The sequence below is a fragment of the Marmota flaviventris genome, chromosome 7 (assembly GCF_047511675.1).
Source record: "Marmota flaviventris isolate mMarFla1 chromosome 7, mMarFla1.hap1, whole genome shotgun sequence".
Taxonomy (NCBI): Eukaryota; Metazoa; Chordata; class Mammalia; order Rodentia; family Sciuridae; genus Marmota; species Marmota flaviventris.
In genome coordinates this window covers 73,418,818-73,707,175 of record NC_092504.1, presented here as the reverse complement: position 1 = coordinate 73,707,175, position 288,358 = coordinate 73,418,818, and the positions used below count along the sequence as shown (strand labels likewise).

At 38.1% G+C, this 288,358-nt stretch overlaps 2 protein-coding genes, 2 long non-coding RNA genes and 1 other non-coding gene across 5 annotated transcripts; 1 reads left to right on the top strand and 4 right to left on the bottom strand.

The window, feature by feature from the left end:
- Window positions 1-67,346: 67,346 nt before the first annotated feature.
- Window positions 67,347-117,715, bottom strand: LOC139706520 (broad substrate specificity ATP-binding cassette transporter ABCG2-like). Its single transcript, XM_071614834.1, has 16 exons — window positions 117,601-117,715; window positions 111,167-111,375; window positions 105,093-105,152; window positions 104,139-104,253; window positions 103,298-103,450; window positions 95,435-95,571; window positions 91,293-91,444; window positions 87,085-87,174; window positions 86,511-86,758; window positions 81,142-81,224; window positions 74,390-74,479; window positions 73,062-73,186; window positions 71,823-71,977; window positions 69,488-69,577; window positions 68,239-68,324; window positions 67,347-67,881 (listed from the first exon to the last, which is right to left on the bottom strand). The coding sequence occupies exons 2-16, from the start codon at window positions 111,355-111,357 to the stop codon at window positions 67,734-67,736; spliced, it is 1,923 nt and encodes a 640-aa protein (XP_071470935.1). The 5' UTR covers window positions 111,358-111,375; window positions 117,601-117,715; the 3' UTR covers window positions 67,347-67,733.
- A 1,302-nt stretch (window positions 117,716-119,017) lies between these two features.
- LOC139706611 (U6 spliceosomal RNA) lies at window positions 119,018-119,124 on the top strand. The gene has a single exon (XR_011708235.1). It is a non-coding gene; the product is annotated as a U6 spliceosomal RNA (small nuclear RNA).
- A 14,128-nt stretch (window positions 119,125-133,252) lies between these two features.
- LOC139706427 (uncharacterized) lies at window positions 133,253-139,070 on the bottom strand. Its single transcript, XR_011707992.1, has 3 exons — window positions 138,944-139,070; window positions 136,639-136,728; window positions 133,253-133,361 (listed from the first exon to the last, which is right to left on the bottom strand). It is a non-coding gene; the product is annotated as an uncharacterized lncRNA (long non-coding RNA).
- A 5,702-nt stretch (window positions 139,071-144,772) lies between these two features.
- LOC139706426 (broad substrate specificity ATP-binding cassette transporter ABCG2-like) lies at window positions 144,773-190,442 on the bottom strand. Its single transcript, XM_071614441.1, has 12 exons — window positions 190,391-190,442; window positions 175,142-175,278; window positions 168,498-168,649; window positions 166,978-167,067; window positions 166,426-166,673; window positions 159,252-159,334; window positions 153,610-153,699; window positions 151,888-152,012; window positions 150,618-150,772; window positions 148,244-148,333; window positions 147,004-147,089; window positions 144,773-144,976 (listed from the first exon to the last, which is right to left on the bottom strand). Exons 2-12 carry the CDS (start codon window positions 175,237-175,239, stop codon window positions 144,829-144,831), a joined length of 1,365 nt encoding a protein of 454 aa, XP_071470542.1. The 5' UTR covers window positions 175,240-175,278; window positions 190,391-190,442; the 3' UTR covers window positions 144,773-144,828.
- Window positions 190,443-203,218: 12,776 nt separating this feature from the next.
- Window positions 203,219-207,636, bottom strand: LOC139706428 (uncharacterized). The gene is made up of 4 exons (XR_011707993.1): window positions 207,542-207,636; window positions 205,240-205,263; window positions 204,113-204,152; window positions 203,219-203,451 (listed from the first exon to the last, which is right to left on the bottom strand). It is a non-coding gene; the product is annotated as an uncharacterized lncRNA (long non-coding RNA).
- Between the last annotated feature and the right edge of the window lie 80,722 nt (window positions 207,637-288,358).

Sequence of the window (288,358 nt, the reverse complement as noted above, 5' to 3'; positions counted from 1 at the left end):
TCATGTGGACAAGGCAAATGCTCATCTGCAGTTATGCATATTTCTCAATTTAGTTATGATAATCTCTATTCCAGAGAAACTATCACATATCACTTGAAACACAGCTACTGGACTTCTGGTGGTGTATCATGGACTAAATCTAGGATTAGATGAGCTCATGAGGGTGTTACATTCATGATTATGGTGAGTGTACTCCTAAGAGTCACCAGGGAACTGGCTTCCTTCTTCTACTCTCTCCCATGTGTACACATAGCCTGGATGGGGCCCTCAAAATTCACCAGGCTGACACACTGATCTCAGACTTCCAGCCCCAGAGCTGTGAGAAACTTGACATTCTCTTTTTTATAGGCCATCCTGTTGATGTCATTTTGTTGTAGTAGCCTAAACTAAGACATACTGTTAGAAATGTTCTTCTTTTCTTTACATGTATGGTGAATCTAGTGGGAGCCTGTGAAGATTGATATAAGCCAATATTGCTAACTCAATTTTAAATCAGAGATTACATTTGCTTTTATCTTATAATGTGATTATAAGATTCATGGAAATTAACAAATTAGTCAAAGATTGAAAGCTGGTTAAAAAAAGTCTAGGAAAATCAGGTAAATATTTTACTGCTCTTTTTCTGTAGAATAAAAATACTTTACCTTTTAATTTTTTTCTAAAAATAAAATATACTTATTTAAAATTAAAAAATATTATATGTATATATATACACACACACACACACACACACACACACACACACACACATTATAGCATCAACACCTCTCACCTCTCCAAAATCTATTTACCAAAGAAAATCTATTTTTAACTTACTGACAAAGTCTATAAATTCCACATGTATAGTGTTGTTCCTTAACTGTTGAGTACCTAAAAAAATAATAAATCTACCAAAAGTCTATTTAAGATGTTGTACCTTAGACATGAAAGGAAATCTCTACAAGAACCATGGAATGAATAAAATTTATTTATGGAGTGGAAGGGAACATATAGATGAAATAACACAAACTGGGACAATGGAGGCCATTTCTACAGTGTATTCTATTTTATTTTAGGCATTTGCTGATCTCTAACTTGTCTTCTACATCTTTACAATTTATTGTTTCAGTTACCAAATATTTATGAGTGCATTTAATGTGTTACATGCACCATTCTAGATTCTGAAGTATTTGAAATCCAAGTTAGGTAGAGAGAAAATAAAACACATATATGTATAACATTTTTTCAGAAGTGGTATGAAGAAGTAAAGATGGTATTTTCATTGGGATGGCCCCAGAAGACCTCTCTGTTAAAATAGGGGTCCATGGAGAGATTGAATGAACTGTACATAGACAGAATGTACTTCCACATGTTTAGACAGACTCTGAGGAGCTAGCATGGTTCGCTGGTTTGAGAAACAAAGAGGGAGGTGAAGCATTTGGAAGAATTGAGTAGAACAAGTAGCATATAGAGAGGATTGTGTACCCTCATAGACACAGGCAGGATTGGGGATCTCGTTCTCGGTATGTTGAGGAGTCCTGGAAGTCCTTAGGGAAAAAAAAAATATATTAGGTTACCTTTAGCATAGTGATTGCTACTTAGAGAAGAGACTAAGGGTTAGCCTTTGGGCAAGAGTATCTAGAATGAGATCAATTAGAAAGTATTAATGCAAGTCAAATGAGTAAACAATTCTTTTTATATTGACTTTGCCTTTCTCATCTACAAAATTCACAGAAAGGCATCATAGGACTCTTGTAAAAGACATAATACAGGTCAAGCCAATGATTTGCCAGGTCATCAGGAACACCATATAGAGTGCATTGCTTAGGTATAAAGTACCAAAAAGGACAATATTATGTTTTGCTACAACATGTGTTTCTCTAATATAAATTAGTACATGTGTGGTGAAAATGAGGGTAATAATGTCATTGTACCTTAGAAGTCACATCAGTTTGTGTGTTATTGTTGTATATTGATGTTTTGTTTCCAAGGAATGGTGCCAACTGATTGCAAATATACTGAATGTAGAGAAATTGTACCATGCAAGACTCCTCCTCTTGGCTCCTGGCCATGTCCTTCGACAAGGGCATGTTCCATTGGTTTCTTCAATTCTTTTACACATTGCCCTTTGCTTTAAAATTATTTTTTGCTTTGTTACAAACTTAGCATATTTTTTTTTTAAATTAGGAAAAATACTTGTATGAGCATTGCTATTATTCTGTTGTTAGAAGAATGTTTACAAAGTTGTTTAGGTTGTGATTGGTCAGATCCTAACCTTTTTTGTCCCATGATTTGGAATCCATAGGCTTTTCAGCAACATGTACAAATGCATCATATAATCAACAAATATATCAGTAACTGTGACTGGAAAACAGAAAGTACTTCAAATGTTTTAATACAGGATTACATTTTTATATAAATAAAGTGTTGGAAAGTAAGATGGTCCAGTCCAGCATTATTCTTGTGAGATCCACATCATCGATGATTTGAGCTATCTGTTGAGGAAGAGCCAGGAAAGATGTTGCAAGGGCTTGCAAAGAAGTAGTAATTGACTCTACTGATCTTCTGTCTAGGATCCCTCATACCAGGCTTCTTGCTGGTAACACCTGATCTGGGATCTGGCTGGTAATGAATTCTGGGAAATAGGGGTCCTATACCCCAGCCTCTGTGATGCAGACAGATCACTGCAAAGGGTGGTGGTGAATGCTGGCTGGTAAAATGAAAATGGAATACTATTCAGAACAACTCCAAGAGACCCCCTGGCAAATGCTGCTCTGTGACACCAGAGGCTTCTTTTGAAATGAGGGAGTTACCTGCCCAGCTGCTGAGGGATGTGGCTGGCATAAGTTCTGTGTTCTCAGCCATCTTGTCGTGGCTATAGCTGGAGGGGATGTACAAGGTCATACACCATTTCAAGGTCATCTTGTATCCCTGATTGATAAATGAGAGGGTCTAAAGACCTGACCTCCTTACTCCAACTTCTCACTCCTTCCATTTCAGAACTCCTGAGGCTTCTGAGACTGTATTGCAGTTTTCAGCTCCCTCTAGGCCATGACTGCTTACTCTCAGCCTTTTCAAAGATGTTCATCTCAAGAAAAATTACCTAATGAACAATTGCAAATTATTCTGAAGTTTGGGGCTTGTTACTGGAGAATCAAACATGGCACACCACTGTCTGCCCAAATTTAGTCACTCAGAAACCATACAGACACTCTAACCATATTAAAACTACAGGCAATATCAGTGGCACACATCCACTGGAGATAGTTTAACTATCTTTCATGGAAATGATACATTCTTTACCCAAAAAGAGAAAAAACAAACTCCATCCATTACAACTTGGAGAGTTTGCAAGGTTATTTTCCTCAAAAGTGTAAGTAAGATAGAGGCAGGTCTGTAATACATGGAGTTTGAGCATGATAAGAGCCATGGAGCTTCCCTTTGCTCACAGTACAAATGGATATTGCACTGTGTTGCCCCGAATGTTAAAAATATAATGATATTTTTAACCATCTTTATACTTGAGGCAAATCAGTAAGGGAAGAGAGGGAAATGATTATGTATGCAGGTGTCTATGTAGAGTTACTATAGTTTTATATTTTTGCAAGTAGTCATAATTTTTCTATTAAAAAAAATTCCTTCATTTCCTAGAAATTCATAATTATTTTCAATTCTGTTGCTTTGGTCTGTTATCTGCCATCTTGTTTTATGCTCCCTGCGTACATCTTTCCCTCCTCTGTATTCCTGCTATGTTCACAGCTTTTCAGGTCTTCACTCTCCTGTATTAGATTTAAATGGAGAAATGCTAGTAACTAAATGTTCAATGTTCACCCCATGATGTGCCCTCAAATCCCAGGACCTCATCAGTGGAGCCAAAAGAATCCCTGAGGTACACAACAGGATAGAGGTGCATGACATCACAGGTGGAACCTAGCCTGGTATTGAGTATGAAAAACTATACTAATTTTATCTGGTCATGATAATTACTTATGCATCCTCCCTCTCAATCTTGAAACAATGATGATCATGCTTACAATTAAATGTGATACTAAATTTGTAAGTGGTATTCACTAGCAACACTAAATTAAGCTCATGATACCCACCGTAATAGGATTTTTACTTTAAAAATTAGAGATGCATAGATGAAGAAAAAAATCATTATTTTGAAGACCATTGCCAATTAAATCCATGTCTCTGGGAAAAAGACCCAGGCACTAATATTTTGTAAGGATCCCCAGGTGATTCCAGGGAGGATCCAGTTTGACAAACATGAACTAGATCAATAATCCCAGTTTATTCCCTACCATTGCCCTCTCTTTGATTAGATTGGTGAGTGTCCCATAAGAAACCAAGTTTAACTCTCTCTTTTCTCTTTCTGTCAGCCATCTTCCCTGAGGATGTGTCCTGATATGTGATCTGCTGCAGGCACAGGCTGTGGAAGGTCACAGAATTTTGCACAGACCACATTATTTTGTTTTATGTATGGATGGGAAGGTACTCTGATTGAGAGGGAATTATTAGCAAAAACTGTTTTCCATCTTCCTGACTCCTTGGTGTGTCTTTCAATGAGATTCAAACTTGGCGACTGCTGTATTTGGGAAATGGAAATATTAGTGTGCTAAAGGTGTGGTCCTCTGCTTGGTACTGTTGGAAGAGGGGGGGGGGGCTATTGGGAGGTTTCCTGTTGTTGGGACTATGCCTTCAAAGGATATTTTGGCATTCCCATGTCTTTCTCTCTCTCTTTGCTTCCCCTCAGCCATGAATTGACAGTGTGTTCAATCAAGTACAAAAGCACTGAGTTGATGACTATCTGCTACAACCTCCAAAACTGTGAGCTAAAAGAAACCTTTCCTCTTTTAAATTGATTATCTCAGGTAGCTTGTTATACTAACAGAACCCTCACACATAAGGACTAAAGAAGGACTTTATTTACTCCATTATAGTCCAAACAACAGTCGTTATATCATCATTGGATGTACTGTAGGGACTGGGGAACTTCCAGCATACATGAGGCCCTGGGTTCAATCCTTAGCACTGCAAAAAGAAAAACAAGAAACCATAATATTGGGTGTTGGTACTGCAAGTATCACTGTTACTTCTTCACTTATATTTTTGAAATTCTTTTTCCTCTTTACTCAGTTCCCCACCCATGCATTCTACTCTTTAATTTTCTTTCTTTTTTGTTTACAGGGATTGAACTCAGGGGCACTGGACTACTGAGTCACCTCCCCAGTTCTATTTTGTATTTGGTTATTTGATTTAGGGACAGGGTCTCACTGAGTTACTTAGTTCCTAAGGCAAGATCCTCCTGCCTCAGCTTCCTGAGATGCTGGGATTACAGGCACATTTACTGCTTAATTTTCATGGTAAATGATTTACAAGAAGAATCATACCTCCATAGTCTACTAAAGATTTTTTGTTTTTGTATATTGAAAAATTGAAATAATGTTTGTAAACATAGCATATTATAAAATTGCTAATCACCCAGTATACTGTAACAATATAAACCTAGAAGAGGTAGTGGGTAGTGTCTCCTCTTGCCACCCTGTGTACTCTGTCTGCATCAGGAGTGACAGATGAGAACACACCTCTTTCTCTCCTAGGATGAGGAGAATTACAATCATCACATAGGACAATCAGAGATTTAAACACTATCAGACTGTCAATAATTGAAACTGTTTAGGAACTTACAGAATCTGATCACACTGCCATTAGGAGATTTGTTCTCTAGAGAGGAAATGTTTTAATATGAAAGACATTTAATGTGCCCTTTTGATTTTCTTTAATCCATATCTATTGTACAACTGCATTAGAATTAAAAATTAACTACTACTTTACTAGTTTTGATTTTCAGTGGTACTAATATAATTTAAAGCATAGAATTAAAGTAGAAAAACAAAGGAAAAATAAACTCTGGTAGCTAATCAATATACATTTGGTTAAGGTTTTCCTAAACATAAGGTCAAAATGAGCAGAGCCCTTTTAAAGACAGTGTACATTAAAGGTTTCTACTGTCAATGCTTTTGTTTCTTCTTACATTTTTAATTTAAGAAAAGAGAAATACATATTCATAAGAAATTAAGAGGTGAAACCTTGAAGGCAGATATTCAAATAACTCTTTTCATTGGAAACTCCCTCAGGCTATCATGATTGATTACTCCTAATTTCCTTTTGAAAGAAAACTTCTGACAGAGATGCTTAGCAGAGTTTGAACTTTAAGTGTTTTGTAGGATCACAAAAGAGAGTTGGGATAAAATCTTTAGAGTAGGCAATCTAAGTCCAGATTCTGTTACATTTTTTATACCAAACACTTTGGAAAAAAATAAAATGAAAATTGCTTATTGAAAACTCCAGTGATCCAAGCACAAGGGTTCTGTGGCCTGTGTAGGGAAAGAATGGAAAGGAGGGAAATGTGAATGTCTGCAGGATCCTGGGCTATTTATTTGCATTTTTACAATGTGCCGCAATCACTGAGTGACTATTTGAAAAATATTAACAGGTTGTTTGGAATAATAAATTTTGAAGTTCAATTAATCCTATTTTGAGAATTATTTAAAATAAAACAGCTAAAGTTACATATTGTTTTGCAAAAGGGAGATAAAATAACTTAAATGAAAGCTTACCTCTCAAATACATTTTTTAATAGCTTTAAAAAGCTGATCTTAATTGATGAAATGTTTTATGTAAAATTATTAAGATAGTTTCATTTCTACCCTCAGTAAATATGAGCTCATTTTTCTTTGATTTGAAGGAGTTCAGCAGTCCTTGGCCTCTGCTTCTGGCTTTACCACCCTCACAACCCTCCTTCCATCAACTTCACTCCAACTAGAAATTGGACTGCCTCCTGCCATTTATGTACTTCCATTAAAGTTATGTCTACACATTGGATTCCAAAAATCTTTAAATGGATTATTTATAAAGACTTTGATGGTGGGCTTCTTGTTAGTAAATATTATCACCAACATCATCATATACTTGCAATTTACTGACCTCCCACTATACAGAAAGCACTCTTTAAAAACCCTCATTACTTGTATTATTTAATTCTTGAAACATCCTAAAGAATATTATCCCTATTTGACATAAGAATGGAGACATTAAGGGATTAATTATTAAAGTCCAATGTTTGATGTCTGATATTGAAATAAGCCCTGAATTCAAATGTAGACTTCACTATTCCAGAATAAACACTTGTCAACTAACCTATGCTAGTGAGATTTATGTTGTAGCTGCATGGTATATAAAAATTATTTTTAATGTAAGTTCTGAAATAGAAGAAAAAAGTAAAACATAGTAAAATAATCCCATCTTTTTCCAATGAATAAATATTTATCAAGTTAGGTTTTTTTTTTTTGATTGGTTGTTCAAAACATTATAAAGCTCATGATATATCATCTTTCATACATTTGACTCAATTGGGTTATGAACTCCCATTTTTACCCCAAATACAAATTGCAGAATCACATCGGTTACACACTCACATTTTTACATAATGGCATATTAGTGACTATTGTATTTTGCTACTTTTCCTATCCCCTACTATCCCCCCTCCCCTCCCCTCCCATCTTTGCTCTCTACCTCATCTGCTGTTGTACAATTCTCTCCCTTGTTTCCCCCCTCCTTTCCCCTCACAATCTCTTGTATGTAATTTTGTGTAACATTGAGAGTCTCCTACCATTTCCATATGCTTTCCCTTCTGTCTCACTTTCTCTCCCCCCACTCGTCTTTGTTTAATGTTAATCTTTTCCTCATGCTCTTCCTTCCTGTTCTGTTCTTAGTTGCTCTCTTTATATCAAAGAAGACATTTGGCATTTGTTTTTTTAAGGATTGGCTAGCTTCGCTTAGCATAATCTGCTGTAATGCCATCCATTTCCCTGCAAATTCTATGATTTTGTAATTTTTCAGTGCTGCGTAATACTCCATTGTGTATAGATGCCACATTTTTTTTTATCCATTCATCTATTGAAGGGCATCTAGGTTGGTTCCACAGTCTAGCTATTGTGAATTGTGCCGCTATGATCATTGATGTGGCAGTATCCCTATAGTACACTCTTTTAAGATCCTCAGGGAATTGTCTAAGAAGGGCGATAGCTGGGTCAAATGGTGGATCCATTCCCAGCTTTCCCAGGAATCTCCATACTGCTTTCCAAATTGGCCTCACCAATTTGCAGACCCACCAGCAGTGTACTAGTGTACCCTTTTCCCCACATCCTCGCCAATACTTGTTGTTGTTTGACTTCATAATGGCTGCCAATCTTACTGGAGTGAGATGGTATCTTAGTGTGGTTTTGATTTGCATTTCTCTGACTGCTAGAGATGGTGGGCATTTTTTCATGTACTTGTTGATTGATTGTATGTCCTCCTCTGTGAAGTGTCTGTTCAGGTCCTTGGCCCATTTGTTGATTGTGTTATTTGTTATCTTATTGTTTAATTTTTTGAGTTCTTTGTATATTCTGGATATTAGGGCTCTATCTGAAGTGTGAGGGGTAAAAATTTGTTCCCAGGATGTAGGCTCTCTATTTACCTCTCTTATTGTTTCTCTGGCTGAGAAAAAATTTCTTAGTTTAAGTAAATCCCATTTGTTTATTCTTGTTATTAACTCTTGGGCTATGGGAGTCCTATTAAGGAATTTGGAGCCCGACCCCACAGTATGTAGATCGGAGCCAACTTTTTCTTCTATCAGACGCAGTGTCTCTGATTTGATATCTAGCTCCTTGATCCATTTTGAGTTAACTTTTGTGCATGGCGAGAGAAAGGGATTCAGTTTCATTTTGTTGCATATGGATTTCCAATTTTCCCAGCACCATTTGTTGAAGATGCTATCCTTCCTCCATTGCATGTTTTTGGCCCCTTTATCAAATATAAGAAAGTTGTAATTTTGTGAATTGATTTCTGTGTCCTCTATTCTGTACCATTGGTCCATCTGCCTGTTTTGGTACCAGTACCACGCTGTTTTTGTTACTATTGCTTTGTAGTACAGTTTGAACTCTGGTATCGCTATACCTCCAGATTCACACTTCCTGCTTAGAATTGCTTTTGCTATTCTGGGTCTTTTGTTTTTCCATATGAATTTCATGATTGCTTTATCTATTTCTACAAGAAATGCCATTGGGATTTTGATTGGCATCACATTAAACCTGTAGAGAACTTTGGGTAATATCGCCATTTTGATGATGTTAGTTCTGCCTTTCCATGAACAGGGTACATTTTTCCATCTTCTAAGATCTTATTCTATCTCTCTCTTTAGGGTTCTGTAGTTTTCATTGTATAAATCTTTCAACTCTTTTGTTAGGTTGATTCCCAAGTACCTTTTCTTTGAGGATATTGTGAATGGAGTGGTTTTCCTCATTTCCATTTCATAAGTTTTGTTGCTGATATACAGGAATGCCTTTGATTTATGCATGTTGATTTTATATCCTGCCACTTTGCTGAATTCATTTATTAACTCTAGCAGTTTCTTTGTAGACCCTTTGGGTCTGTTAAATATATTATCATGTCATCCACAAATAGCGATAATTTAAGCTCTTCTTTTCCTATTTTTATGCATTTAATTTCTTTTGTCTGTCTAATTGCTCTGGCTAGTATTTCAAGAACAAAATTGAATAGAAGTGGTGATAGAGGGCATCCCTGTCTTGTTCCAGATTTTAGAGGGAATGCCTTCAGTTTTTCTCTGTTTAGGATGATGCTAGTCTGAGGCTTAGCATATATAGCTTTTACAATGTTGAGGTAAGTTCCTGTTATCCCTAATTTTTCTAGTATTTTGAACAGAAGGGGATGCTGTACTTTGTCGAATGCTTTTTCTGCATCTATCGAGATGATCATATGGTTCTTATCTTTAAGTCTATTGATGTGGTGAATAACATTTATTGATTTCCGTATATTGAACCAACCTTGCATCCCAGGGATGAATCCTACTTGATCATGGTGCACAATTTTTTTGATATGCTTTTGTATTCGATTCGCCAGGATTTTATTGAGAATTTTTTTTATCCAAGTTCATTAGAGATATTGGTCTGTAGTTTTCTTTCTTTGAAGTGTCTTTGTCTGGTTTCAGGATCAGGGTGATGTTGGCCTCATAGAATGAATTTGGAAGAGCTCCTTCTTTTGCTATTTCTTGAAATTGCTTGAAAAGTATTGGTATTAATTCTTCTTTGAAGGTTTTGCAGAACTCCGCTGTATACCCATCTGGTCCAGGACTTTTTTTGGTTGGTAGTCTTTTGATGGCTTCTTCTATTTCTTCCTTTGTTATTGGTCTGTTTAAATTGTGTGTGTCTTCCTGACTCAATCTGGGCAGATCGTATGACTTAAGAAATTTATCGATATCTTCACTATCTTCTATTTTATTGGAATATAGGGTTTCAAAATACTTTCTAATTATCTTCTGTATTTCTGTAGTGTCTGTTGTGATATTGCCTTTTTCATCCCGTATGTTAGTAATTTGAGTTCTCTCTCTTCTTCTCTTCGTTAGCATGGCTAAGGGCCTGTCGATCTTATTTATTTTTTCAAAGAACCAACTTTTAGTTTTATCAACTTTTTCAATGTTTTTTTGTTTCAATTTCGTTGAATTCTGCTCTAATTTTAATTATTCCTTGTCTTCTACTACATTTGCTGTTGTTTTGCTCTTCCTTTTCTAGGTTTTTGAGGTGTAGTGTGAGTTCATTTATTTGTTGGTTTTTTCTTTTTTTGAGGAAAGAACTCCAAGAAATGAATTTCCCTCTTCAAACTGCTTTCATTGTGTCCCATAGATTCCAGTATGTTGTGTCTGTATTGTCATTTGTCTCTAAGAATTTTATTTATTTCCTCCTTTATGTCTTCTGTAACCCATTGATCATTCAGTAGCATATTGTTCATTTTCCATGTGATGTAGGATTTTTCCTTCCTTCTTTTATCATTGATTTCCAGTTTCATTCCATTATGATCAGATATGGTGCATGGTATTATCTCCACGCCTTGATATTTACTAAGAGTTGCCCTATGGCATAATATATGGTCTATCTTTGAGTAGGATCCATGTGCTGCTGAGAAGAACATATATCCACTGGATGATGGTTGATATATTCTATATATGTTGGTTAAGTCTAGGTTATTGATTGTGCTGTTGAGTTCTATAGTTTCTTTATTAAATTTTTGTCTAGAGGATATGTATAATGGTGAGAGCGGTGTGTTGAAGTCACCCATAATTATTTTGTTGTAGTCTATTTGACTCTTGAACTTGAGGAGAGTTTGTTTTATGAACATTGCAGCTCCATTGTTTGGTGCATATAAATTGATAATTTTTATGTCTTGTTGGTGGATGGTTCCTTTTAACAGTATATAGTTTCCTTCTTTATCCCTTTTGATTAACTTAGGTTTGAAGTTGATTTTATTCAATATGAGTATGGCCACTCCTGCTTGCTTCCGAGGGACATGTGAATGGTATGATTTTTCCCAACCTTTTACCTTCAGCCTGTGTATGTCTTTTCCTATCATATGAGTCTCCCGAAGGCAGCATATTGTTGGATTTGTTTTTTTGATCCAGGTTACTACCTATGTCTCTTGATTGGTGAGTTTAGGCCAGTAACATTTAAGGTTACAATTGAAATATGATTTGTACTTCCAGTTATGTTTATTTATTTATTTATTTTAGTTTGTCTAGTTTTTCCTCTTTGGTTATTTTCCTCCCCCTTTACTGAGATACCTCCCACTGTTAGTTTTGGGCACTATTTTTCAATTCCTCTTCTTGTAGTATTTTGCTCCAAATGCTTTGCAGTGCTGGTTTTCTGGCTGTGAATTAGTTTAGCTTTTGTTTATCGTGAAAGATTTTAATTTCATTGTCAAATCTGAAGCTTAATTTTGCTGGATACAGTATTCTTGGTTGGAATCCATTATTTTTCAGCGTTTGAAATTCATTGTTCCAGGATCTTCTCACTTTCAAAGTCTGTGATGAAAAATCAGTCGTTAACCTAATTGGTTTACCCCTGAATGTAATCTGCCTCCTTTCTCTCATAGCTTTTAATATTCTCTCCTTGTTCTGTATGTTGGCTATCTTCATAATTATATATCTTGGAGTTGGTCTATTACAGTTTTGAATGGTTGGGGTCTTGTAGGCTTCCAGGATTTGGTAGTCCATTCCATCTTTCATCTCTGGGAAGTTTTCTAGAATTATTTCATTTAATATGTTGTCCATTCCTTTGGTTTGAATCTCTATGCCTTCTTCTATCCCGATGACTCTCAAATTTTTTTTTATGACATCCCATATCTCTTGAATAGATTGCTCATGGGATTAAAGCATCTTTTCTGTGTTGACTATATTCTTTTCAAGTTGATAAACTTTGTCTTCATTATCTGATATTCTGACTTCTACTTGATCTAGTCTATTTGTAATATTCTCGTTTGAGTTTTTAATTTGGTTTATAGTTTCCTGAATTTCTAGCATTACTGTTTGATTTTGTTTTAAGATCTCTATCTCATGGTAAAGCTCATTCTTTGCCATTTGAATTTGTTTGTTTAATTCATTTTCAAAATATACTTTTATTGCTTGGACTTGCTGCCTCATGTCTTCTCTAATATTCCTTTCCATCTGAGTTAGGTATGCCTTGAGTTCTTTCCCTATCCCTGTTTCTGATGTTTCTAGGTCCTCCTGTAGAATTAAGTTGTCCTGCATTGTTTGTACTCCTTTTTTCCCTTGTTTTTTCATGATGTTCACGTTACTTTCCAGCTCTATTTGATTGTTATGTTTCTGCTCTCTTCTATAGATTTGTTTTGGTTTTGTATATCTCTGTTGTCTCTCCTTTGTGTTGGTAGACTATGCCTGCTAAAGTGGATTCCACTGGGAAGGAATTCCGATGACCAAGCTCCAGTGACTCACCTGTCTGCTATGGCTGGCCCCAGGCTCCTTGCTGGATGTCGAATGGGGGAGGTGGCACTGGACTGTCTCTGGTTGGTTTCAGCTCCTGGTCGCTGGTGGGCGGGCGGTCTCCAGCCACCAGTCGCAGAGGCAGCTGGAGTGCTGTCTCCGAAGGGCAGGCAGTCTCCATCCGCCCAGTCGCGCGAGCAGGTGGGCTGTCCCCGGTGGGCGGGCGATCCCTAGCCGCCCAGTCATGCGGTCGGTCACCGGCGGGAGGGCGGTCTTCAGCTGCCCAGACATGGGGGCATCCGCAGCCGGCGGGCAATTGATCGCCAGCGGGGAGGGGGGGCGGACTACAGCCTCCCAGTCACCCAGGCAGCAGGCCGGCTGTCGCTGGCGGGCAGGCGATCTCTAGCCGCCCAGTCGCGCGGTTGGTCGCTGGCGGGTGGGCGTTCTCCAGCCGCCCAGTCACGCGGGCAGCGGGTGGACTGTTGCTGCTAGACCAGATTTCCCCTGAGTGATGCCTCTCGGCAGTTCAAACTGTACTCTGGGCCTGTTGTTTGTTAGGTGTGGAGGGTGTCTATTGGGAAACCCAGCACTCTATTGTTTTGATTTTTTCCACTTGCCCCTCCCCCAGCGCTGGCTAGACAGGTTTCATTTTCGATGCTGATGGGTGGAGTTTCCATTGTGGGGGATAGAACTGTACTACTTCCTTCCCCCTCTGAAATCCCAAACTCAGCCCGGGGCTTAGTGGGGGCTCAGCCTGCAGGATTCCACAGAATCCACAACAATGTTTCTCCCTGCCCGGATCTCAGGTGGGAACCCCAGCACTCTACTGTTTTGATTTTTTCCTCTTGCCCCTCTAGTTTTCCCCGCGTCTTTATGCAGGCTCTCTCTGATAATCCCTCCCCTGGAAAGCCCAGGAGAGATTTTATGCGAATTCCCTGCTGTATGGGAGCTGAGCTGAATAACACACACCTGATTTATTGTTGCAATCTGTTGGAGAGTGGCAGTGGTTACTTCAGCTCTCCAAGATGGTGGCCACTGGTTTCAAGGTAGGTTTTTCAATAGTTTGCTTTTTAAAAACATACACTCTGAAGAATACATGCATTCAAAAATAATTCATAAACTATGGAAACAAAATTAAAGAAAATAAAATGTTCAGATCACTGTGTTCATTTCCTATGGTTGCTGTAACAAAGTACCACAAACCTAAAACCTACTAATTTTGCATAGGGTCAGTGTTGTGGTATAAACTCAAGGTGCTGGCAGGGCTGCATTTCTCGGGAGGCCATAAAGAATGCATTTCTCTGTCTTTTCCAGCTTCTTGAGGTCACACTTGTACTTTGGCTTGTGACCCCTTCTTGCCTCTTTGAAGCCAACAGTATATAGCTTCTTCTGTTTTCTCTGTACTCTGGGATACTCTTACAAAGAAGTTTGTAACTAAAGATGCTTGCAAGCCCATTTGGATAAACCATGATAATCCACTTATCACAAGATAATTGATTTTTTTTTTGTATCTGAAAAGTTATTTTGAATGTAAGATACTGAGTTCACAGGTTCTGGGATTAGGACATGGACATCTTTGGGGATTCATTATTCAATTCTACACAACAGCATGATATAAATGACCCTCCACATAATTTTTTAAATCATGTATGATGTTGATGTTTATTGTCTGAATCCCTGTCTGCATACCAGATAATAAGATAACAACATAAATAAATGTATATGTATCTCACAAAGTGAATGAAATAGTAGACATGCTGTAGAAAATAAGAAATATGATTTATTTTTCTGTTACCTTGTCAAATCTGAAAAAAAACTGGCCCAATTAAAATATTTTAAAAGTTCATAAATAGACCAGGTGCAGTGGCATGTATCTGTAATTCTAGTGACCCAGGAGGCTGAGGCAGGATTATCATAAATTCAAGATCAACTTTGGTAACTTAGCTGGCTCTAAGTAACTTAGTGAGTCCCTGTCTCAAAATAAAAATTTAAAAGTATTGGCTGGGTATGTGGCTCAATGGTAAAGTGCCTGTAGTTTCAATCCAGTACCAAAGGGGAGAAAAAGAAAAGCCTAAGAAGCCTATAAATAGAATTAATTTTATATTAACTTGGGAGCACACTTAACAATACCATTCATTTCAAACAAACATTATAGTTAATTTTTCCTTTAATTCAGAGTTTTATAAACATAACCTCTCAGGTGCACATTCTACATGAAATATATGAATTACTATCAATTATCCTAATACATTTTTAATTTTTTTAGCTGTAGATGGACAGCATACCCTTATTTTATTTGCTTATTTTAGTATCTGATGCTGAGGATGGAACCTAGTGCCTCACATGTGCTAGGCAAGTACTCTGCCACTGATCCACAGCTCAGCCCCTATTCTAATGTATTTTAATACCAACTTAACAGTCAACGCTTTTTAAAAATCGAGAAAGAGTACTATATGATAATCTGAAAGAGAAATTTATACTATTAATGCTATGAAGATCCCCTGAAAACCATAAAACACATTTTATATACACCTGACATGTACAGTAAAAAAAAAAAAAAAAAAAAAAACAAGAACAAAAAATAGTGTTTCTTAGTTTTCCTCTTGCTTTTACTTCAAAAAGATTAGGAGTTTATATATTTTTTTCTGGTAGTTTAGATAGCTTATAAGTGTGGTGCTGTTTTTGTGACAACAAGCTTTGTCACTGATTCAGAGAGAATATTGTTGTCTTATGTTTAGACAAAACCCCTAAATGGTTACAAATGTAAATCAGATAAGCTACTTTTTAAAACATAAACACTCCAAATCTCCATTGCTTGCAAAATGGAAGTGAGTTTTCAGTGCTTTCAAAATGATATTTTTCACTATCACTAAAACTGAAAAGAATCCTTCCTTGTAAAGTTAGAACAGTATAAAAAGAATTCAGGAATCTTATCATAATATCAATCAATGATATTTATCTTATATGTTGTTTTATGAGATTGGGTTCTCTATTTCTGCTAGATTTAAAAATAGATTTTCATTGGAAATAAATTCACTCTCACAACAAACCTAGACCCAGAGCTCTGAAGCAAATATTTATGAATGGAATACACTGTATTGTCAGAAATAAAACAGGTTTTGTTTTCTCTCTTTTTTTCCCCAAAATCCTTTAAAAATGTATAAATTTAAAACTAGTGGTTGTAAAACCCAATGGAATTCTGAACTGTTATTACTTCTAACATTTAAAGAGTTATTTCTTCAACAAATAATATTTTCTGTAGATTCAAGTCTATATATCAGATGCCTTCTTAATTGAGACAGACAAGAACAATGATTATTATTATTTAACACTTAACATTAGTTTCTCAATGGCCAGGATGCAAACTATGATGTGTAAATCATCAGCATTCAGGCTTCCTCTGATCCACTACATGCATTATTTTTATGGTACATAATGATATGAAAGTAAAAAGGGAGTCAAGGTGATTCTTGGTTGACAGTACCATCGGCATGTATTTTCTCCAATTCTTACCACCAAGTGAGCTTTCATTCATATTTCCCATTTTATACATTAGGAGAACAAGACTCAATATGTAACTTTTCAGAGCTAACACATGACAGGGCCGGTGTTTAGATTCTGACCCTTATGATTGAAAGTCTGTATTTTCATCATTCCATGATTTCACAAAGGACCTTTAAGACTTGAACCCTGCTCTCCAAAGAGATAAAAATGAGTAACCTAATTAAAATAAAAATTATAATTTTTTTAAAAAGAGATAAAAAAGAAGCATAACAGAAAGTTTAACAAGGCAAGATTTTGTTGTTCTTGTTCTGAAGTAGAATGATAAGAGAAGTGTAGTCAGAACTCTAGGAGTTTAGAGAAGGGAGAGTTCATGTTTAATGGATGAGTGAAGGGGAGCTACTGACATTGTGAGTCAAGAATTGGTTTCTAAGAATCAAACAGGAGGTGAGTAGTTGTGGAAGATGGTGGAGAGTTGTGGGGAAAGGGAATGGCTGAAACAAAGCAATGAGGATCTGGGATGTTGTTTGCAGGTTAAGGCAACACCAATCTTACTTTGGAGGGTGTCCATGAGCTCACACTAGCGATGAAAAGTCAGCTCAGGTGTGACCAGACAGAGATTGAAGGTTCAAACAAAGTGGCCATCCTAGGAACTAGAACAGACTCTGATCCCAAACTGTGAACCAGCCCAGGAAAGGCAAACCACATCCTCTGCAGCAATCAGCCCCAACTTTTTGTCCCTGCATTCAATCTGGGACAAACCAAAAAAAAGTCAAATTTGCTCCCAAAACCAAACACAACATGCCCTGCTTGTGACCTGCCTCCATATACCCCATGCCTAAGACTTCCAGACAGGGAAGAGCTGAAGCCTTCTCTCTTCTCCACTAAAAAGCAATCACATTTTCCTTTCCCTCTGCTCAACACAGGTAATGGTGGCTGATTCCCTGAGGAAGCTCTGAAAGAATAGCTATTTCCTGTTTTCATTTAGGTGGTCGTTATTAATTTCCATACCAATTGTTTGGGGTTACAGGAAGCAGAGAGATACATTTGCAGGTTTGAGATATGCAGTGACCTTCAAGGTAATTATTGCCAGACTGAAGCTCTAGAAAGAGGGAAAAGATGAGATTTCGCTTATTGAGGACTGAGGAGCAGTCCAGAGCTTATTTCAAAGTTAAGTGTGAGATAGCTTCCAAGAGGATTATATAGAAATGAAAACAGTGTAGAAAAATAACCACTTGTTCTTTCTCCCTATGAATATTTATTATACTACAAATTGGACACTTAGAGTTTTCTGGGTAATTTTTATATCTATGAATGATCCATTTTCCATAGCAATGAACATGACCCAGATACTCCTATATTCTTTTGATACCCTTTATTTCTGCTACATGGCTGATTAGTCAAGGACAATTACTTGGTCTATCTCTGTCAATTAGGTGTATAGTCCTATGAGATGTTGTTAGGTGGAACCTCAGACCTTGGGAAACAGATTCAGGACTGCAGCAGGTGGAAGGAGATGTAAAGTACAGTTGGGATAGTAGACATGCTTTATTCAAGGTGGCAGCAGCCTGCCCACTATACCTCCAGACCCGTTAACTCCAGGCAGTTCCATTTATTCCCCCCTGAGTTCTTCCATAGCCCTTTTGTATATGCAGGACAAACAGAAAAGACACATTTCCAACAGTTTACATAAGTGGGTACATGCTCACAAGCAAATGTTTATGACCATAATAAGTACATGTGCTAAACCGAGGTGTTCATGATCTTGACTACATACTAAAAACATAGCTCATGAGATGCCTAACTGTAGCCATTTGGGGCCTTCCCGAAATATCCACAGCCCTGAGGTTTATATTTTTCTATTTTTTTTCTCTAGTGTATCCAGTTAGAGGCAGCAACTTGGGCTGGGTGCAGTAGTGCAAGACTGTAACCCCAGTGGCTCAGGAGGTTGAGGCAGGAGGATTGCAAGTTCAAAGCCAGCCTCCACAACTTAGGAAGACCCTAAGCAACTTAGCAAGACCCTGTCTCTAAATAAAAATATAAAATGGCTGTGGATGTGGCTCAATGGTTATGTGAGGGATATGAGCACCTGGGTTCATTCTCTAGTACCAAAAAAAAAAAAAAAGAAAGAAAGAAAAGAAAAGAAGAGAACATCTATCCACATAGGTAGAAGAGAGAGAAACAATTAATTATTAAATAAGCATTAAACCAGAATGTGATGCATAGCAATATCACAGGCATTCCACAAAGATTGCAAAGACAGAACTAAATCTTTTATATAACCAACTGGATGCCATCCATTTGATGCATATTCTCAGGATGTAACAATAAGGAGTACTCAAGTAGGAGGACTTGGCAGCACCTTTTGTCAGAGAGCTTATCCTAAACTTACTTGATAGGTGGGGGCAGGCATCTGTGTTAGCTTATTTGCTTTTTCTAAAGGAAAAACAAAGTTCTCATTTCTTTGTGACAGGAAGGAATTTTGAACTTGGAGCAAAGCATATGCTTTCAGCTGTTAGGCTGTTAAGCTAGGCTCCACCTAAGTTCCACTCTTAGGTTAAATTCTTACCCTATGCAGAAATAGGAGGACAGGCACCATCTTCCTTGATGAATACATTTCAAATAAATGCTTAGCAGGCCCTTGGGAAAAAAAAAATACTTCAAGACTTAAAGCTGCCAGGGAGCTTATTTTTCTTTTTAAAGGATTTATATTTATTCATTCACATAGACAACTTTTACAGTATGTGCTCTAGAAAAGGAAGGAGAGAAAAGTTTCTTCTTTTATTTTCAACAGGGTAAAGTAAGTCTCTAGTTTATTTATTTTTTTAACTTGTTTTCCCTTAGAAGATCTAAAGTATTCTGTCTGTGGCTGGTCCAAGAAGAGTGTTAGTGAAACCCACTTTGTTTTTCACACTAGGTTGCATCTTTCTGAGTTCAATAAATCAGAGAATTTCAGGAATGCGGAATTATGTATATATCAGTGCCATATTTCATAGTTAAAAAGAGCAATAAGAAGGAAGTCATTAATGTTATGAAGGTTTTTCTTTTCTTTTTTGAGATAAGCCAGACAAAATGAAATTTAGAGAAAATCTGGTACAGTTGTGGCATGAAATATCACAGATTAGGTCTGGAGAGAGGAGGTATATGGTCTGTGGTAGGGGGAAGTATATGGACAATGGAGGTGGTGTTGGTATAAAGACCTGAGTGTAAGTTGCTGTGGACTCCTCAAAGTTGGGAGACCTCAAGGATCATGAAACCTGATGGAGCTTGTATAATGTTGGGTATTTCTTTTATTTCATGGAACTTCTAGGATGAAATATAAGGCAAAGCAAAGGGCACCACTAATTTATCTTCAAGATGGAAATTTTAACAAGAATGAATGTGCTTAAGTTTAGATTGCCTGATGCCTGACCATGGCACTCTCAGGTTATGCCTTTCAATTAAGTTGTACAATTTTGCACTTACAAAGGAATATTTTGCAATTATTTGCATTTTTTTCCATTACAATATTACATATTGAAAAGTACCCAATAGTAATATAAAGCTTGATGATTTTTTATACTTACAGTAATTTAAAATGTACTTTAAATGGTATGTTTAAAATTTGGGAGTTCTAAAATATTTTATTAACAAAAGTGTTTTTAACTTTTGAATTTTCTCATCTCCAGAAATCTTGCTGTTATCTTATTTTAACATTTCAATTGTAGAACTATACAAAGTCAGTTTTGTTTGATAATTGGCATTCATTATATTTTTAATTCTTTTTTATTGTAGATACTAGGATCTTTTCTATAACATATAGAGATGGTGGTAGTGAACAATTTGACTTTAAAAAAAATATTTATTCACAATACCTTTATTTCACTCATTTATTATTTTTTTTTTAATGTGGTTCTGAGGATCGAACTCAGGGTCCCATGAGTGTGAGATGAGCGCTCTACCACTGAGCCACAACCCCAGGCCCCAACTTAACTTTTTATTGACTTTAATGCAAATTATTTATTGTTTCAATCTAAGTATTTACTATGTAGTATTTCATTTGTTTGTTTTTGGTAACTATGTTTCAAGCAGTTACCATAAAGTATTAAGATCTCTATAAAATCACAAATTATTATTTCATTCTATTAAAAGATTCTTTTATCTGAACCTGTTATTCAGTTTGTTTAATTCTCTTTTAATTCTTAGTATATGTTTTTACACATATATGTAGATTTGTAGAATTTTTTATGATTGAATCTAAGAAGGATTTTTGTTTTATACTTTAATGTATTTTGTTTGCTAATACTTCTGCACAGAATTTTAGTGTGTTTATTCATAAGATTAACTATTTGTTCTATTTTCTCTTAGTTTTATCATACTTGTGGCCAGAGAAAACTAGCCTCATAGAAGTGAATTGTGGAGTGCTATGAACTAAATTTTGTTTCCCCAAGTTCCTATGTGACTCCCTGTGTAACTATATTTGGAAGTAGGACCTATAAAGAGGCACTTAAGGTTAACGAGGTCATCAGAATGGGCCCTAAAATGCTAGGATTATCTTTTTAAGAAGAGACAGCAGAGTTCTCATTCAAAACAACATGATGACACCTTAACCTTGGGCTTCCCAGACTCCCCGACTTCAAGGAAATAAGATTCTGTATAAGACTATGGAATTTTGTTATGGCAGCCCAAGCAAACTAATTTGGGGAAGTTTTCCTTTCTTCCGTACTCTAAAAAAGTAGTTGGAAAGTCTTATTATTTGTTTAATTTGTTAGAACTTGCCTTGAAATAGAATGGATTGTGTTGAACCATTATTATCTGTGTGTGTGTGTGTGTGTGTGTGTGTATGTGTGTGTGTGTGGGCCCCTGTGCATATAAGTATATTTTAGAGACATTTAGACATGCTAGATTTTCTTCAAATATTATTGCATTTTTTTTTTCTACTTATCATATGACCACAAATACTTTGTAATTTTTTTCTTTTTAAAATAATTGTTTAATTAATATATTGTACTTAAAAACAGTACCAGGTAAAAATCAACAAAATGACTTGGCATTTATTTGCAAATATTTGTTTTGACTCATGTGACCCTCAAGAAGGAACCTAATAGCTATTTCCAGCACTCTAGTATGATTTTTCATGTCTCTGTCCCAGAAAGTACAATGGAGATTATTCTGTTTTTCCATTTTAAATATAAAATCAGTAAGTTTAATAAGTTCTGTTTTTAAAGCATTTGTCTATATTTATTTAATTTTGTCATTAAAAATATTAAGAAGAATTTACCAATAAATTCATCAGGATTAGAGTTTGCATTATGGTATTTTTTTAAATTGTGGATTTATTTATTTTATTTATAGTATTGCACCTGATAAGCTCTAACACTGAGTGACATAGTCTTTGGATTTTATTTTTAATAGACATCAGACTCATAATTTTCTTCCTTTTCTATCACATTTTTTAATACGTGATCTATGAAAAAAAAAGTCCTTTTACTCTAGATTTTTAAATATATTCATAAAAGATGTTCTCAGAGTTTGCTTTTCAACATTTTAATATGTATCATTTCTGTTTTTATTTGTCTTCTTAATTCTTGCTACTGGAGATTTGGTTTTACTTTCTTTTGTCCTAAATTGTATATATTTTAATCAATTGTAATATTTTAATCAATTGTTTCTACTTTTTCAAAGAACAATTTTTGCTTTTGCTATTTTTTCTTTGCATACACTTATTTTTCTTTTTCTTTGATTTCTGCTTCACTTTCTTTCCCTTTTCTAGTTTCCTGAGTTAGATAATTGATATTCAAAGCTTTAAATTTTAAGGTTTATGGGTTTGGAGCTAAATATTTTCCTTTGAGCTGTTTAGTTGTATTGCACATGGTTAGATCTGCCTTATTATTCCCTAAATGATAATATTTCTATTTTATTCCTTAACATCTTTAAGATGTTTTTCTCTTTGATTTTGGTTTTCAGAATTTTTTCTGCAATGAATCGAGTTGCTTTCTTTTCTTTCTTTAGCTTGAGTGTTGTGAAGTTTCTTGGTTTCTTGGCACAATGTTCTTTGTTAATTTTAGAGCAGTCTCAACCATTATCCCTTCAATATTACTCCAACCCTATTCTTTCTCTCTTCTCCTTTTGGGACTCTACTTATACCTATGTTAGAAATCCCTATTGCAATATAGGTATTTTATGCATTTTTAAATAATTGTCCAGATTTAATTTTCTCTCTGTATTTTAGTCTTGTTATTTTCTATTGACATGTTTCACATTCACTAATCTACTTTTCTGTTGTATCTACTTATATTAATTAGATTCATAAATTTTTCAGTTATATAATCTATTAATTAGATTCATAAATTTTTCAGTTATATAGTGATAGAGTAAAGAACTTTTATATTTTATCAATCTCTGATGAAATTGTTTTATTCTATTTGTTTTTAGAAATTTTCAGCTATTTATTCAAATAATATGAATTTTACTACTAATAACTAATAATAATTTTATTATGTTTTAATAATAACAAAAATTATTATTATTCATTCTCCTTCTCCTTTTTTTAGGTCTTTTGTTAGGTCTCTGAAATCCTGTGAAGTTTTTTGAGTCTGTTTTCTCTCTATTGTTTAGATCAGATAGTTTTATTGTTTGTCTTTAACTTCATTAATTCTTTCTTGTCTTCTGATAGATAATTAAGCCTGCTGTTGAATTTGTTTCTTTTTTTTAAATGTTCAGTTTCACATTTTAAGTTTTAAAATTCCCATTTTGTTCTTTTTTTAATGTCTTATAATTGCTTCCTATGACTTTTGATCTCCTGTGTTTTTTTGTTTGTTTGTTTCTTTTAAGCAAGTTAATATTTGCTTATTTAAAATGTTTTATGATGGATACTTTGAATCCTTATGAGAAAAACTCTGCAGCTGAACCATCTTGGTTTGAATGACTAGTGATTTACCTGTTATAATTCAAATTGAAGTTTTTCTTGCTCTTGGTATAATAGTTTTTAATTATATCCTGGAAATTTTGGAATTTATTCTATAAGACTGAATAATATGCCAATATCTTATTGTAGCAGCCTCTACTGACACCATGAAGAAGGTGAGGCCCTGCCCAGTTAAGAAAATGAGGATGAAATTCTTGTTTAATTTTCCTTGATCCTTTGATATCCTGAGTTAGATGGTGGATTTTTGTTTCTGTGGATCAGAGATGAGACTTCTCAGGTTCTCCACTGATGCCACCTGGTTGGCAGGAAATAAAGCACCTTGTTCTTGCTCCCCAAGTGTCACCCACTCACAACATAGTGAGCAGGGCGTGGTCTGTTACCTTTGGAGGGTGGTGAGATTTCCATCTCCCTTTTCAATCTCCTTTGCCTGTGGCAGGAAAAGGCAGGGGTGTCTCATTACTGCTGGGTGGAAGTGGAAGCCCAGGAATCCTACAAGGCCTCCTTGACAGCACAGGGCAGGGCAGGATTGAATGCTGACTGGTAAGGATGAAACTCCAAGCTCTTCACTCAGTCTTTTTTGACCCACAACCAATGGGATTGAAGGAGTCGGGTAGCGGTGGACACCAAGTGTATAAGTCCATTTTTCATTAAGAAGGCTAACTTTGTTAAGAAAAGAGACTTGTTTACCTCACTGACTGGCAAAGGCTTTATGGTGAGTGGTGAGAATGTACACTGAGGAGTGAGAGAAGCCAAAGAGAGAGACTAGGGTCCCATGGTCTCTTTTAAGGCAATGTCCCCAGTGACCCAAGAACTCCCTCTATGCTCCACCTCTTAAAAACCACCTCTTATATTGCCATAGGAGACCAACTTTCTGACACATGGACTCTTGGGTGGACAAGCCCAAGCCATATCCAAACCATAGCACTGAGAGGGGGTTCCCACCAACCTCTTACCCATGGGGTTAGTGATGAGGCTGCCTCTTTTCCATGGTGTTTGCTGGAATAGGGTGGTTATTTTAAAAACATTGTCTTTGACAAGGAACAGAAGACTTTTTATGCCTTGTTGGCTCCATTGACAAATTGGGTTCCTTTCTTCTCTAGCATCCAGTCTGGGATATGTGAGGCAATAGGAAAGCTCAGGATAGAATTTCTAAGAGCTGAAGTCCTTAGCCATCTGTCTTTTTCTTGCCACCTTTCAGAGCTGTTGTATGTTGTATATTTAAGATAGATAGATTGATTTTCTGAATTTTTTTAGGTGAACCTTAGCAGGAATGGGGGAAATTATGTCTACTCATCTTAGCATTGGTATTATTTTAAAAATGTGGTTTTGATATATTTTGCCACATATCCAATGATTTTGTATGTCTTTTCCTTATAAGTACTGTGGTAGATCCCTCTGAAAGATAAAATTCTCTATAGTGCCAGCACACTGGTGACATTAAGAGTAGAAACTAGAGCTGAATGAGCTTCAGTGAGGAAATTTGTCTATTGCTCCTGACCACAACTAATAAGTCAAGGTAGCTCAGAAAAAAAGTATTATATGAGCAGTGGAGGTTATCATCTCTATAGATAAAAAAATGTTTTCTAGTAAATTTTGATTATCAGGTTTAAAGACACTTAATCTGAACTCTGAATAAATGGCCATGTGATTCAGAGGTGCCAGACTGGTGATTGTTGTTCTGCAATTAAAATAAATGTCAGAAGTCTTATGAAAGTTAGGAAAATGTGATAAAGAACTGTGACATGCACTGGGAACAAGAACACTGAAAATCCCCCAGTTAATGGCATGTACAGAAAAATATGAGTCAAAGGTTTGTCACTTTGGGGACTGTATACAGAACAAAAATATTATTGGAATTTATCTCCTGCCACTGTTTGTGAAGAGTGACAGGTGTTGAAATTTTGCTGGCAATGTCACAGAGAAGGAGTTATACATTTTTAAGGCTCACAGATAAAAATGGAATAAGCATGGACATACATCTAGATTGTGTGGACATCTTCTCCTGATAACATTCACAGTGTTTCACAGAGAAAAGGAAAAAGCATAAGAGGAAAATATATAGCAGAAGATCCAGGAGAGACCAGGGGCGTACACCAGATGACTAAGGTGTCTGAAGAGCAGAAGAATTGTCATGGTGGATGTATGAATGACACAGCCTCTATCTCAACTCACCTATGTCCATTATTAGTGAGTCAAGTCCCGATATACTATTTTAGTTTTGCAGTACTGACATGTGTATCATCTTTGTCTCTAGAAAAAATATACTCCTAGATTTGAATGAGGAACTGCAATATTGTATTTTTGAAGATATAGTGAGTAAATATGCTCTAAAGTAAGTGTGATAATTTCTCCTAACCTTACATATCCCTTTTTAAAAAGACAAACCTAGTTCTTTTTGTAATGACAATTTCCTTTTGAACATGTCTAGTTTTGTTACTTCTTAATTTGGGATTATAAAATTTTATTGCAAAAATATTATGGTTAAGCTAAACACCATTCAGATGTATTGGATGATTCCCCACTTTGTTTTTCATATCTTAAAGTATCTTTCTTTTCATTCATTCTCACACAGTATCAAACTATCTGTCATCTCTCATGCTACATTTACTGTGAACTGCATTCCACCAGCCAGATCTTGATGACTTCTTCTACTGCAAGACAGTGAAATGAATCACAAGGAAGGTGCTCTTATTACATATGTATTTTCTATGAAATTTTGGAAATCCACAAATTAGGTTCCTTTACATTTAAAAATCATGGGCAAAAAGTACCATTCTCACTTAAAATGGAATAGAGCACTCCACTCTGTTGCTCCCCCGAAGGCTCGAGAAAACCTTGATATAATGAGTGGAGAAGCTATTTGAAGATGAAGTATGACCAAATTGGTTATGAATTTACCATTTCTTGTCTGTAACTAAGAACTTTTTTCAATAAATGTTGTGAGGAAATTTAGGTACTTACAGGTGGAAGAATAAAACCATATGCCTACTTATACCAATTATACAAATAAGCTTAAATATACTAATATAAATATACTAATATAAGGCTTAAAATTATGAAGTTATTGGAAATATAGGGAAAATTCTTCAGGACTTTGAAATGGGCAAAGATTTTTTTTTTCAAAATCAAAAAACTAAATAAAACAAAAGCAAAAATAGACAATCAGAATTATATAAAACAGAAATCTTTTACAAAGGAAAGGAAATAATCCTTTCCAAAGGAAATTATCATCAAAGTGTAGAGACTACTCCACAATTAGAGAGAACATTTGCATACTACACATCTGACAAGGGGTTGACGTCTAGAATATAATAAACTCCAAAACTAAATACCAAAGACCAAATAACCAGGGATTTAAAACAGTGAGCAACAGGCATGTCTCAAAAGCAGACATACAAATGGCCAACAACTTTATGAAACTAATCATCAGGAAAATTGAAATCAATACCACAAAGAGATATCACTTCACTCCCATAAAAATGGTTTAGCAAGAAATGCTAAAGAGAACAAATGTTGATGAGAATGTAAAGAAAGGGCAAACTTGGACTTTGTTGGTGGAAATAAAATTAGTATAGCTAGTATGGAAAACAACATGGAGATTCCTCAAAAACTTAAAACTAGAACTACTGAGTTGTCTTAGTGTCTGGTACATACCAAAGGAAATGATATAAATTAATTGAGACATTCTGCACCCCCATGTTTACTACAGCACTATTCAACCATAGTCAAGAAATGGAGACCATCTAAGTATCCATCAATAGATGAATATTTTTTTTTAAAGTGGTACTTATACATAGTGGAACTCTATTCATCCATAAAAAGAACAAAATTTTCAGCAACACAGATGGAACTGGTGATCATTACATAAAGTAAAATAAGCCAGGCATAGAAAAGAAGTACCATGCAACGTCACATATGGAATCTAAGAAGGTTGATTACATTGTGGATAAGTGTAGAATGATAGTCACCAGAGGTTGGAGAAAATGAAGGGGTCATGCGAAATCCATCAGCGGCTACAACATTACAGTCAGGAGAAGAAGGTTTGGTTTGCTACCGCAGAGTAGAATGCCTGCAGATACTAATAATGTGCTGTACATTTTTTAAAAAATAGAAGAAAGAATTTTCAAAGATTTCACCATACAGAAATGAAAAATATTTTATGAGTTACATCTGCTTAGCCTGATTTAAGAATGCTACAATGAATACATACATTGAAATATTGTCATGTCCTATTAATATGCATTTTTTTAGTTTTATTTATGAATTAAAATTTCTTGAAAAATTAAAAAAAAAGATTCCAAAAAGTGGTCAGGAACATTTGTAAAGGATCCATAAAGAGATTGAGAAACAAAACAAGTAAATAATGAATAATAAAACAGTAAACAGGCTAGAAATTGCTGAATAAAGATAAAAATTAGTAAATGTAAGTGAATACAAGTAACAACTGTATGAATCTTGCATATTATGATGTAGATCAAAAATTCTGGGTACTTTAAAAATTTTGAATCTTCCAAGGACCTAGCAAAGGGTAAATATATTAATAATTTTGGATTTTATAATTAACCTCAAAAAGAATAGAAATATCACCTTGAAAGTAGAAGAGAAAAACAGTAGAAGAGAAAAATATATAATCATTAATAAAAATAAAATCACTCAAGCAAACAAAAACCAGAACGATAGAAATAGCCTAAATGCACAATTAGTCCAAGTAAGTGCAAGTATATACTAAACTTCAGTTAAAAGACTGGGATAGAATCATAAATGGAAAAAAAGAGCAGCTCTTAGCATTTAACCAATCAAAACTGCATAGTGAGGACTCACAAAGTCTGACATGAAAGTGGAAAAAACAGTATACGGTGCATATATTAAACAGAAGCAACGTGTTATGGATACAAAGAAAAACAAACATCATGAGGGACAATACATTTCCATATGTTAAGAGTCCTTATACACTGGAAAAAGTTCAATTCTTCATGAAATCACAATCATTTCAAATACAGTATATGTAAGTAACCATATAATCTCAAAGTATATAAAAATGGGAGGATTACAAACATAAATTTACAAAAATAATAGTTATTTTAGTCAGCTTTTCATCACCATGTCCAAAAGACTTGAGAAAAACAATTTTAGAGGAAAAAAATTTATTGACGGGGCTCCCAGTTCCCAAGGTCTCAGTCCATAGACCGCCTACTCCATTGCTATATGAGGCAGAACATCATGGTGGACACTGCATGGTAGAACAAAACATCCGGGGACATGGCACCTGAAAGCAGAGAATGAGCAATATTCCTCTCATCAAGGACAAATATAAACCCTAAAGGCACACCCTCAATGACCCACCTCCTCCAGCCACATCCTCCCCTCCTATAGTTACCACCCAGTTAATCCCTAACAATCAGGGAATTAATTCACTGGGTTAAGGCTCTCTCTTAACCCAGTCATTTCACCTCTAAACTTTCTTGCATTGTTTTGTACATGAGCTTCTGGGGGACACCTCATACCTAAACCCATAGCAATAGTGATAATTTATTACCAGCTTTTAGGCATAGAACAAGAATAAAGGAAATTTAAGAAAATAAAAATTTTAAACTATATAGTTAATAACCCTGATTCAATAATATGTATTTATATAATATTCTGTACCACAAATGAAGAGAAACACTTTGCAAGCACTACTTAACTACTATAAATATATAATTGATAACATACCTGGTCATAAAGTAAAAGATTTCTAAAGATTGCTACCCACATTGTTACCATAAGAAACTATATTCTCTGGCCATCATACTATTAGATGAGAAATAATGAGAAGAAAATTATAAAAATAACCTCCTTAAAAACATCATTCATTTGGACACTACAAACCCCAACAGTTATTAACTTATATAAAAGAAGATAAGAAGAAATCTTAGAAAATTAGAACTCCTAGGAAATGGAAGATTAGGAAAAAAAAACACTACATATAAAGCTTGGGAAATAAAGCTATAGCAGGAAAATTATAACCTTGCTACGTATTGTAGAAAAGAAGAAAAGCTGAAAAGTATACATGTTATTAAAGAAGAAATGGAACAATTGAAAAAAATAAAAGTTGTCTCTGGAAATAATAGTGAAATAAGAATAATGTAGGTAAACAAAGAGCAATTGGGAAGAATAACCCACACGAAATTCATTGTTTGAAAAGACACACTAATGGACTTGAAAAACCTCTTGTGGCATTAAGAAAGAAAAAGGAAATGACAGTGTATAAATAAGTAATATTGGAATTAAGCTCGGGTATAATTGTACCAAATGGGGTAGGGATTTGAGCAAAACTGAAATGAGGCACATGCTTAGGACCTTCATATGGATTAAACATAGATGAGGAAGTGAAGCAACATTGGGGGAATAAAACCCTGGAGTATGTATGTCTTATTTATTATACTGGGATACTTTAAAAACAGAATTCTAGAATGTGTGTTTTTACCGCAACTACCGGCATTCCTAAAATACATTACATTAAATTAATTTTGGACCTTGATGCAAATGATTAGGACAAATTCAATCCTTAGTAACTTAAGAGAAAATAAAGATTCTCAAACTTTTGAGAATATTGAATTCAAATTCTGTTTGAACTTTAAAAGAGCAAGAAACTGGGTCTGAGCATTAGGAACTTTAAAAATGCTTATTGTTTTTCATGTTCATGCTAATGTTCCTTGAGCAATTTATTTGTATTTTTATATCAGAAACATGTCATTTTTCAAATGTAAATTGATCTAGACAAGTATGACCTTATTGACACAGAGCAACAGCTTACACATTGTACATATTTTGGAGGATGAACACTTGAAGAAAGTAGAATTAAAGCATTAATATTATTTAATATCATCTCTGAGTCTTCAGAGCACAGGTTATAAGATACATGTAGATAACACAGTCCAGGAATACTTGTGTTCTCTCCATAAACATGGTATGTTATTTGCATTTCGCCTACACATACATTCATTTCAAGTATTTCCAGATTACCAGTACAATTTGAACACTCCTAATCCAAAATTTAAAATCCATAAAGCTCCAAGATCAGAAATGTTTTAAGCCCTAACATAACACCACAGTTGGATAATTCCATACTTGATTCAATGGGCCTAGTTATAGACTAAAAACAAATACACTAATATGTTTTATTTTCAGGTTTGTGCATAAGCTGTATATGACCTCCATTAATTTCATGTTTAGACTTGGGTTTCATGGCCCAAATATCTCATTATATATATGCAAATATTCCAAAATCTAAAAAAATCCAAAATTTAAAATTCTTCTTCTAGTTTTAAGTATATTGGATAAGGGCAACTTAGCCTCAACAATATAAATACTGTATATGGTTGTTAGGCTTCTTTGTTTAGTGAATAATAACAAAAAAATCTCTACAAGTTCAGAACAGACAAAGTTGGTTTTATTTCAAATGTTTTTAATCCATGGCTAGTGGAAACTGTGGATTTGCAACCCCCAGATAACAGGCTAAGTACTCCTTGAAGTAAGTTTAAAGAAATTGATTCAATTACCCAATATGTTCCTATGGCTCATATACTTCTTGAGAGCTAAGTAGTCTCAGTTTATAAAAAGATGTCAGGTAAGTACTATTTTTAATTCCCCAGTTTTTCCTGCTTATTATGGACCATAGTAAAATAAATGAATAAGTAAGAATTGCAAAAGGTTTATAAGGGAGAAATCTGAATTACATATTGTCATAACTTTATTTGGGGAGAACCTGCACATTTTGTGTTCCCTAAAGCTATTTTTTGTCCTTCCTTCCTTGCTACTCTCCCTCCCTCCCTCCCTCTTTTCTTCTTTCTTTCCTTCCTTCCTTCCTTCCTTCCTTCCTTCCTTCCTTCCTTCCTTCCTTTCTTTCTTTCTTTCTTTCTTTCTTTCTTTCTTTCTTTCTTTCTTTCTTTTCCACAACATGTTAGTCTTCTGAAATTACAGGGAATATAACAGCCTAGATGTGCAAAGGAAAAAGTGGGCTTGGAAGCCATAAGGAATTTGAGACAGCTTCATTTATCTGAAAAATCACATCTAGAAACTATCATTAAGTAAAATAGAGAAGTTTAAGATTTGTGTCGCAGAGTTCCATTATCTCACTTATGAGAATAAGTACTAGATAACTAGGTTCTCCTCCCAAGACTGTTCGTAGTACAGTTCTTGTAAACTTGAATATGCAGATGTGTGTAGTTATAATTACTTAGAATTGAAAGACCATTAAGTGTGAAAAGAAGATAGGGAACAGCAGAGTAAAAGAAACTAGGAAATTATAAATCATAAGAGCAGTTTTCTAGATTCAAAGACTAGAGTGATATTCAAATCATCTCAAATACACCAGTGCATTATCTCAACAATAACCATGATTGAATTTTATAAATAAACTGAATTATTGCTGTTGAATTATATATACTGAAATATGTTGAATCTATGTAGAAAATTAAACATTATCAGTATCAAAACAGAATAGCCTGCCTCCCATTTAAAAAAAAATGATTCTCTCTCTATTGTTACCTATCCACTAATCTCTTTTCTATATATGTTGTGTATTGATTTCTAGTTGCCTCTTTTCTTCCCAAATTAACAATACCTGTAAGAGTCATTAATCTAATCATGAATTCATGTCCCAGTTAATTACAAATGCTGCTCAACAACATTTGGCCAAGCATTGATCCATATATCTTATTAGAAATTTCCTTAAAATACAATGTACTGCCATTCATCATTAATTGATTTATGGAACATCCTTTGTGTTTCATTTTATGCTACAGTGCTCTGTTCCAAGCTGATCCTTGAACTAGATTTTCAGTTGTTTTGAGCACAGACTAATGAAGTTGAAGGAATGTTTTTAATTGTGTTTCATAGTCACAGATTATACCTCTCACTCCAGTTAACAAAAAGATGTGGATGATCTCTTTAAAAGGTCAATATAATCATAATCCCTGAGGAAAAAGTGAATGTTGAATATTGTTGTCACATAGGATTAATTCACTTGTTGAAAATAAAAACCCAGATGTAGCAATTCATACCCCCTCAGCAGCAGAGTGTGCACATTCCCATGTCCTTGCTCCTTCATCTGTGTTTTCCTCCAGAAAAGATTCTCAGAAATCCTGACAAGTATATTAACCAGGATTGCTAAATGCTACCCACCATGCCAGATAAATTCAAAAACAAACAATCAAACAAAAACACTGATACTACTCTAATTGTTCAAGTCCTATTCCAAATTTAAAAATTTGTAGGAGTATCTTTCATCATTTGTGTCTTTCATAGTTGGATGGCGTTTGTCTTCTGAGTAATAATTCAAGTTCCAAAGCTTCTTTCCTATTGTGATGAGGTCATCCTCAACTTATAATTGTCATTCTCTAGGATTTATCTACATTTCTGGTAGCAAAAACAGAACTTACCTGAAAGTAGCACATATCATTCATTGGCCAAAGTGCATCATATGAGTAAAGTGCATCATATGCATACTCCTAACTTAATAACAAACAAACAAAAACTAAATAAAGTTATTGAGTCCTGAGAAAGAAGAGTAGGGGGGTTATTTTAAATTTACTATGGACAACACATTGTTTTAAAATACATACACACATATTTTGGAATGACAAAAATCTAACTAGTCAACATATGCTTTACCTTTAAAACTTATATATTTTTCTTGTGGTGACAACAACTTTATTCTCTTCACATAATTTCAAGACTACAATACATTGTTAATTATACTCACTGTGCTATACAATAGATATCTTGAAATTATTTGTTCAATACCCTTTCCTACCACCCAGAGTATTAATATCCATTAATGTTCTTTTCAATTGGAGAGGAGTTTTTAAGGTTTATCTTAATTGCTTTACCTATTCAGAACTTTACTATATTTCTACTTGTAATTCTATTCATCTTTAACATGCTTATTGATTTATTTTATGTACTTACAATTGACCATTCTCTAATCCATAAGCTGATAGATTGGTCCACTTATTGATGACAGTGAATTTGTTGTCAAAGAACGAGCAAGCACTAGAGAGTACTTACAAATTTGTGGGAAGAGTGTTCTCCATTTGTGGATCCTGTCATGGCACAAGTCTCTTCTGAGGGCTTTCCAACAATTTTAAATGAAGGAATGAGGTATTCATTATTGAATTTTGCCTTCACTGGTACATTTCCTTTCAGCGGTTCAATCCTCTTCTGAAGTTCTTTGTCCCTACTCTGGGCTGATTCTCATCATTAGTTGTAAGGGTTATATTCACTCACATAATGCTGACAATTCTAACTGTCCATATTTGATTTGTATTTTTTTAAATTCTCTAGAAGAAAGCATCAGAGTTAAAATCAGTCTTGTGATCAAAAGTTTATAGTCGTTATCATCCAAAATACATGCACTGAGAACACCTTTGGAAGTGTTGATTTTGAAGTTTGTAAAAAAACCAATCTAGAATGAACAGTAAATTCACTCTCAGGGACTTGCTGCTTATTTGAAATATGGAAATTGTCAGTCCTGTAATAGTCTTTTTGTAAATCTGAATCAACTATTCAAATTTATATCCCTCTTCCTTTGTTTCCCATTCTGATATATCTGTTTTGTGTTACCTTTTTAATTCTTCATTAAATTACTCAGAATCTTAGGTGTTTAAAACAACTCAAGACATTTTGGATGTCTTGAGTTTCTGCACATTGGGATCTTGACATGGCTTAACCAGTTTTCTCTTCTCAAGGTCTTGCTCAGGTTGGCCATCAAGGTATCAGCCATGCTGTGGTCACTCAGGTCTCACCCAGGGAAGGGTCCACTCCTGTGGGTACAGGCAGGACTGTCTCCTGACTCAGGACTATAGGACTAAAGACACTAGTTATTTCCCATGTGAACAGCTACTTCCCCTATTGTCAGAACTGAGAGAGAAAAAGCGGATGAAATCTTCAACTTTTTGATGATCATGTCTTACAATAGATACCCTGCCATATCTGCAGGGTTCTGGTTATTAAAAAGTGAATTGGCAATTGGCTTATTTCGCTTAGCATGATATTCTCCAACTCCATCCATATTGGCAAATGCCATAATTTTATTCTTCTTTGTAACTGAATTAAAACAAATTAAAAAGGTAAAAAATAAATAAATAAACACTAAAAAACAAAACAAAACAAACAAACAAACAAAAAAGAGGTGAATTGGCAAGAACTGCCCACTCATGGGGAGAAGATGATACCAGGTAATGAACAGCAAGAGACAGAAATTACTGGAGACCACTCTTGAAACTTAACACACCTCTAACACATTACATATTTTGATACACTGTACTTGCTTACCGGAATAAAATTCATACAAAAATGTTATTTTTGGCAACTAATCAACTAATTTTCTATGCTTCCATCAGAATTCTCTAGGCTAATCACATATCTATGTTTTTCACAAGCCCAGGATTTAATGTGTCCTGCCATCACAAACATTAGGGTATTTTATTTGGAATAAATTGCAAAAATATGATTTTCCATAACATCAATTTACTATTTTTATCTCCACTGATATTTTATAGCTTTCTGTTTTCTCTTATTTCTCTTCATTGTTTAAAAATTTCAAAATGACCTTTCTATGTCCTTTCTTTCTGGATCTAGAATGTTCTTTTATTTCCAGGACATTAAAACTAGTCCACATTTAAATGTACACAAGATTCTTATATTTTTGGGAACTTGTGGAACAGGTGTTCTCTGTGATTGTCATTATTAGAGTGTTAATGAAGGCCTTAGAATCCTGAAAGGTCTAGAAACCTCCTTGAATGCTGGATTGTACTGTATTTGGAATATAATTTTTTTGTTGCTGTTCTTTAAATTTTATAAATTAAATAGCCAGCATGGTGGTGTACACCTGTAATCCTAGCAACTCAGAAGGCTGGGGTAGAAGTGTAAATTTGAGGCCAGCCTCAGCAATTTACTAAGGCCCTGTCTGTCTCAAAAAAATAAAATGCTGGAATGTATCTTAATGATAGAGTGATAGAGTGTAGATATCCTCTGGATTCAATGCTCAATACCAAACAAACAAACACATACACACACACACACACACACATACACACACACAAATGAACTATAGTGTGTTTACTATAATCCTTCTCATTTTTCCTAATTTATTATAATTAACAATAAAATGATTTAAAGTATCACATACAGACATTTTAATACCACTATGAGAAAACATGTCTTATTTGTATGTGGAACTTAAGGATACATCACTCTATTGCAAAATATTTAACTGAGATTAGGAAGCACAACTCTTTCCTAAGTTGTCTGGCAATTCTTTTATTAAAAAGAAATTGGAGAAGATTAACATTAATAAGAGTATAGGCTCACAGAAATGTTAATTTGTTCCAATGAACAACTGCAAGAGCTTGGAAGAGGGACTTGAGCTACAGAAAGAATTACAACCTGCCCAACACATCAGTTGTAACCTTGTGAGATACTAAGTGAAGGACCTAGTTAAACCATTCCCAGACTTCTGACCCATGGAAACTGTGAGATAATAAATGCTATTGATTTATTTTGCTCAATTTATGGTAATTTTATATCAAAACAATAGAAAAACAATACATTATCGAAGAAAAAGAAAATCATGGTTTCATCCATGGATGAAACCAAGATCTCAGCTGACACAGCATGGACATGGTAAACCAGTTGACATGGACATCACTCGTATTCTGTACATATGGCAATTGCTGAAATTCTGCCTCTCTCTGCTCCAGGGAGAAGTGCTTTGAAGTTGGTTGAAGGCAGTGAATCACCTTCACCTGCTCCACTCCACTTCATCATCTGAGTGTGTGCCTGAACAAGGTGTTGGGTTCTGGGTCCTCTTACACACTGTGTGATACAGGACCTGAACAATGGAGGACCTACTTATTGCAGGAACCAGATGCTGAGGACATCTCATGCTACAGGAGCCTGTTGTGAAAAGTGTGCAAGCACAGTGAGACAAAAATACCTTCCTTTTTGGTGTCCCATAGAATACTCTAATTAATATTGCACCATCCATCTGGGAAGAAATATCTAGAAGACATATCTTCATTTTTGCAAAGAAGCAATAAAGGTTTAATAAAAACCTGAGAGAAAGTGTATTGATAAGAGGTACAGCAACTCATTTCACAGAAATGAAAATTAAAGCCATAGTGTTTAAATCATTTGTGAAGACTAATAGTAGGACCAAGACAAATAAAATTACTTCAATGCTATGCCAAAGTCATATCCAATAAATCATACCACCACATATAATACTGAGAGTAGTTTTATCAAAATCACTTAATTTGATCATTTTTATTTATTTATCAAAGAACTTGTCCAACACATATCCTCTGGAGAATATGAATTTTAAGACATTTCAATAGACATGTCTGCTACATAAGCAAACTTAGAAAGAATATTATCTTGGATTTTAATCAAACTATTTTTAAATTAGGCATATCTACAGTAAAACACACAGCTCTGATTTGTATTGTTTAGGAGACCAAAGTATATGACTTTTGTAATTAGTATTCTGCTTGGTATTTATTACGGATCCATTAAACCAGGACATTTCCTTGTGCTCTCCCCAGCCAATTTTCTACTTATTATGGAGACAATTATTTGTCTAATTTCTGTTGAGCCCACTCTACAGTTTGTATAAATGAACTTGTGTATTCCGTTGTGCCTGGCTCCCACTAATCAGCAAAAGTTCTTAGAAAGATATATACAAGAATTGCCTCTTTCTTTGTTATTACTGGTTATTTTTCTGAAGCATACATACACCACAAGTTTTTAAAATGAGTTCCCTGTTCTTTTTCCTTTAAAAAGTATTTTAACTGATGAATAAAATCATAAAGACTTGTATGCATCAATGGACACCATATAATGTTTTGATACATGGACATGCTGTGTGATATTTAAGTCAGGTTAAATGTAATTATGTCCTCAAACATTTTTCATTCTGTTATGGTGAAAATTTTCAAAATACTTTCTTCTAGGTTTTTGAAATGTGCAGCACATTATTGTTATCCATAGTTGCTCCGTCAAGCAATCACATTAGAATTTCTTGCTACTGCTCAATTCCCAATAGCCAAGCTATGGAACCAACCTATGTGCCCTTCAAGAGATGAATGGACACCAGGTGAGGTGGTGCATAGCTGTAATCCAAAAGGCTCCAGAAACTGAGGCAGAAGAATCATAAGATCAAAGCCAGCCTCAGAAACTTACTGAGTCCCTTAGTAAATCAGTTTCTCTCTGTTTGTAAAAAAAAAAAAAAAAAAAAAAAAAAAAAAAAAGCTGGGGATGTGAATCAGTGTTTGAGTGTCCCTGGATTCATTCCCCAGTATCAAAAGAAAAGATGAATGGAGAAAGAAAATGCGTTATATATACAGAATGGAATACTACTCAGCCATAAAAAAGAGTGAAATTATGGCATTTGCTGGTCCCCAAAAAACAAATGTCAAACGTTCTCTCTGATATATGTGTGTTTAACTCAAACAAAGGAGGGTAGGGAGGGGAAGTATAGCAGTTCATTGGATTAGATAAAGGGAAATGAAGGGAAGGGAAAGGTTTGGGAATAGGAAAGACAGTAAAATGATTTGGACATAACCTTCCTGTGCTCATATATGAATACACTACTAGTGTAACTCAACATCATGTACAACCACAAGAATGGGATCCTAATTGAAATGGATTGCATTCCATATATGTATAGTATGTCAAAATACACTCTCTAGTATCATGTATATCTAAAAACAACAAATGGAAACAACAAATAAAAAAATAAAGCTAATGCGATTTGGATCACCACCCTTAAAAAAAGAAGAAGTTCTTGCTACTAACTATAATTTAATATCCATTGATCAAACTTTCTTCATTCCTGGCCTTTGGTATTTTCATTCTACTCTCAACTTCTGTTACCTCAACTTCTTAAACTCCTCATATGAGTGACATCATGCTTAACTTGCATTTCAATGCATGATTTACTTCAGGTAGCAGAATGATCTCCACTTACACACATGTTGTTGCAAATGGCAGGATTTCATCTTTTATGGCTGAATAGTGTTCCATTGTGTATATGAACCACCTTTTCCATGTCCATTTATTAGTCTATAAACATGTGGCCATTTCTTGGCTGTTTTGCTTGGTGCATCAGTGCATATGAAAGGGAAGTTGTCTCTTCGACATACCAATTTTATTTCCTTTGTAAAGATACCCAGAAATGAGATCGCTGGATCATATGGTAGTTATGTTTTCACTTTTTAGTAACTTCCATACTGTTTTCCAGTAACATTCCCACTGATAACAAGCAAAGATTTCTTTTCTTTCTTCCACAAGCTCACCAGAATTTATTAATTATTGACTTTTTGGTAATAGTTCTTCTTAATAGAGTGCTGTGATGTTTCATTGTGGTCTTGATTTGCATTTCCCTAATGATGAATGATGTGAAGCAATTTTTTTCATATACCATTGACCATTTGTATATCTTTTTTGAGAAATATCTATTATGTCTACCATTCATTTTTAAATAAGATTTTTTTTCTTGTTTTGATATTTTTTGCTATTGAGCTTCTGGAGTTCCTTATATACTCTGGATATCAACCCCTCATCAGATGTAGAGTTGGAAAATATTTTTCCCCATCTGAAGGCTGTCTCTTCATTTTGTCAATGGCTCCTTTTTTATACAAAAGATTTTTGTTTGATACAAGACCATTTTGTTTATTTTTGCTTTTGTTTCCTGTGCTTTTGAGATATTCTTGAAAACATTCTTGCTAATTTCAGTGTCATGGAGCATTCCCATGGTGTTTTGTTCTGTAGTTTTATAGTTTCAGTTCTTACATTTATATCTTTAATCCATTTGGAGTTGCTTTTGGTAACAGATGAGAGATTGAGGTATAGTTCCATTTTTCTGCATCTGGGTTTGTTTTCCTTTTTTTTTTTTTTTTGGTAGAATGCACAAAAAAGTGTCTCACTTTTTCAGTATTTATAGAATTTACAATATTTTATTATATTGTTGCTTCAACTCAAACCCCCAAATCACCCAGAAAGACAGATATTGCTAACAGGAATTTCTGATAAGTCAACCTTTTAAAGAACTAGCTTTGACATCACAGCATTGAAGATGAAACATCATTTTCCTTTTTGGTAACTACTATACCTGCTAATTTTATGACTTTCTCAAATACTGGTTTCCTCTGTGTCCCATTATTAGCCATTCATTTCTTCTGAGCACCTTTGCATCTAGGAGTGACTTTGTCCTTCGGGTTTCAGTCAGAGAATTTTCCAAATTCAAGGTTGTGAGTGGAACAATGAGGTGGTGGGTGCTGGGGGGTGTGCCTTTGGGGTATATATTTGGTGAGCTGAGCTGAGTTTATCTCTGCTTCCTAGTGAGATGTCTTGAGCTGCCTCCCTCAACCACACTCTTCATCCATGTTATTCTGCTTCATCTTGAACCCTGAGGAATGGAGGATGGCTATGCACGTAGACTTCTGAAATTGTGAGCTCTCAAATAAATTTTTCCTCCTCTAAAATTATTCTTATTTTATATTTTGGTCATAGTGGAGAAATGAAGCTGACTAAAATAATGGGCAACTAGAATTTTTTTTTGAAAAAAAAAGAGTGCATAGTAGAAAGTGCATGTGCAGTGCATGTACCATGTATATCTGCAATTTTTGAATTGGTTTGCATAAATGGATGCATGTGTACATTAATACTAGAAAAATTTCTAGGAAAATGTGTTTCTTTTCATAATATGTATTCAAGAATTCTGATTCTCAGAAACTCAAGTTATAATTATTTGGATTTTGTCTTACTTATCATCAAATGCACCCAAAATGATTCCAACATTGATACATATAAACAGTGTGTTTTAGATAACATCTCAAGATTTGGAAGTGCTGTGTACAGAAGGTAGGGTGGCAGTTTATTCCTGCTGGGAAACTTGTGACCCTTTATATAAATTGGAAATTATTCTGTCAAATTTCTTATATATCATTTCTTATATATCATAAAATAGATAAACTACTTTCACTCAATCCATGTAATTGAAGAACAGCTTATTCATGAACTAATTTACAAAGATATTAAGGAAAAGTAACAATGAAGTATGAAGAAGTTCACAGTTACCAATGTGGTTGGTGGGCATGGGGATCATTACCAACACTTCTCCTAAAGAGAAAGGAGTCAAAAGAAAGCATGCAACTGTAGAAGACAACCTTTTGCAGAAGTTTGACCTATGGTCAAAAAACACTCCCACTTCCCTTGGATCTATCTGGTGCCTCCATTTAGCTGGATCAATAAGAAAACTAGAAGGCAAAGGGATTGGATTTCACATCAATAAACATTACTTTCTCCTCAAAGGGAATAACATTACTAGAAATAAAGGATATTTCTACATATCCTGATAAAGCTTCAACAAATTAAAAGATATAAGAACTAGAAACTTACCTGTACCTAATATTAGCTTCAAAATACATTTTAAAAGCATTGAATTATAGGGAAAATGGACAAATGCAACATTTGGGCAGGAGATTTTCAATGTTCTTCTCTTAGTAATTGATAAATTAAGCAGAAAAAAAATCACTAAGGATACAAAATACTTTAATAATGCAATTAACCAATTTGATCTAGTAGATAACTATAAATTGCATTCATCAACAGCAGAGTACATTTTAAGCATGAAAGAACACTTCTGAAAATTGACCACATACTGAGGTATGAAGCAAAGCTTATCATATTTCAAAGACTTATTGTCATGCAGAAAAGATTCTCTCCATATAGAAAAAAGCAAAATTAGCCATAAATTATCTAAAGGTAAGAGGATAACTAGAGGATCAAAATTTCCAAGGAGTAGGGTGAGAATGAAATGTTAAGTCAGATTGTAGCATAAGATTTCTAAAACAAAAGTAATAATTAAGCAAGCATTTGAAAGTAATTTAGAAGTTGAGGAGATATTCTGAAGAACTCTATTGTATGATGATTAAAAATCTGTAGCAATAGCATTAATACAACCAATATGGAGTGAAATGAGCAACACCTCATTACAGAGGATCATGTAGGTCATTTTTAAATGCTCTAGCTTTTCCTGAAGTTAAATGGGGACAGGTTGCAGAGCTTTGCAAGAGGAAAATAAGATTCTTGACATAGACTTTAACAAAATTTGACATATACCTTGATAACACTACTTTGACACATTCACATTCAGATTTCACTGTGAAGAAACCACAGGAGAAAATGAAGTATCACTGTGACATGCATTGGGATGGCATTGCCTTCCTTCCTGTACTTAGCCTTAGTCTTATGAAGGAGTGTTGATAAACTCCAGGAAATTTAGAAAGCTTATTGAATTTTATTACTTATTGTAGATAATGACTAACATAATATATTGTGAAGAGTCAAGATTTGATTGGATATATATGTATGTATGTATGTATGAAAATGAGGGAGAAGATGATAATTCTGCCTTCCCTAGTCTCACCTGTCTCACACTGTGTGAGTCCTCTTTACTTTCGAAGACCATTGGGTTGAGTTGTTGGAGTGCTTTCTTTTGCAGGTTATCCCTGTGAGCTGTACAACAGCCCTGCAGTCTTCTTTCTGGAAATTATTAAGGGAGAATTTTCTGCTATGATATTAAACAGAGAGAAAGAAGGGCATGAAGGTACATCAGTCTCAGATTCACAGTTTTTGCCTAATCAATTTGGCTGAGGTTTTGTGATATGGAAAGATATTGTAACAGGGCTTTGTGAATTTGCATTAATGTTGTGTTCTGATACCAGTCAGCAGATAGGCTTTGTTACCTGAGAGTGCTATGGTTCTTTGTTTGTTTATTTGTTTCATTTATGACTGAGCATTTATATGCTACTTTTGATTTTATGGGGGGTTTCCATTTAAAAATAAATATACTTGGGCTGGGGATGTGGCTCAAGGGGTAGCGCGCTCACCTGGCATGCGCGGGGCACTGGGTTCAATCCTCAGCACCACATAAAAATAAAAAAAATAAAGATGTTGTGTCCACCAAAAAAAAAAATAAAAAAGAACACCTATATCACTCCTTCTATCATCATCTCAGATGGATTGTCTGGCGTTTTTTCAAGAACTTGCTGAGTGAGCCTGAGGAAAACATATTAAATATTAAAAAATTCTCTCTCTTAAAAACAATATGCTCATTGTTATAGTATTTAAAAATGAGAAACAGTTTTTTATGCATTAACATGTAAAATAAAAGGACCAGATTTTTATATTAACATTATAACTCTGTATGAAGATATTTATTTTAATAGTTAGGTTCCACGTTGGGAGGAAAAGGTCAGTGAGTTTGCTGTTATCTGTAATTACAATCATAGTAGTACCCAGCTCATTCAGCTGTGTTTTTCTAATGTGAAAAGTGGTGATAAAGCTAGTAATTTTTTTATATTCATGCTCTAAAATCAAATTGTTATTGAAGAAAGGAGTCAAAGAAAAATGGGTTAAATAACTTGTTGTCTAATAGTAGTGTTTTTGTTCTTTATTCATTTTTTCTTTGAAAGTCAGTGAGACTGAAGAGCTCTCCAAGGGGAAAATACCAGTCATAGAAACATTAATTGAGTTTTACCTCAACTCCTCCATCTACAGAGAAACAAAAGCTGAGTTAGACCAACTCTCAGGTGGTCAGAAGAAGAGGAGCTCAGCCTTCAAGGAGACCACCTATATCACTTCTTCTATCATCAGCTCAGATGGATTATCTGGTGTTTTTTCAAGAACTTGCTGAGTGATCCTGAGGAAAACATATTTCAGGTGACCTGAGACTCTTTTAATTATGGTGTGAAATACCCATGTAGAAGTAACATGGTTTTGATATGATCTACTTCAGGAATTGGTTTATTCTCTTCCATTTACTTATTATCCTTGCTTCATTTGGTATGTAATCATGGCCAATAGAACAACAACAAAAAAAAAAAATCACGAGTTTTACTTATGGGAAAATTTCTTAGTGATTCTTAGATTACCTCACCCAGAATTTTTGTTGATTTAGACAAATTATAATGGGTAATATTGAGTAGAAAATAGTTTTCTTCAAAAAAAGAAAATAAAGACAGTTTATCTCAGATATGTATGGGTATTGCATAGCTGTCCACTTTCATTTGCAGAGTCATTCACAATATCATATGCTGCATTTTGGGAATTCACAAAGCAGTACACAAAATGAGTAAAAATACACATTTCTGTTCTCACGCAATTCATTTGTTATGAGGGTGGAGACATGATAATTGATATATCAGATTGCAGAAGGGTCTGTACAGAAAATTTAAGCACAGATGGAGGGAGAAGAGGGGCGGGAGACAAAAGGCAGTAGGGGCAAGAGGGTTGTTTTGCCCTTGAAATGAGGCAGTGAGAGAACTTGATGTTACTGAATACAGTTGAGGGGTGTCTAGGCTGACCATTGTCTGGGCTGCCCACTGTCTGGTGGAGGATCCTGTATGCAAAGTGCTGTTCCTTATAATTCACCTTCCTTATTAAGAGATTTTAAACTTTAGGAAGCACTAGATACCTCAAAGAGTTTGCATTTTATGCACAGATAGTAACCAGACTAAACAAGGCTATTCACTGTCAGGTTAACCCTCTTAACTAGAATGATATAATGTTCTTTTCATCTTTAACTAGCTCTGTGGTCATTGTTGATTATCAATTTTCAAGGTTTTTCTGTTGTTTTTAACCCTGTGTCATATAAAGCTTTTCTAACTTCCAGTTCATTTGTCCATCATTTGTAAGGAAATCAGTTTAGCTGAAATCAGTTTAGCCTAGACCCTGGTGCTCGGTCTGCATCTTAAGGAGGTCTAGGACGAAATGTACATTATCAATCATTGATTTTCAGTTGAGTATTGAACTATGACCTTCGTAGGCTCTAATGAAGTACTACTGACTATTTAACATTAATCATCATCATTTTCATATGTAATTATTGCCTGCATTATGTATTTTTGAACAGTGTGATTTAATCCATTCATTCTTTCATATGATTTATGTATTATGTTTCTTACTTGCTTCTCAAAGTAGTAGTTCTGGACAGAGTATGATTAGGACATAGCTACATGCAAATACACCAGGATTGTGCATTTGGTCCTAGGTGTCCTTAAGATGCAAACAGAAGCCCAGTGCCTCCAGGCCTGGTGTTCAGCCTTCTGGTCTCATCAGTGAACTCAGTTCTGCAAAAGGAAGTCCAGCAATATTCAGAGAATAGTAGTCTCTCGAATAAGGGGAGAACTCTTAGAGATCCCTGAGCTTAGTGGGACAAATCTCAACTATTTTTTAAATGCTGGAATATTTGCATAGGAACAGGCAAACCTATTTTTTGGAAAGTAACAAATAGTTAATATTTTAGATTTATCAGGCCCATAGTTGTTTGTGGTCAGAAGAAAAAACAGTGGCTGTCCCCATTTGGCCTGTGGGGCATAGTTTAATGATTCTTGTGGCTTAGGACTCTTAAACTGGACTGTTCTTTTTGTCTAGGTTTTGAAGACAGATTTGTTAAAGTGTTAAGACAGATTTGCTGTATGGCTTCCTTCTTATAAGACCCTGTCTGTTGTCTGATAGCTATACTGAGCATCCATCACTGCTATCCACCTCCAGACCTTTCTTTCATATTCTGAAATGCAGTCTTCATACCATTGAATAGTAACTCTCCATACCCACCTCTCCCAACCCTTGGCAAACTTTTTAAAGTATTTTTAATCCTTTATTTTATTGAAGGGTATGTAATGAAAAGTACAGTTCAATGAATTACCAAAAAATGAAGATATGTGTGCACCTCCACTTTCTCTGTTGCAGTCATATAATATTTTTTTGCATGTGACTGGCTTATTTCCCTTAGCATAATAATATTAAAGATTTGGAACAGCTATAAGAACACTGATCAGGACTCTGGGGCCTAGGTACCATGACCAATTCTTTATAAGACACCTCTTATTTGTAAACTGGAAGTGTTACACTTTATAAGTGGTTCTTATCATATAGTGTGTTATCATAAGTAGATATTTCCAGTGTATGTGTGAGATAAAGAAACATAAAAATTCAAAGCAATGACCCTGGGATGAAGTCTGAGAACAATGCAACAGTGATCGATTAATTCAATAAACCCCAAAGTAACCATCTTTCTCTCATTAATAAGGGGAGAGGGAAAGAACACATGTGTATACAGACTCTTTTCTATATATCTCTGTAGACCTTATCAATAATTCATACCAATCTAAATTTTATCTGTATATAGTTATATGTTGAGAGACAAAGAGAAACAATATAGATAGGCAATAACTATCACAGCATCTCAGCATAGTGTTGAGTTGTTTTATAAATTATTTTTATGTTTCTTTATGATACATGGCATCTCAGTAAAATGAAGTTTTGTAAATATTGAAAGTTCTGTTGAGTAGAGCATGGGACATGTGTGTGCAATTCCAGTTATTCAGCAGGCTGAGGCAAGATGATCTCAATTTTAAATCCAATCTGAGAAGCTTAGAAAGACCATGATCAAGACAAAAAAAAATTTTTTTAAAAACAGCTCGGGATGTATCTCAGGGGGAGAGTGTTTGTCTATCATCCATGAAGCCATTGGATTGATAGCCAGCACTGCACCAAAATCAAAAACAAGAAGATTCACTTGGGAAAGTCTTGAAAACAATGCTCAACTAAATGGCTATTGTTGAGCATGCACAATGGATACGCACTTCCCTAGTGGTGGCCGGTTTTGTACTTCTAATTGTAGGAACCATAAACATGCTGGCAAAAGAAATTGGTTTTAACACATAAGCAAAACTAAAGACACATCCTCTTTGTATTGTTACTTACCTATCAAGAAGTATGCTACACAAGTACATATAATTGGCAACAAACTCCTGGGTAGTAAATCAGATACCAGTTTTCCAAGAAGTAAGATGATACTTCATATCATCCACTAATAAGCTCTTGTCTACAAAACAAAAACACACACCACACATCCCAATTAGTCCAAGGCACAGCCCAGCTGAGATGCTGCCACCAGGTCTGCCACCAGCTGCCCACCAGGTTCCTGCTGCCACCAGCTGCCCACGGGCTCTAGGCTGACCCCCGCACCCTGCCCCCAGCCCTTCTCCAATGCAGGTACAGTGATATTTCTAGTGTAAAAAAATTCATGATGATAGCAAAACTTACTGAGACTTCTAGTGGGGTTCTCAAATCTGAGTAGTCTTTACTATGGGTTTGAGATTTAGTTAGACAGAAAGTCAGGCTGAGGATATGGTTCTTGTGCATTTCTGGGATATTCTGGCTCTGAAATAATTTTACTCCCCAGATGTCTGGGTGGCATATATGTGGTTGCTTCAGAATCTCCTGAGAGCTCTGTTAAGACACTGATGTCTGGCCCTGCCTGTCCCAACACAGCAGCACCTGCAGACCTGCCTCCTTGAAGAACTTAACAGGGCTAAATTTGGTCATTTCCAAGGCCTTTCGAGCTCTAAAAACTTTAGACTTATAGTCTAATGACAAGATCCCCCTACTTGTTGTACACCTTGTTTATTTCCATATACTGTGTTCATCCTCACCTTTATCAGGAATGGGAAAGTATTTGCCAGTAATACTGAAGTATTTTTTAATTCTATCTTTTATTGAAGGGTATGTAATAAAAAGTACAGTTCAATGAATTACAAATAATGAAGATATGTGTGCAACCTCCAGTTCAGGTCAAGAAGGTAAAACATGGCCAGCACTCAGGAGGCCCATGTGCCCCTTTCCCAATCACTACTTCCTCTTTTCTCTGTGGGTTGTTTTTGAAATGACACTTGTGTATTCATCTCTGTTGCTCTTATCAGGACATCACTACAGCACAGGTTTGTTCTTGTGTGCATCAGTACATAGTTAAATCTCCTTCCCACATTTTTTTGGTAAACTTTTAATTTTTAAATAATCTAAGATTTTTAGAAAAGTTGAAAAGATAGTGTAGGAAGTTCTCATATGCCCTTTGCCCAGATTCATTTAATGTTAATATTTTATATGGTTCATATAAAACAAGGTACAGTGATGAGGCTAAGAATTAACATCAAAACATTGCTATTAATTCAACTGCACACTCTGTCCATTTCACCACTTTGCTACCATCATTGTTTCACTGTTCTAGGCTGCAATTCAGGAGGTCACAGTCCATCCAGCTACCCTTCCTAAAAGCAAAATTCTTACAGGAATCAAGCAATTTGGGGGCTAGTGAACAGAGATCCCCAGTTACTGGTGATCTTGGTATATCATTTTAGCCCTTCAGTGCTGCCACCATGTTATTACAACATGAGTCTGAGGACAAAGGTTTTGTATTTCTATCTTTGAACTTTAAGGAATTTTTTTTTTCTTCTTATGAATTGACTAAGGCACCATCTCAAAACTTATACAATTTTCCAGGTTATTATGTGAATATCAAGGTGAATAATTTTTTCCTGTGTTTTGTACAGTTCTGGCCATTCCTACATCACTGTGTAAGTGCTTTCATATTACATACATCTATAACTTACACTAGACCAACCAGAACAAGTCAAGTGATCAAAATTTAATACCAACTTTAAAAAATATGAATTTAATAAGAATATATACTAGTATGTTTATCCCACTTTTGTTGGGTTGATTTTGAAATGATCCATGTCTAATCCTCTTTGTTGCTGTTATGAGAAAATCACTGCAGCTCATGTTTGTGATTTTTTTGTGAACATATGCATACTTAATTCCCTCTTCCACTGTTAAAAAGCTTTTTAATATTTAAATAAGTTTATATTTACAGAAAAGCTGCAAAGTCAGTGTGGAAATCTCCCATGTGTCCTTTTCCAGATTACTTTATGTAAAAATTTTATATTCTAAGCTCTACTAAAGTTCAGAAATTAACATTGGGACATCTCTGTTTATTAAACAGCACAATTATTTCAGATTCCACCATTTTTTTGACTAATAATCTTTTATTGTTCTGGGATAAAATTTCATGCCTCATGCTATGTCTAGCTCCTCTTTGTAGAAGGAAATGAAGGAATGAAAAGATCCAGGGAATCACCAGATATAGACCCCTGGGATTGTAATTCTCTTGGAACATCATTTAGCTGCCACTGGGTGCTTTTCCATGTTACTGCAATGTCAGTCTAGGGACATGGCCTTATATGTTTATCTTTAAACTTTAAATAATATTATTTGTTTTTATGACAATTGACATATTATCATGTCAACATCAAGATCAATTCATTTTTCCTGTTTTTGTAAAATTTTTTTCTATATAGTGCATTACAGTTCCCTGCATGTATATTTCATTACACAGGGAGAAATATATATCCATATACATATACAACATACACATGCCAGGTTAAAAAGCAGCCTAAATTATGAATACATTCTTTTAAATGTATTAAACACATAATTGTACCATGTTTTATTTATTCTTTGCATTATAATTGTCTTTTTATATATTTGTTATTGCAGCAACAAACAATAAAATGACCATCTTATTGACTTCTAAATTGAGAAAAATTTTAAAAAGCATTATATTATTTTCCATAAGTTAAAAAACAAACTGTTACTTTATGGAAATTTCCTTAGTAATGTGGATGCATATTATATAATTTGTTTTTATTTCTTTGGATATCAGAATTTTTGTATAATAGAGAGGAACTAATCTATTATGCATTAACAAATCAAATATCAGTTGATATTTAGTCTCCAGTTACTCTTCTTGGGATGTGAATAGAGACTGCAAGAAGATTGCTGCTATGGAAGGTTCCTCAATATTTTGGGGAGGGAGGGAGAAAGAGGAAAAATGTATCTAATGTGGGAAGGTGTTAAAGAGGAATTGCATATACCACTTTCTCTGTTTTTGAAGTCATCTTCATGAATCTATGATTTGAAATTTATTAAAAGCTGTTGCATTTAAGTAGATTTGAAAAGTAGTAATTCTGATTTTTGAGATGTCTTTTGCTGATTCCAATGGGCTTTAGAAGAGAACTTTCAATGGGGCAGGGATGGAGGCTGTCAATAGATCCTACAAGAGCCTGGGCTGACACCAAGGTTGATTGGCTGAGGGCCACCTTTGTTGCTGATGTTAATTATTCAGTATGGTACTGCCCTTGTACCAGCCAGGAGCTCAGTGACAAAATGATGACATGCAATAACTGAATCATTATCCCTGATGTCTTCGGGGACAACTGCACTGGGATATAAGTCCTCGTGGAGCTATATTTTTGTGATGGCTATGGATGTCTTTGTTCTTCGAGAGCAAAGTCATTGAAACAAAGACCATGATCACCTGTGAAACCTGAAGTATTTACTCCCTCACCCTTTATGTAAGTGTGCAGAAACCTACATTAAATCTATAGGCTCTGTTTCAAAAAGTGGGAATACTCAGGTCCATGAACCAAGCAGTACCAGCCTCTTTCAACATCATTTCCATGAACTCATTTGCAGAATCTATTCTTTAGGTCTCTGCACTTTTTGAGCCAGATGTAATAGAAGTCCTGAAAACTGAAGAATAGGTGGACAGTTGCACATTGAAATACGGGAAATGTTCCACAAAATCTGACAGTGTTTAACACTTAATCACTTTGGGATTTTCACAGTGGTGTAACAGCAGCAAGAAAGAATTTATAATATTGATTATCCCTGTAACCCTGAAGACTAGGGTTACTGCCACATAATGGGCAGAGAATTCACAGAAGTAACTCAGTGTTTTTCTGCAATAAGGTCTCAGAGGCCTCAGTAGTGAAGGTCAATACCAGGCAAGTACTTAGAGTACAGCTGAAGTTTTGGCTAAGAATGAGGAAGTTCTAGAAAGGATAGTGGAAGAGGGAAGCAAAAACTTGTGATCATGAGCAATAGCAGCAATGGGGTCCAGCAAGTTCCACTGAAACTTTGAACCTCCTTTATTGTGTTTTCTAGAAATTACAACAGGCCTCTCCCTCAAGCTGTCCGGAGTGGACTTAAAGTACCATAACTGGATCTGTGTACTGTGAAGAGTGGGCTGAATTGGGTGGTTTTGGTTACAGCCATTGTGTGCAGTTCCATGTTGGTTAACCCAACCAGTGAATTAATCTCCCATTAGGGATTAACTGAGTAACTGAAGGGAGGAAGGGAGGAGATGGATCATTGGGGGCTTGTCTTTGGAGTCTATATTTTTTATCTGGCAAGTGGAGTTTCTCTGCTTTCTGATCATCTTGTGAGCCATCTCTCTCTGCCACATTTTTCCACCATGCTCTTCTGCCTCACCTGGACCCCTCAGGAATGGAGACAACTGCCTATGAACTAAAGCCCCTAAACCATAAACCCCCAAATAAACTTCTAGTTGCAGCAGCAGAAAAGCTGACTAAAACAAATATAATTTAGTTATTTTTTTTTAAGATGACTCTTAAGGAAAGCATAAAATGTTAGTGTTAGATGAAAAACACCTGGTACCTAAATTAAGGTAACATAATTTAATATTTTTCAGTGGACTAAGAGAATGCACAGATGTTAAGACAGAGTGCAGAGAAAAATAACCTTTACAACTATCTTAATTAAATTATATAAAAGTGTTAAAAGTGTCCATTTGTACCAAATCAAAAGACTTAATTTTTTTTAAAATAATTGTTAAAATAGTTTACATTCATTATTGGATTGAGTATCACTGGTAATATATGCATATTCTTTGTAGGTAGGCTTTAGATATTTACGAAGTGTAAAATATGAATGAGTTAAAAGAGAATGTCTTTATCTTGGCATGCAATAATTCACTCAAACACTTCCTGTGACATCCTGGATCTAGCTTGCTTTTCAGTTTCTATTTTTTTTTTTTTTAAAGAAAGAGTGAAATGAAAAGTCATGCTACCAAGTAACTATGAAGTGTTAACATTTGTGTTAAAAATCATGTGAGTGAGCATGCTCTTCTTTTGAAGCAAAGCACTATCTTAGATAACTTTATTAATCTGCACTTGTCCTTAATTTTTTTTATTGAGTAGAAACAAGCATATGGATAAATGTAAGGCAATGAAAATAAATATTTTTAATGCTTAAAACTCTAAATGAAAGAATAGTAAAATAAATTTTCCAAACTCAACATGTTTTCTACTTCTTAGTTTATTTGAAACAAGCAAGAATAAAGTATGAATAAAAGAGGAAGAATTATGAAAATAAAATTTAATTTTTTTTCATTATAAACAAAACTGTACATACCAAAAGATGAAGAACAAAAAGAGCACAAAGGTAGTATAATACAGGGATCCCAAAACTTGATTAGCTTCTCTGCAAAGTTGATATCATTCAAAGTGATACAGAATTGGGTGATGGTATAAAAACAAAACACAACATAATACCATAATACAGAAACAAAGAATGTCCAGCAACTGATGCAACATTTCTTAAGGATGATTTCACATTTTGGGATGATTACAGCAAAATGGATGGCTGCCAAATAATAGAAAATCATCAATTCCTTTGGAGAAGTCTTCTCCTTAGATCAGCAATGGAAATGTTCTGTAATAAGAATATGTTTTCATAGTATATGTTATTTCCATCTGTTTAATATTAAATATAATTACTATTAAATAACTTACATAGGATTTGGCTCTAACAATCCAAAACATAATCTGGGTGAAGTCTAGAAGATTTATATCTCTACCATGGTCACTCTGGGCCTGAAGATAATATCTTTTAAAAGAAAAGATTTCTTAAAGGATGGCCAGAATTGTATGTGTTCAACAATCCTATATTCTCACATTAATTCAAAGTGAAAGAAAAGTGGCTGGATGTTGTGAGTGCTGGGTCTTAATAAAATCATTTCCATTATTGACTTTTATCAAAAGCCAAAGTAAATTAGGGATCCCTATGCAAAAAACCCTGTCAACTTCATCATCATGTTATTCCTCTCCTTTCCTAACTACTTATTCCTTTGTAGATGACACAGAAATCTGATACTGGCTCTTTTTTTTTTTTTTGGTTTTGCTTTGTCATATTTTAAAAATTTGGGGAAGAAGAGTGAAAATTTCTATGCACTGCTACATTTCTTCTAGAATGTCTGAAATACTTATTTCCTATAACTCAAAGTTCAAAATGTAGTGCAACATATTAAACCAGAAAAAAATATACACAAATGGCCTTTTAGAGCCTCTCATGTGCAAGGAGCACTAAGAGGACCTTGGCCTTGGAATAGTGTTGGTTTTCTGTGGCTGTTCCACTGTATCTCTTTACTTAAGGGCTACAATCTTTAGCATCAACATTTCAGAATGGATTAACAACTTTGCATTGTTGATAGATGTTTTTGGAAAGGTGACTATTATCTTGAATATTTTTAACACTGTCATAGTGATCAAATAGCAACTGTGAAGATTTCTTTATCCTTGAGATGACAGTTGTTATATTTACTGATTATATTTTTCTTCTTAATTTTATTTGTGCTTTCACAAATTCTTGGAAAGTACTGAGATCATCAACCAGATCACCAAAGACAAGGTGCACTAACTGAGCCTAAGCTAAGTAAATAATGAAGTACATGATGAAAAACCCCAAAGAGGCCTTTGGCCCACTGACATATATGGTGTGGACTTTTGGCTTATAGTCCTGTTAAAATTCTTGATTTTGAATAGCTGTATAAGAGGGAAGACATCAACTGATAAATGGATAAACACAATGTGGCACATGCAAACAATGGAATACATGTTCTGCCACAAAAAGGAATGGACTTTGGGTATACAGTACAGCACAGACCTTGAAAACAGTATGCCAAGGGTAATTGTGTGTCATAAAAGATCAAAACTGTACCCTTGCACTTACATGAAACACTAAGAGTGGTCAAATTCATAAATAAAGCAGAAAGTACGTTACCAGGGGCTGAGGTGAAGGTGAGATAGGAAGTCAGTGCTGATGGGCAGAGTTCCACTGTAGGAGGATGATAAAGCTCTGGTAGTGCACAGTGGTGATGGTGGCCCCACACTGTGCATGCAGTCCATGCTACTGCGCTCCACACATTCAAATGTGAGAATGGCGAGTTTTCAGTTACATATGTTAACCACAATAAGACTAAAAGAGAGAAAAGAGAAAAAGGCTTGGTTTTGTTTCTGAACCCAGTACTTCTATTCTCTTTTTCCTAAAGGGTTTGTTGAATCCCTACTCATGACAGGCACTGTTCTCGTTGCTTGGAGGAAGCAGGCGACAGAACGCAGCTGCAGCCTCACGTGGTAACAATTTTCCAGGATGATTAGAATACCTTGAAAATGGGCTTGCTTACTGTTACAAGGATTCATGATAGTTTTTCTCAAAAGACAAAAGAGAAAAAACTAACAAATAAACACCACAAAATTGTTTTCAGGAAATTCTATTTGTGTATTAGTATCTGTCATATATTTGTTTATTAATTATGTGGATGAAACAATGGTTTAGGTCACTGCTTTGAATCTGCACAGTGACTGAAATGCTGTCCTTCTATACCCATATTTAGGTGGGACTAGGAGCCAGGGGGGACTTGCTGTGTCTGAATGGCAAAGCCACCTGGAGCACTGCTCTCGCCAAGGCACAAGAATGTCTGCCCAGGTTGTGCAGTTCACAGCCCTGGATATAGGACACCTGCACAGCTCTGGGGGATGTCAGAAGTGCAGTCAGGATCCCTGCATCAAAGATCTTAATGGTCAAGTTTTGGGAATTGAAACACAGCAACCCAAACTAAGCACAACCACCTAAGGCCTATGATGGGAAAAATATATATATATTTTTTTTTCTTACTGGTCTCTTATAAAAGGTATTTGTTCACAGTAAAAGAAAAATGTAAGCGTGATGAGAAAATATCATTAGCAAAACCCCCAAATAAATAATTTCCCCCAAATCTCATGTATCACGCCAAAGACAAATATGAAGTAGCAAATTTTTCTGTGTGATGATTGTGCTTGAGAGCTCACTGTGAATGCCTATTGAGCTTCAGAAAGGTTTCACCTCAAAAATTAGAAAATAAGTGGTACCCCACAAGTGTATACAATCAAATAAAATTTCAGTTTGTCTCCTGGGAATATTGAGATACAAAATGCCAAGGAAATCAAGGATAATATTTTAGAATAGGGTAGAAAATTTGATGTTCTCAAACTATCACAATGATCACTTGTGTCCAGACAATTCCAGAAACCCTGAAAAATTATACTTTCTGATTGTAGATGTTCACTGTCTCTTCCACCATGTAGTAAATGCTAAAGAGGCAAAAAAAAAAAAAAAAAAAAAAAACCCTCACTGTTTTCCAGGAAGGAACCAAAATTGGTGATGTATCAGTGAACTTTATCAATATAATTGCTAAGAGTGAACTGCACCAAATGTTGCTGGTAATTCAATAAATAACCTGCACTGCAATAAGAGAAACTAAAGCAACAACAATACATAGATATGTCCAAAAAAGAGTATCTATCTCTTCTTTCCCTGCCTTTATAAGGCAAAAACTACATCCCAAACTACATCCAGTTATTCCAAGTTAGTGGCAAGTCATTTTATGAGCTAATACCTTCATACTTGTAGAATCTTGCACTAAAATAAGAACCAGACTTCTTAAGGCCTCTTCCCCAAAGGATTCCTTCCTTTTCAGGTCCCCATTAAGTCTTCTGGTACATATACTGCTCAAAATATTGTACATTTTTTAAATGAAAACTTCCCAAAATACTGTAAGGTTTCTTTTTGATATAAAGATATTTTACAAGGTAGAAAGAATAAAAAGGAGACATAAACCATGCACTGCAAACAAATATCATCTAGTGGAGAAGACGGACATATATTTTGCAATATATAAAAATAGGAACCAAGTGTCTCATTCATTCAATCAGTAGACAACTCATGATCAGCTCTGAAGTTTGCTGCTAGGGTGCTTTTCCTCTCCTGGGCAGAGCCTGATGGTTCATAAGTTCTCAGTAAATGCATCTTGGCTGAAATAATAGCATGCATATTTTACATTCACAGGCATGCCACTGATCTTTAGTGCTTTCCTGAAACTGAGGTGAGGATTTTTCTTGCCAAATTCTCATTTCATAGGTGTCATGCTGAGAAAATTAGGTGATTCACTTAATGGTAACACCTTCCTGTCAATCTAGAAATATAATGTCTAACTCCATAATTTCAGACATTTAAAATCCCTGGTCAACTATTAGGCATCACTATCTCCTCTGGTACTGGAGGGGAGGCCACACCTGAAACCTGAGCTTTCAGCACCCACACAAGCTCCAGCGATGATCAGGGAAGGAGGAACTGTGGCAAGTGAGGATTCCTATTCTTGTCAAATTTCCTGTTTTTTTTTTCTATCATACTTGACATGATGGGAGTAGCAATAGGGTGCATGCTGCCTGCCCAGCTCTGACAAAGGCATTGACAGTATGAAACACTCTGTAGAGACTTTTCATGGATCCAGAGCCAATGGAGGGGAAAAAGCTGACATGAAAGAATAATAAGTGAAGGCTCAAAATACCACTAAGTGATTAAGTTGATTACCTTCAATTAACATAAGATGAGAAAGTAATTTGAATGGATTAATACAGAGCTCTCAAAGTATTTTGCCATTGACTTTTTTATTTGTAAAAAGAAATGTTGAAAATTTATTCTAATATTTTCATTACTGAATATGGTTTAGTTAAAATAATAATTAAATATAAATATTCCAGCCATTAATTAAAGATATATTTCCTTTCTTTTGCCTATTGTGCTTAATATCCAGTACGGAATTTTGATCCTGAAGGTTTCAGGATCTGTTTATCTTTCATTGCTTCAGTATAGGAGATGAAATGAATGGCCTTGGTGTGCACTGCCACCTTCTGGACATTCAGGGAAACAATGCCTTGTAGCTTTGAAGAATCAATTTTTTTTTTTTTTTTTTTAAGGATGATCATTTTAACAGACTTCATTAAACATGAACCCAGTCTTTTTTCTGGGGAAGGTGCTGGGATGTCCCACATGTCATTGAGTGACAGTTCTTCACTTGGCCATGAGTCAGCAACAAAATGAATTAGAAACACAATGAGTCTATGTAAGGGGCAGTTAAATGACCCCCAGGTTTGGGGTCAGATGATAGAAACCAGATTTCCAACTTTGCTCCATCCTGAATATATACCACTGAGATTCACGATTGTGGATGTTGGTTATTGGCTAGATAGTAACTAGCTAAATGGTACCATACTCAATAATTTAACCATCATTAATCATATGGATTCAATAGTAGAGTTTTAGCACAGAAAATAACACCTACTAGTAGTATGAGAAGAATTAGCAAAATCACATTGCTACTGGGAAGTTCACCCTACATCTCTCAATCTTTGATGGAGAAATTAGAGAAAAATTACCTAGGCATAAGAGTTTGAATTGAATATGGTACTTACTATATGCACATAAAACTGCATGCATGTTGAATATTCCTAACAACAATTCTGAAATCTGAAACTGAAAATGTTTGTTTGGTCAATATATTACCACAACTGGAAAATGAAAATTTTTTTCATGCCCCCAATTTTGAAAAAAAATTGGGGGCATGAAAAAATTAAAATTAAAATTACATTCAGGTTATGTGTACAATGTGCAAATATCTTAGGTCCATCCCGAAGAAATTTCACCATACCCCAAATCCAAACACTCCTAGTTCCAAATATTTTGAGTAATTTGCATAAAGGATGTTCAATCTTCACTACCAAATTATTACCCACCAGAAGTATTGCCCTACATGAGTCAGAATCTAGAATCTACTGATCGTAATACTCTACAATTATTCAGAGTCAAATGGGCAGGAAAATAGATTTATCAAAGCCAGCTTTGAAGAAAGATAAAAGAAAACTTTTGTTTTGAATTTACATCTTCAGAAAATTCAAGGGCCAAGAAAGCTTTCATAAGAGGAGATGGTGTTAAAGTGAGACAAGAGGGAGGATATATATATATATATATATATATATATATATATATATATATATATATATATATATATATATATATATATGAAGGTTTAGCTAGTCTATGTTAGTGAACATGTCAGTGGGGCCTGGCCAGGGCAGGGGTAATTTCTGTTCTCAACATGAGGAAGTTCAGAAGGTGTGACGGTTTGGAGCTTTAATTTCTCTTAATTTTAGATGCATTCCTATAATTTTGGAGGGAGTCAGTTTCAGATTCTTCTGTTTAGTACAGCCTTTAGTGTTGAGAGAATTGGGGCTCCATCTTATCTGGCTGGCTGTCCATCATTGGATCAGTGTGCAGAACCTGAACATAAGGAGTTAGATTCTTATTCCTAAAGGAGCCAAGTTCTGAATTATTTAATGGCTCCAGCTAGGGGAAGGGCTTTACTGTTAGTTTGTGTAATTGCTCCTTCCATGCCTTCACAGATATTTATTTTGGTGGGGTTGGACAGGTTGCTTCACATCTCTGTAGTAACTCAATCATATCAGTGAAGAACAAATCATTTTTATCAATGTAGGAGGTTAGGAAGATTTTCAGGTCTATGATATCAGTATTAGATTAACTCAGGATAAACTCAAAATTCTAGTGTTTTGTGATCATTATTATTAGGCACCCCCACACCACAACCCTTCCTTTACAACCTTCATCTTTACTTAATTTTGGTGGGGCTGATATGAGTGTACCTCTTAAATTACATTTGAAAAAAAAAAAACATTGCTTTCCTTTTAAATGTCCGTGTAAAACTGTGCTTGGACTGTACTCTCCTGCCAGGTGTTTAAAACCAAGTTGGTCCAAACTGACCTGTTCCTATCTACCATTTAGAGTCAGCTGAGATTCCGCAGAGATCACTTTTGGGAATGCATGTGAAGCCTCTTGGCCCCTTTGGTTTTCCTCTAACAGTGGTGCCATCTGCCAGCATTGGTCAAAATCTTGCTGACCATACGTGGCTTCTGTTGGAAGCATCAGTGACATTTTCCTCTCAAATGATCCTTTCCTTTGCAGAATGTACAATTGTTGGCTTTCTATTCTCTAGGGTCCTTTTGATCTCCTTGACCAGCAAATTGGGTGAGTCATCAGTGTTACAGAGCCCAGAGAGGGGGTCCTGTCATTCTCTTATTTTTCCAGATGAATTTCATGACTACATTTTCTATTTCTTTGAGGAATGTCATTGGAATTTTGGTCAGAATTACATTAAATCTGCATAGTGCTTTTGGAAATATGGTCATGCTAATAATATTAATTCTGCCAATCCAAGAGCAAGGTAGGTCCTTCCATCTTCTAAGGTCTTCTTTGACTTCTTTCTTTAGGGCTCTGTAATTTTCATTACATTGATTCCCAAGTATTTTATTTTTTAGGCTATTGTAAATGGGGTAGTTTTCCTCATTTCCCTTTCAGAGGATTTGTCACCCATATACAGAAATGCCTTTGATTTATAGGTGTTGATTTTATATCCTGCTACTTTGCTGAATTCATTTACTAGTTCTAGAAGTTTTCTGGTGGAACTTTTAGGGTCTTCTAGGTATAGAATAATATCATCAGCAAATAGTACCAATTTGAGTTCTTCTTTTCATATGTGTATCCCTTTAATTTCTTTAGTCTGTCTAATTTCTCCCGCCAGTGTTTCAAGAACTATGTTAAATAGAAGTTGTGAAAGAGGGCATCCTGTCTTGTTCCAGTTTTTAGAGGGAATGCCTTCAATTTTTTTTTTTTTCCATTTAGAGTGATGCTGGCCTGGGCTTAGCATAGATAGCCTTTATGTTGTTGAGATATGTTCCTGTTATCCCTAATTTATATAGTGTTTTGAACATGAAGGGGAGCTGTGTTTTGCCAAATGCTTTTTCTGTGTCTATTGAGATGATCATATGATTCTTATCTTTAAGTCTATTGATGTGAAGAATTACATTTATTGATTTCCATACATTAAACCAACCTTGCATCCGTGGGACGAATCCCACTTGATTGTGGTGCACGATCTTTTGATATGTTTTGTATTCAATTTGCCAGAATTTTATTGACAATTTTTGCATCTAAGTTCATTAGAGATATTGATCTGAAGTTTTCTTTTTTTGATGTGTCTTTGCCTGGTTTGGGAATCAGAGTGATATTGGCCTCATAGAATGAATTTGGAAGTTTGCTTTGTGGTATAATGTATGGTTTATTTTAGAGAAGGATCCATGTGCTGCTGAGAAGAAAGTGTATTCTCTCAGTGAAGGATGAAATATTCTATATATGTCAGTTGAGTCTATGTTATTGATTGTATTATTGAGTTCTATAGTTTCTTTGTTAAACTTTTGTTTGGAAGATCTACTTAGTAATGAAATAGGTGTGTTAAAGTCTCCCCAAATTATTGTATTGTGGTTTATTTGACTCTTGAACTTGAGAAGTGTTTGTTTGATGAACAGTCGCTCCATTGTTTTGGGCATATCTATTTATATTTTTAAGTCTTGTTGGTGTATGGTTCCCTTGAGTAGTATGTAGTGTCCTTATTTATTCTTTTTGATTGACATTAGCTTGATATCTACTTTATTTGATATGAGGATGGAAATCCCTGCTTGATTCCACAGTCCATGTGAGTGGTATGATTTTTCCCAACCCTTCACCTTCAGTCTGTGAATGTCTTTTTCTATGAGATGAGTCTCTTGAAGGCAGAATATTGTTGGGTATTTTTTTTTGATCCAATCTACTATTCTATGTCTTTTGAATGGTGAGTTTATGCCATTAGCATTTAGGGTTATTATTGAGATGTGATTTGGATTCCCAGCCATTTTTGGTATTTAATGTGACTTGGTTTCTCCTCTGATTAGATTTTCCTTTAGTGTAATCCCTCCCTCTGCTGATTTTCATCATTGTTTTCATTTCCTCATCTTGGAATATTTTGCTGAGGATGTTATGTAGTGCAGGCTTTCTAGTTGTAAATTTGTTTACCTTTTGTTTATCATGGAAGGTTTTTATTTCATCATCAAATCTAAAGCTTAGTTTTGCTGGATATAAGATTCTTGTTTGGCTTCCATTTTCTTTCAGAGATTGGTATATGTTGTTCCATGATCTCCTGGCTTTGAGTGTCTGGGATGAAAAATCCTCTGAGATACAAATTGGTCTCCCCTGATATGTGATCTGATTTCTCTCTCTTGTGTCTTTTAAGATTCTATCCCTATTCTGTATGCTCGGCATTTTCATTTTAGTGTGGCTTGGTGTAGATCTGTTGTAATTTTTTACATATGGTGTCCTGTAAGTCTCTTGTATTTGGTTTTCCAATTTGTTCTCCATGCTTGGGAAATTTTCTGATATTATCTCATTGAAGAGATTGTGCATTTCTTTGGTTTGAAACTCTGTGCCTTCTTCTATCCCAATAACTTTTATATTTGGTCTTTTGATGTTGTCTCATTATTCTTGGATGTTCTGTTCATGGTTTCTTACTATCTTCACTGTGTGATAAACTTTATTTTCCAGATTGTATACTTTGTCTTCATTATCTGACATTCTTTCTTCCAAGTGATCTAGTCTGTTGATTATGCTTTCCATTGAGTTTTTTATTTGATTTTTTGTATCCTTTATTCCAAGGATTTCTGTTTTTTTTTCAGAGTCTCTCTCTCTAAGTAATCTTTTGCTACTTGTATTTGCTCTCTTATCTCTTTGTTGCAGTGATAATTTTTTGTCTATAATTGCTCATTTAGTTCATTCTTTAATTCACAGATCATTTTAATTATGAACTTTCTGAACTCCTTCTCTGACATTTCAGCACCTTTGTTGTCCATGGATTCTGTTATTATAGTATTCTGATTTGTTTGGGGCACTTTCCTCTCTTGTTTTTTCATGTTGTCTATGTGTCTTCCTTTCTTGCAGTGTGGATCTGAGATATTACAGTTTTTTCCCTATATTCTTGTAGTACCCAAGCAGATTGCCTGTACCTAACCTTGATTTTGGGCTTCCATACCCTGCTGGTGTCCCTCAATGTATGCTACTGCATCTAAAAGTGGTGGTGGCAATAGCTGAGGTAAGTTGAGATAATAGTTAAGGTGCCCCAAGATGGAAGGAATGTCTTACACAGATGGGGCTGAAGGTGAGAACCCTACACTCCCTTTGAGATGCAGCTGCTTCTAGGCCCTGTCCATTGTCAAAAAGGTAGGGGCTACTATGTGGGGAAGGCTATTTTCCAGTTGTGGTGTCATAGTGACCAAACAAACATTCTCAGATTTTCAAGCATTTTCAGACTTCAGATTTGGGGGCTAAATATGCTCAAACTGCATAAAGTTTGATGTACATATAGTAAGTCACATATTCAATTAAATCCCCTTTTGTCTACTTTCTCCATCAAAGATTGAGAGAGGTAGGGTTAACTTTCCACTTGCAATGTGATTTTGCTATTTCTTCTCATAACTAGTAGGTATTATTTTATATGTTGGGGCTCTATAATTCAATCCATGTGATTCATGGTAGACAAATTATTAAGTATGGTATCATTTATCAATATCAAATAATCTTTCAACAGGCCCCAGGTTCATCTTATGCTCTCATTTATCAGATGGGTATAATATCAAATAATGACTTTTTAAAACATTTTGTCCCTCCTACAACTTGCAAAGGTTTATTTTAAACATTATTTTGAGCATGTTTTCAAATTTGTGCAGATTTCTTTTTCATTTTGTAGCATTAATTGGAACTTGTCATTAAAAAGAGCTTAATCCTTTTACATTTCTTGCTTTTGTAAAAAGTCAACCATCTATCTGTTCCTTTTCCAACACTCTCCTATTATTTTCTTTAATTTTTCTCTTCTTAAATATTCTTTATTTGCTCTTATTCTAGTGATTATAATTTATACAATAGATAGGATTCTAAATATCTTGTATTTGTATTTAATATTTGTATGTATATCTTCTCAAGAATATTAAGACTAAAAGTATACCATTATGTTGGAATAACTTTCAGTTTACAGCTAGCAGCTAGCAGCTAGCAGCTGTGAGCAGCTTGGAGTGCTTAAAGAATCTACACTCATTCAGGCCTGATAGGAACACCTGCAGGATGGGATGCTCTGCTCTAGCAAGACGTTAGTGAAACCACATAATTAACACTTGTGGTTAGCGTTGCCAAGCTGCCAGACCAGGAAACTGATAGCTAGGAGCTTCAGGCATGAAACTCTTAACTTAGAAACCCACTCCTTTAGGGACAAAGACCCTTCCTGATGATAGCAATATTTAGAGCATCCTCATAGTGTGGTTACATTAGGCATAAGATGATTGGCTTATGGATACTATCATGCTTATGTATGATTGATAGGCACACCCCACTCAAACCCTATAAAAATCGCATGCATTCTAAAAATAAACTGAGCTACTGGACAATGACTTGAGGTGGGTATCCAGCCAGTTCTCTCACCAGTTCCTGGAGTCTGTGTGTTGATTCCCTGTCTCTATCCCCCATGACTGAGGTAGCCGAGCAACTAATTGACCACATCAGTGACCAGAACCACAGCACCATTAACTATTTTCAACTGATAAACCATGTCTTATAGGCAGCTTTTGATAGTTTACATACTGTTTGTTCTAGTGTAGTTCATGGAAAATTGGAAATTTAGCATTAGGACATTAGCCAAACGACAGAATGATTATGTGCTCATAGATATATACATGTTTTTGACCTAATGTATGTTAATTTTCTCTTCTTTCCAGCACTCATTTCAGGTTGTCTTTTTTTTTTTTTTTTGATAGCTATGTTGTTCACAATTCCTTTCATTTAGGGAGGGTGGGTGCCACATTCCAAGTGGCACCTTCTATTGAGGAGTGAAAGGAGAAGTGATGGAACCTTCACGTTTTTATCACATTTTACACTGTGCAAATGTTTTCACATTTCTTTAGCCAGGCTTCACAAAAGTCCTAGATATTGTCAGAGGCCACCCTGAACAGGAGCTATGCACACATCTTTTGAGTCTTGAGTAAAGAGGTACTGAACTGGCATTGCACCCACTGTGATGCATGTGGACTTACCTCAGTGGGCTAGGTGAGGTGCAGCTCTGGGATTGGGTGTCACCCTATGGGGCTGAGTTATACCCACCTGTTTGTTGTAATATTACCCTTTCCTTTTTTTGATGGAACATTCCATCAAATATACCTGCCCCCCCATCAATAAATTGGGCTTCAAAAAGTGCTCTCGCCCTCTCTCCCATCTCCCTCCCCTGATTTTCTCTTGCCTGCCTTGTGGGAGCTTACATCTGAGGTGGAAAAGCCTTTTTAGACCGCCCATGAAAAAGGTACTTTTTGTGTGTGTTTGCATGATTATTTCATGCTAACCCAAATTCACCTGAGTGACCCTGGTTTAGTAGCCCATGCTGGATGAGGGCTACACAGTTGGCTCATGAACAGGACACCTCAATGTGAATTTGGAGGGTTTGGCTTTGGTTAAGTGCACTTAAAATTTCAGAGTAGTGGTTTGGTTTGTAAAAGAAAAGAGGTTGAAACTAGAAAGTAAGGGGGCGATAATCAGTAACATGGGGAATCCTTCCTCTTTGGAAGAGGCACTCCATTTTACAATCCTGTAAACCATAATGAGAGGTAGAGGGAAAGAAATTAGAAGAGCCCAGCTCAGAATGTGTTTGTGTTTGCATTTATGTGAAGAAAAAAAAAAAGAGGCCAAGACAAGGACTTGTTCCAGGTAATTTATAGGCAGTTGATGTTAGAAACCTGTATTAGAAAATGAGATAGAAAAGGAGAAAAGGCCAATATCCAGGGTCTGTGGAAGTTGACTCTGCAGGCAACCATCTAGATTCCTACTCTGACCACATGAAAGAAAGCATTCCATAATTTCCTGTCTGAAAAACATTGTGATGGGACATTTCTGCTTGGCCCTATTTCTGCTGGTTACGAGTTCTCAAGGAGTGTTGTTACCCTTGAAATTCCTCAACACATTTGCCTGCAAGCTGGGGACCTTACCACATAGAAACAGGACTAAGAGCAGAAACGTGGAGAGAGGTGTGGTGCAGGGTGGAGAAGGGATGCTGTTGGAATGAGCTCAGCTCACATGGAACTGCCCACCACAGCAGCAACCCAAAGTGGACGTGCACAGAGATGTGACAGCACAACAGCACCTAATTTAGCCCGCCCTTCACATGATGCAGATCCACTTATGTTCACTTTAAGTCCACTCTGGACAGCTTGAGGGAGAGGCCACTTGTAGTTTCTAGAAAACACAACATGGAGAAGTGTAGAGGTTCAGTGGAACTAACTGGATCCCTATGTTGATCATGATCACATTTTTCTACGTGTTTCTTCCGCCATCCTTTCTAGAACTTCCTCATACTTGGCCATTGCTTCAGCTGTACTGTAAGCTGCTTTCTGGTATACTTATCCACACCTTCACTCTGGAGGCCTCAGAGACTTGATTGCAGAGAGACACTGAGTTACTTCTGTGAATTCTCTGCCTATTATATGGCAGTAACCCCAGCCTTCAGGATTACAGGGATGACCAATATTATAACTCCTTTCTCTGCTTCTGTGACACCACTGTGGAAATCCCAAAGTGACTAAGTGGCAGACACTGTTAGATTTCATAGAAAATTTCCTGTATGCCCCTGTCTACCTAATCTTCAGGATTCAGGACCTCTAATACATCAGGTCCTAAAGGTGCAGAGACCTAAAGCATAAATTCTGCAAATGAGTTCATGGAAATGATGCTGAGAGAGTCTGGTATTGCTTGGTTCATGGACCTGAGTATTCCAACTTTGGGGAACTGTTCCTGTAGGTTTAATGGAGGTTTCTGCAAACTTATATAAAGTGTCAGTAGATACTTTGGGCTTTGTAGGTGACAATGGTCTTTGTTTCAATGACTTTGCTCTCAAAGGGCAAAAACAGTCACAGCCAATATAAAAGCATCACTCCATGAGGACCTATATCCCAGTGCAGTGATCCTCAAAGACATCAGGATAATCATTCAGTTTTTGCATGTCATCATTTTACCACCAAGTTTCTAGCTGACCCAGTCTCTTGGAAGGGCATTACCATACTGAAAGCTCAACATCAGCACCTGCTGCTGCCAGCTCAAGCAACAGAAGTGGCCCTCAGTAGATCTATCTTGGCACCAATCTCAGGCATTGTAGGATCCATTGACAACTTCCAGCCTTCCTGTCCCCTTGACAATTCTCTTGTAAAGCCCATTGAACATACAGTCAGCAAAAGACATTTCAAAAATCAGTATTATGCTTTTCAAATGTATGTAAATGCAATAGACTCTAATAAATTTGAGATCTAAGGTGAATGAGCATGACTTCAAAGACAGAGAAAGTAGTACATGTACTTCCTCTTTAACATCTCTCCAAATTACCCACTTTTTCCCTTTCTTCCTCCCTCCCCAACATATTGAGGAACCTTCCATAGCAGCAGTCTTCTTGCAGTCTTAAATGGTATCCCAAGGGAAATAACTGGAAAAAAATATCAACTGACATTTCATTTATTTCTGCATAATAGATTGGTCCCCTTCCATTATACATTAGTTCTGACATCCAAGGAAATAAAAGTAAATTACATATGTATACATACATGTTCTTAAGTAAATGTCTATAAACTAATATTTTATTTTTCACCTTATGAAAAATTAACTCACATTTTGTTAATGTTCCTTCAATTAAAAGGTAACAAGATGATAATTCTATTGTGTGTTTGTTGCCACAATAAAAAGTACATTAAAAGGCAATTATAGTGCAAAGAATAAATAAGATACGGTCCACTTTAATGATTAATAATTTTAAAAGAAGATATTGATAATTTGGGCTGTTTTATAAACTGGCAGGTGTACATTGTATATAAATATGGATATGTATTCCTTTCTGTTTAATGAAATGTGTAATATAGAGAACTGTGTCATATAGATAGAGGAAAAATTCTACCAAAAATAGAAAAAAAAAATTGATCTTGATATCTACATAATAACCTGGTAAAACAATGTTATAAGATGCATTAGTCAAATTTTATAAAAAGAAATAATATTATTTAAAGAAAATATAAACATTAACAGCCATGTCCCTAGATTGACATTGCAGCAGTATGGCAAGGTATTCAGTGGTGACTAAATGATGTTCCAAAACACCACAGTAGCAGGGGTCTACATCTGGCAATTTCTTAGATCCCATCATTCCTATATTTCCTTCTGAAAAGGGGAGCCAGACACATTGTGGTCCTGAATTGGATTCCAGAACAATAAAATAATATTTGTAAAAAAATGTGGTGTAATGTGAAGCAACTGTGCAGTTTGATCAACAAGGGTGTTTCAAGGTTCATTTCTGATCTTTGACTGGTGAAGCTTGGAATATAAAAAGTTAACATTAAGGGAATCTGGGAAAAGGTCACATGTGGAAATTTTCACACTATCTTTGCAGCTTTTCTGTAAATATAAAATTATTTAAATATTAAAAGCTTATTAAAAATGTAAGAGAGACTTAAGAATGTGCCTGTGCACAAAAAAGAAACAAACAAATAACAATAAACAAACAAATAAGAAGAGGATGCAGTGACTGGGAAGGTGCATGCGGGGTCTTCTGTGCTGGTCACGTTCTAATTCTTGACCTGGACTGGTGGCTGCATATGTGCCTTATTTTGATACTAACTCAATGAACTGTACTTTTTGTTACATTTTCCTTCAATAAAAGAGAAGTTTTAAAGACACATTCATAGTACTGGTAAATAGTTCTCTACTACAAGTAAAGAATTAAGGGAGAAAACAGAAATAAATTCAGTGTACAAATGTTGGGGAGATCTTGTGTAGATCTCCAAGTTACTAAACCATAAGCATAACATTTTCAGAGCTGAAAGAACATTGGAAAAGGTCACAATCAGCCCTGACAAGTTCTTCATGGAGGTGGCTCTCCAGGTGCTCCTGTAGTGGGAGGGGCAGGACCTGACATCTGTGTCTTAGCAAAGCTCTCAGGAGATTCTGATGCAGCCAGATTATATACCACTGATACATGCAAGGAGATGAAGTGAATGTTCAGAGGCAGAATGTTCCAGAAATGGCACAACAGCCTCATCCCCAGACCCTGGCCCTCAATTCCACCTGCAGTCCAAGGGTTCCAGTTAAGATCCCTAAACCTTTACAATTCCACTAGAGAATATCTGTAAATTCCATCACTCTCAGTTACCTTATCCAAGACATGATTTTTTTTAATCATCATGGATTTTTTTTACTCTAGAAGAAGCACTGATTTTCCAGAATAATTCAAGTTTCATATTTCTAATACAACATTTACACATTTTATTTATTTAATGGCAGATCATATTTAATGATAGATTCACAGACTATTAAAACTGGAGGGGTAATAACCTGACTTCTCATTTTGTACATGGGGAACCTGATGCCAGAGATAATGGAAAGTTGTTATGAGTTTCTAGAGACAAGTCTTTTTTTTTCAGGTCAATAAATTAGCCTGAATTATTCCTAATGCTTACATTCTGGTAAGATAAATCATTACAATATGAAATATCATTAGATTTTGGGTTTTGTTCTTTGATGCATAATTCAGTTTGTTGTTTTTTGATTTTCTGTTGAAAATAATTGTTCCTGATCAAAAGACAAAAAATACTAGATACTTAAAGTAAATTAGGGTGCTTTTTAAATGTGAAAATAATTTGCAGTAAATGAAAGTGAAATTTAAGGATTTCTTTTAAGGTATAACATTCTTAGGTAGGCAATTATGAGAAAGATAAATATCAGAATATTCAAAGCCACATGATTCTTCCATAAGCCCCAAGATGAGAGATCCATGTCCTGCATTAACAAGAATTCTTCACCAAAACATCTGAAATTAAGCAGAAAATATAACTTTATTCATGGCATCTGTGAAATTTTGGTCAATTTATTTGCTTTTCCTTAAAGAAACCTATGGTCTAACAATATCTTTGAAATTATTCCTTCACATACAATAGCTATCAGTAATTGAATACAGACATGTTACTTGATACTATGCTAAGCAACTTGCATATAATATCTTACTTAATCCATAAAATGATTCAAAGAGGTATAGATATTATATTCACTTAAGAGGAGGGGAAGTAGGCTTAATGAGCTCAGCCAAGTTTATAGTCACAGCCCAAGGGACTTGCTGTATCTTATTGCAGAAAAAGGAAAATCCTTATGACACTGGACACACACTTACATTACATAGTCAGGACAGTTGTTGTCATTTGTTATATTGAGTGATGGACAGAAGTTTCTTCCCAAAAACTCATTATGCTGCAAAGCCTATATAACACAAAAAGCAAGGCATGATGGTTTTAAATTTCAAAAACTTTTCGAAGAATTGTCACAATTGAATCCTCAAGTGTAGTCTTTATAGTAATTTTTTATTTGTTCTTTTTAGATATACAAGACAGTAGAGTGCATTTTGGCATATTATACATACACAGAGTACAGCTTATTCTAATTAGGAGCCAATTTTTATGGTTGTACATGATCAGAGTTACCCTGGTCATATATTCAAATACAAAGCTAGGAAAGTTATGTCCAATTAATTCTACTGTCCTTTCTGTTACCGTCTTCTGTCTCTTCTCTTCATTTCCATTTGTCTATTCCAATCGACTTCTATTCTTCACCCCTATTGTCCTTAATAGTGGCTTAGTATCTGCATATTGAACAGAACATTTGGCCTTTGCTTTTCTGGGGTTAGTTTATTAAACATACTATGATATTTAAAGACAAACTAAGTTTCATATTTACATCTGTCACAACAAAGTGACTGAAGTTGTTAATCAAGAGGTCCAGTGTTGGGATGTTGTTTCCAATTAGCCAAGAAGGAAGAACTCTTGCTAGATAACCTCATAGCCCCTTTCTCCTGCTCTCTCCGTGTCATCCTACAACCTTATAATTCTAATGATACATTGTTGTTCATTAAACACTGAAGACTTATTGTAATGACATTTCCTGTTCTTTTCATTAAAACCACTTAAAATGATAGGTAGTAGACTCTTGGTTACACTGTATTAAGGCAACTTTTTATTTTAGCTTATTAGCTGTCTAAACAGGGTTGAATGTTACATAGCCTTTATTTCTCTTATAATTTCCCTTTCAACATGATCTATGTATTCTAGTTTCCCATCTTCTCATTTCCTTATTGAATAGAAACAATGTTTTGCATCAGTCAATCTTTCTTCTTTACTATGAGATTTATTCTCCCCACCCTTTCTCATCCTCAAACAACAGAATGACAGAAGGAAAACCCCAGATGACTTCCTGACCTTGTGCTAATGAAGGCTATTAGAGATTCCTCATCCATTTCTCTTGAAAAAAAAAAATTCTTGGGTGGGAGATGATCACAGGTCATACCAGGGAAGGTAAAATGGGTAGGTTTTATTTTCTCTGTTCCCATCCTGGAAACATGCTCACAAGGGCAGAAAAGAACAGCTTACCATAAAGCCATAATAAGGAATGCTGAAGTACTGAACCCATGATAATTGAGTTGTCCTGGTTCCAAAATACAATGACAGACCCAAAAGAATCTACACAGAGAAAAAGTATGAATTAGAACAGTCCAAGGATTTCAAGAAGATTTGTAAGAAGATGCTTTCCAAGAACTCTACAATCTTCTAAACATTTCTGCTAGGAACAACTCTTGAAATTTTTGCACTTATTCTACTCATTAACCTTCCTTTGCAAGTTCAAACCTCTGCATGGCTAAGGCTGTTTATGGTTTTAAGTTAAGGAAAATATACTATAAAATATACTATAAAATAAGACTCTTAATTTTCTTAAACTACTTTATAATTATACTATGTCAATTCTTTGTCCTCAACTTTCTCTGCAACTGTATATAATGGAAGATTAAGAAGTATACTTGTCTCTTGGTATCTAAAGAGCCCAGGTTCAGGACCCATGCATACAGATACCCAAATCTATAAATGCTCAAGTCCCTTTATTTTTAAATAGCATAATGCTTGCACGTAATCCCAAGTAAATTGTTTATATTTTAAATATATGTATCCTTTATATTTTAAACCACTTCCACATTTATCATAATATGTAATAGCATAGAAATGCTATGTGTGTAGCTTTTACCATATATGTATAGCTATATATACTAAGTAGTTTAGGGAATAATGAGTAAAAAAATAGAAAAATTGTACATATTTATTACACACACAATTCTTGTTTTGTAAGTTTTCTGTTTGTGGTTGATTGCATCTTAGAATGCAGAATGCATGTACTATGGGCCTTATTGTGCTCACTATTCTAATTATATCCCTACATTGTGTTGCCCCTAATAATCCTGAAAATCTAGAAACATATACAAGAACATTCCTGAGCATCACATACCCCTCTCTATTCCCATATGTTAATAAGTGTTGTTATTTACAGTGTTTGCATTTTGTATTCATGATGTTAATATTAAATTGGGCTTCAGAAATGCAGGCTTCAGGTTTCACAAAGGCTAGAACTGATAAATTAAATAATGCAGTGTAGTGCACTAGAAAAATGTGGTAAATCTCTCAATTTAATGCTAGTAAAAGCAGTATAACAATGCTGACTCAGGAAGAAATATTGGAGATGAGTGAGAGGACAGGCTGAATTCTACCTCACTCTTGTCCTAACTGGCATGAGGTGTGTGGGGATATGCACACCAAACATCAGACTTGACCTAACAAGTGCCTGATGGATAAAATGGACTCTCTGAATAAAATGCAATTTTATGACTGGCTTTTAAAATTTTATGTGGAGACTTTTAAATAAAAAATAAAAGTATCAATAAATCAAACAAAACATCTTTTTTAAATTGAAGTACATTTCCTTTACAGTAGATGAAATATAAACAACACTTATCACTTCTCATTAATTATTCATTGGTAGTTGCCAAATTCAGAAACAGAGAACTAAACTTTGGCAAGAGTATGTGCTAAGCCATTCTTGAATGGTTATGCCAAAATGAACCCTAATATTATGAATAAGTATAACTCAATAATAAGAAGTGTTTACTAAATAGTATGTGCTTTGTAAGTGTCATTGGAAGACATCTCTTCCTACTGTAGTTTGAGCATGTCTCTATAGCTGATGTTGTAGTGGATGGAATGTGGACATTTATTCTATTTATCTGTTTATTCATTTATGTTTGTGCTAATTTTGAGAGCATAAATTATAAAGACTTAGTAACCTATATTTTTATAAAAAAAGATGAAAGAAAAATATATTAATGTAAGAGATCCTCAGGATCCAGGACAATGGGGACCTAAAACTATAGATTTTAGAATTTGCAATAATTTTAAAATATCTTCAAAATGCAAGAAGCATTGGAACTAGACTGTTGTTACACTTCTCATGGAGCTTCACTTTCACCTTGGGTGGTAGTGAATCCAACCAAACCTCTGCTGCTTACACAGCTGGCAGTTCTCTAACACCAGCAAGGAAAGCAGGCAGAGAACTGTGTGTTTGTGAGGGAATCAGCTAATTTTTCTGTTTTATGAAGTTCCAATTTATCAAGATTTCATAATATGTCACCAAAATGTCTCTATTAAAAGACCATTAGTAAGAACATGGTGCCTAAGTTAAGTAACTAGAAACCAGCAAAAGAGACGAGATAACACTCCTTAGGAAAATGTGATCTTCTCTAATGTAAACTATACTTCAGTCTGTGGCCTCCTGAAAGTATAAGAGTCCCACCTACCAAATCCCCAAATATGGATTTACATGACAGGAAGGTGCAGAAGAAAGAAGCGTGAAAATACATCCCAGAGAAGCACAGTACACACTCACCATCATAAATGTAAAATAGGAGTCCGTGATACGCATTGCAGTATTTCCGTCAGTGTGTCCTGCTACTATGGCCAGGGTAATGGAAATGGATGAAAAAGCCAACACCAAGAGGGTTAAGAACATGATGAAGAAAGTCTCTACTCCTGGCTTGGATACTTAAAAAAAAGAAGGGATTAGTCCAGTGTAGCTCCCTGTGTATTAGAGGATATTCATTGTGCCAATATCAGTATAACATTGAGAAAACAGTACTAACAGGACAAAAAAGTCACCCACTATTCCAAACAATTTTATTGTTTCTGTCACATAACTGAGAAGGCGTATTTTCAGATTTAAGTCCTTATAGACAAATTGCCACATGGTTCTATGGTTCAGAATAGGACTCTTAAGTTTCTTAAACTACTTTATAATTATCATGAGTTAATGTTTTGTGTCACATGATCTGAGGATTTGGGAATGGCTACAAGAACACTGATGAGGAATCTAGGGCTCTAGATCTCGTGCCTAATACTTTTGCCATAAGTATTTGTAAAACGGAAGGTTGTAAACTCCATTATTGGTTCAAATTCTATAATGTATTGTCAAAGAAATCTCTGATGTGTGTGAATGTGTGTGTGCGGGGGTAAGTATTGATCTGTAAAACATATATAAATGATAATTCAAAAAGTCTGGGGTTAAGCCAGAGCATAATGCACAAATGATATTGTCTACTTCATCAAACAAGTAATTTCATTAAATCAATAAACCCCCAAGTTACCATCTTCCTCTCATTTGAAAAGTGAGCAGGGAGAGAATATATGTGTATGAAGAATTTTTTGTGCCTCTCTATGTGTCTCTACAGATACTATAGATGTCACTGCCTATTTATATTTCATATCTATATTGAGATACGTGTCGAGAGAGAAAAACAGTAGAAAAAGACAATAAATATTCCAGCTACTCTAACACAGTTTCAAATACTTTGAAAAAGTCAGTCTATGTTTGTGTAAGACAAATAGCATCTGCATTGTTTTATAGGTGACAACAGGTATAGTTTTATAAGCAGTTTTAAAAAGTTCATTTAGAAAGTCTAGAAAAGCATGTACATACTAACTCGCTATTTTAGAGAGTATACAGTAGATGTGTGCTTTCTCCATTATAGCTTGTTTTTATAGTTTTGGGAACCCAAAACATGTTTGCAAACAGAAGTTAACTTCTCCTCATATCCAAGAGTAAAGACATCCTCTTTGTCTCGATACTTACCGACTATGAAGTATAGTGTACAAATACATACAAAACTTGTCAAGAACATCTCGAGTAGCAGATCAGACAAAAGACTTCCAAAGAAATAAGATGACACTCTGTAATACCCACTGGTGGACTCATGTCTATAGAATACAAATATATACCAACACGCCAGGTTAGTTTACAAAGGAGAGCCCAGAGGAGATGCTTCTGTGCAGACTCTTGCTGCCACCAGGTCTAACCCTGCAGCTGCCCACAGGCCCTGGGCTGATTTCCCAGGCCCTTCCCCCATCAGGTGCAGCCCCCATGGGACATCAGCACCTCTCCTGCTGCTGCCCACTCTGGCCCCATATAACCCTTCCAGCAATGCAGAGTCTGCATCTCCTCACTCTCCTCAGAGACTCTGCTTTCCCTCTGAGGCTGGCTCCGTGGGAAGAAAGGATTAATTTCAGTGGTACAAGGGACTATCTTTTCCTCACTTTGCAATGTGAAGGTGATGTTGTTATCCTCCAAGTCTCCAGTGTAGCTGAAGATCCCCCAAACACTTTTCAATTCCATTCTCATGTTAAAACATGAAAATTATTTCCTTCTTTAGTGATCATGCTTTCCAACAATACATCCTTATTAGATACCAAGTCTTAATCTTTGCTGTTCCAAACACTTCTCTTTCCAAATTCCAAACTGTTTTATCCATGTCTTCATTCCTTTCCTTTCTGATGATTCCTGTCCTGGGAATGTGGGCATGGGCAAGTCTCCTCTATCTTTGTACAACATAGGGAATAAAACCATCCTGCTCTTTCCAGTAAGGCTGCCCTCTGGCTCTCTCCACTCTGTGACCCACTCAGGGCTGAGCTTGGCCACGTACTTTGTTAACTTTATATCTCATCTCCAATTTGCTGCTAACACAACATTTAAATGCCTACCAAATCCCCTGAATTTTTCTTGAGAGGGTCCTTATGACGTATTATTTTCTAAAAACAAAAGAAACGTCTTACTCTCTTTACTCCTCACTTTCTCTGAAGAATTGGGATTAGTCGACCACACCTCATCCTTGACATTTCTTTTCCCTAGGTAGCAGCCCTCACATGCTCTTGATTTTCCACTCCTTTTAAGACTGCTTTTCTCAGTTAATATTGGTAATCCTTATATATACTTCAAAAGTTTGTGTTGTTCATGATAAATATATTCAATTTAAATTTCAATTTAAATAATAAGGAATGGAATAGTAGTGAAAAGGAAAGAAATTTTCCAGTAATCCCCATTATCAAATCCCTGGCCCAGTATAGGATGGAAACAGTTTGGCCACCAGCCAACAGTGCTCTTTCCCTGAATAGAGGCCAACTCACACAAAACGCTTCTTCTGGAGCACAAAGTGCTGCACCGTCCATTTGCTGAAGCCACACTGGTAGGACATTAGGTAGAAGAGCATCAGTGCTCTGTCAGGAAAGAATGGGAATAAAAGCAGCTCAGTCAAGTCACACTGTTAGGTTGGTTTCTTCCCACAGAACTCATTCCAGAGTAGAACTCTTCTGGTTTAAACAGACAGGAAAGCATCACCTCATCAGGTCTCTCCCTGTGTGTTCTCGGTGGGGCCCTAGTTACACCACATTATAGCACATATTGAAATTTCTGTGTGGTTTGCTGTGCACTGACTTGTATTCACTAATTTTTGTTTTTATTTATGTTAAAGAAATAACCCCTAATGCCATGGTACTAGGAAGTATGTCCTTAGGGAAGTATAAGGTTTAGATGAAGTTATGAGGGTGGATCCCCTGTGATGTGATCGGTGCCCTTTTAGAGGAAGGAACCCCAGACACTCTGTGCTATGAGAGATGCAGAAGGAAGGAGCCCTCTACAGTTAGGGAAGGACCCTCACAGAAGCATGACCTTCTGGAAGGGGGCTCTGACCCCAGACTTCCAGTCTGTACAATTGAAATGAAATGAAGGTTCCTCATGTAAGTCACTGAGTCTATGATGTTTTGCTATTACAGCCTGAGCTAACACTTAGATCAGAAAAATACTCTCATCTTCAGTTTAACTCACAAAAATGCTGAGTATAATTCCTAATATATGAAGAGAAACCTTAAGTGAACTAAAGCTCCAAAGGGTTAAGATATTCAAGTACCCAATTTGGTTTTAAAGTGAAGTAACAAGAGAATAGGGCATGTGGAGGAAAATGCCAGAGAGTGGAGGGCACCCACACAGGACATCAGAAAGCCTGGACACCATCCTTGAGGTGGGATAGCCTATGGAGTTTCCAAAGTGATGAAAATGACATCAAACTGATGCTTATTCATAATGAAAATGAATTCAATCACCTGTATGAAGAGTATTAATATGTACATCTCTGTAAAATAATTGAGGGGTAGCAAGTAAAGTGTCCAGTTGATTTAAGTTTCAACAGAAATAAGGGTTTCATGGGAGCTTGACAACATCCTTGAAACAGGGATGGGGTTCCCTGCCTAAGCAGACAGCTAAACTTACAGGGAAGATAATGGTGTAAACATGTAAAGAGAGGATGTGTGCATCATTCAGATGACTTAAAAACAAGGAAACTTTTTTTTTTTTTTTGGTTACCAGGGATTGAACTCAGGGGCACTCGACCACTGAGCCACATCTCCAGCCCTATTTTGTATTTTATTTAGATGCAGGTTCTCACTGAGATGCTTAGCGCCTTGCTTTTGCTGAGATACTTCTTGTGATCCTCCTGTCTCAGCCTCCTAAGCTGCAAGAGTTAAAGGCATAAGGCACCACATGTGGCTACAAGAGAACATTTCAAAAAATGTAAACAAAAGTGAACAATACCTTAAAGGTTAGAGTCCATTGATATATTTTTTTTCTCATGCTACATGACAAAGTTTATTTGAAACCCATACATCATCCACACATTTCCCATGCTGAATACCTATTATAACAACAGGTATCCTAAATGCAAGAAGTGAATAAATTTCACTTCATTCAGGTAGTTTATGTGAATGTGTACTTTCCATTGACATAAACATTCTGTGTCACCTCAAGTCACCCACATAAGGCCATACTTTTCCACAACTGTTTTTCATGCACAGAAAGTTATGACACAACATGACTTCTCTACACAAGTATTATCTTACACTTAAAGAATGAAGAACTAAGGATGCTGGCTGTTTTAAATATGAAAGTTCACACAATAATTAAAAGAAATAGAAAATTGTGAGGCCCAAGAGACAACCAGCTATATAACTTTTAGTACTTAGTAGACCTAATATCGAGCTGAATGTCAATTTAAAAGCATCTTGTGGAAATATTCAATTAAGTTTATTGTCTCACAATTAACAATACAGTAATATTCATAACTCTGAAAAAGTAGACAGTGAAATTCTTCCTAATATAGAAAATAATTTACTTTATGATAAACGTTTTTATTATTAAAAAAATGTATAATGCATCCAGTGCTTTTCAAGGTGGCAATCCACGTGTCATACCTAAATATAGATCAGATCTATTCTTATTTATAGATTGACAAATTATACTCATACATTTGTGGGACATACAGTGACATTATGTTTCAAGAATACAATGCTACCTGTGTGTGGTGGTGCACACCTATGTTCCAAGGACTCAGGCCAGCCTCAGCAACTTAGGGAGGACTGAAGAAACTTACTGAGATTATATCACAAAATAAAAAATAAAAAGGGATGGAGACTTAGCTCAGTGAAAAAGTGCCCCTCAAATATATAATGAAAAAGAATAACAAAATAACTATTATGGCGATATCCATTACTTCAAAGGTTTGTATACTTCTAACTTTCATCATTTTTATGATGAAAATGTTTGAAATATATGCTCACTAATTTTGAATTGTACATTATTATTTGCTGCATTCACCACCCTGCTGAATATATCTCAAAGGAAAGCAAAACCTATCCTTCTTGCCTTACTGAGAGTTGTACTTTTGACCTTCATCACATCATTTCCTGCATATTTTAGTCTCTGGAACCCCCCCCCCCCATTCTACTCTGTTTTAAGAGTCCAATAGTGTCAGAATTTACATATAAGTGATAACATGTGTTTTTTTAAATCTCTTTGGATTATTTTACTTAAGCATAATGTTCTCTCCAATTTCATCCATGTTGTCAAAAATGGTAAATTTTTTTCCTGAGGCTGAACAGCATTCCCTTGAGCATACACCCATTTTCCTTATTCATTCTTCATCTGATGGACACTTGAATTGATACCTGACTTGACTGTTGTGCACAGGGCTGCAATGAACACTGCAGTGCAGATTCCTCTTCAACTAACTGAATTAAAACATTTTATGTAAATACACTGAAGTGGGATTACTAGATTTAAATATTTTTTAAAATACATCCTTTTCTTAATTTGTTTAGCTGTCATCACAACCCATTAAGGGTATGAATTCAAAGGAGCTCACAGTCTACACTGGATTCAAACCCAATGCCTTAGTTACACAGTTAGAAGACATGCTATGACACCACTTGATTCCAAAGAAGAGTACTAAACCACTGGCCTTCACAGCAATTTTAAATGAAGGACTGATAATCAATCATGTTTAAAGGAAGCTCTAACCACTTGGTTCCAGAGAGAAAGCAGAGACATCATTTTCTAATTGAAACAATTAATCACTAATCATGTGATCATTAAAGGAGAGTTAGATGAACCACACACAGAGGCCACTTTCACATAGTCCAAAATCTTCTAAAAATGTAGCAAACAACTTTCAAAAATGCAAATTCAAAAAGGTTAGTGTCCAATTTCTCCAGAAAACATTTGAAAAAACAACTATACTCCTGTATTTCTATGGATTTTTCTACCAAAACATGTGATGGTCAGCTTTTCACTTTTTCAACACTGCAGTTCATAACAGATTTCTCACTACTTTTCCCACTGGCTTCCTGCTGCACAGTACACATGGTTCATGGCTTCAAGACCCTGTGATTGTGCTTGGCTTGGTTAAGAAATGGCATCTATGCAGGGCATAAATACTAACAGAGTTGTAAAAAAATCCAGAGATTTCTGCCTTTTGAAGGTAAAAATGTGACTTAATTCTGGAAAACAGATGTAATAATTGTCTCTTCATAGGTAAACACCATCTACTTCAATAAATGGAAAATTCACTATACCTGAGTACAGAATTGAATTTTATGGTTATTCTTTCATTCAAAAGCAAACAACAATAAGTGTTGGCATGGATGTGGGGAAAGAGAAACACTCATACATTCCTGGTGGGACTGCAAAATTGTGCCACCAATATGGAAAGCAGTATGATGATTCCTTGGAAAACTGGGAATTAAACCACATTTTTACCCAGCTATCCCACTCCTCAGTCTATACCCAGAGGACTTAAAAACAGCATACTACAGGGACATAGCCACATCAATGTTTATAGTAGCACAATTCACAATAGCCAAATTGTGGAACCAACCTAGATGCCCTTCAGTAGATGAATGGATAAAGAAACTGTGGTATATATACACAATGGAATATTACTCAGCAATAAAAGAGAATGAAATCATGGCATTTGCAGGTAAATGGATAGGGTTAGAGAAGATAATGCTATGTGAAGTTAGTTAACCCCCCCAAACCAATTGTTGAATGCTTTTTCTGATATAAGGAAGCTGATTCATAGTGGGGTAGGGAGGGGGAGCATGGGAGGAATACACAAACTATAGATAAGGTAAAGGGGTGGGAGGGGAAGGGAGGTGACATGGGGGTAGAAATTATAGTGGAATGCTCATTATCCAAAATACCTGTATGAAGACACAAATGGAGTGAATATATTTTGTATAGAAGCAGAGATATGAAGAATTTGCCTATATATGTTATATGAATTGTACTGCATTCTGCTGTCATATAACAAATTAGAATAAAAAATTTTAAAAAAATACAATTGGCCTATATCTTTGGTTCATTTTAGGTTTTCATTATGCATCTTGCTACTCAAAAGCAGAAGGCTTATTTAAAAAATGACATTTTTTTCTTTTCCTTCTTTCCTTCCTTATCTGTGGGGAATCAAGAATAACATTCTTCCTGTCTCAGGCATGGTTAATTAATGAGAAGAATAAGAAAATCGGTGTCATTAAGATATTCAGACCTGGGAACTGGTACCAACAGTTCTGACAAAAAGCTACCTCAAGCACCATGTGTACATTATGTATATTTTTAAGAGGCACATAATGAGTTTCTCCCAGAATTTTCCTTTAATAGCACTTTGTTCTCCCTGTACAGAAGACAATAGCTCTGGAAATATTAGTCTACTATTTTCTCATATAATAACAAAATAATAAGTTAATATTTTTATTTTTCTCAAATCCTTCTCACCAGATGTAGTGGCCCATGCCAAAATCCCAGTGACTCTAAAGGCTGAGGAAGGAGGATCACAAGTTTGAGACTAGCCTCAGCAACTTAAAAAGGGTCTAAGCAACCTAGTGATCCTCTGTTTCAAAATTTTAAAGAAATAAAAAATAGGAAATGGCTAGGAATGTGACTCAGGGGTTAGGAGTCCCTGGGTTATATCCCCAGGACCGCCTCCCCCCCCCCCCAAAAAAAAAAAAAAAACAACAAAACACCATATCCTCATTATTTGAATTATCATCAACTCCTCAGGAAAAAACCAAGCTCCACTGTTCTCAACAGTAAAATGGGGATGAGATCATTCACTCCTCTGGCCTTTGGGCCTTGGGAGGTAACACAGCCATAATCATGAAGCATGGAGCCCAGTGCCTATGGAGGAATGGTTCTCCATACATGAATTATGATGAGAATCCTGAGGTCTGAGATGTTGAGAATTGTTTAGAACATGAGGCAGCTGTTGAAAATGTCATCAGGGGATGAGTTAAGGGCACATTATGACCCAAACTAGAAAGGATCATAACACTGACTAGAGTGCTTTGCATAGGAGAGTCAGGAACAACTCATTCCCATCCACATATCCTATACTCTCAAGTCACACAAATACAAAAATTGAGGAAACTGTCTCATTACCACCAAAGAAAACATATCAACTGAATTATTTCAAAATTAAAAACATCTTTGCATAAAGGCATTATGAACTCAGTGAAAAGAAACCTACAGAATGGGATAACATATATCTAAATTATATATCTGAAAGGGATTAAAAAACTCCTAAATATAAAGAACTTCAATCATCATCAATAACAAAACACCCAAAACCAAACAAAACAATTTCAAAATTGGCAAAGAACTTAAACCAAACATTTCTCCCAAGAGTCTGTGGATCTCTGTTTTTTTAAAAAGAAAAAAATAGTAAGTTTTGGTGAGAATGTAAAAAAAATTGGAACTCTGTGTGCTGTTGGTAAGAACTATACAAGCAGTAAAAGAGACTTTGGCAGGTCTTGAAAAAATTAAAAAAACTTACAACATGATCCAGAAATTCTACTGCTGGGTATCTGCTCCAAGATATGGTTGAAAGAAGGATTCAGGCAGGTGTGTGTATACCCATAGCAACATCATTCCAATAGCCAAAAGGTGTAAGCAACCCAGATTTTCAGCAGTAAATGAATGGATAAATAAAATATAGTTTATACTTATATACAATTTGGTCTTAAAAGGGAAAGAAATTAAAACATGTTCTACAATTTAGATGAAACTTGAGGACTTTATGCTCAGGAAATAAGGAAGTCATGAAAAGACAAGTATTGTATTACTTCACATTGGTGAGATATCTAGAATGGCCACATTCAGAACAAGAAAGTTACAGATGGTTGCAGAAGTGACAATGATGGGTGTGGGTAGTTACTCTAAGGTGGGTTGAAGATTCCACTGAGAAGATCAACAAATGGTCAGAGTTGGATGGTGTTGACCAGGGACAACATGCATGTATTTTATTCCACTAACTCTGCACTCTAAAGTGGTTAGAATGTGCATGAGATGTGTGTAATTTTCCGCCACACACATATATACATTTTTGAAACTGAAAATTAACTCTTCCATTCAGTTTTTGGCACACTAACTAATCTTATCCCATAATAAAACAGAAATGTTTACCCTGTAATGTCATAAATTTGAAATCTTAATGGATGTTCATGAGCTTAAACAAAATGATGGCATTTTCACAAAATGGAGATCCAAATTTACTTACCTATTGTGGATTTCAGAACAAATATCCTTCAGCAAAATGAACATGACACCTGTAACCAGTCCCACAACAAATGTAGAAATTATCTATTCAAAAAGAAAAGTGAAAAATGAAAGGAAAGAGTTTCAGTTACAGGTAAGGCTTTTTATTACCTAATCAAATATCTCCACTGAAATATACATGTTAAATGGATTGACCATAGTCACAGAGGAATTATCAAACAGTGATTGTTATTAGACACTTTCTAAATTAAAATTGAAAATGTTAGGATTCTGTTTTGGGGGTACTGACAGGACAAGGGAGCAGATGACCAGAAAAGCTAAGATTCTTCCCAGTGTCCACCAGGCACTGTCCACAAATGTCACATAGGTTAATAGCATGAGAAAGTCATTTGAAGAAGATATTTTGGGAACAATATGAGACTTTTGACTTGAACTGAATTCTCATGTTTCATGCCAGTGAATGTGCACAATTTTATATTTCAAGAAGTTCAAATTAAAACTGGATGACTTCACTCCAATTGTTAGAAATAAATGAAAATTGGGGGCAGGGTATGTAGTTAAGCTACAGAATGCTTGCCTAGCATTTGCTAGACTTAGGGTTTGCTTTCACTCACTGCAAAATGAAGAGATAAGTAAAATTTTAATACCACTCAAAAATTTTATCAATGGAATTTTGAATGATAAGTGAGTAGTGATATGCACCTATTCAAACTGTTTGAAATTCCCACCTGCACAGGAAAAAGAGCATTGTCACAGTCACCAAAGCACATTGGCCTCTTGGGGGCATCCAAGTGCTTCAGTGACCATCTCCTCTGACATTGTTATCTTTCAATACCAACCATTGAGGCCTACAGTTAATATGGCACACCTGACTTGCCAATTCTTTGCCTTTATCACCCATCTTCACTTATTCAGTCTGTGTGAATGTCTCCCAGAGAAAATGGACCAATATTACATTTGCTCTTAGAATAAAAATCTCTTAAGGATGCTTCAGTGGGCATAAGGTCAAAGGTTATATTAGAATACATGTGAGGAATTATTCTTATAATTATGCATGGGTTAACTATAATAATACAGAAGGTGGGAAAGTAAAGAAAACAAAACACCTTTCCAATTATCTTGGAAATGTAAAAGTTTTTTAAAAATCTCAATATTACAACAATATCAAGCCATGAACTAATTTGTAATGGACAGTTGGAAAAATGGCCACCAAGGTGCAAAGAAAAGAACCATGATCTATAAAGAATAATTGTAAGGAACAGACTCAGGAAAGAAGATTATTGAAATCTTTCACATATGAGATATCCTTAAAATTCTTTTGCTAAATAAGATAAATATTTGGTGTAGTTTCGGGAATTCATTCCACTGTCATATTTCCAAAACCCTCAGATTCTGCTCTTTCTTTCAACTAGTCAAGCTTCCAAGATCAATGCTGATGTCTCTACAAGGTTCACATGTGTCGTTTATTCTTGCATGGGGAAAAAAAAAGACATTGAGCAAAGTGAACATTTCAAAACAGAGTAAATGGATCTATGAGATTTGTACATCTGTCTTCTGGTCTCTGTTCAAAACAGATAAAAGAAAGAAATTATCCAACTACATTATTCTGCCCTGGTTCAGATATATTTAAATAACATTTCTCATAGTGTGTTCTGAGGGATGTTTGTTAATAATTTAATGCATAGTCAAATGTTTAATATGCAAGCGGAAACAATGAAGCTTAGAGAGATTAGTGGTAATGCTGTCAAGTAGATATAAAGAACAAAAACCCCTCATTTTCAAGTAATCCATTCATTGCAATATCTTCCCAACATATCATCTCATTAAATGTCAAGTTGGAATCATGGCAATAAATAACTAAAATACAATAAGTCAATAAATAAAGGATTATCAGGAAGTCATTAAAATTTCTAATAGCTCCATTTACAAAAACTTAGAGAAATAAAAATCATACAATATTAAGAACCTTATGTCAGAGTCAGAAACAGTGGCACAAGCCTGTAATCCTAGCAACTGGGAGGCTGAGGCAGGAGGATCACAGTTTAAAGCCAGCCTCATCAGTTTAGCAAGGTGTTTCCAACTTAGCAAGACCCAGTCTTAATATAAAATATAGAAAGTTCTATGGATGTGTCTCAGTGGTAAAGCCTCTCAGTACCTAAAATAAAATAAACATAAATTAAAAATTAAAAAACTTAAACCAAGTGTCAGTAAACTATGGCTCACAGACCAAAAACAGCCACTTATTTGAATAAGCCCATAAGCTAAGAATATTTTACCAATTTTTTTTCAATTGCTGGGGGGGTAAAATATAAAGAATAACATTTCTTTCAATATGAAATTCAAAATTCAGTGTCTGTGAATAAAGTTTTAGTGGAATGCTGACATGTTCATTTGCTCACATATTAGCTATGGCTGCTTTTATCTTTTTATTTATTTTTTTGGTTGTTGTTTGTCCTCTTGGTTTTCTTTTTTTTATTATTAGTTGTTCAAAACATTACAAAGCTCTTGACATATCATATTCCATACATTTGATTCAAGCACATTGGCTGCTTTTATAATGAAGTGCAGAGTTGACCTTGTGAGAAAAGCACCATGTGTGGCTCTGAAAGCCTAAAATATTTATCTTCTGAGCCTTTACCTAAAAGGGTTTGCCTGCTCCTGAGCTAACATTTCAACATTTAAAATCCTGAACAAGAGTTGTCCCACTGAGCTCAGGGATCTACAAGGTTCTTCCCTTACTGTAGAGACTACTGCTTCCCTGAACATTGCTAGAATTGCTTTTGGAGAACCAAGTTCAATGATGAGACAAGTAGGCTGAATGTGCTACTTGGAGGCTCTGGGCCTGCTGTTTGACTCTTAAGGAAGCCTAGGGCCCACACCTGCACACCTGGTGTAAAGACACCTCTGTTCTAATAACATCTTGCCCAGAACTACCATATGTTTCTTGGATAAGACACTTAAAAATCAATTTTAGAGACAAGAAAAGCCTAATGAACAAATCACTCAGAAGAATCAAATTATTACAGTGTCTTCCTGTTCAACAGTGGGCTACCAAAATTAATGCATATAATTGAACTGACATAGTTCCAAATTACCTCCAGTCTATTATCTAAGAATAAAATATTGCTCTTGAACAACAGGAAACAAAAGTGTTTGAAAGAAATGCCAAAACACGAGGACTAAAGAAGTTCTAAGCAATGAACATCATCCCTGAAATGCGGATGCAGACTCTCATGTACATGTGGAGAGCAACACTTAAATACGAAAACTGTGCTACTCATGCTGAGAAGTCAGTTCACTAAAGCCTGCAATATGTCATATCTTAATACTCCACAGAAATACAATGATTGATCATAAAAATAATAAACCAAAAAAAAAAAAAACAGCTAAATTGAATTCTCTAAAAATATTGGACAAATTAACTAAGAGAACCAGTGTTTAGTGTGACATAGGGGTTAACACTAACTAAAAAAATGGGCTAAAGGTGTAGCCCAATGGCAGAGCATTGACCTAGTGTGTGTGAAGTTCTGGGTTCAATCCCCAGTATTGCAAACAAAACAAAACAAAATGCAAACCTTGAGGAATGATGAAAATTACCACAGAGTTGATCAAAAGGAGAATAGAACATCATTGCATCTTATTTAAGGGAGTTAAACCCAATGTGAATATAACTTCAAGTATGGTTACTTTCTGTGCATAAAGTGCACATTCCTGGGTTATGTATTGCTTTGCCAAGATTAGAATCAATTAATAAGGAGGGTCAATTATAAGAAAGAGCATTCTACCCACTGTCTCTTAGACAGTGGACAGAACAAACTACCTTCAGGAAGAAAAATTGACACTAGTTGTTTCAACACCTGATTTCAATGTCAAATCAATCCTCTTCTCCCCACCTCCAGACCTCTCCTTCATTTCCAACTTTTCACTCTCTAAACCTTATGCATAATTCATTCTACCATCTCACATGCTTTGTATTTTTTTTATTAGGCTATCATTTGATTCTTTCATAAGGAAATAAGATTCATAGAAGCAGAAATTTAAATTTTTAACCCATTATTCACTACTGTAGTAGAGTATTCAAATGAAACATATGATATTGGAATGTATCTTTGGAATGAATCAATAAATGATAATGGACAGCTCCTAGAAAATGCCACAATTGGTTGAAAATTGTTTGTCAGAACATTTTTTTTGAAATAAAATTTTGACTAACATTATCCATTAGACTTTGTATATATCACCCACATTTTTGAGTTATGCAGTCTAGGAAGCCACTTAAAAGCTTTATATGAGTAGGAACTTCATTGTTTTTATCACTGTGACAAAATAATTAAGAGAACTAAGAAAGATGATGTTATGATTTGGATATGAGGTAGCCACAAAAGCTCCTATGATAAGGCAAAAACATTCAGAGGTGAAATGATTGAATTGTGAGAACTGTAACCTAATTAGTCATTCCTAGCTGGAATGGACTGACTGGGTTTTAGCTGTAGGCAGGTGGGATGTGGCTGGAGGAGATGAGTCACTGGGGGCAAAGCAGGGGATGCCCTGAAAGCACTGTTCTTCCTGTGGTCCCTTCTCCCTCTCTTTCTGCTTCTGAACCCCACCATGAGCTGGGCAGCTTTTTGTGCTGGACACATCCTCCATGATGCACTGCCTCACTGTGGGCCCAGAACAATGCAGTCACTTCTCTATGAAAGGAAATTTCCAAAGCCATGAGTCCCAAATAAATAAGCATTTCTTCCTCTAAGTTGTTCTTGTCAGGTAAACTGGTCACAACAACATGAAAACCAATTAAACAAGAGATAAGTTTTATTTTGGCTCACAGTTTTGGAGCTGTCAGTTTGTAGTCTGCTGGCTAAATTAATTTTGGGAATAAGAAGAGGCAGAACATCATGACATATGGAAAAGGAGGAGGAAAGCTGCTCACCTCATGGCAGCCAGGAAACAGAGAGAGCAAGGAAGGGGTCAGGGACAAGATACATCCTTCCAAGGCATGCAACAGTGACCTACTTCCTCCCACTAGGCCCTGAGTGGTGCAGTTACATCACCTCGCAATAATGTCATCAAATTGTAAATTCATCAATGGATTAATCTTTTGATGATGCCAAATGATACAGCCACTTCCAAAGAGCCACACCTCTCAACATTGTTCCTTTAGAGAACAGCCTTCAACCATGAGCCTTTGGGGGACAATTCGTATTCAAGACAATACACTAGATTTATTGGCTGTTTTCAAATTCTGAGTGGGAATGACAAATAAATGAAAGTATGGGTAGAAGACAAAAGAATCCCGCATAAGTCTATATTAGAAACAAATTGCTCCCACATGGGTATTTCACAGCATAATTGGGAGAATATGTCACTTACCAAAGTTGCCCAGTACTGGGGATTACCCGTAAAATTTTGGAATGAACGCCTGTTGAGGCCAATGAGCTGATGGACGAAGGAAGTGACATAGGGAATCTCCTTCCTGACCAAGCATCTTTTATTCTCATCCCTTGAGCGTTCTTCCAGTTCAGTTTTTGTGTCATGGTAGAAAGTCGACTTGGAAAAATGAATAGCTAGTTCTTTTATCTCTGAATCATCTGTCCTTGAACACATTTCAGTCTTGTAAACTTTGGAATAAAGTGGATAATAGGCCACAGATTACTATACAGATTACAAACTCACTATTAAAAGTATTTACTAGTGATTTCACAAGTTTTTATGTGATCTCTTATGTGTATAACTCCCACATTCTAAAGCTTGAGTAGAAAAAGTAATTCACATGCTCATTTATAAGTTTAATAAAAATACACACAGCACTCACTTTCAACAATATCTATTTGTTCATTGCAATGACATGCAAATTCACCAAGCCATGATTTAATAAGTCACCACATTGCTAAACCTCAGCCAAATTAATTAGGCAGAATTATGTAAATATGAAAATTTTACATACCTTCATAGTCTTCTGAATCTCTCTTTATTATACCATCAGTGATATCCAGGAACAATTCTGCAGGATTACTGTAGAATTTACAGGGAAAACCTACAAAATAAGACACCCGAATAACTCAAGCTGATAGTCTTGGAAAGTACAGAAGACTCACCTCAGAGGTTGCAGGATGTGAGGATGCTGGATGTGAGGGTAGGGGAGACAGACTGAACAACTCTTTCCTCATCTTTTTGCTCTTTTCTGCCCTCACTAAGTTATCCTTTCCTCTTTTTTATTCAATCACACAACATTTCAACAACTATCTGTCTTCCAGGCAAAAAACCTCAACTTATTCCAGACCATTTTTGGACTCTTCAGAACATTTTACATTATTCCTTACCTCTCATAAATCTTCAAACCCCAAGAAGCTATCAGTATGCTCTGGTGCTTATCAGTACTTCTTCAAAAATCTAAATGTAGCTCCAAAAATGATATTAAGTTTCTGGGAGTACTATGCTCTCTGAATTCTCCTAGAGAATGCTGGAATATCAGTAGGCAGGTCAGCACATTGCTTTGAAACCTACTAAATTCAGAGATCCCAATGGTCACCTCTCAAGCTGCCATAATTCCAAATAGACAACAAATTTTCAGATCAGTGTTATGAAGAGAATGTGACCAGCACAGCACACGTGACATCTTACCTCAACTTCCTGTGGCACAATCATCTAAACTTACTCTGACCTCTGACTTAATTTAATTCCTTCTAGTTAGTTTTACATGGCAATACAATGTATATTGGCACATCATACATAAATGGAGTATATCTTCTCCTTCTTCTGATTGTACACAATGTAGAGTTGCACCAGGCATGTAATCAGGTATGTAAATAGGGCTAATGTCCATTTCATTCTAATCCTTAATCCAAAGTACCTCTATTCTTCCCAAGTGCCCACTCCCTTATTGTGAATTAGTATCTTCATATCCGAGACAATATTTTGCCTTCAGTTCTTTGAGTTTGGCTTATTTCGTTAAGCATGATAATCTCCAATTCCATCCATTTACTGGCAAATGTCATAATTTCATTCTTCTCTAAGGCTAAGTAATACCCCACTGTGTATATATACCACATTTCCTTTATCCATCAAGCTGTTGAAGGGCATCTAGGTTGGTTCCATAGTTTAGCTATTGTGAATAGAGCTGCTACAGATATTGATGTGGCTGTTTCACTGTAACATGCTGATTTTAAGTCCTTTGGATATAAAACAAGGAGTAGGATAACTGGGTCAAATGGTGGTTTCATTTCAAGTTTTCTAAGAAATCTCCATAATGCTTTCCAGCATAAATCACCAATTTGCAGTCCTACCAACAATATATGAGTGTGCCTTTTATAGTACATCCTCACCAGCATTTATTGTTGCTGGTGTTCTTGAAATTGTCATTTTGATGGATGTGAGTTAAAATCTTAGAGTAGCTTTTATTTGCATTTCTCTAATTGCTAGAGATATTGAACATTTTTTTCATATATTTGTTGATTGATTGCATTTCTTCTTCTGTGAAGTGTCTGTTCAGTTCCTATGCCGATTTATTGATTAGATTATTTGTGTTTTGGGTGTTTAAGATTTTTGAGTTCTTCATATACCCTGGAGTTTAATGCTGTATCTGAATTGCAGCTGGTGACGATTTTCTCCCATTCTTTAGGCTCTCTCTTTGTATTATTGATTATTTCCTTTGTGTCAAGTAGCTTTTTAGTTTGATTTCATTCCGTTTATTAGCTCTTGAATTTACTTACTGTGCTTTAAAAGTCTTGTTAATGGAGTCATTTCCTATGCTGACATGGTGAAGATTTGGGCCTGCTTTTTCTTTTATTTTGTACAGAGTCTCTGTTTTAGTGCCTAAGTCCTTGATCCACTTTGAGTTGAGTTTTGTGCAGGGTGAGAGATAGGGGTTTAATTTCTTTTTGCAACCTATGGGTTTCCAGGTTTTCCAGCACCATTTGTATAGGAGGCTATCTTTTCTCCAGCGTATATTTTTGGTGCCTTTGTCTGGTATGAGATAATGTGGGTTTGTCTTTGTGTCTTCTAGGCTATACCATTGGTCTACACGTCTGTTTGGTTCCAATATCATGCTATTTTTGTTACTATGGCTCTGAAGTATAACTTAAAGTCTAGTATTGTGATGCTTCCTCTTCACTTCTTCTGCTAAGAATTGCTTTGGCTATTCTGGTTTTCTTATTTTCCCAAATAAATTTTGTGATTGTTTTTTCTACTTCTATGAAGAATGTTTTGTGTATTTTAATGGAATTTGAGCTGTGACTCTTTTTTTTTTACTTTTTTATTGAATGGGATGCATTACAATTCTTTTTAGATGTATACAGCACAAGTTTTCATATCTCTGGTAGTATATAAAGTATGTTGACACCAATTCATGACTTCATACATGTACTTTAGATAATGATATCTTTCAGTTCATTGTCCCTGGACTTCCCAGAATCTTGTGTGTTTGATTTTTTTTTTTTTTTTTTTTTTTTTTTTTTTTTTAGGGACAGAAATTTAATATAAAGAAAATTTAAAAAGTGATTATTTACAACTATATTTGTGGTCATAGAGAAACATCTATAATCATATGCAAAAAGCTCTAAAAATAAGCAGATAGATAAGCTGTTAAAGAAATCATAATATTCAATCTGAAATAAAAAGAACAAGGCATCTCAGAAATTTTGGCCCATTAAATCTGATTCATGATCAGCCATTCTATTGAGTAATAGTCAATTATACCATTCAAGACATAAATCTTCAATCTAATGTTACTAGAAGATTCAGTAGTATCTCCATGAACCCTCACAAAGGCAGAGCAAGACCATGTGCAGGGGAAGTACTGGAAAAGCACAATGTGTTACATGGTCAAAAAGACGATATTTTGGCAAATAACCCAATCAATACATGGACTAAGGAACTGAACAGACAATTCACAGAAAAATACAGTCAACAAATATGTGAAAAAATGTTCAACATCTCTAGCAATTAGAGAAATGCAAATCAAAGTTACTCTAAGATTTTATCTGATTCCAGTCAGAATGGCAATTATCAAGAATACAAGCAATAAGTGTTGGCAAGGATATGGGGGCAAAGGTACACTCATATATTGCTGTTTGCACTTCAAATTGATGCAACATGCTGGAAAGCAGTATGGAGATTCCTTAGAAAACTTGGAATGGAACCACATTTGACCCAGCTAGCACACTCTTTGGTTTACACCCAAAGGACTTAAAATCAGCCCACTACAGTGACACAGCCACATCAATGTTTGTAGCATATCAATTCACAATAGCTCAGCTATGGAACCAATATAGTTGCCCTTCAGCAGATTAATGGATATATAATATGTGATACATATACACAATGGAGTATTATCCAGCCTTCAAGAATGAAATTATTGTATTTGCCAGTAAATGGATGAGTTGGAGAATATCATGCTAAGTGAAATAAGTCATTCCCAAAAATAACAAACTCCAAATATTTTTTTTTCTGATATCTAGGTGCAGATCCATAAATGGATGGGGGGCTAAAGAAGAATGGAAGAACTTTGGATTGGGCAGAGGGGAGTAAGGGGAAGGGGTGTATGGGGGGGTAGGAAGGATGGTGGAATGAGTCAGATATTATTACCCTAGGTGCATATATGATTGAATGAACAGTGTAAATCTGCATCATGTAAAGCCCAAGAAATGAAAAGTTTTGCTCCATTCATATATAATGAGTTGAAATGCATTCTGCTGTCAAGTACAACTAATTAGAACAAATTGAAGAAAGGCAATGTTTTGGGACTTTTCAAATCTTTAACTGACAGAATAACTAGCTGTGAGTCTAATGCTAATTATTGACCTTTCAGGGAAAGGTTATCATAACAGGGAAGGAGAACAGATAAAGGCCCATGAGAAATACACACACACATACATACATACACACACACACACACACACACACACACAGAAGCACACACACCATGCATAGTCGAACAGGAGAGGACAAGGAGAGAGATATGAACAATAAGCAAGTGCTGCATAATGAAGAAAAATTCTGGCACTAAACTGACCAAAGATGTTTCAGAGCGAAACCTTGCACCTCAGTTAATTCTATGCAAGGTCAAGGAGCATTCCTGTAGCACTCCTGTGGACTCCTCTGCTCTTCCAGAAGTCTGTGAATGAAGGATCTAGTGGGTGAAAAGGTTAATCACACCTGCTGATTGGAAGTACTCCAAAGCCTTCTGGGCAGGACCATGATACATTAGTTCTCCTGAGGCCAATATGGTAAGACTGTCAAACAGCCTGAAGATGGAATAGCAAGGCTGATGGATGGTGAAGATAATTGTTCTCCCCTGCTGAGAAATCCTAAGTGAAAAAGGGAAATAATGAATCATTAAACATCCGGACCTTGCACTTCTTGATAGAATAATTACTCCTGCCAGTAGAGCTTTTTCTCTCAGTTCAACTTGATTTTCTCTTACAAACTTGTCATCTCAACTCATTACATACTTGGTAGTTGAGGAAAATAAAATTCAATGTTTTTATTAAAAGATAAAATATTCTTAAAGTTTGGTGCATCAGCAGTCTAGAATTATCTATAAAGTTTGAGAGAAAATGCATTTTCCTAGAGTCTATCCAGACAGTGAATTCAGGGAAGTTGGTACACAATCTATGATGGTTGAAATATGGAATCCATATTATTACCAAGTATCTCAGATAATCTCTTGAGTACAGCCGCTTTCAAGAACTAGTTAATGACCTGTGAGACTACAAATAGTACAGTATGGAAAAGTCTACAAATAAAGAGAAAAAAATGTATATTGTTATATTCCATCTTCATTATGTGTAGATTGTTCAGATTTTAATTCTTACAAGTCATTATCCTGTCTTATGTTGGCTAATGTCTTGGTAATTTAATCCTTTTAATAAAATTTTTAGTGAATACATGAAAAAAAGAACTAGGTAATGCTTAAGTATTAAAAATATGGTCATATAACCAATTTTCATTGATCATTTAATTATGATGAATCTTTAGTAATTGGTTTTTCATCCTACTTTGGTAATACATTAATATTATTTAGCACTTAGAATGCCATTTAGCACTTAGTTAAATGTTTTAGAGATTAATCTTTATTTTTATAGTAAGGCTGTTATGATATTAGTATTTCCTTCTTTTTACAGATAAGGTCTAAATGTTAAGTAATTGGCTAAGCCCTCACAGTTACTAAGGGGCCCTGTTGGGATCTGAGCTCTGTTCAGATTTTATAGTAGAAAAAGTTCTTAACTGCCCTTTATAGGAGTTATTACTTAAGGTTAGAAGAAACAAAGGCCAACATCACTTTCCCAATTTTAATAGTATTTTGAGAAAAGAATCACTTCAATTTAATAATTTGATAAGCATAAATCTATTGTATCCAAGGGGGTTTTGCCTCATGGAGAAACGGGAAGTAAGATCTATGATTTCATTCTGATGTGCATTTGAAGTAGTTAATGGCTCCTTGTAAAAAAAAAGAAAAAAAAAAGGAGAGTGATAACCCCATCTGAAGGTGATATATGTAGAATATCCAAATTCCCAATGATGGTGACCTAAGAAAAGAGATGCAGTGAAAGAACAAGGTGAACAAAGTGAACAAGTCTACTCTCAAAACTGTAAGAAGCAGTTCCATGTAACACGACAGGAAGTGTTTATGTGTTTGCTTGTGTTGGAGTAGTTGTTTTGGGTGAAGAAGATAACTAAGAGAGATGGCAAAACAGGCCTATTGTGAGCACTCTAGAAAAAAAGATGGAAATTCAGTCAATAGGCAATTGGAGCTGGGAAAGGACTGGAAGATGGACATGGGGTTCCTGAGAGCTCTGACACTCAAAGTGTGCTCTGAGGACTAACAGCATTAATATCAGTAATTCTTCAAATCTCCTGTGAAGAATTTTGAGCCCTTCCTGAGACCTATAGAAACAGGATCTGCATTTCAACCAGACCCCAGGTGATGAACTTGCACAGCAGTGTTTGGGAAGGATTGATCAGAGCTCTCTGCATGAGGAAAGATGCCTGTGTGCTAAGCAGAGAAAACCACAAAGAAAATGTCTATGAATCTAAATATCATACATGGGTTCTGTAATGGGGCCTGAACTCCAGACCCATGACTGGGCATCATCACTTATATGTGCAAATAGTACTTTAAACTTATGATGTCTAACTCATAAATATCATCCTTTCTTGCTGTTTACTCTCTTCTATCATAGAGACTTGCTCATAGGGTTATGAGCATCAGAGGAAGCAAGGTTGTGACAGAGAGGGGAAGCCTTGAAGATAGTGTGATTGACACCTTAAAACAATGAGGCAGAGGAGTTTCTAGAGGTGGTAGATAAAGGGAGAGACTAGCACTACTTGGAGACTGGTTCCAATAAACAAATAAATTACATCAGTAAGCAAGTAAGTAAATATTTTGAGATAACGGGAGCCCAAACTCTCCCTGTCTGAAGTCACAAACATGAAAATAGCAAAGACTAAAAGTAAGACAGAGGTGTTAGTTTGGAGTCAGAAATATTATTATGAATTCATGGGCTTTTCAATGTATACACAATAACAAAACAGCAATAGTTATAGATCTCTGTTCATGCATATATTTTTTAGTAAATATCTATGTATGCATATATGTGTACCACAATTAGATGATAAAGGCTGATATTACCTGTGCAGGTTGCATTCTCAGGTGTGTTGCACTGAGTACTCATCATCCTTTCATTCTTGAGCATCATGCAACACAAACTGGGATGGACCCTGCAGGGGGTCACACCATGAATTGCTCCAGATTGTAAGAAGACAGGAAAAGTGTATTTCTGGAGAGATACTGACAGACAGGAAACAGACACAGTAGCTCTGATTGTATCCTAGAAAAGGATTTGGGTAGCCATGATTGGATCCTGGCAAAGAAAGGCTTGTTGACTGGGAATTTAAGATGATGGTGTGTTCTCCTGGATTGGAGTTTTGGGTAGGAAGTATTTGGGGTGAAAGGGCATGATGGCAGAAGAAACTACATGGGAAGTAGCAGAGAGGAAAGGAGGGGTTACAGATACAGTGAAATGTAACAGAGGGAAATCCAGGTGAGAAAAGTAGAATTTCATTTGTATTATTCTTGGATATTTCCTTTCAGTTTGAAATATGTTATTATATTTTTAAAGATGATGTCTAAATCTCAACTATTGAAAAATTTCCTATAAACATCCATTCACATTTTTCTTTCTTTATAAAAAGAAATGCATTTATCTAATTTCATTCTTCCACTTTTTGAAGCCTCAAATGTCAGCAGTCATTGTCTCAATCCTCCCATCACAGGTGGAAATCCTGAGCTGATCCTGTTGGTTCCCTTGAAAACAGATCTAGAATCCACCCTCTGCTCACCAGGACCATCCTTGGTGATGCTTCATCATCCTTCATCAGCTCCTTCACTGGATCTTCCCTCATCCTTGCCTAACTGCTGTCTTCCCCACAGCCATTATTGTGCTCCAAAACTCTCAAAAACCTCCCCATTTCCTCTAGTGACAGGAAAAGCCATACTTCTTACATGACCTCTGCCACCAGCCCAACTCCACTTAACATCCTAATCTACCTGTGAAGGGCCAAACTGTGTCCTCCCCAAACTCAGATATTGAAGCCCTATCCCCCAGGGCCTCTAAATATGGCCACATTGAACATAGTGTTTTCAAAGAGGTCTTTTTAAATTTAAATGAGGTATTGAGGGTTCTCATCTGACTATGTCCAGTTAGGAGTTGATTAAGACACAGACATACAAGGGGAGAAGGTGACCATCTGCAGCCAATGAGAGGCCAATGAAGAAACAAGCCACAGCATACAATTTTCAACTTTCTGCCTTCAGAGTCATGAAAAAATTAATTTTTTGTGTTTAAGCCTCCTGTCTGTGGTATTGTGACAGTTCACCAAACGTCACTCCTCATAGTCTCTGGGTCTGTCCCTCTGGCCTTGCTGGTCTTCCCCACACATCAGACATGCTGTGCTTCAGAGCCACTTGGCTGCCTTTTCTAACCCAAACTCTCTTCTTATTTATAGCACATCTCACTCATTCTCTCCCAGCATATGTGTCACATGATTGTGGCCTTTTCTGGTCCTTCTAATTAAAAAGCTCCCTGCCTTCACCATAGCCTTCCTTTCCTATATTCTTGCTTCATCTTTCTTGAACCACTTCTTGTTTATTGACTGTATCCTGCTAACGAAGAAGAAACATTAAAACAAAAAACAAAAAACAAAAAAACTTCTAAATCTCCTGCACCAGAAATAACAGTAAAATAGAAGTTATCAAAGAGTAAATGAATGAAATAAAATGTTGCCATAGTTTTTACCTTTTTAGAAGTGTAAAGACATCATTAGCTGTTTTCCCATCTAAGCCAGTTGTGGGTTCATCCAGGAACAAGATGCAAGGATCAAGGATCAGCTCCATTCCTATACTAGTCTTTTTTCTTTCTCCTTTAGATTCCACCTAAAACACAAATTATTATCATGTTCAAGAATTTCCATGGTCACTTGTATTTGGTGAGTTAACCAGTACCATTCCTGTTAGAGACACTTTACTTCATTTTCCTCATTATTCTGGACAGGAAATAAATAACATCTGGGGGAAAAAAGTTTTTCTCTAACCCCATGTGTAAGCTAAGCCTCAGTGCAGAGTAGTCACCTGATTTGAATCTCATTCTTTTAATAGTCCCGAGCATGCCTTGATAGTCAGATATTTTAAGAGAGTAAGTTAAAACACTAAAAAAATCAAACCAAACCAAAAAGAAAACTATGATGTAGAGAAATATATTTAATAAAGGAGAGCCTGGCACAGTGTAGTATGCCTGTAATCCCAGTGGCTAGGGAGGCTCAGGAATGATGTTCTCAAGTACAAAGCCAGCGTTAGCAACTTAATGAGGCCCCTAAGCTACTTAGTGAGATCCAATCTCTAAATAAAATATAAAAAAGGGCTGAAGATGTGGCTCAGTGTTTAAGCATCCTTGGTACCAAACAACAACAACAACAACAACAAACAATAAAACAACAAAAAAAAAGGAAAAGAAAAATAAACTACTTACAATGATCTTTTAGTGTGTTATGAACATCTCATACAGACACACCACATCCACAAAATATCCCAACTGGACTGAAAAGAAGATAGTCACCTTGGAGCCAGGAGCATATAATTTCCAACATACCATATTAGCATCTTTTAAATTTCATATTTTTCCCCAAAATGATTTTTCTATATGTAACTTACCTAAGAATTGCTCACTGATCTTTTCAGAAAAAATCCAGAACAGGGGGTATTTCACAAGGCGAGTGGCACAATATTTGCAGCCAGTAAATGTGTGGGGAGGGGATAAAGAAGATTTAGGGGAGGCAGGAAGTAGAAAACACACAACCCTTGAATGGTTTCTATTAAGAACAGATCTTTAAAAGACATTTGGGTAGCTGATCAAAGTATTATATAAATGTATAAGTATGGCACAATGAAATATATTATTTTGTATAATTATTATAAGCAGAGAAAAAGGCTTTTGGGAATAATTAGGGACATATTAATAAATATAAACATGTAACAGCTCATAATATAGAGACCTTGTTCCATTTGTTTGATAATGGTGTCAGTAAGGTAAGATATGTGCTCATTTCCTTAGGTTATTGTGGGATAAAAGGGATACAAATGACCATTGAAGGGACTAGTACTGCCCTATAGAGGCAGTAATTCACTGTTAGGTTATCCAACATATCATTTGAGTAATCAGACTATTTGTCTACATTTTTGTTATGTTAAAATATCATAAAGAGCTAAAAAATAAATTACTTAAATAAATGAGATTATATGATTCTAAGAAGCCAACAATTACCTTTGTACATTTCCTCTGGAAATCCAAGCAAGCAACTCATTAAAGTGCCTGCTTGGAACTAAGTAAGAGTAAAAGAAAGTGTCTTCCTAGAAAGATAAAATCAGTTTAAAAAGCAGCCCCAATCACTCAACAACAACAACAACCAAAGGGGGTGAAAGGTGGCTCCTGTGCCATAGTAACTCAGGAGAAATCCACAGCAAAAAAAAAAAAAAAAAAAAAAAAAATGATGTTTATCTGCTACCTGTCCAAGCCCCATTGATATCCAAACCGAAATTTAACAAAATTCTCCTTCACTTGGCATGGTTTACTATGAATAACTCTAACATCAACTATGATTGTTTACATGACTGTTTAGCATGAATGAGTGTTTTAACCCCAATAGCCAATATTGTGCCTTCAATCCATTTGAATGTATTTCATCTAATGGTTTAAAGTATTATAAGAATAAATCTTCTCATCTTTGTTTTCATATCTCTAGTTTAAACTTGTTCCTCTTACCCCTGATTCATTCTCTTGCATTATCTGCTACTACCTCACATACTCACTATCCATCAATTTTACCTTTGTACCTTAGTGCAAGTTATCTTTTATATCTTTTTTCTCTCCCTTAATTTTTCTCCTTTCCAATCCTTTTGGGCCTATATTCCCCAATTCCCCACCAATCCTTCATTTATGGTTACAGTAATTGTACTAAATTTAATAACTATTATTGGAGCTTTTCCAGATCACTTTTAAAGGTTTACGTATGTATTTGGGAAACTGTGGAGAAAAATAGCAACAAGCTTTTCTTTCTTATAAGGTCTAATAATACAAGCCTTGGTTCTGGAGTGGTTATAGTATATAGGATTCAGTGGCATCCTTGAAACTGGTGCTGATATTAGGATCAGCAGAGGTCACACACTGACAAAAAAAAAAAAAAAAAAAAAAATCACCATCTGAATATGAAATCATCCCAGGGCTCTTAAGAAAAAAAAAAAACTTACAAGTAGTCATTCTCTTAAAAAAGAAGTGAGAACTATACCAAGAGATGTGCAAGCTTAGAAATGCTATGAAAAAAATAAAGGAAAAAAAAATCACCCCAAAGCCCCTAATGTTTCAACAACTGACTCCATAGACACTACCATAGAGAATATGTCAGAAAAAAAAATTTGGAAAGTTAAAAGATAAAATATTCTATAACCTAAAAAGGTATAAAAGTGAAATTGGAGAAAAAATACAGGAAGTAAAAGATTACTTCAATAAAAAATAATGAAGTTCTAAAAGGGAACCAAATAGGAATCCTAGAAGTGAAAGACTCAGAAACCAAACTAAAAGCTCAATGGAAAGCAACACAAATGGATTATATCACTTTGAAGATAAATCTTTAGGTCTTGAAAACAAAACATAAAATCTAGAATAAATATTGCATAAAGAAAAGTTGTTAAGAATGAATAGAAAATTCAATGTTAAGATGTTAAGAATGAATAGAAAATTCAAAAAATATGAGATGTCACTAAAACACCAAATTTAGGATTTATTGGGACAGATGAAGGCTCTGAAATATAAGCTAAAGGTATGCACAATTTTTTTCAATGAAATGATATTAGAAAATTTTCCAACCCTTAGGAATGAGAGAGAAATTCAAATCAAAGAGACATATAGGAATCCATGTATACAAAATCACAATAGATTCACACCAAGAAACATTATAATGAAAATGCCTAGCATATAGAGTAAGGATAGAATTGTAAAAGCTACAATAAATAAAAGGGCTGGTCACATTTAGAACTAAACCAAAACAGATTTCAACTGATTTCTCAAGTCAGAATCTAAAATCCAGGAGATTTTAGAGTACTATAAACAAAGTTCTGAAATAAAATGGGTGTCAACCAAGAATTTCTATACCCAGCATATTTAAGCTTCAGAATTAAAGATGAAATAAAAACATTTCATGAAAATCAGAAACAAAAGAATTTATAACTAGTAAGCCTGCATTACATGACATATTCAATGAAATTTTCCATAAAGAAGAAATGAAGAGTGAAAATGAAAAGAAACATAAGAATGAAGTCCCTGAAATAAAAGTCAATTAAAGGAAAACAAGTATGCTTTAAACATTAGAAATAAATCAAATGTTTGGAATTATAAACCATCTCTCATACATTTGATTCAAGTGAGTTATGAACTCCCATATGTCATGAGCTTTGTAATGTTTTGAACAACCAATAAAAAAATGAAATAAAATAAAATAAAATAAACCATCTCTCAATAACAACATTGAATGTAAATAGTCTAAAATCTTCAATCAAATGACATATTGGCAGACTAGATTAAAGAACAAGACCCAAAATTGTTGTCTGCAAGAGACTCACCTCAGAGGCAAATATATCCATATTCATAAGGTAAAAGAATGGGAAAAGATATATCATTAAAGTATAACCATGAACAATCAGCCATAACTATTCCAATATCAGATAAAGTGGATGTTAAGACAAAAATAATCAGAAAAGATGAAGAAAGTTACTTCATACTACTAAAGGGAATCATATATCAACAAGATAATGATTGAAAAGATCAATGCCTCAAACAACAGAGCATCTACATACATGAAACAAACCCTTAGCAATATTAAGAATCAAATTGATCACAATACAATGACACTGGGTGACTTTAAATTTCCTCTTTCAACACTGGATAGATCAACCAAACATAAGCTAAGTAAAGATTCTAGTTCTGTAGAGAACTAAAAAATACCATTAATACATGAACCTACAAGACATTAACAAAATATTTTAACCATCAATGACTGAATTCACTTTCCTCACTAGAGCACATGGGAAATTTTCTGAAACAAGCAACCTTTTCAGTCACAAACCAAATCTTTGCAAATACAATAAAAAAGAGATAATATTTTGAATTCTACTATAACACAACAGAATGAATTGGAAATCAAAAATAAGGTAAAAAGCAGAAACCACTCTAACACCAGCAGATAAAATAAACCACTTTTGAAGATGAATGGATAGAAGAATAACTCAGGGGAAAAATTAAAAATTTGAGAAGTAAATGAGAAGAGTGATAAAATATATCAAATTCTCTGTGACAGTATTAAGACAGCTGTAAAAGAAATGTTCATAGCATTGAACTAATACATTAACAGAATAGAAAGGTAACAAACAAATAATCTAAAATTACATCTCAAGCCCCTAGGAAAACAAGAACCAACAAACCAATGCCCCAATCATTAGACGATAGGACATAATTAAAGTGAGAGCAGAAACCAATAAAATTGTGAATTCAAAAATTTTCAAAAGATCAATGAAACAGAGTTGGTTTTGGAAAGGATAAATGTTTAGCCAAACTAACTAAATTAAAAGGGGAAAAACGCAAATAAGATTTGAGATGAAAAAGGAAATATCAACCTATATGCTACTAAATCCATAGAATCATCAGAAAATATTTTGAAAATTTCTACTCCAATGAACTATAAAATCTTAAAGATATTGACATATAGCTTTTACAATGTTGAGATAAATTTTTTCTATCTGTAGTTATATGGGACCAACCTAAGGCAACATTATATTAAATTAAGAGAATCTGAAAGCATTTCCTCTATAAACAGGAACAAAGCATGCCCTCTTTCCCCACTCCTATTCAACATAGACCTTGAAATTCAAACCAGAGCAATCAGGCAAGAGAAGGTAATTGAAGACATGCAAATATGAAAGAAGAGCTCAAATTATCTCTGTTTAATGATGTCATAATCCTATATTTAGAAGACCCAAATAACTCTAGCAGAAGACTTCAAGAGCTCATATATGAATTCAGCAAAATAGCAGGATACAAATCAGCATCCATGAATTAACCATATTCCTATAATCCAATGATAAATTGGCTAAAAAAGCAATTAGGAAAACAACCCATTCACAATAGCTTCAAAAATCAATCTGAAAAAAAGTGGCAAAAAAACCCTCTACAATGAAAACTACAGAACACTAAAGAAAGAAATTGAAGAAGATCTCAGAAAAATGAGAAATTATACCCCATTTGATTCAAAGGTATGATATGTCAAAAAACAAAAAAAGAAAATGGAAAGACCTTCCATATTCTTGGATAAGCAAAACTAATATTATCAAAATGGCCTTTCTACCAAAAGCACTGTTCAGATTCACTGCAATTCTCATCAAAAATTCACTGACACTCTTCAAAGAATTATAAAAGGCAGTTATAAAATTCATTTGGAAAAATAAGAGACCCAGAATAGCCCAAGAATTCCTGAGAGAGAAAAGCAAAGCAGGAGGTATCACAATATTGGACCTTAAATAATACTTCAGAGCTATAGTAACAAAAACAGTATGTTACATGCACCAAAACATCTCACTCACAACCTGCATGGGGAGGGAGTGGGTAACTATGAGAGGTGTGGACCAGCTGGAAATAAAAGCTAGGAAAGTAATATTAAAGAAATAAAAACAAAAGGTAAGAATTATATATATTTTCAAAGTGTGGCTGGAATGGGTGGAACACACTTGATGGGGTCTTACCCTAATAAAGAGAAAAACCTGTGCTTACTTTATGTATAGCGGTAAAGACCAAAGGGCATAGTAAGTAATTTCATCAGGAAAAACAGGATAAGTGTGGGGGGAAAACAGGTAGTTTGATACTTAGGTGGTTACGCCCACCTCCTGAGGGCTGTATTTGATCCTATGCCTGTGAGCTAAGTCAGGGCACCAGCATGATCTGGGCTTTCTCGAACCAAGGAATTTCACCCAGGAGTTCCCAGAAAAGCAGCTTCCCTGCCTTATGCTGGCTCAAACAAACACAAAATTTATCATAATTTATACATGGCTTCCAACAAAAACAGATATGAAGACCAATGGAATAGGAGAGACACAGACAAAGCCACAGAAATACATTTATCCCATACTAGAAAAAGATGTCATAAACATATATTGGAAAAAATACAATCTCTTCAACAAATGGCACCAAGAAGACTGGAAATCCATAAGGAGTAGAATTAAATTTAGGTCCTACCGCTTGCCCTGCACATATCTCAATTCAAAGTGGATCAAAGACCTAGGTGTTAGGTTAGAACCCCTTCACTTGCTAGAAGAAAATGTTGGCCCAACACTCCCAACATATTGGCACAGAAAACCTCTTTCTTATTAATACTCCTAGAGCACAAGAAATAAACTCAAAATCAATAAGTGGGATGGCATCAGATTTAAAAGTTTCTGAACAGCCAAGAACTAAGAATTTGAAGAGAGAGCCTCAGAAAGGGAGAAAACATTTCTTACCTACTTCTCAGGGCATTAATTTCCAGAAAATACAAATAACCCCAAAAAAACTTAACACCAAATAAACAAATGAACCAATCATTAAATGGACAAAAGAATTAAATAGACACTTCTCAAAAGAAATAATACATGAAAAAATGTTCAAAATCTGTAGCAATTAGGGAAATGCATATTAAAACTACACAGAGATTTCATCTCATTCTGGTCAGAAAGGTGATTATCAAGAATAAGCATAACAATAAATGTTGGCAATGATATGGGGAAAAAGGTGTGCTCATACATTGAAGGGAGGGAAAATTAGATAAGGAAAGACAATGGAATGAATCTGACCAAACATTTTTATGTACATATATGAACATACTACAGCTGGATTTTGATTCTCAGCACTATATATATGTGTATGTATATATATATATATATATATATATATATATATATATATATATATATATATATATATATATTATACACACACACACAAAGCAATAATGTTTAAAATATTGTAAGTAAATAGACAGATCAGTAGAGTAGAGGAATAGGAATAGGGGAGAGAGTGAGGGGAAGAAAAGGGAAGTACCTGGGAATGAACCAGAACAAATTATATTCTCTGCTTTTATAATTATGTCAAAATGAATCCAGTATTACATATAACTAAAAAAACAATTAAAAAAAGAAAACTTGGATTCTTTTCATTTATGAAATCCAGAAGTATACCTCAAAAAACATGTAACAATATTTCCTGGAGGAAGAGTTGGAGAAGAGCAGCTAAAAGAGGAAAAAGAACAAGAAAAGTCAGTGCAAAGACATCAAACAACCTGTGTCTTGAACAATGGGGGAGGGAGGACCATGGAAATGGCCATGTGAGGGGCTCTCTCCACATAGACCTACTCCTTCTTCAGGACTAGACCACAGTTAAGATTGTTCTCCACATATTTCCCTCTTCATACTATGTAACTTGTTACCTTTCTCATCACTACAGAAAGCAGCCAGTTTTAACACCATACACATTAGGAAACTTCTGAGCTCCTCTTTCCTGGTTATGACTCTATCAGATTTTACACATTACCTTGGAATCTGCCAGTTCCTCCAGATCTAACTCTTTAATGATGTTGTTGATCCTCTCCTTCTTTTCCTGTTTTGTCATAGTTGTTGGAAGCCGAAGAGCTGCTGAGAACCATAAGTTCTCTCTCACCGACAGTGTGTGCATCACAACATCATCCTGAAGGCAAATGTGATTTCATTGAGAAACACTGAGTTTTTCTAAGACCATCACTTCTGTGTATGTAACTTAAAATATGAAAATAATAAAACCAGGGCTGTGGTTGTGGCTCAGTGTAGAGTCCTCGCCTAGCATGTGTGAGACATGGGGTTTGACTCTCAGTACCACGTATAAATAAATAAAATAAAGATTAATCAACAACTAAAAAATAAATAAATAAAATAAACCCAAAGGAAAGTTCTAGCTATTGTAAAGTTTCAACTCTAAGGATTTCAGAAATTCTATACAGACAGCTTTAGAGCCCAAGGGAAGTTATTTGCATACTCAGGTGGAGCACACATAACTATGATAACTTCTAGACATTTCCAAAATGATTTCTATGAGGAGTTGCTAAAGTCATCCTTTAGGAGAAGAAGAGAGGTGAATGAAGAGCCAAAAAGACAACAGTAGATGGTTTTGGAAATGATATAAAATCTAGAATTGATACCACTGCCTAAAAGTCTATATCCCAGGTTCATTCTGCCTCTCCTTTTGACTCCTACCTCAATCTTAAAGGAGATTATGTAAAGGTGGTATAAATAAAGTTGGTACTGAGCATCTTCAATTGGAAGCATGCAAAACTATAAGCACAGTCTCTTGCACATACAGAAACAGGGGAAACCTAAAAGGCAAAATCACCAATACTTACCTGTACCACATAACCTGTATTATATGGTATATTGGAATCCTCAGGTACTTCATGTACCCAAACATCTCCAGATATACCACGTGGATCCTTCCTTGCAGCCAATATATCTAACAACCTATAAAAGGACACACATGTTCAGAGATTTTTCCTTCCTACAAAGGCCACATCTCTCACCTACTCAGAATCCAGATTCTGTTCAAGTTAAAAATTGAACTAGTCAAAAAATTCTATGGTTTAACATGTGTGTGTGTGTTTGGGTATGTGCATGCACACATAGAAATTCTTAGCATCCTTTACTTCATGTGCTATAAGACATTCCAAAATCATTAAAGCAAAATATTATTGGCTTATCCAGTATAGACTCCCAGTGACCCTCACCTTTATGGTCCCAACCCAGGCAACAGTCTCCTTTATCTCTGATGTATGATCTCCCTGAGAACTTCAGTTCCTTCTGTTCACTTTTAACATTATTCCCTTATCTTCTTTCCACATTAGTTCATAATATGATGGACTGCTATATTGTGATCACTTCATCATGCCATGTTGTTAATGCTGAATTTAATAAGACTTCCTGGTCCTTGGATTAAAACCATATGCTAGTCTAAATTGATTTTCTCCATAGTACCTAGCATCAGACAGGAAATGCACAGCAAATTCACGTGATTTTTTTGTGGGGTGGGGGCCGGGTACCAGGGATTGAATTCAGTAGTACTTGACCACTGGGTCACATTTGCAGTCATCTTTTGTATTTAATTTAGAGACAGCAACTCATTGAGTTGGTTAGCACCTCGCTTTTGCTGAGGATGGTTTGAACACATGATCCTCCTGCCTCATCCTTCCAACCTGCTGGGATTATAGGAGTGCACCACCATGCACAACCAACGCATGTGATTTTTTAAAAAGCATACTAAAATGCAGCCCAAAAGGCTTACTTACACCTTATTTTGTACTCACAAAGTATTGCCTGCAACTGAGGGTCCCACGATGGCATTAAGGCCAGGGTTCATGATCCCACTGTAAACACAAAAATATACTGATTTAGTATTTTACTTTATAAAGAGTTCCATAGGTTTAGGGTCTACACTGAATGCATTTAGGAAAGGTTGATGAAATTGCAGATAGATAACAAGCACCAAATATTAATGTAAAATATCATTGATTAATAGAAGTCTAGTCAGGACCTATAAAAAATGTCTGAGATCTCGCAAATATCTTGAAACCCCTAATCTCTTTGGGGGAAATGACATATTTCATGTTCAGACCACAAAATGAGTAGCCAATTTTTATGAATGATCTGCATTACTCTTACTCCTTTTAAAACAGTTTCTAAATCATGTTTAATGATCAGCCTCTTCAAATCCCCTCACCTGCTTCCCAGTCAAGTTAGACACCATTAATGAACACTGATTTGAAGATTGATCAGCAGTAATGTTCTCACTTTTAAAATCTAGTCAGAATGAAAATTAATATATCTTCAGTAGAAATCAAAGACTGGAGCAAAGTACTCCAGAGTATAAAAAAAAATCATGTATTCTTCGCATTCAGGAAAAATGTCTTACCAATTAAAAAAAAAAAAAAAAACAGGGTAGATGATTCACTGCTTTGTTAAGTATCTGATTAATTGACTGGAAAATGTTCTGTGTGTATTGGGTGACATCCCTGTAGTATGGACATCCTTGTGAGATGCACAGTCAGAAAATGGACATAAGTATGCTTTAATCAAATTAAGAGAATTCCTGAGGGTAGTAAACAATCAGAGTAGAAGAGGGTGATTATGGCAGTGTTGACTGTGCTAAGACCTAAGAAGTCAATTTTAGGCTGATTATTATCCTAAATATAAGAGGTGAATCTACTAGAAAGAATTAGGTGGAGGAAGAGAACTAAGGGCAGGGCTACTGCAGGGGCACCGGAGTGCACACAGCAGTCTGGCTTCAGGCATTCAGAACTCTGGTGTGTATGCCAGTCCCTCTTTTGACTTGCTAGGCACATCAAGATGTGTTCTACAGTGGAACCAGTATCTATTCCAAGCACAGGATCAAAGCCAACAGCTATGTGCCCTCACATACTGATACCCAGGGAGGTTGATCCTATGATTGCATAGGTGTCATGAAATACAAAAGTCCCAGTGCAACTGACCCCACAGCACTCACATCTAGAATGATCTCATCTTTCTTGGCCTGTAGCACCTGATCTTTAACAAATGAAACCAGTGCTGCCAGAGGCTGAGGTGATATGTACCATTCACTTTGTTTATTAACTGTGGAAACTCTGAATCAGTCAACTATTGAGAGTGTGGTAAACTGGGATTCAGAAAATTCTTAACTCATTTGTTATCCTTCCTCTCCCAGTGTAAAGACACACAAATGACTGGGTATGTCTGTGGGTGTAGGTCAGTGCAAGTGGGGGTATTTAGCATGCATGAAGTCTTGGGTTCAATCATTAGTAATAACCCAAATTCACAATGCTTGGGCAAACTCTCAAAGTGCATTTGTCTACAGTTCTTAATGCATCTCCCTTATTAATATCTACCTAGAAACTGCTTCAGAAATGATCAGTAAAAGCCTTTTTATTTCCTAAGTTTTCATTGCCTAGAAAATTTCCCATGTTTTTAAGATATGTAGTCAAAAAAAAGAGCAAGACATCCTGAATGATTCAACCAGAAAAACAAATGTGAATATAGTAAGGCAAAGCATTTCAAAAGTCCCTTTGGCTTTCTTTGACAGTAAATGCCAGTGTTACAGAAAACATCAGAAGTGTAGAAACTCAAATGCCACAGTTACTATGTAGGGCACTGACTAGTTCCACATCCATTCAGGCAACACAATTATGTTGTGTCTACTATGTTTGTACAATATACTATTTTAGGACATGGGATAGAGGTGAGAGCAAATCCAGTAGATAAACAAATGGAAAAACAAAGTCCTAGCCCCCTGGAGTTCACACTCTAGTCAAGGGAATGAGCACCTACAGGTGGTCAATTATTTTCTATTTCCCAAACACCATGAGTAGACAGAACTATGCTAATTTGTTTCAATAGAGTCTGGAGCTACACTCATGTCAAAAATTCAGTTAAGTCCTTTACCTTTCCTGTTCTCCCCATCTTCACCTCCACCTTTCTCTCCGCCCTCACAAGCCATTCCCCTCTTATTTTCTGCTTTACAGCATATGCCTCTATCCTAAAACTGTAAAACCTTGCCAAGAAGACTGTTGGATCTACTACACATTATGAGATCATGGTACACCCTTTGGTCTTATTTTGTTTATATTATATATAATATAGTTTATATTTTGTTTATAGTCAAAGGAGTTAAATGCCATTCTTGGGACATGGTCAACCCCTCTCTCTCTCTCTCTCTCTCTCTCTCTCTCTCTCTCTCTCTTTCTCCCTCTCTCTACATACACACACACACACACACACACACACACACACAAAGAGTTTTCACTTTCTGTATTTCCATGTGCCCTCCAATGGAGGATGAGGGGGTTCTGTATTGTCTTTGAATACTTCAATCAATCACAGCAAAAAAAAAATGCAGGGAAACTAATATAATTTTATAATTCTTCCATCAGATTAAAAGGTTTCTATGAATAGAGGGCATTTCTGTAACTAGCATCTTCAACAACACCAGACACCTACTAGGATCCCTATTTGGTCGAATAAGAGAATATCCACCTTAGTTTATTGAGCACATGATTAACTAGCTGGAAGGGATAAGTGAGGTAAATGAACACTCATACAGTGTGTGCTTTATAGTTGTTTAACTTGCACGTATTCAAAGCATGGTATCTTATGCCTGGTTCGTCAAAAAATTTGTAGGTAAAATTATTTCATAATTACTATGTTTCACAAAATGCTTGTCAGCTTTTCAGTAGTCAATCTATCTAATCATATAGCAAAAGATCAAAGCCTTACATCCACTATTCCTCTCCCTATTCTAGTCAGGATTACTTAACCAACACAAGAGAAGACAAAATGTAGGCAAGAGAGCAGGTATTCCTGCATGGACAGGGTTCCAGTCCTGCACAGCAGCCCTTGCCTCAGCCCAGTCAACCATTAAATCCTTGCTATTTCTTTACCTCCAATAACTCAAAAATTTTCTATTTTGTCAATTCTTTGATTTCTAAAGGGAGTTGGCTGACATTAACTGAAAAGTGTAAAATCATGTAAAATTATCAAGAAAATAGAACAAACATCAACTTACATATAGATCTGCAGCCACACTGAGTCAAAAAATTATTTTATAGCCACTCTTCAGCCTTGAAAAGCCAGTTGAAGGTGCTTACTTTGACCAGGGATGATTATTTCCCTTATTACAGAAATAGAATTCATAGGCAATGGTATCTGAGCAAAGCCAAATTACATCATGACTCCATAGAAGGGAAGCAGAGGCTCACAAATATCAGAAAAATGCTGACACTCCTAAGGCCAGCATCTGTGAACTCATAGAGGTACCTCATAGTAATAGGTTCTATAATAAGACTCATCTCCTTTCTGCTCTAGATCTCACTTCAGCACCACACTTTGAATTCTGATTATGTTTCTGGATAAAAAGAATAAAAATAAAATTACAATTATTAGGCACTCTAAAAACTACATAACATCAGTGAGATTGTAGGGATCTTAGGTTGTAGGGTTGAGATTGTATATATTCTATCTGTCTTCATTATAGTAATAAGTAAATTGTTATAGAATGTGGAAAATCATAGACCATTCATTTAAAACAGGTCTATTTAAAAAGAAAAGTACTTTCCCAATATGCTCTCATTTCAACCTCCTTGTTGTAGACTATAAAGGACATACAGTGCACAAGTACCTAAACCAATCTGTTTCAGAAAGCTCATTTGAGTAGTGAAATAGAAACACATTCTGTTTCACTGTTTGGAAAGATCAGAGTTATATTATGTACCCACAATCAAAAAACAATAAACTATCCTGGTGTGATGGCACAAGCTTGTAATCCCATCAGCTCAGGAAGATGAGGAACAAAGATCCTAAGTTCTAGGTTAGACTCAGCAAATTAGCAAGGCCCTAACAACACAAGGAGATCCTATCTTAAATAATATGTGAAAAAAGCTGGTCTGGACTTGTGGCTCCATGGGTAAGTGCCATGAATTCAATTCCCAGTACAAAAAAAAAAAAAAAAAAAAAAAGCAATTAATTATACCACCAGGCCTATTTCAACAAAAACATGTGGTTGACACATGAAAAACTAAATGGCACATTAATTTGCCAGTTTCTCAAAGATTGATACACATGGTACAATCACTTTTACAAAGGGATTATTAGTTCAGTTCCTTTCAAAGTTAAACATACACTTAAGAGATCATCTCACTCTTACTTTATACAAAAGACATGAAAGCATTTGTTAATATGTCTAAAGATTTGAACACAAATATTCATAGAGTTTATTGGTAATACATAAAACCTGGAATTTCATTGTAGGTCAATAAAGTGGTCCTTTAAAAGATCATGCACAAGAAGAGTGAGGCTGGAGGCATTTCTGTTCCAGACCTTAAACTATACTACAGAGCAATAGAAACAAACAAACAAACAAACAAAAAAAAACAGCATGGTATTGTACCTGTAGGCCAATGTTACAGAAGAGAGGACACAGAATCTAACCCACATAACTACAGTTATCTTATATTAGACAAAGGTGCCAAAAACATACACTGAATAAAAGATCACCTCTTCAAAAAATACTGCTGGGAAAACTGGAAATCCACATGTAACAAAATGAAATTAAACTTCTATCTTTTACCATGCACAAAACTCAACTAACTCAAAGTTGATCAAGGACCTAGTAATTAAACCAGAGATCCTGCACCTAATGAAAGAAAAACTAGGCCCAAATCTCCATCATGTCAGATTAGGCCCCAACGTCCTTAGTAAGACTCATATAGTGCAAGAAACAAAATAAAAAATCAATAAATGGGATGTATTCAAACTAAAAAGGTGCTTCTCTGCAAAAGAAACAATCAGTGAGGTGCCTAGAGAGCCTACATCTTGGGAGCAAATCTTTACCACAAGCACATTGGATAGAGCACTAATCTCTAGGATATATAAAGCACTCAAAATCTTAACAGCAAAAAAACAAATAACCCAATCAATAAATGGGCCAAGGACCTGAACAGACACTTCTCAGAAGAGGATATAAAATCAATCAACACACATATGAAAAAATGTTCAACATCTCTAGCAATTAGAGAAATGTAAATCAAAACTAGTCTTAAGATTTCATCTCACTCTTGTCAGAATGGCAGCTATCAAGAATACAAACAACAATAAGTGTTGACTAGGATGTTTGGAAAAAGGCGCACTCATACATTGCTGATGGGACTGCAAATTGGTGCAACCACTCTGAAAAGCAGTATGGAGATTCCTTGGAAAACTTGGAATGGAACCAATATTTGACCCAGCTATGCCACTCTTCAGTTTATACCCAAAAGACTTAAAAGCAGCATCTTACAGGGACAAAGCCATACCAATGTTTATAGCAGCACAATTCACAATAGCTACATCTTGGAACCAACCCAAATGCCCTTCAATAGATGAGTGGATAGGAAAACTTTGGTATATATACACAATGTAATATTACTCAGCATTAAAAGAGAATAAAATCATGGCATTTGCAGGTAAGTGGATGGAGTTCGAGAATATATTGCTAAATGAGGCAAGACAATTCCTAAAAACCAAAGGCCAAATGTTTTCTTTGATATGAGGATGCTGACTCATAATGGCAATGGCGGAGAGCATGGGAGGAATGGAGGAACTTTAAATAGGGTAAAGGGGAGGAAGGGTAAGGGAGGGAGGAAGGGGATAGGAAAGATGGTGAAATAAGTTAGTCATCATTACCCCAAATACATATATGAAGACACAAATGATGTGAAAATAGATTGTGTACAATCAGTGACTTGAAAAATTGTGCTCTATATGTGTAATATGAAATGAATTACATTCTGCCATCATGTATAACAAATTAAAAAAAAATAAATAATTTAAGTTTAAAAAAAGGTCATGCACATACTTGATATCTGATAGTATCCTTTTCTCAGTTATTTTCTGTTTAAGCAGGAAGCCTCTCTTCTCTTTTACATGATAACAGATGTTGTAGAAACATAACACAGGCCCTTTCTGGTCACTGGAGGTGGTCCCAAGGAAGCCATCAGAGTTTACCGGGAGTAAGTCGATTGAAAATGAGTCCTTATTAGCAGACATCTGCAGAGTTCTGTTTTTCTGTAGAGGGAAAACCAATAGTAAGTTGATAGTTTAGGTAATCAAGATTTTAAACACCAGATAAGAACACATTTAAACCAAGCATCTTCTAAACTGCTGCAGTGAGTAGGTTCTTTCCCAAAGAACAGCCCACATGATTGTGATAAGAACAATATTAGAACCTATAATCAGAGGCAGATACAAATTAGAATATTGGCATTCCAGTTAGATATCACATTCCCAAATTCAGGGGTCCTAAAAAGTAAAAATTATGAAAATTATGCAAAACCCAGAAAGGAAGTATAAGGCAGATGATAGCTATATCTTGTCTGACTTGAAATTCATACTATGATACAACTTCAGTTCAGGGATAGCCTACATGATCATCATGCAGCTCCTGTATTTTTTTTAATATTGGAGTTTACAATATTTTGGCTACAAAAGGAGCTTAGTATAGCAGTCAGAAGCTGGAAAGATTTTTCTGAATTTATAGTTTCAACTTGTACATCTCTGGTTGTTGGGCACCTTCAATTATCTAAAAGGGTAAACTCCAACATTGTTTGGTACTGACATTATTATTTATTTAATGGGCAAACATATGAAAATGATTAAGTAAATCAAACCAATAGTTAAACAGCTCAAGGTCTTAAAGAAAAATTGAATATTAAGTCAATGTGAAGTAAAAAACATTTCAATAGAGAGTTACAAAAGGCTCCTTAAATCAATTCAGAATAAAACTTGGTGCTGAACTGAGATTGTTAAATAAGTTTGAAATACTAACTGCAATAATTAGAGTTTTCATTTGTGAAATCCAAAATCATCCATGGAGACCTTTCTCTTTGCCTATGGAGGACAGCTGCTCCATCCTTCTGAGAACAACCATCGAAGCAGACAGAACATGAGAAGGAGCATGTGAAAAGTCTCTGATGAGAGCAACAAAGCCACAGGAGTGGAGAAACCAAAATCCCGGTAAGTAGGAAGAGCACTGAGTAATCCCAGTACCTCATGCATTTTCCTCTCCCAGTATTTGGAAATGCAAACTTTATACACAAAGGGCAACGTTGGGATCAGGCAGGAAAAGGCTGCTAGAGGCATCTCCCAGAAGCCCTTAATACATCTGGGCAAATATGTCAGCAGTCTTTAAGCCAAGGAGACAAAAATTGGACACCTGGGCCTGCAAAGGTGATGAGAGAACCCAACTTTAGAGATCCCAGAAGCTTTATTGCCTGGGAATAAGGGAAAACCCAAAATAGACCATTCTCTGCTTAATCAGGGTCATCTGCCCAAACATTGCTAGTAGAAAGTTAAATCCACTTTCAAAGAAGATATCAGCCAAGTGTGGTGGCACACACTTGTAATTATGGGATTCAGGAGGCTGAGGCAGAAGATCACAAGTTTAAGACAGCCTCAGCAAATTAGTGAGGCCCTAGGCAATATAGTGAGATGCTGTCTCAAAATAAATAAATAAATAGGGTGTGGATGTGGCTCAATAGGTAAGAATCCTGGATTTAATCCCTGGTAACAAATACCAAAAAAGATCATTGCACAAACTTTTAATCTAAAATTCCCAGCCATGCCAGAATATAGGAGCTAAAGTTCCAAATCAGAATATAAAGGAAGACTCACAGGTGAAACGCAGTGGAGTTATCAAACACTGACTGACATTAAAACCATTTATTAATATGTTCAGGAAAACATAGTTCATCACCAAATAACCAGACCTTAAAAAAGTAAATTAAAAACTTCAGTTAGATGTGATGATCAAATCACTATAACCAGCTACAAAGGGGACTCAGGTAGAACAAGTGGTCAGGAAAGTGCACTCCAATGAGACTGTTGAGCTGTCACTGAGGGAGGCAATCTGGAGGAGAAGTGCTGAGCTGAGCATGAATGTACAAAACCAGCAAAGAGGCCAGAGGGCCTGGTGTGTGATGGAGGGCAAGAAGAGAGGAGCTAAGGTCAGAGGAAGGACAGCTGAAGCAGAGCCCATAAGTAATTTGACTTGGACTAGAAATGAGAATGAGAGGTACCAGGAAGTTCTGGGTAAAGGAATGGCATGATTTAACTATTTTTACCACTCTGACTTTTATCAGAGGTAGGGATGGAGCAAGGAGAAAATATGAGAGGCTACTGTAACAATCCAAGAGCCAGGGGACACTGTTATGAACCCTCCTCTGTCATAAGATCTTAGAAGATTTCTTTATCTCTGTGTGTGCTGCCACAGTACAATACCACTTAAGAACTCCAAGAACAGAAAGAGCACCAGGTTTATCAGACACAACATACCAAGAACACACCACCTGAAGAACTCTCTCCTGGCCAGTAGATAATGCAGATGTGGATGGAAAAAGCACAGAACTTCAAGAGGAGGAGAACCTCATTTACCCAGCAAGGACAGAACTGAACAGAGGATTTGTAAGGGTTCTTTATGAACTTAACTTGTTCCAAACTATCCCAGACCATGGTCAATTTGGGGACTTAAAAAAAGGGGTAGGAATGTAGCTCAGTGGTAGAGTGCTTGCCTCTCATGCATGAGGCCCTGGGTTCAATTCCCATCACCAACACAAAAAAGAAATTTAAAAAAAGAATACAATACATAATAAAGATTGATGTTATGGCCCTTGGAAACTAGAGAAACTCTCATGTAAATTTAAAAGGAAACCCCTTTGAATTCAAATAAGAGGAGTAGGTAACAAGAATTAGGGGAGGGGGTATCTGAGTGAGTTAGGAAGACATCACTGGCAGATGCCCTGGGAAGTCCTCACCTTTTGTCTACTTTCGGCATCAAGCCGATCCCATCCTACTGGCACACAATTTAGACCTTCTTTGGCTCCTCTCATTCAGTGCTTCCTCTTTCTTTGAAAAATTTCCATCTCCCCTCACCAGTGGGAGATTACAAGACTTGTTACCTTCTAGAAACATCTATTTTACCTTCTAAATGGATTGAATTATATTACCTAATGCTAACTGAGCCTAAGAACTAAATTCCAGCCAGACCCTGCTCTAAATAGCAGCAAGGTCTTCTCCAGTCACAAATCCAAGAAATTGAGGTAGTGATCCATAAAGTTTAGGAAAACTGGTTCAACAGGTTCCCTGATGAAGTAGAAATTTAATTCTCTTCTTGTTAAAACAAACTTAACCACAGATGGGAGCAGAAGGTAGCATAGCGATTTTTCTCTGTACTTATCACACCATTCCTAGCTTAAATGACTGCTACACTACTAACTTTAAATATGATCCCCTGAATATTTTCTCTCTATAAATAAATTTACTAGGTAACTCAAACTCAGGGATCCACTCTTCTCAGCCTCCTAGTGAGTGGAGAGAAGGAGTACTCATCTGTATGGGTTTTGTAGGATTATGATGCATGACTGACTTTGAATATATATTAATATTAATGGCAATATATATTAGTAACCACAGAAGTGTACATTAAGTAGGAGAGATATACAGTATAAGAATAAAATTATACAAGACATTATTGAAAAAGAAAAAAAAATTATGGGAACAAAGTCATCTAGCTATCAATTTTTGGTTCGCATTCTGAAGTAAACTCAGCATTGATTATTTAAAGAACAGATGAGGATTTCATAGTTTAGAAAGCCTATAGACACAGGTAGGGAGACCATTTGGGCTCTTTAATTTTCATTGAAACCTTTCAATCCTAGCTTTCTACCCCAGAGCATATGGCTCATTTTTAACATAATATAAATCTTCCTCCCTCCTTGATCCTGTCTTCAACTGCTACCAAACTCATATCAAAAACTGTCAGCATACTGTTTGAAGACAGAGATAAACCAATTACCCTCATCTTATAGTTGCACATTGTAGATGTGTAAGAAAATGTCACACCAAACACTTACTTATGTTAAATTAGTTTGGGTCAATTGAAAAATATATACATATATTTTTAAACAAATGACAAACCCATTTATAGACTATTAAAAGAACATGATGCCCACCTATCCCTCTAAAAAATCCAGGTTTATTCCCAAATATTATCCAGCCATCAACAGTAGCATGTGGGACCACAGGGTCTTATCATTCAAGTGAGTCCTATAACACTTAAGAGTAAGGACAGTTACAACTACAAAAATCCTCCTTAGGAAGTGCCCTTAGAACATACACTACTACATACATATGGATTGCACTGAGGGTGCTCTACATTGCCATTCCTCTGTCTCTTCTGCATGCCTAGGTGACTCACACACACACACACACACACACACACACACACACAACATATTGCTCAAAAATAACTGCCATGAAAACAGACCACAGATCAATGGTACAGAATAGAAGACTCATAAACAAAACCATTCAGAAATACTCAAATAATCCTTTTAGACAAAGATGCAAAAAACATGCTTGGGAGCATGGACAGTCTTTTTAAAAAATGGTGCTTGGAAAGCAGGTTATCCATATATAGAAGAATGAATATACAGTAGAATGGATATAGAAGCATGAAAATGAAACAACATCCTGTCATTATGTATACATAAAATGCAACAAAAATGGAGAAAAAAAGTTTTGAAATAATAAAAAGTAAACACCAGGAAAAGCTTCTTTCATGAACCAGCTTCAGAGGGAATGACTCATCATTCTTTCAATCTAATGGCCTTCAGGATACACATTTTTATGTACATAGGGTCTTTCAGTTCACCTGTATCTATTGCAATGTTCTCCCTCAGGCAATGTTCTACTCTAGGTGGTAGTTTACTTTATCTTTCACATGCTCACTTCAAATGCTTCATGGGTGCCTAATGATATTAAGTTCAGAAATAGATTTGCACACATGTGTGTGTATTTTAATACATGTTATGTAAAGTAATGTGTTCCCCCAAGTGAACTCCTGAATAATGTCCAGGGCCCTGGAAAAAATGAGCCCAGTAAACACACTTGTTGTTATGAATCTGTATATTTTTCTGAAAAAGGAATGAGTAAACCATATATATATATATATATATATATATATATATATATATATATATATATATATATATATATAAACATATTGCTTTGTATACACAAACATTTTAAAACTTATCTTCAATTTAGTTTTTGGGCTGAATTTTTTGCATCATTTGAATGTTTTCAGTATTGTTTTTAGTAAGTGTTGTAAATAGTTGGTTCATTTTTACATTTAATCATCAAAACTGAAATATTTCCATAAAAATTCTGAAAGAGACCTCAAGAACTCTGTAGCAAACTACCCAAATTGATGAGAAAACTAACCTGGGAATAAGAAAAATAATTGCTTTGCCAATCCCTTTAAAGCATTAATGCTAATAAATATTTCCTCCACCAGCAGTAATTCCCATGCTCAGGAAAGTTTTCTTCTTCAATATAAACTCTCCTTATCTTCACACATTTGAGAACAGGCAAGAGTTTTATCTTTACTCACTTGTGCAGGCTGGAATCCCTACCAGACCCAGAATCAGTTGCACTGCCACATCGTTTTGTGAAAAAAATTCTGTACGGACTGTTTTTATTTCCTACTCTCAAATCAAACTGCCAAGGGTACAAACTCAGTCATGTCATTTAAGCAATGTGCTTTTTTTTTTTTTTTTTTTTTTAGAGAGAGAGAGAGAGAGTTGTAGATGGACACAACACAATCCCTTTATTTATTTTTAAAGAGAGAGAATTTTTTAATATCTATTTTTTTAGTTTTTGGTGGACAAAACATCTTTATTTTATTTTTATGTGGAGCTGAGGATCGAATCCAGTGCCCCGGGCATGCCAGGCGAGCGCGCTACTGCTTGAGCCACATCCCCAGGCCCAGTGTGCTCTTTTCTAAAAAAAAAAAAAAAAAAAAAAAAAAAAATACCTACCCACCTTTCCTGGCACACAAACTTGTTCACTTAATAGTAGTTCAAATGACCAAGGGCACAAATTTCTGCTCAGAGGCATAGCATAAAACTCATGGATATAAAGCACAGATATGGAGGTCAAAAGGAGTCATCTTGAACTTCCATTCAGGCCATGAAACATCAGCTTCCAGTCCACAAGGCCACCAAGCATCTGTACTGTTGTAGAAATCCTCAAGCATTTCCCCCCCAGTCCCCTGGCTCAGTTCCTCTGCCTTCCTTTCCCTCCCTCCCCAGTGGAGGACTGAGTGCTTCCCCTCCCTCCTGCACTCTGATGAAGCTGTCTTTGGGGTTGAGTACAGTGCCCACAGCCTCCACTGATCCCTTCCCAGATGGAGATGACCCCACCACTCCCTCTACCCAGAGGAAAAACACTCACCTAGTGGGAAGGTGCTAGTAGCCCCTCTCAGGGCTGTGGGCAGCAAACTGGACCTCTAGGAGATAGCTTGGAATGGACTTTGGTACAGGAGACGCAGGCTGTGGGGCTAGCATGCCCAAGGCCGCCTCTCCCTGAAGTGTGTTCCCTGGGCCAGGGCGGGGGCAGAAGGCAAAAGGTGTGGCACCAACTGATATACTGTGGTAAGCCTCTGTTTTCAAGGCACCAAACCTCAGGGACCATTGTCCCGCTGCGGAGTCCAGTTCATGGAGAAGACTGTCCCTGGCCACACAGGGACAAACCAAAATCCCCACCTCTGGTGCTTTTTCAAAGGAACAGAAGCAATTTGCTCTGGTGGGTACTTCCAAGGCTGATGGACACCTCATGTGACTGGATGGGTTTGGCACTGTTGCTCTCACTGTCCCTGAGCACTAGGAGTTCTGACACCTAGGCTTTTGCTCTCACACTTCACGCATCCCAAGGGCAAGATGTGATTTCTGGTCAATGAGTTTGGGACAAATTAGATGGTTGTGTCCCAGGGCCCAATACATCAGGAACTGAATCTAAAGGGATGAAGGGTTTGAATGAAAGTATTCCTGTGGATAGTTTCAATGTTTTCATACTGTTGAAATAACTATTTCTCTGCATTAGTTTGAGACAGGAAACCCTAGAAAGTGATAGCATGGGTTCAGGAGAAACTCTGGTTATCAGGTTCTGTGAGCAAGTACTGCCATCCCAGCATTCAACCCTTGCCTCTGGCCTCTGAAAGTAGCACCTGCATGTGGACAAAATCTTCTATTTGCAGTTTACAAAGAAAAACCATGGTGTCATGCTGTCGACCTCAGGAGTTATTGTTAATATTGTGTCCTATTCAAGAAAATCAGGCATGAAGGGAAGGTAAGAAAATTGACAGTATGTAATTTTTAGAATATCAAAGGTACTATATTGGAGACTTAAAGAACTTCAAGTATATGTCCATGATGAACACATACATTTTCATGAATTTTTTTTTTTTTTTAGGATTCATTCTGTCACTGGGAAGACTCATATAGAAATACATTTATTCAGGTTTCATTTTAAACCAAAATTGGCATACTGTTCATAGTTTGATCTTAATGAATATTGTGGTATCAGCATTCTCTGAAAGCAACTCAAAGAAAGTATAAACATACGAAAAAGGAGAAAGAAAATGTGATTTTAAGACAAAACATAAATAACAGAAACAGGATATTAGGTTGTATAAGGTATTTTGGAATTTATATAAATAAAAGAATTCAGAGTGCTGGGGATGAAGTTCAGTGATAGAGAGATCACAGCCTAGATTTGCTTCCTGCACACACATAAAGTAGTAAAGAAATAAATTCAAAATATATACCAAAAACTGTTATGTAGAAAATACTTGAATGAAAATAATGAAATAGTGCTCGCTTCGGCAGCACATATACTAAAATTGGAAAGATACAGAGAAGATTAGCATGGCCCCTGCGCAAGGATGACACGCAAATTCATGAAGCATTCCATATTTTTCACAGAAGGCAGACCACGCAACCTGGAGAAGGGGCCCAGCCACCCGCCCGCGCGGTCACTGGACTGAGCTCTGGACAAACATAAGGTCTCCCCAACACCCCCCACCTTATCAAACACCTTACAAAAAAAACTGATGGAACTCATCTTGGAAAATCCTACCAACCCTTAAAATCCACCGACTGGTGGGCGTGGCTACCAGCTTGGTTCTGTGGCGGATTGGGCCCTGGTTTACATCTCAGAGAATAAGAGTAGAGAGGCCACAGGTGGAAGCTCAAGTCCTCTCACACTGGCTACCTCCACCACCCTGAACGCAGAGACTCAATCTAGGAATACACAGCGCCACCTACTGGAAGAAAAGAAAACAGAGTTCTGAGAGACATTTTCTTTTTCTTTTCTTTCTTCTCTCTCTTTTCATCCATTCATGCAGTCTCCTCTACCCTTCCCCCTCTGGTCCTCACAACCTCAAAATATGTGGAACCAAGAATTGTGCAGGAAAAAGGTCTTTAACAACTGAATCACCAGAATAATATAATATAGAGGAATTGCATATGCCCCACCTCCCTCCTCCCCTTTTATTTCTTTTCTTTTTTCTCTTATTTTATTTTTCCTGCTCTCTCTTATCTCTTTCTTTCCTTTTTTCTCCTTCTTACTCCCTCTATCCCACTTGCAAACCCCCAAATTTTACTATTTATAAGCAGGGTAATCTTATAAATACAGATAGGAGTTTGCCTGTGCTTAGATGATGTACTATTGATTTTGGGAACTGTTAACATTGTCTTTCTCCATTTTTAAAACAGTTTTGTGGTGGTGGTGCTGTGTTTTTTTGTTTGTTTGTTTGTTTTTGTTTTTTATGTGCTAGTTACTCCTTCTAAATGGAGGGGCATTTCTGAGAGCCACAAACCCTTCCTTGTATGTGGAAAAACTAGGTGGGAGGACTTCTGCTTTCAATGTTTTTTTTTTTTTCTGGGTTAATGCTCTAAAATCAGCTCTGTGCTGTCCTTGTTTTGAGGTTTGGCTCTTTAGTGTCTCTGGAAAAGCTCATGTGTTAATGCAGGAATGTTCAGAGGTGTAATCATTAGGTTATGAGAGCAATAACTTAGTAGACTAATTCTTTTGAAGAAATAATAATTTGAATAGATTACTTACTACGTGATAAGAGTAGGTTGGTGAGACATGGCTGGAAAACTTAGTTCATTGTGTATGTGTCCTTGGGGTTTGTATATTGTCCCTGGCCTCACTTCTCCTCTCCTTCCTTTCTCTCTTTCTCTCCCTCTCTCTCTCTCCTTCCTGGCTTCCAAGAGCTGACCAACTTCCTCCACCATGTCCTTCTACGAACTAAACATCTGAAACTTTCAACAATAACCACACGTTTTAACAATATAAACTTTTACTCCTCTAAGTGGACTTATCAGGTATTTTGGTTATGGTTATAGAAAGCTAACACACCTTGGTTCAAAAAATTGTGTATCTATGTGGACATCTCAAGTTTTGGATTCTCCAAAGGCAGCTCCATTAGGTCAAGATGGTAGGAATAAACTTGCTCAATAATATGGATACAGTTATGAATGGGTACTTTAGCATCAGTGGGAAACACAGAGGCTGGGTGTAAGTCTATCCTGAATTCATGGTGATATTAGAATTGCTCAGTAATATAGTTTGAATGTTGCCTCGCCTCCCCAGGTAAGTCAACTCCCTTCTTTTGTTCACTTTATATAGTGATAACCTGTCTGGAGTATATCTTCTCTGCTTCTTGCAGCAAATAACAGTGGGTGCTACCATACTCAGGCATATGGGCATACTTAATGATTATATCCAGCTGTTTTGAAAAATTGGCTACAGTCTTCTTCTATCCCCTAAATTTCTTATTTAGAAATGACTCAGATGTTGTATCAAATTTCAGCATAACAGAATTTAAGACTTTAAGCAACATGAGGAGTACATTTATAAATATTTAATCTCATTTCTATTCACTTAGTCTATATTTGACAGTTATAACTGCATTGCTGAGACATCAGACAACCATTTCTAGTTATTTCTTAGTCAAAGAAATCCTGTGTACTTGATGAACATGATACACAAGTGTGATAAAGCAATGTGAATTGAATAGTTTGTTAAAGGGCATTTCAATCCAAATTATATTTATGACAAAATGGTAGAAGCTAAGATAACCACTTTATATGACTACACTTTAAGATATTCTTTTGTAGTCTTAGGAAGTTTGTGGACCAATTTTTTTTTTTTTTTTTTTTTTTTTTTTTTTTTTGGTAAAGCAGATCTCATAGCAGCCTGATTTCTTAAAAAGACTGTGACCTTTGCTCCTCCTCTTCCCCCTCCTCCTCTTCCCCCTTCTTCTCTTGATTATTTATTTCATCTTTCTCCTTCATTTTCCTTCTCATTTTCAAATGAATTTATGAGTTAACTCTTAGATTTTGCATTCCACATAATAACAGTTATCCTTAATATAAGAAGAAAGTCATTAGAAGAAAAAATGAAAAGCTTAAAACTTTTATATGTTCACCCTATAATTGCAGTTTAAGATTAATTAAAATGCACTCCCAAGAAGTTTGTAAATTAGGCATGCTGATAAAACATTAAATTAGGCTTGCAGACCCAAAATGTTTTTACCAGAAAAGGCAACAAGATGTTACTGGGAGTTAATAGTGTTTAAAAAATTCATGGGAATCCCCTGCAAAAGAGCAGAGTGGCCCCAGGAACCTCTGCTAAAGCTATTCTTCAGAATTAAGGCGACAGTTTACCTGGCAGGTTTAAGTTAAATTCTTCCCAGTGCTGTCTCCAGCAGGCTAATGCTTTCCTTAATTCAAGGAATATGAAGATCAGACAGGATTACAAAAAAATCATTTTTTCTTCTCATGGATTTATAGCTGCAAGTGACCCAGTTGTTGGAGAATGTCAACTAATGGGCTGAATGTGGAGATGTAACTAATATTTCCCTTTGTTTCCGAATAGTGACAAAACAGGTCAAAATTATATTCTTTTATTACTTATATTGTAGTTAGAATCAGGTCTCAGGACACTTGCAATGAAGGCCAAACCACGTCTGACCAGGTTTCTGCAATCTGATATGGTCCATCTCCAACCACAACCAGACCAACCCAGAGAGAAACTAAAGAGAACTTCTGTAGTTAGAGGATCCTTAATCCCTCTCTGGTCTGGAATCACATTGCCCCCAAGGAAGTTCAAACCAGAACTTCCAATCAGATGTTAAATCTTGTCTATCCAAATCCAGCTCCCCCACTAGAAAAGCCAAATGAGAGGGGAAAAGAAATAGGAATCTGATTGCTTATACCAAAGTGACTCATGTGGTAGGAAGTCTTCAATCCAGAGTGCAAAATTGAAACCATGCACTGAAGGTCCACAGTGCTGAGTTAGGAAAAGTCCCGGGGATGGTCCATGGGACGAGGTGCTTAGATACTTGTTTTGACTTGTCCAAAGGTTTTTAGAGTGGCAAGGGGCTGAAAAGCCATGGCAAATGTTCTTCTGGATGTTATTTTTGGCCATTTCATCAAATTGTTTCCAAACAAGTTCCATTTTGCACACCTCACTGTATGCCAGTCATTACAATGACAAGTTTTGTAAAAAAGAGTGTATTTGTAAATAGACTCAGCACAAAGAAAGAAGAGACCCTCCTGAGACTAAGGTTTATGGTGTTTTCTGGGATAAAGGTGCAGGTGATTTAAGGCATGAGAAAGGTGACTAGAGGGGAAGTAACCAGTAGTTTACACATGTTCAACTCAATGCCATGGCTCTTATCAGGATGTTTGTTCAGAAATTATTGGTGTTAGCAGATATGAGCATGGAATTTCTGGCCTGGGGATGTCAAAATGTTACCCATTCAATACTGGTGCAAGCCCAAGTGAAGTCATTGGCTCCAACAAACATGGGCTTTGAATCCCTGGGAAACAACCCCGGCAAACGATTTCACCATGCTCCACATGTCCTTGATTTTAACTACCACAAAGCTAGTAGGAGGCTAAGGATAATATTGCTCAGCTCCATGACTTCCAAAATTATTGATTTTTAAGTCAATTAATTAATAAAGAAAAGCAAGTGAAGCTGGAATATTTATTTAGACTTTCAACTCTGTTTCACAGGAATAGGGATTAAATGCCAAAAGTGGAGGACAGACTATGTGACAGCATTCACTCCCTTGGATCTGCTCACTATTACTGGGGGCCTCTGAAGAACTGGGCAAAGTCCTCTATGATGGTCAAGAAGTGATGAGGAAGTAATGGAATGGAAACAGCTGAAAAAAACTCACCCTCCTACTTTCACTGGTAGCAGGAAGAGAGATCTCCTCTGAATTGAGCCCACTGAGATCAAAGAATGGGACAAGACTCCCACACCATGGGATAAGTAAGCTTGGTAAATAATTCACAGTGTCTTCAAAGGACATAGTTCATAGACAGGGTTGAAATTGCAAGGAGAAACCCATCCAACCCACCAAATCAAACAACTGAGAAGGCATGGAAGGAGCAATTACACGAACTAACACTGAAGCTCTTTCCCTAGGTGGAAATACTTAATAATTCAGAATTTACCCCTTTAGGAATAAGCATCTGACTCCTTATGTTCTAATTCTGCACACTGATACAATGTTGGACAGCTAGTCAGATGACATTGGAACACTAATTTCCTCAACTCTGAAGGCTGACTAAACAGGAGAATTTGAAATGACTCCCTCTAAAATTAGGGAAATGCATCTGAAATTAAGAGGGATTAAAGCCCCAAATTGTTAGAACTTCTGAACTTCCTCATGTCGACAAGAGAAACTAACCCCACCTTGGCCAGGCACCACTGACATGATCTCTAACACAGATTAGCTAAACCTTCATATATATGTTTCCTACCTTTTATCCTCTTTATCACTCCTTCTCTTATAAAAGCTTTCTTGGCCCTTGAGCTTTGTGAAGATGGAAATTCAAAACAAAAATCATTATTTTATCTTTCTTCAAAGCTGGCTTTGAATGAAACCTGTTTCCATGCCCATTTGACTCTGAGTAATTGTGGAGCATTATGAGCAATAAAATCTAGATTCTGACTCACTTGGGGCAATACTTCTACTGGGTAAAAATTGGGTAGAGAGGGTTAAATACACTTATGCAAAATACTAGGAACTAGGAGTGTTTGGGTTTGGGAATTTTTTCATGTGTTGAGATTATATATATAACATATAATATATATTATATCACAATATATAATACATATTTATATACAATAAATATAATATATATTATAATACATTTATAATATATAATATATTATACATAATATATAATAATATCTGATACATAATATATAAAATATAATATCTCATATCTGATAACGCCAATAATTTCTAAACAAGCATCCTGAGAAGAGCCATGGCATTGAGTTGAACACGTGTAAACTACTTGTTACTACTCTTCCAGTCACCTTTCTCAGGCCTTAAATCACCCTGCACCTTTATATATATATATATAATTTATAATATACAATTATTATAATATATAACATATATAATATATATAGCACATAGTATGTAATATTATATCATATTATACATTATATAATCTCAACACCTGAAAGTATATATATATATATATATATATATATATATATATATATATATATATATATATATATATATATATATACATTTCTTTGGGATGGATCCAAGAGATCTGCAAATTGTACAAATCACCTGAATATAAGTTTATACAATATTTTTAGCAATTTGGGGCATGAAACAATGTTTCATGGTGTTGAATTTTCCACTTGTGGTGTCAAATTGACCTATTACTTTCAGATTTTCATACAATTTCAGATTTCAGATCTGGGGGGGGTTAGGGAGGCTCAACCTGCATGAAGTTTGATGTACATATAGCAAGTCACATATTCAATTCAAACCCTTATTTCTAGGCAATTTTTGTCTACTTTCTCTATCAAAGATTGAGAGAGGTAGGTTTAAATTTCCAGGGCAATATGATTTTGCTAATTTTCCTAATATTACTAGTAGGCATTATTTTCTGTGTTGAAGCTCTACTATTGAATCCATATGATTCATGATACTTAAATCATTGATTATCATGCATATATCAACATTAAATAATGTTCATCAGACCCCATGTTCATTTTATACTCTCATTTATCAAATGAGTATAGTATCACCTAACACATTTAAAAAATATTTTTGTCCCTCATACATCTTTGCAAAGATTTTTTAACATTATTTTGAGGGTTTTAAAAATTTTGTACAGATGTCATTGTCATTTTCTACTATTTATTGGAATTTGTTCATCAATAAGAGTTTTTTTTTCATTTACATTTTATGCTTTTGTTAAATTTCTCTTATTTTTCCTCTCTTTTGCACACTCTCCTGTTATTTTCAATATTTTTTCTCTTTTTAGATTAGATATTAGTTTGTTTAATCTTTCTAGTGACTAATTTATGTAATAGATATGATTCTAAATATCTTTATTTGTATTTAATATTTGTATTGTATTTTCTCAAGAACATTAAGAACAGAAGAATAACCATCAACTACTTTGAAATGATTAACCATGTTTAAAGGCAGATTTTGGTTGTTTACCTACTATTTGGTTACTTGTGTTTTAATGTTTTGCTCTGGTTTCATTTATGGAAAATTGCAAACGAAGGGTTAGGTCTTTAGCCAAATAGCAGAATGACTATGCTAACATGGATACATAAGTGTTTCCAGCACTCATTTCAGGCTGTCTGTTTCTTCTGAGCTGAGGCCTTCACAATTACATTCATGTGGGAGAGTGGGTGCCATCCAAGTGGCATATACCATCAAAGACTGACCAGAGAAGTGATGGAAATATGAAGTTTCCATTGCATATTAAGAGTGTGCAAATGTCTTTACATTTCTTTATTTGAGTTTTTCCAAGTCCTAGATTCTACTGTATTCATTTCCTACAAAAAAGAATTTAAGCACAGGAGAGTTATTATATAGCCAATATATCAACATCCCCAGTCATGAATCCTAGAGGCAGATATTCAGGCTGGAGAAAATTTGAAAACCTTGTTCCTATCATCTGACTTCAAATCCAAGGGTCATTTAACTGCTACCAACATAGAATCATTGTGTTGCTGATTCATGACCAAATGTAGAACTGTCACTCAAGGACATTTGGGCTGACCCAGGAAAAGGACCAGGTTCCTGTTTGATGAACTGTGTTAAAATAATCATTCTTCAGGGCTAGAAGATATTGTTTCCCAGTATGTCCAGCAGATGGCGTGTCATAATCAAAGCAATCCATTCCTACTCCTTTACGGAAGTAATGAAAGCTAAACAGATCCTCAGACCTTCATGATCAAAATTCAGTACTGGATCTTAAGCACAATAGGAAAAATAAATAAAATATATATTTAATTGATGACTGTAATACTTATATTTAATTGTTAAATTAACAATATCATATTTAAGGATCAAAATTTTAAAATAAATCATCAATACTTGGGGGTGGTGTTAGTAATCAGGGATTGATCCAAGGGACATTCAACCACTGAGCCACATCCATAGATCTGTTTTGTATTATAGTTAGAGGCAGGGTCTCACTGAGTAGTTTCCTCCTCGCTTTTGCTGAGAGTGGCTTTGTACTCATGATCCTCCTGCCTCAGCCTCCTGAGCTTCTGGGATTATAGGTGTGTGCCATGGTGCCTGGTCAATATTTCTTTCTGAGAATAACAAAGTCAATGGTAAAATACCTCCAGAGTGCTCTCTATTAATCCATTCAGATTACAGTTTTGTTTTATGTTAGTTGAAAGTAATCAACTTAATCACTTAGTTAGTTGGTATTTTGAGCCTTCACTTCGTTCTTATTCTTTCATGTCAGCTTTTTCCCCTCCATAGGCTCTGGATCCATGAAAAGTCTCTACAGAGTGTTTCATACTGTCAGTGCCTCTGTCAGAGCTGGGCAGGAAGCATGCTCCCTATCATGTCAAGTATGATAGAAAGAACAGGAGATTTGACAAGAATAGGAATCCTCACTTGTCACAGTTTCTCCTTCCCTGGTCATCTCTGGAGCTTGTGTGGGTGCTTATGGCCATGCGGGAGATGGAATCGGCATCATTCTGCATGGTTTGGGCTGGCGACGATAAGACTGCAAGGACACAGAAATACTTTTTTTTTTCACAAAGTCTGGGGTTCTTGGGGGCTCTACTGACCTCAAGGGTCCTCTTCCACACTGAAGGCAAGAGAATGAGGCACCTGGAAGCCCTCTATTTATCAGGGAAAAGACCTTGGATAGAATATTCCACCCAAATACGGTAGGAGATAATGTTTCAAAAGGGGAGGTGGTGCTCAATCCCATTGGGCATTCCAGAGCTGAAGAATTTCCTTGCAGAGTGAAGGTAAGGCTTTGCTTTGCACAATGCGTGGCCTTGTGATACCTACCCAATACCCCCTTTACTCAAAGCTTGGGGTGGTGGCAGCTTAGCTCCTGCGTGGGACAGCCACCCACAGGTGCTACAACTTAGACTCCAGGTGTGGCCTCCCCTCTAGTACTAGAGGAGATAGTGTTGCCTAAGAGCTGACCAGGGGCTGGTAAATATCTGAAATTATGGAGCTAGACATTCTATTTCTAGATTGATAGGAAGATGCTACCATTAAGTAATTCACCTAACTTGACACCTAAAGCCTTGAGAAGTCTGGTTTTTCGCTTAGTGCAAGATTCCAAAAGTATGAAGATATTGGCTCTCATAAAATGACTTGCAGCTAACTTGGAATAAACTGCAGGTGTAGATTTTTACCTTGTAAAGGCAGGGAAAAAAGAGATAGAGACTCTTTTGGACATATCTATGTATTTTTGTTGTTTTAGTTCCTCCTATCGCAGTTCAGGTTATTGGTTGAATTACCAGCAACATTGATGTGGTTCATTCTTGGCAATTATATTGGTTAAGTTCATCTGATACATCACCAATTTTGGCTCCTTCCTGGAAAATGGTGATTTTTTGCCTCTTTCTCTTTTACTGTAGTTGGAAGAGATATTGGACATCTACACTCCCAGAATATAACTTTTCAGGGTTTCTGAAATTGTCTGGATAAGGTGATATTTGTGGTAGTTCGAAGAACACCAAATTTCCTACCCTATTATAAAATGTTAAATATAATCTTTTATTTCCTTAGCATTTTGTTTCCCAATATCCCCAGAAGAGAATCTGACATTTTCTTTAAATTAAGTTTGTGGGATACCACATATTTGCCAATTCCTGAGGTGAAACCTCTCATAATCAACAGGCATTTACAGTGATCTCTCAATTAACCTCAATCATCACAGAAAAACTTGCTGATTCATAGTTGGCTTTGGCCTGCCATATGAGATATGAGAGAAATTATTTATTTGGGGATTTTGCTAGTGACATTTTTCTCCACCTTCTGAAAAAAAATTGTGTATCTCTGCACACTTGTCAGATTTGAAAAGAAAAAAATATTTTGAAAATATGTGGAGTATCAGGATAAATTTCCTGCAGTTTAAAATTTCCTTCAAAAAGTCCACAAAAACAAAATTTCAGATATTTCCATCAATGTTCTCTGTATAAGGTACAAGAAATCTAAGGCAGAGACTGCAATCAAGATCAGGCCCTCTTTCATGCTGTGCCTGCCATTGACTGCATTGTAGCTCTAAAACTTGTCCAGTTGGTTTTCTATTCCTCTGTACTACTTAATTAATTATGTTCCATCTCAATTACTTCCTTCCAGAGGTCTCAGTGTAAAACTGAAACTTAGAAACAGCTCTGAAAATAATTTCCCCAAATAATTTTAATGGCAGAGTGCAGTGCACATAGATTATCAATTTTCCCAGAGCACAGTTATTTTTGCGACTCTTAAGGATATATACCCTGCTTCTTGATCTATGTGGATTTAGTTTTATTTAAGCTATTGAGAATCTGATAAAAGTGCAAGTATTATATTTTCCAAGGGAATAGCATAATTATTTTCTTTTTATCAAATGATTTCAATATTGACCAAACACTAGGCAGTACAATTCCACATTTTAAACTTGCATGTGTATTAGTGAAAAGTTTGATTGCATATCCCAATGTGTGTATAAATTCTCATATGTATTGGAATAGTGGGCATATCTGTAAAAACATACACATTTAGAAGAGCAGAATACAGATAATTATAAATAGAATTCTAACACTTTCTCACCACCTCCCTACATGTTTTCATGTTCTCTTCCCTTACTCCAGTGAACCCATTATGCACACACATGAGAAGACAGCTAATCTTGCAGGAGTCATGACCAGATTCTTTATCTTAGTAGTTGCAGCAGCATGAATTTTTTTTTAAAGTTGATGTATTTTGTTTTCTTTTTTATTAACTCTTTACACTGAAAAGGTAAGAAATCAGAGTGATTTTGTGAAGAACAGGGAAGGGTGACTGCCAATCCACTTCTCCTTTAGAAAGTTTTCAGAGCAAGTAGAGTAAGACTTATATTTTGCTCCCCCAAATGCATCCCACACTTCATCACACCATCAAACCTGTGAATATGGACAAGGCATTGAGTTTATTTGGCTCAAATTTTTTAAGTTCACATGAAACCTAAGCAAAGTAATTACATTCTATACATTGAACCTTGACATCACTTTGAGATTCTGTCCTCTATTTTCCTGTTTTATTTCTCCAGTGTGTGCTCTGAAGTCTACAGGATAGTGTCAATCAAATATTTGTCTTAAGCAGTAGTCTTTAAAATCTAGAAGAATTTCTTGGTTTAGTAAAATAAACTAGTCATTTTAAGACTCTTTTTTATTTATATACTACAGGAGTAAAATATAAAACTTTTTTTTTCTAATTCTTAGAGAGATTTTCATTTACATCTGGTCAAACTAGTGGGTCTCATGTGATCATTCTTCTGGGCATGGGTAATTCTATTTCTGGTGCCAGAACTCTTCTACCATCTGACAATACAGGTTTCATTTACCACATGCAAAAGAGGCCTTTTCATTATATAGCTAGGCTGGGAAACCACACACTCGAACTCAGAGGCAGATTTGAGTATCCCATGATAGTGGGTACTCAGGGAAGAAGAGGAAGCCAGAGACAGAGAAGTTCTTGTGTAAGTGAGGGAGAGATGCTGCACTTGAAAATGTTAAGGATCCTCTTCCAGAAGGAGGCCAGAGGAAAAAAAAATAGAACCTATGCTGGCATAGAAACTTCTTCTCAAGAGTTCCTCACTCACATGTTTCCCTCTGTTCCCAAGATAATAATGTGCATTTCCAGGTGGGTGATAGATTGGGGCATTTAATGTACAGTGATCATCATTTCTGGAGATGCTGGAAATTTTAATACTTCTGAGGAAGCTCCTAATCTGTTACCAGCTCAGGTTCTTATTGTGCTGTGTAGACAGTGGCCACTGGCTACAGGTGGCTATTTACATTTAATTTTCAGTGAATAAAGTTTATATGCAATTAAATATTCAGTTCCTCAGTCCCATTAGGCACATTTTAATTGTTCAATGTCTAATGATGCTAGTGGCTACTATAATGGGAAATTGAAATACCAGAACAATTCCTTGATCATGGAAGTTTCTCTTGAACAGCTGTTCCAGAAGGTTCTTACCAAGCTCTATGTGTTTTCCTGAATTGATGTTTATACCTAGAAAGCCTGAGGTTCATCATAAGGCATAGACCTCACCTTTTGTTTTTCATTCTGTTTACTCAGCAATATTTCTGTTCAGGAGATACCATAACTAACATTTCAAACCTTTATCATGAAATAGTAAAAAAATAACCAGGATATTGAATGAATAGCATCTAAGGGACATCAAGAGTAATATCAACTGACATTTCATTTATTCCTGCATATAGATCAGTTCCCCTCCTTTATAGATTACTTCTGACAGGCAAGGAAATAAAAACAAATTACACAAGTATACATATATGTTCTTACAGAAATTTCTATTAACTAACATTTTATTTTTTAACCTAAGAAAAATAATATCACACTTCTTTAAATGTTCCTCAATTTAGAAGTTTGATAAGATGGTAAATTTATTTTGTGTTTGTTGACTCAATAAAAAGTGTATAAAAAGGAAATTATAATGCAAAGAATAAAACAAATATGGTACAATTAAATGTTTAATAAATCCCAAAGAAGATATTGTTAATTTGAGCTATTTTTAACCTGGCAGATATATGTTGTATATAAATATGCATATACATTTCTCTCTGTGTGATGATGTATATATGTAGGTAACTGTAAGCACAGATATAGAAAAATTTTACCAAAAGTATAAAAAATTATTTGACATTGACATTTCCATAAAAACTTGGTAAAACAGATATTATTCGATGCATTAATCAAATGTCATAAAAAGCAATATTCTTTTAAGTGTAAAGATAAACATCTAAAGTCAGCTCCCTTGACTGACATTGCAGCAACATGGAAAAGCACCCAATGGTGAGTCAATTATATTCCTTGAGAACCAAAGTCACAGGCATCTACATTGTGAGTCCCTAGATCTTTTCATTCCTGTATTTCCTTCTGCAAGAGGGATCTAGACACAATGTGATACCCAAAATTTGATCCCAGAACAATAAATGAACATTAATTAAAAAAAGCGGGGGGTAATTTGTAACAATTGTGCAATTTGAACACAAATATGTCCCAATGTTAATTTCTGACCTTTGACTGGTGGAGCTTGAAATATAAAAAGTTAAAATTAAATGAATCTTGGCCAAGAGCACATGGGAGATTTCCACACTCTCTTTGCAGCTTTTCTGTAAATATAAACTATTTAAATATTTAAAAGCTTTTTAAAAATGGAAGAGGGAATTAAGCATGTAGCTTTCCACCAAAAAATACAAACCCGAGCTGCAGTGATGTTCTGATAATAGCAATGGACAGGAATATACATAAATCATTTTAAAAGCAACCCATTGAGAGAGGAGGAGGAATCAGTGATTAGGAAGGTGCATGCAGGACTCTCCTGTCAGGTCACATTCTACTTCTTGGCCTGGACTGGTGGCTGCACATGTGTCATCATTTTATGGTAACTCACTGAATTGTATTTTTTGTTGTTGTTACATTGCCCTTCAATAAAAGAGAAGTTCTTCAACACAGCCATAGTACTGGTAAATAGTTCAGGTAAAGAATGAAATGAGTATACAGAAATAAATTAAATATACAAGCATTGAATGGGATCTTGTGTAGGCAAAGATATCCAAGTTATTAAACCACAAGCATAACATTTTCAGAGCTGAGAGAGCATCAGAAATGGCCAAATTCAGCCCTGACAAGTTCTTCATGGAGGCGGCTCTCCAGGTGCTCCTTTGGTGGGAAAGGCAGGACCTGACATCTGTGTCTTAGCAAAGCCCTCAGAGATTCTGATGTAGCCAGATTATATACCACTAAGACATGCAAGGAGGCAAAGTGGAATTTCAGAGACAGAATGTCCCAGAAATAGCACAAGAGCCATAACCCCCGACTCTGGCCCTCAACTCCACCTGCAGCCCAAGACCCCAGCTAAGACTCCTGAACTCTTACAATTCCATTAGAGAATATCTGTAAGTTCCACCAATCTAAATTATTTAAGACATGATTTTTTATCATCATGGATCTGTTTCACCCTAGAAATAGCATTATGTTTCCAAAGTAATTTAGTTTCATACTTCTAATACAACAGTTACACAAGTTATTCATTTAATGGGATCATATTTAATGGTAGAGTCATAGAATATCAAAACCGGAGGGCTACTAGCCAGCCTACTCATTTTGTATATGAGGAACCTAATGCCAGAGATAAGAGAGACTTGTCATGAGTTTCTAGAGATCAATTCTCCTTTTTTCAGGTCAATAAATTAGCCTAGATTTCTTCCCAACACTTATTGTCTGAGGGAGATGAAGTAATATGCACAAAGAAATACCATCAGATTTTGGCTTTGGTTTTTGGATATATAATTCAGTTTGTTGTTGTTTTGTGATCTTTCCTATTGAAGATGATTTCTGCTGATCAGCAGTGTGATGGAACTGAATTGAAGACAATAAAAAAAATCATTAACTACTGACAGCCAATCCAGGTGCTTTTTAAATGTGAAATTAATTCACAGTAAATGGAAGTAAAATTTAAGAATTTCTTTTAAGGTATAACATTCTTAGGTAGGCAATTATGAGAAAGATAATCATCAGAATGGACAGAGCTACATGATTCATCCACAAGCCCCAAGGTGAGATATCCATGTCCTGCATTAACAAAAATTCTTCACCAGAACATCTGAAATGAAACAGAAAATATAACTTTATTCCTGGCATCTGTGAAATTTTGGTCAATTTATTTGCTTTTCCTTAAAGAAACCTATGGATTAACAATACCTTCAAAATTATCCCTTCACATACAATAGCTATCAGTCATTGTTACTTGATGCTATGCTAAGTAACTTGCATATAATTTCTTACTTATCCCTAAAATGTTCCAAAGGGGAATAGATATCATATTCATTTAAGAGGAGGAGAAGAAGGCTTAATTAACTTAGCTAAGTTTACAATCATATTATAAACCAAATTTCTAGTGTAAGTAGAAACCAGATTCATTTTTTTTCCAAGTATATAATGCTACCCTCTTCAAAAACCAGAAATAGGCCAGGTGTGATGGCACAAATCTGTAATCCCAGCATCTCTGGAACTGAGTAAGGAGGATGGGGAGTTCAAAGCCAGCCTCAGCAGCTTAGTAAGGCCCTCAGCAACTAAGTGATTCCCTGTCTCTAAATAAAGTATAAAATGGGCTGGGCCTGTGGCTCAGTGGGTAGTTGCCTCTGGGTTCAATCCATGGTGCCAAAAAAAAAAAAAAAAAAAAAAAAGCACAAATAATTATCAACTGATCTTTCACTGACTCCTGATGGGGACAAAGTGCTCACCCATGAGATAACCATCCTGAAAAAAAAAATTGGCTAAAAATTCTAAAACCAAAAGGGAGCAAGGGCTTGTAGGCAGAGTCAAGTCTGTCAGTTGTCAGTCTACCACTGTGATGAGCATCACAGATATTCAGCTACAGAATGTTACTTGCAGGCACAGAAAAAAGACTCATACCTTAAGAACCAGCTGAACCAGGGCATGATGGAGCATTCCTGCCACAGGTAGAAAAGTACCCGATACTAAAACACATGATGCAGCTACAGTTGTTGCCTGCTGCCATTTTTGTGCATGTTGGCATTTAGCAGTTCCTAAAATAGCCATGCCCTCTTTCTGCCTAGAGGATAGATTCCTCCTTCCTCTTGTGAGGATAGCCCTTTGTGAACAGTTAGGCTGTGGTGGCTCCTGCTTATCTGTTCCCCTGTTTCAAACCACTGCGTCCTTCCCAGCAGCCTGATGGTGACTCTGTGTTACAAAGACACCACACCCAGATCAAACCAAGGTGAAGGGGGCCCAGTAGAGAAAACTCTATTCATAGAGTTTTTACCTGTCAGTAATTCAAAATAGGAACTTGTCTGATTATTACAAATTATTCTATGTTATTTGAACATTCAAAAGTGATTCAGGACATCAGAATTCTCTTTTCTCTCATTAATAGGCACCTGGTCTATTAGCAGCAATAATAGAAAAGTAAAATATTAAAATATAAAACAAGGTCTTTTAATTTTTTAAACCTCTGTATTTCTGTTTTAAGGACATGATGCAGAAATAATATTTACTTCTCAATTGGCTGAAATATGTGTTTCTTTCACTGAAAACCATAGCCACTGTGAGAGAATATTCCATTTCAGAACACATACACACACAAATACACACACACACACACACACACACACACTACATAGCCTTGGATTTTATGTGTCTTTCAATGGCATGAGCAAAATGAACAGCCAAAATCTTGGGGGACAATGTTCACTCCATGTATACTATGGCTGCCCTGAAACTTCTTACTAACATGAGCTCAACTGACATGTAGCACAGAACCCATACACTGAGAGATTAAAACCTTTGCTAAACTGTCAGAACAACCAACCCATTTTCAACTTAAATGGTCTGAAAATTGAGAACTCAAAATTACTCAAAACTCAACTGTAAATTTAAAAGTCAACATGATCTTTTGAAAGGGCCCAAACATTTCTCCACAATAAGTACAATTTTCACTGTAGCAGAATATAGCATGTTCATATTGATTAGTGCACAATGACTCAATTTATGAGGGAGAAAATATAGGGTCGGAATATTTGTTGACCTTGAAAGTTTTCATACCAGCTATAAGCCCAGGGAACTTGCTGTATCTCATTACATTATTATGTAAACCCCTGATAACACTGGACACAAACTCACATTACATAGTCAGGACACTTATTGCTGGTTGTTGTATTGAGTTCTGGACAGAAGTTTCCTCCCAAAAACTCATTATGCTACAAATCCTATGTGACACAAAGAATAAGACATGATGATTTTAAATTTCAAAAACTTTCCAAAAAATTATCACAATGAAATCCTCAAGCTTAATCTTTACTAGTATTTTTTATTTCTTCTTTTTAGTTATATATGACAGTAGAATGTATTTTGATATATTATAAATACATGGAGTATAACTTATTCTAATTAGCATCCTATTCTTGTGGTTGTACATGATGCAGAGTTACATTGGTCATGTACTCAAATACAAGGCTAGGGAAGTTATATCCAATTAATTCTATTGTCCTTCCTATCCCCTCTCCCTCTCTCCTCTTAGCTTCCCTTTGTCTAATCCAATGGACTACTATTCTTCCCCTCCCCACTCTCCCTTGTGGGTTAGCATCCACATATCAGACAGAACATTCAGCTTTTGGTTTTGGAGGATTGGCTTATTGAGCTAAACATGATAATTAAAAGACAAACCAAGCTTCATATTCAAAGTTTGTAATGGCAAAGTGATTAAAGTTATGAATCAAGAGGTCCAGAGCTGGGATGATGTTTTCAATTAGCCAAGAAGAAAGACCTCTTGCTAGATGACCCTATAGCCCCTTCCATCTTCTCTCCCTGTGAACTCTACAGCTTTATAAGAAAAATGATACATCGTTGGTCATTGAAAACTGAAGACTTATTTTAATGACACTTCTTATTTTCAATAAAAACACTTACAATGAATTATAGGTGGTAGAATCTTGGTTACACTGTATTAAGACACTGTTTTCTTTGGAGTTGGTTAGCTTGCTAGAGCCAATAGGGCTGAGTGTTATATAACCTTTGTTCCTCTTATAATTTCCCTTTCAACATGATTTACTATTCTAGTCTCCCATCTTCTCATTTCCTTGTTGAATGCAAACAATGTTTCACATCATCATTTCTGCTTTACTATGAGATTTATTCTCCCCACCCTTCCTCACCCTCAAACAACAGGATGATAGAAGGAAACCACAGATGATGTCCTGACCTTGTGCTAATGAAGGCTATTAGGAAATCCTCATTCACTGCTCCTGAAAGGACATTCCTGGGTGGGAGGTGTCCACAGGTCATAGCAGGGAAGGCTAGGTTTTATTTTCACTGTTCCCATCTTGGAGAAACACACACAAGTGTAGATAAGGACAGCTTACCATAAAGCCATAATATAGAATGCTGAAGTACTGAAGCCAGGGGAACTGAGATCTTCTGGTTCCAAAATACAAAGACACACCTGAAAGAATCTACACAGAAAACATATGAATTATAAGAGTCCAGAGATTTCAGGAAAAATTGTTCAGAAGATGCCTTTTGAGATCTCTAGAAACTTCTCCACATTACTGCTGGGAAGAACTCTTGAAATCCTTTGCACTTATTCTAAACATTAACCTTCCTTTACATGTGTAAACCTCTGCCTGGCAAAGGATGTTCATGGTTTTAAAATAATAAAAATATACTATCATCTATATTATATGTTCCATTTATTTGAAAGATCTTTATTGTCAATAGTTTGTCCTCAACTTCCTCTGTACCCATACACAATGGAAGATTAAGAAGTATAGTTTTCTCTTGGTATGCAAGGGAGATCAACTCCAGGACCCATGCATACAGATACCCAAATCTGCAGATACACAAGTCCCTTTATTTCACAATAGCATAGTATTTTTGTGTAATCCCAAGTAAATCCTTCATATTTAAATGTATATATATCCTTTGATTTTAAATTAGCTCCATACTTCTTATAATACTTAATAGCATAGAAATTCTATGTATGTATTTTATACCATAGATATATAACTTATATACAGTAAATAGTTTAGAGAATAATGAATAAAAATTGTGCAGACATAGTACTTGTTTTGTAAGTTTTGTTTGTATTCAATTGCATCTTATAATCCATAAAGTACGTATTTGAAGGGCTGACTGTACTCACTATTCTAATTAAATCTCTACCATGTGTTGCCCCTAAAAATCTTAGAAATCTAGAAACATATACAGAACATTCCTGAGCAACACTTATCCCTCTTTACTTCCATACATCAATAAGTGTTGTTATTTACAAAGTTTGCATGTTGTATCCATGATGTTAATAATAATTTGGGCTTCAGAATTGCAGGTTTCAGGTTACCCAAAGCCTAGAACTGATAAACAGCAGAATGCAGTGTAGTACACAGAATACATAATGAATCTTTTCATTTAAAGCTATAAAAAAGCAGCATTGTAATGCTGACTCAGGAAGGAATGCTGGAGATGAACTAGAGGGACTGCTAAGGAATCCACATAACACTTGTCCTAACTTGTACAGGGTATGCTGGGATATGCATAGCAATGATAGTGTTGGTGTACCTGCATATATCAGAACTGACCTAACAAGTGCCTGATACATAACAGGGCAATCCTGAGTGAAATGCAAGTTCATGACTATATTTTAAATTTCTACATGGAAACCTTTAAATAAAAAAAAATCAATCAAGTATCAAATAAAACAAAACATCTTTTTTTTTATTGAAGTACATTTTTTATAGTAGATGATATAAAAACAAGACATCACTTTTTTAATGATATTCATATTCATCTCCAAATTCAGAAACAGAAGAACTCAACTTTGGCAATAGTATGTGCTCAGCTATGCAGGAATAGTTAAACCCAAATGAACCCCAATATTATGGATAACTATAACTCAATAATAAACAATTCTTAAAAAGAATATGTGCTCCATAAATGTCATTGAAAGACATCTTTTCCTTCTGTAGGTTGAGCATGTCTGCATAACTGACATAGTAGTGGAGGGAATGTGATCATTTGTTCTGTTTATCTGTTGATTCATCTAAGTGAGGACAAGATTTAGGAGCATGATATATTAAGCAACTTTTTTTAAAAGCATAAAACAGAAATATATTAATGTAAGAGATTCTCAGTAACCCACACAACAGGTGACCTAATACTATGGACTTTAGAATTTTCCAATAAATTTTAAAACATTTTCAAAGTGCAAGAGGCCTCTGGCTAGACCCCCCTAATACACTTCTCAGGGAGCTTGACTTTCACCTTGGGGAGTAGTGAATCCAACCAAACCACCTTTGCTGCTTACACATCTGGCAGTTCTCTAACACCAGCATGAAAGGCAGGCAGAGAGCTATGTTTTTTGTGAGGGAATCAGCCAATTTTTCTGGGTTTTGAAGTCCCAACCTATGAAGGACAAGAAATCCCTTTTAAAAGCTCATTAATAAGTACATGGGGCCGAAGTTAAATAACTACATTAGAAACTAGCAAAAAAAGACGGGTTAAGAGGAAGAAGAAAAGTTGCACATTCTCTAATGTAAACTGTTTCAATATATAACCTCCTTGAAGCATCAGAGACCCACCCACACAATCCTCAAAGCTGGTTTTAGATGACAGAAGGTGAAAGGACAAACAAGGGGAAACATTCTGTCCCAGAGAAACACAGTTCACACTCACCAGCATAAATGTAAAATAGGTGTCCACAACATTTCCTTGTATAGAGACTTTGCTATAACCTGCTGCTAGAGCCAGGGTCATGGAAATGGATGAAAAACCAAAGATAAGGAGGGTAAAGGTCATGACAAAGAAATTCTCTGTCCATGGCTTTGATCCTTAAAGAAAAGAAGGGATGAGTCCAGCTGGTGTAGCTCCCTGTGTACTTGTAAATATTTATTGTGCAAATATCAGGATAATATTAAGCAAACAATAAGAGAACAAAAATAATAATCCTCTGTCCTAACACCCTGGGTCACCAATTTCATTATTTCCCTCCATATACCTGAGAGGGGGTATCACTAAGTCCTCATAGACAAATTGCCACATGGCTCTGTGATTGCGAATAGGGCTGTTAAGTTCTTAAAGTAGTTTATAATCATCATGAGCTGATGCTTTGTGTCATATGATCTGAAGATTTGGGAACAGCTGCAAAAACACTGATAGGAGTTCAGGGCTCCAGATTCCATGAATAATTCTTATCACATGCATATATTTCTAAAATGGAAAGTTCAAGCTCTATTAATGATTCAAACTCTATAGTGGGTTGTTAAAGAAACTTTTGGTGTGTGTGAATGTACGTGTTTGTGTGTGTGTTCATATGTGTGTATCAGTGAAAATTATGGAAACAATAACTCAATGAGTCTGGGGTAAACCCAGAGTATAATTCACAAATGATATTGTCTACTTCATCAAACAAGTAATTTCATTAAATCAATAAACCCCAAAGTCATCATCTTTATCTAATTAGAAAAGTAAACAGGAAGAGAATATAAGTGTATAATGATTTCTTATCTCTCTATATATGTCTCTACAGATATTAGAGGTAACACTTCCTATTGATATTTTATCTCTATTTTGAAATATATACAGAGAGAGAAAAAAAATGTAGAAAAATGCAATAAATATCCTGGCTCCTCTAACACAGTTTCAAATAATTTTATAAATTTGGACAATATTTGTGTTAAAACACACAGCATCTGTATAGTTTTATAAGTGGTGATAGGTAAATTTCCATTTTATAAGAAGTTTTAATAGTTCAGTTGGGAAAAGTCTAGAAAAGAGTGTCCACATTAACCAGCTATTTACAGAGTACCCAATAGACACATGCTTTCTCCCTTATAGATTACTTTGCCATTTGGGGAACAAAATACATGTTTGCAAACAGAAGTTAACTTCTCCACATATCCAAAAGTAAAGACACATTCTCTTTGTTGTGTTACTTACCGGCCATGAAGTATAGTGTATAAATAAATATAAAACTTGTCAATATCATCTCGAGTAGTAAATCAAGCAAAAGACTTCCAAAGAAATAAGATGACACTCTGTAATACCCACTGATTGACTCATGTCTATAGAATAAAAACATACACCACACAGGCCAGGTTAATTTAAAAAGGCACAGCCCAGATAAGATGCTGTTCAGACTCCTGCTGCCACAGGGTCTAATCCTGCAGCTGCCCACAAGATCTGTGCTCATCCCCCCATGTCCTTCCCCATCGCAGGTGCATCCTCTCTGGGACATCAGCCCCATAATATGAACCTCTCTCATGGCAGCACCCTTCCTGCTTCCATCCCCTCTGGTCCATATCACCCCACCAGGAACACAGAGTCTGCATTTCCTCACTCTCTTTGGAGCCTCTGCTTTTCCTCTGAGGCTAGCTCACTGGAAAGGGGTAATATTAGTGGTAATACAGGCTTGGAAAAAGAGGCTTTTCTGGCTTGGCTTGGCACTCGGTGCATGCCTGTAATCCCAGAGGCCCTCAAGGCTGAGACAGGAGGATTGCAAGTTTAAAGCGACCCTCAGCAAAAGAGAGGTGCTAAGCAACTCAGTGAGACTTTGTCTCTAAATAAAACACAAAATAGGTATGGGAATGTGGCTCAGTGGTCAAAAACCTCTCAAAATAGGTATGGGGATGTGGCTCAGTGGTCAAAAAGGAAGCTTTTCTTCTTCCCACAAGTGAATATGAAGGTGAACTTGTTATACTCATGACAAAGAGAGTCTCCATCCATAGCTTTGATCCTTAAAGAAAAGAAGGGATGAGTACAGCTGGTGTAGCTCCCTGTGTACTTGTGAATATTAATTGTGCCAATATCAGTATAATATTAAGCAAACAGTAAGAGAATAAAAAAATCATCCTCTATCCAACATAGATGAAGATCCCAAAACCTCTTTTCAAATCTATTCTGATGTTGAAGCAAGAAAATGATCATGCCTTTCAACAAGATACCCTTGTCAGATACCAAACCTTAATCTTTGCTATTCCTAATGCCTCTCTTTCCAAATTCCAAACTCTTTCACCACTACCTTCATTCCTTCCCTCTGTGGTGATCCCACTCCTGGGCATGTAGGCATGGGCAAATCTCCTCCATCTTTGAAAACTACAATGAACAAAACCATCCTGCTCTTTCCTGTAAGGTTGCCCTCTGGCTCTCTCCATTCTTTGATCCACTCAGGGCTGCACTTGGCCACATACTTTGTAAATTTCATATCCCATCTCCAATTTGATACTTAACCCTTAAATATCTACCAAAGCTCCTGAATTTTCCTTGAGAGGGGCTTTATGACCTATTACTTTCTCAAAACCAAAGACAATTCTCAACATTTTTATTCCTCACTTTCTCTGCAAAATGGGGACTTGCTGACCACACCCAAACCTTGATATTTTTTTTCCCGTAGTAGCAGACCTCATATGCTCTTGGTTTTCCACTCCATTGAAGACTGCTTTTCTCAAATAATATTGGTAAACTATATATACTTCAAAAGCTTGTGTTGTACAAGATAAATAGACACAATTTAAATATGACAATTTTAAACATAAGATATGGGAAAGAAATGAGAAGAAAATAAATTTTCCAGTTATCCCCATTATGAAATCCTTGGCCCAATTCTGGATATGACCAGTTTGCCCACCAGGCTGCAATGCCCCTTCCCTAAACAGAGTCCAACTCACACAAACCGCTTCTTCTGGATCATGAAGAGATCCACTGCCCATGTTCTTCAGCGACACAGGTAGACCATCAGGAAGAAGAGCATCAGTGCTCTGTCAAGAGAAAATGGGAATAAAAGCAGCTCAGTCAAATCAGAGCTCTTAGGTTGGCATCTTCCCGCAGGACCCCTTCCAGAAGTAATGTAAAATCAAAGACATTAAAAAAAGTGGAACTTTTTCATTTAAACAGATAGGAAAGCATCACCCCATCAGGGCTCTCCCTGAGTGTCCTCAGTGGTGCCCTGGTTACTCCACACTATAGTACATATTGAAATTTCTGTGTGGACTGCTGTGCACTGACTTGTATTCACTAAAATTCATATGATAAAGAAATAACCTCCAATGCAATAGTACTGAGAGGTACATTTTTAAATTTATTTATTTATTTATTTATTTATTTATTTATTTAGTAAAGAAATGACAGTAGAATGCATTACAATTCACATTATTACACATATAGACCACAATTTTCATACCTCTGGTTGTATATAAAGTATATTCACACTAACCCGTATCTTCATACATGTACTTTGGATAATGATGTCCATCACATTCACCATCATTTCTAACCCTATGTCCCCTCCTCCCACCCCTCTGCCCTATTTAGAGTTCATCTATTCCTCCCATTCTCCCATCCCTACCCCACTATGAGTCAGTTACCTTATGTCAGAGAAAACATTTGGCACTTGTTTTTTTGAGATTGGTAACTTAAGTAATGAGGTTTAGGCAAGGTCATGAGAGTGGAGCCCCCATGATGGGACCAGTGCCCTGGTAAGAGCAAGAAACCCCAGAAACTCTATGCCATGAGAGATTCAGGGTGAAGGCACCATCTATAGGCAGAGCGGGACCCTCCCAGGAGCCTACAGCTGGAAGGGAGCTCTGAACCCAAACTCCCAGACTCTACAACTGAAACAAAACAAAGTTTTGTCCTGTAAGTCCCCGAGTCTGGTGCACTGCTATGACAGCCTGTGCTAACACTTAGATTATAAAATACTTTCACCTGGAATTTAACTCACAAAAATCCTGAGTATCATTCCTAATGTATGAAGAGAAACTTTAAGTTAAATAGAGCTCCAAAGGGTTAAGGTATTCAATTCAATTTGGTTTTGAAGTGAAGTAACAAAGAGTAAAGGCATGTGGAAAGAAAATGCCAGAACTACACAAAACCACCAGAAAGCCTGGACACCATCCTTGATTTGGAACAACCACCTTCCTATGGGGTTTCCTAAGTGATAAAAAAAATCAAACTGATGTTTATTCATAATAAAAATCAATTTGATCACCTGTGTGAAGACTATTAATATGTATATCAGTAAAATAATTGAGGGTTAGCAAGAAAAGTGTTCGGCTATTTTACATTTCAAGTAAAATAAGGATTTCATGGGAGTTTGCCAACATCCTTAAAACATGGACTTCCCTGCCTAATCAGAGACATAAACTGATATTACTATAAACATGTAAAGAAAGGATATATGATCATTTAAATTACTTAAAAACAAGAGAAAGTTTTTCAAATGTAAACACAAGTGAACAATTCCAACTACCTTAAAGAGTTTATAGAAAACTTTTTATTCATGCACATGAGAAGGTTTATTTGAAACCTATACATCATCACAGTTTTAAACACAGTCATAGTACTGGTAAATAGTTCTCTATTACAGGTAAAGAATGAAATGAGTATTCAGAAATAAATTAAATGTACAAGCATTGAATGGGATCTTGTGTAGGCAAAGATATCCAAGTTATTAAACCACAAGCATAACATTTTCAGAGCTGAGAGAGCATTAGAAATGGCCAAATTCAGCCCTGACAAGTTCTTCATGGAGGCGGCTCTCCAGGTGCTCCTTCAGTGGGAAAGGCAGGACCTGACATTTTTGTCTTAGCAAAGCCCTCAGAGATTCTGATGTAGGCAGATTAGTTACCACTGAGATATGCAAGGAGGCAAAGTGAAATTTCAGAGGCAGAATGTCCCAGAAATGGCACAAGAGCCATAATCCCCGACCCTGGCCCTCAACTCCACCTGCAGCCCAAGACCCCAGCTAAGACTCCTGAACTCTTACAATTCCATTAGCAAATATCTGTAAGTTCCACCAATCTAAATTATCTTATTTAAGACATGATTTTTTATCATCATGGATCTGTTTCACCCTAGAAATAGTATTATGTTTCCAAAGTAATTTAGTTTTATACTTCTAATACAACATTTACACAAGTTATTTATTTAATGGGATCATATTTAATGGTAGAGTCATAGAATATCAAAACCAGAGGGCTACTAGCCTGCCTACTCATTTTGTACATGAGGAAGCTAATGCCAGAGATAAGAGAAACTTGTCATGAGTTTCTAGATATAAATTCTCCTTTTTCTTTTTTTTTTTAGTTGTAGATGGACACAATACCTTTATTTATTGATTTATTTTTAAAGAGAGAGAGAGAGAGAATTTTTTAATATTTATTTTTTATTTTTTGCCAGACACAACATCTTTGTTTGTATGTGGTGCTGAGGATCGAACCCGGGCAGCACACATGCCAGGTGAGTGCACTACCACTTGAGCACATCCCCAGCCCTAAATTCTCCTTTTTCAGGTCAATAAATTAGCCTGGATTTCTTCCCAACACTTATTGTCTGAGGGAGATAAAGTAATATGCACAAAGAAATACCATCAGATTTTGGCTTTCGTTTTTGGATATATAATTCAGTTTGTTGTTGTTTTGTGATCTTTTCTATTGAAGATGATTGTTGCTGATCAGCAGTGTGATGGAACTGAATAGAAGACAATAAAAAAATCATTAACTACTGACAGCCAATCCAGGTACTTTTTAAATGTGAAATTAATTCATAGTAAATGGAAGTAAAATTTAAGAATTTCTTTTAAGGTATAACATTCTTAGGTAGGCAATTATGAGAAAGAAAATCATCAGAATGGACAGAGCTACATGATTCATCCACAAGCCCCAAGGTGAAATATCCATGTCCTGCATTAACAAGAATTCTTCACCAGAACATCTGAAATGAAACAGAAAATATAACTTTATTCCTGGCATCTGTGAAATTTTGGTCAATTTATTTGCTTTTCCTTAAAAAAACCTATGGATTAACAATATCTTCAAAATTATCCCTTTACATACTATAGCTATCAGTCATTGTTACTTGATGCTATGCTAAGGAACTTGCATATAATTTCTTACTTATCCCTAAAATGTTCCAAAGGGATATAGATATCATACTCATTTAAGAGGAGGGGAAGAAGGCTTAATTAACTTAGCCAAGTTTACAATCATATTAAAAACCAAATTTCTAGTGTAAGTAGAAACCAGATTCATTTGTTTCCAAGTATATAATGCTACCCTCTTCAAAAAACAGAAATAGGCCAGGTGCATTGGCACAAATCTGTAATCTCAGCAGCTCCGGAGCTGAGTAAGGAGGATTGGGAGTTCAAAGCCAGCCTCAGCAACTTAGTAAGGCCCCAAGCAACTAAGTGATTCCCTGTCTCTAAATAAAGTATAAAATGGGCTGGTCCTGTTGCTCAGTGGTTAGTTTCCTCTGGGTTCAATCCATGGTGCCAAAAAAAAAGCATAAAAAATTATCAACGGATCTTTCACTGACTCCTGATGGGGACAATGTGCTCACCCATGAGATAGCCATCCTGAAAAAAAAAAATGGGTAAAAATTCTAAAACCAAAAGGGAGCAAGGGCTTGTAGGCAGAGTCAAGTCTGTCAGTTGTCAGTCTAACACTGTGATAAGCATCACAGATACTCAGCTACAGGATGTTACCTGCAGGTACAGAAAAAAGACTTAGACCTTAAGAACCAGCTGGAGCAGGCCAGGATGGAGCATTCCTGCCACATAGAAAAGTACCTGATACTAAAACACATGATGCAGCTACAGTTGTTGCCTGCTGCCATTTTTGTGCATGTTGGCATTTAGCAGTTCCTAAAATAGCCATGCCCTCTTTCTGCCTAGAGGATAGATTCCTCCTTCCTCTTGTGAGGATAGCCCTTTGTGAACAGTTAGGCTGTGGTGGCTCCTGCTTATCTGTTCCCCTGTTTCCAACCACTGCGTCCTGCCCAGCAGCCTGATGGTGACTCTGTGTTACAAAGACACCACACCCAGATCAAACCAAGGTGAAGGGGGCCCAGTAGAGAAAACTCTATTCATAGAGGTTTCACCGGTCAGTAATTCAAAATAGGAACTTGTCTGATTATTACAAATTATTCTATGTTATTTGAACATTCAAAAGGGATTCAGGACATCAGCATTCTCTTTTCTCTCATTAATAGGCACCTGGCCTATTAGCAGCAATAATAGAAAAGTAAAATATTAAAATATAAAACAAGGTCTTTTAATTTTTTAAACCCCTGCATTTCTGTTTTAAGGACATGATGCAGAAATAATATTTACTTCTCAATTGGCTGAAATATGTGTTTCTTTCATTGAAAAACATAGCCACTGTGAGAGAATATTCCATTTCAGAACACATACACACAAACAAATACACACACACGCACGTGCACACACTCACACATGCACTACATGGTCTTGGATTTTATGTGTCTTCCAATGGCCTGAGCAAAAGGAAGGCCCAAAATATTGGGGGACAATGTTCACTTTATGTATACTATGGCAGCCCTGAAACTTCTTACTAACATGAGCTCAGCTGACATGTAGCAAAGAACCCATACACTGAGAGATTAAAACCTTTGCTAAACTGTCAGAACAACCCATTTTCAACTTAAATGGTCTGAAAATTGAGAACTCAAAATTACTCAAAACTCAACTGTAAATTAAAAAGTCAACATGATCATTTGAAAGGGCCCAAACATTTCTCCACAATAAGTACAATTTTCACTGTAGCAGAATATAGCATGTTCATATTGATTAGTGCACAATGACTCAATTTATGAGGAAGAAAATATAGGGTCGGAATATTTGTTGACCTTGAAAGTTTTCATGCCAGCTATAAGCCCAGGGAACTTGCTGTATCTCATTACAGTATTATGTAAACACCTGATGACACTGGACACAAACTCACATTACATAGTCAGGACACTTATTGCTGGTTGTTGTATTGAGTTCTGGACAGAAGTTTCCTCCCAAAAACTCATTATGCTGCAAAGCCTATGTGACACAAAGAATAAGACATGATGATTTTAAATTTCAAAAACTTTCCAAAGAGTTATCACAATGAAATCCTCAAGCTTAATCTTTACTAGTCTTTTTCATTTCTTCTTTTTAGTTATATACGACAGTAGAATGTATTTTGATATATTATAAATACATGGAGTATAACTTATTCTAATTAGCATCCTATTCTTGTGGTTGTACATGATGCAGAGTTACACTGGTCATGTACTCAAATACAAGGCTAGGGAAGTTATGTCCAATTAATTCTATTGTCCTTCCTATCCCATCTCCCTCTCTTCTCTTAGCTTCCCTTTGTCTAATCCAATGGACTACTATTCTTCCCCTCCCCACTCTCCCTTGTGGGTTAGCATCCATATATCAGACAGAACATTCATCTTTTGGTTTTGGGGGATTGGCTTATTGAGCTAAACATGATATTTAAAAGACAAACCAAGCTTCATATTCACAGTCTGTCATGGCAAAGTGATTAAAGTTATGAATCAAGAGGTCCAGAGTTGGGATGATGTTTTCAATTAACCAAGAAGAAAGACCTCTTGTTAGATGACCCCCATAGCCCCTTCCATCTTCTCTCTCTGTGACCTCTACAGCTTTATAAGTAAAATGATACATTGTTGATCATTGAAAACTGAAGACTTATTTTAATGACACTTCTTCTTTTCAATAAAAAACACTTACAATGAATGATAGGTGGTAGAATCTTGGTTACACTGTATTAAGACACTGTTTTCTTTGGAGTTGGTTAGCTTGCTAGAGCCAATAGGGCTGAGTGTTATATAACTTTTGTTCCTCTTATAATACCCCTTTCAACATGATCTACAATTCTAGTCTCCCATCTTCTCATTTCCTTATTGAATTCAAACAATGTATCACATCATTATTTCTGCTTTACTATGAGATTTATTCTCCCCACCCTTCCTCACCCTCAAACAACAGGATGATAGAAAGAAACCACAGATGATGCCCTGAACTTGTGCTAATGAAGGCTATTAGGAAATCCTCATTCACTGCTCCTGAAAGGACATTCCTGGGTGGGAGGTGTCCACAGGTCATAGCAGGGAAGGGTGGGTTTTATTTTCACTGTTCCCATCTTGGAGAAACACTCACAGGTGTAGATAAGGACAGCTTACCATAAAGCCATAATATGGAATGCTGAAGTACTGAAGCCAGGGGAACTGAGATCTTCTGGTTCCAAAATACAAAGACACACCTGAAAGAATCTACACAGAAAAAAAAAAATGAATTAGAAGAGTCCAGAGATTTCAGGAAAACTGTTCAGAAGATGCCTTTTGAGATCTCTAGAAACTTCTCCACATTACTGCTGGGAAGAACTCTTGAAATCCTTTGCACTTATTCTAAACATTAACCTTCCTTTACATGTGTAAACCTCTGCCTGGCAAAGGATGTTCATGGTTTTAAGTTAATAAAAATATACTATCATCTATATTATATATTCCATTTATTTGAGAGATCCTTATTGTCAATACTTTGTCCTTAACTTCCTCTGTACCAGTACACAATGGAAGATTAAGAAGTATACTTTTCTCTTGGTATGCAAGGGAGATCAACTCCAGGACACATGCATACAGATACCCAAATCTGCAGATACTCAAGGCCCTTTATTTCACAATAGCATAGTATTTGTGTGTAATCCCAAGTAAATCCTTCATATTTAAATGTATGTATATGTATATATATATATATATATATATATATATATATATATATATATATCTCCTTTGATTTTAAATTAGCTCCATATTTCTTATAATACCTAGTAGCATAGAAATGCTATGTATGTATTTCATACCATAGATATATAACTTATACACACTAAAATGTTTAGAGAATAATGAATAAAAAAGAAAAATTGTGCAGACACAGTACTTGTTTTGTAAGTTTTGTTTGTAGTCAATTGCATCTTATAATCCATAAAGTATGTATTTGAAGGGCTGACTGTACTCACTATTCTAATTATATCTCTACCATGTGTTCCCTCTAAAAATCTTAGAAATCTACAAACATATACAGAACATTCCTGAGCAACACATATCCCTCTCTACTTCCACACATCAATAAGTGTTGTTATTTACAAAGTTTGCATGTTGTATCCATGATGTTAATAATAATTTGGGATTCAGAATTGCAGGTTTCAGGTTACCCAAAGCCTAGAACTGATAAACAGCAGAATGCAGTGTAGTACAGCAGAATACATAGTGAATCTCTTCATTTAAAGCTATGAAAAAGCAGCATTGTAATGCTGACTCAGGAAGGAATGCTGGAGATGAACTAGAGGGACTGCTAAGGAATCCACATAATACTTGTCCTAACTTGTACAGGGTATGTTGGGATATGCATAGCAATGATAGTGTTGGTGTACCTGCGTATATCAGAATTGACTTAACAAGTGCCTGATACATAACATGGCAATCCTGAGTGAAATGCAATTTCATGACTAGCTTTTAAAATTCTACATGGAAACCTTTAAATAAAAAAATCAATCAAGTATCAAATAAAACAAAACATCTTATTTTATTGAAGTACATTTTTGTTACAGTACATGATATAAAAACAAGACATCACTTTTTTAATGATATTCATATTCATCTCCAAATTCAGAAACAGAAGAACTCAACTTTGGCAATAGTATGTGCTAAGCTATGCTGGAATGGTTAAACCCAAATGAACCCCAATATTATGGATAACTATAACTCAATAATAAACAATTCTTAATAAGAATATGTGCTCCATAAATGTCATTGAAAGACATCTTTTCCTTCTGTAGGTTGAGCATGTCTGCATCACTGACATAGTAGTGGAGGGAATGTGATAATTTGTTCAGTTTATCTGTTGAGTCATCTAAGTGAGGTCAAGATTTAGGAGCATGATAGATTAAGCAACTTTTTTAAAAAGCATAAAACAGAAATATATTAATGTAAGAGATTCTTAGTAACCCACACAACTGGTGACCTAATACTACGGACTTTAGAATTTTCCAATAAATTTTAAAACGTTTTCAAAATGCAAGAGGCATCTGGCTAGACCCCCCTAATACACTTCCCTGGGAGCTTGACTTTCACCTTGGGGAGTAGTGAATCCAACCAAACCACCTCTGCTGCTTACACAGCTGGCAGTTCTCTAACACCAGCATGAAAGGCAGGCAGAGAGCTATGTTTTTTTGTGAGGGAATCGGCCAATTTTTCTGGGTTTTGAAGTCCCAACCTATGAAGGTTTTTTATGTCACCAAGAAGTCCCTTTTAAAAGCTCATTAGTAAGTACATGGGGCCAAAGTTAAGTAACTACATTAGAAACTGGCAAAAAAGACTGGAAAGAGGAAGAAGAAAAGTTGCACATTCTCTAATGTAAACTGTATTTCAATATATAACCTCCTTGAAGCATCAGAGACCCACCCACACAATCCTCAAAGCTGGTTTTACATGACAGAAGGTGAAGGGACAAACAAGGGGAAAAATTCTGTCCCAGAGAAGTACAGTTCACACTCACCAGCATAAATGTAAAATAGGTGTCCACAACATTTCCTTGTATAGAGACTTTGCTATAACCTGCTGCTAGAGCCAGGGTCATGGAAATGGATGAAAAACCAAAGATAAGGAGGGTAAAGGTCATGACAAAGAAAGTCTCCGCCCGTGGCTTCGATCCTTAAAGAAAAGAAGGCATGAGTCCAGCTGGTGTAGCTCCCTGTGTACTTGTAAATATTTATTGTGCAAATATCAGGATAATATTAAGCAAACAGTAAGAGAACAAAAATAATCATCCTCTGTCCTAACACCCTGGGTCACCAATTTCATTATTTCCCTCCATATAACTAGGAGTGGGTATCACTAAGTCCTCACAGACAAATTGCCACATGGCTCTGTGATTGCGAATAGGGCTGTTAAGTTTCTTATAGTAGTTTATAATTATCATGAGCTAATGCTTTGTGTCATATGATCTGAAGATTTGGGAACAGCTGCAAAAACACTGATAGCAGTTCAGGGCTCCAGATTCCATGAATAATTCTTATCACATACATATATTTCTAAAATGGAAAATTTAAGCTCTATCAATGATTCAAACTCTATAGTGGGTTGTTAAAGAAACTTTTGGTTTGTGTGAATGTGCGTGTTTATGTGTGTGTTTGTGTGTGTGTATCAGTGAAAATTATGGAAACGATAACTCAAAGAGTCTGGGGTAAACCCAGAGTATAATTCACAAATGATATTGTCTACTTCATCAAACAAGTAATTTTATTAAATCAATAAACCCCAAAGTCATCATCTTTATCTAATTAGAAAAGTAAACAGGAAGAGAATATAAGTGCATAATGATTTCTTATCTCTCTATATATGTCTCTACATATATTAGAGGTATCTAACATCTTCCTATTGATATTTTATCTCTATATTGAAATATATACAGAGAGAGAAAAAAAAAACGTAGAAAAAGGCAATAAATATCCTGGCTCCTCTAACACAGTTTCAAATAATTTTATAAATTTGGACCATATTTGTGTAAAACACACAGAATATGTATAGTTTTATAAGTGGGGATAAGTAAATTACCATTTTATAAGAAGTTTTAATAGTTCAGTTGGGAAAAGTCTAGAAAAGAGTGTCCACATTAACCAGCTATTTGTAGAATACCCAATAGACACATGCTTTCTCCCTTATAAATTGCTTTGCCATTTGGGGAACAAAATACATGTTTGCAAACAGAAATTAACTTTTCCACATATCCAAAAGTAAAGACACATTCTCTTTGTCTTGTTACTTACCGGCCATGAAGTATAGTGTATAAATAAATATAAAACTTGTCAATATCATCTCGAGTAGTAAATCAAGCAAAAGACTTCCAAAGAAATAAGATGACACTCTGTAATACCCACTGATGGACTCATGTCTGTAGAATAAAAACATACACCACACAGGCCAGGTTAGTTTAAAAAGGCACAGCCCAGATAAGATGCTGTTCAGACTCCTGCTGCCACCAGGTCTAATCCTGCAGCTGCCCACAAGCTCTGTGCTCATCCCCCCATGTCCTTCCCCATCACAGGTGCAGCCTCTCTGGGACATCAGCCCCATGCTGTGAACCTCTCTCATGACAGCACCCTTCCTGCTTTCATCCCCAGTGACCCCACATCACCCCTCCAGGAACACAGTCTGCATTTCCTCACTCTCCTCAGAGCCTCTGCTTTTCCTCTGAGGCTAGCTCACTGGAAAGGGCTAATCTCAGTGGTAAAAGAGGCTTGGTAAAAGAGGCTTTTCTGGCTTGGCTTGGCACTCGGTGCATGCCTGTAATCCCAGAGGCCCTCAAGGCTGAGACAGGAGGATTGCAAGTTTAAAGCCACCCTCAGCAAAAGAGAGGTGCTAAGCAACTCAGTGAGACTCTGTCTCTAAATAAAACACAAAATAGGCATGGGGAGGTGGCTCAGTGATCAAAAGCCTTTCAATTCAATCCCCAGTACCCCTTCCCTCCAAAAAAGAAGCTTTTCTTCTTCCCACCAGTGAATATGAAGGTGAACTTGTTATACTCATGACAAAGAGAGTCTCCATCCATAGCTTTGATCCTTAAAGAAAAGAAGGGATGAGTACAGCTGGTGTAGCTCCCTGTGTACTTGTGAATATTAATTGTGCCAATATCAGTATAATATTAAGCAAACAGTAAGAGAACAAAAAAATCATCTCTATCCAACATAGATGAAGATCCCAAAACCTTTTTTCAAATCTATTCTTATGTTGAAGCAAGAAAATGATCATGCCTTTCAACAAGATACCCTTGTCAGATACCAAACCTTAATCTTTGCTATTCCTAATGCCTCTCTTTCCAAATTCCAAACTCTTTCACCACTAGAAATGAATTCCTTCCCTCTGTGGTGATCCCACTCCTGGGCATGTAGGCATGGGCAAATCTCTTCCATCTTTGAAAACTACAATGAACAAAACCATCCTGCTCTCTCCTGTAAGGCTGCCCTCTGGCTCTCTCCATTCTTTGATCCACTCAGGGCTGCGCTTGGCTACATACTTTGTAAACTTCATATCCCATCTCCAATTTGATACTTAACACTTAAATATCTACCAAAGCTCCTGAATTTTCCTTAAGAGGGGCTTTATGACCTATTACTTTCTCAAAACCAAAGACAATTCTCAACCCTTTTATTCCTCACTTTCTCTGCAAAATTGGGACTTGCTGACCACACCCAAACCTTGATATTTTTTCCCTTAGTAGCAGACCTCATATGCTCTTGGTTTTCCACTCCATTGAAGACTGCTTTTCTCAAATAATATTGGTAAACTATATATACTTCAAAAGCTTGTGTTGTACAAGATAAATAGACACAATTTAAATATGACAATTTTAAACATAAGATATGGGAAAGAAATGAGAAGAAAATAAATTTTCCAGTTATCCCCATTATGAAATCCTTGGCCCAATTCTGGATGTGACCAGTTTGCCCACCAGGCTGCAATGCCCCTTCCCTGAACAGAGTCCAACTCACACAAACCGCTTCTTCTGGATCATGAAGAGATCCACCGCCAATGTTCTTCTGCGACACAGGTAGACCATCAGGAAGAAGAGCATCAGTGCTCTGTCAAGAGAAAATGGGAATAAAAGCAGCTCAGTCAAATCAGAGCTCTTAGGTTGGTTTCGTCCCTCAGAACTCCTTCCAAAATTAATGTAAAATCAAAGACATTTTTTTTTAAAGTGGAACTTTTCCATTTAAACAGATAGGAAAGCATCATCCCATCAGGGCTCTCCCTGAGTGTCCTCAGTGATGCCCTGGTTATTCCACACTATAGTACATATTGAAATTTCTGTGTGGACTGCTGTGCACTGACTTGTATTCACTAAAATTCATATGATAAAGAAATAACCTCCAATGCAATAGTATTGGGAGGTACATATTTAAATTTTATTTATTTATTTATTTATTTTGAAAGAAATGACAGTATAATGCATTACAATTCATATTACACATATAGACCACAATTTTTCATACCTCTGGTTGTATATGAAATATGTTCACACCAATCCGTATCTCCATACATGTACTTTGGATAATGATGTCCATCACATTCACCATTATTTCTAACCCTATGTCCCCTCCCTTCTCCTCCCATCCCTCTGCCCTATCTAGAGTTCATCTATTCCTCCCATTCTCCCATCCCTACCCCACTATGAGTCAGTTACCTTATGTCAGAGAAAACATTTGGCACTTGGTTTTTTGAGATTGGTAACTTAAGTAATGAGGTTTAGGCAAGGTCATGAGAGTGGAGCCCCCATGATGGGACCAGTGCCCTGGTAAGAGCAAGAAACCCCAGAAACTCTATGCCATGAGAGATGCAGGGTGACGGCGCCATCTATAGGCAGAGCGGGACCCTCCCAGGAGCCTACTGCTGGAAGGGAGCTCTGAACCCAAACTCCCAGACTCTACAACTGAAACAAAAAGGTTTTGTCCTGTAAGTCCCTGAGTCTGGTGCATTGCTATGACAGCCTGTGCTAACACTTAGGTTATAAAATACTTTCACCTTGAATTTAACTCACAAAAATCCCGAGTATCATTCCTAATGTATGAAGAGAAACTTTAAGTTAAATAGAGCTCCAAAGGGTTAAGGTATTCAATTCAATTTGGTTTTGAAGTAAAGTAACAAAAGAGTAAAGGCATGTGGAAAGAAAATGCCAGAACTACACAAGACCACCAGAAAGCCTGGACACCATCCTTGATTTGGAACAACCACCTTACTATGGGGTTTCCAAAGTGATAAAAAAAATCAAACTGATGTTTATTCATAATAAAAATCAATTTGATCACCAGTGTGAAGACTATTAATATGTATATCAGTAAAATAATTGAGGGTTAGCAAGAAAAGTGTTCTGCTAGTTTATATTTCAAGTGAAATAAGGATTTCATGGGAGTTTGCCAACATCCTTAAAACATGGGCTTCCCTGTCTAATCAGACACATAAATTGATATTACTATAAACATGTAAAGAAAGGATATATGTACATCATTTAAATTACTTAAAAACAAGAGAAAGTTTTTCAAATGTAAACACAAGTGAACAATTCCAACTACCTTAAAGAGTTTATAGAAAACTTTTTATTCATGCACATGAGAAGGTTTATTTGAAACCTATACATCATCATGCTTTCCCAGCATATATCCATGTTATAAAACCAGCTATCCTCCCTACAACAGTAAGTACACTTTACTTCATTCAGATGTGGGTGTGAATGTGTACTTTCAATTTAAATAAACACTCTACATCACCTCAAATCACCCACTTAAGTCCATCCTTTTCCACAACAGCCTCTCATCAACAGAAAATTATGGTGCAGCCTGGCTTCTCTAGACAGATATTTATCACACCTAAGAAATAAAGAACTAAGAGGGCAGGCTGTTCTAAATATGAAAGTTCATCAATAATTAAAAAGAATGGAAGAGACAAACAGCCAAATAAGTTTTAGTACCTAGTAAACCTAATATCAAGCTAAAGGTCCATGGGGAAACAATGGAATAGAAGAAAAATTCAATTAAATTTTTTTCTCACATTTAACAATACAGTAATATTCATAATTCTGAAAAAGGAAACAGTAAAATCCCTTCTAAGACAGAAGATGATTTACTTCATAATAAACAGGTTTTTATTATGAAAAATGTTTAATGCACTCAATGCTTTTTAAGGGGGCAATTCAGGTGCCATGTATAAATACACATCAGATTTATTTTTTTTATAAATTGACAAACTATACTCAAACATTTGTGGGGCACAAAGTGAAGTTATCCTTCAAGAATTCAATGCTAGTTGGGTATGGTAGCTTATACCTGTATTCTCAGGCACTCAGGAGGCTGCATCAGGAGGATCACAAGTTCAAGGCCAACCTCAGCTATTTAGGGAGGCCCAAGTCAACTTAATGAGACTCTGTCTCAAAAAATGAAAAGGACTGAGAAAAAAAGTCCCTAGAGAGTAAAATGTCAAAGAATAATAAAATGAGTCTATTACGTAGATCCATTGCTTTTAAAGTTCATATACTTTAATTTTTACCATTTTTATGGTGAGAACATTTGGAGTTTATGCTCAGCAATTTTGAATTCTACACTATTATGTACTGCATTCACCACCCTGTTCAATGTATCTCAATAGAAAGAAGATCCTATTCTTCCTGCCTTCCTGAGATTTGTACCTTTGACCTTCACATACACCATTCTGGCATACACCATTCTACTCTGTCTTTAAAAGACTAAAAGTGTCAGAATTTACATATAAGCAAGAACATGTGGCTTTTGTCTTTCTCAGTCTGGATCCTTTACTTAGCATAATGTTCTCAATTTCGTCTATGGTGTCACAAATGGTAAAATTCCTTTTCCTGTGGCTGAACAGCATTCCCTGGGGCATTCACCCATTTTCCTTCTCTGTTTGTTAGCTGACAGACACTTAGATTGATGTCCAAATTGACTGTTGTGCACAGGGCTACAATGAACATGGGAGCACAGATCCCTCTTCAACTAATTGACTTCAAATATTTTGTGTGAACACCCTGAAGTGGGATTAATAGATCCAATTTTTTTTTTTAAAAACCCATCATTTTCCTAATTTGTTTAGCTGTCAAAACAACACATTAAGGCTATAAAGTCAAAGTGGCTCACGCTCTACACAGGATTCAAACCCAGTTCCTCAGTTACATAGGTAAGAGGAATTGCTAAGACACCACTTGATTCCAAGAACAGTCCTAAACCACTGGCCTTCACAGCAATGTCAAATGAAGGATGGATATTCCTGTCCAAAGAAAGTTCTAATGCCCTGGTTCCAGAGAAGAAGCTGAGACTTCATTTTCTTACCCAAACAATCATCACTAATCACCTGATCATCCAAAGCAGAGGTAGATGAACCACATACACAGAGGCTACTCTCACATAGTCTAAATATTCTAAAAAAAGTAGGTAATGATAGTCAAAAGTGCAAATTAAAATAACATTAGTGTCCAATTTCTCCAGAGAACATCTGAAGAAATGACTACACTCATGTATTTCTCTGAAATTTTTGACCAAAAGCTGTGGTGGTCAGCTTTTCACTTCTTTCAAACTTCAGTTGATGACAGATTCCTCAACAGTCTTCTTGCTGCACAGTATACATCTTTCATGGCCTCAAAACCCTGTGATTCTGCTGAGCTTTGTTAAGAAATCGCATGTACATAGGACACAGACACTAACAGTTGTAAAAAAAAAATCAGAGATCTCTTCCTGAAGAAGGTAAAAAAGTGACTTAACTCTGGAAAACAGCTGTAATAGTCATCTTTTTGTAAGAAAACACCATCTACTTCAACAAAAAGGAAAATTCACTTTAATAAATAACTTTAAATAAAGAATTTTTATGGTTATTTTTCATTCAAAAACAATTTGCCTGTATCCAGAGTTCACTTCAGGCTTTTGGTATGCATCTTGCTGCTCAAACACAGGAGGCTTTTTTAAAAACTGACATGTCTTCCTTTTCTTTTCCTTAGTCTTTTCCTTTCCTTCTTCCCTACCTGTGGGGATCAAGATTAACACTGTTTCTCCCCCAGGATGGTTGTCATGTCCTTCAATTCTTGGGTTCAATTCCCAGTACAAAAATAAAAACAAAACAAACAACAAACAAACACTATCTCATTATTTGGATCAGGATCAGCATCTGGGACAAAGACCAAGCTCCACAGTTCTCAACAGTAAAATGGGGATGAGACCACCCACTTCTCTGGCCCTTGGGAGTTAACATTAGCCATAGCTGTCAAGCATGAATCTCAGTGCCTAGTGAGAAGTGCTTCTGCATACATGAATTGTGATGAGAACCATGAATTCTGGAATGTTGAGAATCTATGTTTAGAACATGAGCCAGCTGTTTAAAATGACACCTAGGAATAAGAGTTTTAAGGGCACATTATGACTGAACCTAGAAAGGAGCATGACACTAATGTAAGTGCTTTCCATACAGAGTTAGGAACAACTGATTCCCATCCATACATCTTATACTACCAAGTCATGCAAACACCAAAATTGAGGAAACTCACAAACCACCAAAGAAAACAGAGCAAAAGTATATTTCAAAATCAAAAACATCTCAGCATAAAAGGCATTATGAACTGAGTGCAAAAAAACCCCACAAAATGGAATAAAATATTTGTAAACCATATATCTGAAAATGAATGAATAACCCATAACTATAAAGAATTCCAATCATCATCAACAACAAAACACCCCAAAACCAAAGAATGCAACTTAAAAATTGGCAAAATACTAAAAACAAACATCTCTCCAAAGATCATGTGGATCTCTGTTATTTGAAAACAAAGTAAGCTTTTGTGAGAATGAGAAGATATTGTAACTTTATGTGTTGCTGTTAAGAATGTAAAATGCAGTAGGAGAGGCTTTGGCAGGTATTCAAAAAATTACCACATAACCCAGCAATTCCACTGCTGGGTATCTGCCCCAAATGACTGTTGAAAGAAAGATTCAGACAAGTGTGTGCCCCCCATAGCAACATGACTACAATAGTTCAAAGGTGTTAGCAACCCTGATTTTCAGCAATGGATGAGTGGATAAATAAAATGTACTTTCTACACATATATTATTTGGCTTTAAAAAAAAGAATATATCCCATGCTACAACTTGAAGAAACTTAACAAGTTTATGCTGAGGAAAATAAGGCAGTCATGAAAAGACAAGTATTGTATGACTTCACATTGATAAGTTTCCTAGAATGGCCACATTCAGAGACAGAAAGTTGCAGATGGTTGCAGAGGTGGCAATGATGAGTATGGGTAGTTACTCTAAGGTGGGTTGAAGATTGCACCTGAGAAGATAAAGAAATGGTTGGCAGTTGGATGGTGTTGTCAGGTGACAACATAAATGGACGTTTTGGCACTAAACTGTGCACTTCAAAATGGTTAGGATATATCCATGATGTGTAATTTACACACATACATACATATGTGAAACCGAAAATTAACTCTTCCATTCCCATTTCAATACACTATCTGATCCTACCCCATAATAAAACAGCAATGTTTACCCTGTATTGTCATAAATTCAAATTCTGAATGGATTTTCATTAGTTTCATCAAAGTAAGAGCATTTTCACAAAATTGAGATTCAAATTTACTTACCTATTTCGGATTTCCGTACAATCATCTCTCAGCAAAAGGATAATGGTGCCTGTAACCAGTCCCAAAACCAATGTGACAATTATCTTTTCAAAGAGAAAAATGAAAATTAGAAAGAAAAATTTCAATTACAGGTAAAACTTTTTATTACCTAGTCAAATATCTCCACTGAAATACACACTTTAAATGGATTGGCCAGAGTAACTGGGGAATTATCAGACAGTGGTTATTATTAGAACATTTTCTAAATTAAATTGAGAATGTCAGGATTCTGTGTTTTGGGTACTGAGAGGACAAGAGAGCAGATGACCTGATGAGATAAGAATCTTCCCAGTGTCTACCAATCTCTGTCCACAAATACCATACAGGGTTGCTGTGTGAGGAAGGCATATGAGGGAGATGTTTTGGGAACAAAATAAGAATGCTGCCTTAAACTGAATTTTCAACTTTCATGCCAGTGAATGTGCACAGCTTTAAACTTCAAGAGATTCAAATTAAAACAAGATGACTTCACTCTAATTGTGAGAAATAAAGGAAATTTCAGGGCTGTGGATGTAGCTAAGCAATAGACTGCTTGCCTACCATGTGCCAGACCTGGGGTTTGATCCCCATCACTGCAAAGTACAGAAATACATAAAATTTTAATGCCACATCCAAATTCTAAGAATGGAATTTTGAATGATAAGGAAGAAGTGGACTGCACCTAGCTAACATGTGGGGAATCCCCACCTGCACAGGAAAAGTGCATTGTCACTGTCACCAAAGTATTTGGCCAGATGGGGTTACCCAAATCCTCCCATTACCATCTCCGCTCATATTTCTTGTCTTTCATTCCCAGCCAATGAGCCTTACAGATAACTTGACACACCTGAGCTGCCAATTCTTTGCCTTTCCCACCCATCGTCACCTACTCAGTCTATATATCTCCCAGAGAAAATGGAACAATGTTACATTTCCTCTTAGAATAAAAACTCTCTTAATGGTGCTTCAGTTAGCAAAAGATCAGAGTTACATTAGAACATATTTTATGTAAGGAATTCTTATAATTATATGTGAGCTAAATATAATAATATAGGAGATAGGAATGTAAAGAAAACTAAATACCTACCAGTAATCTTGAAATAATCAAAGCTTAAAAAAAATCTCAATATTACAACAGTATCAAGCCATGAACTAATTGGTAATGGATACTTGGCAAATATGCAGGCAACATGCAAAGAAAAGAACAGTGAATTGTAAAGAATAATTTGTGAAGACCAGACTCTGGAAAGAAGATTAGTGAAATGTTTCACCTATGAAATGTCCTTTGCTAATAATACAGAAATTTGGGGTGGGGGTAGGAATCCATTCCCCTGCTATATCCCCCAAGACCCTCAGAATCTGTTCATTATTACAACTAATCAAGTTTCCAAAATCTATGCTAATGGCTCTACCAACATGCAGCATGTGCATCTATGCAAGAGTCTATGTTTTCCCATTGTATAACTGTCAAGATATTCAGACTTCAAATTAGACACTCTGCATCCTTCATTTCTCTTGCATCCACACTTCATTTCTTTCACTGACTGAATATTATCATTTGGATATTCCTTAGTGATTTTTAGCCAATTTTCAAATATATTGACAAAATGATGAATCCATGATCATTCGATGCTTTTAAGAAGTTCACATGTATTGTATCTTCTTGCATGAAGAAAAACAAAGCCATTGAGAAAACTGAACATTTAACAACAGAGTAGACGAGCCTAACTATGAGCTTTTTGTATATGTACAAATGGTCTCTGTTCAAAACAGATCAAGATGAGAAATTCTTCAACTATGTCATTCTCCCTTTTTCCAGAAGTATTTAAACAACACATCTCAAGGTATGGATTGATGGATATTTGTAGCTTTCTCTAAAAAAAATTAAAAATTGAATGCATAATATTTAGCAAGAAGAGTGAAGCCAGTGGTATTATTATTCCAGACCTTAAACTATACTACAGAACAATAGTAACAAAAACAGCATGGTATTGGCACCAAAACAGACAGGTAAACCAAAGGTACAGAATAGAGGACACAGAGACAAACCCACATAATTATAGCTACCTCATATTAGACAAAGGTGCCAAAAACATATATTGGAGAAAAGATAGCCTCTTCAACAAATGGTGCTGGGAAAACTGGAACTCCACATGTAACACAATGAAATTAAACCCCTATCTCTCACCATGCACAAAACTCAACTCAAAGTGGATCAAAGACCTAGGAATTAAACCAGAGACCTTGTGTCTATTGGAAGAAAAACCAGGTGACATCTTCATTATGTTGTATTAGGCCCCATCTTTCTTAATAAGACTCCTATAGCACAAGAATTAAAACCACGAATCAATAATTGGGATGGATTCAAGCTAAAAAGCTTCTTCTCAGCAAAAGAAACAATCAGTGAGGTGAATAGAGAGCCTACAGAATTGGAGCAAATCTTTACTACAAGCCCATCAGATAGAACACTAACTCTAGGATATATAAAGCACTCAAAAACCTTAACACCAAAAAAATAATAATAATAATAATCCAATCAATAAATGAGCCAAGTACCTGAACAGACACTTCTCAAAAGAGGATATACAATCATCAACAAATATATGAAAAAATATTCATCATCACTAGCAATTAGACAAATGCAAATCAAAACTACTCTAAGATTTCCACTCACTCCAGTCGGAATGGCAGCTATTAAGAATACAAACAACAGTAAGTCTTGGTGAGGATGCGGGGAAAAAGGCACACTCATACATTGGGACGGCAAATTTATGCAGCCAATATGTAAAGCAGTATAGAGAGTCCTTGGAAAACTTGGAATGGAACCACCATTTGACCCAGCTGTTCCACTCTTCCGTTTATACCCAAAGGACCTAGAAACAGCATACTACAAGGACATAGCCACATCAATGTTTATAGCACCACAATTCATAATACCTAAATTGTGGAGCCAACCCAGATGCCCTTCAGTAGATGAATGGATAGGGAAACTTTGGTATATATACACAGTGGAACATTATTCAGCACTAAAAGAGAATAAAATCATGGCATTTGCAGGTAAATGGATGGAGTCAGAGAATATAATGCTAAGTGAAGTAAGCCAATCCCCAAAACCCAAAAGTTGAATGTATCCTTTGATATGAGGATGCTGTCTCATAATGGCAATGGCGCTCAGAGCATGGGAGGAATGGAGGAACTTTAGATAGGGGAAAGGGGCAGGGGAGGAAGGGAGGGGGTTTATGGGTAGGGAAGATGGTGGAATGAGTTAGACATCATTACCCTAAGTAAATGTATGAAGACACAAATGGTGTGAAAATATTTGGGTACAACCAGAGACTTTAAAAATTGTGTTCTATATGTGTAATATGAAATGAATTGCATTCTGGTATCATATATAACAAATTGGAATAAATAAATAATTTAATTAAAAAATTGAATGCATAGTCAAATATTTAGTATGCAAGTATAGACAATGAATCTCAGAGAGATTAAGGAGAATGTTGTCAAAGTAGACTTAAATGAACAATAAACCTTTTTTTTTTTAAATAATCCACTCATTCCTATATCTTCCCAACATATCTGGTTAAATGTCAAGTCTGAATCATGTCAACAAATAACTAGTTTACAACAAAATACAAAAAATCAGGCAATAAATTAAGGAATGTCACCAGGAAAGCATTGTTTTGATTTGAATTTTTCTAGTTGCTAGCAATAATGAATATTTTTTTTCATATATTTGTTGATTGATTGTATATCTTCTACATTTAAATAACTCCATTTCACAAAACTTACAAAAATAAAAATCATACAAGCTTAAGGACTCGATGTCAGAGCCAGGCATGGTGGCACATGCCTGTACTCCTGGTGAACTGAGAGGCTAAGACAGGAGGATGGCAAATTTAAAGCCAGCCTCAGAAATTTACCAAGGCCCTAATACACATAGCATCACCCTGTCTTTAAAAAATGTGAAAAGGTGTGGGAATATGTCTCAGTGGTATAGCCTCCCAGTGCTAAATCCTCAGTACCAAACAAAACAAAACCCCACTTATATCAAGGATTAGTAAACTATGGGCCAAAACCCAATAGTTTGTTTTTTTCCATTTTTTTTTTTAACTTGGGAGGTAAAAGTTCAAGAATAATATTTATTTCAATACGAATTTCAAAATCAGTGTCCTTAAATAAAGTCTATTGGAATGCTGCAATGTTCATTTGCTCATATGTTAGCTGTGGCTGCTTTAATCATGAAATGGCAGAGTAGACTTTGTGAAACAAATGACATATGTGGCCATGAGTCAAAAATGATTAACTTCTGAGGTTTTATCTAAACGGGTTTGCCTGCTCCTGAGCTAATGTTTCAACATTTAAAATTCTGAACAAGAGTTGTTCCACTGAGCTCAGGGTTCTACAAGGTTTTTCCCTTACTGTAGAGACTACTGCTTCCCTGAACATTGCTGGAATTGCTTTTAGAGAACCGAGTTCAATGATGAGACAAGTAGGCTGAATGTGCTACCTGGAGGCTCTGGGCCTGCTGTTTGACTCTTAAGGAAGCCAAGGCTCAAAACACTCATAATCCTGATGTAAAAACACCTGTGTTCTAATAACATCTTGCCCAGAATACCATATGTTTCTTGGATAAGACACTTAAAAATCAGTTTTAGAGACATGTAAGAAAAGCCTAATGAATAAATCACTCTGAAGAATCAGCTTATTATACTGCATCTTCCTGTTGAACAATGGGCTATCAAAGTTAATGCATCTAATTGGCCTGACATTTTTTCAAATGATGTCAAATCGATGATCTAAGAATAAAATATTGTCCTTGAACAATGGGACACAAAACTGCTTGAGAGAAATGCCAAATCACATGGACTAAAGAAGTCTGAAACAATGAACATCATCACTGAAATGGGGATGCAGGCCCTCAGGTACACCTGGAGAGCAACAATACTTAAATATGAAAATGTGGTGCTTATGCTGAGAAGTCAGTTTATTAAGCCAAAAACATGCCATATCTTAATACACAGAAATGCAATGATTGACAATGAAAATATCAATAAAATAATAACCAGCTAAATTGATTTCCCTACAAATGTTGGACAATAATAACCAGCTAAATTGATTTCCCTCCAAATGTTGGACAAATTAACTGAAGGAACAGTGTTTTGTGTGACATAGGGATTAAGATTAACTAATAAATAGGCCAGACATATAGCCCAATAGCAGAGCACTGGCCTAGCATGTGTGAAGTTCTGAGTTCAATACTCAGTATTGCAACAAACAAACAAACAAAACAAAATAAAATAAAAACCTGGAGGACTGAAAACACCTACCACAAAGTAGATCAAAAGGAGAAAAGAACACCATCATATCTTATTTAAGGCAATTAACCCCACCATGAATATTCTTGTTGTATCTGGTTACTTCCTGTGCATAAACCACACATACTTTGAGTTATCTATTGCTTTGCCAATATTAAAATCTCTCAATGAGGAGCATCAATCCTTACATTCTGCTTACAGTCTCCTCTCTCAGACAGTGGACAGAACAAACTATCTTCAGGAATATAAATGACACTGGGTTCCTTCAACACCTGATTTTATTGGCAAATCAATCCTCTTCTCCCTATTTTGAGCCTTCTCTCTTCTTCATTTCTATGATTTCTCTCTTTTCTTCTGCATAGTTCATCTTACCATCTGACATAGTCTGTATTTTCTTTATTCATCTATCATTTCCCTTCCCTCATATGGAAAAAAAGTCTACACAAGCAGAGATTTTTATTTTTACTCATTTCATTCACTAGTATAGTAGAGTCTCCAAATGGAACACATGATATTTCAATTTATCTTTGGAATGAGTCAATAAATGACAATGGACAGCTCTCAGCAAATTCCATATGTGGTTGATATTATCTGTCTAAACATTTTTAACAAATAAAATTTTGACTAACATTATCCATTATAGTGTGTGTGTATATATATATATATATATATATATATATATATATATATATATATATATATAATCAACATTTTTGAGTTATATAGTACAGAAGCCACTTAAAGAGCTTTACATGAGTAAAAACTCAATTGCTTTTTACCTGTTGTGTTTCTCAACTTTTATCACTGTGACAAAAATAAAAATTTAAAATACCAAGAAAGAACATGTTATGGTTGGACATTAGATGTCCCCCAAAAGCTCCTATGATAATACAGGAAAATTCACAGGTGAATGATTGAATTGTGTAATCTAATTTGTCTGTCCTAGTTTGAATGGACTGACTGGGCAGTAACTGCCGGCAGGTGGGCTGTGGCTGAAAGAGATGAGTCACTGGGAGTAAAGCAGGGGGTGCCCTGAAAGCATTGCTCTTCCTGCAGCCCTGCTCCCTCTCTCTGCTTCTTGACCCCATCATGAACTGGACAGCATTTTATGCTGAGCCCTTCCTCCATGATGTGCTGCCTCACCATGGGCCCAGAACAATGCAGTCACTTCTCTATGAATTGAAACTTCTGAAGCCATGATCCCCAAATAAATGTTTTTTTTTTTTTTTTCTCTAAGTTGTTTTTGTCAGGATACTGATCACAGCAACATGAAACCAAGTAAGAGAGAAATTTTATTTTGACTCACAGTTTTAGACATGTCAGTTCAGATTCTGTGGTTTAAGAGTAAGGTGAGGCAGAACTTCAAGGCATGTGGGTGTGGAGGCTGAAAGCTGCTCATCTCATGGCAGTCCGGAAACAGAGCAAGGAAGGTGTCAGGGACAACATAACCCTTCCAAGGCAGACAACTTGACCTACTTCCTCTCTCTAGATCCTGATTGGTACAGTTTACATCACCTCCTAATAATGTCATCAAATTATGAATCCATCAAAGGATTAGTCCATTGATGATGTCAAATGATACAGCCACTTCCAAAGAGCCCAACCTCTGAATATTGTTCCTTTGGAGACCAGCCTTCAACCATGAGTTTTGGGGGACCATTCATATCAAAGATAATACACTAGAATGATTGGCTGTTTCTAAATTCCAAATGGAGGGGGCGTGACTAATAAATGGAAGGATGGGTAGAAGAAAAAATAATCCTGCATAAGTCCATATTAGAAACAAATAGCTCTCACATGGGTATTTCACTGCATAACTGGAAGAATTTGTCACTTACCTCATTTATCCAGTGCTGGGGATTACCCGCAAAGCTTTGGAATGAACGCTTGGTGAGGCTAATAAGCTGATGACCAAAGGAGGTGACATAAGGAATCTCCTTCCTGACCCAGCACCTCTTATTCTTATCCCTTTTGAATTCATGCAGTTCAGTTTTTATGTCTTTGTAGAAAGTGGACTTGGCAAAATTATTAGCTAATTCTTTTATCTGTGAATCATCTGTCTTTGAAGGTATTTCAGTCTTGTTAGCTTTGGAATGGAAGAGGATAAGAGGTCACAGATTACTGCATAGAGTACTAACTCATTATAAACAAATTACTCCTGATTTCACAAGTTTTCTCTTGACCTTTTACTTGTACAACTCCTATATTTTGTAGCTTGAGTACAAAAATGAATTAGCATGTACATTCACAAATAAAAATGCCCACAGCACTCACTGACAATGTCTATTTGTTCATCACATCAATATGTAAATTCACAAGGTCATGTTTCAATGAATCATCTCTTTGCTAAACCTCAGGCAAAAATGTGAAAATGTGAAAGGTTCACATACCTTCATGTTCTTCTGACTCTCTCTTTATTACACCATGAAAGAAGTCCAGGAATATTTCTGCAGGATTAGTGTAGAATTCACAGGGAAAACCTACAAAATAAGACACCCCAGAAATCAAGCTGATAGTCTTGGAAGGTAAAGACTCACATGCAGAGGATGCTGGAGGTGAGGGGTTGGTAAGGCAGATTGAACAACTTTTTCCTCATCTTCTTGCTCTCTTCTGCCCTCTCTAATTTATCCTTTCCTCTTCTTTATTTAATCACATAATATTTCAACAACTGTCTCAGGCAAAAAAATAAATAAATAAAACAAAAAATGTATCCCAAACTATTCTTGGACTCTTCAGAACATCTTACATTAGTGCTTACCTCTCATAAAAATTCAAAATCCAAGCAGCTATCAATATGCTATACTGTTTACTAGTACTTCTTCAAAAATCTAAATGTAGATCCTAGAAAGGATATTAAGTTTCTGGTGAACTGTGCACCTAGAGAATACTGAGTTCACCTAGAGAATACTGAGTTCACCTAGAGAATACTGGAACAGCAGTAGGTATGTTAGCAGATGTTGCTTTGCAACCTACTAAATTCAGAGTTCCAAATGATCATCTCTCAAGATGCCATAATTCCAAATAGACAACACATTCCCAGAGAAGCATTATTGAGAGAACATGACCAGCACAGCACACCTGACCTCTCACCTCAACATCTAAATTTGGCCTGAGCTCTGACTCTTTAGTTCATCTTCCCTGGATTCCCAACTCTCATGTGTTTGATGTGTTTTTAAGTGACAGATATTTAATAAAAACAAATTAAGAAGGAATGATTATTTACAACTTTATTTGGGGTCATGGATAAACATCTATAATCATATCCACAGACCCCTGAAGTGAAGCAGATAGGTAAACCATTAAAGAAATCAGAGTACTCAGTCTGAAATAGAAAGAACAAGACAGACCAGAAATTTTGGCCCATTATATCAGATTCAGGGCCAGCTATTCAAGACTTAAATATTCAATTTAATGCTTCTAAGAAACATTTCCACAAGCCCTGAAGAAGGCAGAGCAAGATTATGTGTCAGGGGAAACACTGTAATATCACAATCTGTTACATGTTTTAAAAGGCAATGGTTTGGAACTTTTCAAAAAAGTTCAACTGACAGAATACTGAGTGTGAGTTCAACATGTTACTTACTGAACTTTCAGGAAAAGGTCAACATAACTGAAAAGGAGAAAAAAGTCCCATGAAACAAACAAACACACACACACACACACACACACACATACACACACCATGCATATTCAAATAAGACAGGAAAAGGGGAGATACCTGAAAAACAAAAAATGCTGCAAAATGAAAAAGAATTCTGGCATTGAACTGACCAAATATGTTTTAGAGTGGAGACACCCCAGTTAAGTCTATGCAAGATCAAAGAGCATTCCTGTAGCACTCCTGGGGACTCCTCTCCTCTGCCAGGAGTCTATGAATAAAGGATCTAGGGCATACAATGTTTAACCACACCTGCAGACTCAAAGTACTCTAAAGTCCTTTGGGCAGGACCGTGATACATTAGTTCTCCTGAGGCCAGTATGGTGAGGCTGTCAAACAGCTGGAAGATGGAATAGCGAGGCAGATGGATGGAGAAGATGATCGTGCGTCCCTGCTCAGAAATCCTAAGTGAAAAAAAGAAAATAATAAATCATTAATTATCTGAACCTTGCTGGTATGGTGATGCACGACTATAATCCCAGTGGCTCAGGTGGCTGAGGCAGGAGGATCAAAGTTCAAAGCCAGCCACAGAAAAAGCAGGCAATATGCACTCAGTGAGACCCTGTCTCTAAATAAAATACAAAATAGGGCTGGGGTAGTGGCTCAGTGGTCAAGTGTCCCTGAGTTCAATCCCCAGTATCCCCCATCCAAAATATCTGAACCTTGAAATATTTTGTAAAATACTTATTTCTGCCAGTAGAGCGTTTTCTCTCAGTTCAACATGCTTTTCTCTTACAAATTTCTCATCTCAACTCATTACATACATGGAGTTGGGAATATTTAAATTCAATGCTTTTATTAAAAGACTAAAGAGAGGGGAGGGGAGGGGAGGGGATGGGGGATAGTAGAGGATAGGAAAGGCAGCAGAATACAACAGACACTAGTATGGCAATATGTAAATCAATGGATGTGTAACTGATGTGATTCTGCAATTTGTATACGGGGTAAAAATGGGAGTTCATAACCCACTTGAATCAAAGTGTGAAATATGATATATCAAGAACTATGTAATGTTTTGAACAACCAACAATAAAAAAATTTAAAAAAAAGAAATTAAGTTTTGTGGAAAATAAGAGCAAAACAAAAAGATGTTTTCTTTTTTACACTGAGTTTTTGCACTGTCTCATATTATTATCCTCAAAATACACCCCCCTTGTTACCAATGAAAGAGAACTAGTGATATTTGATACACAGGCAGAAATTCTTTTACATATATGAGAGTTAACTATCTATATTTGTGTAAAAAACATTTTTCATGAAACTTTAATCTAAATATTATAAAATGGAGAAAAATGTTTCTCTTAAGTGAACACAGAAAGCTCTCATACACATTTTATATAATAAAAATCACTGGTCAAATCCTGAACATTTAGGTTAAATCAGGAAAGAGAGAGTACAAATTCACTAATAGTCTCTTTGTGAACTTTTTCTATCTAAATTTTCTGTCATGAAAAAAGTACTTGAGAAAAGCCATTACATTATCTAAACTAGGTTTTCTAGAGAACAATAAAGAATTTTTAAAAATTTAATATACAATTTAGAAATTTGATATACAACTCAAAATTTAAAAAAATGTACTTAGGTTTCTTTGTTTTACTAAAGAGATTTTTTTTTTTTGCATCAATAGAAATGTGTGTTTTTTTTTTTAAGCTGCAAAAACAGTATACCAGAAAAAAATAAATGAAATACTAATGAATGTAAAAAGTCTTTCAAATAACTCTTAGGTTTTCAAATGCATTGATTAGGATATTTTAAGCTTAGGTTTTTATTTAATTATAGCATTTTAGTTGTATGCTTATGTTTGAGATATGCATACCTTCTTTATCTGTTAATGCCATTATACCTGTTAATTTTCAATCACCACTGTTCAAGGAAGTATTAGAATTGTTCTTAATTAAAAAAAAAAATATTTTCAAATCACAATGAATACACTGAAGACTATATTGCTTCTTTCAACTGAGGAAAAGTTTGCACTAAATAAAATGTTACAAAATCACAAGAAAAAATATTTAAAAAAACAAGTAATAAAAGGAGATAGAATTTAGAAAAAAATGTTTAACAATAATGAGATTAAAACAATCAGCAAATTATGAAACCCATATGACCCACATGTAATTATTGAGTTTTGACTTTGCCTATCTCCTCTCATTTGACAATTTTCTGCTTCTGGATATTTGCATTGCTCACATACAGCAGACTGTAAATCTAGTGTCACTACAGGGTTTAGAATGTTTACTGTTCTATCCTAATGCCTACTTTTTCTATTCAGATAAACTCTACTGTTTCATATTTTTTATTGGTTGTTCAAAACATTACAATGCTCTTGATATATTTTTAACCTCTTCCTTCTATTGTATCAAAACCAACAAAAATATTATTTGCATAATTTAGGTAAAATAATTATAACAAGTAGACTTACTATATCACATTTTGTTATTATTTGCCATATGTTTTAACCTCTTAGGAAAGGTTGATGACATATTCATGTTATGTTCAAAAACGTTTTGTGTGAGTTGGCTTTGTATTGGATGTTATACTAGGCATATCATTCCAATCAAATGCAAGAACTTAGAGATAACTTCAATAAAAATGACTGAATTTAAAAAGAACACTGTATGAGCAACCAGACACCAGTAGAGATAAGATGAAATGTTCAAGATTGTATGATTAGTTCATGTTGAGTTTGCAAATGGAATCTGCTTTTTTATTCAATTAGTATTCATAATGTACCTAATGCTTTATTTTCCAGTGCCTTAGACCACAATTTCTTTTTCTAATAATTTACAATAATTGTTCCAAATGTTTCACAACCTGTATTGTAATTTTAGTGAGTTCAGAGCAAAGAACATGAACAAAGTGGGGAGGAGGGAGAATAAGAATTGAAATGTTACCCTATTCCTCATCCCTTTCATTTTTCTGCTGGTTACTTTCTACCCTTTATTGAAAAGGAAAAAAATCCCATTTCAACATCATTTTCCTTTAGTACCTCTCTGTGCCAATCTGATTGTACTAACTCTGCTAATATTCCTCAATAAAGTAATAGACTTAAAAAAAAGACTAAAGAATCTTAAAGTTTATTGCTTTAGCAGTCTAGAGTTGACTAGAAATTGGTGAAAATGCAGTTTTCTAGAGAGTTTTCCAAGACAGTGAATTCAGGGAAATTGGTATACAATCTCTGGTGGTTGGAATAGAGAATCCATATTATTAACAAGTATCTTAGATTATTTTGAGTATACTCACTTTTGAAACTAGTTATCAACGAAGTATTAGAAGGATGGTCATATACAAATTTTCATTCATCATTTAAGTATCCTGGCTCTTTAGTACTTGGTTTTCATCCTACCTTAGTAATACATTAATACTGTTAAGCACTTTGAATGTTATTTAGCACTTAGCTATATGTTTTAGTGATAAATTGAATTTCCACAATGTTTTCACAAGGATATTATAATATTAGTATTTTCTTCTTTTGACATATAAAGTTTAAAGGTCAAGTAACTAACCAATGGCTCACAGTTACTAAATGGCAAGGCTGGAATCTGAGTCTGGTTTGATTTTACGGTAGAAACATTTCTCACCTACTTGTTATAGGAATTATTACTTATGGGTATAAGAAACAAAGGCAAAAAAAAAAAAAAAAAAAAAAAAAAAAAAAAAAAAAAAAAAAAAAAAAAAAAACCTTTTCCAAACTGTTTTGTAAATATTTTATGAGGAGAATCACTTCAATTTAAGAATTTGATAAGCACCTAGTATATCTAATATATCCAAAGATGATCAAGCACCTAGTATATCTAATATATCCAAAGATGATCTTCCTCAAAGAGAAAAAGGAGATAAGGTCTATAATTTCAATATGATTGGATTCGGAGAAGTTAATGGATCCTTATAAACAAAAAAGGGAAAGTGATAACCCATTCTGGAGGTGATAAAAGTAGAATATCCAAATTCCCAACAATAGTGAGCTAAGAAAAGAGATACAAGGTGAACAAAGTGTGAAGTGAACAGGTCTAAAATTCAAAACTATAAGAAGCCTTTCTGTGTAACACAACAAGCAGTGTCTATGTGTGTGCTTGTGTTGCTGTTGTTTTGGGTGAAGAAGATAACTAATAGAGAGGACCAAACAGGACCATATTGAACCCTTCGAAAAGAAACTGGAAATTATTCAACTGACAATAAGAAGCTGAGAAAGGATTGGAAGATGGACATGGGATACCTGAGAGTTCTAACACTCAAAGTGGGGCCTGAGGACTAACTGAATCAGTGTCAGTAATTCTTTAAAACTACTGTAGAGAACTTTGATTCCTTCCAGGAACCTAGAGAAACAGGATCTGCATTTCAATAAGTCCCAGGTGATGAGTATGCTCAGCAGTGCTTGGGAAGGACTGACCAAAGCTCTGGGCATGAGGAAAGAGGACTGTGTGCTAAGCAGAGCAACCCACAAAGAAAATATCTGTGAATAAAAATATCCTACATATATTCTCTAATGGGGCCTGAACTCCAGACCCGTGTCTTGGCATCTTCACTTATATGTGTAAATGACATCTTAAACTTCAGAAGTTTAAACCCACACATATCTTCAGTTCTTGTTGTTTCCTCTCTTGTAGCATAGACACTTGCTCAAAGCGTCATGGGCATCAGAGGAAGCAAAGTTGTGACAGAAGGGAGGCCATGAAAGTAGTGTGATTGGAAGCTTAAAACAATGGGGCAGAGGAGTTTCTAGAGGTGGTGGACAAAGGGAGAGACCATAGCTACCAGGAGATTGGCTTCCTTAAACAAATAAATTACTGCATAAGGAAGTAAGTACATATTTTGAGATAATGGGAGTTGAATATCTCCATGTCTGAAGTCACTTACAAATGTGAAAATAGCAAAGACTAAAAGTAAGACAGAGGTGTCAGATTGGCATCAGAAATGTTGTTATGAGTTCCTGGTCTTTTCAATGTATTCAATAACAGAAATAGCAATAAATATAGATATATCTATGCTCATGCATGTATTTTTAGGAAACATCTATGTATACATATATGTGCACCACAATTAGATGATAAAGGCTGTGTAGGTTGCATGCCCAGGTGTGTTTCACTGAGAACTCAGCATCCTTTCATGCCTGAGTCAGCTCATACAACACGCACTGGGATAAACCCTGCAGTGTGCCATTAACTTTTCAGATTGAAAAAAGAGGAAAAATATATTTCTGTAGAGGATCCCAAAAAGGCAGGAAACAGAGACACTAGGGAGAACTGGGGAAATCTGAGTAGCCCTGATTGGATATTGGCAAAGCAATATCTGTGGAGTGAACTGTGGAGTGCAGATGATGGCATGTCCTCCCTGATTGGAGGTTGTAGTAGCACATGATGGCAGAAAAGCCTATGTGGGAAACAGCAGAGAAGAAAGGAGGGGCTGCATATGGAATGAAAAGTAACAGAGGGGAATCCAGGTGAGAAGAGTAGGATTTCATCTGTATTGTTCTTAGATACTTTCTGTCAGTTTGAAATATGTTTATATTTTTAAAGATGTTGTATAAATCTCAACTATTGACAAATTTCCTATAAACATCCCTTCCCACCTTCCTTATTTCCTTTCTTTCTTTCTTTTTTTGTGGGGGGAGGGGGCAGGGATTGAGTACAGGTGCACTCAACCACTGAGCCACATCCCCAGCCCTATTTTGTATTTTATTTAGAGACAAGATGTCACTGAGTGCTTGGAGTCTTGCTTTTGCTGATGCTGGATTTTAATGTGTGATCCTCCTGCCTCAGCCTCCAGAGCTGCTGGGATTATAGGTGTGCAGCACCCCACCTGGCCATTTTTCTTTCTTGATAAAGGAAATCCCATTTATTTAATTTCATTCTTCCACTTCTTCAATCCCCAAATCTCAGCAGTCATTGTCTTAATCCTCCCATCCCAGGTGCAAATCCTGACCTGATCCTATTGGTTCCCTTGAAAACAGAAACCACCTTCTGCTCACCATGACCATTCTGGTTGAAGCTCAGCAGCTCATTCACTGGGTCTTCTCTCATCCTTGCCTAACTGCACAGTCTTCCCCACAGCCGTTGCTGTGCTCTAAAACTCTCAAAATATCACTATGTCCCCTAGTGACAGGAGAAGCCATACTTCTTTGATAGTCTATGAGATCCATGAAATCTGCCATCAGCCCAACTTCACCTCACATCCTAAACACATTTCATTGGCTGAACTGTGTCTTCCCCAAACTCAGATGTTGAAGTCCTATTCCCCAGTGCCTCAGAATGTAACCACATTGGACATAGCACCATCAAGGAGGTCTTTAAGTTTAAATGAGATCATCAGGGGGTCCTCATCTGACTATGTCCAGATAGGAGGAGATTAGGACACAGACACACAAGGGAGAAGGTGCCATTTACAAACTAATTAAGAAATGACCAGAAGACACAGTAGTTTCAACTTTCTGTCTTCAGAGATATAAGAAAAATTTTTGTTGTTGAGCCCCCAATCTGTAGCATTGTTGTGACAGTTCATCAGGCAACCTCCACTCCCCTTAGTCTCTGGGTCTGTCCCTCTGGCCTTGCTGATATTCCACACACATAAGACATGCTCTATCTCAGGGCCACTGGCTGCTTCTTCCAACCAGAACCCTCTTCTGATTTATAGCACATCTCACTCTCTCCCAACTCAGGCGTAACATGCTTGTGGTCTTCTCTGACCTTCCTGTTTAAAACAGCTCCCTGCCCTCACCATGACCTTACTTCCCTATGTGTTTTTTCATCATTCTTGATACACTTCTTGTTTATTGACTGTAACTTGGTAAAAAAGAAGGAACACTATTTTTTTAGCTTCTGAATCTCCTGCACCAGGAATACCGGTAACTGGAAGTGATCAGATAGTAAACAGATGAAATGTAATGTTGCCATAGCATTTACCTTTTTAGGAGTCTGATGACATCATTAGCTGTTCTCCCATCTAAGCCAGTTGTGGGCCTATCCAGGAACAAGATGAGAGGATCAAGGATCAGCTCCATTCCTATACTAGTCCTTTTTCTTTCTCCTTTAGATTTTACCTAAAACACAAATTATTATCATTTTCACGAATTTTCATCATCACTATATTTTGGTGAATTAACCACCAGCAGTTCTACTAGAGACACTTTACCTAATTTTCCTCATTATTCTAAACAGCAAGTAAATGACACCTAGGCAAAGGGGGATGTTTCACTCTAACCACATGTGGAAGCTGAGCCCCAGTGCAAAGTTCTCGAGTGATTGCACCTGATATGAAGCTCATTCTTTTAATAGTCCAGTGAATTCCTCACCAAATAGTCAGTTTTAAGAGAGTAAGTTAAACACTAAAAAAGAAAGAAAAGAAAAGCCTATAAAATGGGGAAATGACTACTAAGATAGGAGAAGAGCTGTTCTCAGTGGAGCATGCCTGCAATCACAGTACTTTGAGAGGCTGAGGCAGGAATTCATGAATACAATGCCAGCCTGAGCAATTTAGTGAGGATCTAAGCAACTTAGTGAGGCCCTAAGCAACTTAGTGAGACCCTGTCTCTAAATAGAATATCAAAAAAGGACTGGAGATATAGCTCAATGTTTAAGTACCCTTGGGTTCAATCCCTGGTACCAAAAATAAACAAACAAACAAACAAATAAAATAGGAGGAAATATAAAGGACACTACCTATAATGATCTTTTAGAGTGTTGTGACAACTTCCTACAGACATACCATCTCCACAAAGGATCCCAATTGGATTGAAAAAAAAAAAAAAAAAGAGAGAGAATCACGTTGGAGCAAGAAACATATACTACCCACATTCCATATTCACATATTTTCAATTTCATAATTTTTTCACAATAATTATTTCTACAAGTTAACATACCTCAGAATTGCTCATTCATCTTTTCAGAAAATCCCAGAAGAGGGTATATTTCACAGGGCAACTGGCCCAATCTTTTCACCAATATATGTGTGGAAAGGGAATAAAGAAGCTCTGGGGGAGGTAGGAAGTAAAAAATACATCTAGAATTTGGAGTCTCTAAACATATCATTATTGAATGCTCCTTATGGCCCTTGATTGGTTTCCATTAACAATTGTACTATAAAAGACATTTGGGTACCTAATTCAAAGTATTATATAAATGTCTAAATATACCACAATGAAATCTATTATTCTTTATAATTATTATAAACCAATAAATAAGGCCTTTGGGAACAATTATGGAAATGTGAATGAATATAAATATAGTCATAATAACAGTTGATAATACAGAGACCTTGTCCATTTTTTCACTGATACTGATATTGGTAAGGTAAGGAAATGTGCTTATTTTCTTATGTTAGTATGGGAGAAAAGGGGGAAAATGAGCAATTGAAGTGAATGATATTATTACTAATACAGTTGCATTAATACTTTAATAATTAGGTAATTGTTCATATCATTAGAGTAATCAAACTATTTTTTTTAACATTTCTGTTATGTTCAGATCATAAAGAACTAAAAAATAAATTATTTCAATCAATGAGACTTTATGGTTGTAAGAAGCCAACAACTTTGTACATTTCCCCTGGAAATCTAAGCAAAAAACTAATGGAAGTGCCGACTTGCAGCTAAATAAGAGAGTAAAGAAAGTACTTTCCTAAAAAGACAAAATCAGTTAAAAAATAGCAGCCCCAAAGTAAACCTGACTCAATCACTCAGCAAACAAAAATAACTGGTGAAAGGTGGCTCTACACCACTGTAACTCAGGAGAGATCCACAGCCAAGGAATGATGTTCATCTGCTACAGGTCCAAACCCCTCTGAAATCCAAACCAAGATTCAGCGTCATTTTTCTTTACCTTGGCATGGTTTACTATAAATAACTCTAACATCAATTTTGATAATTTACAGAATTCGTTAACATGAATGAGAGTAGTGACCCCAATAGCCAACACTGTACCTTCAACCCATTTGAATGTATTTTATCTAATGGTTTAAAGTATTATTTGGTGTCAATCTTCCTATCTTTGTTTTCATTTCTCTGGTTTATACTTGTTTTTCATATCCCTGATTCATTCTCTTGCATTATCGAATACTACCTTACATACTCATCATCCATCTATTTTGCCTTTGTATCTGGGTGTGAATTATATTTTATATCTTTTTCTCTCTCTTTATTTTTACATCCTATATTTTCTCAAATTCTTTTTGGCCTATCTTTCTCCCCTGCCCTTATTCCTCTTTTAAAGTTACAGTAATTGTACTAAATTTAATAACTATTAACTATTTTTTGAGCTATTCCAGAACTTTATTACAGGTTTACATGTATATATGGGGAACTGTGGAAAAAAATAGCAAAAAGTTTTATTTCTTATAAGGTGAATAGTATTTAACTTGGCTCTGAAAATATTATGGTAAATAGGATTCACTGGCATTTTAAAAAGTGGTGCTGATATTAGGAGAAGCAGAAGTGACACACTGAAAAAGTAAATAAATATTTGGATATTCTATCAATACAGGGGTCTTAAGATAAAGAAACTCACAAGTAGTCCCTCCATTAATAAAGAAGTGAAAACTATACCAATAGATGGGTAGTCATAGAAATGGTATGAAAAAGCAAGTGAACAAATCAACCCCAAACCAATAATGCTTCAACAACTGACTCCATGGACACTACCATGGAGGACATGTAGAAAAATAATTTAGGAGTTTCATAGTTAAAATGTTCTATTACCTTAAAAGATGTAAAAAGCAAAATTGGGGGTAAAATACAGGAAGTGAAAGATCACTTCAGTAAAGATAAAGAAATTCTAAAAATGATATTCAAGAAATCTGGGATATCATTAAAACACCAAACTTAAGATTCATTGAGATAGATAAAGGATAAAGGGATTCATGATCTTTTCAATGAATAATATTGGAAAATTTTCAAACCTTAAGAATGAGATAGAAATTCAAATAAAAGAGACAAAAGGAATCAAATTATACAAAAATCACAATGCATCCATACCTAGAAAAATTATTTAAAAATGCGCAACCTATAGAATAAGGATAGAATTGTAAAAACTTCAAGGGAAAAAGGATTGGTCACATTTAAAACTAAACCAAGGAGCAAAGATGGTGGAGTAGAGGAGGTACTGCTTCTGGTGGCTCTGCGCACGAATCCGAGAAAACAGTCAAAAGGCTTCTCCACAGGGTCCTGCCTCAATGAAAAACTACATCTCAGAGCATGTGACAGGATACCATACAGGGAATCTTTTGCAGATTCCACTGGAGCGGCGGGCGTGACATGGAATGCAGAGGCTTTGCTTGCTGGTCAGACTCCAGACTCTGGCCCCAAAGCCCACAGTCTGAACACACATGTGACCACAAGCAGCACTTCTACAGAACTGTAGATCACCAGACTATGCTCTGCTCCCATGTGGGTCACCAGACTGAGTTCTGGCCCCAGCACAAGGTCACCCCAGCACCCCCCACCTCACACCAAACACCCGACGCAGGAAACAGATGGAATCCATCTTGGAAAACCTTTCTCGCCATCTCTTGGTGGGCATGGCTACCAGCATAGTTCTGCAGCTAGTCAGGTACATGGTTTCCAATTGCCCCACCCCCAGATGTAATAACTCAAAACTTTCTCAAAATTTTTTTGGGGGCATGGCTATCAACATGGAACTGCAACTGTACAGAGTTGGGGGGCATGGCTATCAACATGGAACTGCAACTGTACAACTTCAACTCAAGAGAGACTAAGAGCAGGGAGGCTCCAGGAAGATGCCCAAGCCCTCTCACACTGGTTACCTGAGGGCAGAGACACAAGCTTGGAATAGACAATGTGACCTACTGGAAGAAAAGAAAACAGAATTCTAAGAGTTTTTTTTTTTTCTCTCTTCTCATCCATTCTCCTCTACCCTTCCCCCACTGGTTCCTACAACCCCAACATATGTGAAACCAAGTAATTTGCATGAAATAGGACTTTCAGAACTGAATCACCAGAATGATATATTATAGAGGAATTGCATAATCCACCCCTTTTTTTCTTATTTTCTTTCTCCCTCTCTTTTTTCTCTTTCTTTCTTTTCTTTTTAATTTTCTTACACCCTCTCTCCCATTTTCAACGTCCTAACTTTTACTATTTTTACTTCAGGTAATTTTCTAAATACATATAGGTGTTTGATTTTATGCATTCTTCCCTAACCTATCTCCCCTAAACTATCTCCTGTCTATTCACTAGAGTTTTCCTCCAAAGTTGCTAAGATAGATTAACTCCATACCCTCACACCTTTCCCCTTTAACATAATGTCCTACGCCTGACCTTCAGTTCTCTGTACACCATCAGAAATGGTATGGCTTTTATGAAACTAATGACTATATTTTAAATAATGATTGAATCCAACATCTCTAGGCATAGTGACTAACTATAAATGTATTGATAATGAAAACTTGTTCATAGATGATGGATTGTTGATATTGGGAACTGTTAACATTGTCTTTCCCCACAAAGGAGAGATTTTGGAACTATACAAGTGCAATATAAATCTATAGGGGAAAAACAATAACACAACAGACTCACAGAGCTGGAAAGAAACATGAGCAGCATGAAAAGACAAGGAAAGAAAGGACCACAAACAATGCAAGACAATACAACATTAAAAGAGGTAACATCTACAGCAGAAAGAAAGTTAGATAAAGATTTCAGGATATTCATGGTTCAGATGTTCTGGAGTCTCAGGAAAGACATTAGACAACAAATGCAGACAATGAAATATCACTTCAACAATGAATTACATAAACAAATCCAGGAAGCAAAAGATCACCTCTACAGGAAGATAGATGTTATACAAAAAAAAAGTCCTAGAAATGAAAGAAATGATAAACCAAATTAAAATTAAAAACTCAAATGAGAGTATCATCAACAGAGTAGAACACTTAGAACAAAGAACATCAATGAAGACAAAGTATGTCATCTCGAAAAGAATGTATACATCACAGCGAGACTGATAAGAAGCAACAAGCAGAACATTCAAGATATATGGATAGAATAAAGAGACCAAATTTAAGAGTTATAGGGATAGAGGAAGGTATTGAGGTCCAAACCAAAGGAATGGACAATCTATTCAATGAAATAATATTAGAAAACTTTCTAGAAATGAAGAAAGAAACAGAAATCCAAATCCTAGAAGCCTACAGGACACTGAATGTGTAAAATTATAAAAGATTCAAACCAAGACACATTACAATTAAAATGCCCAACATACAGAACAAGGAGAAAAATTTAAAAGCCACAAGAGAAAGGAAGCAGATTACATAGAGGGGGAAACCAACTAGGTTAATGGCTTATCTTTTCACACAGATCCTGAAAGCTAGAAGATCCTGGAACAACATATTTCAAAGGCTGAAAGATAAAGGGTTTTACCCAAGAATCTTGTATCCAGCAAAATTAGGCTTCAGATATGAAGATGAAATAAAAACCTTCCATGATAAACGAAAGTAAAAAGAATTTGCAAATAGAAAACCAGTGCTTCAAAACATCCTTGGCAAAACATTTCTTGAAGAAGAAATGAAAAATAACAATAAAAACCAACAGTGGGTGGGTAGAACACTAAAGGAAAAAAAAAACTAATTAAAGAGGAAAATCAAGTCAAGTTAAATAACAACAACAACAACAACAAAAAAAAAAAAAAAAAAAACCCACAAATATGGCTGGAAATACAAACCATATCTCATAGTAATCCTAAATGTTAATGGCTTAAACTCACCATTCAAAAGACATAGGCTACTAGACTGGGTTAAAAAATATCCAAAAATATGCTGCCTATAGGAGACTCATTTGATAGGAAAAGACATACACAGACTGAAGGTGAAAGTTTGGGAAAAATCATACCACTCACATGGACCTTGTAAGCAAGCAGGGGAATTCATACTCATATCAAATAAAGTAGACTTCAAGCCAAAGTTAATCAAAAGGGATAAATGAGGACACTACATATGGCTCAAGGAAACCATACAACAACAAGACATAACAATTATTAATATATATGCCCCAAACAATGGTGCAGTTATGTTCATCAAACAAACACTTCCCAAGTTCAAGAGTCAAATAGTCTGCAACACAAAAATCATGGGTGACTTTAACACACCTCTCTCACCACTAGATAGATCTTCCAAACACAAGTTGAATAAAGAAAATATAGAACTCAATAACACAATTAATAACTTAGACTTAATTAACATATATAGAAAATATCATCCAACATCAAGCAGATACACTTTTTTCTCAGCAGCACATGGAACCTTTTCAAAAATAGACCATATATTGTGCCACAGGGCAACTCTTAGCAAATAAAAATGAGAAGAAATACTACCATGAATTTTATCTGATCATAATGGAATTAAAATGGAAGTCAACAATAAAATAAGGAAGAAAAATTCCTACATCACATGGAGAATGAACAATATGCTACTCAATGAAGAATGGGTTACAGAAGACATCAAGGAGGAAATTAAAAAATTCTTTGAGGTAAATGAGAACACAGACACAACACATCGAAATCTATGGGACACTATGAAAGCAGTACTAAGAGGAAAATTTATTGCATGGAGTTCATTCCTTAAAAGAGTAAAAGCCAACAAATAAATGACCTCACACTACATCTCAAAGCCCTAGAAAAAGAAGAACAAACAAGCAGCAAAAGCAGTAGAAGGCAAGAAATAATTAAAATCAGAGCTGAAATCAAAACAAAAGAAACAATCAAAAAAATTGACAAAACTAAAAGTTGGTTCTTTGAAAAAATAAATAAGATTGACAGACCCTTAGCTATGCTAGCAAAGAAAAGAAGATAGAGAACCCAAATTACTAGCAAATGTGATGAAAAAGGCAATATCACAACAGACACTACAAAAATACAGAAGATAATTAGAAATTATTTTTAAACCTTATACTTTAATAAATTAGAATATAGTGAAGGCATCGATAAATTCCTAAAGTCATATGACCTCCCCAGATTGAGTCAGGAGGATATACACAACTTAAACAGACCAATATCAAGTGAGGAAATAGAAAAAGCCATCAAAATATTACAAAACAAGAAAAGCCCAGAACTGAACAGATATACAGCCAAGTTTTACAAGATCTTTAAAAAAGAACTAATACCAATTTTCTACAATCTATTTCAGGAAATAGAAAAAGAGGTAGTACTTCCAAATTCATTCTACAAGGTCAATATCACCCTGATTCTAAAACCAGACAAAGACACTTCAAAGAAAGAAAACTTCAGACTAACATCTCTAATGAATACACATGCAAAAATCCTCAATAAAATTCTGGCAAATCGGATACAAAAACATATCAAAAATATCATGCACCATGATCAAGTGGGATTCATCCCCAGGATGCAAGGTTGGTTCAACATACGGAAATCAATAAATGTAATTCATCACATCAATAGACTTAAAGTTAAGAACCATATAATCATCTTGATAGATGCAGAAAAAGCATTTGACAAAATACAGCACCACTTTATGTTCAAAACTCTAGAAAAACTAGGGATAACAGGAACTTATCTCAACATTGTAAAGGCTATCTATGCTAAGCCTCAGGCCAACGTCATTCTAAACTGAGAAAAACTGAAGGCATTCCCTCTAAGATCTGGAACAAGACAAGGATGCCCTCTCTCACCACTTCTATTCAACATAGTTCTTGAAATACTGGCCAGAACAATTAGACAGACAAAAGAAATTAAAGGAATAACTGTAGGAAAGAAGAACTTAAAGTAGCACTATTTGCTGACGATATGATTCTATACATAGAAGACCCAAAAAATTCCATCAGGAAACTTCTAGAACTAGTAAATGAACTCAGCAAAGTGGCAGGATATAAAATCAACACCCATAAATCAAAGGCATTTCTGTATATCAGTGAAAAATCCTCTGAAAAGGAAATGAGGAAAACTACCCCATTCACAATATCTCAAAAAATAAATATCTCAATAAAACATCTCAATAAAATACTTGGGAATCAACTTAACAAAAAAGGTGAAAGATCTATACAATAAAACTATAGAACCCTAAAGAGAGAAACAGAAGAAGACCTTAGAATATAGAAAGATCTACCTTGTTCATGGATAGGCAGAATTAATATTATTAAAATGAACGTACTAGCAAAAGCACTATAAAGGTTCAATCCAATTCCGATCAAAATCCTGATGGCATTCCTCATAGAAATAGAAAAACAATCATGAAATTCATTTGGAAAATAAGAGACCCTGAATAGGTAAAGCAATTCTAAGCAGAAAGAGTGAAATAGGTGGTATCGCTATACCAGACCTTAAACTATACTGCAGACAATAGTAACAAAAACAGCATGGTACTGGTACCACAAAAGCTGGTAGACCAATGGTACAGAATACAGGACACAGAGACTAACCCACAAAATTACAACTATCTTATATTGGACAAAGGTGCCAAAAGTATGCACTGGAGAAAGGATAGCATCTTTAACAAATGGTGCTAGGAAAACTAGAAATCCATATGCAACAAAATGAGATTGAATCCCTATCTCTCACCATGCACAAAAGTTAACTCAAAATGGATCAAGGATCTAGGAATTAAACCAGAGACTCTGCATGTAATAGAAAAAAAAAAGTAGGCCCTAATCTTCATCACGTGGGGCTAGGCCCCAACTTCCTTAATAAGATGCCTATAGCACAAGAATTAAAACCAAGAATCAACAAATGGTATGGATTCAAACTAAAAAGTTTTTTTCTCAACAAAAAAAATAATCTGTGAGGTGAACAGGGAGCCTACATCCTGGGAACAAATTTTACCCCTCACACATCAAACAGAGCTCTAATCTCTAGGGTATATAAAAAGCTCAAAAAGATACACCCAAAAAAAAAATCCAATCAGCAAATGAGCCAGGTACCTGAACAGACACTTCTCAGAAGACGATATACAATCAATCAACAAATATATGAAAAAATGCTCATCATCTTTAGCAATCAGAGAAATGCAAATCAAAACTACTGTAAGATACCATCTCACTCCAGTAAGAATGGCAGTCATTATGAAGACAAACAACAACAAGTGTTGGTGAGGTTGCAGGGTTAAAGGTACACTCATACACTACTGGTGGGATTGCAAATTAGTGCAGCCATTATGAAAAGCAGTATGGAGATTCCTTAGAAAGCTGGGAATGGAACTACCAATTGACCCAGTTATTCCCCTTTTTGGACTATACCAAAAGGACCTAAAAACAGCATACCACAGGGACACAGCCACGTCAATGTTTATAGCAGCACAATTCACAATAGCTAAACTGTGGAGCCAATCTAGGTGTCCTTCAGTGGATGAATGGATTAAAAAATGTGGCATTTATACATAATAGATTATTACTCAGCACAAAAAAAGAATAAGATCATGACATATGCAGAGAAATGGATGGCATTAGAGAAGATTATAATGAGTGAAGTTAGCCAATCCCCCCAAAATAAATGTCAAATGTTTTTTCTGATATAAGGAGGATGACTCAAAGTGGATTAGGGAGGGAGAGCATGGGAGGAAGATTACTTCTAGACAGGGAATAGGGGTAGGAGGGAAAGGGAGAGAGAAGGGGAATAACAAGGGTGGTGGAAGGAGACAGTCATCATTATACAAAATACATGTATGAAGATGTGAAAAAACTACACCAAAAGAGATTTCAATTGATTTCTCAAGCTAGACCCTAAAAGCTAGAAGTACTTGGTATAATGTATAAACTTCTGAAAGAAAATGGATGTCAACCAAGAATTTCTACACCCAGCATAATTAGGCTTCAAAATTGAAAGAAAAAAAAAACATTTCATAAAAAAGAAAACCAAAATAATTCATAACTAATAAGCATGCACTACAAGACATACACAATGAAAGTTTTCATGAAGAAGAAATGACGAATGAAAATGAAAAGCACCATAGGAATGAAGTGCTCAAGAAGAATAGTAAATTAAAGAGGAATCAAGTCTTCTTTAAACATTAGAAATAATTCAAATGTTTAGAAATATAAACCATCTCTAAATAACAGCATTGAAGGTAAATAGTCTAAAATCATCCATCAAAAGACATAGGATGGAAGACCAGAATAAAGAACAACATCCAACTGTATGTTGTCTGCAAAAGACTCACCTCACAGGCAAAGACATCCTTAGACTCAAGGTGAAAGGAGGGGAAAAGATATACCACTAAAGTAGGACTCATGAACAATCAAGTGTAACTACTGTCATATTAGATAAAGTACTTTTCAAGCCAAAATTAATCAGAAGAGAGAAAGAAAGGCACTTCATACTGCTAAAGGAAATCATATAACAACAAGATAATGACGGCAAAGATTAATGCCTCACCAACAGATCATCTATGTACATGAAACAAACCCTTATCAATATTAAGAATAAAATGGACCACAATACATTGATATCGTGTGACTTTAAATTTTCTCTCTCAACACTGGATAGATCAACTAAACCAAAACTAAGTAAATATTCTACAGAACAAAAAGTTAAATTAATTCATAGACCTAAGAGACATTTATAGAATACTTCATTCATCAATACCTAAATTCACTTTCCTCTCAATAGCACATGGAACATTTTCTGAAACAAACCATATTTTCAGTCAAAAAAAAAAAAAAAAAAAAAAAAAAAACAAAAAAAAACAAAAAACCTGCAAATATAGGAAAACAGAGATAATATCTTGAATTTTATCATAACATACAGGAATGAAATTGGAAATCATCAATAAGATTTTTAAAAGCACTGTACAGATTTAATGCAATTCCAATTAAAATCTCAATGGCATTCCTCATATAAATAGAAAAGGCAGTAATGAAATTCATCTGGAAAAATAAGAGACCCAGAATAGCTAAAGAAATACTGGCAGGAACAGTGAAGCCAGTGGCATCACTATACCAGACCTTAAACTATACTACAGAGCAATAGTAACAAAAACAGCATGGTATTGGCACCAAAACAGACTGGTAGACCAATGGTACAGAACATAGGACACAGAGACTAACCCACAAAACTACAATTATCTTATATTAGACAAAGGCACTCAAAACATGCATTGGAGAAAAGATAGCCTCTACAACAAATGGTGCTGGGAAAACTAGAAATCCATATGCAACAAAATGAAATTAAACCCCTATCTCTCACCATGCAAAAAACTTAACTCAAAGTGGATCAAGGACCTAGAAATTAAACCAGAGACTCTGCTCCTAATAGAAGAAAAAGTAGGTCCTAATTTCCATCATGTGGGATTAGGCCCCAACTTCCTTAATAAGACTCCTATAGTGCAAGAATTAAAACCAAGAATCAATAAATGAAATGGAATCAAACTAAAAAGTTTCTTCTCAGAAAAAGAAACAATCTATGAGGTGAACAGAGAGCCTACATCCTGGGAGCAAATATTTATCCCTCACACATCAGATAGAGCACTAAACTCTAGGGTATATAAAGAACTCAAAAAACTAAGCACCAAAAAACAAACCTAAATACCCCCATCAACAAATGGGCCAAGGACCTGAACAGACACTTCTCAGAAGAGGATATACAATCAATCCAGTCAACAAATATATGAAAAAATGTTCATCATCGTTAGCAATTTGAGAAATGCAAATTAAAACTACTCTAATATTTCATCTCACTCCAGTTAGAATGGCAGCTATTATGAAGACAAATAATAATAAGTGTTGGTGAGGATGTAGAGAAAAAAGGTACACTCATACATTGCTGGTGGGACTGCAAATTGGTGCAGCCAATATGAAAAGCAATATAGAGATTCCTTGGATAATTGCGAATTATCCATTTGACCCAGCTATGTTTATCCTTGGTCTATACCCAAAGGAGTTAAAAACTACATACTACAGGGACACAGCCACATCAATGTTTAGAGCAGCATAATTCACAATAGCTAAACTGTGGAACCAACCTAGATGCCCTTCTGTAGATGAATGGATAAAAAAATGTGGCATTTATACACAATGGAATATTACTCACCAATAAAAGAGAACAACATCATGGCATTTTCAGGTAAATGAATGGAGTTGGAGGAGATAATTTTGCTAAGTGAAGTTAGCCAATCCCAAAAAACTAAAAGCTGAATGTTTTTCTCATATAATGAGGCTTATTCACTCTGGGGTAGGGAGGGGAGCATGGGAGGAATAGACGAACTCTAGATAGGGCAGAGGGGTAGGAAAGAAAGGGAGGGGTGTGAGGGAAAGGGAGGGGGTTGGGGTTAGAAATGATGGTGGAATGTGATGAACATTATTATCCAAAGTACAAGTATAAAGACATGAATTGGTGTGAATATACTTTATATACAACCAGAGATATGAAAAATTGTGCTCTATATGTATAATATGAATTGTAAAGTATTCCAATGTCATATATAAATTTAAAAAAAATAATAATAAAAAATTAAAAAGTAAATGAAAATTTAAATTAAATAAAAGATAAAAAACAGAAATCACTCTAACACCAGCAGATTAAATAATACTCTTCTGAAGGTGAATGGATAGCAGAAGAAATAAGGGGAGAAATTAAAAAAAATAAAAATAAATGAGAATAGTGATAGAACATATCAAAATCTCTGGGACAGTATGAAGACAGCTCTAAGAGGGAAGTTTGTAACATTGAGCTAGTGCAACAAGTAAGTAATCTAACATTACATCTCAAGGCCCTAAGAAACAAGAACAAAGCAACACCAAAATCAATAAAAGACAGGAAATAATCACATCAGAACAGAAACCAATGAAATTAAGAATGAAAAAAAGATCCAAAGATCAATGAAAAAAGTGGGTTTTTTGAAAGATAAACAAAATAGATAAACTCTTAGCCAAACTAAATAAAAGAAAGAGATAAAAAAAACTTAAACAAAATTTAAGATGAAAAATGAACTATCACTACAAGAAATTAGAAAGACTATCTTATTCACAATAGCATAAAAAAACCCTTATAATAAATCTAACAAAGGAAGTGAAGCATCACCTACAATGAACACTAAAAAAAAAAAAAAAAAAAAAATTGAAGTAGACTTCAGAAGATGAAAAGACATCTCTTGTTCTTGGATAGACAGAATTAATGTTGTCAAAATGGCCACTCTACCTAAAGCACTGTACAGATTCACTGCTAGTGAGAAAAGCAGGAGGCATCACAATATTGAACCTCAAATTATACTACAGAACTATAGAAAGAAAAACAGCATGGTACTGGCATCAATGCAGATATGAAATCTAATGGAATGGAGTAGAAGACACAAAGTCCCATAAACACAGTTACCTCATACTAGAAAAAGATGCCAAAATCATGTTGAAAAAAAAGATAGCTTCTCAAACAAATAGTGCTGGGATGACTGGAAATCCATATGGAGTAGAATGACATTTAGGTTCTATCTCAGACTGCACAAAGCTCAACTTAAAGTGGATCAAAGACCTAGAAATTAGAAACGCTGCATCTGCTAGAAGACAATATTGGCCCAACACTCCAACATGATGGCACAGAAAACCACTTTCTTAACAAGATTCCTAAAACACAAGAAATATAATTAAAAACACCAATGAGTGGGATGGCATCAAACCTAATAATGCTGGCACAGTAAAGAAAAGAACTAAGTTTGAAGAGAAAGCTTCAGAATTGGAGAAAGTATTTCCTACCTGCTCCTCACAAAGGGCAGGAATTTCCAAAAATACAGTAACTCAAAAACTATAACACCAATTAAAAAAAATGAACCAACCAGAAAATGGGCAAAAGCATTAAACAGACACTTCTCAAATGAAGAAAGACAAACAGAAAACAAGTACATGAAAAAATGTTCAATATCAGTAGCACTTAGGGAAATATATATTAAATCTACATGGAGATTTCATCTCACTCTAGTCAGAAAGGTGACTTTCAAGAATACAAATAACAATAATTGTTGGTGAGAATGTGGGGGGAAAGGTATGCTCATACATTGTTGGTGGTATGAGACTGAAAATTTGTGCAAACACTATGGAGTATGGAGATTCCTCAAAAGCCTAAAATGAAACCACCATATAAACCAGCTATTCCACTCTTTGGTATATATCCAGGAAAATTTAAATCAGCATACTACAGTGATGCACAGCAGTGTTTATAGTAACAAAATTCACAACAGCCAAGCTAGATAAGCAAACTAAGTACCCATCAACAGAATAATAGATAAAAAAATGTGCTATATATACACAAAGAAGTATTGCTCAGCAATAAAAAAGAATGACATTGTGGCATTTGTCAGTAATGGAGGGAACTGCAGACTATCATACCAAGTGAAATAAGCCAATGCCAAAAAAAGGCAAAGTTTGAATGTTTTCTCTGATATGTGGAAGCTAATTCAAGCTAAGGGGAGACGGATTTTTAAAAAAATTTAAAAAAGAGTTGAGTGGAGAAAACAAAGGGAAATGAAGGGAAGGTAATAGGAATGAAATAAGAAAAGAGGGCGGAATGAATCTGACCAAACTTTCCTATGTACGTTTATAAATATACCAGAGTGGATCTTACCATCATATATATACACAAGGCACTAAGTTAAAAAAAAAAAAAAAAAAAAAAAAAAAAAAAAACTGTCAGTAAACAGAAGATCAGTAGAGGAGGAAAGGAAAAGGGGAAGCACAGGAATAAGCCGGAACAAATTATATTCCATGCTTTTATAATTACATCAAAATGAATCCCAGGGTTATATATAACTAAAAACAACCAATTTTAAAAAAAGGAATCCTTGGATTCTTTTGATTTATCACATCCACATGTAAACCTCAAAACAAAACAAAACAAAATGATGTAACAATGTTTCCTGGAGAAGGAAATGGAGAAAAGCAGCTAAAAGAGGAAAAAACAAAAACAAGAATAAAACTTAATGCAAAGAATCAAATGATCTGTGTCTTGAACAATGGGGGTGCGAGGATCATGGAAAAGGCTGGGTGAAAGGCTCTCTCCACATAGACCTACTCCATCTCCAGGACAAGACAGAGTTAAGATTGTTTCTTCACATAATTTTCCTCTTCTTAGTATGTAAATAATCACTTTTCTCATCACTACAGAAAACCACCAATTTTGACAACACAAATTTTGGGAAACTTCTGATTAAGGTCACATTGGCCACGTGGGAGCCCCTCCTTCATGGTTATGATTCTATCAGGTTTCTTACATTACCTTGGAATCTGCCACTTCCTCCAGATCTAATTCTTTAATGACCTTGTTGATCCTCTCAATTTTTTCCTGTTTTGACATAGTTGTTGGAAGCCGAAGAGCCGCTGAGAACCATATATTTTCTCTCACTGACAGGGTGTCCATCACAACATCATCCTGAAGGCAAATGTGATTTCCTTGAGAAACAGTTGGTCTTTTCTAAGACTATCAATTCAGTGTATGTAATTTAATATATGAAAATAACAAACCCAAAAGAAAGTTCTAGCTACTGTGAACATTCAACTCTAAGGATTTCAGTAACTCTACACACACAGCTTCAGAGCCCAAGGGAAGCATTTCCATTCCCTATTTTCATACCCAGGTGGAGCAAACAAAATTATGCCTTCTAGACACTTACAAACCTTTCAATGAGGAATTGCTAAAGTCATCCTTTAGGAGAAGAAGAGAGGTGAATGAAGGGCAAAAAGGACAACAATAGATCCTTTTGGAAATGATAGGAGAGCTAGAATTGATACCACTGCCTAAAAGTTAATATTCCAGGTTCTTTCTATCTCTCCTTTTGACTCCTCCCTCAATTTTTATAAATGTGGTGTAAATAAACTTGGTTCTGAGCATGTTCAATTGGAAGCACACTAAACTATAAGCCAAGGCTCTTGCCTTACAGGAACAGGGGAAACCTAAAAGGCAAAATCCCTAATACTTACCTGTACCACATAACCTGTATTATGTGGGAAATTGGAATCCTCAGGTACTCCATGTACCCAGACATATCCAGATAAACCACTTGGATCTTTCCTTGCAGCTAAGATATCTAACAACCTATAAAAGGACACATATATTGTGAGATTTTTCCTTCCTACAAAGGCTACAACTCTCACATACTCAGAATCCAAATTTTGTTCATGTTAAAAATGAACTAATCAAAAAATTCTATGGTTTAACATATGGTCTGTACACACACATACACACACACTCTCTCTACCTCTCTCTCTCTCTCTCTCTCTCTCTCTCTCTCTCTCTCTCACACAACACACACACACACAGAGAGAGAGAGAGAGAGAGAGAGAGAGAGAGAGAGAGAGAAATTCTTACCTTCCTTTTCATCATGTACTATACAAAATCCAACACATTAAAGCAAGAGATGATTGGCTTATCCAGTATAGAGTCCAAATGACCTTTACCTTAATAATCCCAACCCAGGTAGTAGGACCTTTTATCTCAGATGCATGTGCTCATTGAGAACTTCAGCTCTTTCTCTCCATTTTAATAGTATTCCCTTATCTTCCTTCCTCATTTGCTGATAACATGGCCAGCTGCTATGGCTTATCACCTTATCATGTTCTGTTACTCATACTGAATTTTAATAAAACTTTTCTGGTCCTAGGATTTAAACCACAAGCTAGTCTAAAAGCAAGTGATATACACTACTTAGGACCAGACCAGGAATGCCCATCAAATGTCTGTGATTTTTCAAAGAACATTGAAAAAGCACCAAAAGGCTTTGAATTATACTTTCTATTGTACTCACAAAGTTTTGTCACCACCTGAGGGTCCCATGATAGCATTAAGGCCAGGTTTCATGATCCCACTGTAAACATAAAAATATATTGATTTAGTATTTTAGTTTTTATAGTGTTCTATAGTTTTAGGGGCTGCATTGAATATGTTTAGTTGATGAAATTCCAGACAGATAACAAGCACCGAAACTTAAAGAAAATAAGTCATTCTTAATAGAAGTCTAGCATACATAGGATATCATCCAATAGTCAGGAATTAAGAAAAAATCCCTCACATTCCCAAAATATCTTGAAACCATTAATGCTGTTTGGAAAATGACATATTTCCATTTGTGTTCACAGATCACAAAATGAATAGTAAATTTTTGTCAATTATCTGTATTACTCTTACCCCTCTTAAAACAACTTCTGAATAATGTTTGATGATCAGCCTCTTCAAATCCCCTCACCTGCTTCTCAGTCAAGTCAGACACAATGAATGAACCACTGATTTGGAGACTTATAAGCAGCAGTGTTCTCACTTTCAGAATCTCATCAGAACAAAAATTAGTATGTCTTCAGTAGAAATTCAAGAGTGGAATAAAGCACTCCAGAATATAAGAAACCATTTTCTCTCAGAAAATGGATGCAACTATGATTCAATCAAATCAAGTGTATGCCTGAGGGCAGTGAAAAATCAGATAGTGTAGAAGGGGTAATTATGGCACTATTGACTGTGCTAAGGCCCAATAAGTCAAATAGGCTCAATGCTGTCCTAAATATAAGAGGTGAAACTACTAAGAAGAATGAAATGGAGGAAGAGAACTAAGGGCAGGGATACTGCAGGGGCACAGGAGTGCACACAGCAGTCTGGCTTCATACATTCAGAACTCTGGTATCTATGCCAGTCTCTCTTTAGAATTGCTAGGTACATCAAGATGTGTTCTACTGTGGAATCAGTATCTATTCCAAGTGTAGGATCAAAGCCAACAGCTATGTGTCCTCACATACTGATACCCTATGAGTGTACAGCTGTTATAAAATATGAAAGTCCCCACACAACTGCCCCACAGCACTCACATCCAGAATGATCTCACCTTTCTTGGCCTGTAGCACCTTATCTATCACAATGAAACTAGGGTTGCTAATGGATGGGGTGAAATGTACCTTTCACTTTGTTCATTGACTGAAGAAACTCTAAATCACTGGACTAGTATAATGAGAGTCTGGTAAAGCAAGAGCCAGCTGTGACTCAGAAAACTCTTAATTCATTTGATATCCTTCTTCCTCCAGTGTAAAGACACACAAATGACTGGGTAGATCTGGGGGTATAGGTCAGTGCTAGTATGGGTGTTTAGCATTCATGAAATCTTGAGTTCAATCATTAGCCATCCCCCAAATGCAAAATGTCTGGGTAAATTCTCAAAGCTCATTTCTCTACAGTTCTTAATACATCTCTCTTATTAATATCTACCTAGCAAGTGCTTCTAAGATGACCAGGAAAACCTTATTCCCTAAGTCTTCATTACTTGAAAAACTTCCCAAGTTTTAACATACTTTCTCAAGGAATGATCAAGCCATTCTGAATGATTCAACCAGGAACAAACTGTGAATGTTAAGGCAAAGAATTTCACAGATCCTGCTATTTGGCTTTCTCTGACACTAAACCCCAGTGTTACAGAAAACAGCAGTACTGTAGAATTACAATTCCAACCATTCCTATGTGGAGCAGTGACTGCTCCACAATTCACCAGGCAATACAATTATGACGTGTCTACTATGTGTGTACAACATACTCTTCTAGGAGATGGGACATAGATGAGAACAAATCAAGTAGATAAACAAATGGAAAAACAAATTCCTAGTGCCCTGGAATTCACATTCTAGCCCAGGGATCAGCCCCCTATAGCTGGTGACTTATTTTCTATTTTCACGAACACTGTGATTTGACAGAGTCTTGCTCATTGGTTTAAGTAGAGTCTAGAGCTACTTTCATTCCACCAAGACAGTTATGTCCATCAACTATGGTCCACTATTTCCTGGTTTCCCCACCCTCTCTCCACCATTCTCTGACCCCTCACAAGCCATTCCCCCTTCATTTTCCACTTTATAGCATGTGTCTGCAGAGGCCCTCTTTTTTCATACTGTAAAATCTTCATGACCAGTCTGTGTCTTACTGTAACCACTTCTCCCTCCTTCCTTTCCCTATTACCCACTGCACACTGAATCTCAAGTACTGAGTACAAAAGATGAAAGTCACCTGAAGGATTTATATTGGTTCTATTGCACTTTAGTAGATAATGGTACAATCTTTGGTCTTGTTCTCTTTATGGGCAAAGGATCTAAATGTCATTCTTGGGGCATGGTCAACCTCCCCCCCAATACACACACTTATCACAAATTCAATCTCCGTGCACCTGGCCCTCAATGCAGGGTGAGGAGCTTTTGTTCTGTCTTTGAATACTTACTTCTGTCAATAACCACAAGAATGAGGAAAAATGCTCTAGTTTTCTGATTCATCCATCAGACTAAAAGAGGATTTATCTCTGTCATCAGCATCTTGTACAACATCAGACACCTACTAGAAACCCGTATTTTTTAATAAGTGAATCTCCACTTTAGTGTATTGAATCCCTAGTTGATTAGCTGGAAAGGATAAGCGAGGTAAATGAACCCCTATGCAATGTATGCATTATATATATATTCAACCTGCTCATATTCAAAGCATGGTACTTTCTACCTCTTTCATCACAAAATATGTAAGAACAACAACTTCTTAATTATTGTGTATTTCACAAAAGACTTGTCAGCTTTTCATAAGTCAAATCTATCTAATCATGTAGCAAAAAATCAAAGCTTCCATCCACCATTCCTTTCCTTATTCTCCTAGTCAGGATTTCTTAACCAACAGAAGAGAGAGAAGAAGTAGGCAAGGCATTAGGTTTTGTTGCATGGACAGAATTCCAATCCACACAGAAGCTCTGGCCTCAGCCCAGGAGCCCTCAGTTCCTTGCTATTTCTCTTCCGCCTGTGCTATCTTGTCACTTTTTTGATTTCTAATGGGAATTGGCTAGCATTAATGGAAAAGTAGAGAGTTGCTTGAAAAATATCAAGGAAATACAACAAACACCAAATTCTGTATAGATCTTCAGCCACACTGAGTCAAAAAATTCTTTTATAACCACTCTCCAGCCTTGGAGAACCAGGAGAAGGTGCTGGCTTTTTCTAGGAATGATTATTTCCCTTATTACACAAACAGAACTCATAGGTCCTAGTATCTGAGCAAAGCCAAATTACATTGTGACACCATCAAAAGGAAAAAGAGGCTCACAAAATATCAGAAAAACACTGACATTCCTAATGCCCAGACTCTGTGAACTTGTGGAGGTGTAAGGGTAAAAGAAATTGAAGTTAAAGCGTAAAAGTTAAAGGGTAAAAGACCGGGTGTTGTAAAGTTTCTAAGCTGCAAGGTCTGAGTTAAAATGTAAAGGATTAGGTATTTTTAGGTTTCTATGTTACCTGCAAAACCTGAAATCCCTGTAGCTGTTAGGACAATACTGGAATTGCCCAGTTAAATATTCCCACTGACTCCCTGGTTGTCCAATAACTAGGGCTCTGTGTAACTGGTCACGTAGTCCTTTAGGCCCTAAAACCAATCAGTTTGAATGTGTACCCCGTTTAGAAATGACCTATCACTCCAGCCTGACCTGTTCCCACCAATGAATGAACTAATCATGTTTAGGAGTTGTTGTTCAATTTTCCCGCGCCTCATGATGATTTGTTCTGATGTATACAAAGCCCTCTGCCCTCCCTAAAAAGTGTACTTAAGCAGTGCTCAGCCCCTGCTCGGGGCTCTGGGCTGCTTTCCCTTCTTGAGTGGGCACAGAGCCCCAGCATGCTGGTTTAATAAATCCCCTTCTGCCAATTGCATGAGTGGTCACTTGGTGGTCTCTTTCTCCGACGCTTCACCTGACCCTTACATTTGGTGCGTTGGCCGGGAAATGTGCATCGCTGGACAAAGAGACTCCAAAGGAATCCTTTAGGGGGTAAGTAAGGTGCCTCTTCTTCTTCTTCCTTTTCTTCTCCTCCTTCTTCTCCTTCTTGTTTTTCCTTTGCGATCGCTTAGAGCTTTTTGGTTTTTGGCTCGGTGGAGAGTGTAAGTTCTCAGAGCTTTTTGGTTCAGGTTTGGTTTTTGGCTTGGATTGGTTTTGTTGGTTTGGCAGCATGGCCGTCAGCAGAGAGTGTAAATTCTCCCTGGCAGTGGTGACAGACGTGTCCTAATCCACAGGCCACTCCTCGTAAGGGATGCCTTGGAGGATTCGGGGGGGGGGGGGGCAAAAGTGCCCCCAGGTGGTAGAGGGACAAGAGTGCCCTCATTTGTACTCTGCTGCCAACCCATTTGGTTTCGCCAGCAATTCTTTCTCTCAGATTGGATTCACAGTCTGTCTTTAATCTTTGCCTGTAAACTTGTGTTAACCATTTACTGTTTGTCCTTGTCTCTGTGTCACGTTTGTATTGTCCCTGTCTCTGCCTGAGTAACTCCCAGTATGGGACAAAGCCATTCCACGCCTCTGTCCCTGAAGCCTTTCCTGGTCCCTGCCTCCACTCCGACCCCTTCCCCCAAGATCCTATCACTCAATCCTTCTGCTCCTCCCCCTTTTCCCTCCATTCTCCCTGAGTCACAAGATTGTAGATCTTGGGGTTGTGAATGAACGGGAGCTGCATGATGATCTTTGTGTGTCTTTTTGTCTGTGTCTCTGTTAAGTGTGATGGCAATGTTTTACTTCGGACCGATGCAGAGTCCCAAATTCCAAATGGCCTTAGATGTGTGGAAGTAACTTTAGCTAAATTTTAACCTAATGCTTCTCCTGTGAGGGACCAAAAGTAAATAGAACCGCCAGCTTTTCTGTTCTCACCTTTTACAAATCTCTTAGCTGTGTTTTAAAGAACTTTGATAAACTTTACCCCCCTTTGTTAAGCGAGATTAGGGAAGCAGTGTTTTCTTTTCTTCCCATAGTTGGCTTGAGCACGCCTACTGCAGAGGGAAATGCCTGGGGTCTAAAAACTTTGATATCTTGCTTAAACTTTTCTCAAACTCGAAACAACTGCAAGCAGAAGATGAACTTTTTGGGAAGCTGACTACTGAAAAGTTAGGAGATGTGAGAAATGCCTAGTGCCTGGGGTCAGACCAAGCCAGAGGAACTAATCCTATAAGTAAAAGGTGGAACTAAGGGGCTCCCAGCAGCTGCCAAAGCCATTTTGCTTTGGGGATTTTCCTCCTTCCTTACCTGCACTTTAGGGATTACCCCACCTCTGTTTGCTTAACTAATGGGACAATAAATGCAGTAATGTGTTGATGTTATAGATTGTTTCTTGGGGATGATCTTGGCCAAATGTGCATCTAAAAGATGATTTTTTTTATTGTAACAATTTGGTATCTGAATGGGTTTCTAAAGCATTGTACTATCTTGCAGTTAAAAGTTGGGTTTAAGCAATTGTTTAGTTTGATTTCAGATAGTTCATGCTAGAAAACTTAAATACTTAGGATAAAAAAATTAGAAAGTTTCAATTTTGAACTGGGTAGCCTGAGAAAATTTCACTAGGTATTCCAGTGCATTAACTTGGGCAAAGATAATAAATTATGATATGATATCTGTTCCCCTCAGTGTGTAAGATTCAGGAAAAAAAAAAAAAAGGTGCTAAATTAAAACGTTGGTCTGGCTTATTGAAATGACATTAATTAGCAACAGTCTTGGAAATTTTTAAGGCTTGATTTTGGATATACATGATAAAACTTAATACTACTTTAGGAACTTCAGAACATAGGAAGCAGCTTAATGATCCTGAGGGAATTTCCTCTGATGGTGGCCTTTATATTATCAGAAAAAGATCCTATTTTCAGTTTTGCATGGGCAAGTGTTTCTAATGTAAAGAGATATAAAGATATAAAATTTTGAGAATTACATCTTAAACCTAGAAATTATGACTTATAGCTAAAATGCCTTAGGCATGAGGTTTCTGCTCAGAATTCCAGTTTTCCCAGTTCCTTCCAGACCTCAGCCAGGACTTAAGCTGATATGCAAATAGAAGAAGCTTGGGGAACTCAGCAGGAGAGAGATTTCAGGCCCAAGGGAAAAAAAAAAGAGTTAAAGTGTTTTTTTACCTGAACTCAAACTAGACCCCAACCAAAAAGTAAATTAGATGGTATTTATTAATTACTGGCCAGTCATCTTTTTTTTTAGGACTCTTGCTTTTTCTTAGATTCTGTATTTTTTTTGAGCTCATGATTTTGGTCCTATAGACCTAGGTTAATGTTTTTCTGATCAACTGTGGAGTTTTGAAACGTTGCAATGGAGATTTCACCTGAAAAAGCTACAAGGGTGTTACACGTGTGTTATGTGTTGTATGTCGGTATGTCTGTATGTGTTTATGTCCATGTATCCTGCAGTGATATGACAATTGACAGATGAGGAGCGCTCATAAAAAAATTTAAAAATGGATCCAAATATCTTTAATTCCCGTGATTCAAATGGTTCGATTTAAATTGGGTAAACAGATAAAAATAAAGAGGTCTTAAATTAAGCTTATAAGTTTTTCTAGGTGTTCAAAAAGACCCTAATAAAATGTTGATGTCTATGAAATAATCAGCCTAAATTCAGAAATTTACAGATATTGTTTTAAAGTGTGAACAGAAGGAGGTTAACAGATGGAAAAGAAAAACTAAAAGGTTCTAGATATGGATTTAATAGAGGGAAAATGTGTTTCTGGATAAGAGAGTCTATGTGATTAAGTAATTAAAAGGGTTTAAGAAAGTGATAAAGAAGGTTTGTGTAAGTTGGTTATGTGTGTACGTTTTTGAGCAAGTAATCTTAAAAAAAATTAAAAATTATATAACTATGGTTAAACAACAACTATTATTTTTCAGTACTTTTCTTGTGCTCTCTTACTCTGCATAATATTCTTCCAAAACCAATTGCAGAAAGTTTCTAATTAGACTTTCAACCAGCTTCTGCTTAGTCACTACCAGCCTCTGACGACCGATGAACCCCCAGCATCTTCAAGAGAACAGTTCACTCAGTGCTGAAGCTCACTACCAGGCACGATGGAATGCAACGGACATCAGACAGTGGGAGACAACAAGTTCGGAGAATCTCATAATCTGCCACCCTGGATTCATGAGTCTTTATGTCCTTCTAACCTTCCTTATGGCCCTTGGTCTCTTTTCTGTCAGTCCCCCAGCATGGAACTTCTGCCAAAAATTGACCTTTGCTTTAATCTTTATCTTCATTCTGTTTTTATTCGCTCTGATTTTCTTCAGGTGCTGGTAACGCCAACATGGCGCCTATCTGGAAAAACTTACCAATAAACGGGTTGCCTGCCACTTATCTAAGCCCTACCATCTCCCCCTTAGTTCTATATAAACACACAGCTTTTTGCAAGGTTAATTATAGTGCTGTTAATGTGTTCATGTCTTCCAGGTATACAAGTCTGTAAGGTAAAAGCTTCAAAAGAACATTATATCAAGCCTGGTGTTCTAAAGTTGTATGGTAATTTTAGACTTAGAAGAAAAAAACATGTTGGAGATTTGTTCATATCATTTGTGTTCTACAACTGGACTTGTTATCAATAAGATATGTACAGTTCCATGTTACTTTTCACACTGAGATACAATTTTAAAACACCAAAGTACTTTGCTACTTTTCTACAAAAGGTTAAAAGCTTTCTGCCTTTAATTCATGTTTTAGGTGTGATATTATGTTGTGTTAGCTAATGTTCATGTAAACTTGAACAACAATTTATGTAAACTTTGTAAAATGATCAGCTTCAGAACTATAGTACTTGAGATTTATAAAGAGCCCTGCCTTACTTGAGATAAGGCTCTGTCCCATCTCACTACATGTGAAAGTGGCTATGAAAGAAGTAAGCCAGATTTCAGTACAGTTAAAGTTGTGTCCAAAAGTAGGTTTTTGCCAAGATTACTAGGATCTCAAATAGGGAATTATGATGTATAACCCTGCCAGAATTCAAGGTAGCTATTATGTAAGCTAAATATGTTTTTACCCTAGTTAGTTTTGTTTTGTAGTTTGCTTATAGATGGTTTAAGGATTTCCTGTTAATGTTTTAAAGAGATATTGCTTTAAGAACACAACCTGGGTCAACATAAGATAAGGAATTATCACCTACAGGATAGAGAGATAGACATTAAAGCCCAGTGCTCTTAATAGAAGGCTGCTAACTTATTTGCTGGATTTTTAAGATTAAGTTTTAAAATTAAAAATTTGGCTCTTGCCCTCTGAGTCAGTCTGAATCAGGGAATAGGGGACTTCTCCAAAGGTCTCTGCAACTCTAGGCCACATAACTTCCCGATCAGGGAGATTAATGAGACCAGTGGAGGACAGGAGGCCAATCGGTGCATTTGCTGTGAAGAGGAGGATCATCAGAAAAGGGGAGACATCCCTGATGCTTCCGAGGGAAGCCACATGGTCAAGAAAGGCCTGGACCCATCCTAAGGTAAATGGCACTAGCAGAACTGAGAAGGTGCTATGAAGTTCCCCGAGGACTCCCAGGGAAACTCAGCTGACTGTTGACAATAGATAAGAACAAAAGTCAGTTTGACCTGCTTCATCTTAAACACTTAGCAAAGACAGTTAAAGCCAAAGCACAGTTGTTCCTGGACATTTTAAATGATAATAATAATTAAATGTAACTTCCAAAAATAAGTAAACTGGAGGCTACAAAAGAGATTCTCAGACAGGAATGCCTGATAACTATTAAAAGGAACTGCCAGAGTAGTTTTAGCTTAAGGTTAAGGCCTTTATTCCTAACCTACACAGGTAGGCTTGGTGTTTGCTAGTATGGTCATCCAGCCCTAAGTAATAGAATTAAAGGTTTCTCTATTAGACATAGGTCATACTAGTAAAAAGGATTTTACAAGATCAGATGACATTAAATTATTAGACTATATCTTAAAAGAAAAGGACATCTGTAAACCTAAATGTTAGTTGTTGTGTTTATATCCCTGACATTTCTGGCAAGGTGACAAATATCCTTAAAGATTTACATGCTCAGATAGAAGCCATGTCCTCAGCAACTTTGTCATGGAAACAATATATTAGCTCCTGGTTCTTGGTACTTCCTGGTGAAAAACATTGTTAGTCTCTGTCTTGGCCATTATACTCATTGGCATATTCCTGTGCTGTGACATTTATTGCTGCATCAATATGGTTCCAGTAAACTAATAAATTCTTGTTTCTCTTATAGACCACCTATCCCTCGAATGGCCCTCCAGCCTAATACTTCTCAATTGGACTTTTATCATGGACCACTCGATAGCCCCGATTATTAAAGGGGGACTCTAAACTGCTTGCCCCACACCGTTCCTTTTCAGCCTGAAGAAGCCGGAAAGATTCTCTTCACCCCCCTTCCTTACAGCAGTAAGGAGTTCCCAAATTAGAGGGGGGGATGAAGCCAGATTTAAAATTAGGTAGTCGGTGTAATTAGATAAATCGGGGTCTAATACTGAGTGGAATCTAAAATGGAGGCCATGCTGAAAATGATTCCAGGGAATGCAAAACAACTCATGAAATGTGAAACCCTTCAATAATCATGATTTTAAGATTAAAATTTTAAGATTAAAATTTTAAGATTAAAAGTAGTCAGAAAAAGGAGTGGGGAATGTAAGGGTAAAAGAAATTGAAGTTAAAGCGTATAAGTTAAAGGGTAAAAGACTGGGTGATGTAAAGTTTCTAAGTTGCAAGGTCTGAGTTAAAATGTAAAGGATTAGGTATTGTTAGGCTTCTATGTTACCTGCAAAACCTGAAATCCCTGTAGCTGTTAGGACAATACTGGAATTGCCCAGTTAAATATTCCCACTGACTCCCTGGTTGTCCAATAACTAGGGCTCTGTGTAACTGGTCACGTAGTCCTTTAGGCCCTAAAACCAATCAGTTTGAATGTGTACCCCGTTTAGAAATGACCTATCACTCCAGCCTGACCTGTTCCCACCAATGAATGAACAAATCATGTTTAGGAGTTGTTGTTCAATTTTCCCGCGCCTCATGATGATTTGTTCTGATGTATACAAAGCCCTCTGCCCTCCCCAAAAAGTGTACTTAAGCAGTGCTCAGCCCCTGCTCAGGGCTCTGGGCTGCTTTCCCTTCTTGAGTGGGCACGGAGCCCCAGCATGCTGGTTTAATAAATCCCCTTCTGCCAATTGCATGAGTGGTCACTTGGTGGTCTCTTTCTCCGATGCTTCTCCTGACCCTTACAGAGGTACCACTTAGTGATAGGTTCTAAAGAAACACTCATCTCCCTTCCACTCTAGATCCCACTTCAACACCGAACTTTGAATTCTGATTTTCTGGTTGGATGAAAAGAATAAAAATAAAATCACCATTATTAGGTATTTTAAAAATTAGGTAACTTCAATTAAATTGTAGGGATCTTATATTTAAATATGTTCTACCTGTTTTTATTAGAGTGAGTAATGAGTAAATTGTTATAAACTGTGAACAACTATAAATAGACCATTCATTTAAAACAGGTCTATTTGAAAAGAAAAGTACTTTCACAATATACTATCATTTCAACCTCTTTACTTCTAGAACATAAAAAGGACATATACTGCAAAGGTACCCAAAACTAAAACTTGTCTGTTTCAGAAAACATGTTCGAGTAGTGAAATTGAAAAACTTTCTGTTTTAGAGTTTGGAAAGATCAATTATATACCCATAATCAAAAAGCAATAAAGTAGCCAGTGCGGTGGCACATGCCTGTAATCCCACCAGTCCAGGAGGATGTAACAGGAGGATCATGAGTTCAAGGTTAGCCTCAGCAACTTAGTAAGGCCCTAAGCAAGACAGGGAGAACTGTCTGTAAATAAATCATAATAAAGGGCTGAGTAGGAGATGTGGCATAGTGGTTAAGTGCCATAGGTTCAATGCTGGTATGAAAGAAAGAAAGAAAGAGAGAGAGAGAGAGAGAGAGAGAGAGAGAGAGAGAGAGAGGAAGGAAGGAAGGAAGGAAGGAAGGAAGGAAGGAAGGAAGGAAGGAAGGAAGGAAGGAAGGAAGAAATGAATGACACCACCAGGCCTATTTTTGCCATGTGGCATACATAAGGGAAACTAAATTGCACATTAATTGTTCATTTTCTCAAAGACTGTTGTACATGATACAATAACTTTAATGAATGGATTTTAGTTCAGTTCCATTCAAAGCTAAACATACACTTAACAAGTGATCCAATCATTTCTGTCCTAATTTAGCAAAAAAAGAAAAATGCTCAATATGTCTAATTGGAGATTTGAATGCAAATATTCATAGCAGTTTATTGGTAATAGCTAAAACCTGAAGTTCATTGTAAGTCAAATGCACATACTTGATATCTGATAGTTTCTTTTTCTCAGTTGTTTTTTGGTTAAATAGAAAGCCTCTCTTCTCTTTTACATGATAACAGATGTTGTGAAAACTTAGCACAGGCCCTTTCTGGTCCCTGGAGCTTGTCCCAGGGAGGACATCAGAGTTTAAAATCAGGTCATTGTTGGAAGACATTTGGAGAGTTCTGTTTTTCTGTAGAGGGAAAAGCAATAGTAAGTTGACAGTCCAGGTAAATGAAATTTTTAAACACGAGATAACAAAACATGAACACATTTAAACCAATCTTTTTTTTAAACTGTGCTGCAATGAGTAGTTTCCTTTCCAAAGAACAGCCCACATTACTGTGATAAGAACAACTTGAAAACCTATAATGAGGGCAGATACAAATTAAAACACCTGCACTCCAATTAGATGTCTTATTTCCAAATTAAGAGGTCCTAAAAAGGGACAACCAGAGGATTTCTAAATGTTCTTTATGAAATTCTTCCAAATCATCCCAGAGTCCAGCCTCTCCCAACCAATGACCAATCAGGTGAGTAAAAAGAGTACAATACATAATAATGGTTGACAATATAGCCCTTTGAAACTAGAGAAGAACACATGTAAATTTAAGAGAGATTCTACTGAGAAACTCCTATGAATTTAAATAAGAGAAGTAGGTAACAAGTCTTGGGGGAGGGGTGTCTGTGGGAGTCAGGAGGGGCAACACTGGCAGATGAGAAGTTCTTACCCTTTGTCTCCTCTCTGCATCAAGCTGACCCCACCCTACTGACACCCCATTTAGACCTTCTGTGAGAGGGTAGATAAACTAGGCACCTCTCAATGGTGCTTTGTACAACTTTATAAAACTCACCTCCAGTGGCTTCAGGCAAAGATCACAGACTCGTTACATTCTAGAAAAGTAAATATATAATGACATAAATTGATGTGAACATACTTTATATACAGAGATATGAAAAATTGTTCTCTATATGTGTAATAAGGATTGTATGCATTCCACTGTTGTTGTGGATTTAAAACAATTTTTTTTTAAAGAAACTTCAATTTCACCCTCTGGATAAATTGAAGTGGATTACCTAACGCTAGCTGGATCTAAGAACTAAATTCCAGCAAGACCATGCTCTAAATAGCAGCAAGGCCTTTCCAGTCACAAACAAAAGATATTAAGGTAGTGATCAAAAAATATAGGAATATTGGTTCAGCAGGGTCTCTGGCCAAGTACAGAGTTGATTTTCTTGTGAAAACAAACTTATTCATAGACACCAGGATGGGAATAGAAGGTTGGATAGCAACTTTTCTCTGTATTTATCACCCATTCCTCTCTTAAACAACTGCTACACTACTGACTTTAAATAAGATGACACTGAATATTTTCTGTATGTAAATCAACTAAATGTATGACTTAAATGAGGTATTCACTCTTCTCAGCTTCCTAGTGAATAGGGAGAATGAGTACTCATCAGTATGGATTTTGTGGGATCATGATGCATGAATAGCTTTGAATATATATTAATATTAATGTCAATATATATTGATAACCACAGAAGTGTACTTTAAGTAGCAGAGATATGTGGTATGAGGATAAAATTATACAATACATTATTGAAAACGAACAAAGTTATGAGGACCAAATCAACTAGACTATCAACTTTTGGTTCACATTCTGATGTGAACTCAGCATTGATTATTTTAAAGAACATATGAGGTTCTCATAGGTCTATAGAACCTATAGATACAGGTAAGGAGGCCATTTGGGCTCTTTAATTTTCATTAAAACATTTCAATCCTAACTACCTACCCCACAGTATATGGTTCATTCTTAACACTGTGTAAACCTTCCTCCTTGGTAATGTCTTCAACTGTTACCAAACTCATATCAAAAAGTGTCAGCATAATGTCTGAGGTGACAGATAAACAATTACTCTCATCTGATCATTGCACATTGTAGATGTATAAGGAAATGTTGCACCAAACACTTACCTATGTTAAATTAGTGTGGGTCCACTGAAAAAAATATACATATATTTTTAAAACAAAGGACAATATATTTACATGTTATTTAAAGAACATGAGGGTGACCTATGCCTCTACAAATTGTAGGTTTATCCCCAATTTAGCTCCAGCCATCAACAGTAGCATATGAGACTACAAGGTCTCGGTGTCCAAGTGTGTCTTGTTATAGCTAAAACAATCTTCCTTAGGAAGTACCCTTAGAACATGCACTACTGCATGCATATGGGCAGCACTGAGGGTGCTCTCCATTGCCATTCCTCAATCTCTTCTGCATCCTCATGTGACACACACACAATACATATTCCTCAAAAATAACGGCCATGAAAATAGACACATGGACCAATGGTACAGAATAGGAGACTCATAGACAAAATCATTTAGGAATACTCATCTGATCATCTTTGACAAAGGCACCAAAAACACACATGGGAGAAAGGACAGCCTGTTGAAAAATGGTGCTTGGCAAACAGGTTATTCATTTAGAGAAGAATGAACATAGAATGAAAATACAGAAGAATGAACATGGAAGCATGAAAATGTATCAACAATTCCTGCTGTTATATATAACTAAAATGCACCAAAAACATAGGAAATAAAACAAAAAGTTTAAAATTAAAAAAAAAAAAAAGCCAGGCAAAGCTTCTGTGAAAAACCAATTGGAGAGGGAATTATTGATCATTTGATCATTTTCTTTCTACTATGGCCTCCAGGATACAATTTTTTTTTTTTAAGTGCAAAGGCCTTTCAGTTCATCTGTGTCCATTCCAACGTTCTCTCTCTGGCAATATTCCACTCTAGTTGGAATTTTATTTCATTTTTCTTATGCTCACTTCAAATGCTTCATGGATGCCTAATGATAATAAATGCAGAAATGGGTTTGCAGGCTCCTGTGTGTATTTTAATACAACTTAAAAAAATAATGTGTTCCCTAAGAGAACTCTTGAAAAATGCCCAGGGCCCTGGAACAAATAAGCCCAATAAACATTTATTATTATGAATCAGTATTATTTTCTGAAACTGGAGTGAGCATTTACAATTCATATATATATATATATATATATATATATATATATATATATATATATATATATATAAAATATATATATATTTAAAATTTATATTATTATATATTATACATATATAATACATAATATATTATATATTAATATATAATTAATACATTATGTTAGCATATATTAATATAGTATATTAATATACATTATATATTAATATGTATTTACAATTCATATGTAATACATGAATATATAATATGCTCTCTTCTAATACATGCACTTTTTAAAAGCTGATTTATAATCTAGTTTTGGGTCTGAATTTTGTGGACTATTTGAATGTTTTCAATATTATTTTAATAAGTGTTGTAAATAGTTGGTTAATTTTTAAATTTAACTATCAAAACCAATATACCCCCAGAAAAACTCTAAAAAAGAGCTCAAAAACTCTATAAAACTATCCAAACTTGTGAGCAAACAATGTCCTGGGAATAAGAAAAATGATTATTTGTCCAATCCTTTTAAAATATTAATGCAAACAAATATTTGCTCCACCAGCAGTAATTCTCATGTTCAGTAAGTTTTCATCCATCAATATTAAGTTTCATTATCTTCACATATTTAGGGTCAGGCAAGAGTTCTATATTAATTGACCTGTGTAGGACTCCCACCAGACCTGGAATCAGTTGCACACCCACATAGTTTTCTGAGAAAACATTCTGAATGGACAGTTTTTATTTCCTACTCTCAAATTAAACTGCCAAGGATACAAAGTCAGTCATCTCATTTGAGCAGTGTGCTCTTTTCTAACAAAATGTGCTCCCAATACCCACCCACCTTTCCTGTTACACAAACTTGCCCACTTAATAGTAGTTCAAGTGACCAAGGGCTCCAGTCTCAGGATGCATGTGCTCCGAGGCAGAACATAAAATTGGGGATATAAAGCACAGATATGGAAGTTGAAAGGAGTCAGCATGAACTTCCACACAGGCCCTGTAACAACAGCTTCCACAAGGCCACCAAGCTTCTGTGCTGGTGTGACAATCCTGATACACTTTCCGCAGGTCACCTGTTCCTTTTCCCTGCTTCTTTCTTCCTGCCCCTCCCTCCTCAGTGGAGGACTGAATGCCTCCACTTTCCTTTAGCTCTCTAGGGACAAGGTCTGCAGGGAGCCAGGACACTGCCTGCAGCCTCCACAGAGACCTTCCCAGGATGGAGACAACCCCATGGTGCCAGATGCCCTTAGGTGGAGCACTCACTACAAGTAGGAGCCTGAGAAGGTGCTAGCAGCACAGCTGAGGGCTATGGGCAGCAAGCTGGACCACTAGGAGAGAGCCTGAATGGGACTTCTCTATGTAAGGCTCAGGCTGCAGGGCCAGAATACCAAGAGCTTCCCAGTCCCTGGAGTCAGGCTAGCCCAGAACAGGGTGGGGACAAGAAGGCAAAAGGCGTGGTGCAGCCTGACAGACTTTGATAACCTCCTGTGCTCATGACACCCAATGTCCAGGACCACCACCTTCCCGCGGAGTCATGTCACAGAGAACACTTTCTCTGACCACAAAGGGACAAAACAAAACCCCAGCATCTGGTGCTTTTTCTAAATGAACAGAAGCAATTTATGTCTGGTATCAGCAGGGACTTCCTGGGCTGATGGACACCTCTTGTGGCTCTGCTGCTATCCTTGGCCCTGAGTGCTGGAGACTCTGACACCTAGGCTTTTCCTCTCACACTTCACTCATCCCAAGGGCAATAGGCAATTTCTGGTCCATGAGTTTGGGACAAATTAGATGGTTGCCCCAGGGCCAAATACATCAGGAAGTGAATCTAAGGGGGTGGAGGATTAGAATGAAAGTATTCCTGTAGAAGATTTCAATGTCTTCAAACTGCTGAAATAATTAATTCTCTGCACGAGTTTGAGACTGTGGAAACCCCAGAAGATAGCGTTGTTCAAGAGAAGCGCTGGTGGCCAGACTCTGTGAGTGAAGCACTGCCATTACAGCATTTACCCTGGCCTCTACCCACAGAAAGTAGTACCTGTATGGAGAAATCCTTCTATCTGCAGTTTACAAAGAAAACCACACAGGTATTATGTTGTTTACTCTGAAAATTATTGTTAATATTTTGTTACATTCAGGAATACTCAGGCATGAATAGAAGAAAAGAAAATGGACAGTACATTAATTTTTAGAATATTGAAGATACTGTGTTGTAAACTTAAAGAGCATCAAGTATATGTTATTCTTTTAGCATTTATTCTGTCAATAATAATAAAGACACTGGGAAGGCTCATATACAAATACGTTTTATGAGATGGAAGCCTGGGCCCTCACTCGGCACTCGCTCAGCGCAAATGGAAGATGGTGCAGAGCAGAGGCTTTGCTTGTGGACCCAGCTCTGGACAAAGCACAAGGTCTCCCCAGCACCCCCCCACCTCACCAAACACCCTATGTGAGTAACAGATGGAATCCATCTTGGAAAACCTTACTCACCATCTATTGGTGGGCGTGGCTAACATCGCCGTTTTGCAGCTGATCAGATACCCAGTTTCCAACTCCCCCACCCCCAGTTGTGATAATTCAAAAATTTTCCCATAAGCTTTTGGGGGGCATAGCTATTAACGCGGAACAGCAACTGCACAGTCACCTGGTTTCCAATTCAGAGACTAAGAGTAGGGAGGCTCCAGGTAGAAGCTCAAGCCCTCCCACACTGGCTACCTCCACCACCCTGAATGCAGAGACTCAAGCCAGGAATAGACAACTCCACCTAATGGAAGAAAAGAAAACAGAGTTCTGAGACTTTTTTTTTTCTTCTTTTCTCGCTCTTCTCATCCAATCTCCTCTACCCTTCCCCCTCTGGTCCTCACATATGTGAATCCAAGAACTTTGTATGAAATTGGACTTTAAGAACTGAATCACCAGAATAATATAATATAGAGGAATTGCATAGGCCCCACCTCACCCCACCCCTTTATTTTTTTTTTCTTTTCTTTCTCCCTCTCTTTCTTTCCTTGTTATTTTTTTCTTTTCTTCTTTTTTCTTCGTCTCTCTATCCCACTTTCAACCTCATAACTTTTACTATTTATATGTAGAGTAATTTTCTAAATACAGATAAGGAGTTTGAATTTATACATTCTTCTATAAATTACCCCTGTCTATTCATTAGAGTTCTCCTCACCATGCACAAAAGTTAATTCAAAATGGATCTAGGATCTAGGAATCAACAAGAGACTCTGTGTCTAATAAAAGAAAAAGTAGGCCCTAATCTCCATCTGTGGGGTTCGGCCCCAATTTCCTTAATATAGCACAAGAATTAAAACCAAGAATCAGCAAATGGGATGAATTCAAACTAAAAAGTTTTTTCTCAGCAAGAGAAATAATATGTGAAGTGAAAAGGGAGCCTACATTCTGGGAACAAATTTTTACCTCTCACACATCAGATAGAGCTCTAATCTGGATGATACACAAAGAACTCAAAAAGTTAAACAATAAAAATCAAATAACCCAATCAACAAATGGGCCAAGGACCTGAACAGACACTTCTCAGAAGAGGAATCAATCTCAGAAGAGAATCAATCAACAAATACATGAAAAATGCTCACCATCACTAGCAATCAGAGAAATGCAAATTAAAACTACTCTAAGATACCATCTCATTCCAATAAGAATGGCAGCCATTATGAAGTCAAACAACAACAAGTACTGGCGAGGATGTGGGGGAAAAGGTACACTCATACTTTGCTGGTGGGACTGCAAATTGGTGCACCCAATTTGGAAAGCAGTATGGAGATTCTTTGGAAAACTGGGAATGGAAGCACCATTTGACCCAGCTATTCTTCTTCTTGGACTACACTCAAAAGACCTAAAAACAGCACACTACAGGGACACAATCACATCAGTGTTTATAGCAATACAATTCACAATAGCTAGACTGTGGAGCCAAACTAGATGCCCTTCAATGGATGAATGGGTAAAAAAAAATGTGGCATTCATGCACAATGGAATATTACTCAGCACTAAAAAATAATAAGATCATGGCATTTGCAGGGAAATGGATGGCATTAGAGCAGATTATGCTAAGTGAAGTTAGCCAATCCCTCCCAAAAAAATGCTGAATGTCTTCTCTGATATAAGCGAGGTAACTCAAAATGGAGTAGGGAGGAAGAGCATGAGAAGAAAATTACATCTAGATAGGGAAGAGAGGTGGGAGGGAAAGGGAGACAGAATGGGAATTGCATAGAAGAGGGAAGGAGACTCCCTTTGTCATACAGAACACAGGTATGATGATGTGAGGGGAAAAAAAGAAGAAGGGGGACACATTAGATTGGTTAGAAAGAAGTGATGGGAGGGGAGGGGGGAAGGGGGAATGGAAGGACAGCAGAATAAAATAGATATTACTATTGCTGAGGGTATATACATGACTGAATAACCAATGTGATTCTGCAACCTGTACACTCAGAAAAATGAGAAATTATATCCCATCTGATTCAAATGTATGATATGTCAAGATCATTGTACTGTCATGTGTAACTAATTAAAACAAATTTTAAAAAGGAAATACATTTTATTCAGATTTCATTTTAAACCAAAATTATGATACATTGTTGATGATCAGATCTTAATGAATATTGTGGTATCAACATTTTCTGAAAGTAGTTCAAAGAAAGTATCTATAAAAAAGAGAAAGAAAATGTGATATTGATATAAAGTATAAATAAAAAACAGAATGATAGGTTTATATAGTATTTTGGGATTATATAAATAAAAGGAATTAGAATGCTGGGGATGAAGCTCAATGATAGAGGGCTTGCAGCCTGAATGTATCCCCTAGACACATGTAAAGAGATAAATAAATAAATCCAAACATATACCAAAATTCTCTGTGTAAAAATTAGTTGGTTGAAAATATAATTCTAGTGTAATTTTTTTTACAGTTGGCCTAATGCAAATATACAATTTTATAATGAGAAAATCATTGTTTTTAAAGGTGAGATCCATTGATAAAATGAACATATAAAGAGACACAATTCTTAGAATCACACCTTCACTCAAAACAGGACCAAACAAGAGAATCAAAAAGTTTTCACTTTATTTTTCATCTAATTCATAAAATATGTTTTTATAATTAAAATTTTATGGGCCAGTTATTCCACACCTCAGTGTAGTGGCCTTCTTAGAGTCACAAGCTCCTGCCTTGTGTGTTAAGGAACTAGGTGAAAGAACTTCTGCTTCCAGAAATTCTTATACCACCCTATAATCATCTCTGTGCTGTCTTTTGTGGTTTGGATCCTTAATGTCCCAGGAAAAGCTCATGTGTTAATCCAGGAGTGTTCAGAGGTGAAGTCATTAGATCATGAGAGCAATAATATTGTTAATAGATTAATCATTTTGAAGGAATAATAATTTGAATAGACTGTTGGGTGACAATAGTAGGCAGGTGGGACATGGCCAGAAAAAGTAGTTCATTATATAAGTGTCCTTGGCTTTTGTATCTTGTCCTTTGCTGTCCTCCTCTCTTGTTTCAGGAGTAATGAAGGATTGTGACAAAACTTGTCAAAATTATATTCTTTCATCTCCTTCTCTCCTCTTCTCTCCTCTCCCACTGGGCCCTTGTATTCCAAGAGCTTGCCAACTTTCCTCCACCATGTCTTTCCTTTCTGCCTCACATAGAACTCTAAGAAAGATAGTTAGCAAACTACAAACTGAATATCTGAAACTGTGAGCCCAATATAAACTTTTACTCCTTTAAGTATTCTTATCAGGTATTTTGGTCATTGTTGTAGCAAGCTACCACACCTTGGTTCGAAAAACTGCTCCTGTATGTGGAAATCTCAAGTTTTTGACTCTCCAAAGGCAGCTCTATTAGCTCAGGATGGCAGGAATAAACTTGTTTAATAAGTGGATATAATCATGAATGGGTTCTTTAGCAATAGTGGGAAACATGGTGGCTGGATGTGAGTCTATCCTGAATTCTGGGTGATATTAAGATTGCTTAGTAATATAGTTTGAATGTTGTCTCATTGGCCCAGGTAAGTCAATGCTGCCCTTTTTTTGCTGCAAAGGGAGTAGGTACAATGAACACCTGTCTGGAGTTCAACTTCTGATTCTCGGAGCAAATCACAGTGGGTGCTACCACACTCAGACATATGGGCATTCTTAGTGATTATATCCAGCTGTTTTAAAAGATAGGCAACAGTCATCTTCTATCCCCTAAATTTCTCATTTAGAAATGACCCAGATAGTTTATCATATTCCGCATAAAAGAACTGTAGGACTTCAAGCTACACAAAAAAATAGATTTATAAACATTTATCTCATTTCTATTTACCTAGTCTATCTTTGACAGTTATACCTGCATTACTGAGACATCAGACAAGCATTTCAAGTTTTTTCTTTGTCAAAGAAAACCCTTATAAGTTAACTTGATGTTCTTGATACACGTGATGCACAGGAGTGATAATGCAATATGAATTTACCAGTCTATTAAAGGACAGATCAGTCCAAATTATATTTATGACAAAATGGAAGAAGCCAAGGTAACCTTATTTCATTCAAATAAATTTTAAGATATTCCTTTGCAGTCTTATGAAGTCTGTTGACCAAATTTTTTAGGTACAGCAGATCTTATAGCAACCTGATTTTTTAAAAAGACTGTGACCTTTCCTCCTCCTCCTCCTCCTCCTCCTCTTCCTCCTCCTCCTCCTCCTCCTCCTCCTCCTCCTCCTCCTCCTCCTCCTCCTCCTCCTCCACCGTCTCCTCCTCCTCCTCCTCCCCCTTCTCCTCTTGACTCTTCTCTTCATTTATTTCCTCTTCCTCCATCTTCTTTTTCATTTTTTCTCTTTTATAAATAAATATACAAGTTAACTCTTAGCTGTTTGCATTCATGTAGGACTGTGAAATAAGCCTGCAATTGGCCTTGAAGAAAAATTATCCTTAGAAAAAGAAGAAAATCAGCAGAAGAAAAAATAGAAAGCTAACATGTTGTAGTTTTGTGGATTGGTTTCTGTTTCCTCTATTCTGTACCATTGGTCCACCCGCCTGTTTTGGTACCAGTACCATGCCGTTTCGGTTACTATTGCTCTGTAGTATAGTTTGAGCTCTGGTAACTCTATACCACCTGATTCACACTTCTTGCTTAGAGTTGTTTTTGCTATTCTGGGTCTTTTATTTTTTTCATATGAATTTCATAATTGCTTTATCTATTTCTACAAGAAAGGCCGTTGGGATTTTGATTGGCATTGCATTAAACCTATAGAGAACATTTGGTAATATTGCCATTTTGATGAGGTTAGTTCTGCCTATCCATGAACAGGGTATATTTTTCCATCTTCTAAGATCTTCTTCTATTTTTCTCTTTAGGGTTCTGTAGTTTTCATTGTATAAGTCTTTCACCTCTTTTGTTAGGTTGATTCCCAAGTATTTTATTTTTTTTTTTTGAGGATATTGTGAATGCAGTGGTTGTCCTCATTTCCATTTCAGAGGATTTGTCGCTGATATACAGGAATGCCTTTGATTTATGCGTGTTGATTTTAATTCCTGCCACTTTGCTGAATTCATTTATTAGCTCTAATAGTTTCTTTGTAGACCCTTTTGGGCCTGCTAGGTATAGAATCATGTCATCTGCAAACAGTGATAATTTAGTTCTTCTTTTCCTATTTTTATGCCTTTAATTTCTTTCGTCTGTCTAATTGCTCTGGCCAGTGTTTCGATAACTATGTTGAACAGAAGTGGTGAGAGAGGGCTGTCTTGTGTCTTGCCCTGTCTTGTTCCAGATTTTAGAGGGAATGCCTTCAATTTTTCTCCATTCAGAATGATGTTAGCCTGAGGCTTAGCATAGATTGCTTTTACAATATTGAGGTATGTTCCTGTTATCCCTAGTTTTTCTAGAGTTTTGAACATAAAGGGATGCTGTACTTTGTCGAATGCTTTTTCTGCATCTATCAAGATGATCATATGGTTCTTATTTTAAGTCTATTGATGTGGTGAAAAACATTTATTGATTTCCGAATATTGAACCAGCCTTGCATCCCAGGGATTAATCCTACTTGTTCACGGTGCACAATTTTTTTGATATGTTTTTGTATCCAATTTGCCAGAATTTTATTGAGGATTTTTGTACCTAGGTTCATTAGAGATATTGGTCTGTAGTTTTCTTTCTTTGAAGTGTCTTTGTCTGGTTTAGGAATCATGAAATGGAGGAAGGATAGCATCTTCAACAAATGGTGCTGGGAAAACTGGAAATCCATATGCAACAAAATGAAACTGAATCCCTTTCTCTCGCCATGCACAAAAGTTAACTCAAAATGGATCAAGGAGCTTGATATCAAATCAGAGACACGGCATCTGATACAAGAAAAAGTGTGGGGTCGGGCTCCAAATTCCTCAATAGGACACCCATAGCACAAGAGTTAATAACTAGAATCAACAAATGGGACTTACTCAAACTAAAAAGTTTTTTTTTTTTTTTTTTTTTTTTTTTCTCAGCAAAAGAAACAATAAGAGAGTTAAATAGGGAGCCTACATCCTGGGAACAAATATTACTCCTCACACTTCATATAGAGCCCTAATATCCAGAGTATACAAAGAACTCAAAAAATTAAACAATAAGAAAATGAATAATCCAATCAACAAATGGGCCAAGGACCTGAACAGACACTTCTCAGAGGAGAACATACAATCAATCAATAAGTACATGAAAAAATGCTCACCATCTCTAGCAGTCAGAGAAATGCAAATCAAAACCACCCTAAGATACCATCTCACTCCAGTAAGATTGGCAGCCATTATGAAGTCAAACAACAACAAGTGCTGGCGAGGATGTGGGGAAAAGGGTACACTTGTACATTGCTGGTGGGACTGCAAATTGGTGCAGCCAATTTGGAAAGCAGTATGGAGATTCTTTGGAAAGCTGGGAATGAAACCACCATTTGACCAAGCTATTCCCCTTCTCGGTCTATTCCCTAAAGACCTAAAAAGAGCATGCTACAGGGACACTGCTACATCAATGTTCATAGCAGCACAATTCACAATAGCAAGACTGTGGAACCAACCTAGATGCCCTTCAATAGACGAATGGATAAAAAAAAAAATGTGGCATTTATACACAATGGAGTATTACTCTGCATTAAAAAATGACAAAATCATAGAATTTGCAGGGAAATGGATGACATTAGAACAGATTATGCTAAGTGAAGCTAGCCAATCCTTAAAAAACAAATGCCAAATGTCTTCTTTGATATAAGGAGAGTAACTAAGAACAGAGTTGGGAGGAAGAGTATGAGAAGAAGATTAACATTAAACAGGGGTGAGAGGTGGGAGGGAAAAGGAAAGAGAAGGGAAATTGCATGGAAATGGAAGGAGACCCTCATGGTTATACAAAATTACATACAAGAGGAAGTGAGGGGAAAGGGGAAAAAAAACAAGGGGGAGAAATGAATTACAGTAGATGGGGTTGAGAGAGAAGATGGGAGGGGAGGGGAGGGGGGATAGTAGAGGATAGGAAAGGCAGCAGAATACAACAGACACTAGTATAGCAATATGTAAAACAGTGGATGTGTAACCAATGTGATGCTGCAATCTGTATACTGGGTAAAAATGGGAGTTCATAACCCACTTGAATCAAAGTGTGAAATATGATATCTCAAGAATTATGTAATGTTTTGAACAACCAACAATAAAAATTAAAGGAAAAAAAAGAAAGCTAACATGTACAAAGTGACTCTATAATTGCAGTTTAGGATTCATTTTAAAGGTATTCTCAAAAATATTTTAAATTAGGCATGCTCAAATAAACAAAATATTAAATTAGGCATGTAGAACACAAAAGCAAATTCACCAAAAAAAGGCCACAAGATGTTACTGTGAGTCAGTTGTGTTAAAAAGTGCGGGAGAAACCCCTGCAAAAGAGCAGAGTGACCCCAAGAATCCCTGCTAAAACTATTCCTTGGAATTAAGAGGACAGTTTGCCTTCACAGGTTTAAGTTAAAATCTTCCAAATGCTGTCTCCATGGCCTATTTTGAGGCTAATACTATCCTTATTTGAAGGGTGAAGATAAGGCAGAATTAAGTATCAAATATTTTTTTTTCCTTTTCATGGATTCATAGCTATAAGTGACCCAGCTGGAAAATGCCAACACATGGGCAACATGTGGAGATGTAATTATTATTCCCCATTGTTTCAGAATTGTACCAAAACATGTCAAAATTATATTCTTTCATTACTTACACTGCAGTTAGAACCAGAACTAAGGACACTTGCAATGAAGGCCAAACCAGGTTATCACCAGGTTTCTGCCATCAAATGCGGGCCATCTCCAACCAGAACCAGACCAAATGAGAGAGAAACCAAAGGGAACATCTGTAGACAGAGAATCTTTAATTCCCTCTGATCGGGAACCACATTCCCCCAATGAAGGTCAATCCAGAGCTTCCTGTCAGATGTCAAATCTTGTGTGTCCATATCCAGCCCCCTCACAAGAAAAGCCAAATGAGAGGGAAAGAGAAATAGAAATCTGATCACTTGAACCAAAGGGACTCACAGGCCAGGACATCTTCAACCCGAGAGCAAAATGAAACTATGTATTGAAGGTCCACAGTGCTGAACCAGGGAAAGTCCCAGGGATGGTCTATAAGACAAGTGACTTGGACACTTTTTAACTCTCCCAAAGGTCTCTTTAGCAGCAAGGGGCTGATAAGCCATATTAAATATTCTTCTGGATGTTATTTTTGGCTGTCTCATCAAATTGCTACCAAATAAAGTCCATTTTGCACACGAAGTAGTATGCCAGTCATGGCAAGGACAAGTTTTGTAAAAGAGGAAAAGCATATTCATAAATTGACTCAGCACAAGGAGAGACCCTCCTGAGACTAAAGACTATAGGTTTCTCTGGTATAAAGGTGCAGGGTGATTGAAGGCATGAGGAAAGGTGACTGGAGGTGAAGTAAGCAGTGGTCTGCACATGAGTAATCCAATGTCATGGCTCTTCTCAGGATGCTTGTTCAGAAAATATTGGTGTTAGCAGGTGTAAGTATGGAATTTCTGGCCCTCTGATGTAAAAATCTCAACTTCCAACACCTGTGCAGGTCCAGGTGAAGTCATTGGCTTCAACAAAAATGTGCTTTGAATCCCTGGGAAACAACCTAGGCAAATGATTTCATCATGCCCCACATGTCCCTGGGTTTATCTATATCCAAGATAGTGGGAATCTAATAGTGTATTTCTCAGATCCATGATTTTTTAAATTACTGATTTTTAAATTCAGTTAACAAAGAAAAGTAAGTAAAGCTGGAATATTTATTTAGATTTATACCTCTGTTTCACAGGAATTGGGACTGAATGCCAAAGTTGGGGGAGAGGCTATATGCACAGTGTTCACTCCCTTGGTTCTTCTCACTACTACTGGGGGCCTCTAAGAACTTGGGCAAAATCTTCTATAGTGGTTATAGCAGTGATGAGCAAGTAAATGAACAGAAACAGCTAAAACACTCATCCTCCTTCATTCACTAATAATATAAAGAAATAAAATGTGTGTGGCATCTGTCTTGGAGCTCAGAGAAAATATTAATTTGGTGTGACTTAGCCCAGAATGTGCATGCCCAAAGGACAAGCCATAGTAAAGTCTCTTACAAGGCAGAATCCACAAGTGAAAGGGGAAGTAGAGAACAAAGAGGGCCAAAGAGATGGATAACAGACAGGGAAAAGACTGAACGGGGAATGAAATCAAATTTCATGCATGTATGATTGTAACAAAATGAACCCAACTACTATGTATAACTATACCGTTCTCATACCAAAAAAAAAAAAAAAAAAAAAAAAAGAACAAGATTTAAAAATGATAGGACTAAAAAGATTGTGTTTATTAATCCATATCTGTTTTACAGACTGGATTGCTTTCTTATTGTTGATATTTTGACCTACAGACAGATTTTTCCAAAACCCTCTGTCATTTAACATTGGATAAAATGAAGTCTTCTGACAATGAATCAAAGTATCACTTTCCCTCTGAATTGGGACCATTTAGATAAAAGAATGGCACAAGGTTCCCATAGCATGAGAAAAAAACATGCTTGGCAAAAAAATCCACAATAACTTCAGAGGACATATTCTGAAAACTACTGTCTGTAGTTTTCCAGTGCTGGTTGATATACTACTTGCTTTTGTGTTAATTGTTTAAAAAATAAAAGTAACACTTTGCTGTCTTGTTTGTATGATCCCTGCCCTATGTATGCCTTGTCCAGTTACCTGCCATCTGCCACTGTGGGCCACTGGACTGCTCCAATGCTGAATGCCCTTAACTGTCCATGCCCCACCTGATAGAGTACAAGGAATTTGGGTTAATTCCCCAAACTTTGCCCTCTTTCAGCCAGAAGCAGCTTGGAGATTCTGTGGCCCAGAAATGGAATGTAGAAATTGACAGTGGGAAAATGTAAGAGTGGTCCACTTTATGCTTTGAATACATCCCTTGCTGCTCTGCCACTGAAACTTATTTTTTAAATCAACATGTTTCTCTTCCTCTCTCCCTGCTCCTCCCTATACTCTCCCTCTCCCTAATCACAGGGGAAACTGGATTACTTTTCTTTCCCATCCTAGACAGAGTTATCTATCCTGAGTACACACCCAACATAGAAAGGAAGTAACCCATACTCTGAGGATGGCACCAGAAGATCTCAGACATTACTATCTCCAAAATTAACAAGGGAATTACAACTTCAACAGAAAAATTGTGGAATGCAGCCTTTGAATCATCTCTTTAAAAAGCTTCAGTGGATGAATGGATTTAAAAATATGGCATTTATACACAATTGAATATTATTCAGCACTTAAAAGGAATAAGATCATGGCATTTGCAGGGAAATGGATGGCATTAGAGCAGATTTTGCTAAGTGTAGTCAGCCAATTCCAATAAACAAATGCCGAATGTCTTCTCTGATATAAGGTGGGTGACTCAAAATGGGGTAGGGAGGGAGAAAGATTACCTCTAGATAGGGAAGAGGGGTGGGAGGGAAAGGGAGGGAAAAGGGGAATAGCATGGATGGTGGAAGGAGACGCTCATCATTATACAAAATACATATATGAAGATGTGAATTTGGTGTCAACATATCTTACATACAGAGATATGATAAATTATGGTAGAAAGGTGTATTAAAAATTGTAATGCAAAATAATAATAATAATAATAATAATAATAATAATAATAATAGAGCTCATGTAGAAAAAAAAGTCCACTGTTCTTGCTGTAGGGCAGTACCAGAACCTCTGGGACAGGAGTCCCCTGTGTTTCTCTTTTGCTAGCAAAGCAATAAACCTTCTTTTTCCTTTTTCTCAAAAAAAAAAAAAAAAAAAAAAAAGAAAGAAAGAAAGAAAGGAAAGGAAAAGATAAAACAACAAAAATCTTGGTTTAGTTTTTTTCTTCATTTGTATTTGCTTTATCTCATTTATAGCATTAGAATCATAAACCCATTACCTGGTGGAACTTGGTCACTCAAGTGCATGCTGAATGAATGAATAATGGACATATTCTTAGTTTTCCATAAAACTAACAGGAGACATTAAGGTGCCCCACAATCCAAAGTACCATCAATGTGAGAGGGTGACAAAGGCTTTAGCATCTGCATATTTATCAACAATAAGAAGAAGACATTAGGAGGATTTAGTTTTAAATCAAGCCATCATGCTTGCACACAGCAAGATACGAATGAACTTGCTTGAGACTGCTGTACCTTTGGTCCTGCTCAAGAGCATCATGACTCCATCATTGAATGCCATCTGCTAACCAGGAAGACCTGGGCCTGCTACCCAGGAATACCTGGGCCCACCTCCAGGACGCTACCCTCAATTACTGAAAACATCATCATTAAACCTTTTACCAATGATTTTTACAAAATTTATGTAAAATAGAAACTATTATGGATTGAATGTGAAGTGTCCCCCAAAAGCTCATGTGTGAGATGATGCAAGGAGGTTTAGAGGAGAAATGATTGGGTTATAAGAGCCTTAAACCAATCAGTGAATTAATCCCCTGATACTGAGTGGTGAAAGTGGGAAGGATGTAGCTGGAGGAGGTGGGTCACTGGGGGCATGGCTTTGGGGTATATATTTGTTTCTGGTGAGTGTGGTTTCTTTCCCTGCTTCCTGATCATCATGTGAGCCATCTCCCTCTGCAACATTCTTCAACATGTTCTTCTGCCTCATCTGGAGCCATGAAGAATGAAGCCAGCTGCCTGTGAAACTGTGAGGCCACAAATAAACTTCCTCCTGTACAATTGTTCTGATGGGATCTTTGTGTCACAGCAGTGAAAAAGCTGACCAAAACAGAAATAATTTATTTAATTTATTAAGATGACTCTTAAGGAAAGCATGAAATGTTAGTGTTAGATGAAAAACACCAGGTACCTAAGTTAAGCTGACATAGTTGAATAATTTTCAGTGGACTAAATGAATGCACAAATGCTAAGACAAAACCACTATCTTAATAAACTTAGATTACAAGTGTTAAAAGATACAATTTCTACCACATCAAAACACTCAAAAGATTTTTTAAAAAAATACTTAAAGCAATTACATTCATTATTGGATTGAGTTTTATAGGTAAAATACAGGTTTTACAGGTAATATATGCATATGTCTTGTAGGTAGTCTCAGGTTATCAACAAAATGTGAAATATGAATGAGTTAAAAGAAAATATCTTTATCTTGGCATGCAATAATTCACTCAAACACTTCCTGTGACATCCTAGATGTCACAGTTCCTATTTTTTTAAAGAAAGATCGAAATGAAAAGTCATGATACCAAGTAACTATGAAGTGTTGATAATTGTGTTTAAAACCATGTGAGTTAACATGTTTTTCTTTTAATGTAAAGCACTGCCATAGATAACTTTATTAACCTATACTTCTAAAAATATTTTTTGCATTGAGTAGAAACATATACAGAGAGAGATGAATGGAAGGCAATATAAAAGATTATTTTGTTATGACTTAAAACTCTGAATGAATGTAAAGTAAAATAAATTTTCCAAAATCTACATTTTTTCTACTCCTGGTCTTTATTTGAATTAATGAGGAATAAAGTATGAGGAAAAAAATAAAATAATGATTTATGAAAATTAAATCTGAATCCCCTCAGTATTAAAAAAGTGTACATATCAAAGAATGAAGAACATAAAGAACACAAAGGTTGTGAAACATGGTGGTCATGTCTTAAATCGCCCTTTATCTTTATTTTGGCATTCTCCCAAATTAGGTAACTTGCAGCTATGAATCCATAAGAAGTGAAAAATGATTTTTTTTTGTAATTCTGCCTGATATTCATATTCCTTGAAATAAGGACAATATTGCCTCAAAATGGGCCATGGGGACAGCGTTGGGAATATTTTAACTTAGAACTGTCAAGGTAAATTTTCTGCTTAATTCTAAGGAATAGCTAGCAGGAGTTCCTGGGGCCACTTTGCTCTTTTGAAGGGGTTTCTCCTGCACTTGTTTTAAGGTGTAGATGGACACAACATAATGCCTTTATTTTTATGTGGTGCTGAGGATCAAACCCACGTCCCGCCCATGCTAGGTGAGTGCTCTACTGCTGAGCCACAATCCCAGCCCCTATCCTACCCTTTGTAACACAATTGTCTTTTACAAATATCTTGTAACCTTTTCTGGTGAATTCACTTTAGGTTCTGCATGAATTTAATATTTTATTTGTTTGGGAATGCCTACTTTTAAAACTTCTTGGAAGTACCTTTAAAATGAATCTTAAACTGCAATTATAGGGTCACGATGTAAAAGTTCAAAGCTTTCTATTTTCTCTTCTGCTGAATTTCTTCTTATATTAATAAAAACTGTTCTTAAGGTTGCTTGCAGATTTATTCATTTCACAGTTTTATGTGGAAAGCAAATACATAAGATTTAACTTGTAAATTCACTTATGAATTAGAAGAAGGAAAAAGAAGAAGGAGGAATAGGAAATCAATGAAGAGAAGCATCAAGTGGAGAAGAGGGGTGAGGAGCAAAAGGAGGAAGGGGAGACATAGGAGAAGGACAAGGAGGCGGAGGATAAATAGCCACAGCCATTTTAAGAAATCAGGCTGCTATGAAATCTGCTTTACCTAAAAAAAAAAAAAAATGTTCCACAAACTTCATAAGACTGCAAATGAATATCTTAAAGTTTAGTAGTATACAGAGGTTATCTTAGCTTCTTCCATTTTGTCATAAAAATAATTTGGATTGAACTGTACTTTAATAAACTGGTCAATTTATATTCCATTATCACTCCTGGGTATCATGTGTATCAAGTTAAATTTTAGGGGTCTTCTTTGACTAAGTAATAACTTGAAATGCTTGTCTGTTATCGGAATAATGCAGGTACAAATGCCAAAGATAGACTAGGTGAATAGAAAAGATAAATGTTTATAAATATATTCCTCATGTTGCCTAAAATCTTAAATTCTGTGATGTTGAATATTGAAAAATCATATGAGTCATTTCTAAGTAAGAAATTTAGGGAATAGAAGACTGTTGCCTGTTTCTGAAAAAAAGGACAGATATTATCATAAGGATGGTAGAATTCCCTGTGATTTGCTGCAAGAAGCAGAGAAGTTAAACTTCAGCTGGAACAAAAGGGGGTTGTTAACTCACCTAGATATACTAGGCAAGTATCAAACTGTATTACTAAGCAATATTAAAGTCACTCTGAATTCAGGATAGACTTAAAACCAGCCACTGTGTTCCCATTAGTGCTTAAGTACCATTCATGATTACATCCAGATTATTAAACAAATTTATTCCTGCCATCCTGAGCTAATAGAGTTGCCTTTGGAGAATCCAACAGTTGTGGTGTCCACATACAGAAGCAGTTTATCAAATCAGGGTGTGTTAGATTGTTATTACCATGACCCAAATACCAGATAAGAACACTTAGAGGAGTAAAAGTTGTGGGCTCCCAGTTTTAGATGTTCAGTTCATAGTCAGCTAATTCCCTTGCTTAGGGTTTTATATGATGCAGAACATCATAGAGGGAAGTTTGACTGCCCTTGCAAGGCAGGAAGGGAAAGAGAGAGAGAAAAAAAGCAAATAGAAGAGAGGAGAAGAGAGAGAAAGGAGATCCAAGGACAAGATACAATCCCCAAAGATACATACCTAATGAACTACTTTTCCAGACATGTTCCACCTGCCTGCTCTTGTCACCCAAAAAATGTATTCAAATTATTATTCCTTCAAAAGAATTAGCCTACTAAGTTATTGCTCTCATAATCTAATGATTTCACCTCTCAATATGCCTGAATTAACACACAAGCTTTTCCAGGGACACTAAACATCCAAAGCATAAAATACAGCACAGAGATGGTCATAGGGTGGTAACTCAGAAAGAAACACTAGAAGCGGAAGTCCTTTCACCTAGTTCCTCCACAAAGAAGACAGGAGCTTGTGGTCTAGAAAGCCACTCCATTTAGGTAAGGAATAACTAACATATAAATTAAAAAAAACACCACAAAGAAAACTATTTTACAAAGTAGATAAAAAAACGAAGTGAAAACTTTGTTGATTCTCTTGCTTTGGCCCTATTTGAGTGGGGGTTTGACTCAAAGCATTGTGTCTTTTTAGATGTTCATTTTATCAATGGATTTACCTTTAAAAACAATGGTTTTTTCATTGCAAATGTATATTTGCATTAAACCAGGTGTAAAATAAATTGCACTAAAATAGTTATTTTCATCCAACTATTTTTTACATAGGGAATTTGGTTATATGTTTTTATTTATTTATTTACGTCTTTTATGTATGTACAGAGCACAAATCTAGGGTGTAATCTATCATTTTCAGTGCTCTGATGTCTTTCCCTTAAAAAAATATTTATTTTTTAGTTTTAGGTGGACACAATATCTTTATTTTACATTTATGTGGTGCTGAGGATGGAACCCAGGACCTTGAGCATGCTAGGTGAGCGCTCTACCATTGAGCCACAATCCCAGCCCCTGATGTCTTTTATTTATATAATTCAAAATAATACATACAACCTGTTATCCTGTTTGATATTTTTGCTTGATCTCAATATCACATTTTCTTTACCTTTTTTATAAATAGATACTTTCTTTGAACTGCTTCAATGCAGTTGAAATGAAACCAGAATAAACTGTATTTCTATATGAGTTGTCCCAGAATTCATTGACATTCATTCATTGACAGAATGAATCCTAAAAGAATAACTTCATGAAAATGTTTGGGTTCATCATGGATATATATGGATATATCCTTGAAGTTCTTTAAGTCTACAATAGAGTATCTTCAATATTCTAAAAGTTAATGTACTGTCTATTTTCTTTTTTTCCCTTCTTGCCTGAAATTTTCCTGAATGGGACACAATATTAACAATAATTTTCAGGGTCAAAAGATGATACTGTGGATTTTTTGTAAACTGCAGATTGAAGAGTTTCTCCATGCAGGTGCTACTTTCTGAGGATAGAGGAAAGGGGGAAAGCAGTACTCATTCACAGAGTCTGGTAACCAGCTCTTCTCCTATACCCATACTGTCTTTTAGGATTTCTACAGCCTAAAAATATTGCAGAGAAATAATTATTTCAGCAGTGTGTCAAGACACTGAAACCATCCACAGGAATACTTTCATTCTAACCCTCCACCACCTTAGATTCATTTCCTGATATATTGGCCCTGGGGCACAACCACCTAATTTGTTCCAAATTCATTTACCAGAAATCACCTATTGCCCTTGGGATGGGTGCAGTGTGAGAGGAAAAGCCTAGGTGTCAGAGTTCCCAGTGCTCAGGGGCAAGGAGAGCAGCTGTGCCAAACACTTCTAGCCACAAGAGGTGTCCATCAGTCAGGGAAGTCCCCACTGATACCAGACCTAATTGCTTCTGTTCATTTAGAAAAAGCACTAGAGGAGGTGCTTTTGGTTTGTCCCTGTGTGGTTAGGAAAAGTCTTGTGGATGATATGTACTTCCCAGGAAGTGGCTGGTCCCCGACCTTGGGCGCCCTGAGCACAGAGGTTCATCAAGTTCTGTGAGGCTACATCCTGCCTTTTGCCTTCTTGTCCCCACCCTGGACTTTGAAGCCCAACTCCAGGGATGGGCAGCTGCTGGCATTCTGGCCCTGCAGCCTGACCCCTACATAGAGAAGTCACTTCCCAGCTGTCTCCTAGTGGCCCAACTTGTGGCCCACAGCCCTGAGCTGGGCTTCCAGCACCTTCCCAGGTGGCTGCCCACAGTGAGTGTCCTACCTAACAGCAGCTGGTACTGTGGGGTTGTCTTTATCCAGGAAAGGGCTCAGTGGAGGCTGTGGGCACTGTCCTGAGTCCCATCAGACCAACCTCCAAGTATACAGTGAGGAAGAGGAGGCACTCCATCCTCCACTGAGGAGGGAAGGGTGGGAAGGAGGAGACTAGGAAAAGCCAAGGAAGGTGCTTGAGGATTTCCACAGCAGCACAAATGCTTAGTGTCCTTTTCATGGGGAATCTGCTCTTTCAAAGCATATATGGAATATCAAGGTGACTTCTGTTGACCTCCATATCCCTGCTTTAAATACAAGAGTTTTATGCTCTGCCTCTGAGCACGTGCATCTTGAGACTAGAACCCTGAGCCCTTGGTCCCTTGAACTCCTATTAAGTGGGCAAGTTTGTGTGACAGGAAAGGTGGGTGGGTATTGGATGCACATTTGGTTAGAAAAGAGCACACTCCTCAAATGAGATGACTGAGTTTGTACCCTTGGCAGTTTAATTTGAGAGTAGGAAATGAAAGCTGCCCATTCAGAAGGCTTTTTAGAAAATGATGTGTGGGTGCAACTGATTCCAGGTCTCCTGGTGAGTCCTGCGCATGTCTCAGTTAAGATAAAACTCTTGACTATGCCCAATTGTGTGAAGATGAGAACAGTTAATACTGAAGAATGAAAACTTAATAAGCATGGGAGTTACTGCTGGTGGAGGAAATATTTGTTAGGATTCATATTTTAAAAGGATTGGACACACAATTTTCTTATTCCCAGGCCATTAAGTTTGCTCACAAGTTTGGGTACTTTGCTACAGAGTCCTTGAGCTCTCTTTCAGAATTTCTCTGTGGATTGTTCAGCTTTAATAGTTACATTTAAAAATTAACCAACTATTTATAGCACTTATTACAAATAATAATGGAAACATTCAAATAATGTAAAAAAAATTAGACCAAAAACTAGGTTCTAAATCAGTTTTAAAAAGTGTGTATATAAGAAGGCAATATATACATATATGTATATAGTAGAATATATATTTTATATATGTATCTATATATCTATATATCTATATTTTGTAGCATTGTAAATGCCTGCTCCATTTTCAGAAAAAAATACAGATTCATAGTAACAAATATGTATTGGGCTTATTTGATCTCAGGCCTTGGGCATTATTCAGGAGTTCCCTTGGGGAACACATTATTTTCCTTAAGGTGTATTGAAATACAGGAGTCTGCGAACCCATTTCTGCATTTATTATCATTAGGGGTCCATGAAGCATTTGAAGTAAGCATGGGAAACATGAAATAAAATACCACCCAGAGTGGAACATTGCCCTGGGGGAACACATTGGAATAAATACAGAGGAACAGAAAGGGCCTCTGTACTTCAAACGTTGCATCCTAGAAGCCATAGGAGAAAGGGAATGATCAGTCATTCCCTCTGAAGCTGGTTCTTTAGAGAAGATTTACCTGGCATTTATCTTTTTTAATTTAAAAATTTTTATTTTTTCTTATATTTTTGGTGTATTATAGTCATACACAATGACAGAAATTATTTTTGCATTTTCATGCTTCTATATTCATTCTTCTGCTTATTTACTCTTTTCTATGGGGACAACCCACTTTCCAAGCACCATTTTTTTTAAAGGCTGTACTTTCTTCCATGTGTGTTTTTTGGCACCTTTGTCAAAAATGATCAGATGAGTATTCCTGAATGGTTTTGTCTATGAGTGTCCTATTCTGTACCATTGATCTATGTGTCTGTTTTCATGGCAATTATATTTGTGTGTGTGTGTGTGTCACATGAGGATGCAGAGGGACTGAGGAATGGCAATGAAGACCACTCTCAGTGCTGTCCATATGCATGTTCTAAGTGCACTTCCTAAGAAGTATTGTCATAGTTCTAAGAGGACACACTTATGATACCACTGATTGTTGGTGAGGAGTTCTGCTTCTCACATATTTAAGTATAATATTAGAGAAGCAGGCTGAGACAAGCATATAAAGTAGGGTTTATTTAAAAGGGAGTAATACAGACTTTTTCTCCTGGGAGGAAGAAAGGGCCATAATAGTTGGTATCCTGGTATTTCAAGAAGTAAGAGTGTTCTGTCTTTTTTATCCATCCCAGATTTTCTTTGTTCTCCTGTTCTCTTCCCCCTTATATCTCTCCTTCCTGCATGACTAGGCCCAGGAGATGGCCCAGGTGAGATGGATAAAAGGTGAGAGGCAGATGGGCTGGAGGAACCAAGGTGGAGTGATCCAAGCAGGAAGGCAGCCCAAGATACATTAATTAACAAGTTTTACATCTCTCTGCAGGGAGGAATAATCTATGTGACATGTTACCTTAGCAACAGGTTGGAGCAGGGGCAGGTTATCTTGATAAGGGTGGAGGAAGGGCTCTGAAAGAATTAACATTTCAGTTCCTCATGAGTGGTCTCCAACTTCTGGGACCCAAATTGTCCTTCATTCTCTATATCTGTACTAACTGCTTGTCTTTAACTCTGGCTTCACTTGGATGCTACAACTCTGTCGTCCCTTATGCTACTGTGGAAGGCTGGAGCTTATTTGAGGATAAACCTTCATTTTATAGAGGCATAGGTGGGCCTCATGTTCTTTAAGTACTCTGTAAATATGTCTATCTTAACTTCAAAAAATATGTGCATATTTTTCAATGGTCCCACACTAATTTAAGATAGGTAAATTTTTGGTGTGACATTTCCTTATACATCTACAATGTGCAATGATCAGATGAGGGTAATTGGTTTATCTGCTGTCTCAGACACTGTGCTGACACTTTTTGCTATCAGTTTGGTAGCAGTTAAAAATGCTATCAGGGAGGAAGTTTTACACTGTGTTAAGAATGAACCATATAGTGTAGGATAGGAAGTTAGGATTGAAATGTTTTAATAAAAATTAAAGAGTCCAAATGGCCTCCCTACCTATATCTATAGGTTCTATAGACCTAGGATGACCTCATCCATTCTTTAAATAATCAATGCTGAGCTCACATCAGAATGTGAACCAAAAGTTGATAGTCTAGTTGATTTTGTTTTCATAACTATTTTTCTTTTCAATAATGTCTTTTGTAATTTTATTCATATACCACATCTCTCCTACTTAAAGTATACTTCTGTGTTTATTAATATATATTGATATTAATATATATTCAAAGTCAGCTATGCATCAAAATCCCACAAAACCCATACTGATGAGTACTCATTTTTCCCCCTCACTATGAGGCTGAGAATAGTGGGTACCAACATGATTGTGAGTTACACATTTAATTTATTTACAGAAAGAAAATATTCAGTGGATAATATTTAAAGTTAGTAGTGTAGCAGTTGTTTGAGCCAGAAATGGGTGAGAAGTATGGAGAAAAATTGCTATTTTACCTTCATCTCCCATCCTGGTATCTATGAATAAGTTTGTTTTCACAAGAAAGAAAAGACATCTTGGCTTGGGAGGAGACACTGATGAACAAGTGTTCCTCTACTTTATTAATCAATACCTCAATCTCTTGGGTTTGTGACTAGAAAGGCCTTGCTGCTAGGTACAGCAGAGTCTGGGAGGAATTTAGTTTTTAGGCCCAGCTAGCATTAGGTAATCTACTTCAATTTATCCAAAAGGTGAAATAGAAGTTTCTAGAATGTAACAAATCTTGTGCTCTTCCACTGAAGCCACTGGAGGTGAGTTTTTCAAAGAAAGGGGAAGGACTGACTGAATGGTCCTAAGTTTATCTACTCTCTCACAGAAGGTCTAAATAGAGGTCAGTAGGGTGGGTGAGCTTGATGCTGGGAGAAGACAAAAGGTGAGGATTTCCCAGGGCATCTGCCAATTTTGTCCTCCTGACACCCACAGACACCCCTCCCCCAAGCCTTATTACCTACTTCTCTTATTTGAATTTACTGGAATTTCTCAATAGGATCTTTTTTAAATTTACAAGAGTTCTTCTCTAGTTTTCCAAGGGTCATAAAGTCAACCATTATTATGTACAGCACTCTTTTTTATTCACCTGATTGTCATGGGTTGGGTGAGGCAGGGCACTGGGATGGTTTGAAACATATTCATAAAGAATCCTTAGGAATCCTGTTTGGTTCTGCCCTTGCTGTGTGTATGAGGTTGTCCTCCTGAATTTCTGTACCTTCCCCAACTGTACTCCATTTTCCACTGGAATAGGAGATGCTGCAACAGGTGGTATGTCTGATAAACCTGGTGCTGTGTATGTTCTTGGAGTCCCTGAGTGGTGCTGTACAGGGGCAGCACATACAAAGATAAAAAAATTCTTCTGAGACCTTATGATAGAGGAGGGGTTCAGAACAGTGTTCCCATGTTGGCGCTTGGGTTGTTACAGTAGTCTTTTATATGATCTCCTTGCTCCATCTGTTTCCCCGATAAGAGTGGTCTTTATAAACATAGTTACATCATGCCATTCCTTCACCCAGGACTTTCTGGTATCTCTCAGTCTCATTTCTAGTCCAAGTCAGATTACTTATGGTGGTCAATGTTGGGTTTTCCTGAGCTGCCTTTTCACTGACCCTATCTCCTCTCTTCTTGGCCCCTCTCACACTTTAGGCACTCTGGCCTTTTTGCTGCTTCTTACATTATTGCTCAAACTAGTGCTGTTCCTCCAGATGGCCTCCCTCTGTGACTGCTCAACAGCCTCATTGGAGAGCACATTCCTGACCACCTTTCCTTCCTCAGTCTCCTGAGTTGCTGATTATAGTGATTTGCCCCATAATGTCTAACTTGAATTCTATTTGTTCTTTTTCTTTTTAAAGATCTAGTTATTGGTGATAATCTATGTTTTCTAAACATACTAATCAATGGTTTTAATGTCAGTGTTTGATAACTCCATTGTGTTTTACCTGTGGGTCTTCTTTTATGTTCGGATTTGGAACTTTAGCTCCTATATTATGGCATGCCTGGTAATTTTAGATTGAAAATTTGGATTTTTTTAACCAGATATGGAATCCAGGGTCCTTATCCAGTGAACCACATCAACACACACTTTTTTATTATTATTTTATTTCAAGACAGCATCTCCGTATGTTCCTGACTTTAAACTTGTAACACTCATGCCTCAGCCTCCTGGGTGGCTGTAATTACAAGTGGGTACTGCCAGAACACCTGGTTGATGATATCTTTTTTGACAAATGATTTAACTTTCTTCTAGAAATTTCTGAGCAGATGACCTTAATTGAACAGAAAATGGTGTCTTTTAGATTTTCCAGTATTCCCAGGCCATAATGTTTCTGGAATCTCAAAAGATTGGGTTTTCCAACAAAACAACAAATAACCCAATCAACAAATGGGCCAAAGATCTAAACAGATACTTCACAGAGAAGGATATACAACCAATCAACAAGTACACGAAAAAATGCTCACCATCTCTAGCAGTCAGAGAAATGCAAAATAAAACCACTCTAAGATACCATCTCACTCCAGTAAGATTGGCAGATATTATGAAGTCAAACAACAACAAGTGCTGGTGAGGATGTGGGGAAAAAGGTACACTTGTACATGGCTGGTGGGACTGCAAGTTGGTGCAGCCAATTTGGAGGACAGTATGGAGATTCCTTGGAAAGCTGGGAATGGAACCACCATTTGACCCAGCTATTGCCCTTCTTGGACTATACCCAAAAGACCTAAAAAGAGCATACTACAGGGACACAGCTACATCAATGTTCACAGCAGCACAATTCACAATAGCTAGACTGTCGAACCAACCTAGATGCCCTTCAACAGATGAATGGTTAAAAAAATGTGGCATTTATACACAATGGAATATTACTCAGCCCTAAAAAAAATAACAAAATCATGACATTTGCAGGGAAATGGATGGCACTAGAGCAGATTATGCTAAGCGAAGTTAGCCATTCCTTAAAAAATGTATGATATGTCAAGATCATTGTATTGTCTTGAGCAACTAATTAAAAAAAAAAGATTGGGTTTCCAGGAATGCTTACCTTTGCTGCCACAGATATCCAATTTTGTCTCCCCAGCTGAAAGACTGCTGAGATATTTGCTCAGATATAGCTAGGTTTCTAGAAGATGCCTCTAGCAGCATCTTCCTGCCTGGATCCCAAGTGTTGCCCCTTGTATATAAAGTTTGCATTTGCAAATACCTGGAGCAGAAAAGGCATGGAGTGCTGGCATTGCCCAGTGCTGTTCCTTCCTTGTTGGGATTTTTGTTCTTGTAGTTCTTTGGCTTGGTTGATTTCATCAGAGAACTCCTCAATACTCCATGTCATGTTCTGTCTCCTTCTATAGTTGTTCTCAGGAGTAGCTAGTCTGCAATAGGCAGAGAGAAAGTTTTTCATGGATGATTTTGGCTTTCAAAAATGAAAACTATAATTATTGCCATTAGCATTTCAAACTTAAATTTAACAACCTCAGTTCAATACCAGGTCTTACTCCAAATCTATTTAAGGAGACTTAAGTTCTCACAACATCTGTTATCATGTAAAAGAGAAGAAAGGCTTTCTATTTAATCAGAAAATAACTGAGAAAAAGAAACTATCAGATATCAAGTATGTGCATAAACCTTTGAAAGGATCACTTTATTGACCTACAATGAACTTCAGGTTTTGACTATTAACAATAAACTCTATGAATATTTGTGTTCAAATCTTTATTTAGACACCTTGAGAAATTTCTTTATTTCTTTTGGCTAAACTAGGAGTGAAATTATTGGATCTCTGAAGTGTATGTTTAGCTTTAAAAGGAACTTTTATTAAAGTGACTGTACCATGTACATTATTAATGTTTGAGAAACTGAGAAACTGAACAATTAATGTTCCATTTAGTTTTTCATGTATAAGCCACATATTTTGTGGAAATATGCCTAGTGGTATAGTTTATTGCTTTTTAAAAAACTGGGAATTGAACCCCTGGTGCTTAACTACTGAACCACATATCCAGCTCAGCCCTTTTTATTTTCCCTGATTTGCTTACATCCTCACTAAGTTGCTGAGCCTGACGTTCAATTCAGGATGCTCCTGCCTCATCCCTGATCCAATGAAAATGCAGGCATGTGGCACTGCATCAGGCTATTTTATTGCTTTTTGATTGTGGGTATGTAATTGTAACTCTAATCTTTCCAAACTCAGAAGAGAATGTGTTTCTATTTCACTACTGGAACATGCTTTCTGAGACATGAGTTTTAGGTACTTTTGCACGGTATTTCCTTTATGTTCTATAAGCATGGTGGTTGAAATCATACTATATTGTGAAAGTCTTTTCTTTTCAAATAGACCTGTTTTAAGTGAATGGTCTATTTATAGTAGTTCACATTCCATAGCATTGCTTATTCTAATAAAGACAGGTAGAACATATTTAAATAGAAGATTTCTACAATTCAAATAGAAGATTATGTAGTATTTAAAATATCTAATAACTGTGATTTTATTTTTATTCTTTTCATTCAGCAACAAATTCAGAATTCAAAGTGTGATGTTGAAGTGAGACCTATTTTGGGAGAGAGATAAGTGTTTCTATTGAAACCATCACTACAAGATACCTTCATGAGTTCACAGATGGTGGCCATTAGGAATGTCAATGTTTCCTTGATGTTTAAGAACATTGCTTCCCTTTTACGGTGTCGGAATATAATTGGCTTTTTATAATCAGATACCATGGCCTATGAGTTTTGTTTCTTTAATAAGGAAAATAATCATTCCCAGTCTAAGCAAGCACTCTTTCAGGATTGCTCAAGCCTGGAGAGTGGTTATAAAAGAATATTTTGACTCAGTGTGCAGACCTATATGAAGTAGAGGGTTTTTTCTATTTTCTTGATATTTTTATGGGATTATACACTTTTAGTTAATGTCAGACAACTCCCTTTAGAAAGAAAAGAAGTGACAAGATAGCATAGAAAATGTTGAGGCATGGGTGGGAGAGAAATAGTGAGGATCTGAGAGCTACTGGGCTGAAGCCAGAGCTACTATGTAAATTCAAACACAGTCCTTGCAGCAATACCTGCTCTCTTACCAACTTCTTGTCTTACTCCTGTGTTGGTTAAAAATCCTGATTAGGAGAGAAAGAAGAGGAAAAATGGATGGGAGGCTTTGATCTTTGGCAACATAATTAGATAGACTGGACTAATAAAAAGCTGACAAGGCATTTGTGAAACACAATAATTAAGAAATGATGGTACCAACAGATTTTGTGATGAAAAGAGGTAGAAGGTACCATGCTTTGAATATGTGCATGTTGAATATATATAAAGCACACACTGTGTTGGGATTCATTTACCTCACTCATCCTTTCCAGCTAGCCTACTAGGGACTCACTACAAAAAGGTGGAGATTCATTTATTCAATGAAATATGGGTGCCTAGTAGGTGCCTTGTGTTTTCCAACATGCTAGTGACAGAGATATGCCCTCTATTCATAGAAACCTTTTATTTGGATGGAAGTATCAGAAAACTAGAGCAGTTTCCCTGTATTGTTTGCTGTGATTGATGGAAGTATTCAAAAACAGAACAGAATCTCTTTACCCTGTATTGAGGGGTCAGGTGCACAGAGATTGAAAAGGTGAAAAGTTTGTGTGTGTGTGTGTGTGTGTGTGTGTGTGTGTGTAGGGTGGTTGACCATGCCCCAAGAATGGCATTTAACTCCTTTGCCCACAAACAAACAAGACCAGAGTGTGGATGATTGTCTAGTAAAGTGTAATAGAACCAACAGAAATCCTTCATGTGCCTTAAGTCTTGTGTATGCAGTGCTAGGAATACAGTGTGCTGTGCATGATGGGGAAGGGCAGGAAGGAGAAGCAGTTAAAGTAAGACACAGTCTTCTTGTCAAAGTTTTACAGTATGAGGAGGGAGGGGCTCTGTAGGCACAGACTATAAAGCAGAAAATAATGGGGTAATGGCTTGAGAGGGGCTAGAGAAAGGTGGAGGGAGGGTGGGGAGATCAGGAAATAGTGGACCATAGTCGATGGACTTTGCTGCCTTTGTGGCATTAAAGTAGCTCTATACCCTACTTAAATCAATGAGCATGGCTCTGTTCAATCACAGTGTTTGTGAAAATAGAAAATAAGTGACCAGCTGTAGGGTGCTTATCCCTGGACTAGAATGTGAATGCCAGGGTGCTAGGAATTTGTATTTCCATTTGTTCATCTACTTGATTTGTTCTCAGCTCTGTCCCATCTCCTAGAAGAGTATGCTGTATATACATAATGTAGACATGTCATAATTATGTTGCCTGAATGAATGTGGAACTAGCCGGTGTTCCACATAGGAACTGTGGCATTTGTCATTCTATAGTACTGCAGTTTTGAGTAACACGGGGGTTTAACGTTAGAGAAAGCCAAACAGTGGAACCTGTGGAATGCTTTGCCTTAACATATTCACATTTGTTTTCTGGTTGGATCATTCAGGATGGTTTGCTCATTCCTTGAGGAAGTATCTTAAAACTTGAAGTTTTCCAGGCATTGAGGACTTAGGGAACAAGAAGGATGTCTGTGATCATTTTAGAAGTAGTTACTGGGTAGATATTAATAAGGGAGATGTATTAAGAACTGTAAAGAAATGCACTTTGAGAATTTACCCAGACATTTTGAATTTGGGTGGTTGATAATAATTGAATCCAAGACTTCTTGCAAGCTAAACCCTCATGCTAGCACTGACCCACACCCCCAGACACCCAGTCATTTCTGTGTCTTTACAATGGGGAAGGAAGGATATCAAATGAATTAAGAGTTTTCTGAGTCACAGCTGGCTCTTGTTTTACCACACTCTCATTATATTAGTCCTGTGTTTGGAGTCTCCTCAGTGAATGAGCAAAGTGAATGGTAATTTTCACCTCAGTCCCTAGAAGCCCTATTTTCATTGTGATAGGTCAGGTGCCACAGGCCATGAAAGATGAGGTCCTTGTGGATCTCAATGTTGTGGGCCAGTTGTACTGGGACTTTCATCAATCACAACAGCCATGCACTCATAGGATTGACCTCCCTGGATATCAATATATGAGGATGCATACCTGTGACCTTTGATCTTGCACTTGGAACAGATACTGATTCTAATGAGAATATATCTGGATGTACCTCAAAATTCTAAAGAGAGACTGACATAGATACAAGAGTTCTGAATGGGTGAAGTCAGATGGCTGAGTTCACTCCTCTGCACTTGCAGTAGCCCTGCCCTTAGGTCTCCTCCTCCGTTTCACTTGCTCAGTAATTTCAATTCTTCTAATTAGGACAATATTTAGCCTACTTGACTTCTTGGGTCTTAGCAGAGTCAATGGTGCCATAATCACCTCTACTCCATCTGATTGTTCACTAGCTTCACATATATATTTAATTTGATTGAAGCATACTTTCATCTGTTTTCTGGTTGTGCATATGGAAAAGACATCCATGCTAGAGAGATGTCTCTCAATACTAAACCAAGCATTTTCCAACCGATTTATCAGTTACTTAACAAAGCAATAAATCTTCTATCCTGGTTTTTTAATTGGTAAGATGTTTTTCTCGAGTTTGAAGAAGAGGTGATAGTTTCTTATACTCTGGAATGCTTTGTTTCACTCTTTGATTTCTACTGATACATTAATTTTTGTTCTTATTAGATTTTAAAAGTGAGAACACTACTGCTGATTAATCTCCAAATCAGTGTGGTTTATTCACTGTGTCTGACTTGACTGAGAAGCAGGTGAAGGGGATTTGAAGAGGCTGATCATCAAACATTACTCAGAAATTTTTCAAGAGGAATAAGAGTTATGGATATGATTCATGAGAATTTGCTACATATTTTGTGGTCTGCAAGCATTTAATGTGTCATTTCCCAAAAAGGATTAGTGGTTTCAAGATATTTCAGGAATCTCAGAGAGTTTTTTTATAGGTCCTGAATAGTGGATGATATCCTATATGTGCTAGACTTCTCTTAATCAATGAATTATTTTCTTTAAGATTTGGTGGTTGTTACCTGTCTGCAATTCCATCAGCCTTAACTGAACATATTCAGCATAGCCCCTAAACCTATAGAACTCTTTAAAAAGTGAAATATTAAATCAGTATATTTTTGTGTTTACAGTGGGATCAAGAAACCTGGCCTTAATGCCATCATGGGACTCTCAGGTGCAGGCAAATTTTGTGAATACAAAGAAAGTGTAAGTAAGCCTTTTTTTGTGCTGTTTCAGTGTGATTTTAAAAATCACATTCATGGCTGGGATAGTGGATCAGTGGTAGAGTGCTCGCCTAGCAAGTGTGAAGCACTGGGTTCAATTCTAAAGAGAGACTGGCATAGATACCAGAGTTGTGGTGTATAAATAACCAGAGTTAGTTAATTAATTAAATAAAGGTTTATTGGCAACTAAAAAAAATATTTTTAATAAATTGCATTCATTTGTGTTGCATTCCCTGTGTGGTCCTAGGTACTACTGAAAAAAAAGTAACCTTGACATTTGGCATATAGCTGAGAAACCAGCCTCTACCTCAAAGCAAAGCCTGTCCAAGGAAGGGAGAGTAATCCTTGTCCTTGGAAAGACCCACAGAGCACTCCTAGGCACATACCCACCCTGCTAAGTTGTTTATCTACAAATAACAGGAGAGATCTTTGAGCCAGGTGTCCCTGACTCAGTCAGGCTAAGTGAGGATCCATAGCACCCCCCTAGCAGCCACCAATAAGCATGAGACAGGGAAAATACCTGGGATGCCAGATGACCCTCCCAGTAGTTTATGGTGGTTGATAACATGTTGGGAAACCATGTAGTTCAGCACTACTCCCCTCGTGACTTAAACCAATCAGTTCAAATGAATCCCCCTCTTGTACTAACCAATCACCCCTACCCAATTTGTTCCTGCCAGTGAATGTGCTAATCAATGTTAAGAGTTGTTGTTTGATTTTCCCGTGGTGTGTGATGATTTGCTAAGAGATGCTCTTATGTATGTGAAGTCCCTGCCTTCCCCAAAGAGTGTATAAAACTGCTCAAACCCTGTCGCGACCCCTTGCCCGCAAGGAAGACGCAACACTCGGGAATCTTCTCTCAGCAGTTTATTCAGGTCCCTTGATATTTCTTATTCTTTCTTCTTCTCTCTTCCCCGGATGCCCTTCCCAGCCTTAATAAAGCATCCCAAGCCCCAATGCGAAGCTGCCGCGTGGAGCTTTCTCACAGGGTGGTGAAAATCATGTGCCAACTCTCCCAGATAAGGAGTTGTTTGTCACATACCACAGCGGAGCCAGCGCCATCTCGTAATGGCGACCATAGTCTGCAGAAACGGCAGAAACGGCAGAAGCGGCTCACCACAGTTCCCCCTTTCTGTTTTATTAAAACAATACAGGCGAGAGTAGAGGTCCTATCCCACTGTGCAGAAGTGGCTGCATAGTATGGCTCAGTCCTAAGGAGGGCCCTTCCCCAGATCCGAGGCCATATCAGCCGACGCCTTTTTTCGTGGGGCGGGGCGTGGACGCGTCTAACCCGCATGCAATAGGACATGCTCTCCTTGAGGTCCACGTCAAGGATCACTCAAGTGCAGTGCCTTGCCTCGCATCCTGTATTGTGACGATGGTGGACGAAGGGGGATAGCTGAGGCTGAACTGTGGCTGTTTATAATGACAAACAAGTTGACAGCACCCTGAAAGAAAGGCACGGACTTTAAGGCGATAGAAAAGCACTAGTGTGGAAACCCATCTGCGTGCAATGGCAGTAAGACCGGCAGAGTGCAAGGGCTTTCCAACACTAAGAGAATAACAAGGAAAGTCATGTCGATCCCAGTGCAATGTTATAATAACTTGGGGTGTAACGACCATGACAAAGGTTTACTGCTTAAGATGCGCAAGCCAGACTTGAGGCGAGTTGCCATTTTCTAAAGCTGCAAGAGCTTGTATGATCATAGCCTTTTCTTGTGCATGGCGAGTTTTAAGGCGACAGAGAAGCCACAAACAAAGTATAACACTGAAGCAACACATTGCACCAAAAATGCCTACCCCCACCCACTCTTTGAAGAAGGAAAAAGCAGAAGATATCCAATCGGTGAATTGACCCAAAGTCACTGGTTCAACACGGGTACTATTCAAAACAGCAATCTGAGTTAGTTGAGACTGGATCATGTCTTCCGCTGCCATGGACCAATTTCCGGCCAAATATTCGCCAATGATGCGGGAGGCATTCCTGGAATCATTAAATCTGACAGAGGTTATACATAAATGTGCACGTTGGTCAACACAACCCAAAAGCACCAAGTCAGCCAATTCTTCTACCTGAGCTTGAAGTAAATCTATCCTTTGGTTGGCAGCTAAAATCCCTGACAAAATATGTTGATTAATTGAATTTTGGGATTCAAGTATAGTGGAAGTTTGTTGAACAACTTGATTAATAGTGGCAGCAGTTTGTACTTGACTGGCCATGGCTACTCCAGCTGTAATTGCTGCAGCAGCAGACACTGCCACAGCTGTCACTATAGCTGCCATAATTCCAAAATCTCTGCGGACTCTAAGTAGTTCAACAATGGGGAATTTATCTGGGTCCACAGTGACTGGGATTGGGACAAAAGTTGGAATTTTCATAACCACTGCTACAGTCCAAGAACCATTCCAACACTCAGATAAGAGACAGGTAACACTAGAACAATCCAGCATCCCCGACGAGGTATTATTAGCCAAAAGGAGCAAGAACGGGGATTGGACGCAGACCATTGCAGGAGGCAATGTGGCATTATATAGCAAAGAGTTGAGCGAAACAGATGTGAGCCTATTACCTCGTTCACTTTCCCTAACAGTGCCAGAAACATTAGCCAGCCAGCTTTTGGCTCCCAGCAATTGAGCCAATGCAGAAATATCAGCTGAAGCCCCCTTCTCATTGGAAATCAGCCATTGAAACCAGGACCAACCTACTCCTGTAGAGGAGTTGGCACTATGGTTAAAATTATAAACATACCTCTTAAGAGAGGGGGAAAAGGAGAAACCCTTAGCAACTTGAGGTTTCTCCCAAGAATGATCCTGACAAGGCGTAAATGTTGGGGGGAAACCAAGATTAGGGGTACAGTAAGGAGAGGCCTTGAAATGAGTGGCATTGTAAGTACTATTAGAAGAAGGAGGCACTGGGATTAGTACCTTGGAGATCATAGCCAAGGTAGTTATGTTTAAAGCAGAGCTATTTACAGGGGTCCCTGAACCTGATTGCTTCCCCGAAACTACTTGGCTCAGTACGGCATTAATAATACTCCCTGAGACCTGATTGGACAGCAATGGGTCCTCCCAGTTAGTCAAATTTTTGGTCTTAAGGCTAATGCAATTAGCGTTTCCAAGGCTGAAACAAAAAACTCCTGTGAGATTAACCTGAGATTGATTAAAAATGCTCTCCACGTCCCCTCTAGGAGAGGCACAGGGAGCAGACATCTCACATGAGGTAGAGAAAAGAGTGGGGAGGACACTAGAACTACCATGAACCGGCATCGGCATTGGCCAAGCCCGTGCCACTGCCCACCACTGCATTGGTGTCGTCTGTGCCATCGGCACCAGCACCAGAACCAGAGCACGTAGCAGAGTGAAGATCCTCATCACAGGGTTGCTGTGGTATCTCTTGTTGCTGGTCGGTTGATGTCAAGACTCTTCTTGTCAGGAGTTCAGGGACCCACAACGGCTCCGTGCGATCCTGGGGAAAAACACATACAGATCCTCGTGCCCATGTCAGCACGGGGTCGGGGCCGTTCCATTGGCCCGTAAGAACATCCTTCCACTTAACATAACCAATCACAGAGGGCTGAGGGGACACATGTCTATCAGCCCCAGAGCGACCATGAATATCCAAATTTAAAAAATTAATGGTAAAGAGAGCTAAGGACAGGCGTTCTTTAGGAGTGTGTCCAGCTCCTATTCCCCCTTTTTGTTTTTGTAAAGTTTCCTTTAAGGTGCGATGAGCACGCTCAACAATGCCTTGTCCTTGAGGATTGTAAGGCAGACCATGAGTAAGTTGCACTCCCATGGTAGAACAAAAGGATGTAAATTGTCTGCCAGTATAAGCAGGTCCATTATCAGTCTTAAGGGATGCAGGAGCACCCCATGCTGCCCATGCTTCTAGGCAATGAGTGATAACATTACGTGCCTTTTCTCCCGACAAAGCAGAGGCATGAATAACTCCAGAGCACGTATCAACAGAAAGATGTACATACTTGAGGTTACCAAAATCAGGTATGTGCGTCACATCCATTTGCCAGACAACCAATGGTTTTAATCCCCGTGGGTTCACTCCATAAGTAGGGGGATGAAGAAATGTAACACAATGGGGACATTGTAATACTATCTGACGAGCATCCGCTCGTGAAATGGAAAAACGCCTGTGCAGCGTTAAAGCATTAACATGGAAATTTTGGTGAAATAATTTAGCCCCCTCTAAGGAGGAAGCCAAGCATATCAACTGGCCTCTAGTGGCTGAGTCCGTACAGGCATTACCCTGTGATAACGGACCAGGAAGAGAAGTGTGAGCCCGTATGTGCATTGGATAAAAGGGAGCAGTGCGGCTACAGATAAGTTGTTGAAGCTGATTAAAGTAAGCAGATACATTATGTGCATTACTAATAGCTCCCACGGCCTCCAGGACTTTGAGTGCTTGTACCACATAAATGGAGTCCGAGATAAGATTAAAAGGAAAAGAACACTGTTTAAAAACCTCAATAACAATTTGCAGTTCAACCCATTGTGGATTACCAGGAGCAAATTGATGCTGAACAGGGGGAGAATCATTAATTACATAAGCTCCCATTCCAGACTTGGAACCATCAGTGAAAATATTAACAGCCCCCGGAATTGGATTGGGTGAAGTTACCTTAGGGAAAATGATGGGATGTTCTTTAACAAAATGGAGTAATGGATGGGAAGGGTAATGATTATCAATATCCCCTTGAAACGAGCAACATAGAATAGCCCAGTTGTCTAGAGTAGCACACAAAACATTAAGTTGAGCCTTAGTATAAGGTATAATAAGAGAAGAAGGTGATTGTCCGAAAAATTGAATGCTTTGGTGAATCCCTTTAAGTGCTAACGCTGCAACAGCATCAGGATAGTATTCCAAAGATTTTCCTGGGGATATATGTGGGTGGATCCATAGTAAAGGCCCATCTTGCCACAGTACTCCAGTAGGCTGCCGCATAGTGGCAAGCACACATAACTGGAAAGATTTATCACTTTGGAGCCTGCATAGAGTAGCATGTTGTATAGCTTCTTCTACTGTTATAAGGGCCGCCCTAGCCTCTTTGGTGAGGCTACGAGGAGAAGCAAGATCTGGATCACCCTTAAGGGTAGCATACAAAGGCTGGAGCACACCATTAGGAATATGTAAATATCCCCTTATCCAATTAATATCTCCCAGCAGTTTTTGAAAATCATTCAGAGTTTGGAGATCCTGAGTTCTTATGGTGATTTTTTGCGGTTTCAGTTTATCATACCCAATTATTGCTCCCAAATACTCAATAGAATTCCCCGTTTGAACCTTTTCAGGTGCAATATGTAGCCCATATTGAGCTAACAGCTTTACTAAGTCTTTATAGGCCTCATTAACCATCTGCTCTAACTTAGCGGCCAATAACACATCATCCATATAATGAATAATCTTGATGGAGGAATACTTTTGTCTGAGAGGTGCGAGTGCCTTCCCCACATACATCTGGCACATCGTGGGACTATTAGCCATTCCCTGTGGCAACACTACCCACTCAAACCTAAGATCTGGCTCCTCGTGGTTACACGAGGGAAGGGTGAAAGCAAAACGTTGTGAGTCTTTAGGATGCAAAGGAATAGAAAAGAAACAGTCTTTAATGTCAATAGCAATAATATGCCAGCCCTGAGGAATAGAGGAGAGCAGAGGTAGCCCTCTTTGAATGGGCCCCATAAGTTGCATTTGAGCATTAACTGCTCGTAAATCATGCAGTAGGCGCCACTTTCCTGATTTTTTCCTAATAACAAATATGGGAGTATTCCATGGAGAAGTAGAAGGTTGGATGTGACCCAAGTTTAGTTGTTCTTTGATTAAATTATGGGCCGCTGCCAATTTAACCGAGGGAAGAGGCCACTGAGGCACCCAAACAGGCTCCTCGGTGAGCCATGTTATAGGTATTTGAGCCCCAGTGGCCCCTAGGAAAAACCCAGACCAAATCTGTTAAGCTTTTGATGACCTTGCACAGGATGCCTACACCCCTGTAGGTGTTTTCCTAGTCCTAGACCTGGCCTATACCCCATATTTTGCATAATCTGTTGAGACACCGGAGAATAGTCATTACTAAGAGTGAACCCCGTGTCTTTCATCAGATCACGACCCCATAAAGAGATAGGTAAATCAAGTACATAAGGCTGAAAGGTGCCATTGTGTCCTTCTGGGTCCTTCCAAGATAGATGTCTACAGCTGATTTGAGGGGATTGGGCATATCCCAAACCTCTTAGTGATTGATCTGAGAGCTGCACCGGCCACCCCTTTGACCAGTCCTTTTGTGCTATTATACTACGATCTGCTCCAGTATCTAGCAACCCCAAAATTGATTTGCCTTCTATGGTTAAGTTTAAAGTAGGACGGTCATTCATATCTAAGGACAAATAAACAGAATTCCCTCCAGTGACTCCAATCTCATCACTTGTCCTTGAAAAGGAATCAGCAGGAAAGCGGGAATGCAGACTGGGTAGAATTAGCAATTGGGCAATCCGGTCTCCTGGGGAAATAGACACAATACCCCTTGGAGCTTCCACCATAACCTTTACTGATCCTACAGTATCAGGGCTAATGACTCCAGGAAAGACATGAAGACCTTGTAATATAGAGGATGCACGTCCAATTAGCAAACCTACAGTGCCAGGTGGTAAAGGCCCTTTGAATTTAGTTTCCACCAATTGGACTCCCATCTTAGGTGTTAATACGAGTCTGGAGGTGGAACAGAGGTCCAATCCCGCGGCACCTGTAGTGGCTCTCCGCGTCTCATGGGATGGCATAGAGATGGCCATGTCTCGGGTTTGGGTGTGACATTCTCCATTGCCCCATATATTTGTGGGCCCTGGGGTCGGGGGCCCCTTCGGCCGTTTTTTGGCCCAGCTGAAACAGGCTGTCCATAGATGTCCCTCACTGATCTACACTCTTTTGCCCAATGCTTCCCCTTTTTACATTTTGGACACAGCCCCGGTTGACGAAGGCCATTGGAAGGGCCACCATGAGGGGGTCCAGTAAAATTATCTTTTTTAGGACATTCACGTCTGAAATGACCGGGTTGACCACAATGGAAGCATGTTCCGGCACCAGGACTGCCCCCTTTTGCCATCCGAAGGACAGCAGCTGCAAGACCTGCATTAGTTAAAGGTCCTCCAATCTCTCTACACACTTTCATCCATGCTTCTATGCCCTTATTTTTATAAGGAGTGATTGCTGCTTTACATTCCTTGGTGCACTGCTCAAAGACCAATTGCTTGATAAGGGGCATGGCTCTATCAGGATCCCCAAAAATCTTTCCAGCGGCATCCACCATCCTTGCTACAAAATCTGAAAAGGGTTCTGTAGGGCCTTGTAGAATCTTGGTCAAATTACCAGACACCTCTCCTCTATTTGGAAGCGACTTCCATGCCCGAATGCAAATGTTGTTAATTTGATCATATGCCTCAAGAGGAAATCCTGTCTGTTGATTTGCAAATCTACCCTGCCCCAAGAGCATATCTTTGTCCCAATGGGGATGTCCCGCCGCATGGTTTTGGGCGGCCTGCTCTATTGCGCCCTCTAGCACGAATGCTCTCCAGTCCAAATATTTTCCCGGGGAAACGCAAGCCCGAACAAGGCTAGCCCAATCAGAGGGAGTCATACAGTATCTAGATAGATTCTCCACCTGAGTCAGTGTGAAGGCGGCATCCACCCCATAAGTGCGTACAGACTCCGCCAGGGTCTTTACAATTTTAAAATCTAAGGGTTCATGGACTCTTCCCCTGTTGTCATCCTGAAAAACTGGATAAGCAAGACCCATCTCAGCGTGAACAGCCCTCCATGTTTGGGCATGGAAAGCTCTCCCCGAAGTACCCCCACCATACGGCGGTGGATCCGGGGGATCGTTTTTCCTGAGCCCTTGTTTCTTTTTGTTCCCTTCTCCTGTAGCTAAACTCCCTAGCTGACGAGACAGCCTCCCGAGCTCTTCCTCCTCATCCTCCTCCTCCTCTGACCCACTTTCGCATGGGGGTGTACGCAGCGTACTGAGATCTGGGTACAACCGTCTCCTCCCCCGTTTCATGCTCCGCACACTCCCATCCTCCCAAGTCACTTCGCTTTCTGCCATCTCCGACTTTTCCTCATGTAATCGCTCTAAAACCTCCTGTCCTTTAGCAAGTGCTTCCTGGCATCTGCCATCTGTAAGGCAACCACGGACCATTTTCCAAAGGGGTATCACCCCACCCTCTAATATGCCCTGCTCAGATGCAAAGTCAAGATCTTTGCCTAATTTATCCCAACTAGGCACAGTAAGGCTGCCCGAAAATGCAAACCACGGTGCAGCGATATCTACCTTCTGTAAAAGTCTCTGTAAAGTACTATGTTTCACTTCCAGTCCCTTGGAACGTAACAGGCCATCTAGGGCCAGAAGAAGCGGACTTGAAGATGTGGCACCCATGACACAACAACAAAAGAAGTACAGACAGCAGAAGCACACTGACACAGCGAAAGAAACACAGAAAACGAAAGCGAAAGTAGAAGCGAAAGTACACGGTGCAGCTGCAATAAAATGCAAGGCTTCCTCTTTCATTACAGAGGAACTGCCCCGCTTTAGTCGCGGATCCCACTTACTAGGGACTAACCCCGCTTTGATCGCGGATCCCACTTACCTGGGACTAACCCCGCTTTAGTCGCGGATCCCACTTACCTGGGACTAACCGGTGCACCACCCCTGACTACTGAGAGTTCTGGTTCCCGGGTTTCGGCACCACTTGTCGCGACCCCTTGCCCGCAAGGAAGACGCAACACTCGGGAATCTTCTCTCAGCAGTTTATTCAGGTCCCTTGATATTTCTTATTCTTTCTTCTTCTCTCTTCCCCGGATGCCCTTCCCAACCTTAATAAAGCATCCCAAGCCCCAATGCGAAGCTGCCGCGTGGAGCTTTCTCACAGGGTGGTGAAAATCATGTGCCAACTCTCCCAGATAAGGAGTTGTTTGTCACATACCACAGTGGAGCCAGCGCCATCTCGTAATGGCGACCATAGTCTGCAGAAACGGCAGAAACGGCAGAAGCGGCTCACCACAAAACCCTAGGCTCAGGACCTCTCAGTGTCACCAGTTGTGGTGTGAGTGCAGAGGACCAAGCTCGTTCGCAATAAACACCTCTTTGCTGCTTATATCGATCTTGGTCTCTGGTGGACATTTGGGGGTCCCTAATTCGAGCATAACAGAGCAATCAAGAGATCTTTATTGCAGGGGTATCTAATTGACAGGGAAAAGAGAGAGAAAGAGAGAAAGCCAGAGGGAGAGAGAGAGAGAGCAGGGAAAGAGAGAAGAAAGAGAGAGAGATAGGGAGAGAGCAAAGTGGGGGGGGAGAGAAGAAAGAGAAACAGAGCTGTAAGATCAAAACAAGAGAGAGAGTGAAAGTGAGAGAGAAAGTAACAATAGGAGAAGATCTTATATCCCTTTTGCTGTGTTGCTTAAGTCAAATAGGGTCTCTGGGTCTGCAAGCTGCCTTGTTGGCATACAGTGGTTGGATCACACAGTAGTTGCTAAGGTGTCATCTTTTGCCTTCAGGCAGACCAGGCAGGGGCTTGATGTGAGTTTCCATTGCACCAGATGAGTGAGGGGTGAGTGTTCAGCCTTGAGTGGGGTTGAATGTTCAACCTTGAGTGGGGTTGAGTGCTCAGTCTTGAGGCAAACAAGTGATAATGAAACAGAAGGGTGAGGGTGAGGGTTGAGTGTTCAGCCCACCCTGCAGCTAACATTTGTTCAGCCTGCCCTGCAGCTAACAAATATGAATACTGCTGCATTCTGGCTGGGCCCCTATCATGAGCCACTCAAGCAGGCACAAACTTTATTTCCGAACTCCCCTGAAGGCCACCCACAAGGTCCTTCAAGCGACCACACACCAACCGGAACTCCCTTCACTGGAACTCCACCAACCAACACGAACTCTTCAGGAATCCCTGTGAGAGCTCAACCAGAACTCAACGGAAACTCTGCGAGAACTCAAAAGTCATCATCTTAATGGCTCCCCGGCGTCACCTCTCAACCACTACTTCTGGCAAAATGCCAGGGGCCATTCCAACTCAGCTGTGGCTCTCAACAGAATACCTTGCATTTAGATTAGTTTTTGGTTTTTAATCCTAGGACAAGCAAGTGTTGTTAAACTCAGCTTTAATAACACATCATGATAAAGTGATTAACCAATAGCAATTGGCCATGTTATGAGCTAATGAGGAAGGAAGATAAGGGAATACTATAAAAAGTGGAGAGAAAGCTGAAGTGAGGACATGCATCAGAGATTTAAAAAAAAAAAGTTTGAGATTTCTTATAGCTTCTGATGAAAAGGAAAGTAAGAATTTCTGGTGTGTGTGTGTTTAACACACACATATTAAACCTTAGAATGTTTTGACTAGTTCATTTATTAATGAATAGAATTTGGATTCTAAGTAGGTGAAAGATGTGGCCTTTAAAGGAAGGAATAATCTCACAACAAATCTGTTCTTTAATAGGTTGTTAGATGTTTTAGCTGCAAGAAAAGACCCAGGTAGTTTATCTGGAGATGTCTCAGTACATGAAGGATGCCAGAGGTACCCGAGGATGCCAATTTCCAATGTAATTCAGGGTATGTGGTATAGGTAAGTATTAGTGGGTTTGCCTTTTAGGCATCTCCTGTTTCTGTATGGGCAAGAACCTGGGCTTATAGTTTATCATGTTTCCAGTTAAACATGCTCTAGAAACCATGTTTCTCTATACTACATTTACATAATCTCCTTTAGGATTTAGGGAGGAGTCAAAAGGAGAGGCAGAAAGAACCTGGAAATAAACTTTTAGGCATTTCTAGCTTTTGTGTCATTTCCAACAGGATCTACTGTTGTCCTTTTTGCCCTTTATTCACTTCTCTTTTTCTCCTAAAAATGACTATTTTAAAAAGTCCTCATTCAAAGCATTCCTTAAGTGTCTAAAAGTCATCATAATCATGTGTGCTACATGGGAGTGTGCAGACGGAGAGTGAAAATGATTCCCTTGGGCTCTGAAGCTGTGTGAAGTTTCTTAAATTCCTAAAGTTGAACACTCACAATAACTAGAACTTTCCTTTGGGTTTGTTATTTTCATATATTAAATTACATACACTGAATTGATGGTCTTAGAAAACATTCAGTGTTTCTCAATGAAATCACATTTGCCTTCAGGATGATGTTGTGACGGACACTCTGATGGTGAGAAAAAAAATATGGTTTTCAGCAGCTCTTTGGCTTACAATAACTATGACAAACCAGGAAAAAAATGAAAAGATCAACAAGGCCAGGAGGAAGGGCAGATTCTAAGGTAATGTAAGAAACCTGATAGAGTCATACATAACCAGGAAAGAAGAGCTCCCTGTGTGGGCAATATGACCTTAATCAGAAGTTTCCCAAGGTGTTTGTTGCTGCTTTCTGTGTATGCAGATTCCTTGGAAAACTCTGAATGGAACCACCATTTGACCCAGCTATCCCTCTCCTTGGTCTATACTCAAAGGACTTAAAAACAGCATACTACAGGGACACAGCCACATCAATATTTATAATAGCACAATTCACAATAGCTAAACTGTGGAACCAACTAGATATCCTTCAATAGATGAATGGATAAAAATTATAGCATATATGCACAGTGGAATATTATTCAACAATAAAAGAGAATAAAATCATGGCATTTTCAGGTAAATGGATGGTGTTGGAGAAGATAATGCTAAGTGAAGTTAGCCAATCCCCAAAAAAACAAATGCCGAAGGTTTTCTCTGATATAAGGAGGCTGATTCCTAGTGGGGTAGGGAGGGGGAGCATGGGAGGAATAGACAAACTATAGATAGGGTAGAGAGATGGGAGGGGAAGGGAGATGGTAGGGGATTAGCAAGGATGGTAGAATGTAATGGACATCATTATCCAAAGTACAAGTATGAAGACACGAATTGGTGTGAACATACTTTATGAAAGTAGATATGAAAAATTGTGCTATTGTGTGTAATAAGAATTGTAATGCATTCTGCTGTCATTTTGTTTAAAAAGTCAATTAAAATTTTATTTTAAAAAAGCAAAAAAAAAAACTGGCTGCTTTTTGTAATGATGAGAAAAGTGACTATTTATATACTATGAAGAGGGAAATTATGCAGAGAAACAATCTTAACTGTGGTCTAGTCTTGGAGATGGAGTAGGCCTCATATGGCCTTTTCTGTGGTCCTCCCATCCTCATTTTACAAGACTCAGTTTGTTTAATTCTTTGCACTTTCATCTTCAAAAGTGCATTGTTTAATATTCTGGAGTCAGAGTGGTCTTTGTTTTTTATCTTATTGTTGATCTCCAATTTTATTCCTGTATGTTATAATAAAATTTAAGATATTATCTCTGTTTTTTGTTTGTTTGTTTGTTTGTATTTGCAAAGATTTTCCTGCGACAGAAAATACGGTTTGTTTCATAACATGTTCCCATATGTTGTTAAGAGGAAAGTGAATTTAGTCATTGACGGATGAAATATTCTATAGGTGTCTCTTAGGTCCATGTATAAATTGTATATTTTAGTTTTTTTAAGAATCTTTACTTAGTTCTTGTTTGGTTGATCCATTCAGTAATGAGAGAGGAAATTTATTGTATTATGTCATTGTATTATGATTCTTAATATTGATAAGGGTTTGTTTCATGTACATAGATGCTCTGTTGGTTGAGGCATTAATCTCTGCCATCATTATCTTGTGGATATACAATTCCTTTTAGCAGTATGAAGTAACTTTCTTTGTCTCTTCTGATTAATTTAGCTTGAAATCTACTTCATCTGATATAGGAATTGCTAAGGTTGATTGTTCATAAGTCCTACTTGAATGATATATCTTATCCCATCCTTTTACCTTCTGTCTATGGATGTATTTGCCTGTGTGGTGAGTCTCTTCCAAATAAATTATTTTTTTATTGGTTGTTCAAAACATTACAAAGCTCTTGACATATCATATTTCATACATTAGATTCAAGTGGGTTATTAACTCCCATTTTTACCCCAAATAAAGATTGCAGAATCACAAATAAATTATTGTTAGATATTGTTTCTTAATACAGTTGGTCAACCTCTGTCATTTTATTGAAGATTTTAGATTATTTACATGCAATGTTGTTATTGAGAGAGGGTTTATATTTGCAGACATTTGATTTGTTTCAAATATTTAAAGCAGATTTGATGCCCCTTTAATTGACTATTCTCATAGTGTACTTCATTCCTATGCTGCTTTCCATTTTCATTCTTCATTTCGTCTTTATGGAAAATTTCATTGAGTATGTCTTGTAGTGCAGGATTCCTATTATTAACTCATTTGCTTCCTGTTTATAATGAAATGTTTTTATTGTATCTTAAATTCTTAAACTTAATTAGGCTGAGTATAGAAATTCATGGTTGACATCCATTTTCTTTCAGGCTTTTGTAAATATTACTCCAAGTCTTCCTGGCTTTTAGGGTATGGCTTGAGAAATCAATTGAAATCTGGATTGGTTTAGTTCTAAATCTGACCAACCATTTTTCCCTTGGAGCTTTTATAATTCTATCCTTTTCCTGTAAATTATGCATTTTCATTATAATGTTTCTTGGTGTGGATCAATTGTGATTATTTTATAATTTGATTCTTATATGTCTCTTTGATTTGAATTTCTCTCTCATTCTTAAGGGTTTGAAAATTTTCTAATATTATTTTTTGAGAAGATTATGCCTCCCTTTAGCTTTTATTTCAAGCCTTTGTCTATCCCAATGAATCTTAAATTTGATGGTTTAATGATATCCCATGTTTCTTGAATATCTATTAATTGTCTCTTAATATATTTTCTTTATGGAAAACTATATTTTCAAGATTATATATTTGGTTTTCAAGGCCTGAAATCTACCTTCAAAGTGATCTGATCTTTTGGTGATGCTTTCCACTGAACTTTTAGTTTGGTTTCTGAGTTTTTCACTTTTAGGATTTCCATGTGGTTTCTTTCTAGAATTTCTTTATCTTTACTGAAATAATCTTTTATATCCTGCATTTTCTCTCCAATTTTGCTTTTTACAACTTTTTGGGTTATAGAAAATTTAATCTATGAAATTTCCAAATTCTTTCTCTGACATATCCTCCATGGTAGTGTATATGGAGTCACTTGTTGAAGCATTATGTGCTTTAGGAATGATTTGTTCTCTTGCTTTCTCATACTGTTTCTGTGTTTACTCATCTATTGCTACATTTCTCAGTTCTTTATCAAGAGAGGGACTATTCATGAGTTTCTTTCTTTTAATAGCCGTGGGTTTATCATATATCCAGATGTTGATTTTTTTTCAGTGTGTCACCTCTGCTGATCCCAATATCAACACCAGTTTCAAGGATGCCACTGAACCCTATTTGCTATAATCAGTTCAGAGCCAAGCCCCATACTATCCAACCTTATAAAAAATACAAATTTGTTGCTATTTTTCTCCACAGTTCCCCAAATACACATGTAAACCTGTAATAAAAGTACTGGAATCACTTAAAAATAGTTCTTAAGTTTATCATAATTACTATCACCTTAAATGAGGGATGAGGAGTGGGGAGATAGGCCAAAAAGGAGAAGGAAAAGAGAGACAGAAAGAAAGAGAGAGAAGAGGTATAAAAGATAATTCATACCAAGTTACAAAGGCAAAACAGATGGATGGTGGTTATGTAAGGTAGTAGCAGATAATGAAAGAGGATGAATTGAGGGTAAGAGGAACAAGTAAAAATCAGAGATACGAAAACAAACTTAAGAAGATTGATGCCAATTAATACTTTAAACCATTAAATGAAATACATTCAAATGAATTGAAGGTACAATGTTGGCTTTTGGGGTCACTACTCTAATTTATGTTAAAAGTTACAATATATTATCAAAGTTGAGGTTAGAGTTATTTATAGTAAACCATGCCAAGCTGAAGAAAAGTATTGTTGAATCTTGGTTTGGATTTCAGAGGGGTTTGGACCTGTAGCAGATGAACATCATTTTTTTGTCTGTGGATCTCTCCTGAATTATATTGGCAAGGAGTCAACCTTTCACCACATTTTTGTTTTTGTTGTTGTTGTTGAGTGATTGAGTTATGTTGACTTTGGGGCTGCTTTTTTATTAAAAGTGATTTGTTTTTCTAGGAAGACACTTTTTTTATTCTCTTATTTAGTTCCAAGAAGGCACTTCCATGAGTTACTTGCTTGGATTTCCAAGGGAAATGTAAAAAGACAATTGTTGGCTTCTTAGATGCATAAAATCTCATTGATTCAAATAATGTATTTTTTAGCTCTTTATGATATTTGAACATGACAGAAATGTAGAAAAATTGTCTGATTACTCAAATGATAAGAACAACTACCTAACAATTAAAGAATTAATGCCACTGTCTTAGTAATAATACTATTCCCTGCAATTGGTCATTTGTTTCCCTCTTCTCCCATAATTACATAAGGAAATAAGCACATTTACTTACCTTACCAATACCATTATCAGTGAACAAATGAACAAAGTCTCTGTATTCTCAGCTATTTTGTGTTTATATTGACATCTTTCATATTTCCCTAATTGTCCCTCAAAGCCTTTTTTACTGGTTATAATAATTATATGGAATAATATACTCCTTTGTGGTATATTTGTACATGCACATAGAACTTTGAATTAGGTACTCAAATGTCTTTTAATAGTTCAATTGTTAATAGAAACCAATCAAGCGACATGAAGAACATTTGATTGTGATTTGATTACAAAAATTCCAGATGTGTTTCCTACTTCTTCCCTCCCCCAAAGCTTTTTTATCCCCTGTACACACACTTACTGCTTGCACCGATTAGGCCACTCGCCCTGTGAAATATCCCCTCTTCTAGATTTTTCTAAAAAGATAAATGAGCAATTCCAAGGTAAGTTAAGATGTAGAAAGAATCACTTTGGGGAAAAATGAAATTAAAAAGATGCGAGTATGGTATGATATAAAGTATGTGTTCCTGGAGCTGAGGTAACTCTCTTCAATACAGTTGGGATCTGTGGAGATGTAGTGTTTGGAGGTGGTGGTTGCACTATATTAAAATATCACTATAGGTGGTTTCCTTTTCTTCTCTTTCCTTTTTTTGTAGCAGGGATTGAACCCAAGGGTGCTTAAACATTGAGCCACATCTCTAGCCCTTTTTTATATTTTATTTAGAGACAGAGTCTCACTACATTGCTTAGGACATCACTAAATTGTTGAGGCTGGCTTTGTAGTTGTGATCCTCCTGCCTGACTCTCCCTAGCACTGGGATTATAGGCATGCCCACTGTACCTGGTTCTTCTCCTATTTTAAGAGTTATTTCCCTTTCATAGTTTTTGTTGTTTTATTCTTAGTGTTTTAAACTACTCTCTTAAAACTATTTGACTGGTGAGGAATGTGCAGGACTATTAAATGAATAAGCTTTATATCAGGTGCAATCACTTAAGAAATTTGCACTGGGCTCAGCTGTGGTAAGAGCAAAAACTCTCCTCCTTCTCCCAGGTATCATTTACTTCCTGTTCAGAATAATGAAGAAAATGAGGTAAAGTGTCTCAAGCAGGACTGCTACTGGTGAATTCACCAAATGACAGTGACCATGGAAATTCTTGAAGATGATAATAATTTGTGTTTTAGGTGGAATCTAAAGGAGAAAGAAAAAAGACTAGTATAGGAATGGAGGGGATCCTTTATCCTCTCAAATTGTTCCTGTGTAAGCTCACAACTGACTTAGATGGGAGAACAGCTAATGATGTCATGAGACTCCTAAAAAATAAATGCTATGACAACATTGTTTTTCATTCATTTACTGTCCAATTACTTCTTTTTACTGGTATTTCTGGTGCAGCAGCTAAAAAAATGTTCCTTCTTTATTAGCAGGTTAGAATTAACAAAAAACAAGTGGTTCAAGAAAGATGAAACAAGAACATACAGAAGGAAGGCCATGCTGTCTTCAATAGGAAAGTCAGAGAAAACCACAATCATGTGACACCTGAGAGAGTGAGTGAGATGTGCTGTAAATCAGAAGAGTTTGGTTGGAAGACACAGCCATTGGCCCTAAGGCAGAGCGTGTCTGATGTGTGTGGAGCATCAGCAAGTCCAGAGGAACAGACCCAGAGACTAAGGTGAGTGGAGGTTGCCTCGTGAACTGTCACAACCATACCATAGATTGGGGGCTCAACAACAAAATTTTTCTTATGGATCTGAAGGCAGAAAGTTGAAACCAATGTGTCTTCTGGATTATTTCTTCATCAGCCTCTCATTGGCTGCAGATGGTCACCTTCTCCCTTTGTATGTCTGTGTCCTAATCACCTCCTAACTGGACATAGGCAAATGAGGACCCTCAATGACCTCATTTAACCTTAAAAACCTCTTGGAAAGTACCATGTCCATTATGGCCACATTCCAAGGCCTTGGGGGATAGAATTTTAACATTAGAGTTTGGGGAGGACGAAGTTCAATCCATCACAGGTCGACTGGTACATGAGGTGGAATTGGGCGGGTGACAGATCACATAGACCTCATAGGTCATGTAAGAAGTATAGCTTTTCCTGTCACTAGGGGAAATGGGGAGGTTTTTGAGAGTTTTGGAGCACAGCAATGGCAGTTAGGCAAGGGTGAGGGGAGACCCAGTGAAGGAGTTGCTGAAGGATGATGGAACTTCAACCAGGATGGTCATGGTGAGCAGAGGATGGATTCTGGGTCTGTTTTCAAGGGAACCAACAGGATCAGCTCAGGATTTCCACCTGTGATGGGAAGATTGAGACAATGACTGCTGATATTTTGAGCTTGAAGAAGTGAAAGAATGAAATTAAAGAAATGGCATTTCCCTAAAAAAATGTGAGGGGATATTTGTAGGAAATTTTTGAATAGTTGAGATTTAGACATCATCTTTAAAAATATAGGAACATATTTCAAATTGAGAGAAAGGATCCAAGAACGATACAGATGGAATCCTACTCTTCTCACCTGGATTTCCCTCTGTGACATTTCACTCCATATGCAGCCCCTCTTTCCCTCACTGTTGGCCCTTATGTAGTTTTTTCTGCCATCCTTCCCTTTCACACCAAGTACTTCCTGCTGTAAACTCCAATCAGGGAGGACGTGTAGTCATCTTTAATCCCCAATCAATAAGCATGGCTTTGCCAACATCCAATCAGAACTACTCAGATTTCCGGAGTGCTCCTTACTGTCTCTGTTTCCTGTCTGCTCAGGATCCTCTGCAGAAACACATTTTCCCTGTCTTCTTCGAATCTGGAACAGTTAATGGGTAACTCCCTGCAAGGTCCATCCCAGTGAGTGTTGCATGAGTGACACAGGCATGAAAGAATGCTAAGTTCTCAGTGCAACACACCTGGGAATGCAACCTACAGAGGTGGTGTCAGCCTTTATCATCTAAATGTGGTACACATATATGTATACATAGTTATTTCCTATAAAAATACATGAATGAACATAGATCTATAACTATTGCTATTTCTGTTATTGTGTATACATTGAAAAAACCATGAACTCATAATAATATTTCTGACTCCAATCTAACAGCTCTGTCTTATTTTCAGTCTTTGACATTTTCACGTTTTTAAGTGACATCAGATAGGGAGAGGTTTGGCTTTCATTACATCAAAGTATATATGTCACTTACTTGCTCAGTGACATAATTTAACTGTTTAATGGAACCAGTCTCTAAGTAGCTCTGGTTTCTCTTTGTCTACCACCTCTAGAAACTCCTCTGCCCCATTGTTTTAAGTTGCAGGTCATATTACCTTCATGGCTTCCCCTCTCTGTCACACCATGCTTCATCTGATGCTCATTATCTTATGAGCATGTCTTTATGCTACAAGAGGAAATGGCAAGAAGGGAATATATCCATGGGTTTATACCTCTTAAGTTTACGATGTCATTTGCACACATAAGTGAAGTTGTCAAATTATGGGTCTGGAGTTCAGGCCCCATTACACAACATATGTAGGATATTTTGATTCATAGACATTTTCTTTGAGGTTTGCTCTGCTTAGCACATAGGCATCCTTCCTCATGCAGAGAGCTCTGCTCAGTCCTTCTCAAGCACCTCTCTGCACACTCATCACCTGGGGACTGGTTGAAATACAGATCCTGTTTCTTAGGTCTCAGGAAGGCATCAAAGTTCTCCACAGGAGATTTAAAGAAGAATTACTGATACTAATGCTGTTAGTCCTCAGAGAACACTTTGAGTGCAGAGCTCTCAGGATTCCCACATCCAACTTCCAGTCCTTTCCCAGCTCCATTAATTCCCATTTTCTTCATGAAGGATTCACCATGGTCCTGTTTGGCCCTCACTTGTAGTTATCTTCTTCATCCAAAACAATGCCAACACAGCACATTCATAAACACTGATTGTTGTGTTACACAGAACTACTTCTTATAGTTTTGAGATTTTGCCTGTTCATTTCACACTTTGCTCACCTTGTTCTTTCACTGTGAGTATCTCTTTTCTTAGTTTACTGTTGTTGATAATTTGGATTTTCTACATATATCACCTTCAGAATGGGTTATCACTCTCTATTTTTGTTTTAAAAGAGCCATCAACTACTTCTATTCCACCTCAATTGAAATTATAGATCTTATCTCCTATTTCTCTTTGAGGGAGATCATGCTTGGATATACTAGATATATTAGGTGCTTATCAAATTATTAAATTCAAGTGATTCTTCTCATAAGATATTTAAAATATAGTTTGGGAAAGTGATTTTTGCCTTTTTTCTTATATTCATAAGTAATAAATCCTATAAAACATAGGTTAGGACTGTTTCTACCATAAAATCAGACCAGAGCTCAGATTCCAGCCTTGCTCCTTAGTAACTGTGAGCCCTTGATCAGTTACTTGACCTTTAAGCCTTATCTGTCAAAATAAGGAAATACTAATATCTTAATAGCCATGTGAAAACTCTATCTCTAAAACATTTAGCTAAGTGCTAAATGACATTCTAAGGGCTTAATAATATTAATGTATTACTAAGGTAGGATGAAAACCAATTACTAAAGAGTATGATTATTTAAATGATCAACGAAAATTGGTTATTTGACCATTCTTTTAATACTTAGTTGATACCTAGGTCTCAGAGCACGTGTACTAGAGATTTTATGAGATACTTATTAATAATATGGGCTCCCTATACCAACCCCCAAAGATTGTATACCAATTTCCCCAAATTCACTATCTGGGAAGACTCTCTAGGCATCTGCATTTTCATTCAAATTCTAGCCAATTCTAGACTGCTGATGCATCAAATTTTAAGAATCTCTAGACTTTTAATAAAATCATTGAATTTTATTTTCCTCAACTACCAAATATGTAATGAGTTGAAATGAGAAGTTTGTATGAGAAAATCAAGTTGAACTGAGAGAGGTCCTGGCAGGAATAAGTATTTCACCAAGAACTACAAGATTCAGATGTTTAATGATTCATTATTTTCCTTTTAAACTTAGGATTTCTGAGGAGAGACACATGATTATCTTCTCCATCCATGTGAATTTTTTTTTTACTCAAGCTTTAGAATATAGGAATTATACAAATAAATATATACAAATAAGTTTTTCATAGAAAACCTTGTGGAATCAGTAGTAATCTGTTAATAATGAGTTAGTAATCTGTGCAGTAATCTGTGGCCTGTTAGCTTGTATCATTCCAAAGCTAACAAGACTGAAATGCCTTCAAAGACACCCAGGGTGGAGGGGTCCTGCCCTGGAGTGGGGAGTGCCCACTGCACCCAGGTTGGAGATGTCTCACCCCTGGAGAAGGGAGTGTCCTTTACCCTGGCTGCAGCAGCTTGCAGAGCTCCCCCCAGCACCCAGGGTGGAGGTGTCTTGCCCCTGGAATGGGGAGTGCCCTCACCCCTGGATGGGTCAGAGTAAGGAGTTCCTCCAGACACCCAGGCTGCAGCTGTGTGTGGAGTTTCCCCTGGAACCCAGGGTGGAGGGGTCTCGCCCATGGAGGGGGGAGTGCCCTTGACCCTGGATGCAGTGGTGTGCAGAATTCCTCAGCGCACCCAGGTTGGAGGGGTCCCCCTCCCCATAAGGGGAAGTGATTTCGACCCTGGCTCGGGTAGAGTAAGGAGCTCCTCCCAGCATCCAAGGTAGAGGGGTATAGCATCTATAGGGGGAGTCCTCTAGACCCTGGCTACTGCAGAGTGTGGAGCTCCCTCCCGCACCAAGGTTGGAGGGGTCTCCCCCTGCAGGGGGGAGAACCCTCGACCCTGGCTGCCACAGCATACGAAGCTCCCCCATGCACCCAGGTTGGAGGGGTCCCACCCCTGGAAAGAGAGTATGGCTGCAGTGGCATGAGGAGCTGCACCCAGCACCCAGGATGGAGGGATCTAACACTGGAGTGGAGAGATCCCTTGACCCTGGCTACAGTGGCTTGCAGAGCTCCTCCTGTCACACAGGATGGAGGGGTCTCGCCCCTTGGGGGGAGTCTCCTTCACCCTGGGTGCCATGGCCTGTGGAGCTCCCCCGACACCCAGGGTGGAGGGGTCTTGCCCCTGGAAGGGGGAGTCCCCTCGAACCTGAGCGCAGCGGCTTGTGGAGCTGTCCCTGGCACCCAGGCGGAGGGGTGTCCCCTCTGAAGGGGGAAGTACCCTTGACCCTGGCTGCAGCTGCTTGCTGAGCTGCCCCAGGCACCCAGGTTGGAAGGGTCTTGCCACTGGAGAAGGGAGTGTCCTCTACCCTGGCTGAGGAGACATGCGGAGCTCCCCTGGCACCTAGGGTGGAGGGGTCTCTCCCCTGGAGGGGGGAGTCCCCTCGACCCTTGCTGCAGCAGCTTTCAGAGCTCCCCCGAAACCCAGGGTGGAGGGGGTCTCACCCCTGTAGGGGGCCGTCCCCTGGAGCATAGCTGCGGTGGCATGTGAAGCTCACCTGGCACCAGGTTAGAGGGGTCTGGCCACTAGAGTGGGGAGTCCGGTCGCCCCGGCTTCAGCGGCTTGCAGAGTTACCCCTGGCAACTAGGTTCAGGAGTCTCATCCCTGTAGGGGAGAATCCCCTCGACCCTGCTGCTGTGGCATGCAGAGATCTCCCCAGCACCCAGGGTGGAGGGGTTTCGCCCCTGGAGAAGAGATTCCCCTAGACCCTGGCTGCGGTGCTGTGCAGAGCTCCCACCAGCACCCAGGTTGGAGGGGTCTCCCCCCTGGATGGGAGAGTGCGGTGGCTTATGGAGCTCCCTCAGGCACCAACGTTGGAGTGGTCTCCCCCTTCGCCTTGGGAATTGCCCTCCACACTGGCTGCAGTGGTGTGTGGAGTTCCCCCTGGCACCCAGGGTTGACTGATTTCCTCCCTGTAGGAAGGAGTTTCCTGGAGCTTGAGTGCAGTGATGTGCAGAGCTCCCCCAGCACGGGGGAGGGGGTAGGGGTCTCTGCCCTGGAGTGGGTAGTGCCCTCAACCTTGGCTGGGGAGGCATGCAGAGCTCCCCCCTGGAACCCAGATTAAAGGGATCCGGCCCATGGAGTGGGGAGTGCCCTCAACCCTGGCTGAGGCTGCTTGCAAAGCTGCATCAGGCACCCAGGTTGGAGGGTTCTTGACCCAGAAGAAGGGAGTGCAGATTGACCCTGGCTGAAGAGGTGTGCTGAGCTCCCCCTGGCACCCAGGTTGGAGGGGTCTCGCCCCTGGAGCGGGGAATCCTCTGGATCCTGATTGCGGCGGCGGTGTGTGGAGCTCCCACTGGCACCCAAGGTGCAGGGGGCTGGTGCCTGTAGGGAGGAGTCCCCTCCATCCATGTGAGGAGGTGTGCAGAGCTCCCTCAGGCACCCAGGTTGGAGTGGTCTCTCCCCTGGAGAGGTGCCGCAGTCTGGCTGGGCACAAATCACGAGCCACTGAAGCAGGAACAAACTTTATTTTTAAACTGCAGGAAAACACTTCACACAGCTCCCGGGGAATCGTCCTGAACCACGAGGCTTGTCCAGGAACACCCAGCTGGAAATATCTCTCCCGGAAATCCCTCCTCCTGCACTTTCCCAACCAATGGGAACTCTCGGGGAATCCCTGGAAATCCCCACGAGAACTCCAAAATAGTGCGAGAACTCAAAAGTTGCGGCAGAGGCGGACAGTAATGCTTCGCCTGTCAATCAATACTGTTGGCAAAATGCCAGGGGCCATACAGACTCAGCCGTGGCTCTCAGCATCTCCCCCTTTTTGTTTAAATAAACAACAAGCATGTGGCTTAGGGACCGTGCCTGTTAGGCAGTCCAATTCAACATATGGTCCTTACCCGTCATCGGATGAACTGACCTCTAGGCGTCAGCCTCCTGTCTTAGGTTGGTACCACTGCAATTGGATCATACCCGTCACTGACTACCGGTCCAGCATACAGCCATACTTGTGGATAGGCCTTTGCACCAGTGGGGGGGGTGAGGTTCTTCGCCTCACCTCTGTTGGCCCCCAAATTTTAGACCATCACTAGTAGAAGGGAGGAGGATGCAAAATGCCATGACACTAAGCCAATTGAGGGCTCCTTTGAAAAATTGTACCACCGGTGACACCATCAGCAAAAATACTCCAGCACTACCACAATTCGCTGTACCAACAGATAGTTTACAATGCATACAAGTGATACATAGTCCAGGCAAGGTCTGCAAGCAATTCAAAGCAGAGGAATCTGTCAATATGTCCATTTCCTCCCAAAGTAAATCGACTCCTTAATTGAGCATTACTTGTGGAGTTATTATTCATTGATGCATCAGTATTTACAGTTTGTTGTGATAACTATCAAAGAAGCTGTTGTTTGGTTTTATCTTTGTCTTCACCGGCACTGGGATGAAGATAGGAATTCTGGCAATGATGCTAAGAAAAAAATTATGTAACATTCCAACAGGCACTAAGAAAACAATTTTTTGAACAATTTACATTATCCTGAACAGAATTATTAAATATAATGAGAAGGAAAGGTGAAAGTAAACAAACAGATCTGTTAACCTCCTTATTTGTTCACATATTAAAACAATTTTCAACAGCTGTTTACCCAATCTAAATTAAACCATTAAAATCACGTGAATAAAAAAATTCGGATCCATTTATTCATGAGTGCTCCTCATATATGATATATGGACATACGCACATACAGACATACAACACAAAACAGAAGTGTGCACACATAACATACAACACTTAAGACAATAGTAAAGGCCTTGAAGCTTTACCTAGGTGAAATCTCCATTGCAATGCTTAAAAACTCCACAGTCAAAAAATAAAACTGATCAGAAAAACATTAACCTAGGTCTGTATGAGCTCAAAAATAAAATAGAACTTTATGATGTGGGAAAAGGCAAATAATAAAATAAATATTGAAAAAAGCATCCTGGTTAATCACTGTCGCAGATATAAGAATAGCCAAACTGGAGTTCTGGATATCAGCTGTTATGGATTTGAGTCAAATAATCTTCCTTTTGGCTTGTAGAAATTGTTTTAGTTAATCTCTCTGGAATCCAAATCGGCTGCTGTTCTCCCTGTGGAAAAACACAAACAGAACCCCGACTCCAGACAATCACTGGGTCAGGACCTTTCCATTGTCCTGTTAGAATATCCTTCCAAAGTACCTTAGGCTTATGTACATTTTTTGGACACATATGCCTTTCCGCAGCACTAAGCCCTGAGGAATCCAAATTTAAAAAGTTTAGAGTAAAAAGGGTTATTTTAAGTTTATCTTTGGGTGACATATACCACTTTCCAATTCCCCCTTTTTGCTTTAGTAAGTACATTTTAATAGTTTGATGAGCTCTTTCATCTATGCCTTGTCCCTGTGGATTGTATGGAATTCCTGTTATATGAGTAATGCCAAATGATGAGCAAAATTGTTTAAAAGAGGTAGAAGTATAACCAGGACCATTATCTGTTTTTAACTGTTTTGGAACGCCCACAGTGGCAAAATTTTGTAAGCAATGAGCTATAACATCTTTAGTTTTTTCTCCAGAATGAAGGGAGCCCATCAAAAATCCGGAAGAAGTATCAACTGTAACATGCAAATATTTTAATTTTCCAAATTGTGGCAAGTGTGTGACGTCCATCTGCCAAATATGGTTAGGTATCAGTCCTCTAGGATTGACTCCAAGATTAACTTGTGGTAAAAAGGTCACACAATTTTGACATTGTTTTATTATTTGTCTAGCTTGTTCCTTAGTTATTTTAAAATGCTTTTGTAAAGTATTAGCATTGACATGGAACCTTTTATGAAAATGTGTAGCTTCTTCTAGTGTAGAGAAAATATGTATGTCATGTGTAGTTTTATCTGCTAAATCATTGCCCAAACTAAGGGCTCCAGGCAATCCTGTATGTGCTCTGATATGTCCTATAAAGAATGGATCTTTTCTGTCCCAGATTAGACTTTGTATAGCAGAAAACAAAGAGAAAACAGTAGAGGAAGGGGAAATCCTGCCAGCATCTTCAAGGGATACTATAGCATTAACTACATACTGACTATCAGAGAATAAATTAAATACAGAATCTTTAAACATCACAAAAGCTTGTAAAACTGCATTAAGCTCTACCTTTTGAGCTGATTGTTTGGGTACTAAAAATGTAAAAGTTTGATCAGGGGTAACTACTGCTGCTGTACCATTATTTGACCCATCAGTGAATACATTTGGAGCATTCATGATAGGGGTTTTTCTTGTCATTTTTGGAAAAACTACAGGATGCGAAGACCAAAAAGACAACAAAGGATTAGATGGTAAGTGATTATCAAATGAAACATTAGATTTACACATGATTATTGCCCAAGTATTTAACTCATTAGCTAACTCATCAATTTGATCCATAGTATATGGAGTAATAATTTTATTGGGAGAAATTCCAAACACTCCCTTTGCTGCTTTTATTCCTTTGAATATTAATTGTCCTACAGCCTCAAGATACCTAGTAAGAATAGTGTTAGGAGAATAAGATAAATGTATCCACAATAATGGACCTTCTTGCCAAAATACTCCTGTAGGAATATTTTTTGTTGGTATTACAATAAATAATAAAGGCAAAGTTATATCAATTCTATCCAAATGCATATTTTCCATATATGTTTCAATAATTTTTAATGCCTTTCTTGCTTCAGGCGTTAACATTCGGGGTGAATTTGGATCTGATGGACCTTTTAGGATATCAAATAAAGGTCCCAACTCTCCTGTTGGTATGCCTAGATAAGGCCTTATCCAATTTATGTCTCCTAATAACTTTTAAAGTCGTTAAGTGATTTGAGTTGATCTACTCGTATTTGAATTTTTGGTGGACGGACCATGGTTGAGGATAATAGAACTCCTAAATAATTAATTGGAAAATTTAATTGTACTTTATCTATTGCTATCTCTAGATTATAATTTTTTAATAAATTTGTAAGTGTGGCATAACATTCTAGCTATGTGTTTTTATCTTTGTGTGCTAACAATACATCATCCATATAGTGAAATATTTGTAGTTTAGGATTTTGATTTCTAAGTGGCTGGATTGCTTTGTTAACATAAATTTGACACATAGTTGGGCTGTTAGCCATCCCTTGAGGGAGTACTTTCCATTCATATCTCTGATCAGGACCTTCATGATTCAGTGCAGGGATAGTAAATGCAAAATGTGGACTATCCTCAGGATGAATTGGAATTGAAAAAAAACAATCTTTAATATCTATAGCTAAAACGTACCAGGTTTTTGGCAAAGCAGACAATTGAGGAATCCCCAATTGAGCAGGTCCCATAATAACCATCTCATTATTAATGGCTCTTAAATCTTGCAGTAATCTCCATTTACCAGATTTCTTTTTAATGACAAAAATGGGAGTATTGTAAGGAGATACGGAAGGTTGTATATGTCCCTCCGCTAATTGTTGTTTGACCAGGTCATGGGCTGCTTGTATCTTTTCTTTAGTCAGGGGCCACTGAGGAACCCATACTGGTCTTTCTGATTTCCAAGTAATTTTTATTGTCTCAGTGACCCCTTCTGAAAACCCAGTCCATGTCTATTTATTCCCTGATCTATTTGAATTGGTGCTGCTATGCCTTGTTCTCCTAATCTTTTTTCTTTCCTGAAACCTTGTCTAGCCCTAATAGTGGGCGCATTTGAATTGATGTTATTTGTTAATGTTAGTCCTAATTGATCTAGGACATCTAGTCCCCATAAATTTATAGGAAGATGATCCAATACATATGGCTGTATAGTTCCTTCACATCCTTCAGGATCCTTCCAATCTAATACCATTGCACTTCTATGGGGATTAGTTGCCACTCCTAGGCCTCGAAGCGTTTGAGTGGCTTGTTGTAACGGCCAATGTTGTGGCCATTCTTGACGAGATATGATGCTAAGGTCTGCACCTGTATCCAGTAGTCCATTAAATTCATGTCTTTGAATATTTAGTTTTAGCATGGGGCAAGAATCTAAATTTAAAGACAGCATAGCCCAATCTACACCTGTGGAGCCTAATCCCCTGGAACCTCTTTCTATAGTACTACTGGAAAATTTATCATGTAGGCTGGGTATTATTAATAACTGTGCTATTCTATCTCCTGGTGAAATTACTGATATACCCTTTGGAGAACTAGCTATAATTTTTATTTCACCTTCATAATCGGGATCAATTACCCCGGGACTTATCATAAGTCCTTTTAGCGTAGAAGAACTGTGTCCTAACAATAAGCCTACTGTTCCTTGGGGAAGAGGTCCTTTTACTCCTGTGGGAATGATTTGAACTCCCATCTCTGGAGTTAGTACTGCTCTGGCGGAGGCGCAGATGTCCAACCCTGCGCTCCCTCTGGTTCGTCTGATGAGAGATCTGATGGATAATGTGTCCTGGGGACTACCCTGATGGTGTTGCTGGGTTCCTCCATGGTGTTTCTGGGTTCCTCCAGTGCCCCGTACATTTGTGGTCGTGGGCCCCGGAGCATTGGGCCCCCCTGTCCGTTTTTTGCCAATGGAGCTCGATGCCTTTCTCCACGATATCGTGGGTAAACACTTGGTTCTTGTCTGTTTTTTGATAACGGAATACCCTCTATGGTGGTTTGAGAACGGCATTCATTAGCCCAATGTTTCCCTCTACGGCATCGTGGGCAAATACCCGGTATTCTATTCGTTTGATATCTAGCTTTGTTAAACCCTCCTCCTATGGGGCAACTCCTTTTAAAATGTCCTGTTTGATCACAATTATAGCATGTTTTGGGCCTGGCATCTAAAGCCTGTTGTACTGCTGCTAAGACTTGCCCTTGTTCATTAATGTCTCTACATAATTTAATATATGTGTTTAAATCTTCATGTCTCCATGGTCTAATGACCTCTCTGCAACAACGATTTGCTTGGTCATAAGCCAGTTGTTTTATAAATGGCATTGCCTGTTCTGTATCCCCAAAAATTCTAGAAGCTGCTTGAATAAGCCTATCTACAAATTCAGCGTAAGGTTCATTAGTTCCTTGTATTACCTTAGATAATTGACCTTGTAAACCTCCATGCCCCTGTAAAGTTTTCCATGCCCTAACCGCATCTACAGCAATTTGTGCGTATACGCCAGGATCATATTCAATTTGTTGCCGTTGACCCTCATAAGGTCCTTTTCCTAACAACATATCTAGATTTCTTTGAGGGTAACCGGCTGCTGCATTTCGCCTAGCTGTCTCCCTGCAAAATTCCTCATTGGCAACCTTCCATAACAAATATTGTCCTCCATTTAGCACAGATTTACACATACTAGCCCAATCTGCTGGCGTCATGTCCAAGTTGGTAATGGATTCGACCATGCTTACAGTGAACGGTGCTTGAGGACCATAGGTTGTTACAGCCTCCTTTAACTGCTTCACTGTTTTGAAATCTAAAGCACGGTGAATTCGCTGCCCTCCTGCCTGCTCAAGTACAGGGCATGCTAATCTTTGAGGTCCTGTATCAGGATCCCATCTATCAACTACGGGGTTTGAGGGCCACTCAGCTATCTCCATAGGGGGTGCTGTTGGTTGAATTACACCCTCTGGTGATAGAACAGTGTTAGTAGCAGCCTCCTATTGTAGCTTTTTCCCTAATAGCTGTTTCTCCTCTAAGCTTTCTTCCTTTAAATTTTCTTCCTCTGTCTGACTAGCTTGAGAGACCTTCTCTTTTGCTTGATCTAAAATGTCTTTCTCCATGGTCTGAACCTCTAACAATTTACTTAACACTCTTTCAGTTTGTTTTTTACTAATTTCTAATCTGTTATAAAGATAACGCAACCCAATAAGATAACACAAAACAAAACCGAAACAGAATGAAACAAAAACAGAACAAAAAATTGTTGTATCAATTTTCCTATTTTCTTGATATGTGCATTTGTGGTCTATTTCTATCTCTTCCTCAGGGGCGAACAACTTCAAACCTTGAGCCAACCATTTTTCCCAATCTGCCTGAGAAAATTCTAGGGATAGGCAGCTTGAAACAAACACAAAACAAATCAAAACAAGAACACATTGTTTTTTAAAATGGTCACCCATTCTCTCGCCTTCCCTTAGGGGCAAGTAATTTCACTTACCCCGAAGCTTCAGACGTTCCCCGCACGGGCCACCAAATGCCGCAGTCTGGCTGGGCACAAATCACGAGCCACTGAAGCAGGAACAAACTTTATTTTTAAACTGCAGGAAAACACTTCACACAGCTCCCGGGGAATCGTCCTGAACCACGAGGCTTGTCCAGGAACCCCCAGCCGGAAATATCTCTCCCGGAAATCCCTCCTCCTGCACTTTCCCAACCAATGGGAACTCTCGGGGAATCCCCGGAAATCCCCACGAGAACTCCAAAATAGTGCGAGAACTCAAAAGTTGCGGCAGAGGCGATAGTAATGCCTTGCCTGTCAATCAATACTGTTGGCAAAATGCCAGGGGCCATACAGACTCAGCCTGGCTCTCAGCAGAGAGGGAGTGTACTCGACCCTGCCTGGGGCGGCATATGGACCTCCCCCAGGCAAGCAGGATGGAGGCTTCCCGCCCTGGAGGGGGGAGTCCTCTAGACCCTGGCTGCAGCAGCATGAGCACCCAGGGTGGAGAGGTTGCCACTGGAGGAGGGAGTCCCCTGGACCCTGGCTGCATTGGCGTGTGGAGCTCCCCAGGTACACAGGGTAAAGGAGTCTCACCCCTGTAGGGAGAATCCACTCAACCCTGGCTGCAGCACCATGAGGAGCTCCCTCTGGCACCCAGGGTGGAGGAGTCTCGCCCCTGGAGGAAGGAATCACCTCGACATTGTCTGCAAAAACATTGTCTGCAATGGTTTGCGGAGCTCCCACAGGGACCCTGGGTGGAGGGGTATTGCTCCTGGAGAAGGGAGTGCCCTGAACCCTGGCTGCAGCAGGAAGAGGTCTCCACCCTGGATGCAGGTGTCCTATCCACCATGGCTGCAGGCATGCTGAGCTCCCCCCTGCCTGCAACCCAGGTTGGAGAGGTCTTGGCCCTGGAGGGGAAAGTCCCCTCAACCCTGGCTGCAGCAGCGTGAGGAGCTCCCCTGGCACCCAGGGTGGAGGGTTCTAGCCCCTTGAGGGGGGAATCTCCTCGAGCCTGGGTGCATCACCCTGTGGATCTCACCCTGGCACCCAGGTTGGAGGGGTTTCACTTCTGGAGGGAGGAGTCCCATCAAGCTTGGCTGAGGAGGCGTGAGGATCTCCCCAGGCCACCCAAGGTGGAGGAGTGTCACCTCTGGAGGGGGTAGTACCCTTGATCTTGGCTTGGGCAGAGTAAGGGGCTCCTCCCTGGCACCCAGGGTGGAGGTATCTCGCCCCTGGAGGTGGGAGTCTCCTGGAGCCTCCGTGCCACGGCCTGCGGAGCTCCCCCTGGCACCCAGGGTGGTGGGGGTCCCGCACCTCTAGAAAAAAGTTCCCTTTTTTCCATGGCTGTGGCAACATGCAGAGCTTCCCAGGGCACCTAGGGTGGAGGGGTACCGCCCCAAGAAGGGGGAGTCCACTGGATCCTGGTTGAGCAGCTGTGTAGCGACCCCAGGCACCCAGGGTGGAGGAGCCTCGCCCCTGGAGGGGGGAGTCTCCTCAAGCCAGGTTGCAGCAGCATGTGGAGCTCCACCCAGTATCCTAGGTGGAGGTGTCTCCCGCCTGTAGGGGGGGGGAGTCCCCTCCAGCCTGGGTGCAGCGGTGTGGGGAGCTCCCCCAGGCACCTAGGTTGGAGGGTTTCCGCCCCTGGAGGGAGGAGTCCCCTTGACCCTGGCTCCTGTGGTATGCTGAGCTCACCTGGGAACCCAGGGTGGAGGGGTCTTGCCCCTTGATGGGGGAGTGCCCCCTTCCCTGGGTGCATCATGCAGAGCTCTCCTGGCTCCCAGCATGGAGGGGTCTCGCCCCTGGAAGAGGAAGTTCCCTTGAGGCTGGATTCAGTGGCATGTGGAGCTTTCCCTGGCACACAGGTTGAAGGGGGTCTCCCCCCTGGTGTGGGGAGTTCCCTTGACCCTGGCTGCAGCAGCATGTGGACTCCTTCCTTCCCGCACCCAGGGTGGAGGGGTCCTGCTCCTGGAGAAGGGAGTGCCCTTGACCCTGGGTGCAGCAGTGTGTTGAGCTCCCCCTGGCACCCAGGGTGGAGGAGTCCAGCCCCTGGAGAAGAAAGTCCCCTGGAGTCTGGCTGCAGCAGCATACAGAGCTCCTGCCAGCACCCAGGGTGGGGAGGTTTAGCCCCTGGAGAGGGGAGTCCCCTGGAGCCTGGGTGCAGCGGCCTGTGGAGCCCCCACCCCCTACCCAGGGTGCAGGGATCTAGCCCCTGGTTTGGGGAGTGCCCTGGACCCTGGCTGCAGCAGCATGCGGAGCTCCCTCCAGCATGCAGGTTGAAGGGGTCTCGCTTCAGGAGGGGGGTGTGCCCTCGACCCTGGCTACAGGGGCTTGCAGAGCTGCCCCTGGCACCCAGTTCCAGAGGTCTCACTTCTGGAGAAGAAAGTGCACTAGACCCTGGCTGCTGCAGCGTTTGTAGCTTCCCCAGGCACCCAGGGTGGAGGAGTCTCACCCCTGAAGAGGGGAGTTCTCTGGAGCCTGGCTGCAACAGCCTGAGGAGCTCCCACTGGCACACAGGTTGGAGGGGTCTCGCCTATGGAGAAGGGAATCTCCTCTAGTCTGTCTGCAGCAGCTTGCAGAGCTACCCTGGGCACCTAGGTTGGAAGGGTCTCGTCCCTGGATGGGGGAGTCCCCTCGACCCTGGCTGCAGCAGCAGGCAGAGCTACACCCATGACACCCAGGGTGGAGGGGTCTTGCTTCTGGAGGGGGGATTCCCCTCATTCCTGGCTGGGGAGGCATGTGGGGCTCCCCCTGGCACCCAGGGTGGAGGGGTCCCGCTCCTGGAGAAGGAAGTCCGCTGGAGTCTGGCTGCAGCAGCATGCAGAGCTCCCGCCAGCACCCAGGGTGGAGAGGTTTCGCCCCTGGGGGGGGGATACCCTCGAGCTTGGGTGCATAGGCATGGGGAGCTCCCCCAGGCACTTATGGTGGAGGGATTTTGCCCCTGCTGGGGGGATTCCCCTGGACCCTGGCTGCAGTGGGATTCGGAGCGACCCCTGGCACCAAGGGTGGAGGAGTCTCGCCCCTGGAGGGGAGAGTCCCCTTGACCCTGGCTGAAGCTGTGTGTGGAGCTCCCCCCCGACACCCAGGGTGTAAGGGTCCTGGACATGGAGGGGCCCCCGACCCTTGCTGCAGCGGCTTGAGGGCCTCCCCTGGCACCCAGAGTGAAGGGGTCCCACCCCTGGTGGGGGGAGTTGAGCCTGGACGTGGCGGCGTGCAGAGTTCCCCCTGGCACCAAGGATGGAGGGGTCTCCACCCTGAAGAGGGGAGTGTCCTCCACCCTGGCTGCAGGCGAGCTGAATTTCTCCAGATACCCAGGTTGAAGGGGTCTCGCCCCTGGAGAACGGAGTGTCTTGGACCCTGGCTGCAGCAGTATGCGGAGCACCCCCTGGCACCCAGAGTGGAGGGTCTTGTCCCTAGAGGGTGGAGTGCCCTCGAAACTGGCTGCAGCAGCGTGCAGAGCTCCCTCCCCCCCCCCCCGCACCTAGGTTGGAGGGGTCTCCACCTTGGAGGGGGGAGTGCCCTCCACCCTGGTTGCAGACCCCAGGTTGGAGGGGTCTCTCCCCTGGAGGGGAAAGGCCCCTCAAACCTGGCTGCAACGGCGAGAGGAGCTCCCCTGGCACCAGGGTGGAGGAGTCTCACCCCTTGAGGGGGGAGTCTCCTCAAGCCTGGGTGCAGCACCCTGTGGAAATGGGAGTCCCCTCCACCCGGGCTGCAGAGGTGTTTGGAGCTTCCCTAGGCACCCAGGGTGGAGTGGTCCCGCACCTGGAGAAGGGGGTACCCTGGACCCTGGCTGGGGCAGAGTTAGGAGGTCCTCCAGGCACCCAGGGTGGAGGGGTCACCCTCCTGGAGGGGAGGAGTCCTCTCGACCCTGGCTGCAGTGGCTTATGGAGTGACTCCCAGCATCCAGGGTGGAGGGATCGCCCACCTGGAGGGGGGAGTGCCCTCAACCCTGGCTGGAGCAGAGTAAGGAGCTCCTGCAGGCACCCATTGTGGAGGGGTATTGCCCCTGGAGGGGGGAGTCCCCTTGACCCTGGCTGCAGGGTGTGCCGAGCTCCCTCCAGCACCAAGGGTGGAGTGATCTCAACCCTGGAGTGAGGAGTCTCCTCGAGGGAGCTCCCCGAGCACCCAGGTCTAGGGGTCTCCCCCCTCCAGGGGAAAGTACCCTCAACCCTGGCTGCTGTGGCGTGCAGAGCTCCCCCAAGTTGAAAGGGCCTCTTCCTTTGGGGGGGAGTGCCCTAGACCATGACTGCAGTAGCATGCAGAGCTCCTTCCTGCACCCTGGGTGGGGGGGGGGGGGTCTCCTGGACCCTGGCTGCAGTGGCGTGCGATGCTCCCCCAGGCTTCTAGGGTGGTGGGGTCTCGCCCCTGTAGGGGGAAGTTCCCTTGACCCTGGCTTCAGTGGCATGCAGAGAGACCCCCAGCACCTAAGGTGGAAATGTCTCGCCCCTGCGGGGTGAGTCCCATGGACCCTGGCTGAGGCTAAGTGTGGAGAGCTCCCCTTGTCACCCAGGGTGGAGTGGTCTCCCCCCTGGAAGGGGGAGTGCACTGGACCATGGCTGTGGAGGTGTGTGGAGCTCCCCCTGGCACCAAGGGTGGAGGGGTCTTGCCAACAGAGGAGGGAGTGCCCTCGACCCTTGCTGAGGTGGAGTAAGGAGCTCCTCCAGGCACCCAGGGTGGAGGGGTCTCCCTCCTGGAGGGAAGAGTCCCCTGGACTCTGGCTGCTGAGGTGTGTAGAACTCCCCCAGGCATCTAGGGTGGAATGGTCTAGCCCCTGTAAAGGGGTGTGCCCTCGACCCTGGCTGCAGCAGAGAGGAGTGCTCCCCCTGGCTACCAGGGTGGAGGGGTCTCTCCACTGGATGGGGGAGTGCCCTCGACCCTGTGTTTGATGGCTGCAGAGTTTTCTTGGGCACACAGGGTGGAGGGGTCTCGCCCCTAGAGGGGGAGTGCCCTCCAACCTGGCTGCAGCAGCATGCAGAGCTCCCTAGGCTTCCAGGGTGAAGGGATCTCACGCCTGGATGGGGGAGTCCCATGGACCCTGGGATCAGCGACTTATGGAGCTCCCCAGGCAGCTAGGGAGAAGGGGTCCCGCCAATGGAAGGGGGATTCCATTCGATCCTAGCTGAAGCAGCACGCAGAGCCAACCCCAGCACCCAGTTTGGAGGAGTCTCCCCCCTGGAGGGGAAAATGCCCTCAACCCTGGCTGCAATGGCATGCTGAGTTTCCCTTGGCACTCAGGTTGGAGGGTCTGGCCACTGGAGGGGGTGTCCCCTTGACCCTGGCTGAAGCGGTGTGTGGAGCTCCCCCAGGCACCTAGGGTGGAGGGGTCTTGCCCCTGTAGGGGGGAGTGCCCTGGACCTTGGCTGCAGCAGCGTGGGGTGCTTCCCCCAGCTCCCAGGGTGGAGGGGTCCCACTCCTGGAGGAGGGAGTTCCCTGGACCCTGGATCCGGTGGCATATGGAGCTTCCCCCCACAGCATCCAGGGTGGAGGCATATGCCCCTGGAGGGGGGAGTCCCTTTGACCTTGGGTGTGGTGGCATGCCCAGCTTTTCTGGGCACAGAGGTTGGAGGGGTCTTGCCCATAGAGGGGAAAGTACCCTCAACACTGGCTGCAGTGGCATGCTGAGCTCCCCCTGGCACCCAGGTTGGAAGGGTCTCGCCCCTTGAGGGTGAAGGGGTCTCTCCCCTGGAGGAGGAAGTGCCATGGACCCTGGCTGCTGCATGCAGAGCTCCCCTGGCTCCCAGGGTGAAGGGGTCTTGTCCCTGGACTGAGGTGTTCACTCAATCATGGCTTGGGTAACTGGAGGAGGCAATCCCCCTTGACCCTGGCTACTGCAGCATATGGAGCTCCTTCCTGCACCCAGGGCATAGGGGACCCACCCCTGGAGGGAGGAGTACCCTGGACCCTGGCTTCTGTGGTGTGTGGACCTCCCCCTGGGACCCAGTTTAGAGGAGACTCACCCCTAGAGAAGAGAGTTCCCTTGACCCTGACTTCAGCAACGTGCTGAGCTCCCCCTGGCACCCAGAGTGGAGAAGTCCTGCCCCTGGAGAAGGGAGTCCCCTGGAGTCTGGCTGCAGCATCATGCAGAGCTCCCCCCAGCCCCCAGGGTCCAGAGGTTTCGCCCATAGAAGGGGGAGTCCCCTGGAGCCTGGTTGCAGCATGTGCCAGACTCTCTAGGGCACCGAAGTTGGAGGGGTCTTGTTGCTGGAAGGGGAGTCCCCACAACCCTGGCAGCAGCAGCATGCGGAGCTCTCCTCAAACCCAGAGTGGAGGGGTCTCGCCCCTTGATAGGGGAGTCTTCTAGAGCCTGGGTGCAGCGCCCTGTGGAGCGCACCCTACCACTCAGGGTGGAGAGGTCTCGCCACTGGAGGAGAAAGTCCCCTCAGCCTGGCTGCGCTGCATAGGGAGCTCCACCAGGCAAACAAAGTGAAGGGGTCTCGCCCCTGGAGGGGGGAGTCCCCTCCAACCTGGCTACAGCAGTGTGCTGTGCTACCCCAAGCACCCAGGGTGGAGAGGTCTCCACCCTGGAGCTGGGAGTGCCCTAGACCCTGGCTGGGGCGGAGTAAGGAGCTCATTCCAGCACCCAGGGAGGAGGGGTCATGCCATGGAGTGGGGAGTCCCCTCAACCCTGGATGATGTTATGTGTGGAGCTACCCCTGGCACCCAAGGTGGAGGAGACTCACCCTTTGAGGGGAGAGTTTCTTGGAGACTGGGAGTAGCGGCCTGCGGAGCTTCCCCCAGGCACCCGGAGTGAAGGGGTCTTGCTCTTGGAGGGGGGAGTCCCCTGGAGCCTAGGTAAGCATCATGTGGAGCTCCCCCTGGCACCCAGGGAGGCGGGGGTCCCATTTTTGGAGAAGGCAGTCCCCTCCAGCCAGGGTGCAGCAGCGTGTGGAGATCTCCCCTGTACCCAGGGTTGAGGGATTTCACCCCTAGAGGGGGGGAGTCTCCTCGACCCTGGCGGCAGCAGTGTGTGGAGCTCCACCAGGCACCCAGGGTAGAGGGCTCTCCCCTGAGAGGGGAGTGCCCTCAACCCTGGGTGCAGCAGCATGCAGAGCTACTCCTGGCAGTCAGGGTGGAGTGGTCCCGCCCCTGGAGATGGGAGTCCCCTTGAGTCTGTCTGCAGAGGCTTGAGGAGCTTCCCCTGGCACTCAGGTTGGAGTCTTCTCGCCCCTGGAGAAGGGAGTGCTCTGAACCCTGGCAGCAGCAGCATTCATAGCTTCCCCCTGCACCCAGGGTGGAGGGGTCTCGCTCCTAGAGGGGGGAGTCCCTTCCATCCTGGCTGCAGCAGCTTGCAGAGCTCCCTACCTCAGGCACCAAGGGTGGAGGGGGTCTTGTCCCTGGAGGAGGAAGTGCCCTTGACCCTGACTAGGGCGGAGTAAGGAGCTCCTCTGGGCACACAGGCTGGATGGGTCTCCCTTCTGTATGGGGGAGTCCCCTGGACCCTGGCTGCAGTGGTGTGTGGAGCTACCCCAGGCACCCGGGGGGAGGGGTCTCATTCCTGGATTGGGGAATGTCCTTGACCCTGGCTAAGGCAGAGTAAGGAGCTCCCCTCAGCATGCAGGGTGGAGGCGTCTTGCCCCTGGGTGGGGGATCCCCTCCACCCTGGCTACAGCAGTGTGTGGTGTGTGGAGCTACCCCTGGCACCCAAGGTAGAGCAGTCTCATGGGGCGGGGTGGGGGGAAGTACCCTGGAACCTGGCTTGGGCAGAGTAAGGGTCTCCTCCTGGAACCCAGCATGGAGGTGTCAGGCCCTGGATGGGGGTGTCTCTTCGAACCTGGCTGCAGCAGCGAGCGGATCTCCCCCTGACACCCAGGTTGGAGGGGTCTCCTCCCTGAAGGGGAGAGTCCCTCGGAGCCTGGGTGCTGCTGCATGCAAAGCTCCCCCCAGCACCCAGGGTGCAGGGGTCTAACCCCTGAAGGGTAAAGTGCCCTCAACCTTGGCTGCAGTTGTGTGGAGCTCATCCTGGCACCCAGGTTGGAGGGTTCTCCCCACTAGAGAGGGGAGTGCCCTCCTGGCTGCAGCAGCATGTGGAGCTCCTTCAGGCACCCAGGGTGGAGGGGTCCCGCCCCTGGAGAAGGGAGTCCCCTGGAATCTTGCTGCAGCAGCATGCAGAGCTTCCCCCTACACCTAGAGAGGAGGGATCTGGCCCCTGGAGGAGAAAGTGCCCTCCACCCTGGCTGGGGCGACGAAGGGAGCTCCCCCCAGCAAGGGTGGAGAGCTTTTGCCCCTTGAGGGAGGAGTCTCCTCTAGCTTGGGTGCCTTGGCCTGAGGAGCACCCCCTCGGCACCCAGAGTGGAGGGGTCTGCCCCTGGAGAAGGGAGTCCCCTCGACCCTGCTGAAATGGCTGCTGAGCGACCCCAGGCACTCAGGGCGGAGGGGTCTCAAGCCTGGAGGGGGGAGTGCCCTTGCAGAGCTTGTGCTGGCACCTAGGTTGGAGGGGTCCCGCCCTGGAGGGGGAAGTCCCCTCGACCCTGGCTGCAGTGGCATGCGGAGCTCCCCCAGATACCCAGGGTTTAGGGTTCTTGCCCCTGGATGAAGGAGTCCCCTCGACCCTGGATGCAGTGGCGTGTGGAGCTACCCCTGGCACCCAGGGTGGAGTGGTCTCTCCCCTGGAAGAGGGAGTGCCCTCGACCCTGGCTGGGGCAGAGTATGGAGCTCCTCCTACCACCCAGTGTGGAGGGATCTCTCCCCTAGAAGGGGCAGACCCCTTGACCCTGGCTTCAGCGGTGTGTGGAGCTCCCCCAGGCACCCAGGGTGGAGGGATCTCGCCCCTGGAGGGGGGAATGCCCTCGACTATGGCTGCTGCGGTGTGCTGAGCTACACATGGCACCCAGGGTGGAGGGGTCTCGCTCCTGGTGCGGGGAGTGCCCTTGACCCTGGCTGCAGCAATGTGCAAAGCTCCCCCTGGCACTCAGGGTGGAGGGGCCTCGCCCCTTGAGGGGAGAGTTTCCTGGAGACTGGGTGCTGAGGCCTGGGGAGCTTCCACTGGCACCCAGGGTGGAGGGGTCTCGCCCATGGAGGTGGGAGTCCCCTCGATCTTGGGTGAGGCATCCTGTGGGCTCTCCCGGCACCCAGGGTGGCGGGTTCCTGTTCCTGGAAAAGGAAGTCCCCTCTAGCCTGGGTCTGGTGGTGTGCAGAACTCTCCCTGGCACTCAGGGGGGAGGGGTCCTGTCCCTAAAGGAGAAAGTGCCCTCTACCTTGGCTGGGGCCAAGTAAGAAGCTTCTCCCAGCTCCCAGGGTGGAGGGGTCTCGCCCCTGGAGGAGGGAGTGCCCTAGACCCTGGTTGGTGTGAAGTATGGAGCTCCTCCTGGCACCCAGTGTGGAGGGGTCTCGCCCCTAGAGGGGGCAGTCCCTTTGACCCTGGCTTCAGTGATGTGCGCAGCTCCCCCAAGCACCCAGGGTGAAGGGGTCTCGCCCCTGGAGGGGGGAGTGCCCTCGACCCTGCCTGCACCATCGTGGGGAGCTCCCCCTGGTACCTAGGTCGGAGGGGTCTCCACCCTGGAGGGGGAGTGCCATCCACCCTGGCTGCAGGCATGCTGAGCTCCCCCTGGATACCAAGTTAGAGAGTTTTCGCCCTTGAGGATGGAGTCCCCTTGAGTCTGGGTGAACCATCAAGCTGAGGTCCCCCCAGCACCAGGGTGGAGGGGTTTCGCCCCTGGAGTGGGGAGGCCTTTGGAGCCTGGGTGCTGTGGCATGCGGAGCTCCCCCAGGCATCCAGGATGGAGGGGTCTTGCCCCTGGAAGGGGGAGTGCCCTAGACCCAGGCTGCAGCAGCTGAGGTGCGACCCCAGGCACTCTGGGTAGAGGGGTCTCGCTCCTTGAGGAGGGAGTCCTCTGGAGCCTGGGTGCAGTGGTGTGCGGAGGTCCCCCGGCACCCAGGGTGGAGGGGTTTTGCACCTGGAGGGGTGATTCCCCTCAACCCTGGCTGCAGCGAGGTGAGGAACTCCCCCCGGCACCCAGCATGGAGGGGTCTCTCCCCTGGTAATGGGAGTCCCCTGCAGATTGCCTCCAGCAGAGTGCGGAACTCCTGATGGCATGGAAGTTGGAGGCGTCTTGTGCCTGGAGAAGGGTGTGCCCTGTACCCTTGCTGCAGCAGCATGTGGAGCTCCCCTTGGCACTCAGGGTGGAGTGATCTTGCGCCCCGAGGAAGGGGGAGTCCCCTTGAGCCTGGGTGCGGTAGTGTGTGGAGCTCCCCCTGGCACCCAGGATGGATGGGTCTCGCATCTGGAGGAGGAAGTGTCCTCAACCCTGGCTGGGGCTGAGTAAGGAGCTTCTCTTCAGTGTGGGGAGGAGTCTGGACCCTGGAGGGATTAGTACCCTTGACCCTGGGTGCAGCGACTTGGAGAGCTCCCCTGGGAACCCAGGTTGGAGGGGGTCTCCCCCATGGAGGGGAAAATTTCTTTGGCCCTGGCTGAGGTGAAGTGTAGAGCTCACCCTGGCACCAGGTTGGAGGGGTCTCCCCCTTGGAGGGGAAAGTGCCCTCGACCTTGTCTGTGGCGGCTTGTGGAGCTGCCACCTGCACCCAGGTTGAAGGTTTCTTGCCCATGGAGAAGGGAGTGACCTCCACCCTGGCTGCTCTGGCGTTTGGAGCTCCCCCCAGGCAACCAGGTTTCAGGGGTCACATCTCTGGAGAAGGGAGTGTCCTCAACCCTGGCTGCAATGAATTTCGGAGCTCCCCTCAACACCCAGGGTTGAGGGTACTCTCCCCCCTGGAGGGGGGAGAGTACCCTCAACCCTGGCTGAGGTGGCATGTGGAGCCCTCCCCCCGAACCCAGTTTGGAGGGGTCTCCTCCCCTGGAGGGCGGCATGCAGAGCTCCCCCAGGCACCCAGTTCCAGGGGTCTCCTCCCTGGAGAGGGGATTGCCCTCCACCCTGGCTGCAGTGGTGTGGGGAGCTCCACTCCCCCCAACCCCCCCCACCCCCCCCACCCCACCCCCGCGCACCAGGTCACTTGGGTCTCCCCTCTGGAAGGGAGGAGTGCCCTCTACCCTGGCTGTGGCTACATGAGGAGCCCCCACCCCCCGAACCCAGGTTGGAAGGGTCTCCCCCCTTGAGGGCGGCATGCAGAGCTCACCGCCCCCCGCACCCATTTTCCAGGGGTCTCCCCGCTGGAGAGGGGAGTGCCTCCACCTTGTTTGGGGAAGTGTCCAGAGCTCCCACTGGCACCCAGATTGGAGGGGTTTCACCCCTAGAATGGGGAGTTCCTTCAAACCTGGCTGCAGCAGCATGCGGAGCTCACCCTGGCACTCAGGGTGGAGGGATCTCCGATCTTGAGGGGGGAGTTTCCTCAAGATTGGGTGTGGTGGCATGCAGAACTACCACCTGCACCCAGGGTGGAGGGGTCATATCCTTGGAGGGGAGAGTGCCCTTGACCCTTTCTGGGGCAAAGTAAGGAGCTCCTCCAGGCACCCAGGGTGGAGGGGTCTCGCCCCTGGATGGGGGAGTCTCCTCGACCCTGGATGCAGGGGTTTGCGAAGCTACCCCTGGCACCCAGAATGGAGGGGTCTGGCAACTTGTCAGGGGAGTCCCCTCACCCTAGCTTCAGCTGCGTGCAGAGCTCCCCTGGGACCTAATGTGGAGGGGTGTCGCCCCTTAAGTGGGAAGTCTCCTTTATCCTGGGTGTGGAGGCCTGTGGAGCTCTCCCAAGCACCCAGGGTGGAGGGGTCTCGCCCCTGGAGTGGGGAGTGCCCTAGACCCTGGTTGAGGCGGCTTGTAGCTCCCCCAGGCACCCAAGTTGGAAAGGTCTCGCCCCTGGAGAAGGGAGTGCCCTGGACCCTGGCTGCAGCAGTGTGCAGAGCTCCCCCTGGCACCCAGGGTGGAAGGGTCTCTCCACTAGTAATGGGAGTCCCCTAGAGTTTGCCTGCTGCAGCGTGTGGAACTCCCAATGGCATGGAAATTGGAGGTGTCTTGCCCCTGGAGAAGGGAGTACCCTGTACCCTTGCTGCAGCAGCATGTGGAGCTCCCCCTGGTACTCAGGGTGGAGTGATCTTGTGCCCGGAGGAGGGGGGAGTCCCCTTGAGTCTGGGTGCGGCAGTGTGCAGAGCTCCCCCAGGCACCCAGGATGGATGGGTCTCGCCTCTGGAGGGGGGAGTGCCCTCAAACCCTGGCTGGGGAGGAGTAAGGAGCTTCTCCCAGCACCAGGGTAGAGGAGTCTTGACCCTGGAGGGGGGAGTGCCCTCCACCCAGGGTGCAGTGGCTTGCTTCCCTGGGAACCCAGGTTGAAGGGGTCTCTCCCCTAGAGGGGAAAGTGCCTTTGACCCTGGCTGAGGTGAAGTGCAGAGGTCACCCTGGCACCAGGTTGGAGGGGTCTCTCCCCTGGAGTGGAAGTGCCCTGGACATTTGGCTACTGAGGCTTGTGGAGCTGCCCCCCCTCCCCGCACCCAGGTTGGGGGGTTCTCGCCCATGGAGAAGGGAGTGCCCTCCACCCTGGCTGCTCTGGCGTTGGGAGCTCCTCAGCACCCAGATTTTAGCGGACTCACCTCTGGAGAAGGGAGTGCCCTAGACCCTGGCTGCTGTGGAGTTTGGAGCTCCCCCTCCCCATTCCCAGGGTTGAGGGTCTCCCCCCTGGAGAGGGATTGCCCTGGACCTGGCTGTGGCAGCATGCAGAGACCCCCCTGGAACCCAGGTTGGAGGGGTCTCCCCCTGGAGGGGGGAGTCTTTTCTATTCTGGGTATGGTGGTATAAGGAGCTTTTCCTGTCTCCCAGTTTGGAGAGGTCTCCCCCTGGAAGGCAGAGTCCCCTCTACCCTTGTTGTGGTGGGAGCTTCCCAGAGACCCAGGGTAGAGAGATCTCTCCCCTGGAAGAGGAAGTCCCCTCTACCCTTGGTGCTATAGTATACAGAGCTCCCCTAGACACCCAGGTTGGAGGGGTCTCCCCCCTTTATAGGGGAGTCCCCTCTACCCTGGGTGCAATGGTATATGGAGCTCCCCCTTACACACTGGATGGAGGAGTCTTCTCTCTGGAGGGGGGACTCCCTTCTACCCTAGGTGCAATGGTATATGGAGCTCCCCCTGATACCCAGGTTAGAGGGGTCTTCCCCTTGGAGGGCGGAGGCTTCCCACCCTGGGTGCGGTGGTATACAGAGCTCCCCCAACACTCTGGTGGTTAGAGGGGTCTTCCCTCTGGAGCGCGGGAGTTCCCTCTCCCGTTTTTGCTGTGGTATTCGGAGCTCCCCCCCCCCCCGCCCCCCACACTCAGGTTGCATGGTTCTCCCCCCTAGAGCGGGGAGTTCCTTCTACCCTGGGTTCAGTGATATTCGGAGATCTCCCCCCCTCCCAGATTGGAGGGGTCTCCCGCCTGGAGCAGAGATTCACCTCTACTCTGGGTGCGGTGGTACATGGAGCTCCCCTGGCACCCAGGTTTGAGGGGTCTCCCCCTAGAGGTCAGAGTCCCCTCTACCTTGGGTCAGGTGGTATATGGATCTCTCCAGGCACTCAGGTTGGAGGGGTCTCCCCCTGCACAGCAGAGTTCCCTCTACCCTGGTATGGTGGTATAAGGAGCTCCTCCTGATACCCAGGTTGGAGGGGTCATTCCCTGAAGAGCGAAGTCCCCTCTACCCTGAGTGCAGTGGGGATCTCCCCCTGACACGCAGGATAGAGGGGCCTCCACCCAGAAGCTGAGAGTCCCTTCTACCTTTGGTGTGGTGGGGACCTCCCCCCAAAACCCAGGTTAGAGGGATCTCTCCCCTGGAATAGGAAATCCACTTTACCCTTGGTGCGATGGTATACAGAGCTCCCTTAGACACCCAGGTTGGAAGGGTCTCCCCCTAGAGGGGGGAATCCACTCTACCCTGGGCGCTATGATATATGGTGCTCCACCTGACACCCAAGTTGGAGGGGTCTTCCCCCTGTTGGGGGGAGTCCCCTCTACCCTGGGTGCAATGGTATATGGAGTTCCCTGTTACACACAGGTTGGAGGGGACTCCCCCCTGGAGGGGGGACTCCCCTCTACCCTAGGTGCGATGGTATATGGAGCTCCCCCTGAGACCCAGGTAGGAAGGTCTCCTTTCTGGAGGGGGTCCCCTCTATCCTGGGTGTGGTGGTATTTGGAGCTCCCCCTTACACACAAGTTGGAGGGGTCTCCCCCCTGGAAGGGGGACTCCCCTCTACCCTGGGTGCTCCCCCCAATACCCAGGTTGGAGTGGTCTCCTTCCTGGAGGTGGGAGTCTCCTCTACCCTGCAAGTGGTGGTATATGGCCCCAGCCCCCCACCCCCACACCTAGGTTGGAGGGGTCTCCCCTTTGTACCCAGTTTTCCAAAGAATCTCCATACTGCTTTCCAAATTGGCTGCACCAATTTGCAGTCTCACCAGCAATATATGAGTGTACCTTTTCCCCCACACTCTCACCAACACTTATAGTTGTTTGTCTTCATAATAGCTGCCATTCTGACTGGAGTGAGATGATATCTTAGAGTGGTTTTGATTTGCATTTCTCTGATTGCTAGAGATGGTGAGCATTTTCTCATATATTTATTGATTGATTGTATATCCTTTTCTGAGAAGTGTCTACTGAGGTCCTTGGCCCATATGTTGTTTGGGTTATTTCTTCCCTTGTCTTTTCATGTTGCTTTTGTTTCTTTTTTTCCAATTCTATTAGACTGATGTGTTATTGTTTTTACCCTATAGATTTGTAGTGCTATTATATGGTTCCAAGATCCCCCCTTAGTGGGGAAGGACAATGTTAACAGATCCTAATATCAACAGTACATCATCTATGAACAAATTATTGTTATTAAGACATTTATAGTAGTCTAATGTCCAGAAATGTTGGGTTCAATTATTATTTAAAATATAATCAGTAGTTTCATAAAAGGTGTATAGTTTCTGGTGGTGGACAATGAAACTGGGGTCAGGCATAGGACTATATGCTAAGGGGGAAAGATGTGAGGGTATGGGGTTAATATAACTTAGGAAATTTGAAGGAGAACTCCAATGAAGAGGGTTAGAAGCAAAGGAATAGACAGGAGGTAATTTAGGGTAGACAAGTACTTGGGAGGACAGTAGAGTACATAAAAATAGACACACATATGTATTTAGAAAATTACAGGCTGTTAAAATAGTATAATTTGGAGGGTACAAAAAGAAGAAAGAAGAAAAAAGCTAAAGAGAGAAAGAGAGAGAGAGAGAGAGAGAGAGAGAAAAAAGGGAGAGGAGAAAGAGAAAAAAAGAAAAGAGAATTGAAAAAAAAGGGGCCTTATGCAATTCATCTATATTATACTATTCATGTGACTCAGTTCTCATAGTTCTATTTCAAGTAAAGTTCTTGGTTTTACATATGTTGGGGTTATGAGGACCAGAGGATAGAAGGGTAGAGGAGGAAGAATAAGGAGGAAAATAACAACAACAACAAAAACAAAAAGCTCTTAGAATTCCATTTATTTTCTGCTTCTCTTCTCTTCCAGTAGGTGGAGTTGTCTTAACCAGGGTGAGAGGACTTGAGCCCCCCAGTATCCTCTCCCTCTCCTGCCTGGAGCTTCCCAATCCTGGTCTCTCTGATTTGCTCTGGGTTTTTCTCTCATTAGTCACTAAACCCTCCCCTTCTGTGCTCATTAGGTCCCAACTTTAGGACCTCTCATCCTCAGGCTCCTGAGAAGTGTCTACTGAGGTCCTTGGCCCATATGTTGTTTGGGTTATTTCTTCCCTTGTCTTTATTTAGTTTTGAAACAATTGTTGACTTAATGAAAAGGTAAAAAAAAAAAAAAAAAGTTGAGAGTCTACATACTATCTTGCATAATTAGAGTACAACCATCAAAACTAATAAAACACATTGCAGACTACTATAGTATTATTATTAGATTAATATTACTAATTAAATTATTTGAAATACTATTAGTTACCTACTTTATTCCAAGATTATAGTTTTTCCACTATCTTTTTTTCTGTTCAGGTCCAATCCAGGTTCTCACATTGCAATTCACTGCTGTATATCTAGTTTCCTCCTTCCTGTAATATTATTATTGGACTTTTTTCCCTCATGATCTTGACACCATTGAAGATACCAATCAGTTTATTTTTAGAATGCATCTCATTTTATTTGTTTGGTGTTTTCTCCTAATTACATTGAAGTCCTGCCTTCTGAGCAAAATACCACAGCAGTAAAGGGCCTTTTCAGTGTGTGGTGTCAGGGGTGTGTGATGTTGGTGCATCTCATTGCTAATGATGTCAGCCTTGGTGGAGGTGATATTTGCCAGGATGTTAAGGTAGAGTTATCATTTTCCCTTTGTAATTAAGACATATCTTGGGAGACAAACTTGGGTTATGCAAATATCCTGTTTGTTCTTAAATTTGTATTGATGAATTTTGGCATCCACATTTGGAACATGTTGTAATTGGTGTTATGTCAATCTAAGGATGGGTGTTTAAAAAATGGTTAATTTCTTATGCACTTTTAAATTTTCCTGGAAGAAAGATTTTTCCCTTTTCTTCATTTATTAAATTGTTATACTAGTATTGATTCATGGAAGATTATTTTATTATATGGAATACAATCAATTATTAATCTTATCTGATTCACTGTTCACATTGTTCCACCAAAATCTCTTCTTTCAGACTGTGCCCTGTGGCATTTGTGTTTAATAGATTTGTAACCTAATAAGTATATCTCTACAAAGACTGGTATTACCTCAAATTTCATATCCTAGAGAGGACCTGATTGTAATTAGCAATTTACATTCACTCTTTTAAGGTTAAGGAGATAAATTTGGAGGACTTAAAAAGAATTTTTAAAAGTTCCATGTTTATCTCAAATGATGACTTCTAAGTGTTTACAGAACAAACAATGTACACATGAGCAGCTTATTAGTCACTGGTAATAAAGCCAGAATATTTTATCACTTAGTAGCTGGATTAAACTATATGCTGACTAGTAAACAATTGTATGTAAAGGGAAAATATAAAAACATTCTGTCCTTGAGATGTTTAAAGAATTCTCAAATGAATGATGATGTCTGGCCCCCGCAGCCACCCAGCCCTGTCATCTTAGGGCAAGTCTGTGTGCCTGCGTCCTCATTCTGGAAATAAAAGCTTTAGGCAATGGTTTTGTTTCCTGTGCTTTTCTTGCATACTTAAAATATCCCTTAATATCCAAAATATTTAGAGTACTACCTCTATTTTAGTTTTAATTTTAGTATCTGCTGATTGAATCCACAGTGCTAAATAAATTCAGTTAAACTTCAAATCCATGTTTATTTTAGGCATAATACATTGATGTTAGTGATGCTACCAATTCTATAGTCCTGGATACACACTGAGACATCGTTTGATTTGAGACAATGCCACTGCTCATAGATTATAGGGTCTTAGATAATAATTTAGACCAATCTATGGTTTTCTGGAGTTTATGCACTTATACACATAGACACATACAGACACAGAAAACACGTGCCACACACTTTTGTACTTTTGTTTACTGGGTTATAATGGGAATTCCTTCATTATTTCAATATTTTGTGGTGCTAGGGATTCAATCCAGGACGTCATTCATATTAGGAAACAACTCTACCACTGAGTTCTACCCACACTCTTTTTTTAAAAATTATTATTTTCAGTTTTGAGTCTGGGTCTTGCTAAATTGCTGAGGCTGGTTTCTTATATTTTAAGAAATAAAAAAAAATGTTAGTTATTTTATCAACTCTTTTTTTTTTGGCCAAATTTTATTTTGAGTATGGGTCTTGTTAAATCCCTGAGGCTGGCTTCCTGCCTCACATTCCTAAGCACCTGGGCTCATAGTTGTGCATCACTGCCCTCAGCTAAAATACATTTGTTACTGCAGTTCTGCTCAGAATTTTGAGATAATAGTGCTGTTGTTCTCTCCTGAGTTTCTGTTCACAATAAGTGGTTGTTATGATGATGATTTAATTATAAACTGGAAGGAAACAGAAATGTTGACCTTAATGTGGAGACATGTATGGAAATGTTACCAATCAGCCAATCCAGGGATTTTACCTGGATCCCTACTGAACAGATTAGGCTGCTTATCCACATAAATGGTGAATGAGGAAAAAATGAATTTTATGTACCTTAACCTGTATCTCTTGTTTTCCCCTTGGATATCCAGGTTGTAGTCTCTAACAATGACTTCCCTGGGGTTTTCATGAAAGGAATGAAAAATGCCAGTTGCTTGAGTTTGTTGAAGATCTCTGCCTATTCCCATAAATAGAGAGAGAGAGAGAGGGATGGAGGGAGGGAGGGAGGGAGGGAGAGAGAGAGAGAGAGAGAGAGAGAGAGAGAGAGAGAGAGAGAGAGTCCTCCTTTTTATTATCCTATTTCACTTCCTCACTATTTGTATACTATATTTGTACCTCTCTACTCCCCTGGAGTTGAGAAACTGATAAAACTGGGGAGAAGGATCTAGGTTGCTTGCTTTCCTGCTGGTGCCACAAAAGGGGTACAATTCATAGAAAAGAGAGGTAAAAAGGGGTACAATTTATAGAAAAGAAAGGTAAGCAATATACATATGTACATATACCTAGGCTGTACTTAGCCAGAGAATCTGTCAGTCTTAGTTTCCTTGACATCTATCTTCACCTGTGGGAGTTTTTGTTCTCATTTGAAATTCAGGAGTTCTCTATTTCAGAAGGACTGGGTTTTAGATCCTATGCTGTAAAGCTACTGGTAAATTCTAACTCAAGCACTCAGATTGACCTTAGCCTGTTCCTCTTGTTTCCCCCTTGGATCTCCAGATTCTAAAATTTTGTAACCACCCCTCTCTGCTGTTGGTCATCTGGTCACAGTGCCATATTGGTGAGGCCAGCCTTGGGAAAGCAGAAGAAAATGGGCAATGATGATAGATAATAGATGTGAGTGGTGGAAACATTGGGTTCAGGGGGCAATTCTATAAGCTGTGCTGACCTCCACAGAGGGTTCAGGGGGCAATTCTATAAACTGTGCTTTCTTTTTAGAAGCAATTTACCTGCAGTTTTGTCTAGCCTAAGTCTAATAAGATTCCTCAGTTAACAACCTGTTATCTGCAGGAGAAATGCAGGGCCAAAACTCCTGCCTGCTGGTAAGAAGAACAGAAGTTCTCTGAAGGAGGGCTTTTGTGACCTCCATTTAGGCCAGATTCCAAAAACCAATGAGATAGAGTAATTAAAAGCAAAGTATACTACCAATAAAATCTATAGAACAAGTTCTATTTAGAAGTGATCAGTGTGGGCCAAGGTGATCCAGAGTTGCTTTGAATTTTTAATGTGTCATTATAATATTGAAATCTCTCCTCATTGGGAAAGACCATGTGCAGTGGTGACTTGAAATTCTAATGCAATCTTTCTATCAGCGAAAAGTCAAGAGGTGGACCTTGTATGACTCTCTGAAAACTTCCCTGGGATCATCAATAAAACTAGAGGTCAGGAGGGCTGCACTCTCCCTCTCTTCTTTGAGAGAATCCATTGTCTCCCTTGAGAGTCTTCTTTATCCTGTTGCTTCTATTAAACGCATGCCTGAGCTATTCTGAGAAACTCATCTGAAATCTTTCCAGCATGACCACAAACAAACAGTGATCAAAGACATCTAGGGTTGCTTTGACTCCACAGATGGCCTTGATCTCTAATAATGACTTTCTCTGAGGTTTTCATAAAAGGAGTAAAAAATGGGGAGCACTTGAGTTTGTTGAAGATCTCTACCTATTCCCATAAAAATAAAGATATGGATATTCCTTCTTTTTAATAAACTATCTTCCTTCCTCATTATTTGTATCCTACATTTGTAACCTCTCAACTCCACTGGAGTTGAGAAACTGATTTGTGAGTAAATATTCCTCTTCTCCATTCTTTGACCTCTGAATAAAATAAAAATATTGTTTTAGCATGGGATAAGCTTCCACAGTTGGGATGAATAACACTACAAGAATCTAACATCACAGGGGCTGGGGATGTGGCTCAAGCGGTAGAGCGCTCACCTGGCATGCGTGCGGCCCGGGTTTGATCCTCAGCACCACATACAAAACAAAGATGTTGTGTCCGCCGATAACTAAAAAATAAATATTAAAATTCTCTCTCGCTCTTCCTCTCTCACTCTCTCTTTAAAAAAAAGAATCTAACATCCCTAGAGAAGTTCTGCAAATCTAATTCTTAACATGATTGCTAGTGACTTCTTGTTAGGGATTATAAGAGTTGTGGTTCATTGTGATTCAGTCTTGTATTCAATAGGAATCTTTGAAAACAGTGTATGGGAAGATCTGAAGGACTGAAATAGCTAGACATTATGATATTAAATGTTACATTTAATTTTCAAATGCAAATATGATCTTCAGAAATTGTTGTTTGTAAGAAAAGGCTAAAAGAGGTGCTTCTATAAATATTATTCTTTTATTAACATAGAGGAGATAGGTGAGAGCAAAGCAAAAGATAAGTTCTTATGACGTGAGATTGAAGAACACTTTAATGCTAAATCGTTGGAGTCATAATCTAAACACTGGAATAAATGGTTGGGAGTCTTTTGGACTTTTCTAGGAGAGCCCTGGGAGTGAGGATTCCTGGAAATGTTCTAGTTACTGAAATTGTTCTTGTTATGTTTTCTTTTTTTCCCTTGGCCCATTGTTATTGGAAATTTGAAAACAAAAATATGAATCTCAGTTCAGGAATAAAAATGATATTTTCTCATTAAAAATAATATGAATTCTATTTAGAAATCAGATATAATTTGGGGGGATTTATTTCATTTGTTTTCCTTGAAGAAAAGTATTGCATTTATTTAATATAAGACAGTTCTGAAACAACAGGAGCATTGCAACACTTGCTAATTTTATATGTTTATTATTTATTTTAAGCTATAATATAAAGAAGGCAGCATGTGGGAATGGAATTCACAGGCCAGTTCCATAAGAGAAAAATACACTTTTTACTTGTTGTTGTTGTTGTTGTTTTTATATCATATATAGGGCAGGCATGTTCTCTGTTGGTGCAACACACAACTAAATCAGTCAGGGTCACTCCAGTGAATTGTGTTGGCTCAAAATAATCACACAGAGACAGAGAAAATACCTTTTTCTTGGAGTTCAGTGATGGCTCCTTGGCCCCAGCTTCCACAAACGAAGAAAGAGAGGCAGACAAAAAGAGAGCACGCCTGAAGCCCTATTATTGAAGGGAAGGCCCTCCATAAAGTTCCACCCAAATGAGGCAAGGGATGGGGTTTCATGGAGGTGACACCCACTCCCAGAGCTGTAATTCCCCTTGGAGCAGAGGTGGGGTCCACCTCCTCCTGCGCTGCAAGCAGAAGCTGGTGGCATATCTGCATTGCTCAAAGGTAAGGGTCATTCTCAGCTCATTTGTGCTCAGCTCCTGTTCATGGCACCCAGATACTCATTGGTGTCATCACATGTAGAGGTGCAGTCTTAGAACCCACTTGGGCTCTTTTCATCATAGAAGAAGTAGTCTTCATGGGCTACCTGTCTCATTATCATATTAGGTCTCTGTTCTGTGATATAATTTTAATATGCTAGTAAAGTAAGAGTTATCATGGTTTATATTAGTGACTAGTTTCCACATGCCTTTATCCTCTATAATTTGGTAAAGCCTTAGCACTGTGTTAGAGGAAAGTAAAATATTAATACGTATGCCTGTGCATCACTGATAGTTAGCTTTATAACTTTGGTTTTCTCAGTCTCTGTTTCCTGATGTTTGCTGACCCCATTGTCTTGAGGACTGAGTGTACTACCTCACTTTCCTACTCATTTCTTTTTTAGCAATTTGTTATTTTGGAAAAAACTAGGGACAGAGAGAAATTTCTTCATGGATGACATTGGCTTTTCAAAAACAAAGCTAGGTTTGTTGCAGGTAACATTTCAAACCTCTTGCATAAGACCAGTTCACATTAATGTCTTACTCCAATTAAATATTTTAATGGGCCTTTTGCAACTTATTTAGTGAAATGTTTTAAATCTACTTTATGAATGTAATATTCGGTTTTTGCTTTAAAGTGTGGAGCTTCTTAACTATTGGCTTGATTTACTTAATAATTTTTATAGTTAATTTAAAATTTTGCTGGAATTTAAATGGCCATTAAGGAAATGATTTGCCATTGTGAAAAATTATGTTGGAGTTTACTTTCTCAACTGACTGAAGGTGCATAACAACCAGAAATATAAAATCTAAAATTATAAATTCAGAGAAATTTTCATGTGCTTGACTGCTTGACTAAGCTTGTATTTGTAAAAACGTTATAATCTCTAAACAAAAAAAAAAAAAAAAAGAAAGAAAAGAAAGTGGCACATGATTGTGAGGATCCTGTAGACCATCGCTAAACTTAAGTTGTGTCATACTATACTTCAAGTACTGCATCAGGCAAG

Coding starts and splice junctions, on each gene's coding strand:
- LOC139706520 (XM_071614834.1), bottom strand. CDS start 111,357: ATGTCTGCTAATAAGGACTCATTTTCAATCGACTTACTCCCGGTAAAC. Junction 71,978..73,061: donor TACACTATACTTCATAGTCG/GTAAGTATCGAG, acceptor CTTTTTTTTAAG/TATCCAAGCCAGGAGTAGAG. Junction 68,325..69,487: donor TTCCTTATTATGGCTTTATG/GTAAGCTGTTCT, acceptor TGTGTTATATAG/GCTTTGCAGCATAATGAGTT.
- LOC139706426 (XM_071614441.1), bottom strand. CDS start 175,239: ATGGAGCTGATCCTTGATCCTCTCATCTTGTTCCTGGATAGGCCCACA. Junction 159,335..166,425: donor CCCAGCACTGGATAAATGAG/GTAAGTGACAAA, acceptor CTCTTTGAAAAG/ATAATTGTCACATTGGTTTT. Junction 152,013..153,609: donor ATCCAGAAGAAGCGGTTTGT/GTGAGTTGGACT, acceptor TTTATTCTACAG/ACATGAGTCCATCAGTGGGT.